The sequence below is a fragment of the Diorhabda carinulata genome, chromosome 3 (assembly GCF_026250575.1).
Source record: "Diorhabda carinulata isolate Delta chromosome 3, icDioCari1.1, whole genome shotgun sequence".
NCBI classification, from domain to species: domain Eukaryota; kingdom Metazoa; phylum Arthropoda; class Insecta; order Coleoptera; family Chrysomelidae; genus Diorhabda; species Diorhabda carinulata.
The window spans coordinates 17,984,775-18,273,132 of NC_079462.1; the positions used below are offsets into that span (position 1 = coordinate 17,984,775).

Genomic DNA, 288,358 nt, shown 5'->3' on the forward strand with positions numbered 1-288,358 from the left:
CAATAATAACTGGAAATGGTAAGTTAAATTATTTATGGCGGAGCAATGAAAAATACATTGAATAATATGAAAGATATAGCTTAGTAAATAAAAATTGTAATTACGCTTTTCTTTAACTTGTAACGTTTTTCGAATTTATTTATATTTTTTCCATTCGTGAAGTGAATAAACACTGCTTCTTAATTAGACTCAAAGTTACTGTAAGTATGAGAATTTAAAAAAAGAATTATGAAGATTTTTGTTTTGATACGGAGCGGTAGACCATACTCGTGTAGCGGAGGGATGAATGTACCAGAGATAATACAAGTTTTCAGACTTTTCTTCGTCTTTTATAACCATGATCTGCACAGAATAATAGAAGATGGTTTGGTCAAAACCCCGTGTATTGAAGATTAAATGGGATCTATAGTAGGTACGTGTTTACCAATAAAAGTTAAAAATTTTGTTTTATTTTAATTCCAAGAATCACTTCTCGACAAATTTTTCCGAAGGTAGGATCTTAGATTTTTTCATATAACAATAAGGTCCAATTTCTGTATTCTAAACAGTTAAGTTTAGTTACAATTTGCAAGGTGCAGTGAGCAATCGATTGTGAATTCTAGTGTGATTATGGAAAATTTGAAAGCTCGGCGTAAATGCCGAAAAATCAGTCCTTCAACAGTTAATGACAAAACATTAATAATTAATTGTTTTAAATCGTTTACGACAAACATTTATGTGAAAATTTTGATGACACAGTGGAATTAGTTTTAGAAGCAATAGATTTTTTCTGTTTCTCTGAAAACTATTTCTAAAAATTCTATTCCAATAAAAAGGAACGATATTGTAGTGTGAAGAAGAAGTTACCTAACCACTATTAAAGAAATGAGAAACCGAACACCAAGCATACACTAAATAAATTTTGGCAAGATAAAATTCAGACGATTCCAAAATATGCTTTTTCAAATAATTTATCTGCTGGTTCAAATCAACCAACAGGAAAAGAACGCAGACTGATAATAGCACCTATCGGCAGTTCAAAAGTTTTTGTTAAAAGTGATTTATTCACTTTTAAATCTACTCATTCCGGTGACGGTGCTTCGAACAAATGATAGATCTTTTTCCTTATAACTATATAATAGTAATGGATAATACAAGTTATCACTCAAGACTTTTAAAAAACTTGCCCATAACCAGGTGGTTAGAAAAATATTTATAGAATTGGGTAAATTCCAAAAATATTGAGTTCATTCCAGTTCTATGAAAAAAGAACTGTATTTTTTGTGATTCATTTGTATTCTAAATTCTAAAAATATGAAATTGAGAACCAAACCCGATTCAACTGGTATGGGCATATATAATAAAAGAAGCATCAAGCAAAAATAAATCTTTTTTGGAAAATGAGTGATGCTAAAAGTTGTTTTCAGAAGTAGTAAATAATGTACAGCCTGAAAACTGAGAAAAAGCAGTTAATTGCATGTGCAACAGTTCATCTTATGATTCCGATTCTGATTTGGATTTGTAAGAAGTGTCTATGCACGTCCCAAAACACTTTTCTGTCACTATTATTTGTATATTTGTGTAGTATTTGTATTTGTGCAGTGGCGGTTTGAAACGAACGTGTTTTTTTTTCGTGCCGAAAACCATGTGTGACGAGAAACAGGAGCAACGTATCAATCTCAAATTCCTCGTTAAATTGACAAAAACTCCGACTGCTAAAAATTGTTGCAAGAGGACTATGAGGACAATTTTCTATATAGTGCGCGTGTTTACGAGTGGTGTAAGCGCTTTAGTGAGGACCGAGAGTGACCAAAATCAAGCAAATTGTGCGTGCAGATCGTTGAATGAGCATCCGAAGGGTGTAAACGCCGATAAAGAAACGGCTAGAAAAATTTTACACGAGGAATTACACATGACAAAAGTCTATGCGAAATTGGTGCCATAAAATCTAACTCCTGGCCAAAGCTCTGCTTTGGAAAAGACCCGATTTGAGTCGATGGAAGTGGTGAAGTAAAAAATGGCATAGCTCCTAAAGGTACTCACAAAAGAAGACTTCCAGCACTGCTTTTATCAATCGAAAAAACGTGACCAAAATCAAGCAAATTGTGCGTGCAGATAGTTGAATGAGCATCCGAAGGGTGTAAACGCCGATAAAGAAACGGCTAGAAAAATTTTACACGAGGAATTACACATGACAAAAGTCTATGCGAAATTGGTGCCATAAAATCTAACTCCTGACCAAAGCTCTGCTTTGGAAAAGACCCGATTTGAGTCGATGGAAGTGGTGAAGTAAAAAATGGCATAGCTCCTAAAGGTACTCACAAAAGAAGACTTCCAGCACTGCTTTTATCAATCGAAAAAACGTATGGAAAAGTGTGAGGTGAGGGGAGGGGAGCATTCGAATGTAGAATAATTTACATAATAAAACCCTTTTTCATAACCAGTTTCGTTATTTAATAGCCAGACCTCGTATACTGGTGAATTTTCACATTAAAATCATTTTTTATGAACGTTTAAAATATCAAAGTTTAAGCACTTATATGTATATAACCAGTATGACACAATGTTCTTCATACCTTGTGAAAAAACGGAACATTTTAGAAAAAATAGTAGGTGAAAATGTAAGTGCTATACACCCGATGTAGTCATTATATTTATACCAATATTTCATACAAAAAACTACGTGCTACTTGAATAGTACATTATGTTGATAATAATAAAGAATAAGTTATTTCTACGATTTGTGTTGCCGAAAATAATATAGATATTACTATACGCTTGAAGAAAAACAATATTTTAAATGTATACGAAAAGAAGTGATACGTCTATAGATTATGAATGCTTCGTCATTTTATTACTCTATCATACAAAGTAAATTCGAGTACCTACTTAAATCTCACAACAAGCTTTTATATCATATGAATTATGTAAAGCCGTTTTAAATTGACATACTCGATACTTTTAATCTATACAGTTGAGATTGTCTTTGAATTTTGATTTAAAACCAAAAAAATGCAAAAAGTATCAAGTGGGCTTTTTTGAAAATGTATTTGATATGTAGATGAATGCCGCATTTTGTATTAGGGGAAGCTTGAACTGAAAGTGTTGAGTGTTCCACAATCTTTTCAGTATCACCATTTCTCTTTTATCACGTGCAAATTATATTTTCTTTTTTATTTCGATTAATAAGAGGTTCAATATTATGAATATCTTCATTCTTACATATCAAGATGCTACGTATGATAGTGGAAGCGCCATGGTACGTAAAAATCACCGAAATCCACAAAGACTTGTAAGTATCGCTTGTTAGGGACACTATCAAAAAGTTCTGTGAATCATATAGAGCAAGATTGTTATCAAATCCAAATAAAACATAGAAGAGACAAGATGACTGAAAAAGTTCAAACCATCCAACCTTCCCATCAGACTTTAACAAGGCTCTTAGATTTTTTAAATTGACTTAATAGATAATTTTTGTATGTATTCTGAAGAAAACCTTTCACAGGAGTACTCCCTAAAAATCAGTTGGTTTTGTGTGTAATAAGATAACTTATAGTCATTAAAAACACTTATTGTCACTTATACAGATTAGAGACAAAAGAGATATATAATTACAAAAAAAATATTATTAAATTAACTGTATTTTGAGTGAGAGCATTTTTATTTTTTCGAATACCAACATTTCTAATCAAAATTGGGTTTTCTTATATAATTGCAGAAGGGTTTTTCATTTTAGCTATAATCAAAACTTGAATTTGAATTGAAGGTTGTTAAAATATCTGTAGATGGATCACTAGAAGACATAAAACCTCCTTGTACATTTTATATTTTCCATGTTTTGATATAATAAATTAGTACCTAGAAATAGTGAGAAGTAATTGATTTTTACTGTCTCTTTTTACTTTGTTACGACTTTCTGATAGTTTTCAATGTTGTATTCAAGAGCTCTACAAATTTTAATGTTTTTTTGAAGAAATACTTCTTCTAGGAGGCAATAGCCTTCCTTTTTCGTTGTCAGTGGTAAAGTATCCATGTACAGTAACCGTAAAATTAAAAAAAAAGTTCTTCATATGTCTTGAACCAGAGGGAGATGGATAAGTATATTCTTGGTAGAACGATGCGGTGACTTAGTACATATTGTTGTATGTCTGTGGGTCGTGAAATATAGTTTACCACTATGAATGCTACTGAAAGATAGAATCTGAATGATTTCGATTAATGTTGAGAATGATGTAAAAGAAGGTGAAATAAAAATATTGTTATCTACGAGGATATATTGATATCTAGTTAGCCTAGACCAGTTTCATACATAAACAAAATATTGCGTTACCATAGCAAGGAACAATAACTTATTAGAAGTGTCAGTGTAAAATTTGACGTCAAAAAAGTAAACCAGAGTTACGCAATAAATTAAAAGAAAAAAGATGTCCACCGATATTGTGAAAATTGAAAAATTGGAGTATAGAGTCATCATCAAGTACCTGTATTTAGAAGGGTTAAGAGGTAAGCAGATTTAGGAAGATATGCTTAATACTCTTGGTGATCTATGTCCTTCGTATGCGACCGTGAAAAATTGGACTGCAAGCTTCAAAAGAGGTAAATTTTCCATTGAAGATGATGACCGATCGGGAAGGCCAGTTTCTGTGTCAGTCCCCGAAAATATCCATGCAGTTCATGACATGACTTTATCAGAGCTGAAGCTGAAGCACTGAATATTTTATACAAACGCGTTTATCATATAGTTCACGTCATTTTGGACATGAGAATAATTGCTGCAAAATGGATCCCCAAATATTTGAATGTTGACCAAAAGAGTTCGATCTGTGCTCGATTTGAAAACGATGTAGATTTCTAAAATCGAATTGTTACTATGGATGAGACTTGGGTAAATTTCTACGATCCAGAAACAAAGCAACAATCGATGGAATGGCGACACTCTAGTTCTCCAAGACCTAAGAAGTTTCGTGTCCAAAAATCTGCTGGAAAAGTTCTTGTTCTTCTTCAGTTTTTTGGTATTGCAAGGGGAAGTCATGATTGATTTTTTGGATAAGGGTAGAACAATAACTGGAGATTACTATTCGACATTACTAACCACGCTACGGGAAAAAATTAAAGAGAAAAGACGCGGAGAGCTATCCAAAGGTGTTTTGTTTTTGCAGATCAACGCCCCTGCACACAAATCTCATGTTGTCATGTAAAAAATAGGGTTTGAATTACTAGAGCACCCCACTTATTTACCAGCTTTGGTTCCGTCCGACTATCACCTCATTCCTGAACTGAAAAAAAGTTTAAAAGGTCGTAAATTTTCTTCCAAAGAGGAGGTAATAAAAGCTGTGGGGGTCTGGTTTACAGAGCAAGAAGAAACATTTTTTTAAAGGTCTAGAAACGTTGCAGATTCGCTGTAATAAATGTATCCAATTTAGAGGAGAATATGTTGAGTAATAAAATATTTTGACATTGAAATTTTATTTGGTTCTATAGTAGGCTAGGAATTTTTCAATATATCCTCGTATAAGAGATGTGTAGTTTTTTTCCATTTTTGAAGGAATATATTAAAGCGAGGAACGATTTTGATTAGGAGAGTAATTTTAGAGAGGAGAGAAGTAGTTTGTGTAAGATCAATGTGACCACGAAATAGACAAATAGAGACCAGTGATAAAGATGTAATTGATGCATAGACTAGAATAGAAGGATTTGATGAGATCGTCATTTTATATGTAAGGAGGTATTGTCTTCTAATCCACACAGGAAGCCTCGTTTGCTTCTCAGTAAATGCATTCTGTATAGCTCGAGCGAAATGCTTCTAACCAAGGCACTTTGGATCTGGTTAATCGGTAGAGATGTATGTAAAGGTCAGCAGTTGGGCTTTGAGCGAAAGACGTATCCATAGAGTGTTAGGCGAAATCTTTGATCAACACGCCATTCATAATGTGAACTAATTTTGAGTAAATCCAATATATCAAGATTCCTCTAATATAATGTAAATAATTTCTTATTTTAATCGAAAATTGCATATCAATACAAGTAATTTACAATTTACAGATCTTTCAGGCAATAGCCGCAGTCCCTGTATGTTCACATTGGAAGTAAAGGCTTATTATACTTCATTCTCTTTTCAGAACTGCTGATTTTGAGTTTTCAACAAATTAATTACAAAGAACAACTTCCACCTAGTAATCTATTACGTCGAATATGCAATACATTCTTCACTTATCAAAAGCCCCTTTTTCGTGGGCCCCTTAAAATCTCCTTGTTAATTTCGAAACTTCAATAAAACTCTCATCATTTATTCTTATTGCAGAGATTCTCTGCAATTATCCTCAAATTTGAACCTAACCTAATATTTCCTTCCCATCATAAAGAAAACCTACCCACACAAATCGTTATCAACTCAAAATTACATTCGGCTGTGGTAACAGTACCAACTATCAACCGAAAAGGTCCCGGAAACGGTTTACAAACGCTGCCTGAGTCGGTTGGAACACAAAATAGAATCATTCATATAACAGTAACTGCCCGGTTGGAACATGTAATCTCTATTGCATAGAATCGTTACCGTATATCATCATTCCCAGATCAATTTTAGTTTTTGTACCAATTTGATTCAGTGTGCAAGGGAAATTCATAATCTTTTTTAGCTTAAAATGAATTTATTCTTCACATTGTGTATGTACTATGGATTTATTAATTGAATTTACAACATAGTCTCAAGTAATTTCTTTCCTTTAACAACACCCTTTAACAAACTCAATTTTCGAGGGTAAATATTGAAGCGTTCAAGCGAAAAAATGACCAACGCAAAATTTTTATTTTATGTAGTGGAATAAATCGAAATCTGTGAGCGGATGAAGCCTAAGTCGATCGACGCCTTTAGTATAACTTCCGACAGGGTGATCTTTAGGACGAGATATATACGACAATCTTGGGATGAGGATGATTATCTTTAAATAGAATCCATTGTGATTAATGCTATCGCTAATGTTTTTCCCTATAGTAAAAATGTACAAATTAAACAGAAATAATTTGTTGGATTAAAAATATTTGAATAAGGATCAGTGGAAAGAATTTTCAAATTAGTACAATGGATATTTGTTTGGAAATATATTTTGAACATTAATTTAATGTTCAAAATATTCGAAAGATTATATCACATTATATTTAGTTTATGGGAAGAAAAAAAATTATAAATTTGCGTTTAATGAAGTAAGAAGCAGCTATTAGCTATGAAAAACTATTATAAGAATAGAAAAAATTATTACAATGGTTTGATTACATTATCTAGGTAAGAATCACAATTGCCAGAAGAGTATTTCAATAATCAGTTCCATCAGTTCTAAAATTTGAAGATCATTGAACGGGACAATTAGAGTGAAAAACGACTGCGCATGATTCTCTCGCTGATACCCCTCTTAAGAAAGATTTTTAGTTGACAGGAAGGCAGTCCGTTACGAACCTTTTCAAATCATCTGGGCGATATCCTAGGGTGATAGTTCGACGCATTCAACTACGAGGTATGATGAAAATACCATTAATAACGTTCACCTTTTAGCACTTATCTAATTTTTAATTAACAGTTATTCTTCTCTACTAGCACTATGCCCTTACAATCGACCTTGATTTATAAATTTGATAACGCTCCTTTTTAGAGAGGTGAGTCACAGTCAAAAGTCTCGTATTAAATCTTGTATTCACTCGTCTTATTTGTATATGGTCTGTTAAAATACTTTACATGAAGATACTAGAGATTTTAAGTTTTTCACTAATCTAATCTCCAACAAGTTTAACCACCAGCACATTTTTATCTGTATCTGGCATCGTAGAAACTCCGATCCGTTCATGATCATGCAACGTAATTGCTGATATGAAAAATCATACATCATACTATTTATCACACCTCGTAGGTTACAAGGAACCATAAAGCGACGAGGATTGTCATCATAGGCAATAGAAGAGTAAGGGTAAATGCTTGAATAATAATTTGTTTGATTATATTAGTTGAAATAGACTTTTTAATAAAAAATAGGATCATTCTAATGGAGTGTTTTAGCTTTGAAAAGGATTTGAGTTGTTCCATACCTCAGAATTCAAAATTGTGTCACGAATTTGCGAATTCACTTACGAACAAGTAAACTCAGCTGTTTACTTCTCTAAAATATTGAGTAGATTATTTATACATTATGAGATTAAAAGTAGTTCCTGTGTAGTAAATTTTTAGGCAACTAGTCATCAAATCTTTCTGCTAGCATCTTCCTAACATTTCTACATCTTTTTTTTTACAATTTTGTTGCATTCAATTACGAGGATGGTCCATGAAGTACCTGGCCTGACGTAGAGATGACGGTAATTGCTTGAAAAATACTATAATACTAAATATATAAATATTAGAAAGTACACAATCTATGTAGCATATGTTTGATGACACCACGTTGTTTAATGTTTTTTTGACATTTATCAATAGTGAACGTTTTCAATAAATTTGTAAACATGGAAAAAGTTGGTAATCGTTATGTGATACAATACTTTTATTTGAAAGGCATTAGTCCAACCAATATAGAAGCTGAACTAGATTCTATTTTGAGTAAGACTGTTTCTTCGTTATCAACAGAGAAATATTGGGTAGCAGAGTTTAAACGAGGCTGTACAACCTGCGAGGCCAGCATCGAAGTGGTCGACCAAATTGAGGTGACGACTTCAGAAATGTTGGAGACAATCCACAAAGCGGTAATGGAGGAACGTCGACTGGAAGTGCGCGAGCTAGCAGACATAGTAGGCATTTCAAAAAGTGTGATACATCATACATTAACTGAGAGCTGTGCGCAAGATGGGTGCTGCGTTTGCTCACAAATGAACAATTAAAACAATGGGCTGCACCTTATTCGCCAGATTTAGCTCTCTCGAATTATTTTGTGTTCCCAGACTTGAAAAAAGTCTCGGTGTTTTCCAAAAAGAAGAGGTGATGTTGGAAGTTAATAGCTATTTATTAGTTATTTTGAGGAGCTTCAAGATTTTTGTTATAAAAAGAGTATTGAACTTATTGAACATCGCTGGGAGCTAAAAGAAAGCTACATTGAAAAACAACATATATTTTTGTCCAAAATTTCTGTGTTTTCCAGGTACTTCTTGGACCATCCTCGTACCAGAAACATATAAATTAATGTATAGAGTTCGTGTCTTGATTGAATATTAGAATAATATTTATAATATTGAAACGATCTCTTAAGTCATCTATTCTGAATTGAAACTTCTATAAGAAAATATGGTTCAATTTATTATACCATACATATTCGATTTCCTTCCAGTTCCGTCAACATGTTAATTTTGGCTAACTCGATTTTCCTAGTTAAGTACACCAGTTGTTCTAAGTGGCAGTTGTTTCGCGTGAACAAGCATTTGTCTGCGCTCTAGATCGGTAATTTGCGTGTGCCCTAATCCTTACAACGTTGCCAGCTCTGAATAAATATATAGATGCTTTTGAGGACACAATAGAGTGGCAATGAAAACTAAAAATAAAAGAATTTTATACACAAATAGTATATTGTCTCATGATTCTGCACATTATTAAATACATAAGTGAATTATGAACTAGATACTAGAAAAAGTCCCTCAATTTGGACCCTTGGAAGAAATTTTTGAGAATTGTGTTCCAGATGTATTAACATATGCTTTAGTACTTGAACAATACCGAGACATCGTACTTTAATTTGAGCCACTCACTGAACGCCTTTCTAGAAGAAGCGATTATAGATTAAATGTGGATAAGTTCCAAGAAATGTCGCTCAAGTTCATTTGACAGAAATTTGGAAGAAACCTCCTGAGATTTCGACAAATTTTGTAACTGATCTTCAAATTGTTAACAAGAAGAAATTACAATAATATCATAGCAAGAGATTTGTGAAATTTTTTAACTGTTTTAGAATCCTACAGCAACAAAATTATCCCAGAGAATTTATTCGCTTCAAATTTTAATGTATTTGAAATTTGTTATTGTTACTCCGAATATGTGAATCAACAAATCAATAATCGCAATAAAATATATCTAAATATTGTGAATATGATGTAAAAATTTATAAATTTAACACATTTTATTATCCGTTCCTATGAAAGTCCCCCAATATTGGAAAGCCATGGTCATCAATATAATTCTTGCTTCCAATTTTTTTATTTCTTTTCCTTGTAAACTCCAATAGTGAATGTGAAAAAATGCATTGGTTTAAATCAGTGATTGAATAATCTTCCTACTAGATTTGCCTTGAGTTTCAGTTAATCTGTAAAGGACTCTCCATAAACTATGATCTGAGGTCAGGTAAATTGTCTATCAGTTGATTGCGTTTTGTGCGTTAATTCTTCCATCATATTTATTTAGTTGTATAATGAGTACTATATACTATTATTGAGTAGTTATCGCCCGTCACACAAATTTACACTTAAGTTGAATACTAATAATCTATTTTTATACTACAATGTCTACAGCCTTAGTAACTTATTAATTACCTGGTCATGAGAATTACTAGTAGACAGCCATAATTGGGAAAACATAATTTTAACAGTCAAAAAACCATATATTAATGCATGAGTCAGGGTAGAAGGGATCATATCATATGACTACGATCCGATTAACTCGATCAGTTTCCGAACAACAACGAACTTGATCCGGGTTAGTTTCCGCAAATTCACATCTTGATCGGGTTAACCCGACCGAAAAGTTGTTTTGCTTCCAAAGTAGATCCAAATAATACGCTGTTACGTTCAAGTAGATTTAGTAAACAATCAGATTCCACATTGCATATACAGAAATAAGAAATTTGGCTTTACATTATATTTATCCTCCTAGGAAAAATTGTGGACGAAATAATAAAACTTATCGCTCTGTAATGACAAAATTAGTATTTTGGTTAACGGAGTCCCTACGGAGCACATTCTATGTCCACTAAAACAGTTAAGAATCGCGAGGTTCGAGATACTATTCATGGAAAAATCACTAGCAAGGAACTACATGAAAGATTTAGACGACACGAATTATAAAAACAAAGGATGTGGTATTTTATTGTGTATAAGCCACGGAATTATTGCTTGATATTTAGCACTTCTAATGAATCCCAAACTATTGCTGAACTTCATTAAATGGAAAAAAGGAAATATTAATTTGAAAGCAGTGCATTTATACCTCAATGTTTTGGCAACATCGAAATAGCGATATAACTATGCTGCCCCCGTTTAATATTACAAATCGCGGGGTACATGATCATTAAAAGCTGAAACACGAATATAGCGATTAATTTGAAATTTTATATAGTTCATAATTTTCGAGAAACGGTTTAGAAGTTTCTTCCAATCGACCATATGCCTATAGCTTAACACGGAATCAATTTTTTATGCAGTTATTTCGATTCTTTCGGAATCACAAGTCGAGTCGTTTGGTTCTGAATCTGGTGAGTATGGTAAGTGTAATCCAGATAGAAAAACGTTTAGCGGTCAAAAATATACGAATAATAACCGAAATTTTACGTTTTAATTAGGAAGGTTCTAATTACAATATTTAAATTTCTCACTAATCTGTTAAATGTTATATCGATTTGAAGGAATTATTTTGTCAATTTTTTTGTAAAGAGACTTTCTGACTGGTTTCACGTATTCAACTAAATCATATCCCTTATATATTGGTGTTACTAGTTGAAAGCAGTTTTTTATTTCGTGAGTTTTATTCGCATTTTTACGAGAGGTTTGTTTACAAAGAAACATAAATGGTTTGTTCATCTTCATGCCTAGCTTTCTCAATAACACCAGGAATCACTAATAATACAAGACGATGTTAATTATCTCATGTAATATGAATAAGTAGGAATACAGAAAGTTCACTGGCATATCCCTTCAGTTACCATATATTTCGTTTTAATGGTTTTATGCACCGCTTTAGGAGTTCATAATTGGTCGAAAGAATACAAATTTTCTACCATACCTTAACTACATTCATGTAAACTGTAAACATTTTTGGAGTATTTTCATTTATTTGTAAAGACATGTTTGAAACGATTTTTATTAACTACATCGTATAATAAACTTGAAATCAATATAATTGAGCATTGTAAACAAACTGAATATGCTCAAATTCTCTATCTGTATGTAATATAAAATTAGCTACAGTAAGGTAAAGATGAATCAGCTACCAACTGAGTTTAAGGGATAACAAATTCAGTTAATGCCTGAAAATGTATTGAACATTATCGAAACATTGTTCACTTTAATGTAATGTATTCTATTAGTTTAACCTAAATTAAATTGATACACAATGATTTGACCTCGTATATGTATATTTGACAGAAGAATGTGATCACAGACTTCTAAATATTATCTGGCGACGACATGAGGTCTGTCCTCACAGGAGTCATAATAAGATCATTTGAGCAATCTTTTCTTGTATATAAGTATATGAATTCTATATAATTTTTCCTATCCTGTTCACCATACAAATTATTCATTTGTGATAAACATTTTTGGAAGGAAGTGAATTGAGTGAGGTCGATTGTAAACTGCCAACTCTTTTTTTGAACAAGTACTCCAATTTAATAGAAAGGAATTTCAGAAGAAATACCGTTAAACCAAATTGTATTGGTCTAGTTGTGATAGTTTGATTTAAAAGATAGTCTTAGTTAAAGAAACGAATAAAATTTTAAAAACTAATCAAAAGGAAGCAAATTAAGTTATGTACAAAATACAGAGTAAATGTAAATGTAAATTCGGTTTGTTTACTACGACTATTTATTATAAACTAAACTAAACTGCGCTATACAAACTCCTTATCCAGAAGGAAGAATGGAAATAAACCGCTTGCTATGAAAACAAAGATCAAACGAATTCCTAGTATTTCATTAATAGTGTCGAATTTTAGAGCTCTACTATATCTAAGCAGGAACGGCTCCAGGGCGAATATGATTTTATAACAATAATGTGATTTAATTGAGTAACAACAATTTTGTTTAATGTGGTTAATTTAATATACGTTTTTCAAGAAATAATATACAATTTTTTCATCTATTGTTAATAATTTTTTAAATTAGTGAAATGTTTTTATATAACGTGATCTATCAATTTAGAACGAAAAGCGATAGTGAGACTATATTATTTATCTGTAATGAATCGCTGATTGTGTTGCTAAGCGTCAGTCTGTAGAACAGCGGAACCGATTTCGCTAATTCCTTTTTAATAATATTCCTTTAATTACGAGGATGGTTCTTACGGAGAGAAACGTTTAAGAAATTGCTTGAAAATATCAAAAAGCAACAGTTTTCCATCTTCTAAAATATAATCAAATGTTGGTAGAAAAATTAAGAGAACGTGAAACAATTGAGTAAAGTTATTGACATATCTATACGATCAGTCACACATTGTGGTGAAATGTCACTTGAAATGTAAAATTTTCTTTAATCTGCATTTATAAAATTTCTAAATCTGTAAACCACAAATTTCTATGAAATGTGATTATGTAATAATGTAAGAACTTAACCTGAAAAAGATTTATTCACTTTATTCTTTTATATAGAAAAATGTTTCATCTATACGTAACTAATAAATAAAAACTGTATAATAACAGCACACGCTACGTTTCCGGCAACGATAACCTCGTGATCATCAAGCAGACAACTGTGAGAATTATTTTATTTAGATATTAACATAAAATATACAAATATAAAATAAACAAAAACATAAATTACCTTTTAAAAAATGCAAGTACCCTATTTTTGAACTCACTAAATTTGTCAAAGAGGCCGTCTCACAATCTTCAATTATTAAAAGTTGGATCTGTAGTTGTTGCGAAATATCAACCACCCGCGACTTTGGAACGGTACATGATTAGAGATTAAACGTTACCGAATAACGTTATAGAAGCAATTATATTGAAAGGAGAAGACATTTTGATACCCCGCATCCCAATAATTCCGACTGACATACCATTTGAGTTTTAACGACTGCAGTTTCCAGTACGCCTTGCTTTCGCTATGACTATAAACAAATCCCAGTGGCAGTCATTGAGTGTTTGTGGTATTAAACCCATGTTGCTGGCATGTTCAATTGTATGTTGTCTGTTCCCGTGTTGGAAAATAATTTGCTCTGTTTGTTTACGCGTCAGATAATCGAACAAAAAATATCGTGTATCATAAAATATTTTAATGAAAATAAAAAGCAATTTAGAATAAGTAATAATAAAATGATATATAATAAGTAAGTATCATAATTGAAAATGTGAAATTATAATTTTTATTGTAATTTCAGGTGTTTTATAATTTTTATTGTAATTTCAGGTGTTTTATAATTTTTATTTTTTGTCATAAGGTAATTGTTAACTTATTAACTTTCTTTTTTACTTTTTTTTATCTTACTAGCAGACCCAATTTCCCGAATAGCAGAATAAGCATTAAGAAAACAAAAAAAAAATAAATCGACTGTTAGGCGGTACAAAGTTCTCCCTGTGAACTAGTTTTTAATAATTCAAATTGTTTCATTAAATTCCATGTACGGTAATGATACAGTGGTTTTTTTAACTATATAGTAATTGCAGTTTGAGCTTCATTACATTTTTAACAGCTTTTTAATTTTGTCCTTGTCGTTTGATTTTCATTGTTCTCTTTATTATGGTCAACCATGATCATTTGGCCAGCCTTTCGTCGCTTTTTTTGTTATAACCATGATAAGGTTGTTATTTATGGAGCAATTGATGGTTGATATTCACACTGAAAATATTTACCGGTTACTACCATAACCCCAACACTCATAATAATACAATAGTTACTTTCCAATTTATAAAGATAAGAATTAATTGGAACAACATTATCTCCATTATCTCCTTGGGCCCTTTCATAGTCTTCTTCATCAAGTAATAATGCATATTTTGAGTTTGTGTCTGCATCGAATTAAGTAAGTAATGTTTTGAACAGCACGATTATGATTCCAATTTCAGAACAATAAGTAAATTTGAAATAAATGCCTACATAGCCTCTAGCATCTGCTAGATTGAATACAACTACTTTGCTTGTCTGCTACGCCACAAAGTACCACATTTATTTATATCTAATAAACTGAAAAATTGGATCTATGAGGACATTTCCATTTTTATCATTATTAAATAAACAATTCCACAATTTATTGGTATAGTGTAGTAGTAGAGTACAGACAGTGACGATGAAAGTGCATTGAAATGAGATTACGAACAATTTGTGCTCCAATACAAACAGAAGTCGTTGTGAAAGTAGACCGGGAGTGTCATGATCTACTACTCATAGAAAATAAAATTGTGATTTTTAATAAAATACTTTTGCTGTAGTTTTAAATATTAATTTTCAACATATGGCCAGGTCATTACAAAAGGATGCTTGTCTAATTTTTAGAAATTATTTTAACTTATACTTTATTAGATAATAAGCACACTAAATTAATATTTCTGAGAGATCTAAAGCATTATTAATAAAAGTACAGAATTGCATCAAAAATGATTTTTGTGTAATGGCGCTGGTCACCAGTGACTTCTTAAATTAAAAAACAAGCTGAAGGGTATTTCATATTTTTTTCTTGGGAGGTGTATAGTGCCACAGTATACCAACAGATAAATGGTTCAAAGAAATTATTATTATTATTTCTTTTGATTTCTAATTACTTTTGCGAAAAAATGTTGATAGAGGAGACAAATATAGGGAAATTATAATAGGCTGCACAATTTTACTCAGAAAATAAAAAAAAATATTTCAGCTATTCCAAAGTTCACATGATTAGAAAGCTAAAATTCATAAGATTACGTTTGACGGCTAACGCGCATCGTTCGTTTTGAAATCGAAGCCCCAAAATGTTTTCCAATCTTCTATTGCAATGTACAGTTGAATATCATATAAAAATTTTATCCAATGGTATAGGTTTTATAACTTTTGTTCTTATTTAAATTCTTTTATATTAACGTTTATTCAAATGTTCAATGAAAACTGTAAGTTTGAAAAATGTTCGGCCTTTCAATGGCCCACGATAGATACTTAAGCAGGCAGGAACATTATTCATTGTTTTAACTTTATAAACAATACTTACATCCCAATTTTTTGGTATTGCGTGCCTTATTTTCAATCCTTTGCAATAATTTACGAGAATTTGGACACATTTTGGGGATGGGCGTCAGCGCCGAAATGTAATTAATCTTCATGATTTTTTTTGCCTTATTAAAAATATTTACATCACAATTTGTGGTCAATTATTTTCTAATTAGGTGAGCTTTATAGTAGTTAAATAATTACTTCTTATTTTTTGGGTCTTCTGTTCACAATTATGAAAAAAGTGAAAAAACACGTGTTTAAAAAAGTTCAGTTTATTTTGTAAAAAAATATTCATAATATAAAACCAGAAAATTTCACATAATATTCCTTTAGCCACTCGTACTTTAGTAAAATGGCAGGTTTTCGCATACAAAATAGAGAAATTGAGAAATCAAACAAGATTTGGATAAAAATAAGGCATATATTTGAAAACCTATGGATTAACACAATCATCAGTAGCAACAAAATAGAAGTTCTTAAAGGTCCATCGACAACAGCTCTTAACTTTATATCATGTATGTAGCTAAAAAACTGAGAACTCTCAAAAAGTCCTACTAAGACCAATCTGCTATTGCAATAGATTATGCTTCTTATTATAGTCACCGGTGCAGCAATCGAAAAGCTAAAATCTAGAAATGAGAACCCCAAAAGGAGAGGGATACGATGATACTATAATTGAAGCAGAATTAATGACAACTATTTAACCGCATCGAATCAATAACGTACAATACATTGTATTATATCGGTATTATATCTTTTCGATTGTCATCGTATTAAATCTATAAATACATACATGAAGTGTTTGCAACTTATTGTAATAGATGAAAATACCCTAGTAGCATATTAGATGCCATAATTAATATTGAAAAAGAAGAAAACATCACGCGAAAATTAAATGTTCTAATACGTATCATTACTTTGCAATAAAAATGTTTTTGTGAATGATAATTATATTAAAATATAAATGATTCCACTGAGGATTGAATTTTAATGTTCTTATGTATCATTATATGTATCAGGACTAATTTCATTTTTAGTTCGTTTTATTAAAGTGTACTATAATAACTTTTTTTATACTTCACAAATTTTTTATTATCATAATAAATTGAGAGAACAATAATTTAAATTATAATAAAGTAGGTGCTTTTTGTTTGAAACATTTCATTATTTTCATACCATCTATTATATCCAGCACATTGGCATCTTCCTAACATTTATCGGCAAAAAATAATTCTGATAAATCTGCAGCTTTACTGAAATCCCTAAAATCCATTTATTTCGAAAGCCTCAGCAAATAGGCGAATGCGATCGAGTGTGATGTCCACTGTATAGGTAAATAGATTTGAGAATATTGTCTAGATTCAATCTTTGATTTTCCAGGCCATGGACTATTGACGTAAAGAATATTCATTTCGAACAATATTGCTGTCGACGGTACTTGGGGGTTGAAAACTAATGAGGAAATTATTATTTCCAACTTTTTGTTTCTAATGAATTTGAAGCAGTATATTTGTTTTAATGATAAATATATTATTAATCCCTTAAGCACCCTGTTATATTTAATTTGTTTCATAACCTAAATATACCAAATTCATTGAATTTCTGCTTGCATGCAGATGCACAACAATCAAGCCAAGAATTTAAAAACACCAAAAAATATACTGTTTTCAAAGCTGCTACTAAATAAAGCGACGTAATGGGAAATATACTGGTTGTTCGATTACAGATTAAACCACCATATTACAAATTAACTCAGATGATGATATTGATACTATATTGAGTAAAATCGAAGTTTCCGAAATCTGGATATTCTAATAAACTTTACGTTCTCACTAAGAAAAAATGCTAACTGTTTCATTTGATTGTTGAAGCAAGCTATAAAAGAAATAATCTTTAAGTTGAGAATAGATTCATTGACTTGTATACATTGTGAAATGGATAAACGTGAATATCTGGTCACTGGTACTCCTAATAGAAAACATTAGACCTCCGCTTTCCATTATTATCTTCACAAATATGAGAAGATCCTACAGATGTTATATCTAGATTTGATTAGTGTGTGAATAAGATATAACCCTCCAATCTATGTTTGTTCAAATTTATCATTGAAGTTGTAAGTCAATTACAAAATAAATTTTATCTATTGCAAATATTCTGGTTGAATTTCCACTTAATTCTGCCTTAATCAAAACCTAGGTGTTGCTTTGATACAATACGGGTTTTAAACTTTTTTTGTTTAGCTGTTTTTTAGCCACATCTTTCAGCACTACTTGCTTCAATTCTACTTTTTGTCTTTCCTATTTTTTTCCTGATAGTGTCCTTCAAAATATTTCTTTTAGGCATATGTGTTATGTGTTACTCACTCCAGATGCCTTAACTATTGCAACCTTTGGAACAAATAACATAATGTTATCCTCATAGAACGCATACTTGGTGAATTATCATCAAGTAATGAAATTCAAATACCTGGGAATAGAGATTTCAGGATTTGGAGACGTAGAGAACGAAGTAAGAAAGCAAACTAAAGCCATAAGAATAGCAGCTTGTTTGAACGAAACCATATGGCGAAATAAACATATCGGAATAGAAGCCAAATCGAGAATACACAAGGCCACGGTAAGACTCATAATGACTTACACCGCAGAGACACGGCCAGAAACGACGAAAACCAAAAGAGTGATGGAAACAGCAGAGATCAAAGTGCTACGCAGAATAACCGGAAAACCCCTACTGGAAAGGGAAAGAAGTGAAAACATCAGAAGATTGTGCAAAATAGTTGACGTCAACGAATGGGTTCTATCAAAAAAGAAAGAATGGAATGAGTACATAAGTCGTATGGATAACAATACACTGGTCAAGATAGTGCGCGATAAATCCTCATTGGGACGAAGGAGTACCGGCCGACCCAGAAAAAGGTGGATCGATACCCTTGAAGCATGATAAGAGGCAAGGATGTCGAAGATAAAACAAGCGACTACGCCTAATACACAGAAAAAAAAAGAAGAAGAAGAACGCATACATTTTTCCAAATCACTCATCCTTCCTCTGTCTTTTTGCCCACGTAGATTTTTGTAGAATTTTCTCCCATATCAATAATTGAGTCTGTTATATGTCAATCAAAACTTAGGCGTTGTTTTCGTATAGTAGGCTTTGTTAGTTCGTTTATTTCATTTCGTTTATTCATAATCTGCTCAAAACACACAGAGAATGCTCTCAAGTTATCCAGCAGTGAACTCGGATAAGCTTGGATTTCAGGATGTGGTATAACTCTTCATATATATGATCCGTTTCTTTTGGTCTTTCTCCTGGTTTTCTCTGTTTCTATTCGGCTAGTATCCTACAATCCATCTCTTTATTATTTGTTAACCGCTGCAGATGCTCATTGTAGCCTTCGAAACAGATAACGTCATTTTTTAAATATAGAAAGCATAAATCTCGTTATTTGTGTATTTTTCCTTTGTCTTTTCGTAGAATTTTCCTTTCCCATATCTCCAATTTTTGTTTATTGGGTTTTAATCAAAACTCGGTATAGCTTTGTACAGTATAGCCTCATAATAAGTCGTTTGCTGCACACATTTGAATATCTGGTATAACTATCCATCTGTTGTATTTTGCTTGTCTAAGATCAGTTTCTATTTCTTTGTCACATTTGTGATTGATCAAGTTTATAAATACTTGTAGTTGTCTGTTTCTTTAATTTATATTATTCTGTGTGCTTTCACTTCTACCACTTCTGTTTCGATCATTTGGGACTTATTTCTGGAGCTTAAATATTGACTTTTTAGTTTCTGTTGTTACTAAAAGCTATAAATTTCTCTAGTATTCTTTGTAGCTCTTTGCTGTTAACAGATCGTCTAAGTATATATTATGATAGTCATTGGAAGCTCTTCGTAAATAAAATTCTTTATCGATTTCTTTCACTGTTATTATATTCTCCATAACACAACATATACCTCAAATTTATCCGTTATCTTATTTGTGTAATTTATCAACATTTTTGTTTGTGTATATATCATCTACATTGATTTAGTCATATTTTGAAATCATTTGAGGTTCTTAATAAATCTGGTGTATGTCGTAGATAGTTTTAAAGTCGACGAATAGTTTAAATGTTTATATTCTACACTCATAGCATACGTTGTCAAAGATGAAAATTTTATTTTCTTTATAGAACTTATGAAATCCTCACTGATATTCATGAAAATAACATAAACCATAAATCTGGTTTTTGGAATGGAGCAACCACAGCAGTGTTAAATATCAAATAACCCGCATTATATAATGCGAAATCAATTTTTGATTACACCGACTTTTCCTAGGTAGTTATTACTTTGAAAAATTACATATTACTCTACGAACGGCTTCATAAATTTTACCGGACCTCTAATTAGCCCATGTGTCCAAATATACGCGATTGTGTTTTGTTTCGGGGGCAGGTGAATCCCCGTAGTAGTATCTTTGATACTCGGGCAGGTGCCGGCACGCGTCTTCTAGTACACCTGAATTGTAATTAGTGGCTCACCTGTCTCTTGGTACGTATATGACATATCTAAACTTTTTAAACCTGTAAAGCGGTTATGTGGTTTGGAATTACTGACCACCGAGAGGGATATATAAGTGTGCATTAGTCAATGTTAAAAACCATTATAAACATGCAACGTCTTTTATACTGAGTGTTGATGGAAATTTTTATTATCTTACCAAATAAATAACTTTTAACTGCTGCAGTTGTCCCATTTGTTGATCAGACTTAAATAACATTCCAAAAACATATCGTCGATAACATGCCAAAACCATGAATGTGCAATACTATAATTGCTTTCAATGTTTGTAATGACGGGGAGAAATAAGGTTTTTGTGCCTTTTTTTAAACATTTTCTGTACTAAGTATAATTCGTAACGACCAATATAAGTTGTCTAATCAAACTTTTGATATATTTTGTTTTTTGGAAGAAACATTCGTATTTTTGCCGTTGAAAGATTTCAAACAATTGTAGGTTAACTAAACACAAGAATTAAACTCGTTAAGTTTTTATCATTTAATGAAAATATAACAAGGAAATAAACTGCTACTCGGCTAATTAAAAGTAAGGAAAATCATTCATATCTTGAGTATAAAAATTAATCACTTTCTTCCGAGTCATTCGGCTATTACACATTTCTTGCAATTCTTTAACTTTCCATTGGAATAGGCAGCTGATCATTGTAGGACTTGTTTAATGTAATTTTACAATTTACTTCCTCAAAATCTTTATCTATGTATATGGATTTAAATGAATTTTTGTTGGCGAAGTCAGCAAACTTCAGCACTATGGAATTTGGTTCATGTTGAACGGCAGTGTTCCTAATGTCTTGAAATAAAAAAAGTCAGATTTTTGACTACAAAATATCGTGGCCTTGTCCTTGCATCACGTTTAATTTCTGTCCAACCTTCCTGCAGAATACAGTGGAGCGTATTTGGATTTTACTTCTATTTTTCATTATATTGAGTCGCACTCCATTTCTGTGTGATTTATAATCTTTTTGATTTAGTGTAGGATGAGCTGGGAGAATTTGGAGAAACATGGCAGCGAAAATGGATTTCTTTTGTTAGCAGCTACAACCGTCAGACCTCATTAATATTATTTTGATGTGCGACAATGTAATCTTGAATGTAAAAAAAGATTTCACGGTAGATTCAGATAAATTGAATATAATACTTTACAATGCCGTATACATGGAAGTGACGCACTCATATATTGCAAATAGTTGTTTCCAGCTGAGTTTCTGAGAATAATTGACTTGACCTTGTGGAAAGTTGGCGCGTAAAACCTTCGTGAGCTAAGCATGGTTAACATGGGTCATTTTCAGACTTATGGTGCAATAACGTAAAAACGGCCAATTTTGCAGATTCATAGTTTTGGCATGGAACCGATCATTTCTTCACTATACTTAATAAAGTTTCTTGTCATAGTAATTGGTATATTTTTTCTGGTGAAATCTGTTGCTCTTGGAAAAATAAAATCACAGCTTATCAACAAGAAAAAAGGAATCAAAATATAATTGCTTGCGCGTTTGAAAAAGTAGAATTTCATTTCAGCTCATTCTGAAAAATAGACAAACTTGTCGAGTTACTAAGTGAAATGAATAATTATTTATTCATTAGTTATTTAGGTGAAAATTTGCCGGATATCAGTAAGTCAAAATAAACGAACGCGGTAATTTTACATTAGCACGTCAGCAATAACATAACCTCAAAAAAGTACGATTGTTTCAAAGTTCATTATGTGTATATTAGTGAAAAATGGGTGATAATCGTGATGATATTATGTAGGAGTATTAGAAGCAAAAGTGCTGTTCAACAAACGATTGCAACAATTTTACAGCGAAAGGAGGAAAAACGATCCAATGAAGATACCTTGGACTGCTACTCGAGTTCACGAAGTGATCGAATGAATCAAAGGCGGTAATTTAGTTGAACCAACAGGCTTTAAAAGACGTAATAAATAGTATCATTTCATGAAAAAATATGATGCACGAAACCTATAATTTACATAATACCCACAGAGCCATATTTTGACCTAAGTATTAGTAAAGTATCATGAATCTACAGGATATGATGAGCAAGATAAAATGTTATTCGGACTGACAAATAATTACTACATTCATGTTTTTCTTTTGACATAAAGCTGTGGTTGATAAATCTATTTATTATTTATAATTGTGCCTAGGAAATAACAGGAAAATTGTGCCTCAAAATAAACAGACACAATGAAATACGATGTCACCCACACATGTTATGCCGTTATTTTGTCAAATTGCCTACAATTATCTAGCCATAACGCAAGAAAGCTATCCAGATCACATTTTGCCGATTTTTTCTAAAATGCCTAGGCTTTTTATCAAATACTTGAATTCACGTGTCTACGAGGTATATATCTGAATCCAAATAGTTCGATTCGACTATAAAGATGAAATAACAAACAAATTTCTATTTTGATGACCTGGAAATTTCTGGAACCGTTGATGATATTTATACTGAACACATAGTTGACTACTATCGGTACACTAACATTCTGTCTAACGTTTCGATAACTAAATAACCGTCTGTAGACACCGAAGGTTAACGGCAAAAAAGTTACCAAGTATATAAAGATCGCAGAAAAATACTTTGAAAAATAAAATTGTTTCCCTTCACAAACTTGAGTTCTATTAACAACTTGACGTAATTATTGATGTCTTTTTGTATCTAAGCAAATTTTAAAAGACGATTAATTGAATCTTTTAAAAACTAGTGAACTTATTAGGACCGGAAATGGTAGCATGACTTGGACAATTGTTAATTGATACATCAAAGGTACTATAGTAAACTACCACGATAATTACAAATTTTATGCCCTTCTATACATCATTAAATATTATTTAGGGATAAAAGCGAGAGTAGAGGAGACGTTTTATTCATCGAAATTTTTTACCTAAGGCAGTTGAACTAATTTAATACTTAAGTTATTCGGCATGTGATGTGTCGAAGTCTCATTCACCTGTCTTCCTCCTCTTACACCGGGCATTTTTAATTTTTAGTCTACGGACGATGGCATCGGCCTTGTCTCAAGGCGATGGATACACGCTGTTTTGCACTTTTTAAAACAAATTAATAATGATCACATTAATGGTCTAAGTGAACTTCACTTAATTTAATAATAATAACATATACTTTGCGATTGATGTATATTAACGACATGTTCCATTAATATTTCATTGAAAAAACCAAAAGTTGTCGATCACATCAGCGACACAAGGAGATAACAGAATCATTTAGTAAGTTGAATGGAAAAGCTAATGCTAACAATGGTTCAAAATTGAGCAAATAACTGTTTCATGACCACGCCATGTGAGCTTAACGGCAGATATTTGGTAGCTGCCGAACTTCTCTTCTTCTACTGCTTCCTCTAAACCTTCTCTGATATACGAGTAAGTCGTGAAAATTCTTTTCGAAAATATTCAAGTCGTTTTCCAGGTTCCCTCATCGTAATCGGCGCTATTGGTGGGCTTTATATTGGAAATCCAGTTTTTAAAAAATACCCATCAAGTGCTCGTTGGACATCAACTCAAGAAATCAATTTTCTCTCTTCACAGCATATGAAAAGTATTTTCAAACGTTTTTCCGCTTTTTCAGCTTATTTAGAGTTCCAGATCCAATTGCTTCGCTCAATTTTAAGCTTGAAGCTTTTCCAAAGCGATTTATTATCATTTTCAAACGTTCTTTAACTTTTTGAGAAACATATACACCTAAGAAAGCATCAATCAGTTTTTCCCAAATAAGAAACTCAACAAAATTTAAGTGAGAACAATCAAGTAAACATGTAAACAGAAGATTTGTAGTTACTATTATTCATTTCTTCGTTAAAGCAAGGATTTGCCGCCTGTGTTTTATATATGGCGTTGAGAAATGTATCAATCATGTTGAGGTTTACAATAAGTTTTAGAGGATATCTAACTGTATCTAATATTCTCCAATTTGAAAATGTTAAATCATATGATGATGACATTAAATAACTATGGTGGTTGGAAATCATCAACAGTAGCTAAACTATATGGTGATGAATCTGTAATACACAATATAGAGATTGCTAATAAAGTGTTTATAACGTATGGCAGTGCTAGCATAAACCCGATTTTTAACCATGTGCATCAATTACTACAGTTGGATCAGATACAAATATAAAACCAGCACACTATAATACCGGGGAGTTCATAAAATATCTTTAACGCAGTTTACATTATTCAATAATTGTATATTTGTTATAAAGGAAATACAATTTTTCTTTAACAAAATATACCCTGAACTGAGGGAAAAATTGATTTCATGAAAAGTGACATTTTTCTACTTATTAACGAGTGAATCTTTATTGAATAGAAGCTTCAATTTCAACTGATTCTTAAACGATAAGACTCCTGTTAATATTTCTAGATTTTATTACTTAGGTTGATATATTAAATAAATCTCCTTCGAGTATTGGCCTATCTACTACTTTTTTAGTGTATTCCCGTTTATCCTAGCCCATTCTATTCCATAGAAGGGTTCAGGCTTTTTAAGGGTTTCTTCGCTATTTCATATCTCCCTCAGTGTTCTCCTGTTATCCAGTTTTCTTGAATACCATTATTTTTCATGAAACATAATTCACTTCTTTCTCACTAGATGAATAAAAATTAATAATTAATTTGATATTTTCCAATTAATTGTAATTCAAAGTGGTTTTTTCTCATAATGATTGCTTTTCTATTGGATATAAAATCTTAAAAATCTTCTAAAACTAGTCACCGGAAATATCACTGACACTTGAAAGGCATCTTAAACCGCTGTCAAAAAGTCGTTTAAAAAAGAAATAAATACTTTAAGAATTTCAAAACTTCATAGTGTAGACCGTGGTTAAACTAAAAAGTTCATATTTTATTATAAAAAAAAATGAGAAGACGTTCTTTGATGGACACGTATTGTGTATGCCCATCAGGCGGTGGGTCACCTATCCTGACAACCATGAAATTACAATGTTCACTTCCAAATCGATTGAGCAATGTTATACGGGGCTTGTTTTTGTGTATTAAATCAAACCGTCAAAGACCGAAAATAATCGATAACCCTTGATGTACTTGTTAAGTAATGAAATTAAAAAATAAAAGCATTGCTATGCTACTAAAAATTCTAATTTGAAGACAAGACTATGGAAGAATTAATTTTTTTTTATTTAGAAGAGAGTGTTTTTGTTTATTCTGTTAACGTTCTGGAAATACCGAGTCAAATTTGAAATTTCGCAAGTTAAAAAGTGAATTTAGAACTGGAAAGTGTCGAACTTGGTCAAGTTTAACCAGAAACAGATCCAGGTTCAATTTTAGAAAGAAAGCTTTTAGATATTTGAAAGAGATTTTAGGAAATGGAGAATAAAGTAGCTTCAAATAAAAACAGCATTTGCAAAGAATATTAAAAGCTTTATTCAAACACATTAAATATAACGATGAGCTTACACTGCTTCAGTTTGACCTCTGATTTTATAAAAATATAAAATGTGACTTATAATAATAATAATAATAATAATAATAATAATAATAATAATAATAATAATAATAATAATAATAATAATAATAATAATAATAATAATAATAAATAATAATAATAATAATAATAATAATAATAAACTTATGTAAGTTACAAAAGAAGGAGAATATTTTTTAAAGGAAATGTCGTAAAGTAACTTGAATTATGAGTAATGTTCTCTACTGCTTTAAGTAAATAAGATAAAAACGAATATATTTATATGCAATGTTCGCACCAGGTGAATTCTTAAAATTACTATCTACTTTGAAAAATAAATTTTGTGGGTGTCTTTATGAAATAGTCAAAGCCAAATAGGTGAACAAATCAGTAGATAAACCAAAGTTCACCAATAAAGATATGCTATTGGAAAATTTCTTTCCATATTTGCACAAGTAATATTAGAGGCATAGACGATGAGTTTTTTCATTTTGTAACACGATTAATACAATTTATGGGTTCAACTATGATATCGTAATGAATGTGCAAAAGTGCAAGTCCAACCAGTCTCTTCTGAAGCATCATTGTTCTGGTCCACGACTTTCGGCTCCGCAACGTAGAACTTCAGTATTTAAAGAAATTTAAAGTATTTACAGTGTACAGCAGAGACAGTTGACAGTTATAAAAAAAACGTAGTCAATTAATCAAATCGAAATTTCCAATTTTTATTGTCTGGAACAGAGCTCTTGATGATTTGAGTGAAGGTTGACAGCTTATTGCTCTTCGTATACATATGATTAAGAAGCATTGTCTTTGTTTATGACATTAATTTGCAATGTTCTAATCTGTACTTAGTACATTAAGCGATATCATTGGGTTTCATAACGTTAGAGGAGAGTAACTAAACTTGTGCTAGAGCTTTAATACGTTTTAACAATTTTTGAACAGCAACAATAGATAGACGCTAGAAATGACGATTGTTAATCGTATTAATGCGCTTTAACATCGCACACACTCTGTCTCGTCAGTTGGGCGCGAGCTGTCGCCAGTGTCGGCCATATTTGTTTTGTCGTTGTCGAAAAATTTTCTGAGGTTTCTGTGTTATTTGATTAATGAAAAATCAGATCTATATACTGTAACTATGGGTTTTATTGCAGAAAATAAGTTTAATTTTTTGATTTTCGGTCGATTCATTGCTTGCTATAAATGACTTCTGAATTACAGGGTCAAATATATTTTGGTGAAGAATTTCGAAGATGGGCTATGCTTAGGGTTAAGTGTGAGACAAAAAAATGCACCTCCGCTGAGGCCTGATTCTCAAATAGAGAAATCTACATAATGAACTGGACATGAACCAACATATGACAGCAAACCTTTGTCTTCTCGAATTGATCGCAGTAGTCGAGGTCTACTTTTTTCTTATGAGTTTCACGCCCTAAAAAAATAGAAAAATAGAGGTAGAAAAGCAGCTGTAGTCTTGGTTATAATTTCGCCACTTTATGAAAATCAACTTATTGAAATGAATAAGAACAAAATTGAAGAAGAAAAAAAGATAAGAAACCCATGCAAAATGAAACTAATATTAGAAATGAGAAAACTAAAACAAGGGAGACTGAGGATAGTGAAGGTGAAGAAGGTATGTAGTAAACTATAGGAAGAGAAGCTGCTGACAGTGGCGAATGCACCGTGTATAATTTGTCAGAATTTCTCCGAAAACGCAGCAGGAGATCTGTGGCTCAGATGTTTAATGTGTAATTTCCAGGCACATAATGAATGTGCTGCGCCAGAGTTTGATACATGGATATGTGATTTATTGATAAGCGAATGCAAGACCAAGATCGGCTTAGTCTTGGTCTTCCATACGTGGTCTTGGTCTTGGTCTTGCTGCAAGAGTCTTGCAGGTCTTGCACTTAATAAATGATCCTAGAAAGTATAAGCATACTAAAGCATTTTATAAAAGCAGTTTGAAATATATGAAAATCTAACAACAAGAATATATTAGCTGCACCAATGGCGCCCGTACTGGATGTGAAATGTGTATTTTTGGAATGGTAGGTAATTGAATTGTCTTAATATAAAATTGTTTTTGTAATGAAATTAAATCCATTTCTGTTCATGGATTTCACTAAAATGTATGGTGAAATTAGTTTCTGATTTATTATTAAAAAGAAAACTTATTAACCAAGCAAGTAAGCCAGACTACAAGAGAGTGGGCTTTGCATAGTTTTTTGTTTTGATCTTGGTCTTGTAAGCTTTTAGCTGCAAGAAATGCAAATGCAAGACCGCAACACTAAGACCAGTCTCGATCATTACTAATGTGATTTTTGTTAGTAAATTATAATTCCTTTTAGCATATTTGAGTACCTGTTCCATATTTAACCTCTATTTTGAAATTTTGGTGAATGCTCAGTCAACTCGTAATAATATATTATAATATTAAGAACACAAGACTTAGCTCTTTAAAAATATATGTGTGATTCTTTTGACATCAATAAATGGTTATTTATTTTTGAGTGGGATGTGTGTGAAATTTCATGACATTTCAATTAGTCAGTAAAAAGTGACAGCCATTTAAGTGAAGCTACTTATTTTCAAAACAATGGATTTAAAGCAATTTCGTGTGTTAATATACAAGCTCGGCAATGGCTTATTGGTTTGCTAAATTGAAACTTGTACAGACACCGATGATGGTAAACGTTCTGGTCTTCCATCTGAGGTGATTATACCAGAAAACATAAAACATATCCAATAATTGGTTAAATCTAACCATAAATTGAAATTTCGTGAGATAGCTAAGACCTTAAAGATATAAGGAGAGGGTGTGAAGGAATTATGCAAAACTTGACCATAAAAAAGCTTGTTTCAAAGTGTTTACTCACAGTCGATCAAAAACAACAACGTATTAGTGATTCGGAGCAGTGTTTGGCCATATTTATACATAATCAATCAAATTTTTTGCATCGATTGTGACAATGAATGAAACATGGATCCATGACTTCACTCCAAAATCAAAACGATCATCATCTGAGTGGACTGCACCCGATGAACTACGTCTAAACCGTCCAAAGGCACAGCAGTCAGCTGGGAAGGTTATGGCATCAGTATTTTAGGATGCGCATGGAATATTGTTCATTGACTATCTCCAAATATGAGAGACAATCTATAGTGAATACCACAGTTGTTGCATCATTTGAATGCAGAATCAAGGAAAATCTGCCTCATATGTCGAAGAAAAACCCACTGTTTCATCAAGACAATGTATTGATCAAGTCAACGGCAACGATGGTTAAATTGAACGAATTACACTTCGATTTCTTCTTGATCCAGCCTACAGTTAAACGTTTCTTCCATTTAGTTAACTAAACTTTTCCTTGTTTAGGGACAAAAAGCTGCTTTTTAGTCTCCTATTCCATTTCCCACTTCTTTTCATAACATGTGGTTCAGTTTATACACTTTTTGTCACACTGAAATATGATGTTATGAAAAAAATTACACCTTAGTGATACTTGTATTGAATAGAATAGAGGACAATATTATTAATTGTTCAATAAAAACTCATAGACAATAAACTAATTTATTATATTGCCGATAGTTTCCTCATAAAGTTGTAGATATATGTAGATCTATAATTACTTCAAAGTTAATATATAAATGTTTTCCTCCACAATCAAGGTAGAAAGTCAAACTTGCATCAAGCATGGGGTAATTACTAATAATAAATAAATGATAATAAGTACATGGAATAATAAACCACATATTATAAATTATGATTCAATTATCAGATAAAATATCTTATAAATTATGAATGTATTACTATATATCCTAAAACTAATCAATAAACATATTAATGTCTCTAATTTCTTTTTAATTGCTTTGAAATGACAGGTGAAAAACGGAGTAGAGAGAGGAATTACACCGAAAAACACTATTTCCTAATCTCAATCTCATTAATTTTTCAGTTAACTTTTATTTTTTGATAGCCATATTTTTATTTCCACTACACATGCATATTTATGTTAGCCTCGAAATTAAGCAGGTGTCATTGTACAAAATTTCAAATTCATTGATAAGTGTTTCTTTTAGTTATTCTTATTACTCGGCATCTCATCTGCATATAGTTTGTTTCCATGGCTTAATTTTGTTAATATTTCTGAGGTTTATGTATGATATAAAGAAAATACATGGAAACTCAAATAATTGATTAACAAAATATGTAATAGGAAGGAAAAAAGAAGTAGCTGTGAAATTTGAACATTCCAAAGCCACTGTCTTCTATTACTGGTCAGATATTTTCAAGAATAAATATGTCTAAATTGAAATTTTTATACATTCCACTGTACGCGGTATATATTCTTCAAGATTTTCTATTTTTTTTAAAGGCTAGACTGGAATGAAAAAAGCCGTTACCGTATATTTCAATAATGGAGTCTTGATGGTGAGCTCCAAAAGCATATTTCAGCACCTAAAAACAAAATCAAATTTATAAATAATGAATGAAATTATGAAAAGCAACATATTCATAACATTCTGCATTGCAATAAAATAAAATGAATACAGTGGTTGGTATAAGGCAACTAATTTGCATTAAGAGGAAAAAACGGAGCGTCAAAATGAATTTATTAAAAGAAATTTCAAATGAGATTCGAAAAAGAGTTACGGTAAGTGTTCAAATTGATCAATGCATCTACGGCAACGTTTCTCAAAGAAGATGGGCAGCAATCAAGCTGTTCGCTAAGAGTTTCAGCTTCTTCAATTGCAGTTTGTAGATCGGAAAGGGTGCGTGGTCCTCTTGCAAAAACCCCGTCCTTGAGAGGAGTTATAGGGGCTCAAAAATAACCTGAACTAATTAGAGACGGTACGGCCGTGCCGCTATTTTTTGCTCGATTTGGCAGGGGCACTACCGTACCCCCAGATCCTCAAGCTAACTTAGGTTTTTTTTAAGGATTTGGTAACGACCTAGTTTAAACCAATGACAACGCTGTATTGGTTGAAGAAGGTATTGGTTGCGATTGGAACCAGATTTAGGGGTATGACTGAATTACAGTTAATAGCGAATATATGTAGGTATAAATTCCACTCATATAACACAAACTATCCATCGATATTAATGACTGCGTGATTTCTTCTTTATTTATTGGAGGTTATTTGAGAAGTCAAATCCCCGATATACAGATTTTAATTATATCTAGGGTTACCAGATGAAAACTTGTTCACACAAGGCAAGCCTTTAAGAAAATCCGGACACAATCCGGTCCTCTAATTTTTTTAGAACAGCAGCAATGTTCACATTATCTACTATATTTGTAATAAAACGAGTAGAAAAAGATCAACTTTTTATTCGAAGTAACAAAACTTTAAACCTACAAAGTGAAACTAAACACAACTAAAAAAGTAACTGGTGCTTAGACGTACTTTTCACTGCTTTGTATTTTATTTAAAGAGTTAAATTTTCTGGCAAGAGAACAAAATCACAAAACTCAAAGCAGCTCATATTTTTTAAATTATAAGTAGTCATAAGTATTCTTTTCACAGAAGATAAAAGTAGCCTATTTCTTTCTTTGGTCCAATGGGCAGCAAAAAAGTGAAAATATTCTCTCCACATTTACGTTTTGAATGTAATTGCAAAAATAAAATCGGCTGCTTTTAGTAACTAGGAAAATACCCGCATTAAAAAATTTTGACCATTTTTTGTGAATAGGTATATTGTGGTCATCGGAATCAAAATTTTCTGATATATATATTTTTAAATTAGATAATTCATTAAAAGGATCATCCATTTAGAACATTGAAATTCCTCAAATGATTTGAGCCAGTTTTCTAGGTACTGAATGGAATTATTAAACAAATTAAAAAAACTCTAGTTTTAGTTGGTCACATTCTAAACCATTTTCAATGCATTTAATTAAAATTTCGTGCACTTTTAAAGGTATAAACTTGTAAGTAAAAAGAACATTCTCAAAAATTGCCATTGTTTCAGATTTATTTTAACGTTCAATTCTCTCTATATTTGTGTGAAAAACGTACATTAAAGAATGAACAAAGAAAAGTTAAGCTTATGTAAAATCGTTTTCAAATCTCATTTAACTATATTAGGAGCAGCATATTGACTTAAAACATATGTCTTAAGAGATTCAAACAATTTTAAAATTCTTTCAATAACGACAAACAAAGATAGCCATCTAGTCTTAGAATAATATAAAAAATTCTGATATTCTGTGTCCACAAATTCACAAACTTCTTTAAGTAATTCAACTCGTACAGTATAAATACTAAAATAGTTGAAAATTTTTAGCACTATGTATTCTACATCAAATTTTAATTTATCACGGCTGTAGTGCACTGCATTCTTAATTACAAAAGATGAGTAACCTACACCAACCAAATTAGTATTTATATTGATTTCAATTGGTTAAAAACGTTATTCTGATCTTTTCTATCCATATCACCAAAATTAGTATTACAGTTATCGCCTGAGTATGCTACACATTTTTTTTTCTAAATTATTTCTCTTCAGAACATCTAAAATTAAATCAGAAATTGTTTCTAATGCTTCATTTGGAGCGTTCCTAATATCTAATAATGTAGTTTGAACTCCCCCATGTTTGTAGTCATAACTTATTATTAAAAATGTTTTTATTTTCTGTTATAATTCCCTATTTATATTACATCTGAAAGATTAACAATAAGAAGGTTGGCCGTTGGCGTTGTTCTGGCGATCCATACATGTCGTTTGTACGTCTGGATGTAATATTGTGGTTCCTTGCATCGGGGCATTATCCACAAGTTTGATGTAGTTACACTAACTCTGTCCTTGGAAAAAAGTTCCAGAATCTTTTGGCTGAAATATCCCTGAAAAGCAAGGTTTCAAAAATCGATCGGGGTTTTAGTTTTCGAGAAGGCAACGTGGCTGACGTTGAATAATTCGTATTGATATGTGGAAGTTTTGATTTACGATGATTTTGGAATTTTACAACCAAACTATGTGATTAGTGAACCATGCAGAAGCCCACACTTCTCGAAAATCTTTTGGCAGACAAAAATTGTAAAAGTTTATTGTAATTTTGGTAACGAAGTCTTTGACAGTGGTTATGTCGGCTAGGTCATGTAACCAGGAGGTTCTAGAAAGTTTTGGGTAGTATGAATATTTAATAGCCATACGGAGGCACTTGTTTTGTACCAGGGTAGGGTGCGGAAATTTTGTTGGATACCTGTGTAGTAGACAGAGGCTGTGTATGGGTATGATAATTTGTTTGTATAATAAAAGTTTGTTTTGTGTGGTGAATTTACTGTGTTTAAAAAGGAGAAGGTAAAGTCTCAGCTTTTTGTTAGCTTAGTTTTGTTAGGTTTGTTAGGTTTGTTTCGCGATGTGGGCGTTAGTATTTGTGTTTCCTTGCACAATTTACCCTAGGTATTTTATGGTACTGCTTGGCAGGATAGATTATCCGTTAATGTATAGCTGCGATTACAATGAGCTGCTTTTTCTAGCTATACGTCTGAGTAACAGGTACTCTATTTTTGAGGCATTTAAAGCTAGTTTATTGATTTAAAAATATGCTAAAATTTTGTTGTTTTAATGTGTTTGGATAATTTTGAGTGCGTGCGGGATCTTTTGCTGATGCTGACAAGTGTCGCCCGCGTACATGGCTGTTAGAATTTGTTGGGAAGTGGGTAGGTCATTTGTAAAAAGGGAAAACAACAAAGGTAATAAAACTGACCCTTGTGGCACTCCAACATTTATATGGTATGGATCCGCCATGCTTTCATTATTTTTGACGTAAAATTTTCTATTGGTTAAATAGGAGTGCAAATTTTTTATCAAATAATTCGCTATATTCACATTTATCAATTTATATAATGTGTGTATGTTTTCATAATATTGTATCAAAATTGGAAACATTTTGAATACGTTATAATGGCATGAGCCTGTAGCCACACCAATGATACCTTGTTTATTCCCTGAAGGGTCAGATGGAGAGTTTATGGTCCAATTATATTATTTACAACTGCCTCAACTTTAGACCATCCCCAAGTAACCCTTTTGGCTATGAATCATGGTAAATTTTCTTATTTAACTAGACAAATAAATATGAAAGTAATAACATACACTACACATATAAACTAATAATTATACATTTACCTTCGTTATGCAATCCATGGACTTATAAGATTAATGATGACAGACCGTATGAAAAGTCAATGTTGCTTCAGCGGCTTTTATGGACTTGGTTTCTCCAGAAGTAACCACTAAATGTTGTAAACCAGAAGTCCCCGCATGAGCTTTCAACATTTATTTGTGTATATCCTTTTTTATATGGATCTCAATATCAATCTGGACAATTGATATTGAAACAATACAAACAGTGCAAATCACCTCACTAGTTGCCTTTCCTTTCTTGTAGGAAGGATACAACCGAAACATTTCAGCCGAATAAGTACATTTGCGATTCGGCATTACGAAAACTATTTTAAAACGTTTAAACCATGCCTGCAATCAAAAACAAACTCACAAAAAATAAAAATCTCTAAACTGCAGTAACGTAACCATAAACCCTCAACAAATGGTAAATAAATGTATCTGTGATTCCCCGAAATCCCGTTGCATTCGCACATGCAAAATTAGGTAAGCGATGCCGCACTGTGCTATTTTGCTAATGGTGAAATTACACTGCTCCATTTTTCGACGATTTTTATAGAACTACATTTTTTAAATTTATTATTGTTTTGGACGACTTATGTAAATCCGGACGTTTATGAAAAATCAGCCCAAACTCACCCGAACGGATTGATCCGAACGTCTGGTAACCCTAATTATATCAAATGTTTAACGAAAAAATTCAGTCACCTTGTATATTATAAGTTCATAACGATTATATATTTATTTATGCCTGTAGTTCGAGAGAGACTTTATTTCGCCTAATTCGACGAGATACACTTTGTGTGTGACGAAATTTAATGATGCTTCAATAGTAGTTCCAGAAAATACCGCCATGACGCATAAATAATATATGATTATTTGTTTTAAAAGGTGTACGTCTTTTGAATATAAACGATTCAAGTATCAAGGACAATGTTTTTTCATATAGTTTTCGCAGGAATGTATGTTTAACTCAAAAGAATTTTAAGAGTAATATCACAGGTGTCTATTGTTGTCTGAATTAACGTTTAATAGTTACAAGAACTACAACGTTTTACGTTAACTGTTTACCAAACGAATCTGTATAGATTTTATTAGGTAACAAAGTTTTGTATCAATAAAACAAATAGTATAGAATTTGAAATACATACGATTTTTTGTTCGATCATATTTGATATAGAAAAAAAATTAGGGGCTAGTGTGTGGCTGCAGAGACTGCATTTGTTGGTATAAAATTTTTATGGAGATTCTTCAGTATTTCATAACACTCTAACTTGTTTTAAATTTTTAATATACTCTTAGTTTTATGAGTTTTTGAAGGCATGCATTATACTTTTGAACAAATATTATAAAAAATAATTAAAATAATTTACCACCATATTCATAATTATTTGTTTTCAGTTAATCGATCAGTTTCAAAAGATTTTTTTCTGTTTTCAAACTAAAACTAGGTAATAGAGCAACTTTTCTTATGTTATGAAGCAAAGTACCCGGGCATAGTTTTTTTATCTTATAAAATAACGAATGGAAACTTAATTACCTTAAGATTATGCCAGGTCAGATGGATTTATATTGTTGAGTTTTCTCAAATCGTCTGCGTTGATTTGCCGTATTGACCAAGAGTCGCGAATTAAGATATTTTATACGAAAAATATCTTTTTACAAACAAAATTTATTCAATGTAATATACAAGTTTACAGATTCAGAGTTACAAATAGAATGAGTGTTAGAATGAACAATAATAATAAAATCATTTATGGTTAAAAGCTGACCCAGATATATTTATATAATGTGAGCACCGTCAAAGGGGTTGTTTTGTTGTAGTTGTTGGTTCGCTTTTTTCATATTATTTAGTTTGAAAAGTCTCCAAAATACCCAAATTACTATGGCTAGTATTATGAATAGTAGAAGTCCGGGAATATTCCATATTGAGGGGTGTACTATTTGATTTTGTATTGATCTTGTTAATTCAGCTTGGAGTTTCAAATCCTTGATTGATTGACAGTCGATTGGCTCTAATTTAATGGCTTATTTTGTGTGCTTTTCTGTTCCAGCGAATTCCCAACCAAATTATGGAAGTTATTTTTTAGTTAAAAGCTGATACAGATATTTTTATATAATGTGAGCAAAATAACTTCACATAACTTCCGTCGAGGTTGTGATTATCATGTAGTTTTTCCTTATGCCTTCCTGCTATTTCTCATGTCTCAGTAGGGATTTGAACATATCTATGTCAATATTTCGACTATACCATGATGCATCTTCGAGAAACTATTTATCTTCAATCTCTAAAGACGATAGTTTGGTTATCGCTCGTCAAATAGAGTGTTGGTGTAGTGGTAGTATAAATAGTGTGTTCAGTATGAGTATAACTTACGGTTTGAATAATTCCAACTTAGCAACTCATCAAGCTGAAATATTTTATTGTGGGAGCCACATATAGTTTTATTTGTTCCCATATAGTCCATTGGATTCAATTAGCAGTGACATGGTGGAAATAGAAAAACCAAAATACTATGTTTATTGACCATTTCATTAATAGGGAATAGTAGAGCATTTGATTTGAAAGGCTTTATAAAAACATCAACATATATATTTCTTTTTGGAAATCTTTGATAGGATTTGATACAACTCCAAATATAGAACCAAGTACAGAGTCCTTCACGACGAGCTGAATCGATATGTATATGTACTGAAGTGTTCTGAAAACTTGCTTGTTTGGGTTTTCCGAAATGCTCGTTTCAGCTAAAATAATTTCAGTTTTCTGAAACTTACGGTTATACCGAAAGTAGGCCTAAACTTCGTAATTTTAAACGGAATATTCCACTAAAATAATTATATTTCTAAGTTTAAGTGAGTCAGGTCTAATATTTTTGATATGTGGACAAATATCAAAAAATCTGTGAAAACCTTGACAAAAATTTATATAGGGTGTTCAGAAAATGGTGCCAAATTTCGAGAACTTAATTTTTTCAAATTGCAATTAAATTAAGGGGACTTCGTTAGTAAATTCATATATTTCAAATTAACGGTTTTTGTAAAAACTTGTAAAAACTGAAATCTTCATGGTCTATGGCGAACAACGAATCACAAAAATTAAAGTATGAAAAATTAAAATACTTTAGTCAATAAAAAAATATTTAAAAACACTACACTAAGAGGAGAAGAACAAAACTTCCAAACATTTATGGTTTCTTCTTAAAAACCCGTGTTAAGTGACGTTTCGAATTTCTTGCGGTGAAAGAGTTCGAAATGCATTCCAAACTCTATCTCTCTTTTAAAGTTATTTTTGTCAAGGTTTTCACAGATTTTGAAAGCTGTAAATGTTATTTGTACAAATCCCAAAAATATTAGACCTGACTCACTTAAACTTAGAAATATATTTTTTTAGTTGAGGGCTGCATGTGTCCACAAATTTCGAAAATGTGAAATAATTAAAAAATAGTGGACTTCAGGCATACTATACCTTTCATAAAGTTGTATTGAATTTTTGCGTATATTCCAAAAATTCAATAAAAACCATAACATTCCGTTTAAAATAACGAAGTTTGGGACCACTTCCGATATAACCGGAAGCTCCAGAAAACTGGAATTATTTAAGGTGAAACGATCATTTCGGAAAACCCATGTAAGCAAATTTTCAGAACACTAGTCGCAGTACTTTCCTCAATACATATCGATTCAGCTAGTCGTGAAAGATCCTGTACAATTCCTTCATCAGTCTCTGTATGGGTTTTTATTAAACAACGGGCTTTTCCGATCGACAGCCTTCTAAAGTTAACTTCTTCACTAATAACTCAACTCATCGATTTCTATAGAGGCTTTTCCGTTGGAGGATATATATACATATATCAGTCTCTGATCAGATAGTATAATTGTGAGTGTTAGTGTAGTGGTAATGTAAAAAGTGTGCTTCAGTTTGAATAGCACTAACGATTCCCTAAGTTCCAACGCACTTTATCATCAATTAATGCCGGCGAACTATGTGAAAATAAACATCATGGTCCAAACATACTACTATATAGATATCATGCTGGATCGGTAATACACCAGAGTTATTCAATTGGATTTTAAACGTTGTTGTACTCAAATTGTGTAACGGTATACGTCGTTGTTAAATGATGAGACTCGTCATATAAAATATTTTATTTTGATATATTTATATATTATCGCCTTCAGTATATACACCCTTCTATCGCTAATCGCTCGATGCAAATCTTCCATTGTTTCAGTGCAGGAAGCTTTTTTCTACCAGTTCCTTCAGGCTGTGCGCCGCTTTCCTTCAACATATTCAAATATTGTTACTTTTGATGAAGATTTGACTTTAGAAAAGAGGTACGGTGCAAGATCCGGAGAATAAGGTCGGTAGTCTAGCACTGGTATGTTGTACTTAACTAGGAACCTCTTGATGGATAGTGCGGAATGAGGCACCAGTTTTGCACATAGTTCTCGCATGTTGAAATTTTCGTGAAAAATTTTCCGCACACATTCTTTATCAATTCCTATAGGTTGAACAATCGGTCAAATATTTAGCCGACGCAAGGGTCAGATCAAATAAGATTAATGAATTCAATAAATTCATCCGTTTTTTGACATGTGGACACGTCAAACATTTATTGCTATATATTTGTTTCAATAAATTTTAAGTTTCATTTTCAGTCATTCCAGGTTTTATGTTAAATTTCAGAACAATTTGTTGCTCTATATTTTTACATACAATAAAAAACAGTCCCTATACAAACGAAGGCCAAAGTTGCACTGATTTGTCTACAGACACGGTAGACATCGCATTCGAAAGAGTAGGCTTTTTAGTATATACTGAATAGCCACACCTCGTATAATAAAAACACAGTCTTTGTCCAGCTTGGTATTCATGATGAAATGGATTCTGATAAAGCTGGGCGCTAGGTAGTGCATCCATTGTGCGCGGATACTAGGAAGAACAAAATATGAACTAGATTTCAGATTATGGAGACCTGCTTCGTGTAGTAAGCGAAGAGGCCTAGGCATAACTGTCTCCTCAATGTATTCTACTGCGTATCTTCTCAGTATATCTTCTCGTACACATCCCAGAGAGGAGTGCATTTGAATTATAGGTGGAGATGACTTTTTCTCCTTTCTCTTGCCGCTTGGACATTGAGAATCTTTCCTGATGCCCAGTATCTTGAGGTATACCATTAATCAATCCGATGATGAATCTTTATTTATGGTGTGATTTATTTAGAGTTAGATGAGAGTCCGGCCAGTTTTTTGAGTTTTGTTGTGTGTCATGCCGATAGCTTCCAAGAAAGCTGATAACCGCTGTTTTGTTCACTAGACCGTGTTGACATCATAAGATACGGGGATTGGGGAGACTGGTAGCGTACTCGTTACAAAAATTTTTGCTGCCGTTTCATTTTTCCTGACACCAGAGTGTCTATGGATCCACACGAAAGTCATTGAGTTGTTTGTTGACAGTTTTAGAATTTTCTCGATACAGTATTGTACCACCTTTGAAATTATAACCTCGACACTAGTACTCCAAGAGTTCATCGGTTGTCACAGTAGATATAGATGCGTTTGATTATGTGCTTTCCATTATTTATATATCCATCATCGGGGAATTACGATACCACAATTCTCGGTTAATTGATTTTCGATAATGATATTCAAAAGATAGAAAAAGGGTATACTTTGATATTTTATTGCCACAACTATAGTTTTGATTATTACAGTACGAATAGCATAATAAAAACTAAATTGAATTCAATTTTTTTTGCCTATGCTAATTGTCATGTTATTTTTTTCAGTTAACAACTACTTACAAAGAAATTCGTGCCTTCTTGATAAATACATATTTTTTATCAACGGCGTCTCCAACGAGATCAAAGTAACTATAGCTTGTGATTTTTTATTGTAAGTTTCTAATTTTTTCCGCGATATTTTCTCTTTTTAATACTTCATTATGCGTAAGCGTAAGCGTTCATGGATGACGTAAAACTCGAAAAATCCACCCACATCGTTTCATTTCCTCTTGCGGTGTTCAAATGAATAATTAATTTGAATTTTAATTCTAATTAATAAGAGGAAGCAGCCGTGTATTTATTTATTCTTTTCACTTCCAAATAAATCACAGCTTATAAACAATTGGAATAAAATAGATATTAGAAGACGCACTCAAAATAGTAAAAATTGATAATTAATATCGATTAAAATATCATTACATTTCAATTTGTTCGCTATTATAACCGTATGAGCTAAATATGTTGAAATAAAACAACAAAATATATATGTATAACTACTCCAAGTTAATCACTTGTTTTTTTATTATATTATTATCATTTTATTATATAAACGAGACTTGGAAATTACCGTTTGATATTTCTAATAACAGTTTTCGCAATATATATATATATATATATATATATATATATATATATATATATATATATATATATATATATATATATATATATATATAATAAAAAATTTTACCCTCCACATTGTTACATGACAGCCATTCCTTTTAGTACACGAACCCAGGTTGGATTGAGCTATAAGTTGGACAGCGAAGCGAATATATCTCGAACGCCTACATCTCAGCGGAACTACGCTGCTCTTAGAGATTCGACACTTGCGACTCCGTTTAATTTCATCTTTTGTATATATTTTTGGGCATATTGTTTTGTTAGTATATTTAGTAAATATAGATATCGAACTTTGTTTAACGCGCTACCTCTCTACCATTTCGTCCCTAAGACTAGCGCTCATCAAACCAACTCATAATTTGTCTCATCACTTCCGTACGTTTGCAACGAAAAATTTCTCAACCAAAGGAGCCCGCAGTAATAAATAAATTTAGCATCATGGCAAAAGATTAGCGAAATTTTTTCAATCATAAATCAAAAATTAAATATAGATTACTGTTTTCGAAGATCATATCTTTTAACTATAGAACGCAATGAGATTTGGAAATTCAGCAATGTTGTTGAATTTATATTGATAATTCAGTCTCCAGCGCCACCAGAACCTGAACACAATAATGCTGTGGGAAGTTCAGTACGTTTGTCCATCGACTACGACCTCGGCTATTATTCAATTACCAAAATGTGTCGATTCAACTGTTACTCATAGTTTCAAGTGAAATATAGAAAAGAATTATTATAATATCCATTTTCATTATAAACTTTGCTTTGAATACATAAAATAAGGCATAATTAGAAAAAGTACCTACAGTTTAAGACACGCGAAAGAATGATTTGTAGTAACAAACTTCTGTGTTCTCGAAAAATATGTGATTTTTCCCACTTATACATTCAATATATTATTACTATTCGTTGAACTTATTGCTCCAATTAACTAATATTAGGTTTGGTCCAACCCATCAAAAAACTGTCCTTGGTACGGTGACGATTCTGCGCAATAGAGATTACGTGTTCCAACCGGGCAGTTACCGTTAAATGAATGATTCTGTGTTGTGTTCCAGCTAACTTGTGAACCATACTTGGTTGACAGCAAGTACTGTTACCAGAACCATGCATAGCTAGAGATTGCACAGAAAATATCATTTATACGCTTACAATACAAATTGTTGGAACAAACCTATTATCTCTTTAGATTGAGTTTGACCTTATTTAGCTTTCAAATGTTTTTAATACTTCCTACAATTTCTGGATTTACGTTCACACCCACGCTGGCGCTCTCGTTCACGTTACGTTAGAGTTTGAGGTCGAGTTCGATGGTGGATCCGATTGGCTGGTCCTATTGGGACCAATTAGAAATGTTATTCCACAAAACCAAAAAATAGTTTTCGTATTCGAATATTTCATTTGCATGATAGAAGAAAAAATTTGCCCCTATTTCATTTCAGGCATTTTGAGATTTGTTAGTGTTGTCTCTATCCTGGTTCTGGTTGAATTTGGTTATTGCCGCTTTATGTGAACGAGGGCATCAGTGCTGGCGCGAATGTAAAAAATTATTTGCAATTTATATCATTTGAAGTAGAAATTATGAGGATTGATATTGGTAATACTACAAGTGTACCTACTCGTAAATCAAAATAATCACTACCAAAAATGACTGCTGTAATCATAAAGGAATTCGGGAAAATAAAAAAAATCTAGATAAATGTTTAAATATCTTTAATATATCACACAAAGAGCGTTATTATTTATTACATACATCAATTTCTTTTTATTTACAAACTTTAAATTTTCACAATTTTAATTAAATCTATGTCGATTTGCAAAACTGATTCAAGAAAAACCGCCTTGGAAAAAACAATAAATAATCAATTTAACAAAAATACTGTATAATATAAACATGGCATTTATGTTCTCGGTACTCATTTCAAATCGATTCATTTGAATATATATTTACAATATAAGTGATCCTTAAACCTTCCATATTGAACAAATCACTTATGTAACACAATCAAAATGACATAAAATGGCAACAGTAGCAGTAGATCTTCAATCAATAAACTAAGAGTCATACCAGAAATAAACTTTTATCATTAGTAGTTTAGTTATTTTCTGCATCATAATTTCTATAAAAATAGCAATAATTCTTTGTTTATACCAATTCATCAAATAGTTTGCTACAATTTTTCATTGGTAAAAAAGTAATCCGTATGTTAATCAAGCATTGAAAAGGGGATTCTTAACCACCAAAATCAACCACTAATATGCGGAATTTAAACGTGCATGTACAAGCACAAATGATAAATTAAGAGAGAAGATTAAATTAAAAGTCCTGGAAATAATGATGGCAAATCACAAAGCACCTGAGCAATTGGATATGAGAAAACTTATTTTCAAATATCGCGCTTAGTTTTACCTCCATTTATATGAATTAAAACGAAACAGTCACTGGGCTCGGTAGAAGCCCTTTTAAGAAGGCAATAATTGTCTGAGAACAAAATTACGATGAGGCAGCGGAAGCAATCCACAACTCTTTGACAACGATAGCAAAAATAAATTCAACTCTGAGTTTCTGATATACCTACCGAATTATTCAGATATTGTCACCACACTCTCCTTCCAAGCCTAGTATAGTAGGAAATATCGATGAAATGAGAAAATTATCATTGAAACAGCAACCTTGAGGTCAAACTAAAAATTTCTTTTTTGTTTTCTAAATTTACTTCTTCATTGATTTAAGTTGTATTTCATACATCCTAAGTTATTTGAGTTTGACATGATTTCTTTGAAATTAAAATTATTATCCAGGAAACACATTAAAAAAACCAAGACCAGCTTAAGATTAACAAGACAAAGACCAAGCCCGATCAGTGCAAAACTGTTTAACCTCAGTTTCTTGTTATCGAAACGCGCGTCAAACAGTGCAATTGTGAGTCTTAGTGTAGTGGTAATGTAAACAGTGTTTTTAGTATGAATGTTACCAACGACTCAAGAGCTCCAGCTTATTTTTATTTTTAGATTTGAAAATTTTGAGTTGACACATAGAGAAATGTTTATCGTCTCCATATTAGTCAAAAGCACCATCTTGGTCTTGGTTTTCCACACATATGTTGGAATCTTCAAGACAAGCTTTAATTCGTAATAATAAATTTCATAACGAATCTCTTTTTCTATTCTTGATAATAATAAAACCAAAAAATAGCCTTGGTCTTCCATTTGCTCATTATTATGGGAAACAAATATGGATTCGATATTAATATAAAAATGTGTGTGAGTATATACCCACAAATAAGATGGTATGAAAGAATGGAGACGAATACCAGAAAAAAAAACCATTTTATTTATTTTCTCAAAAACTGTACATATTTTTTTCAATAAGAAAATAATCTCAATAATCAAAACCGAACGAAATTTATATACAGTTTATATAAGATTTTTCTTGCCACTATTCATGTACCGACTATAATTCCAATTTTTCAAAACTTCATTCATGAAAACTGATTCAAAATTAATACCGAGAATATTTATTTAAATCTAAAGGTTTTACAATGAATATACACATAAACGTGAATTGCATAGAACTGTTGGTCGGCTTTTATCAGAATCAAAAATTTATTTACATTATTTGCAGTCTATCATTATCTAAACATGGATTATTCATCAGAATTCAAAACGTTACAATAAATATTCAATAGCGTTAATATTAAATATTCACTAGGAAATCGCCAATAATTGTGGTTAGGTTTTGGTTTTGATCTACCAAGAAATTTCTTATGACAATAAATATTTTACAAATTCCAACTGTGTCTTTAAACAAAAGGCACTTTACACTTCATTTGTAAATTTAATTCATAACTCACAAAATAACGAAGAAAATGAGTCATCGTTCGGCTTGATAGGAAATTTTAATCTGGAGAAAAACAAAAAAAATAATGATTTTAATGTAATGAAAATTTATCGATTTCTGCTTATACATATGATATTTGAAATTTTGATGAACAATCCTAGCAAAATTTCCGCGAATCATCTCACTCTCACAAACATAATATTCCAACGTGAAGATTGCACATGTTTTTAATTTTTTTATATCATCACTTGTATTAAAAATCTCTACTTGACAAACTACATGATATTTACATTACATTACAGAGTTCGATTTTGTACTTAAATTTTTATACATATACAAACTGGTCACAGATCGCTGATATGGTAATTTCTCAAAAAATATTTCAATCGGTCTCATAAACTGAATATTTCTGTTTAAAGTAACTTAATTTTTTTATTATATTGATTAATCGATAGAAATCGTGAAATTCATGCAAGCATTTCTCAAAAAAATGTATATAAAAAATTTGTACTTATCAAGAAAATCTTCAAGAATATTGACTCATACCTTCCTTTCTAATGCTACTTGTGTAAACTATGAATAATACTCGAAGCTAATATTCGGATGCGGTCGATGAAATAATCCTATGAAAAAGTACCATCATAATATTTCACAAAATATATATTTAATTGGATACAAATACACAGAGATATATTGACCAGTTTAGAATGTTCATTTTTTAAGGTTCTTTTTATATTTTTTGATCTTAGCCTATATCTACATAAGACGTTTATAAATAAATTCCTTAAAAATCGTTTAACGTTCCTTATCACGTATATTCCGATCGCCAACTGGTCTGAAACAAAAGAAAATAAATATCACTAAAAATTAATATTATACTAATAAAATAAAAAAAAAACTATTAACATTTTTTGAGAGGAAAGAAATAGATTCAAAATTTTAGGACAGTTTATTTATTCTATGGTAAATAATATTGCCTTAAAAAGGGTATATATTATTATAATATTTTTTTATTATCCGATTAAAAATTTTCTATACGAGGCTGATTCTAGAATAATCCCACCAGCGAAAAATCTAACGAACGTACCCTTCATATCTATCACTTTTCCCAGCGATGACCAAGAAATTTTATACACCATATTTGTTTCTAAGACTAACCAATAACTATCGACATCACATCAATGGAAAATATTCCAGAAAAGAGGGGTAACTCTGCAAACGATTGACCATCATAATAAAAGATTTGTAAGCTAGTGCATTGAGATCAGCAAATGTTCTTTAATATCTTTACTCAAAATTTGCAATACTGTTGCATAATACTCGCCTCTGATCGTTTTTGTATTTTTCATCAAAGTCAATGGAAATTATTCTACTAGTATCCCAAAAAACTGACACCATAACTCTAACTGCAGATGAAACAGTCCTTGTTACTAAATAATTAATTGATATATTTTCACGACATTATGTTTGGAGTAGTTGGAGCAAACAAGGCACCCATCTTACACACATTTTCATGATACCAAAATTGTCAGATAATATGCGACGTACCGCTCTCTCAGACGTCTTGTATGTCTGCTAATTCTCGTACTTTCCGTCGCTCCTCACTCAGTACCTCTTTTTAGATGTTCTCCATTATTTTAAGAGTTGTCAAGTTATTTGTTCATCTAATGACATGTTCGTCTTGGAAGTTTGTACTGCCTCATTTGAACTCTACCCAATATTTTACTTTTCTGAAGATGGCACCCACGAAAAGTAAGCTCTCATTTCGGCATAATACTTCACTTCACTAACACATATACTCTCTTTTGAATTAGTTACAACACAGATTTTTTCTTCAAATCTGGGGATCGTGAAATATCACAGAAGTGATTTTCTTCCTTATACATTGTTGTCAAACCGAGCAAAGTCTAGAAGAAATTATATGAAAAGAAGATGACCACAACAATAAAGATTAAAATGTGTTTATCTATCGGATTGATATGAATAAGTCTTAATATAGAGATAAAAATAATAGAGATAATTCCACGCCTTCTGAATATCGCATATGGAAACCAACTTCTTTCTTCGAAAACTTAAAAATATATCATTTAAGAAGAGTAGTTATGCACTGATCAAATTATTCCCTTCTTTCGAATAATTGAATAGGTTACCAACAAAGAAAACAATTAGAGCTGTTCATGTTGTGTTTACAGAGAGGATACAGCTTCACCTCTAACGTATATGGCAGTAGAGAAAAAACACAAAACGTGAGCCTCACATAAACCACATGATACTAATTTGTTGGGTGAGTTGCCATCTAATAGACATCTAATAAAACTCAGAAATTCTTAAATATACATAATAATAAGAACAAACAAAATGATATCATAGTCGACCAATTAGAAATTGGTGTTCGCTTTGCTTGGGAGGACGAGATGGAAGAATCGTTCAACGGATGCTATCTTCAGAACCACATCCCATATTTTGATTAGATTAGAGGTACATCAAAATTTTTTAGCTTAGTATTACAAATATTGAAATTTCACTATTTTCATCGTACTCACCATTCCATTTGATGTCAGTCCTAATCCAGCTGCACTTAATGAGCTCATATGGTGATGATAAGAGGCAGCGGATGGTGGCGCGGGTGGAGGTGGTCCCGAAACAAAGCCTTGTGTATGCTGATACTGATGCCAATGTGTCATGGCGTGATGAGGATGAAGTGCAGCATTAAGATGCGGGTGTCCCCCACCCATTCCAGCGCCAAAACCACCACCAAAAGCACCTTTAGTACCGTCTAACGGTTTCATCATATCACCCATCATTCCTCCCAAAGACAAACAGGACGCTCCTGACTTCTTCTTTTTACTTTTGGATGATAGTTTCCGGTTACGAGTTTGAATTCCTTCTTTTTTCATCGTGAGCGGCCTATTCACCTGTAACAATAAAAACTTTGTTCACATATTTTGCAATTTCAACATATAAACTGACTACAATGTTGGTATTCCGATACCCGTTAGAGCTTAATTCAAATTACTATTGTTCTTAGAGGATTTTATTACCGATACGGACTTAAAATTCAACATATTTGTAAAGCGATTCATCATACGATTCTCTAAAAGACATTGTTTATTGCATTTCCACCGGATGAATTCAAATGTTGTCTTTATTTACAACATTTCTTTGAAATAAGTATGCATATTATAATTAATCATGCATTCAAACGCATTTAACAATGTCAGTAACAGAAGCCGCGTATGCGTTAGCAGTAATAAAAATTACGTGGTTTTGATATCAATTAGATGAAACGTCGTTTTTAATTCGTCGGGATGGATTCATAAAATAAAAACAATTTGCAGTGTTCATGAGGAATGTAACAATTTCACCACAATTTTCAATTATAATTTGTGTCAGAATTATTGTACACAAAAGATCAATTACAGAACAGTAATAATAACTAACAAAATAGTTTATGTAATAATTATGCTGTTTGCAATCAATTTTGTTCACTATCCGCTCGATGTTATGAATAAAACTACCCTCTAGGTACAATTCGTGTCATGTCTGAGTCAAACTCTCAATTATTACTGAGAACGAAGTCTATGCGACGAGAGGCAAACATGTTAGTTTTCATCAATTGTCGTCAACGCAAGAAATAATGTTTATTTATATAGCTCTTAATCGCTCCTCGGAGCAAACACAGAACCTGTTCAAATTCCATCATGGCTTCTGTTTATTATCATCGTCTTAGAGCTTCCAGTAGAGCAAAGGGCACTTGTCGGTGTTTCAGCAGATAAGGTCGCTATCCTGCGCATGGCTTCTAATAACATTTCACAAATCTCAAACAATTTTCTAATCATTTTAGCGAAGTCATGCGCAAATTCTATTTGTAACGATTTCCAATATAAATTGTGTTGGAAACTTATTGACATTTATCAACGGTGCAGGATTTCCATAAGACCTACCAATAATTTCTCTTCAATATAATGATTCATTAAAATATAAAATAATATTTTATGCACAAGAATTATATATTTGACAATTTTCTACTAAAGTTTATTGATGTTTGAAAATTCCGTTTTATATGGTATTTTGATGGTATGTAACATATATTTAGGTTTGTTTCAATATTTGACTGACACTATGATATAATAGTAATAAAATTAATTACTAGTCATTTACACAAATTTTTTTATCGTCATTAATGTGTTGAATAAGAAATGCTAATAATGAATTTTGTTTTTTGTTCTATATGTGAAAGCAGTACAGGTTTACCGCATTAACAAATGCAATAGCTATTTGTAAGAATTGCATTTATGATATAATAGTTTTTGTTATATTCTTGATAGGTTTTTTGCTGGTTATCCATTAAGAAGTTTCCATTACTTATGGCGTTATAAAAATGAAAGATCATACGAATAACGCAACTCGAATGTTGATTCATTTATCGGTAGATATGCAGAGAAGGCACAAATTCACAAGTTTTTAGAGTGATAAATAGGAGAGGACCCCATTGATCCCATTAGTTTTTGGGACCATTAGTTTTATGAAAAAATCGTTTAAGCCAAAGTTGTAGATCTAGTGATTAACTAGAAAAATTATATTTTTTCCTAAAAATCACAATTTCTCTCAAAATTGACGTTGTGCTGCGCCTAATTTCCATACTATCTATGAGTATTTTTTCGTGACTCCCACTTAACGATCTGTTTTACTTAATTTAAATAAAATGTAAAGTCTTCTTTTTAAACTTTTTCGACTTGTTATTTTCATGTTGTTTCTTCACCTTTTAGTCTAGTTGATTTTCCAGAATTGAAGTATATTTTCATAATGCTGCTTAGTTGTAGATGTGTACAGAAAACGGTTACTGTTTCAAGTTCCTTTATTGCAGTAACAGGTAGTATTGAAGAGATTTTCTCGTGCAGGTGAAATTAGTGTATTGAATTGGGACCAATACATCATTAAAAGCTTTAATATTTTCTTCTGGACTCGTTTGATTACGAAATCACACTTTAATTTGGCGATATAAGCATTGGTAAGTAGAAGTCGAGGCTGGGAGGAGACTAACTTACTAAACAGTTAGGAAAAACTATAGTAGATCGAATGTACACAAGTAAATTGCAGTAAAATGTTGCTCGTGTCTGGGTTTTTTCCAGCTCAAATTCTCAAAAGTATCATCCAATATTAAAGTATTAGTCATGTTATATTATACATATGGTGTACATGTGTAGCGTAGACTGTAAAACATTTTTGTGAAGTTAATATGATGGCTAAAATTACTAATCAGGGTATACGAATTAAAATTATTATGCAATTTGAGTGAGTTTCTTTAACAATTGAGGAAATTTACTGATATGAGATGCGATTTTACAATCTTTCGAGTATAAAACTTACACAAATAGTAATTATACTAAACTGTTTCAATTTTTCAATGAAAAGTTTTGCATATTTTAAAAATTTCTTATTACTATGCTTTATCGTAAAATTACATAAAAGTTCTGTGATGGAAACACTGGACAGATGGTGTTAGCCACGCCGTTTGCATTTATGCTTGAGTCTAGGATACTTAAGCCTCTTTAGTAAGTTTTTGATTTAGAAGAAAGATTTCGAATTAAAATGAATCTAAAATGAATCACAACTATATCCTTCTATCTAAAATATAATATTGCATAGAAAACTTTTGATAAATATTTGAATAAAATTACAAAATTGTATAGTAAAATTATTAATGAAATTTTTTATTGTCGTTAAGGAACTTTATGAAATCTTTTGTGATTTTCTCAAACTGAATTAAATTATTTTGCTCAGTAAATTCACTAAATTGTTTTGCGTTAAAACTCCCTATACATTTTTGTATTTTGTAACCATGCTTATGGGAAATAAAAATTTGAGAATTAGTTTTTCTGAAACATTATTAATCTTAAGAAAAAGTATTGGGACAATTTATCTGAATAATTACTTAATCTGCAATATTTTTTTGATCAATTTAATCATTAACCTAATTCTTCAGCTAAAATTTTCAGTTCTCATCTTAGCAACATCGACAAAACATAAAAACTTTTCCTATTGTTATTACAATAGTATATCTTCTTGAATGTTATCCGGACTATATTAGAAAGTATTTCGAGAATGGTTATTGGTATTTCGCCATTTTTATAGTCAACTAGCAGCAAACATCTCAGTCATATATCTGGGATAGTATTGATGATATCTATCTCTTCATTCTCATAAACATGCAGATCTACGAAATCGTTATCACTCATATTAATAATAATAATAATAATTATCGAGTTTCAAATAATTTTCAAAAATTTCTTGAATTCCTGTTATTTGGAAAAGCTTACCCAATTCTAATATTATCATGAATTTTAATTGAAAAAAGTACCCAAGACCATTTGAGACTGATTGAAATATTCTGATATTCAATCCTGCCAACCGCGAGACAGTTGTAACAAATTAGTTTTGGATGACGTTCCAAGAATAAAACTTGTACCTTGTTCAGGATTATACGTTTGCAAACTTTTTAATTTCCACAGAAGCACTAATAATTTTTATAAATATAAATCCATTAATTAATTAAATAAGTTTTCCGAAATTGTAGAGAGAAATTTATATAAATGTATATAATAAATCTTCAATAAATATATTTGTAAGATCATTTCCGTTCATGATATTCTAAAAAAGCAAAATCGACCACCTTCTTATAGATTTATAAGTAGAGCAAAGCTTTTCAACAAATTTGTTCTTTAAAGAATGAAATGATTTCAGATTTCTTTTCCGTGTTCAGAAAAAAGTTATTTAGGAAAATTTACATGCTTAATATCAATAAAACAGATTTTTTTGTATTTCGGAAAGTAGCAAACGAGAGTTTTATTTCTCGTGTCTTTGAAAATTATAGTAAAACAGACACGATTTGCTGGTTTTCTTGGAAACACAAATGTTCTCTTATTTAATTTTCTTGTTTTCTATCTAAAAACGTTTTGATTCGATTGACTGTGCGGAAAGTATAACGAGAATTATATCTGGCGTGTTCACGGCTCTTGGCCATTTGAATTTATCCTTCTTGTACATGATTCCATATGCATTTATGAATAGTTGCTTGGAAAATACCACTGTATTAAAAAGTAAACAATCTATACAGCAAATGTTTCAAGATTGAAGACGCTACGTTGTTTAGTATTGGTTTGGCAGCTATCAACAGTGACGTTTTCAGTAAATTTGTAAACATATGGAAAAATTCTTAAAATGGAACAAAAACAGCGTCGTGAAGATGTTTCCATTGAGTGTTTGGCAATGTTTCTCAGAAATAAAGCCGAATTTTTGCGCCGTTTCATAACCATAAATAGAACGAGGGTCCATCACTTCACACCCTAAACAAAAGAACAATCAAAACAATGAACTGAAAAAGGAGAACGAGCTCCAAAGAAGGCAAAGTTAGTTCCATCTGCATGCAAGGTTATGGTGTCGGTTTTTTGAGATGCCCGTGGGATAATTTTAATTGACTGTCTTGAAAAAGTATCAACGCGAGTATAATGAGAACTAATTGCAGCGTTTGGCTAAGAAGGAAGTGTTCTTTTACCAAGACAATGCACCAGCTCACACATCTGTTATTGCAATGCCAAAATTAATCAATTAAAGTTTGAATTGGTACCTCATGCACTCTATTCGTCAGATTTAGCCCCACCGGATTATTTTCTTTCCCCAGACTTGGATCGTCAAATATTTTCTAAAATGAAGAGGTTATGTCTGCAATTGATGGCTATTTTGAGGAGCTAGATGATTCTTATTATTATTAAACATCGCTTGAAAAAGTGTATGGAGCTTAAAGAAGATTACGTTGAAAAATAAATATATTTTTTTAGGCCCGGTACTTCTGAGACCATCCTCGCAATAGTTAATACTCTCAATTTTTCATCCAGCAATTTTTTTTTCCTATAAATTTGATTCTTTACAAACCATTGTAGATGAGAAAGAAAACTTAAATACGTTAATCATAAAGTTCTTGTTCAATAGGAATAGTTTTTTATCAAAAATTGAAATAGTTATGTAGTTTAAAGAGAAGAAAGCCTAGTACAAACTGTCATTTTGATATATCCTTCTGTTTAGTGTGTGGGTTAGTTACTACGTTTATTGAATGAGCTGACTAGTTCATTCTGAAGAGACTAATTCTACGTTTCTCTTTCACATAATGATGGTCTCTATAAATCAAAAAAACTAATTCCAGTTAATAATATTTTATCAATAAAATGTTAGCTACCGAAAACTCTTGAAAGATTTATAGATCATTTTTCCATGATGTTCTCAGGATTAAACCTATTAAAAGTATATCTTTGTTTTTTACACGGCTCTTCAAACATTCCACCAGATATAATCGATACAAAACTATATTGGATTTCTTTGTATTAATCGAGCAAAATTTCATACTGATAATTAACGGGCAAAAGTTGTTGCTTTTTACAACTTCGGATGTTTCAGGATACGCATGAAAACTGAAACTCATATAATAAGAATAAATATATAATAATAGATTCGATGTATTCACAAAACTTCAGTCTCTAACTAATTATAGACGCTTTGTGGTGGAATGCTCTGGTGGATCTTACAAAATAATCTTAACAAGATAGGTCTTGAAGTTAGTGGTTGAGAAAACGGTCAGTGATCAATTAACGGAGAGGTAGATGTGCCTTCAGGGTTTGAAATTGTAAGGAACGTTTTGTAATCAGTATAAATCAACTGATGGACTTATGAATGATAATAAGAATGAAGTTGAAACTATAAAGCTACTGTTATGGATTATCCCCGAGATATCATCGAGTATGACAGAATTGTGTGGATGTTCAAAAGAAGCTTTCTCAAATTGGGTTGTTTACTAATTGTTGGTAGAGTTTTTGTAAATAGAAGAGGCAAACACGTAAATTATTCTAAAAAACAATATTCAATTAAATGATTATTTTAAAAATAATCCTCATAATTAAAGTATTTATCTACAATAACGTTGTAATTTATAATAGCATCCAACACATTACAGAATATAACAATAAGTAGATTCAGACAAACCGTATTTCCGTCTTTATTCTTCTCATAAGCCTCATTTTCAGTAAACTGGATACAATTGTATTCGAGATACGGGGAGTTTTAAGAGTATCAATGTCCCTTACATCCTGAAACAGACACTTTGGGACTACTTGTACTATTGTGACAATAAGTATCATTTTGGGAACAATTTAAGACAAGTTGTCTACACATCGGCAACTCGGTTAATGATAGACTGCGAATCGGCCCATTTTAGGGAACAAAAACCTCCCTTTTAGTTTAAATGCAGCTTTCACTACAGATATTATTGTAGGAAATCAGGATCGTATTCAGAAACTTGTGATAGGATTATATGAAAATCCATATTATGAATTCATGATTTGCACATGGAAAAATATTAAACAAAGTCGCTATAAATAATTTATTTTGTATACACACATTATATTTCTTTCGTATACATGCAGAGGTATTGTCTCAGTATATTACAGCTTTTATGCATTATGGTTTCCATATATTTAAATTTCTCAACTTATATAAACTTGAAATCCCTTATCTCCAACTTTGTGATTTTTATTTTGTGTACGCATTGATTTCTCATAATTAAATCTTAGACTTCTTTCTTCTAATCTCTACTCATTTGAATATATGATAAACTGTATTCTTTTAGTGCTTATCATTCCAATATCACTTATTTCCTTTTCGATGGGAAACTATGAACAGGAAAGTTGATAACGTATCACCCTGCCTGACACCATGTTATACTTGTATTCTACTTATTCCTATTAGTAATGGGAGCTATTATTCCCATTAGAATATTTGGACTGATAACTGTATATGAATAAATGAACAAAATATGCGTTTTTCGTTTTATTTTCCGTTTTTCCCTCGAATAAGTTATTTTGGCTAGAAAACAACAAATTTCTCTCAATATCATCAAATCTTCGGGTACGAAAATATTTTCCATAGGCAAAATATTATGTGTGCTACTTAAAACAAACATTTTATAACATGTACAGCATAATTGGATATTTTTACCTATCATTTTAATGTAGATAACAATATTTGAGTGGAGATAGTGATGTAAACTGATTTTTAATGTATGTACTAATAAAACAATTGAGGATTGTAAATCCCCTCTAGAACTAATCATTCAAATTTTTGGTCTAAATACGTAGTGAAACATTTTCCATGAATTAAATTACATGCATCGTATTGTCCACAGGGCGATTACAGATTATGAATAAAACAACATATTCAGGGCCGGATTAAGCTGGGGGCTTGGGGGGGCTATAGCCCCGGGCCCCAGGTCCAAGAGGGCCCCATCATTTGGAAATCATTCTGTATTTTTTGATGTGTTGATACCAGAAATCTAACGTATTGATATTATTTTGTGAATTTTTCCGGGTTTTCGAATTCCTTAAGGGGGCCCCGTCATTATTTTAGCCCCGGGCCTTATAAATCTTAATCCGGCCCTGAACATATTTCACAGGTTCATAATTAAATTCCATATTCAAAATTAATTTGATGATTGCTGACGTTTTTCGGTATAGGAAATTTCAAAGTTCTCTATTAATTTCAACAATTTATTGAGTTGTACAGAGTTTAGTTTGAAGTTCGTAATAATCTGCAACGAAATTTTTATTAAACTCTTCGCTAAATCTACTGAGTATATCAAAAAGATGAGGACGCCTCCTTATTTGTCCCCAATAAACTTACTATTAAGCCATCAATGATAGATTTTTCTATATAAATGGCAGCTACTGCCAAAATGTCACATATCCTTGTTATATATTTTTCAAATACTAATATCAGTAAAATTATGTCTGTTTTCAACGTAATATCTTCATGTATACAAATAATCAGACCTATTTTCATTTCATTTTATTTAATTTCCTCCGAGATAGATGTAATTAGGATAACGCCTTTCTAACATTTCTATGTAATTCTTAACTAAAACTATACTAACTACTACCACTACTCCAACATTCACAATTACACTGTCTAGCGAGCATCTACCTTAAGACTGTGAAGACGGTAATTTAGTTATCAAAATGTGCGTCAGTAACTTTTATTGTGGGTGTTGTGATAGTAGAAGTTTATAACTTCTATGGAAAGATTTTATTTAGCCCCAAAATAAGCTTCTGTTCCTTTATTGAAGCATTGTTTCAAGGTCAGAAAGCAGCCAGTAGTTGAGTTCATTGAATTTCATCATTTTATCTATTTGTGATATTGTGTATTATCATGGTGAATTGTTTCTTCTGTACAAGGGTTTCTTTCTGGTTTTCTCCTTCAATTAAAAATTGACTATTGATATAGTCACTTGTTTATTAATTATTTTTACAAATAATCCATCCAATATCCCAAAATACAGAGGACATAACCTCTCCATCCGAATGTTGTTTGGTTTTAAATGCTTAGTAGTGAATCATGATTCCATAAATAGTTACATATTGACGCAAAGAAACCTTTTCTCTGTTGCTTGTATAGTTTAAAATCCCCAGTTCGTTGTTTTTTCGTTGTGAGGAAATATGACAACGTTGATGATACGATATCTACTAAATTTCTATTATTTCTCTTAATTTTCTTTAATGTTTTTCATCACGCTTCTCAAAAACTTTTTATGTTCTTTGCTGTAATCGCCTCTTTGATATATACTCATGGTTGTATGGTTGTACATCATTCTTTAGAACTGTTACCATGATAGTTAGGTAAAAGTCTTTGCACCAACGATATTCATATAGTTAAAAAAAATGCTTAATCAACTCACAGAAAACTTTGTTTTCCTTATGTTCTAATGTTTAGAAAAATTAAAGCTCTGTGCCTGTCACTATTTAAGATATAAAATTCATTACATCATGTAACTAAACTAAAACTTTGACTTGGAATCCCTGGTACATTTCAAGAATAACTTAACAACAGACAAGTTTATTAAAGATCATCATAGAAATGGATCATATTGTGAAATCGACACTTATCGTTGGTTGGATATGAGAAGAGAGTGTCTATTGTACTATTGCACATGACATAAAAAGACAAAAACCGTTTCACTAACCTTCATTTTTGTCATTTGATACACTTGAGTGGTAAATAAATTATCACAGCATTTATTCCTATTTTTTTACTGAACCCAATTGCTTCTGATACAACGAAAAACTTTGGTAGCTTGAGGTATAAGACAGATAAGAATCGTTATCTAACGTCGACTCGACAGGTTATCTGCTACTATACTACAAACGCTGGCATTCAAAGAGGTGAAACAAAACGTTATTGCTTCCATATATCGTATATTAATGAGGTACAATTATTCATAGGCTTTAAATCTTAAGACTAGCGAGTAATTACAGAAGTCAAGTTATTTCACGACTCGCAAGGTTAACATTATGACGGGACATGTTTTTTTTTAATTTTAAAAAAGGATTTATGAACCTTCAATATAAGTTTGTGGTATACAATGGCTGTGCAATTAAATTAGATAAAACTATCTATATCAATCCTATAAAAACTGTACATATATAATAATGGTTAGTAGTAGAATTATGCTAATGAACTTTGGTTTACGTTTGTCAAGAATACCGGATGAAGAATAAAGCAAAAGAAAGGTTGAGTTCCTGGTAATTCCTCCATCGATTGAATTCGACTGCCAAATGGAAGAATAAAATAACGAAGCCTGTCATGAAATTCGTAACATCATAATGAGAGAAAATTCATATTTCTATTTCGAAATTTTCTTTAATAAGCTCTGATCTACCTCCTACTAAATCTCTGCACTTCGAAGTACAAATGACCAAGAGGACACTTTCCTATCCCCCGTTTTCGGTTGCTAGCGATGGTCTCTCTCTGAAAACCACCTTGCTTTCCTTGACAATTTCTCTATCGACATTAGGTGAATCCTCCTCCTTAATCCCTCTGAGTCGTTATTGCAGGTTCTTTGCAGTTATCCTGCAGCCTGGTCACAATTTTTTAAAAATCTACGTACTCTCCGTAAAGCTGTTTGTTCCGTCAAATATTTTTTTGTTCTTTCCATTTCAGTCTATACTATACTACTCTTCGGAATCTACTACAATTCTAGCCTCTGCAGAGGAAAATTTTTCCTATATCAGGGCCAAATCTAAATTATATTTATCCAAATCACAAACAATCCAACGAACCTTTTTCTCTCTCTAACTACAAATAAAAGTTTAAGATTCGAAAATTTTTCATAACTTTAAACCAGTTTACTGTCAAATATTGATTGGTAATATTTCAAATAGAATTTATACTATTTTATGTAAATAAATCATTTCACAGTTAGTGTAATATTAATATTTACTCTAATTAAATTGCGCTGTAAATTACTTATCCTTTACTGTATCAGTACGACTATTGGAAGGTTAAAACGACAATTAATTTGATTTACTAGGAATCAAAAAATTCGATTAGAATGATTTTGCAATAAATTTGTATGTTGGAAGGAAAATTCATAACAGATAATAATGAATTTTTGAGTACACAATTTCCATATCTATTGATCACAACTTTTATTGTCTTCAATTCTATTTTCCTCTCTCCGATTTGATCAACTCGTTTATTTCTTTCTTACCCCTTTAATCTTCGTTATATATTTAATATTACCTTTCTATAATTAGTCTTCCTTCACCTTTTTCAGCCTTCCACTTAATGGAATGATGATTATATTTATTAATACGAGATCTGCTAGTTTTTATATATAGCAACACTGAATATGTCAAATCTGACACATCCATCATAAAGTTTGACGGTTTTTTTGTGAACGTACTCAGAACGTGTTATCACACAAGTGCTAATTGAGTTTTTCCCAGATACTTGAAAGATTATCTTGGTCAACAAATGGAATTAAATCGTGAATATTTTCGTGTTATGATTTTCAATGACTTCCGACGTGAATTGAACCAACAGCAGTGTGCCGATCAACTCGCTTCAACTTTTGGTGAAGAAGCAACATCTCGATCCACTGTGTTTTGCTGGTTTTCCGAATTTAATAGTGGTCGCACTTCGATACAGAATGAATTTCGTGAAGGTCGTCCATAATCGGCTGTTGTGCCAGAAAACTTTAATGATATGCGTGAACTGATTTGCAAGATCGTCATGTGACATACCGATTAAAACATACTTAGGTATTAGTTCCACTCGCATAAATTCAATATTGCAAGAACATTTAGCTCTCAAAAAGGTTTATTCACGTTGGATACCGTATACTATTAAAATCATTCAAGAAAAAGCTCGAGTCGATTGGTGTAAACAAATGCTAAAAAAAATTGATCCCGGAGCTTCAAAAGACGTCTATAAGATCGTTACAAGCGAAGAATTATGTATCTATGCATATGAATTCGAAACTAAGTAACAATCGACTGTATGTGTCAGGAAAACCAGTCGTAGGAGACGAATCATTCTCCACCACCACAATGCGTGCTCTCATGCATCAATTTTGTAATAGTCACAACAACGAATTCATGGGTCATCCGTCGTACAGTTAGGCACCCAATTATTTCTTCTTATTCTCGCAGATCAAAAATAATTTGAGAGGTTAAAGTTTTTCTACACCTGAAGAAGCGATTGATGAACCCAAATCACATGTTTTGGAGGTACCTTAATCGGAATGGAAAAACGACAAATAGTTCAAACACATGCAAAAGTGTATTGATCTTACTGGAAAATATTTTGAAAAACCATAGAGCCATATCCAATTATGAATATTTGTTTTTATTTATCTCGATTAATTAGCAACCCAAGCATATAATAAAATTATATAATCAATTTCTATTTAAGATAAATTTTATAATGATAATTTTTATCTGTTAATTTGACTACTGACAAAAAGTAAATTTTATCGATTATTTTATTCATATATAAAGTTTTTCCTTTTCAAGAATATTTCATTTATCCTTCTTAAACATCATATGAATTAAGTATTTTTATACAACTAATTATGCCCGCTAGAACTCTCGACAATTATAACGCTAATAGTAAGAAATTACTGACAAAATATGTTTTAGTTAATTACTACATTGACTTTCCGGTTTAACTATGTATTTAAGTTTGAAAAGTTCGTATCATGATTGAGATATTAATCTTAATAATATTAATTCCGTATAATTTGTTCCGAATTGATTATCTACACATATATATAAAGCAATTTTATAAACTAATTTGATTTTACAAACACTGACGAATTGTACTGATATTTTTCGAAAGAATCATCCAATGTTCTTCCAATCCATAATAAGATTTTCCACGAGTTTATTAAAAATGTTTAAGGTATAGTATTTAAATTTAATAATGAAACAATTGAGAGCACAAAAAAAATTCTTGGTAACTCTGCAAGTTATAGTATAATGAAAATGTCACCTCAAACAAAAAAATTCATTTTCTTTCTAACAATTTTCCGAAATCAAAACCGCTGAGCGCTCCACTATATTGTATTTTCAAAATTATTACTTAAGATTTTGATAACCAATTCAAAGAAACCCAAACCCACAATTAAATTCAATTAATTTGGATAATGTTTGGTATACATAAGTATCTTATAATATGTAGATGATTGAAATTTCACACTAATCAGGTGGGAATAACCTCCCCACGAACTTTCTTAATGAGTTGAACGTTCAAGACATCTTACGTATGGGTCTAAACATACTCTTTAACTTGCATGTGTAGGCGGAACTGGAAATCACTATGAAAATGTTAATGAATGTTCCTTGTTCCAGAGTTGAAGAAAGCATCAACTAAGTACGTTTTTCTGGAATAGTTAGTGATATCTAAAGTTAGCATACTTGTTACTTGAAATCTTTCATCACAACGGACCCAGAGAGAGACCCTTGGAGACCTAAAGTACACTGTAAAAACTACATTGCCTTAACAATACCTTGCCAAGCTTGTGAATTTTGAGAAGGTAATAAAGATTAATTTTTGATAAATAAGTTGACAAGCTGGTTATAACTTTTGATTGTCTTTTTAATATTATGTTGATTAATAATGTATGAAAAAACCTATTCATTTGATTGGAAACCCTTCATTTTCAAAGGACCTTTCCGTGTGCAAACTCTTCTGCAGTTGACAAATGTAAGAGTTATTCACACTAAATAATCAAGTCAACCTTGTATGGATATCTGGTAAATCTGGATTACGCGGCAAAGCAGTGCGGTGAATCAGTTGGCCAAAGAGGAGGAGTAACCCTCATTATTGGATTAATTCTGCGGTTTCCCAACCAGCCCTCAAAAATTAGATCGTAGTGAATGATCGAAGAACAACTACGTCCTTCTTTTCATACTCGACGAGCTAAAGCAAAACGCTATATAGTTCGAACTGATAAAAATAATCTCCGGAACATCAAGAAGTTCCCTGTTAGAACATACCACTTCTACCCAGAAGACTATTAGACAATGGAATATATACTCCACACTTGTAAAAAGGGTTTACTACTGAAACCAATAACGCACCGCATAGGTAAATATAATGGACCTTTTGCTATGGGAACGGTAAACAACGCCAGATTGCACAATAAATCTTAAGGTGAAGGTGTTATACAGACTCGTCACACCTACTCTATACTAACCTTAGGTAAAGTTCTTGGATGACTGTTAAGGTGCTCATTAATTCTGTAACTCTGGCTCTCCACATTCTTCGAAAAAATCATCTCAATTTTCTACAGATCACTGTACTCGAATAAATTCTGTATTATAATACAGAAATGAGGTGGTTCGTCAAGTACTACACCAGTAAAATAATTACAAAAAAATGGTATGTTCAACTGATAATAATCAAGATCTGATCTCATATTGGATTATAAACATTTTTCAGATAAAATAATATTTACTAGGTAGTCAAGTTACTATGTCACTGAATGTAGTTGATAAATATAACACAAACATTCATCATTAACTCCTCTCTCATTTCTAATTAGAAGTTTTTTTTAGTTTTGCTATAGGAATCAAGAATGTACACAGAAGCAACAGACACGAAAACCATTTTATCAGAATCTACGATCTAAACTAAATTACCGACAAGAGACTAGATGCTTGTGTCTTCGTCATAGTGTGGGTTCACAATGTCAAGACTTACAAATTACGAAAGTATTTTGAGAAGGCACATTATATTAATAATAATGTCGCGTACTAAAAGCTCGTGTTTCAATTAATAGTCTGTGAGGATTTAAGTTTTAAGATTTATTTTAAAACAAGAAATATGAAATAGATATTTTTTTTTGAAATATAAGAGAAATGTACAAAATACTCCAAAAATGATATGGAAGGAAGTGCTAACAAATAGTTGATATAGCTTATAATCTTTGTATTCAAATCGAATTTGAAATAATGTCAAGGAATATTGGTATATGGACATGAAAGGATATAAATAAAGAAAGAGTAAAATGAATATGACAAATATTTAACATTAGTTCATTGAATCGTCCAAGAAACTATGTATAGTGAAAAATTAGGAGCAATATGGATGAAATGTAACAAAGTCAGAATGTATCTAAATACAAAACATATCAAGAGCAATGCCACTAATTAAAAAGATTGTGATAATTACAATCCTCATCAACAGTACACACAATTGCGAAGAAAATAGCGAGAAAATTAGATATATTAGATTACGTACAGCTGAATGGTCAACGAGAGAATAAGTAATGGAGTTATAGTTGTGGCCGTTAATTACGAATTTTTAAGAGAGTATCATGAAGTAACATTAATATTAGGGGTTTTCTATTACGTTTATCAACAAAGATAATAATAACAATGTATTCTTCGTACATACTCAGAACAGTACCAGACCTCAAACAAAAATTTTCATAACTCATTATATAGGTAAAAGACAATATCATAGTTGATATATCTAAGATTATTTACAGAAAAGAAATATGGCTAGAAGAATTGTTTATATTTATGGAGAACCTAAAGAGAATTCCAGCTAAGAACTGGTTTATGCATGCATGTGGATGTAGCTAAACGATATATTTTACATGTCTAATGCTTAAGAAATTCTGTGTTTCTTATTGCATACCAACCTGATTAATGTACTTCATTCCAGTAATAATTTTTCTTTGTTGTACAACAAACTCTCGTAATCCATTCCTAACAACTATTACCACGTTTTTATACTTACTATTTGATTATTCATACGGTCGAAAAGTGGGAAAAGAACATACGAATCAAATAACCGTTACACATCTAAATGGTATGAAAAAAGCTGCTGACGATGCTCTTACACGGAAAGAAGTTGAAATTTTCCGGCTCTACTCTTTTTCCGGAAAGCTATAATAGTTATCAAGGATGATCGTTAGTTGTTCTCGGTCATTGCGTTTATTTTATGACCGGATTTTGTCAGTAATTCGAGAATTATTTGGGAATTGGGTTTTCCCCACATTGATTTCTACAACGATTTTTTTAATTAGTTTTTCGGATCATAACATTCTCCGTTTTACTTAACATTCAATTAACCGAAACTTATAGAGAGAATATAAATACTAACAGTAAATGTCAAAGCATGTACCTCATATCACAAGAGAAACTTTCATAATTGCAAATTATCGCTATCTATTAGGTCTACGTTTGTGCTGAGATAATTCGAGGAAAAATGAATTTTAATTTTTTTTTTAATTATTTGGTGTTTTATTCGAAGTAACGAATTTGTATGCTTGTGAACAATAAAGTTAGTTAATTAATAATATGAATTAATAAAATATGTAAACAGCATTCAGAACCAAACTAGTGAACAAAAACAAAAGTCAGTCTCAGTGAGTTTTCGTCCGCTAATGGTTTGGAAATCATTATCGACAATTAGTCATATTAAAGTGACTTATTATTTTTAGAAAGTCAAGAAATTGTATTTCAAAAGAAACAAAAAGTTCAACACCAAAATTTTAATATTATTGGCGATATCTTATCTTTCTTCAGCATACTTTTATCCATCTGAAAATTCTGTAACTGCCAAAATATGTGAAAAATTATTGCAGTTCATAAATAAAACGCATCCTAAAGGATATTTTGTGTTTTGGCTAGAAATGGCAACTGCTAATTAAGCAAACGAACTTCTGCAGAGTTAAATATTCTGTTTATTGATAAGTCTAGGAATGCTACTAATATGCCTTATCTGAGGCTAATTGAACGTTTTTAGAAAAATTTTAAACAAAACTTTCATTCTGAATATTAAGAAGCAGCTACATATGACGAATTTCACATTTTAATACATCATTTAAAGACAAAAATTCGGAAAGCCAGCCGACTGTGTACTTAGTTATATAAATATGTGTAATTATAGTGTAATAACCATTGTTTCATAGAGTAAAGTACAAAAAAACTAACAGTTTTTTTGTCCCCACACCATACAACTATAAGATACATTTAAAATTTTGATAGATGACATAACCGCAGCGAAAATGTCAACCTCCAAAATGTTTTTGCTGAAGCATCCACAAAAAATGTGGCAGAAAAAAAATTTTATAATGACAGATGAGAAATATCGCAGTGCTTCTTAAAGAAAAAATCATATGTTTTGATTAATTCTGCTGCGATGACTCAATATCATAAATTCATCTAATGTTAAACGGCCCTCTCTTCATGTAATTCGAATGATTTTATTCAATCAGACCCGCAAAAGCCGGTAAAGTACGTGACGCGAGTCTCGCGGTTACATTAAAGAAAAAAAGAAAAACGCGGTTCTTGTGAAGGATGGCTAAAAGTCCAGTGACCGCGACGCTTAATACATGGAATATGTTATTAGTGGTCTCATGACACAATAAGAGGCATTTTGTGTAGGGCCTAATTGGACTATTTGCCGACTATAGTGGCTGGGAATGCGTCTGGAGGTGTGTGTACACATTGCTGGAATCCCGAGACCTTAATTAAATGAATGACAGTAGTAACAAGTGTCTCGAATTCTTTAGACGTGTGGTTATCCGTTAAAGGTTTTATTATTGCTACGGAGGATATCTAGACATCAAAATATTCATACTCGAGGGAGCATATGTATACTATTTCAACATTAATTCAATTTATTTTTTCGTTCTAAAGAACTATATAATGCCATTTATGGGTGTGTTCAAACAAGGAAATCTATTTTCCAATTCCCAGACTAGTTAATAAAAAACATGGCTAAATATGTTAGTTTACTTCTAATATAACCGAAGTTCAGTGAGGAAAAATAAACTATAGATTAAATCTTATAGTAAATATGATAGAGAGAGAGAGATTCGTTCGGTATATTTTTGGTGTCTTGAGGGAATTTTTATAGAGAGGAAGGTTCATTGGAATTGCCCTGATATAGCAGTTGCTCCTCTGGAGAGAGCTAAAAAAGATAGCTCAAGTAATAAAAACAGCAAGACATATGGGTTTACAAGTAAACAAAATAGCAATACATGATTCCCAAAAACAAAATGGAGGGAGAAAGGAGAATATAAGATGATTTAACATTTAAAGAAGATATGTATTTGAGAACAATAATAAACCCTAAATGTGACAACTCATAAGCTGGAGGATTGCCCAAGAAATATATCTTATTGTACCTTATGCGAGCAAAACCTATTATAATAAACTGAATTTGAAATCTTTGAGGAGAATCTACTAAAATGAAATCAATCTATAGTGATATGCAACGATCAAATAAAGGAGAATAAAGAAAGAACAATAACTAGAGGTAATCCAATCAAGACTAAACTAGGAAATTTGACAAGAATTTGGTAGTCTGGAGGTGAAATATGAAGTGGAGCCTATGAGAAAAAAGAAAATGAAAACGATGGTCTTGAGAAAAAGTTGATTTTGCTAAAATACCAACAAAACCGATTGAAAAATTATAGTTGTCCTTTAAAATGCTAATAAAATAATAGGTTAAAAGTAGACAAAGAAACGAATAAATGTAAATAAATCGATTTGGAAAAATAATGGCAAATAATAACGCATCACTGCCGGAGAAACGAAGGCTGTTGATGGCGACGACTCACTCTATTCTTCTGTACAGGATGGAGGTTTGGTCCAACACCCTAAGAATAAATTAACAGCGATGACGATGGTATAGAGACAAGGTACAATGAGAATCGCTAGCCTCTACTGGCCTGTTTATGCACAAATTACACTCGTTACCACAAAAGTGGTAACGAGTGTAATCCCGTGGACCTCCTGGCTTTCGAGCGTAAGAGGATAGATATTCTGAAGCAGCTCAAATATAAGACAACAAACGTGGTCAGAAAAAAAATCAGGTGAATGCACGCGACGCCTAATAAAAGACCTTACACTGTGGTCCAAAGAGAGGTTCGACTGTGGACCGAGGAGAGGTTCAGAGATGTGAACTTCTAAATTATCCAGTCTCTGACAGGACATGGATACTTCCGACGGTATCTCCATAAAATGAAGAAAGTACAAACACCTTAGTGTACGTATTGTGAACACGACTCGGGAGTCCCACATATCCATCAGCTCTCCTGGTGGTTCCGTTACTTGGATCCCGCATCTTCGTAAAAAATAGTCCAGATGAATACCAGCATAACTAAAGATTTTCCTTATAATAATTTCAAAATGCCCTGTCACTTCGAATATAAATGGTCATCATTTTGAAATGACAATCATTTTACGGTTAATTTTATAATGCCAGCAACTAAAATAATCAATTGCAAGTATCTATAAATCTTAGCAGCATTTTGAATACATTTGTCATTCTACCTAGTTTGAAATCATTCATTTCACAAATAATTCATATGACCAGGATATAAAACAATAAAGCATTATTTCTATTTTTCGTTTCTCTCAGTTTGTTCCGATAACATACATTTCGCTGGCTTTTGCAATACGGTTCGACAAAGGTTTGAAAAGACTACAGCTTTGTTCGCGGTTCTGATTCTGAATCAGTTTAGGACCGATTGCAAGCGCACTTTCAGAATTGTCATTCGCGTGTCGATAATTTCACCCGCTCTACCCCACGAACGACAATTTTGAAAGAATTTGACCCGCGAACAAAGCTTATATTGAAAAATAGAGAGTCGTATATTCGATATATAAATGAAGTTTCTTCCGCTTGTTGGTTTTTTTCAGCGATTCGGGAGTGCTGAATTTCAGCGTAGCTGTATCACTTTGAATAACGATGAGCTTTCGGGACAGCCCAAAACTGGAACAACCAGCGACTTCATTGACTGGAGAATTAAGCATACGTTAGTTATCCGCACCTTGAGTGCCGCGTTTGCTCACGATGAAATAAAACAGCATTGAAATAAACATTTCTCAGGCCTTATTGATACAGTTTAAGCAAAATATGTAGGACTTTTTGGGTCGATTTATAATTGTAGATGAAACCGGAAAAGTTATGACGACTTTTTTCAAATAGGTGAGGTGAGGTATTACTCGTATTGCATGATAACATGTAGGGACAAATAGCAAAAAAGCGAAATAAGTGAGAAATAGAGAATTTTATATAAGAAACATAAAAGTTGAACAATATCCATCGAATTGATTTCCTGGATATTATATGACTTAATACGGATTTTCACTAATTGAAATGAACGTTTGAATACCGAAAAAAACTGAATATCATATTTGATAAGTTATTGAAAGTGTCAGCGGCGATTAAATGTAATCCTAGAAATAAATTTCTCACTCTAGTTTCTCAAAGAGATTGGAAATTTATTGAACATGACGTAAGTTTTTTAGAAAATATGGGAAATAAATTGTTTGAAATACTCAAATATATACATAACCACCAAACCTCACGAAGACTTTTTTTATAAAGAAAAAGTTTTCGAGAAAGAAGTGATCGATGTCTGTAATTTCATCAGAATCCATAAATTTATCAGAAATTGTTGGAATTTCACAAGAAATGTCAAAAAATATTAGTTTTTTTGAAAAATTTTCACGAATTTACCCACACAGAGCTTCATTATATTCACACCCTTGTAGGAGGAGGGTTCCCTAAGTACCTGGCCTGGCCTAGAGATGGCAGTTTTCTCTTGAAAAATACCACTGTATTAGAAAGTACACAATCTATAAAGCACATGTTTCAAGTTTGAAGACACCACGTTGTTTAGTATTTGTTTGGCAGCCATCGATAGTGAAAATTTTCAGTGAATTTGTAAACATGGGAATAATTGGTCATCGTTATGTGATACAAAACTTTTATTTGAAAGGTCTTAGCCCAACCAATTTATAAGCTGAACTAGATTCTACTCTAGGTAAGACTGCTTCTCCGTTATGAAAATATATTTAATTCCAAAATTTTTGTTTATTCTTTGTTAGGCCAGGTAGTACTGGGACCATCCTCGTATCTATCAACACCCAACCACCATACATATAAGCTCAAAAGCAAATAAACTACTAGGTACCTAATTTTATACGCGATGTAACAATTGATAACTGTCTTAATATATTTATGCGCCCATAAACTACGATATTCACCCAGATAATGTCCGTCACAATCCTTTGTAAGAGAATAAAAAAAAAACAGATCAAGTGCAGTTATTAGTCTTCTCCGATATACGTCGACCAAAGAAGAATAAGAAGAGCATCGCATTCCGCAGAGCAATAGTAGTGCGATTGTGGATCATAATGACATGTTCCACAGACTATATCGAGTATGTCGACTGCCCCGAGCAGGACTTCAGCCAGTATATCATATATACAGGTCTCCACGCCTACTTTAAACAACGTCGTTACCCAACTACAATAACAATTTGTTACGGGAATAGAACGCGCCACGTAACAAACCGAACACATCAGGTCAGATTCTGAAAGTACGATAACAGAGCTGGGAAGTAACTTTTTTATAATAATGTCAAGTAGATACACATTTTGTTTAAAATAAAAGTTCAGTGTATTCCAAATACTTTTTAGAAAACGTTTGATTGGAGTTTATAAAATATATAAGAAAAGTTTATGAAGAAGTTAACTAAACTTCGTCGTCTTAAACAAAAACTGCGAATTTCAGGTTGATAGTAGCACGAGGCCTCATCGGATTTAAAATCGATGCAATAAACATCACCGAAACTTGTTGTTGGTAAAGATCTATGTCTACAAATCCGCAAGCACACATATAACGAATGAGGAGATTCAGCTACATTTAAATAAAATGGACTAAATGTGCCAAAAAACATTTGGGGTTTGTCCATATCCTAACCTAACGATAGGGCGCAAAATAGATGTCATGAATATTTAGTGGTGCAAAAGTTTTTATCGCAACATATTCCACATCAAAAATATGAATGCAATTCACACACCCATAAAATAAGAAAAAGTTTTGTATGTATTCATATTAACGGAAAATAGTAGTGCATACTTTTTCATTTAATTCATCCTTGTTATAATATAACTCGTTTTACAAAATAACTATTCCAGCTCTACCCGATAATCATCAATATAAAAGAAAAGAAGAACGGAGAAAATGAAGAGTCAGCAGATATGTACGCGTGATAGATATCAGGATTTGGGCTAATCAACCGATTATGCTTTAACTAGATTGTCATTAGATTGAAGATGCTGATAGTTTTAACACCCGTAGATTATGATTGTTCAGGCAAACATCTTTCGTCGGAGTTTGTGTTATCTTGATTTAGATTGTGCGTTACGTTAAACGTGGTGGGATCACTTAAACTTAATTGACTTGTGATTTGAGTTACATTAACATATGTTTTGACGGAATTTGATAGAAGTAAATGGAAAGAAAGAATTAACAGCGATAGAAAATTGAATGGAAACTTATACGTTGTATCGATTCTTAACAGTGATTGAAATATAATATATATCTTGTTTATAATGTTCAAATATAACCTAAAGCAAGGTGTGAAATATATAAAAACACAAACTAAAGAAATAAAGGAAGGATTTTACGAGTATAAACCCATCATCATACCTTTCTATCTGTATTGTTATAAAGCAACTAGAAAACGTCGTGAATCATTTGAAAGAAAGATTTATACACAGATTCAACAGAAATGCAATTCCAGTGAAATATCAAATATTGACAGAAGAGAATAGTGAAGACGTTGAAACATACTGCAATAGGCTGAAAATTTGAGATGATAAGTGGAGAATCCTAACTAATATAAGATCGTTAAGACGCTGCACTGGGGAGATAAATATAGAAGAAGCAATGCTGTCTAAAACACACCAAGGTTTGTATCGCAATAACAAAGTAGAACTAAAGTTGTAGTTAAAGAGGTTACTAGGAATGGAATCAGTACTATTGAGGTATTGTACAAATTTATGAACAGAAGAACTTAAACTACTGATGTAATAGAGACTATTCTATTATATAATACTATTAGACAACATGCTGATTCACTTTGAGACAATAAATATTCGAAAAGGAATCTGAAATGAGTCACTATGGAAATATGAGTTCACGAATAAAGTAACCCAAATTTTCTTAGATATACCAACAAATAATCAATAGCTTATATAATGATTATAATGATAATAATGATAAATGCTAATATAAAATAATAAACCAGCCAGAAGAGATTATCAAACAATTGAATGAAAAAAGAAGTTTAAACAACAGCTAATACTCCCTGTGACCCTGCATTACAGCATGCTCCCAACCAAGTTATGGAAGAAGATTCCGAAGTTCCTGTATGGCTTTTTATCGCAGATTCAGATCTTGAATAGCTTTTTGTTACTTATACATGTCTATAGAATTCAGATCAGGTGACCTGGGTGGCAGTGGTAGATGAAGAAAACCTTGATTGTCTATTTCTTCTAAAACCCCGTAAGTTCGATGTTGTCTTACATTATCATCTATTAAAATGAGCTAAGTACCTAAAGCAGCATGAAACGGTGGCAGCACATTGGCCACCACTTGATTGTAATCAATTCAGTACATCCATTAAGACAAATTCGAGAAATAACGAGAATCTCTGCCTTTCTTTATTGTCTAAACGCAGGTTATGTTCTACCTTAGATATCGCCTGTAACTTCAAAAAGCATTACAAATTCTTCTACTTATTGTTAATATCGATATATCGATTTCAAAGAGCCGTAAATCCCAGATAACGATTGGGTCTTCCAGTTCTTCGTGTCTTGGGAACAGTTACAGTTTCCTGGATTGCACATCTTCAAAAATCAATAACCCGCGAAGAACCTTCGATTGTTAATGTTATTCATAGCAATATTATCATCGTTCAAAATTCTCATACAAATAAAAATAATCAATTTTGATTTTTATTATATGCTTCTGCTTATTCTGCTTTTCACATATCAAAAACTTTAAATGAAAATATTTCCAAAAATTAACATCAAAAGCATAAAAGTTATATTTATAGCAAATTTCAATAAATAATTTCGAACAATTCAATTCCGCATAGAACTTAACTTTTAAAAATGGATAATATATCAAAAAGAAAGAGAAAAAGGTTAAATGGAATAAAAGATATTCAAGAACTATCTGGCTGGATGTTTATAATGATGACATTAGATTGTGAAACGATTCTAGAATTACAAACTAATCTACATTTTGGAATAAGATCAGTGAAAAGTTCCTTATTTAAATTTGAAATGTGAAAACGTAGAAATATGGAAGGATGAAGAACTATGATAATTTTTTCATCAATAGGAATATATTTAGTGTAAAATAAAAATCTGAAGTAATATTATAGCAAATAAAAATCTAAATAATCAAGAATATTTTTCTAAAATATATTATTAAACAATATCATTAAATATTATCAATTTTTGTTAGAAGGTAATTTTGCTAGCTTGAAACATCAAATTTTTTTATTTTTATATCAAATTTTTCTGAAGTTTTTCCAACACTCTTTTCACTGTTAAATTATAAAACACGACCAACTTAAACGCGTGGTCTAATAAAATATAGCAACGTTGTCAACATTACTTTTAATATTATGTAATAAGGATTCTACAATGTTAAGAATAATAGAGAAACGCTAAGTCCGTATATCCAATCCACTCACGACACGCGAACCTATACATTTATAGAGTGTGAGAATATCACCAGCAAAGACAACACAAAGACATATATACTGGGTGGAATAAGACTCATGAGAGTATAGAACTATCAGATAGATTTATGTTACTTACGTTGTGTAGTTTATAGTATAGTCCGCAGGCATTACAAACTGGCTCCCCGTTCTGATTTCGCCTCCAAAGGGTCGTAGTCGTGGTTTTGCAATTCGCACAACTAGTTCCCGCTCTTCTCGCTGCGCTTTGTAAACTCTGAAACAAATTCGGTATAAGTTAAGATATCATTCTATTCAGAATTAACTAACAAATTATAATTCAAATTAGCCGCAGTAACAAAGGAATGTGAAATATTTATAATACTCCAACACTGAAAATTTACTGCATTCTTGAAGGTTAATAGGGCACTTGATCTATTTCAATACGAACCAAGTGCTCCACCTCTACATTTGTAAATATTACATTGTTGCCCGGTATTTAACTCATTTCATTAACAACGTTTCGAATGGTTTGGGTTTGATATATTTTCTATTAACTTTAATTAGATTATTATTGTTGTGTGTCACTGACACTCTAGGTACGTCCACGATAGTGCGCGTTTATTTAAATGAAACTAAATAAAAGGAGCCGCCACAAAGATCAAAATATCTTATTTTGCTTGATTGCAGAAAAAGTAAATGTGACTAAGACATTATACACGCTATTCAAACTTTAACTGCTATCATACAGTTGAAGACGTAATAGTGGAGCTTGCTAATGAATATATTTTAAGAGTTTCAAAGTAATTATATTTGAATAAAATTTACATTCTTACAAAAAATTGTGTCAAACTCCTTTTTTTTACTATGTTTCTTCCACTGACTAGTAAATTGTTTAATTTTGTTTCCGAACTGCTGTCAGTTTACGGAAATAACATCACTACATGATAATTCTAGTATTTCTCTATCCATACTTGTTCCGTTTTTTCATCTCCGTAGTGTTTAAACCAAAATTTACTTCTATAATAATCTTGCGCACATAATTATTAGTGTTATCATTTTTTTGCGGTCAATTTAGATCAAAAAGGTAGTAGGAGTTTTCATATTAAACAGAAAGTATAACAGCTTGCACTATTAACCAATCTTTGAAAAAGTTAACAGCCGAAAAAACAATAGACTGATCATTGATTCAATCTTGAACGTGAAGCGGTGTAGTTCACTTGGCAACCGACAAAAAAAATAATAACCTATTCGTTATTGCTTTTGAAGAATTAGTAGTACGTATTCCTTAAAAAATTATCAAATATCGTTCAAACAGTTTGATAAAAAATAAACATTCCATTTATAAATCCAAAAAATCCCTTACAACAAATTACCTTGGATCTCCACCACTGCTACCCGTTCAAATAATACAACAGCCAAAAGATTGTAGATCCGAACGCCTGAGTGTACTCCACTACTTGTGTCACCAACGTAAACCTATTGTCAGCTTTAATTGGATGGCGATCTTGAGACGATAAGAGATTCCCGCGCTTTTAGGGTCAAAATCGCGTACACTGCAGACACAGGACGTAAAATAGCACGGAATAACTTCAGCTAAGTAAGTAAAAGCGTACAGTGTACGCAACTATAGTCCTTCGAGCCAGACAGTCCCCCAATCAACGTCGACCGTGATTGATTAGAAGATAAATAGATTTGATTGTTGTCGGGGTGGGATTCGTTTTTGTAAGAATAAACGTTTGGCAATAAAGATTAAGACAGAATATTCTGTCACATGGGAAAGGACGAGAAACTACTGGTGAGGTTGAATGGAAGATGTATCAAATAACAATTTAAATTTATATCACGTACAATAGTTAACTTCTCATAAGTAGTTTTACATTTCAAATAATTCTATTTATTAAGTCTTTTTGCTTGTTTACATTTTTAGCATGTACTTGATCGGCTGGATTTTGGTTTTTTAATTGATCAAATCTTCTTCATAGAAGTTTAACTATACTGGCATATCCTACGTCAGTAGCTTTCCCAGTTCGAGAATATTAAGGTCTCTTGTTAAACCAGTAGCAGTGAAGATCATATAAAGTATCTATGAGAAGAATTATGAGTTTATTTGTGAAATGTGTTTCATTAACGGTCAGAAGAAAATTATATTATAATGTCTGTAATAATGATCAATGAAATTAGTAGGGCCATGAATGCAAAGTAGTGGAAATACCGACCGTCTTAACAAAATAATAGGAAGAACTTTTTATCCATTCATTGGTAAAACTAGGAGAGTGTGGCTATGGGTTTTATAGATTACAATTGAGGCAGTGTGTTCAAGATTGCTTAAGACGGATTGCAAAACCAAATCATTCTCAAAACTCCTTACCTGGAAATAACTGGTGCATAATGTTCGAAAATAGATGCCAAAATGAAATTAGTCGACGTGTGGTAGACAATTTACCAAAGAACCGCGCATTAGCAGGTACGGAGGAAGTCATCCACCTCAACGTCTAGTATTTACGCCTGGCTTTCTGCTATAAACGTTATCAATTGTGTCAGAAAATTCTGTTGGTATAATTAGCTACATTAATGAAATGAAATTCCAACAACACCTAAGAAATTTCTGGGACTTGCCTCATTAACTCTTTTAAGTAACGAGGGCAGTTCAGAGATTCTTTTAATAGGAAACGGTATGAAGAAAATTTGCAGGAAGTTTGACAGTTTAGGTGTTTATAAAAGAATTCTCAATAAAATAAAAATAAAATAAACTACTAAAGAAAAAATCCAGGAAAAGAAGAAGCAGAAGTCCTTGAAACATGCTGTTGTAGATGATTCTAGCTCTGACAGCGACGTACCTGTGGTGTAGGTAGATAATGAAAACGATGTAGATGAAGCTGAGCAGAACAAGTGGAAGTTTTGATATGCACTTTATTGAGAAAGTTTTAAATATAAACGTAGATAAGGTTGATGCGGAATTTCTTAGGCCATGCAACCTTTATTTTGTTTAACCTAATGTGTCAGATCAAGCGCAGATTTTTTCAGTGTATGTCGTCCAAGTGCTAGAACACACACATATTTAAAGAGGCAGACGTGAGCCTGTCTGTCAAATCGACAACTGCTTCACTTTACAAGGAGTGTCAATGTTGTTCATACCTAGAGATAATAGAGGTGAAGAATATCTGTAAATACAAAAAACTCAGCATACAGAGGACTTAGAAGGTCAACACATTAAGAAAGAAAGAACGAAATATGAGGTCAGCATACCTAAAAATGAGCGATTTCTCCTTATGTATCCTAGTTTTTTATTGCAGATTTAGGTTAGTGTGAGTATAGAACCTCTTCGCATTACATTGGGATCGTGATGTAAACTATTTATAATGATAATGGTGTGTAAATTTTATCTTTGTTCGGCGTAAATATTCTCGAGATCGTTGCCCTATCCATATTTATTTCGACAAATTACACACACACACCAATAATCTTACAACTTCATTTCCCTTTGAAAATTATAACAAAAACAGAAGTAAAAATAAAAATGTATTAAATTAGCATTGTTTTTTTAATTAGAATAGATAATATTCAACGTTTTGAAAAGCCATTATTCTTTCACCTGTAGAAGGTAACGGAAAAGCAGAACTGTACCTATCGCCGACGGCGATAGAAGTTCGGATTCGCTCTACTAGGAAAATTAAGTATTTAGTCTCCTCCATTATAAAGGCAAATAAAGTCATATCTTGATTATGTATCTATCTGATGAGTAATTGAATTAGCTTTATTACTGTAGATAATGAGCGTTTTCCCATATTGTGAACGAATCCATGGTACAGCGCACGATATTTTTTCGTATTTCGGGGTACGTTTTAATGACATCTATCATGCTATAGTTAATTAGTCTCAATTCAAAGGCTTGTAATGATATTGTAAAACGAATTTCGTCAACTAAATTATTTCCACTAGTTGACAAATTTTTTGATTCTTTATACCTTTCAATGAATTGTCAGGTGATATTTTATGAAATATGGTGAAACCGCATTATATAGGGAAAAGAAAAGTAAGATGACGAACATCACTTAGTTCCTAAATATATTTGGACAGCACCATAGTTCATAATTTGGTTAGTGGGCGGTTGCGTTTATGTCTTCTGATATACCTATCGTGTTATATTTAAAACTACCGAGGTCCCCTTTGAGAAGCTGAGTGGGTACCATGGATTGAAGTTGGTCCACTTGGGTAAAACTTCAACCCGGCAGCTCCAGAGCAACGAGAATGAAGAAAATTATCACCAAAAATTTAAAAAAAAAATTAATCGCGTCTGATAGACATTATAGGTAAAGAGCACGTTTTAAAATCGAGTCTCTAAACTTGTCGAATAGATTGGGAGGTCGATAAAATATTTGATATAAAACGTAACTGGTCGATTGTTATGTCACAAAATCAACTGAAAATAAAAACAACAGTTATTTGGTTCGGCTACAGATAAATTTAGAATAATTTTCTGTAATATAGGAAATGGTAGGAAAAGACTTCGTCGGAGCGTTTATGAAAATATTTTATTTGTTACTCTGTAAAACTTAAGTTATTTACGCTGCAGGTTTGATTTCCAAAATTTGGCGTGGAGATATTAGCAATAAGAAATTAAGATACATCGAAATCTTAAGCAGAAGTTCATAATTCTACAAAATTTTTTCATTCGCCTTTCCCCCATTATTTCAACACCGATGAAAATACTGTTTTAGTGTTAATAAGTATATCGATATTCAATTCTCTGTAGAAATAAACAGTATTGAATAGTTTCCTCAACATAAAAGTTTATCTCTTGTAAATTCGCTTAACCGTATATTAAACTTTGATATTCGATATAATAGGGTAACATATAAGGGCACTTTCTCTGTCTAAGTAGAATCAAAGGAAGGTATGTAGAGTGGCAAATCGAATACCATTATATGTCTATCGATAAAATCTCAATTCTTAGCGACAATTTTTTTAAGAAAATGGCCTGCATCGAAAGAATGTCATAGAATGTTATAAATGCTTGAAGCGTACTTCACCGCGGTCCAATGGCATTGCTAAAAAGAAGAAAAAGCGCCGATTTCTATGGATTAATCAATAGTCGGTATGCTTAAACAAAAAGTGCACTACAACGGTATAAAAAAACGCCATAGGATTGTGTCAAAAAGCTTTTACTGCGACAAAAGACTTTTTCTCAAACGTCAGTGAATGTAAAAGTGTGTCCATTCACTGATCATTCGATTTAAGTGGTATATTGTCGTATCCCATGACATCTCTACCTGTTCTCTTATGGATCTTCCTTTTACAGAACCGGATTCTAAAGAGTAGTTTCTATTCGGACTGTTAATTGGATTTCACACATAATTAAATAACTTCATGTAATTATAAAAACGTTAGGTAATCTACGTTTAATCAATTGCAATAAAGGTAAGAAATAAGTAAAAGAAGTTATTTCCTTATAAAAATGAATCAAGAGTATGAAACTACGAGGGGAATAAACAAAGCGTAGAGATTAATTAATTTACGAATTAAAGTCCTAGAAGTGTAGTTGGTTTCAAGACTGCAATGGAGAAATTGATATGGAGTTCAAAAAGTTTGAGGTATAATTGAGATTTTCGTTTCTGCTGCTTATATAGTCGATCCCCACTACCATCTTACTATATCTTGTATTTCATAAATTTCTCCAGTTTCCTTAATTATTCCACGAAAATATGCGATATTTACTATTTAATACTGTGATAACTTGTTAGTTTGAGCATTTTTGGTATTGCTGCAAACTTGGTAAACAATATACCAATATGAACAAAAGATTATTTGATTCTGAATTCGCTAGATGTTATATCTGGGTACCAAACCCATTGTTTTTATTTGGATTTTCAATTAGAAAGATATGTTACATTCGCTTTGCATCTTCTTGGTTTTCTGATTTTCTGATTATATATTATTCATTCACAATAAACTAAAATATATTTGATTTTTTTAGAAGCAATAGAACTTGAATTAAAGTTTTACATATAACAATGATTTTATGAAGCCCACTCTGCTTTCGCATTTCATGTTGACCACCTTTAGTGTCATCTTTTAAGTATCAATCAGAATTAACGTCAAAATTGTTTTTATATGATTACTAAGCCTAAATGTAACGCAAGTCTTTGGCGGGAATCAACTTCTTCAACTTGACAGACTTCACAAGTAGATTACAACCAAACAAAGTGCTTCAGTAACATATGTCATATTTATATCTGGAAGTTTTTTTCTTGCGTTGAGATGGTATTACAATCTTCTACAACATTATTGAGAAATGAGTAGGCTAATATTCAAATTAGGTTGATACGAAGAAGCTTTTGTCTTTCTTGTAGGTATTTGAAAACAGAATTAGTCCATTAAATAACAATAAAATATTGTTATTAGAAGATTAAGCTTTCAAATTTACCTATGTTTTATGTAGATAAACCCAACGAATCAATATTTTGCTCGAGTAAGAACATATTCTAAGATAGAACAAGCTATTGGAAGATTGTTAGATTTATGAAATTATATTAACCGTTATTATTGGTGAAAGGTTTCGATTATCATATTGTATCATAAGTAGAAGAAATTAATTTAAAATAATGGGTTTTGTATAAAGATTTTTTATGCTGAATTGATTCTCTCTTATCAATCAATAATTATATATATAAATAATCAACAAATGCACGTTTTAGTTACAATCTAGAAGGTCCTTTGGAAACGACAAATCGCCAGCTGTATTGTATTTATGAGCTTTCCTCATATTACGAAAACCATTCATAATTTCAACTAGGGGTGGAAAAACTCTAACAGTTATGAATCATTTTGTATTTGACTCTCTTCATAGATCAATGGAAATTCTATTGTGCGATATCGGGTGAGTATGGTGGGTGTTGAAAATTACCCGATACATTTTATTAAAGGTTAGTTTTCTCTATCCAATAATTGTTCATTATAAAGATATACGTTAACTGTTTGTTCAGGTGACCGCACATTGCCAAAAAGTCTATTTGGATATAGATGTATAAATACTTATATAGAAGTGAACACATTACGATAACCTTTAAATGTCTTTAACATGGCTTCGAAGAATACAATAAGCTGACCAATGACAATCGACATGCCCGGTGCCCCTAATAGAAAGACCTATTTAGATGTGAAAGTAGGTCTGCAAACTTCGCTTTTACTCATATTTCCTTCTTTAGATCTGTACTACACCCTTTATATAACTAAACTGATATAAGGAAACAAGTGAAAAGTAAATTCTCATAACTCTTGAATGCAATAGCTGTAGTAGAAGAATTAGAATAAGGAAGCTCAACAACAGACAGGATTTCGAGCAATAATATCATAAATATATAACTTAGTTTCAATCACCCAGTGAATTAACAAAAAACTCAATTATATAGTTTATATGTAGTTTATAAATGATAAATTAAGAGGACAACGGCTTTAAATTTTCAATACAACTTATCAGAAAATTTTTGTCCCTTTCAAATATATTAGTTCAACCGTTTAACAACTTTGTATGCAATTTATTTTTCAATCCCATTACCATGATACTGTACTCATATATATATTCATTGCTAAGAAAGAGGCAAAACGCTGCGCCCAGTGGTTCCATATGGTACGAATCTCGTTAGCGGTATTTCTGGCCATCGAAGATTCATATATTTGGCTGTACCATGAAAACGTATATAAATTTTTAGTAACATCTCGAAGTTATTAAATCTCTTTTAACTCTCCTTGTAGACATTTCATACCTTATTACATAAATTACGACAGGTTGTAGCTTCCAACTCCGTAGACGTCTATAACGAATATAATTGGTTAACGATTAGTTGTCAAGCGTTTAACCAGTTAAGTTATTTACGGCAAGAAATCAAAAACATGTAATAACAGTTTCTGCTTATAAAATTAACATTTAAATATATCAACACGAGCTGCTACTTGGGCATATTATTACTCACTCATGTCAATTTATCATTTTTTTTTCATTTGCGTACAGGCTAAAAAGCCGAAATGTAAGTGTCAAAATGTATTGAATGGGGCATTGCATGGGTGTAACTGGAAATAATCGCGCGGGATCGTTTAATCTACTAGACTGTTATTCAACTGATGTTAAAATACAGACCCATTTTTCGACTTATAACAATAACACCAAAGCAACATTTAATAAAAATTATCACTAGAAGCCCATTCGGGATTAGCACCAATGTGACTTTGGAATAAAAGTGATAAAATATGTTTATACCTGATTATTGAATAACAAATGGAAGCAGGTATTTTTGGTATCAATGGAATCTAGTGAATATTGGTACTCTCTAGATACTATTATATAAAAAAAAATTTTCACAAGGAAACTCTGAAAAGAATGCGATATGCAAGGATCTTTTACTTGACAGTACTTAATCTATTATAAAATTACAAATAAATTTAGTTTATATACAATTTACAAGTAGAGAAACGCGCATAATATTAGCATCTTAGTGATTTGATAGCAGTAACGGTGAACAAAGTAGGAGAATCCAATATTTTTGCCATTAGAAAACCTCCTGTGGTCGTTACATATAGTGGATATGAGAAAAATAAATTAAAATGTGTAACCAATGAAATAAAATGCCCAATTTTTAACCGCTCATATTCTAGACTGTAATCTATATCATTGTTCATGACGCCTTGTGATTATCATTGTTTTTCAACAGGTAGAAGAGTTCATTTAAAAGTAGCAGTGGCGTGAGCCAATGTTGACACAGGTGTAAAATTTTGCCCAAAATGTCCGTACTACTCTAACTACTAAGCTTAGGTAACAATAAGATTATTCCAAAATATATAAGCGATGATACGCTCCTGCTAAAATCTTAACAATGTTTTAAATCAATTTCTTATTCAGTTACTGTCGACAGCGAGATTGTTTATTTGTGCTTATCTCTTTTGAAATTGTTTATGGGATAAGAGTCTCCTCGGTAAGCATAATTTTTAGGAAAAAAGTACTTTATTCTTGTAGGGTAATTTAAGTTGGCTCCAACAACCGATGCAAACATCTATTTGTAAGTCTTATGAACAGGAGGCTATTCATAGATATATCTTGATACTTGAACTTTTTATATGCGATCTCGTGATTTTCATTTTAAGACCCCTTGGGTGAATATTGAATTTTTTATTATAAAATATTTTAAGGTTTCGTCATGATTTTGGATTTGTTCAAAATATAACCTCACATCATAAGTCTGATAGATAGAAACAATTGATCACCTATCTATCACATGAATATCAAAATAAATTTTGTTTTTGATATACCTACTGAAAAGGAACAACATAAAGTGACATTAAAATGATTGAAAATAGAATTATAAAATTTACTTACATTGCTGAGGTATGCTTTATCAATGATAGGATTTCCATTTTTATGTACGAATAATATTTACAAATTCTATTTTGTATTTGACTGTGCTCTAAATTTCTGCTTATAAAACCTCATTATTCTGTAGGAGATGTGGGACCCCCGTAACCTACCCACTAAATCGCCATCTTTAGCATCTCCGTCCACCCAGGAACTGGTGTATCCGTGTATAATGTTCCATTTGTTGCGTTTCTATGATATCGTTATGCCAGACATTCTTTTGCCTAAGAATTCTCTCTGTATAGATAGCAACCAGTTTCCAGCACTCTACCTTGTACATCATCACAAAATTATCAGGATTTATGCTGCCGACAGTCTCCTCTACTTCCTCTTTCAAACCTTTCCTGTGGTTACGAACGAAGTGTTCGGCATTATCTGAGTCGTTTCCATAATACGTACACTCAGGTTTTTGTACTTTCTTCATTTTGTAAAGATACCGTCGGAAGTAGCCGTCTCCTGTCAAAAGCTGGGTAATGTAGGAGTTCACCTCTCCAAACTTTTTTTCGGTCCACAGTTTAAGGTCTTTTATCAGGCATCGCATCCATTCAGCTGATTTCTCTTCTGTTCATCATTGTTGCCACATTTGTATTGTTCTAGTGCGTTCAAGGGTAGCCTCATCCTGTCGTGCTATGTCTGAGATGCTTCTGTATATCCTTTTATGCTCGAAAGCTACGATGTCCACGGGAATTATACCCGCCACAACTAGGACAGCTTGTGCGGAGACAGTCCAGTAGGAGCTAGCGATTCTCAGTGCATATTGTCCCTGTACCATCGTCAACGCTTTGCAGTATTTCTTTATTCTCAGTCTTGTAGATGGACAGCTCAGTTTTCGTAGCGGGTTGAAGTTTCTTGAGAAAGTGAGATATTGAATGTATTATAATTATTATTATTATGCCAAATTGTTATTTTATATTTTTAATATAAAATTGTGTTGCTTTGTCCATAAAATTGTAAAATTTTCTTATGACAATAAAACTTCTCTCTCTCTCTCTAAAGATATTTTCATACTTAATATTTTTGTTATTTCATATGTTTTTGATGCAGTTTTATTTTTGTTATGGATGATTTTTTAATCGAATTTTAAACTATTGACATGTTTGTCCCATGTAAACAGTATCATAATAATTAAAAGGAACTTCATATGGGCTTATTACATTGATTCTCTCATTTTTTGATCTAGAATAATAAAATATTTTGATAATGTGTTTTTATTCGAACAATTCAATCTTTGTTGAGAAAACCCTTCTACGAGTACCCATGGTAAGGTGTGTTATTTCATATTTTAATGCTCAGGATCTGTTTGTTTTTTAATAATTTATTAGAATATTAGTTTATCCTCTTTTGAATATGATATTCTTTATCGCTATGCATTTAAAACCAGGTTATAATTGCCAATTTGTACTTTGTGTCTATATGAGTCAGTGTCGACAAAAAAATTAAATACCTGCAATTCACTTCTACATACTATTTCATGTTGATCTTTCTACTGATCTTATTGACTATCCTAGAGTGTAATTTTGTTTTTTATAATGAACGTTCCATTCTTGTTTTCATTAGCTCACTTGAAAATATCGATACAATATGAAAATTTATCAGTCTTTTAGAAACTTATCTTCCATACATGTAGAGTGGTTTTAACGATATTTCTATCCCATGTTTGATGTAAATAATAATTCGTAATTATTATTATTATTTCAACGCTATTTTTCCATCGAAAGAATATTTGATGAAATTTCATATGTTTTTCTAATCTCTTTTCAACAACTTCTGAAGATATTCAGTTTAATGTAGTAGCAAATAAATACTGTTCATAATTTGGAAAATGTACGCAACTTCTTAGCAAGTTAATTTCAAAACAGTTTATCAGTGCTCTTTGCACTATTTCATTGACTCATTCAAAGTGCTTCTTTAATTTGATCCTTATGCGGTGAAAATCCTTGCAAGGATATCACGATGCAGATCTGTTCAACGTATATACTTTAACCACAATTGTGAATCGAAGCAACCCGAGAATAAGCATGCTTGCTAACCGTAAAGAAAGCGTGTAGGACAAGCCACAACAACTGTCTTCATTGATTGACACGTGAGGCATTGATTGACATTCTTGATGGATGCGATTGATTTCCATCAGTGTAGATCACGTCGATATGCGTTGCCTTTTTTGGATGTCGATAGTCGATTGTTTGCTGAATCAAGCTGACTGCGATCTCGTCGCTCTGTTTAAAGCATGGATTACTACGATCGTTTTATTTCCTCGAAATGAACTAAAATTTTCGGTTTCGCATTGTGAATGACGATGGTGTTCTTTTATTCATATTCTTGAATTTTGTTGAACGTAATGTCATTTGAAAAACACAATTTTATACACTTTGCCGCTACGCATAGTATTACAACGTACACAGGGTCGCCGAGTAAGGGCGTGCAAGGAAGAAGAACGGCATTATCATGGGGATGATAATTCAAGTGCCAAAATAAAATAAAATTCTTATTATGTCTAAATATAAATGTAGAAAAATTTTGAAATACTTTTTTGAGAAACATATTGTGGCTATAGTATCGGCATGAGAATATTTTCTTTCTTTTAAAATAATAATTTATGCTTTATGGAAATATCTGCTGAGATTCCAATGGGACATTTAATAGACCTCATTCGCTTACGCTTGTACACAATCAAATCTGTGAAATTTTATTCTAAAAATGATACTTAAGTAACACAAAATCTCGTAGAAGCGTTATATTCGGTATTGCTTGTACGAATGTCATTAGCTTTTGAAATTTCGTATTTATAAAGCTTTTTGAAGCAGATTATATATATTTATACATAATTGAGCTGCAAAGTCAACAAGCCCTCACCATTCGATTTATAAGCGGTTTCCACAATATCCTTGTTTATGATAATTACACTTTTGCATAATAACATTGCCGGTATAATAGTGAATCGCCGACACGAATACCCATAGTTGCCACAGCAAAATGTTTTCACCAAATTCGAAACAATAGCCTGTAATATTCTATTAATTATTTTTATTGCGTCCATTGTTGCGAAAACACCCATTATGGTCTTTTGTCTTCTTATAAAGTTGCTACACACTATCCTAGTTCTAATTTATGGCCACAATATGATTTTTTTATCGGTGGTTCACTGAATTCAAACAAAATACCTTTCAATATTTTTCATAACATAATAACATATAGATTTCCAATAATTATCTCAGTATATCTTACACATAAATAATATTCAAAGTATTTATTATTATTATTTTTGTAAACGTGCTTATTTTAATATAAAAAATAATTAAATGCAATACCTAATATCTTATTTAAAATTGGGCCTTTTTCAATTATGATAACCAATTAAAGATTTTTAGCAGAAAAATTAGTTTCGGGCTGTATCTTCCTGTTATTCCTACTGCATTTTTTGTGGCCATAAGGGAGAGATGGCAAATAGAAAAAAGTTCTGGTATTAATCGCACTACTTTTAATTCAGTGCGCTTCGTTTCGGTACAAGCACCAAGAGTTGAATTTTTTTTTTGTACAAATAATTAAAAAATAAGTAATTTGACTTTGTTTTTAAATCAAACGTTCGATTTAAAAGGTTAACATATTGACTGGTCACAACAATATTTTGATAGCCATAAAATTTAACACGGTATTGAGTGAAGAGGATTGGAAAAATGTCATGGAAGAAGTACAAAATGGCGGGATGACTGTTTATAGGGCCTCCAAATCACCAATATTTCATGAAAAATGCTAGAAAGAGAATAAAAAAACAAATACATAAAAAGACCTATGGGGCCAACATCAACCTTTGGTGCAAAGAATGAGCAAGCCTATAGAAGACATGCAGTCGCAAGGTTATTCTTTAACTTTGCGAACGCTGAGAATGTTTTTGATAAAAAACTTCGATATTTCATTGAAGAATTTAAAAGGACTGTCATATGCTAAAATTAAGGGTTAGTTGGAGCAGAAGTAAGTTCCTATTTTGAGATACTTCACAGGACTCTCAGTTACAATGACTTAATAAATAAACCTGGCTATATCTGAAACAATCACGGTGATTGGTTGTTGTAATACAAGTACAAAGCAAAAAAACTTAAATTAGATGGTGGACTGCCTCCAGACTCAGTGATTTATGTTCTAAGAGTTCGCCTACATAACCTCGTATATATTTCTTGAATGGATGAAATCCCATTTCTTACCCTGAAACAAAAGTCGCCAATTCAATTGTTCATGAAAATAGTTTTTTTTCGAGTTATAATGAGAACAACGTTTTTCTAACTTTAGTATGAAATCTTCTTTAGATTCTGTTTCACTGAATATTTCCTCATTTGGCTGATTTCTGTCATTGCAGGTTTTAATACAGCCAATAATCGCTGTAGTTCAGATTTAGGAAACCTTGTGGCCGCTGAAGTTTATCTTTAATATCATCATTGTTTTTCAATCTTTCGATTTGCTTTTTTGTTTCGTGTATTCTATTCTGTTATTTTTTATAATTTCCAAATTCATATTCCCTTGACCAATTGAAATTTTTTATTTTCCAGTGGAACTTATTGTATATTAATTTATTTTGCTTTACTGATTAATGAGTCTATTTATGGTTAATAGCTCTACACTTTTGTCTTGCCAAAAGATGGGGTTTTATCTGCATATGGAACTGTCCCTTTTAATAATTCCTCTTTCCATTGGTTTAGTAATGTGCAGTTATGATAACAGACAATAATCGAAGCATAATATACCTTGTTTCAAAAATACAGAGCCCAGCCGATTATTGGATCTGAGTGTGAACCCTGGCTGCATCCATATTAGTTAAGCATCATCGGTGCTTACACCGATTAAAGCACATATCAATGAATGATGGCTGAGAAAAGTAAAGTAAAGCTAATTAATTAAATTAACGTTTCAATAACAATACTTGATTAATACATGGAATCCTTCTACCATTACTTAGAAGACTTCACTCTAAAAAATTGAAACATATATACTTCTTTAGAAACTTAGTTAAAGCAGGGACTTATGGGTATCCATTCACAAACTAAAAATTGTTCACTTATCACAAAATGTTCCAAGTTAAATACAAATATATATAGGGATACTGCTTGTTTTTTTTTCTCTTGTCTTATCTCGCTCTAGTTAAAATTCTTGTCTATAGTTTATGAGCAAAAGTAAATATTTCGAGCTTGAGAATTCCTATCAAAAATAATGATAGAGTTCATTTGATAGCTTGCTCACTTAAGATACTTATTTGCCGCCTTATTGTTGAAGTAGCATCAACAATAAATTGTAGGTACTTCCTTCAACTTGAATTAAAAGGAAAAAAACGTAATAATAAACTGAACAAGAGTACATTATAGGTAGTTGTTCATCTTCTTTTATTTTACCACTATATTTACTGCTATAAAATCCTGAAAATTATCCATAAAATAGGTTTCACTCACTCGGTAGAGCACGAAAACTTTCAAGCACGTACCTTATTTCCTCATTAAAAAAATGACTAAGTACACGTATAGGAAGAAAAAGTTTTAACGATACGGCTTTGAGTACACTAGACTATTACTATAATTTGGTAAGATTCATCCTTCATAGGCGGAACAGCTTTCGTATCCAACCATAGAAAAGAAAAAAAAATGGAATCCAAAACTTATAAAATGATGTTTTATTCTTATGTGTGTAACTACAGAAGTTCGTATTTAAATTATTAAAACTTTATAATGGAATAAATTGTTACGATGATAAGAAGAATAGAAAGACACTTCGACGATGGACTATTTTATCAATTATATCGGTATATTGTTGAATAGGAAGAAAAACATTTGCCTTTACGAACAACTATTGGAAGATTTTCAATTCAAAACCATATACTCGAATGCAAATAATGGATTCCATGAAAGATATATTGGTTTACCCATTTTTTACAGCATTGTGGAATCATTTTTTAACTTAAGTACAATTTAGTAGCAACATTAAAAGAACATAAACCATAGGATAAAGTTTCATGGTGTAATAATTATAAATGTAATAAAATAGCAGAGAAATGATTCTTCATATCCAAAATAACTTCTACCATGTTACTCCTTTCCAAACTAAATTGTATCATCTTAATTCCTTGATTTATTTTCAAAAATAAATAATTGAAGAAATATGCGAATCATATGTATTTGTGTGATAGAAAAAGTTGATATCATCTCTCTACTATTATTTTATTGATACAGCCCTAAGTAATGAACATAAAACCAGATCTTAGCGCTTTTCTTTAGCCTCACGCTATTCATTTTTGGACCATATTTAAGTAATCTACTATTTTTCCAAATTGTGCCGCCACTGTCATGATGATCTAAGGAAAGAAAGAAAGGAGATCGCAGTATGCTATAATACACAAGGAAGCAGCGGGGGGAGTAGTTTTATACCAGAGCCATGGTGCGTGGATACCAACAATATCATCAGCGATTGATCGTGATAACGCTGCCATCTTGTTAACTTGTTAACGAAACAACTAATGAGTTTATACCAATAATGGACCGTATTCGCGTGTTGCAAGTCATACTTTTAGATAGGTACACCGAGAAAAATATATTTGAGAGCCAAGTCATTTCCAATTGAATTGAACTGTAAGATAAAATATGTCGCATATTCCAATTAAGTAAATATATCTTGTAAATGATACAAGGCAAATAAAAATACTATTAATACTTAAATATTGTGTTTATTATTTTCATTTATTCTTGTTAATTTTTATTACTCGTTCTAACCTGTTATTTTTGTTGTCGTCGATACACAACCTTCGGCAACCGTGGTAGTTCTGATTTGTTCTCACAGTTGTGTAGCATGGAACAAATTGTTACTAATAATCGACGGATTGAATTACCCATGTAGATTTCAGGATTATTTACATCAAAAGAATACATTATGATTTAATAATGATATGACGATTGAATAAATAATATTAATCCATTGAATTGTTAATATTTAAATGAAAAATGAATGAACAGTCATTACTTGTCAAAATACTTAGAGTAATCCATATATTATGTGATAGTTGTAGATAAAATATGTTATAGAAAGAATCACCCTTAGACTGATTACATTTTTTCTAGAGTGCCGATTGGAAAATATAATTAGAACATGGATAAACTTAAATAGGAACAATCCAAACAAGTATCAAATAGAAAACAAATTAATATTAATTAAACAAATGTTAGTCAATTAACTGAGAAGAATCAGAAGTAAGGTTGACCTATGATTTTGCGTAATAAACAATTTTGATTCTCAAATTGAAGTGCCAAACAAACAAAATCCATTTCAATCAATATTATTCCGAGAGTTTATCATCTGAATCACTATTAGAATTCGGTTAAGTAAATGATCGTTATTAGATGTTCGCATTAACCTTTCGAACCGTTGGTTCCGTCAAACCAAAGTTTTATTTTGTAAATTTTTCCATGAAAAATATTTTATCTGCTACAAATTTGTTTTGAAAATTGTGCCAAAAAAATGCTAAAACTTTCGGCATTGGTTATTGTTTCCCTCTTGTCCGGTGGTCTTTGCTTATATGATAATGCAGTTATCGAAGCTGCTGGAGAGAGTATTCAACGTATAAGAGCAATAGGACAATACAGAAGGGAAAATAAGTTGAAATATAAATTTTAGGTAACTCATAATGTCTGTGAACTAATAAGTTAACATGGCAACAGTATTTGGCTGCTAGGATTACCGGGGAAGATGTGACTAGAGAGGTTTTCAAATCAGAATCTGTGAATGTCCATTTCTGTAGTGGATTGAGACTATTGTATGACTTGATATGATGCTGAAGTCAGCTGATCAGTCTTCAGATCAGAGACCTGCGAAGGTTCTTTCACCTACTTGAGTTACTTTTCAAGTTACATATCATGCTATAAAAATCAATTCTAAATATATTTATTTTAGTAATTGTTTTTTCAGTGTAACCAAGCATCTGCCGTATGTGGCATACCACAAGACACACGTATCTCAAGCCATGTATTGATGATGACCATTAGACTTTTATTTATATCAATCCGATAGAATAAAAGGATTGCAGAGAGGAAGATGAAAAAATACGAATCTAGAGGCAACTAATGAAAATGTGTTCGAGTGAGTAGTGTACTTAAGTATAGCGAAAGTGTATGTGATAGTGTTGTTTGTTATTGTTATTATTAAATAAATAATTCATGAAATTGGAAACTTCGATTGTCTAGAGAGGACACAAAAATTACCGGATTTTTTAAAAAATACATCGAGTTTAACATTTTTGAGAAAAGCATTGTTATCTACTTAAAAATAACTTCCACCACAACTAAGAATTTTGTCCCATCGGTGCTTACAATTCGAGACATTTTTTGTACTCGTATGGAGAAATGATTGAATGATAGAAATGATAGAATGGATGTCTTTTCATGCCTCCTTACATGGGTAGGCACGGTGCCAGGTCAGGCGAGTAAAGTGCTTGGGTCAGCGTAACCTTGCCATTTTCAGCTAAAAACTATTGAAAGTTTGAACGTAGATATCTATATGTACAAGTACATTCTCATGGTGCAAGAACCAGCCCTGATCTGCCACGAATCTTTTTTGACGAATAATGCTGCGTAATATTCATTTCAAAATATGAATTTTGAACATTTTCGTCTATACAGACATATGATGGGCGTCAACAACGAGGTATTAATCCCTAAAAATCACTCGTACAGTTGATTTTTCCCATATCGTTGTCTGGGTGAGCTGTTTTCAACATTAATAGTTTCTGCACCATTTTTACGAATTTAAAAAAAATTTAAGATACTCGTCATTGACTTAGCTTGACAGCATCGAAATTAAAAAGAACAAAGTAGCACTAGTAGAATAGATTTCTGCAGACGAAAAAACAAGCCTTATTGATATCATAGACGGTACTACACTGGTAAAGCTCCACTGACGGCAATGCTATTTCGGTTAATATTAGGTCCATGTAGTACAAATTTTGATGACAGGCGCAAAATAGAAGGTTTTGAAAGATAGGATACTACTATTTCACGTTGACGTTTGATGACTATTATATCATATATCATACAAAAATTATATAATGTATATCATCCTGTCACAAAAAAATCAGTGATTATAAGTTTCGCTGATAGAGTTATCCAACTATCAGATCTTGAATTGAGATGCATAGCAATTAAAAAAGTAAAAACTGCATAAATACTACACAATTAAGGAATAAAATAGAAACTAAACATCAAAACGTAAAACATTTGTTCTTGCCGTATGTACAAGGACTTGTCCAACAATTATCGTATTATTTCAATAAATATGATATTAGTATAAGTCATAAAGGACATAATACATTATTCAAATATTTCACTAAACTGAAATCTAAGACACAAAAAAATAAAAAGAGTGAAATTGTATGTTAAGTACCCAAGAATGATTATGACTTTGTTTACATAGGTCAGACATTTCATTATCTGGAGACCAGATTAGAAGATCATCAATACGATAAAAAAATGCAATTGAAAAACCAAGAAAATGGACCTTATTTATAAAAATTCAAAAACTAAATGAAATAAAATACAAGAAAAAGTAAATTTTTATAAATAGTTCTCATACAGCATAAAGCATAAAGCTGTCAATGATATTTTTGAAATGTAACGACTTTAAAAACATTATTTTTTGTGATTTAATATTTTGATGTTCATGTTGTAGGCGATGTATTGATTAATATAATTATGCAAATTGTCAATGTCAAATATTTTGATATCCAAAATAGTTCGAAACGAAATTTTGCAACAAAGATATATATAAAGGTCTAAGAAATATTTGAAAATTGAAACTAAGATCTTTCTGGATAGTATTTATTTTTTTCATTTCATACACCCATTTGCAGTATAAGCGATAAATTAAGGAAAACAAAAATGAAAGTCAATATCTTTGGAGCACAAAATACAAAGAATGTATAGAAGAGTGAAGAAAGTGATGGATTCACCTATTTAACATTCAATATGGAATAAATTACTGAAACGAAATTAGATTCGTTGATAAGTTCGTTAAGATATTTCTCTTTAACTTGTTTTATTCTGATACGAGTTTATGAAATCAACGAATATTCTAAAGCTTTCCAACTATGTTCGGGAAAATCACAAAAAGTTATAAACCTTGATTTCTGGGTTGAATATTTGAACCCAAATGTGTTACAATATAGTACCAAATAATAAATGTAGTTGTTATCCCAATGGTGAATGAATAAGAAGAAAAAAAAACACTACAGTCATCTGTCAATGGAAATATTTGGATAATTTTAAAGTACTCAGTCGACATACAAGAGTATGTATTATTGATGAGTGATTCGATTCGTTAGGTTTCGTACTACCAACGAGTTATGAATTTATGTAAAAGAAACTCGATTATCCAATTACAGCAACATTTTATCTACTCGTTTACGAAATCGAAACGCTTCTGACGTATCGTCCTGTAATTTGATTAATTCATGAAAGATGACGAACAAGTAACATACATTAAAATTATTATTGAAGCAAAGTTATTCTTCATGTTCGAGTCGCATGTCTGAAGAATTAAGATGACTGGATTTCCATTACCATGTTTTTAGCCGATTAGATTAGTCAGGTTTGTTAAAGTCGTTGAATTATCTTTGAAACAGCTTCCGTGTTCGAAGTTCATTTTGACAGCATATCTATTAAATAAATTTCAGAAAGAGATCCCACATTGTGAAAAGAATTTATTATAGGTACATTAAGAAGTTTGTAATGTATCTTTAAAAAAATTTGAAAATGTACTTAATACATCGTTGCTCACATAATTCAATTTAATCCACTGACCTAGAGAAGATACACATGTAATTCTGACACATCATTTTATCCATTCTATTCTTTTACTTGCAAGTTTTTGTGTCTTTCTCTGACTAGAATAATTTCATTTATTCACTCGTATTCCAGCTTTCTCCCGGTATTCTTTTTCAAATTTAATCTCTTTTTGCTCCATATTAGTTGAGGAGGAGAGTCTCATATGGGAGAAAAGTTGAAGAAATGTCCAGTTCCAGTTCAAAAACCTTCCAGAATGGTGCTTGTGTAGGAAGTTTTGATATGTAACTTTTTCACTAGAATATCTGTTAAATGTTAAATCATTTTCACTCAAATTTTTCCATTTCTCAATAACATATTTTGGACGACAATGATTTTTATAGTTGTATATATATAAATATATATATTTATATATATATATGGGTGATTCCGTTCTAACTGTGATTTTTTGTATTCAAAATTTCAAGATTTTAAAATTTAACTTTTCTAACTTTTTTATGCATATTATTCATCTATTTTACTGTAAAAATAAAACTCTAAGAGGAATTTACTACAACTTCAAAGTATCACGAGCAAGACACAAATGTCGGATTTTGAGTTCCACGGTACTGACTCATTTATCCACGGTACTGACATGGTAACTTAAGATATTAAACAACAAGTGCATCAATTTTCCTCAGTTTGATCATAAACATTAGAATTTATAAGGTAATTAGTTTAAATCATTTGTTACGAAAAAAAAAATTAATAATTTATCGGTAAATTCTAGGAATGGACATGACACGGTACTGACATTCAAGTGATGTATGGTAACTTAAGATATTAAACAACAAGTGCATCAATTTTCCTCAGTTTGATCATAAACATTAGAATTTATAAGGTAATTAGTTCAAATCATTTGTTACGACAAAAAAAATTAATAATTTATCGGTAAATTCTAGGAATGGACATGACACGGTACTGACATTCAAGTGATGTAGTATAAGTTTTCTTTAAGTGGCAAGTTATATTGTATAAAAATAATGTTTAAATATCTTAAGAATTATTCAATTAACACAAAATTTTTATTAATTGATTATTAATTAATGACTAGTACAAAAAAACAATACAGGACATTGAATATCACAGTTAGAACGGAATCACCCATATATATATATATATATATATATATATATATATATATATATATATATATATATATATATATGATTTTTCTTTATCTTTCTTTTAAAAACTATAAAAAAAAAACTAATTTTGGAACAGTAGAGACCTAAAGTCTAAAATCAAGAACATTTAAATGTATTAATAAATCAAAAAGTCTAAAAAATAAGAAATTGAAAAATATATATTATTTGGTTTAGATTTAGATTTTTTTAAATCGTGTTTTCAAAACCAAAATTTCCTTTTCTTTTTTTTGAATGGAAATTTCGGACTTCGGCAGCAAATACGTTAAAAGGGCAACAAAGTTAGTAAATATGCGAGTTGTGGCCTCTGGTGACAATATATTTTAACTAAGCAGCTATTCTTTCTATCATAGGCGTCACAATAAGGTTCCCTAAACTATTGGAAAATTATTATTCAAGACTAATTTGATCGACACTATTTTCCATAAATGTTTAATTTACATATATACTTTAACGGGTACACAGCAGCACGCCATCTGAGATGTTTCTAGAAGAAATTGGTTATTACTAGACATAAAAGTAGCATGTTCTGGAATATAGCTATAGTATATATGAGGCAGGAGCTCAAAAAGTTGATTATCAAAGATACGTGACGGGCGATAGAACGTTAGACACTATAAAGGTCAGTGATATTTGAGAAAATGGCAATAATATTCTAATTAGTATGATAATTGTGGTTGAATAAAGATTCAAGTGTTAATTAAGCAACTCAACCAGTGAAATATAGTTTCCAAAATGATATGTTAAAATGAAGAAATACAACTTTCAAAGGCATGTTAACATTAATCCGTTTATTTTAAAAGGTACGATCGAAAAATACGGTGAATTATTTCTTCAAGAAAAATGCAAGCTTGAAATTTTGATTAATTTCCTGTTAGAAATGGTATCAAAACGTTTCTCTACTAGCACATATTCTATTTTCGGGACGAGTCAGAAGGCGCATGGAGCTAAATTTGGTAACTTAATCGGAGATTGACTTTTAGTAGCCGAAAACTCACGGAACAAAAAAAGTTTAGAGCAGAACAGAATAAATCCACTGATCAATTCTCAGGTCTCTTTCATCGCTAGGTAGTCCCTAATTGACTTATTAATATTTTTAATGCATCATACCACTCGTAAAGAATCTCCATAGTTTCTATATCAAGAAGACAAATTTTAACATTTCGCGAAATTCTTATGATTTGCAACTTTAAGATCCACTCTATCTAAATAACCAAAATCAATCATCAAGGAAAATTGCAATTACTTCTCTTTTTCCAGTAATTTCTGTTACATAATTTGTTCAATTCATATCCCTGTTCATTTTTTGTTATGCACTTTCATATCTTCATCTAAATACATTCTACCATATCTGCGGCTAGCACTATTAAGGTAACAAGTACCTACTAAACGCAATATCACGACTGGTTCAATCTTTTTATTATCACTTTGTATTGAGAAAACTTATGTAAAGAACAGTAAAATACTGATTTTGGGATTTTAGAGAACAAAATAGTTGTTTCCGAACCAATCATACTCGTTAAAATATTTTGAAAGTATGAAAAATGAAGCTGGTAATGAAAGATAGCCAATAAAAAATAGTAAATCAATATAATGGGACTGGCTGGAAAATTGCAGCCATCATTGCATGAAAAATTAATTGTCCTGCAAAATTACTGATGATGAAAAAATTGGAAAATCTTTATTTTTAATTTGATCTGTTAATGATGAGACTTGAGTATCCACAAAACATCTTTAATAAAAAAATGTAAAAGTCCCTCATTTAACAAATAATACGTACGCCTCGTGTACAGTGACAGTATATTTTAACCAGACTCGCGATTCTTTGCGAGTTTACATTCTTCCAAACACGAATAATTCGGGCCTCGTACGAGAAAAAACAAAAGAATCAAGAGGAATAACTCCTCTTCGCTGTCGAGTGCCACCGTAGTTGTCTTCACCTTTAGTACTCATGGTACTCGGTACCACCCTGAAAACGAGCTATCGAAACGAACAATACAATGAGACAGTTCGGACGGCCAAATTTAACAATTTCAAGTATTTAGATTTTTTCCCTAATTGTTTGGTGCTTTAGAAGATATCGTTGATATAATTTTCATATTAAGGCTTTAAATAGTTGAAATGTTTATGTAAATTATTTCAATTCAAACTTCAATTCTGTAGATTAATTGTTCTTAATATATAATAATAATCAAAAAATTTGTCTTCGAATGATTTTTGTAATAAATTTAATAAATAATATTTAGTTTATTGAATTAAGAGGTTAGGAGTAGAAACAGAAATTTAGTAAGCGTAGAAATTCGTCACAGTATGCCCGTATTTGCGAAATCTGTTTCAAACTTTAATAGTCTAAATAATGTAATAATATACCTACTTATAGCGCTTTTCCAAGATAAAAACAACCATTTCAAAAACAAGAAAAACGTGGTAAAAGTTGTAATGTTACAAATGTACTAGCTGTTAAAATCCTATTCTAGTAGCCAATAAAACTTTTGTGTACTTTTTTGGTAGTTTCGTGTAGATATTCAAGTCTCTTCCTCCCGTACTTACATGATCAAATGCATTTCCAATGTTAAACTTGGTTTTTGAAATTTGTTCCTCCTATGCCACATAGTACTATATGTCCCGCTTTAAAAACCGCTCGACCTTCTTATAGTAGTCTGCTTCTGACTCAAATATATTCTGTATCAAACACCCTCTCAGATTGTATTTTTGTTCATCGCTATAGAAGCCAAATCTGAGGCCATCCAGTGACACCCGATTTTCGCCAATATTCAACCTGTTCCCATAATTTAATTATATTGCATCAAATGCATTAGCATCTCTTTTGTAGAAGATTTCCTAACAAAGGTCTATAATCCACAGGTCATGTAAAAAATGCTTAAAATGGTAGTATGTAAAATTAAACTAATAATATTATCTCTGGAAAGTCCGGCTCCAAGAAAATGTTGATTTACCTCCAACATAGAATCCTCATCTTATCAATATTTTCTCCTTGACTATTCACTTTAATAAAGGGGTAAAGAATTTATAGTAGTAAATCCAAAGAGGCGCTCAATGTGGATTTTCTTGACTAGGACCATTTATATAGTTAAATAAACATAAAGGCAAATAAGTTGGCGCTAAACCGATGTATTTTAAATTATTTATTAATGTTTGCTGTGAAAAACTGAGTTTTATTGCTTTTAGATGATTTTTTATTTGATTTTTTGGATGTGATAAGCAATCTGAGTTTAGAACCCCTTATTTCTGTTTGTATAAATATCCTGAATGACTATCCAAGAGTTCAGTTAGTTTTCATAAGAGTAAGTAGAAAATTTACTGTCGAAGAGTCTTTTTGGGTTATTGAATTATTCCAAGCGGACTCAACATGGACGTATAATGCAAATCGACTAAATGTGTCTGGAAGGGTCATTTTAAGAATGCTTGATCGGTTCCACGAGAAAGAGAGATACAAAGAACTGGAAGATGCGGAGTAACAACCGCCATTGATGAGCGTTACCTGGAACTTGCGATAGACATCCTCATAAAATATCCGTAAAATCTTGGGAAGAAGAATTTTATAATGATAGATGTGTTACTGTAGAATCTGTGATGCTGAATTAGGACTTCTTTTAATAATAGTACCTTTGACACCTGCGCATCAGCAACAATTATTGGTTAGGACAATGGAACATCAGCACTGGCGTAATTAATGACGCGATTTTTACTGACGAGTCTCGTTATGGATTATTCTCAAACAATAACCGATAATATGGATAAAACCATCCCCGCTCTTATATCTATAGGCTTTTCAGGAGAAACGAGTACAATTATGGTTTGGGTAGGAATTTGTTTCAATATAGGGGCCAATTGGTGGTTCTACAATTTCATGCAACCAGTTAGTTTATTTTTATTTATGTTAATGTGACACCAAAGATCTGCGCTGTTTCGTCATATGCAGACAGTCAATGCGTGTTTGGGTACAATATATATGTAGCGAATTATTAGAAGCTCTAAGGAGAAATTGATATATCTACTGTGTCTGTAACAAGCTGGAACATATCATACGAAATTCACAAAACAGTCCCATATTTGTCTAGATCTTTATTGCGAAACAGACGATCCATATTCATTTCTCATTCAAAGCTATAAACGTCTTTTTAATACCTCTTCTAAAATATCCTTAATGATAATTGTCTAATTTCAAACGAATGATTCTTATTTTCCAAATGCAATTTACTTTCATGACTGAAGTCTCTCACCTTATTCACTGTAATCGATATCGTGGCTATTTCCTGTTCAAATTAATGAGACATTATTTCAAAAATAATTGTACGTATTGTAAGTATGTGTTCCCACTATCACCAGAAAAGGATTCAATTTATTTAGCTTGTCTATTCATATTTATTATCAGTGACGTCATGAGAAAGATAAATTTGATGGACTGTTTTAGAGCAAACAGTTACATCAACTTCTACCCCAGCAAAAAGATAGTGGTGAATTATTTATCGGGACTAACGTCAACTAGTGGATATCTTCGTTTCACTTTCTAAAAAACTGTTATTCAGTTTTTCTAAAATCAATGCCAATTTATGAATTCCCATTGCTTCTGTATTATAGTTATATGAATTAATAATATGTTTTTTAAAAGAAATTTCTGTTTCTACCTAAATAATTAAAATTGTTTTCAGTTCTTGTAAAAGAATCGAATATCAAATTGGAAGGATAAAAGCATACTACTTTTGAAGTGATTAATAGCGGTCAAGAAAATATAGTTGTGTAAGATGGTTTTGACTTTAATTGTTTTGGATGTTTTGGTACGTTTTTGGACAAATTAACAGACTATGAAACTGTATGGTTTAAGTGATTTTGTTATATATGTTGTCCATTTAGCACGATAAATTATAATAAAGTTTGGGGTGAGAAGTTCGTTTGTGCGTAAAAAGTAGACATCTGCGCATTATAGGAAGTTGTTAATACAAAATACGTATATTGAACAGGTGAATGCGTGAATCCCCTTGATTGAGGACCAAAAGGTCCGGCAAAAACCCTCTCAGCTGTCAAAATCGTAAATCATATTTCAAATAGATGGGCGTGTACTTATTAACTTGAATGTATAGTCTTGCAAGTTGTTGCACGTTTTTCAACTTCGTCTTGATAGTCGTCGCTTTGTTTTGATTGTGATCCGTTTTAATTTTAGTCTATAATTACAGAGCGCGCATCAGAGGAAAGTGAGACTTTTTATTATAAAGAATCGCCCCGAGTTTATATCCGAGGAGGAATATGTGATGCTGTACACATAAATAAATAGTAAAAAAATGGACCTATATATTACAGGTTACACACACTCTCTCAAGAGGCTTTTATGGGAAAATTTTTCGATGAGAATTTAATTTATTAAAACGAGATTTATGCCAAACCGAACGTGTTCTTTTAATGGAATATCGGCAGTTTCAAAGTTTTGTTCCTTTTTCGAATTAACTCGGAAATTAAACGGCCGATTCCAAACGATAAATGCTGCGAGAGCAACAAGCTGGAGCCTAAGAACGTGTCTTACCGACTACTCCCCCTAATCAGCCACAATTGTAATTAAAAATATCATTTAATTTTCATATCGGATGCCCCCATCTTCGTAAGACTAAATCTGTATACTTGAAAAAATAGTCCCCAATAAAGTGTTGAAAGAAATACAATTTTTCATCTCGATTTTTAATTTCATCATTAGATCAAATCTTTATCGAATTTCTGCGATAGGTAAAGTCCTAGTACTTTGGTTGTCACAAAATAATTATGGTTATATCGTTAAGTATAATATAATAATAACCCTTATTATAATTATATCATTAAAGTGATACTCAACAACATAGTCTTGAAATTCACTTTTCAGAATCATGACGGAGATAATATTTCTATGAACGACTCGATGAATGATGAATTTTCATTGGCGAAAATATTATTCTATTCCATTTCTGTCTTCTATTGGGCACAGGACTAGTAACAATCAAGATTAAAATAAATGAATTAAGAATCTAATTATTGCTAATCTATTATCGTTTCAAATATCAAAATTCGTCAGGAGTTTATTTCTCATATGAAATGTAAAAAAATCAACATCGAGATGCAAGGTTTCATTGTAATTTTTTAATTGTTCGATTTTATTCCAATCACACCTTTCTATTATTTTAGTTTTTTATAAAAACTAATCAAGTATCAGTTTTTAAGAATAAACAATAGCTTGTCACGGATTGCCCTTAACAGCAGTAGTGGCGTGCGAAACTACTAAACGGCCTTTAAAGTATATTGAATTAATTTCATTACCCTGTAATAGCTTATAATACTAATAACGAGGGTTGCTACTCAAGTTTCAAGACCAATAAAAACAAATAACTATTTACAATTGGATATGACTCAAATATTCTCCATTAAGATCAATACACTCTTGCATGCTTTTGAACGAACTGTCCATTCCAATCCTTACCTCCAAAGCGTCTGATTTGATTGCATCAACCGCTTCCTCACACGAGCTTTTTTTTTGATCGATTATCAAATTATGCGGTATCGAACGCGAGCAAATATTTTTGACAGCCAATTGTTCATGCAATATTAAATGTATGCGAGTGGAGTTAATGCCCAATCACACGGTATGTCACATAACGATCTTACAATATTAGTATATTGGTATTAGTATATTTTGGACAACGATCACGGAATTCATCCTGTAGCGAAAGGTGACTCCCTACGATTGAGTTCGGAAAACCAGTAAAACATGATGGCTCGAGATGGTGCTTCATCACCAAATTTCGAAGCGAGTTGATCGGCAGACTGCGGTTAAATCCACTACGAAAGTCATCGCACGAAAATGTTAGCGATTTAATTCCATTTTTTGACCAAGACAGTATGACAACACGTTCTGAGTACGTTCATCATTGAAAATGTCAAAATGTATGATGGCAATGTCAGATTTGACATATTCACATCAATGTTGCCATATCTTAAATCTTAAGTAGCAACCATCGTGAGGATCCTGAAAACGTGGAGATGCATTCATGATACCACATATTGAAGACACTTTTTACACTACCATTATACCAACATTCTCAAATACATTGTCCGTCGCGCTATTCGATAACCAAGCAAACGACTTACGAAACTTAAACTGTTTACCTACTAACTTTGGTTATCTAAACACGTCTTAGACAGTTATAGAATGTTGGTATAGTGGTAGTGAAAACAGTGTGTTTAGTATGATTATCAGTAGCGTTTCCAGAAATTACTAAAAGTAAAATAAATAAACAAATTTCTATCATCATAATAACAGGCAGTGTCACCATCGCGTTTGATTGACGAGTTTTTGGTCGGTATAAGAGCTTCTGTCTCACATTTGCCTTATATACCAGATTTACCACCAAGCGACAAGGATGATTACATGCCGATGGCACTATTTTGAGGTAAATTGATTAAAACTCAAAATTGCCATTATGTTATAATGATTTATTCCAAAATATAATCTCATTCTTAAGTTTTTGTTGATAGTCTAAAATTTCTCAATATTGATACGCGTATTATATTTTAAGAGAAACTTTACTTTCATATTCCAATTTCGTGCTGAAACGTCAGAGTGAGATTTGATGTATATACAAGTATATACTAATTCACACTACCTACTATTTGCAAATAAAACCAGTTAATAACTCTCGGTAATTGATACTGGTCTCTCTTTATTAAAAAGATTATAACAATCATGCTTTTAATAAGTGAATCAATCAATTACTCTCATCTTGAAGCGGTTTCACAAATTGCAATTTTAACTTGCAATTTATGATTAAGCGGTAAATGTAAGTATTAATCAACGATATAATTTTTTCTCAACTATCATCAAAATATTTATACAAATTATCAGTCTATGATATTTCTCAAGATTTCACCTTAATACCTTCGGCTCCTACTTTCTGCAGCAAAACAATAAGCTCTTAAGAAGGAAATAAGTTCCTGTAAATAGCATAAATCTTTTGATCTTTTTCGGTAAATTCCTTCGTAACAAATGTTAACAATGTTAACAATAATTTATCTTTAATTCATATTTAAAAATATTGAAAAGACTTTCCGATAAATTCAACAGTATTTATGATTATAATACATCCTAAAACTTGATCAGTTTTTATGGTATTACGGCCTCTAGCATTGTTCTATATTCATTTCGTGTTTCTAGCTTTTTCAGACTCATAAGATCAATAATAAGAATAGCAAGAAGTGAATGGCTTAAACGAGAATGTTCAAATGTTCAAAAATAGAATAATTACAAAGTCAACATGATGAGTCTGCAGAAAGAAGAGAAAAGATGAAAGAGACTGCGGGCATAAAAAAAAACAACTATTGTTGGCCATAATAATCAGATATTCCTTGATATCGAAGAAAAGAATAATGTTTAGGAAAAATACATAGAAGAACTATTTAACGACGACAGACCACCAGTTGATATCAATATCTCATCAATCGGCCCACCAATAACTAAAGACGAGATTGAAAAAGTCATATATGATTAAAAAAAATAATAAAGCACTACACAAAGTACTCAACGTCATATATGATACAGGTCACTACACCAAAACCTTAGATGTGATCAACTTTCATCCTCCTACCCAAGAAAACTAAAGCAAAAAGTGCGAAGGGGTACAAACTTTCAGCCTGAAGAGTCAAGTATTTACCAAGAATGCGAAACAGTTATGAGCGACTTACAATTTGGGTTTAGACAAGGCTTAGGTACACGAGGAGCAATTTTCGTCAAGCTAGTATTAGTACAGAATTCCCATTACCAAAGAATAAATGTCTGTCTCAGCTTCATTGACTACAAGAAGGAATTCGATAGTATAGTGTAAGACACCAAAAAGACCAAGAGACTCGATATAGATCAGAAGGAAAATCGATACATTGAAAACTTATATTTGGAACCAAACTGCACAAGTAAAAATAGATAATATGTCCAAAACTATAAAAACTAAAAGGGAAGCAAGACAAGGATGTGTAGCATCTTCACTCCTGCTTAATTTATATTGACAAGCGAATTTTCAGGAGGTTTTGGAGTTAAAAGTTAATGGAGTGTAGATTGACAATATCAAATATGCTGATGACAATCAAAGCAAAACAATGGGTTTAAATATAAACAACTCACACAAAAAAACAAAATTCATGATCATATCTAGAATCCACAATATAAATGAAACTTCTAGCATAACATATAATGCGAATCCCATAGAAAGAGAAAGTAAATTTAAGATTTGGGTTATATAGCTTTTTGATTACTGTAAATCAGACATCAACAAATTCGGACTTTGACATTAATCTACGATTAAGATTCATCAAACGCTACATGTGGTCGGTGCTTCTCTACAGTATAGAAAGTTGGGCATTGAAGAAAGACATCATTAATAGATTACAGGTTTATGAAACGTGGATATATTGCAGAATCCTCAAAATACTCTGATCAGATAGATAACCTAACAAATGAAAAGTTATTAAGACGTGTTAACAAGCAATGAGGAATACCGAATATGGAAAATATTGATTGAAGGCCAGACAGGGATCGCAAGAAGGAAAATGTCTTGATTGCGAAATACCAGATATTGAGACGCCTACACGATATGCAGTCGTCGAGAAATTATGGAAAATGTTTTCGCAAACATCCATTAATGGATTACACTAGAAGAAGAATCTTTTTCAGATCCTCCTTAATATTATCTCTCCAAGCGAAGCTTCTAACGCCTTTAACTTTTACCCATCACAATTTTAATGTTTCTATCGTCTAACATCTCTAGAGTACTGCAAATATTTTGCTTCAACTTCTTGGATGATGCTTGAGTATTCGATTTTCTTCTATTTTTAAAAATGTTTAAGGTTCTTATTGGAACGATATGTTGTTTTTTTCTCAACGATTTCGTTAACTATATGCCAGAAATAAAAAGTTAAGAGAGGAAGAGTTAGAACTAATTAGAAGTGCTGGATGATTCAGCACAAATAATTCAGAAATTATTTAGAAAAAAAAATAATTTGTTTTACTTCAGTAGCTCACACCGTCCCTGCAATATCTCATAATCCTCGTCTGAGCTTTTGAAAAAAAGAGGTTTGAGGCGCCACAACTCTTCAAAATCCAGCCATTATGTCTCTGGGGTGCTCGGTAAGTATTTATTAATCTATTGTTGCGTTGTAGACAAGTGTTTGCCACTTTAGCCACTGTATTTTGAAAAAACATTGTTGAGGATCAAGGCATCTACGTAGGGATTAATAGTGACTACATGCCATGAAATACGGTTCATAAATTGAATTATCACACTCAAATAAAAATCATATTGATATTTCATTTGTGAAAATATGAAAAACAACGTTTAGTGCGACAATAGACAACTAAACTATATGGAAATGAAAAACAATTAGATGTGCAAAAAAAGATATGTATTAGTTTTTAAATCATTTTAATAATAAAAGGAAGAAATTCTATCAATTACCTCAAAAAAAATATTCAAAACAATGTAAAAAGATAGAAGACATATATTTTAGTAAATTCAGTTAGTATGCAACACGGACATGTAGAAATAATCACAAAAAAAACGTTCTTTCAAAAATAATAAATTTTCAAACTTATGAACATGTTTCTAGCCCTGCGCTTTGGACCTCATTTACCAACTTCTATAGTTGTATAGGAGATAATCTGAGACATATTGATAATTATCGGCGGCTGCCAATAAAATTTTTAACATGAATTTTGATCTATCTAATCGAAATTACAATACAACTGCAATTCTTCCTAGATTAAAAGATTTAAAAAATATATATTTGGTTGAACAGACACTCCCACTTTTAACAAAACAGTTAAATATCAAGAGAAATGAAAACATTTATTCAGAACGGTCGTTAAGGACGCGTGCTAGCCCGTCATTGATTTGATGTGGTGAAATTGCTATTATTATGTTGTTACGATGTTTGATATTAAAAAAGCGATGGGGCAGTTATTACCTACGTTCTTTTTAGTATTGTTGACAATTATTATCGATAGACTTCTTTTACAGATTCTAGAATTTTGTTGAAGGAAGTTGTTTAATGCTTGATCCACATTTTCACTTCTTGCCGCTAACTTCTGTATTACTCTTTTTCCTAGTCTTCTTCAAGATCTATGTTCAAATATTTATTGTTAATATTAATAATTTCAAACTTTACTATTTCGAGCTCTTTTCAATATTATAATTTTTTTTCTGACCCCTACGTTACGAGGGTAGGAAATATCAGCTTTCTGTATCAAACCGAAGAACACGCTCTTGTTTAAGAAAAGTACTTCAATTAATTAATATAAATCGCATATTGATAAGTTATATATTAATAGTATTAATGTTTTTGATGGAGAAACATTTTAGGAAAACTAAATAAAATGACCTAGTATTTCCGGATATTAATTGTAACGACCTTTTCTTTCAAAACGCTCTTTATATACTTTTACATGAAAAATAAACGAAAGAGGTTACATATGATCTAGATTAATTTCCTTGGCTTTCAGTTGGTAATGCAATATTTCAACGTTAACTGAAAGCACATTTAGATGGCTTCTTCTGTAATGGCTTACCTTCTGTTAGTTAATGCGTCAAAACGTTTCGCTTTAGGCACACGAGCCAGAAATCGCATAGTGTTGCACCTTGTGATTGAGGTGGATGAGGATGAAGGAAAGCTGCTATTTTTTCAGTTTCAGATAAGTAACTGATTTGTGTGTGTCAGGATCATAGCCATAGAGCCATCTCCCATCTTTAATTAGAATTTTACCAGTGAAATACGGATGAATAAAGACAACATTATAATTTCACGAAAATTGGGAAACGATTAAAATACTTTGTACGAACCTGTAGCAGATTATTAAGTATGCTGGGGAATAATTCAACGTTTAAACAACTTTCTGTATATTTTAAACTGTGATGATGAATAACGTTTATACATTTGACAAGATAAACCTTATCTGGCTCAATTTTGTTACTCTTATATGTCAAATGAGGATATAAGATGTACTGGTTAAATTTTTTATTTTCATAAAACTTTTTTTGAGGATAAAATATTGCTCAATATGCATATATGCTAAAACTGTATTCCTCATAACTTCTTTGAATACCTACTTGATAAAAAAGTTTCGTTGTACACTTCGTATATAATGAAACAAAATTTTTACAATTTTCTTGAATAAATGTTGCTTATGTTAGATTTCTATTTATAAATAACTATACAAAATCATTGACAATTTAATTGATATTCATGTGGTAGGTAATCTATTAAGTCATAAATCTAGTTCTCAATGTCAGGCTCTATTGTATATATTAATAAAAACCCAAATTAATTCGAAACGTCAATAACCTCTTCTATGAAAAAATGCGATATTTATCAATATAGACAGAATTAACTATTTAATATAATTTTGATTATTATTGTATATTTGCTTATTATTCGTTGCTTATTCTATAACATAATTCAGATGGATGGATCAATGTTTTTAAAGATTGTACAGGCTTTGGAATAGTTCTGACAGTGAGCGGTTAAAAGCCGGTCGAATTCTTTCTTTTTTTTCCTGAACCTTTTCACATAGCTGGGTAGACTCTAATGTATTCCATGTGCTAAAATCTCGCACGTGTTTGTACTGGGCACTCATCAATGATATGGTCTGAAGTATCTACCTCCTCCAACCACCAGCTACATTATGTATCGTCTGTATGAAGATGGCTTATTTGATAACCATGTGCGTTCAAGACCAGTCACTAGCCATAGTTTGGAATATAGTTGAAGATAATATCCAGTAAAATGTCATACTCTGATTCTAACAGAGTAATGAACAGAAAAGAGGTTAATATTATCTTTGGTTCATCAATTTTTCAACTACTTAAAGCGTAAGTAGTTAAACTATAAGTTGATATGTACAAACAGAAAAAGCACAAACATGCAAATAAATTGTTTATCTAATTAAACAATGGAAAAAATTGGATAATATGAGTCAGAAAATTAATTGGTTAATCGAATTTCAATGCTTTTTGTATTATTATTGCCTTCAGCCCAATATTTAAGATAAATTTCTTGAAAAATCGTGATCAATACTTAATGCGAAGTTGTTAATAAAATTACTTTAAAAACTACGACCTTGTTGTCGAAGATATTATTTAAATAATTACTAATTTGATGATTTTAGTATGTAATGAGTTTTTTGAACAAATAATTATGAAATATTCTCAGTAACTTCCAAGTTATCATGTTATTCTAAACCGTTCACATACTACTAGCCATTCAAACTTCAACAGCGAGTTTGAGGTTATGTTTCAATAGAATAGAAATATTTGCTACCGAAGGTTGGTTTGAACGTAAAGTATGACCATATAAAATAAGCAACGGCTCACATAGTCACTGGACAACATAGAATAAAATGTAACGTACATGATGTGTTTGACAGGTCAGAAGAGACGAGCTATTTTATTTCTTAGCCATACTCTCTAAAAGAAAGAGAGAATAGGAAATATACATTCTAGTAATGAATTGTTCGAGATGGAAAAGTGAGGTTGCTGTCGGTGGGTTTCTCTTGAAGTTTTGTTTTACGGCACCCGGCAGCAGTGAAGAGCTCGCCGCAAGGTAAACCATTGCGGGCGTTGAAGACTAAATAAAACAAAAAAGCAACAGCAAAATAGATTGGTTTAAACTTTTTATAAAATTTCAATTATTATGTATTATTTTGTTAATTCGAAAGTTATAAGTTTCCAAATGTATTTCAGGAATAGCATTGTATATTGTATATGTTATTGCAAAATAAGCAATTCAGTATGAAATATATAGATTTTGAAACTGGCAATAAGTAATTTTGTATTCAATTGTTCATATCTTATATGAATATAATGAATTAATTGTAATATTCTTGACTATGTTTGGAAAACCTAAATTTTCTCTCGTTCTCGTTAAGGTTATTGATTTGATTGTAATTTCTGAATTCCGATTGTCGTAAAGCTAGTCTTTTGCTTATTTCAAGTTAATATTAGATTACAGGAAGCTAGAACAATCATTACAGAAAGCATTACACGATAGACATCATCACGACCTCAACCAGCCGCATATGGACAAAGAAACTTCAAACAGATGGCTAGCAAAGCCCTCTTTTCCAAGACCGATGGCTTTAAAATGGCTATCCAAGATCAGGTTATCAACACTAACATCTAAAAGAAGAATGTGATTAACGATCCAAACACTCAATTCGACAAATGCCGAAAGTATCAACTAGCATCAGAGGCCATTCAACACATAATATCTGCTTAAGGTGTTTTAGCTAATACTGATTGCAACATCATTCGCCAGAAACTAGCCAACAAGTTTAGTCTTTTCGATACCAATACATCGTACTAAAAGTATCCGCCGTAGAAGGACTATACTTCGACACCAATGGATAGATAACGAATAATAAACCTGACATCAAGGTGGTAGATAATCGACGTAGGAAAACCGAAGAAGACAATATCAACAAACACTAACGAAGACCGGCTAAGTATGCAATTGAGATTAAACATATGCGACACAGCTAAAATGTTGAAATAATCACAATTATTATGTGTCAATCTGGCGTCGTGTCTAAGACCCTGCACAATAACATCCGAGGTAGCTAAATGATACCACATACAAGCTGAGTAGTGCTTAAGTGCTTTGCAATTAGTAATGATAATATAAAAATAAAAAATGACTTTGATGAACTAGAAAATAGAAATCTAGGTTTTTCCGGATCTTTAAATATTGTGGCAGATGTTTTAGAAAAATAGTTTATAGATAGATGTTTGATAAAACCATAAACATAAAAAGGTCTTGACAATCATTTAAACTTGAAAGATTCTACTGTAAATGGTAGTGGGTTGACCAGTTTGCACAAGGATTCATTCATTATTGACATTTAACCTTATTCATTCATATGAGTTTGGAGGTTATTAGGAATTTATAATTTCTCTATTTGTAAGTTTGAAGGCTCCAATCTCAAGCAGATTAATAATGTAATTGAGTTTATACTAATTAATTTTTTATTCTCAAATTTATTTCTTATAATTGTATAAAAAATATATAGACCCTGAAGCAATGAGCTTGAGTTATGACATGCCAACCGACACGCTACGTTTTTTTTTTCAAATATCGCGATTTCGTTGGTTATAGTGGGGCAGTAGTCATTTCTGTTTATAGCCACACAAGTTATAGAAGAAAGTAATTTGTAAAAGACTTACCACTCTATTCGAAAAATTTGATAAAACAGCAGTTTATTTCATAATGTCCTCCTCATCTACAAATATTACTAGAGGCAAGAACTTAAAGTAGTAAAAACTCACTTAGTTGGATGAAATACCAAATGATAAAACTAAAGCCACCAACAGCTACACGATTTTTAACGACAGTTTACTTATAATTAAGACCACAGTTAAGACACAATTCACTTTTATTAGTTCTCATAACATTTTATATGCCAAAGAATAGCTAAGAAATCAGATAATTCCCTACATTGTTTATTATACCGTCCTGCAAAAATCAGATATTTCCCTATTTATATAATAATATACGTGAAAATATGACAACTACGGCACTGTACACAATATGTGCTTGAATGCCTCGAGGCGTATAATATATGTAAATATATGTGCTCTACATATTATATCTTTGTCGGCAGTTCGAAGGCCTTTCTTGCTTCTTCTACTCGACGGACTCCTCCACAGTCCACAACAATCTGACACCGATGAGAATGAGGCATTCTACCGTAAAAATTATAAGTGTAATTTCTACAAAAAATGTTTATGGTGAGTAAAATACTTATGAGGTTAGTTGCTGTGCTAATAAACTAATAATAATATCTTGGTAAGATTTTCTCTAAATCTGTCAAAAATAATGTTAAGAATGGAGTACATCATTTTGGCTAGTTAAGAAGTATAATGTAAATAAACTAAGAGTTCCGGAGTCACTGAAAAATAGATCCCATATTAGTGCTGTAATGTTTTGACCTTACAATTAAGTGCTCTGTACTTTTCAAGTAGAGTGCTGGTCTATAAGGGCTCATTTCCGAGGCCTCAGAATGGGAAGTGGAAAATCACGTTCAATGGTGACGGTGCAAGAATAATAGTTCTTAAGACTAAAACGATTGAGAATATAGTACTTTTTGCAGGGAGATCTGGGTTACAGTGACACAAGGAGGATGGCGTAAGACCTAAACAATAACGTGCAGAGTGATCAATTCTGGTGAGCTGCATATTGCTGCCAAAGTGCGTCGAATACCACCTGTCTTACTCCAAGAACTCAACGTCTAGCCTAACTAACTTAAAGTTAAACTTGAGTGTTGAGATCGAAAGTTCTGAGGATCAGGAATTTGTCGTTAATTTGACGGCACTCTGGCAGCAACACCAAAAATGATCCCCAAAACCCCAGCTCCCGAGAAAAGTTACAAGTGATTTGAAGAATTGTTTGGAAAAACCGAGGGCCGTCAAATTAACGACAAATTTCTGATACTCAGAACTTTCGATCTCAACACTCAAGTAAATTTCCCGACGTTAACTTAGGTTAGGCTAGACGATGAGTTCTCGGAGTGAAACATGTGGTATTCGATGAACTTTGGCAGCAATCTGCAGCACACCCGAAAAGAACTCCAGAACTTGCAGTCTTACATGATTTGAGGTGTCGTTTCGAAAAACAGTTAAATCGATATCTCGGCGAGGCGATGAGTATTTGTGGTATTCGATTGCACTCTGACAACACCCTACTTCATACCGGAAATGATCATTCTGCAAGTTAATGCCTAGATCTTCGAACCTCGTTCCTCTACCGCTCTAATCTTGAGTCTGTGCATCTTAATCCTGGCTATGTCACGCAACTAAAAGTAAGATCTAAGCCAAAGAATGACAGAAAATCGATGAGCAAGGACAGAAAGATATTTGAATTACAATGTGCATGGTCATACCAATAAACTAACCTAAGTTGCCTCTATATTGATATTGATTGAATCAATTTATGCTTTATAAAACAATCTAATACATCAATTCTTATAATCAATACTAACAGAAAGCTTGGGAATAGAATTATTCTGCAATCCAGCCGTATCTTCAGTACATGGATAAATGTTTCCAAATATTGAAGTTCATTGGAATGATTAAGACTAGAGGAATTATGTTGAAATTAACTATAATTTATATGGATAAAGGTTGGACACAAAGGACACAAAGATAAAGATAAAAGTAAGTTTCCGAAGTGCTTCTAAATCAAATATTCGACATCTGCCACTGTTATCGTACATAATCACATTAAAACCATCAAGTAAATAATAGTGATAATGATGAAAAAGACACTATTGAATATTGAAGAAAGAGTTTTAGAAGGTCTCTGAAAAGAGGTATTTGGTTTGAGATTCGTAAAACTGCAAAGATCATTTCAAATTAATTTACGCATATTTGATTCAAATGAACATATTTTTTTTTTCTTACTAGAAAAATATGTTCTAAATAATCATTTTACTTATGAGAGAGCTTTTATTATAGTACTGTTCTTTTGGTGAATTCATTAAAATCCTTATATATTATAAGCAATTTTTTTAAGTTACTGTAACTATTTTATTCGTGAGACTTACAATGACGCCTATTTAACGCCCTCACCTCATAAATAACAACCTTTCTTCGTTCGAAGATTTATTTACCACCACTTAATTTTCTGATTTTAATCAAACCCTATATATGACGCACAAAAAGAAAATATTCAAATATTTCTGCCTAGAGGTAAAGCAGAACCCACCAAAATTATGGAGTAGTTTGTTTTATTAGAACAATGTGAATTCAATAAATCACTGCAATATATTTAAAAGAAAGCTAAAACATGAATTAAAAACAAAGGCACTGAAATCCAGATGTTCGCCGTAAGCCAATAGTACCATGTGATTAATTATAATCCTACTGTTTCTTATCTACAGCCATCTCTACATACATAAGCACTCTCTAGCCTTGTCAAGTTAATATATTTCACAAAATCTTCTGATGGCGTTACAAATACCACTATAACAATATTTAAATATTATATGAGTATACCTATAATTCTTTAAATATTATTTTTCTCTTGTATGGATAGATATTCAACATAATTGTCATAAAACATTTGTTTCAAATCATAATGTTATATTCTTAGTTAGAAATAATTAGAAATTTTGTATTCCGCACCAATTTTATTTTAAATATTTGTACGTCAATTGATAAACCATTCGTTTCGTGTCTGCGTTAACCTCCCAGCAAATGTTGCTACTCACAAAATTTCCCGTCACACATTCATTAATAAATTACCACCCTGCATTTTCCACGAACGCCATGTTCTATTATGGCGCCACTGTCAGCGTGAAAAGTCGATATCACGGTTGCTATGCCATCAAGGATGTACGAAAGGACAACCCCTCGGGGTTATACAACCCCAGCAAATGTTATGCGCATGTCCACGCATCACGTCGTCTCGTACACACGCAATTCAAACAATCCTCTCTGTAAAGCAAACCCTTTTTGTGTACGTACAATGTTGCCACAAAATATAGCTTTCAAATAAATGTCTTGATGTTCGAACCCAAAATAGGAATTAACAAGAGAGAAATATGGATTGAAAATGTCAAAGCAGTTGAAGCAAGGAGGATTGATTGAGAAGGAAAAAAAGTAGATGAAAGGCATGGAGAAAAATATCATAATCCACATTCAACCAGCAATATTTCGCTGGTTACTCTAGATTAGGATCCAACAAAAAGATCTAACAGTTATAATTAATAGTGGGTTGTTCGTGTAAACTGGAAAATTTCACTCTTTATTAGACGCATTATTAGTCTCCTTTAAGCTAAAAATGTTCAATTCATTTGTTGTTGGATCATTTAAAACATTTGTTTCTTTTTCTTTATCTTGTTCAGTATCATCAAAATATTCATAAGGCTTTTATCCTTCAGACATCTATTGGGGATATTATTAATGAGACAAATTATGTTAAATTAGAAATGTTAAAAATTAGAATAATAGTATACATGAAAATTTTTATGGAGAGGATAAAATTGATACTAAAAGGAAGAAGATATAACTGATTAGAAACATTTTATATTATTCATGGAAATTGTGATTATGAAAATGATAGATAGTTTGGTATGGAACTATTGTTTCTTGTAACAAAAAGGATACGACAAGAAGATAGTTTAAAATAATACTCTCTAAAAGATTTGGAATGGAAGTGTCGTTACTTGTAACAAAAATTATGTCAGGAGGTATTTTGAGCTATGCTATTTAGATTATGAGTCCTGAAAGATTGGAAACGGTACTTGCAACATTGATCCCGAGCAAACATTCTATTTTGCATATAGCTATGTAACATTTATGCTTCATGAAAACTCCATTGAGTTCATGAATTAGAATCAAACTAATAAAATACTGAGTTCTGAAACGACAATATGACTAAATGATATGACTAAAAAGAAGTAAATATGGTTTTCAGAGTTCAAACAAATAAGTGTAATTGTATATTTTCTTGCTTATATTGTGAATATTTATTTTGTGAACCATTTTTGACTCTTGTTTGCTGAAATTTTTTAAGCATTGGCAACCATGCTTCGTGCAAAACAAATTTCATCCGTGAATACCAAGCTATCCTGGATGTCAATAGGCTCTTTCATGGTTTTTTTAATAGATGACAAGCGTCGCTTTGTCGCAAGGTTTTTAACCCCACTCTTTATGCCTTTCACCTGGGTTGTCGACATATTACATTTAGGGTAAGGGATTTAGGGAAAAAAATGATGATTACGGACTGTTCAATTTTTTATTGGGGGTGAGTTCATAATGAATTCAATAGTATTGTTCAAATTGACTCTCAAAATTATTATTTAACTGTTTTTTCACACATTAGAAATATTATAAAAAACGATTTGTCTACATGAAGTAGCTTTTTGATTTTATGACTTGATACAATCGCTACTTCATTTTACTTAGTTTTCGTTTATAAGTGAATTTTAAATTTGACGTATTTAAATACCTCAAATCTTTCTCAAACATGAAAAATTTACTTTCAATGGATTCATTTTTGAAGCCTAATATTATATTTTGATTAAAATATATATAGTTTGAAAAACTCAAAAAACACGCTTCCATAGCTTATGAAACTAAAAAGTTAAAAATAAATATAGTTAAAAAACTATGAAAGCGTGTTTTGGGGTTTTTTAAACTTTATATATCAAAAAAGATTGAAGGAAGTAGTTGCAGAAATCGACAAGAACACCTGAAGAAGGAGAGTGAAACCACCCCGCGGGCTGTAGCACCATAGAAATAAAATATTTAGTAAATTCACAGATTTTGCACAGCAGCAATCAGATCGATAAGCCTTATAAATTTCATAAAAATAACTTCATATCAGATGGAAACCTTGAGCGGAAAAACATTGATCCTTTAAATTTAATTAATTGAAAGTTCATTTCGAATAAGAAAATATGCGTTAATTTTGCCGGGGAATGTATACGTTATATAAGGAATTATTTCGACTCTATTGCTTCCCAACTGAAAATACCAAATGTCTAACGTTGGCATTTTGAAATGGTACCGCCGGTCGTACGGGTTCATCGATCAAAGTCAATAATATTAATAATCAAAGTCAAGCTGTTAGTAAGGAATCGTAACTGGGCATATGAGGACCTCCGAAAATTTCAATCATTCATTGCAATTACATATATTGTGCCCGGAATTTTTTAAATACCAACTTATCTATGAATTTTTACAAGGTGTTTCAAGATCAAGAAACCAATTGGCGAGGTTGTAATAAGATAATATCATTATAGAATTATTTTTTACGCACAACAACAATGACAAAATAATATATACTTTATTTAACCATTTTAAGCTGAGATCATTCCTAAAGCCCTATGATTTTGAAGCCTAGTTTTGTTCCAAATATACGTCTGGAAGCAACACTGATATCTGATGACTTCTTGATCTATTTTTTTAAACATTGAGATGGGGAAAACTCATAAATAATATAACTTCTTTTTTTGATGAATAATAACGTATTCAGAAGGAAATGAACAAATCTTATGAGAGAAAAACAAATCCTAAACATCAAAATGTGAAACACTTTTTTCTACACAAGGCATTCCTTAACGGCTCACAATTTTTTCATTGATTATGGAATTGAAGCGTTAAGTCTAAAATATAAAACATGACCAATAAAGAGAAAACAAAAAAGATAATAGGTTTCAGGAAATCATTGTACCGTTGGTACAAAATAGAGAGTGACAATTATTGCAAATAGTATATCGGAGAAGACGAAGTAAAAACGACGTCAAAAGCTGGAGGACGACACAATAGATTTTCTCGAATGTATTGCAGAATTAGACATAAAAAAGTAAAAATCTAGGTTGGAAATGTGTAAAAACAAGCTATCAAAGGAGAAGATCAGAGGGTGATTAAGTAGTTAAGAAGTTTCCAAATAGAAATAGAAAATAAAGAGTAACACAATAGGCATCAAACCTCCGAGTGAACCACGATCAATCTAAGTCGAGGCTGTTTCTAAGTTAACCTGACATAAACTATACAAGACAATTATCGCGTAATATAATTTTGATGTACATGTGATAGGTGATCTTATTAATTCATATAATTAGTAAAGTAGTGGCCCAAATTAGGTGGAAATTTCAAAAGATGTATTACTCATTAAAACAAACCTAAAACCAAGATCATTTCTGTTCTCTCAATTATTACTTTTTGTTTCCACTCTGTAATTATTGCGTTCATAGCACTTCAATGCTTCAGATAAATTGAATTAATGGTATTTTCAATTAGGAGTTGAATGTTATACAAGCTACAATTCGATCGGGTTCATAACGATACATTCTTTTCTGTGTTAAGCGTTATGCTAGAATAGAATGTTTTTTGGTTATAATAGAAACATTTTCAAAAGGTAACGTTACATTCTTTTCGACTATATGGTTACAAATAGCATCATCAACTTATTGGTATCTCTTTAATGAATTGTCCTTTCAAACAAGATATAAAAATTTTCTGTGAAGTAAAATGTATTATTGTTCAATTTAGGGACTCAACCAATAATGCGAACTCTATAGTATAATAGAGAAGTTGTCAGACATAACATAAAATACATCGCACGTTCTTGTGTATTTTTAACAATAATTTTATTTTATTTTATGAATAAATAGAAAAATGTCATACCTCATATAACCGGCGATGAATAAATATAGCAAGTTCTTGTTGGATTCGATATGATCCGAAGTACATACAAAGTTTATTAGTCTAATTCTTTTAAATAAAATTAAAATGGAAATATTTTTGTCTTCTAGCTAAAGAAGGGAATCTCCTTCTAAACTTGGAGAACTTCTTCAGAGTCGTGGTACAAATTCCGTCAGCGAGGCTTTCATTGCCAAAATTACTACCTTTGAAGGTAATTACAATGGCCTCAATAGTCAAACTTCAGAATAACCAAAATTAATTAGCCATCTGGGATAAAATTTGCGTTAACAGTGTGTTGCGAAGCTTCTTTAAGTGCGAGGCCTTGAACAAGGGTTCACATCGCTTACGCCTAGTTAAAATAGTTTATGTAGATAAAACATAGTTTTTAAAATACGAATGTAATGAACCTTTAGCTCCACATTCTAGTCCTTGATCAAGTTGGCTAATAGCATTAACACCTTTTTTCTGATCGATTAACCGAGCTTGTACAGAGAAAGACACCACTTTCTCATTTCTCTATTTTGTCTGGATTTTGAATATTAACCCTATGCATAAAGAACCAAACAGAGAAGAACAAAGAGATCTAGAGAGTTATAAATCGATGCTCTTTGACTCTCTTTCAACACTCTTTCCACCTACGTATCTTTAACTCTATATATAAATATAAGTAGGTACAACCACAAATATAGTAGTACAATATTTTCTCCTTGTGGAGTGCAATAAATAATTTTTGTGTTTTATTGTATTGTAGTTACACGGGAGTTGAAATTTTATTAAAACCTTCAATGACATTTAAGAAGGCATCTGGGAAAGAAAAAACCTTCAATTGAATCCATTTCAAATGTAGACATTATTTTCCATTTTGTATTAGATAAGGCGATCCATTGGCTAAATCGAGAGTGTGGATGGCTAGCAGTCCTGCCATCTCCACTCGCCAAAACTTATGTCGAAACTGTCTTGGAGGCGCCTTGTGAGAGTCTGGAGTGTACATAAGGTTTATTCACACACTTTAAAATCAAATGTTGCTTGAGAGGATTCAATATCGATTACAGTATCGTAAACCCAACGGGTATCTCGATGTCGAACCCTTACATTACCAATATTGTAATTATGCCGTTGACTCTACCTTTCATTATTTATCTTAATAACCGAACTTTTATTCCATACTCGTTCATAGCGCTTTTTTAATGTTGGTTTTGTTTTAAGATTTAGTATTATGTAGTTTTTAATGACAACCGGAAGCTCTACAACACAATTTCATTGCTAAAATCATTGAAGAGACTGTAATTATAATTTTTTATGGAACAGTTATAAAATTTAATTGGGAGTTACTAAATTGGAAACATATCAGACCATCATCGGGATCGCAAACAGTGATTAAGCAAGTACAGAGGTTAATTAAAATTTTTAAATTAATAATTTCACATGATTTCGGCAAAAGAATGTATCTGATTCTCCTTCTAGATCAAAGAATTAATAGACGTAATGGAAAATGTCCTTTGAATAAGATAATTGGGATATCGTGGATTTACCATAATTCATTGTTTTTGAAATAGAAGGTACACAATGGTACAGAGAAAAAACAAAATTTATTGGATATCTTTTCCAATAGGTAACAGTTGTCTTTGGAAGGCATAAACAGTACTGACTTTATTAAACTACGATCAATGACATGTTATCGATGCTCCATGAACTTTTCTTGTATTCTTAGGCCGGTTTATCAATTGTATTTGTGAGGTGAGTTTTAAGCTATCATATAACTATCAGTTATTATTGAAAATTGGGTTTTTTGATAACAGGATAACTGTTAACTGTTACTTAAATTGTGAGATAGTTATCTCTTACTTTCAACTGTCAGATAAGCCAGTTAACTGGAGGATAGCACGTAGAACAGCAATATGAGGATTGGCATCTGAATCTAATGGGCTTATTCTGTATGTGTATTAGCGGTAACACCGCTGTTAATTTTCACGATCGATAAATGTTATGCAAATGCGAATAATCCCACAAATATTGTTTTGTGAACTATATTTGGTTTCTAATCTGTGTAAGTGTTAATAATATTTTATAATACTAACAAGCATCAATTTTACTCTCGAAGAGAGAAATTTACTCTTGGGATTTGCTAATAAGCAAAAGAATATAATAGAAAGTAAGAGAACTGATCGAATCTAGAATGGAAATTATCATCATCCTATTTCTCAAAATTATCCGTACTATATGATTCCTTCTTTCGTGCTGAAGGAATTCCATAAGATCAACATCCTCATCACTATCCAATAAGTGATCAAGAAAATCCATCATATCGAAATCAAAATTAAATGATGATATTCATTTATTATTAACGAACCAGAGTTTGAATTTAATTTCATATCGTACAAAATTTTTATTGGTTTAAATGAAAAATACACAGCCAATCAAGTCTGTTATATTTATTGATAAACCGGCCCTTTAAGTTGTATTTGTCGGCATTTCTATATAAAATGTTATTCTTGTTGAGCTCGTTCCAACAATCTATTTTAAATCACAAAATATACATATATTGATGATGTGTGTTTTAATGATGTCTTTCTATCAATCTAAGCTGAAAATTCACATAATCATCTATGTGATTAAAAGTCATTTAAATCATTTTTCTTTATAATTTGAAGTTATTGTGAGAGATCTATAATTTCATCAAGAGTCTTTTTGTGGAAATATTATTGCTTCATCTTTTTAGTGTTAAAAATATGACTTGTTTACATAAAAGGATATGTACATCTTCAATTCAAATGTGTATTGAATCCCTTCTCTTTTATCGAAAAAAAGTTTGCTGAAAACCTTGAGGTAACATTGAGTAATCGATTTACATTTAACAAGCTTCTCGTTACACTTAAGCAAATTATAGTTGATACAGAGTCTCAAGTATAATTTATTTAAAATTTCAGCAAGAGAAAAGAATGATGACAGTTCAGTCAATAACAAAACACTGTTATTAAAAAATTAGTCCAAGGTTACAGCAACGCTTCTACGGCTGCAATTTACTGAGAAATCACCTTTTGTATAACGAAACCATCCTAAATTGCTTCATTTTTTCATAATTGAACAATTGAAATTTGCATCGAGTGTTTCAATAATGTTACTAGATTCTTTAGCATTTCATGGATTGTAAACAATAGGGATGTTGGCACATGTTATAAATTCATGGATAATTATGTTTTACACATTAAAAGTATATTTTAAAACCCTGAGAAAACATTTACAAAACCATAATCATTTTAGATACAAAACTTATTTGAAATGATGTTCTTAAATTATCACTAGAATGTGTACACCAATCAGAGCATGATGGTTTTACTAATCGAGAAACAAGCTGAAAAATATCATTGGTGAACTATTTGTTTTCGATTATTTGTTATAGCAACTTTAGTATAAAACTATATCACAATGGAGACTGAATTCAAAAAAAAAACTTACCAGGCATTAACTTTTTCTTAGTGGCAACATTTTTTGTTTTAAAGGGTTTTCTGCAGTCGAGCATATAAACTTATGAATAAGTACTAGTCAAAGTTTTAATTTGCGTCATTGTAGCAAGCATTCTTTGATCCTGAATGTTTATAGAAATTAATGATATTTTTCCATAAAACCATTGTTTTCTCTTATTATTGGTACCCACTTCAGGACTTGTAATGAGTCAACAATTATAATCTACGATGTTACAACATCATACAATGTCGGTTGTAATTCAATCTGGGATGTAACCGATGTTATCGACATTGTTTTTCTTTTTTGCTTGTCATTGATGGTCTTGTCTAACACGATGTCTGATTTTTAATAGTAATGATACTTGGGATAGTTATTCGGAGAATGTCAAATAAACATTTTGTACCAGGTCCGCCTATTTTGTTTTTAAAAACAACCACTGCATGGCTGTAATAATTTGATATTAGCTATTGTTGAAAAGCAGATATCTGTACCTGATAGTATTGCCAAGGAAACACGAATCTATTCATAAATCCGAAGTAATTATTAAGTAGGTACCATAGCGTTACTTAAATACATAACCACCAATGAGCAAAAGAACCTTTAATCCTAATCCTTACTTAAAATGTTGAAAAACTTTTATAAAATATCTGTATAGGAATCAAATAAATATCACTGTCTGTGCCTTGCAGTTTCTTCTTTCATCAAAACTGTAAGATTTTTATTGGACGTAACCAATTACATGAAAAAACAGTGAGCTCAGAAATAAAAAAGAATCGTGTATAGCAGAAATCACTTCTAAAATATTTAAAAATCTAGATAGACTTAATTAAAAAGTTGAAACTCTATTTTAAATGATAAGCTTTTGCAAAATAAAAATTTATTAGTTCCTATGGGGTCCAATGTGGTCACAACCGAACTTTACTAACATAACAGATGATTTTTTTTTACTTAACAGCATCCGCTCTCATACATTTACATCTTTGTTTGATTTGCATATATAATAAATAGGTAGACACTATGTACTCTGTAAAAATAAAATAATAATCACTGAGAGTAGTCATTCGACAAAGAGGACCAAAAAATGAAAAATAATAACATCGAACATTTATTAATACATGAGAGGACAAGAGCGCGGAATACAACTTTTCTTGCAGGAATAAAAAATATTAAACGCAAATAAATATTGTTCATTCCAATGTTTCTGTTTTTACGAATATAAACTGTTTCTATATTGTTTAAGACTGATATTTAAAAAAAAAATTTTGGTTCTATTGGTATTCAACTTATTTTGAAGAAGTAGATATTTTTACAGAAGTACCATCTATGCTAGCTAGAAAATGATATAAATATATGAAAATAGAACCAATTTTAGTGCACTTCATTCAGTCCAGGAAAGAACATATTGATATGAGTGAAAAGATCTATTAAGGGATAGGGAGCGAAAAAGGAAAGGGGGCTTCAATGGAAAAAAATTGATAGATGCATGAAGAGAGGTTTAGAAAGAATAGGAATATAAAACTGGACTGAAGCAGCCATGAACAAAAATATATGAAGGAAAGCAGCAAACCATCTCCAAGCCTTCGCCTATAAGGCCTGTTGAGCCATATTGAGAGAGTGGTAAAGAAAGTTTAAAGGATCTATACTTGCGGATAAGGATAAAATTTGAGACCATCACATCAAATCGTTTTTCTATCAGATCTGAATCAGATCAAAGTCTTTCTGGAAACTAATTATGTGTCTATCATATATATATCAATCTTAATACTTAATAACTTAACTATGTTCATTAGAAGACACATAAATTAAAATTGTATGAGATGGATATAGACTTACTAGAAATAGAAGTGAAGCCGATAGATATATTTTGGAGGAATGAAAAAGCTGCTATAATAAAAAGCTTCAGAAGTCTAGCAAGGACTATTATAATACACAATTATTCGATATAAAAAAATCCTCAATTCAATTTCGTAATAATTTTATCCATACAGAGAGAGAGAGATTTTACTATTCTAACTCCTTCGAACAAATTTTAACGAAAATCTAAACGTAGTGTTTTTATATGGAACGTATTGCTTGAGAGATGCCTCACCAAGTTCAATGCGATTAAGATTGTGGTCACAAAGGGAAATAATATTTAGGCGATAAAACTTTTAAATAATTTTTTTTGCGAGAAAACAATGATATTTTTGGAGTACCCTATTATTCTCATAATTTATTCAGTACCCTTTTATAACATCACCAACCGACGTGCATGTTTATACAAGGCGCTCATACAGTTGCAGCTTCTTTATAATCATAATATATGGTCGCAAATGGTGGTCCGGACGCCTACTGGGTAGTACGTACCAATCTCACCCATATGACCATTGAAAAAATAGAAAATGAATTATTTTACTGTTTAATTCTTAGTAAAAATGGTGTTGATATCATTGATGTTTCTATTCAACTATTTTAGTTGAAGATTCATAACTTAATTTTAAACAGATTCCTCATTGTGAAATGTTGTTAATTTGATGTTTTGCTTATTATTAATTTTGATAAACAAAATGAAGAGTCGATAGGAGACTGGGAAATCCCGAGAAGAAGAAAATTATCAATTCCGCTAAATATCCAACTATGATAATAACGGAACCAAAATGAATAGTTCAATTATATAAAATATTAAATAATAAATCGCTATATTTCGACATTGATTATAACTTATACATATTTAAAGTGAGTATAGAAGTGTATAACGACATTTTGACAAGTTACAATGGGAAAAAATAATTGAATCATAGAACCAAGACGACAGAACACTTCGTCAAACAACAGTATAATTTATTCAATAATGTCAGAACGAAGACGACTTTTTCATTAAAGTAAATTGAAATGCTTTCATACACAACGCATTGTTATATTTCGTTTAAGCATTATGGTGGACCAACTTATCAGCATCGAAGATGGTAATCAACATATTTTAGTCACAAAGCACGTAAGTGTATACATTTATTTTTTTATGCCACAATGGAGGGGGCAAGGTTCACTCAGTTGTGTGGATAGAAAACTTATCACTGCATCTACTATTTTCGAAATTAACTCAACGGAAACTTGAATTAGCATTTAGACATAGTTTGATAATAAAATTTCTGGACCTCAATATTTTATTATAATAACAAAATTGGTGAACATATTATTTGACACAATATTTAATGTTTTCGTTTTTCAGTAAATATGGAAAAATATTTCTACAATTAATTAAACCTTCTTTTTTACGCCGAAAAACAGTATAAGAAGTATAGGGAAAGTTATGTGAATATTATTATAACTCATAAAATGATTTATAAATGGATCCATGCTTTAAAATATTCCTGTATGAACACTAATGATGCTGAAGGGCATATGAGCGCTTTTAACTATATTTCTGAATAACTTACATTTATTATTTCTATATATCTAAAAATTCATATTAAACGCCAATATTATTTCTCATAAATAATTTTGATTTTTTGAATTACTCAAATTTAACACTTCGGACAGATGCACGTCCAGCATTACTAGCTAAATACGGATATCGACGCTCCGAAGATATTTTATAACTCCATTAGATTCTTATATGGTCCAAAGTTGCTGTCCACTCCAAGATTTGTTCTCTGAGACTTCGAGGATGAAGTCAACACCACAGGACGGAGGAGATATGTAAAAGGTCTCTGACACTGACACACGATCAATAGCAATAAAAAATATTTACGTGGTTAGCGGATTCTAAAACATGGATCAAATAAATGTTTATTAAAATAAAAAAAAAATTCATTCATGGATTTATTATCATTCGTTTAATAGAGTATTACAGCGGATTATAACATTGTTAAGTAATAATAAAATGAATGCCTGGTATTGTTGAATAATAAATGATAATTTAATTTTTGTTCCAGTAGATATCTGATGTTTTATGTTCCTCGTTTAATTGTAAATCTAGGCCGTCCCTGGCAGCTGCCGACCTTATCGCGCCATCTATCGTTTTTTAAATTACTTGAGTAGGCAGGACTGCATCTAGTCAATGCCTTCCTTCATAGGCTAATGAGTTCTGGACTATTACCGTCGTTAAATCATCCCATTTGTTATTTTTGTTAGTGACAAAGAATAAATGCTCTACTGCAAGAGTAGAAGATAGATGGGATTTTAGCGGATAAATCGCGTTTTGTAGTGTCAACAGTTTTTCATTTTTTGACTTACCAGCCAACGATGATGAAAAGTGGTGCTGGCAATTAGGAGAAATTAAAAAAAATGTTAATGGCGTTACTATTTTTGAAATGGTATATTGCGTTCTAGATTGATATCTAAATTAAAAATGTTTGACTGAGTTCCGGCGTCTTTTGATTTATGTGATAACTACATTTAAAAAAATTTGAAAGGATAATTATTCAATTTAATTTATTATTTTCAATAGAATTATTCTCTCATCAGTGCATGGGAAAAATGTAGTTGAAAAGCAGCCAAATTGAAAAAATTTTGGTTACTTCCAAAAATTACTATATCATCAAATAATCTCTCTATTGAAAGAAGGTATATGATAATGTGTTATAAAAAAACAAGATAAAACTCCACAAAACATTATTTTTTAAGCATTGTCTTCAACTGGAAATAATTGAATATTTAATACACATCTGGGAAGTATTACTTCGAACTAAGATTTATATGCACTATCTTTACTTTCTAAATATCTGGAAAGCTCTCAAAACGTGTTTGTTTCAGCATTTCTTTCTATTTTCGTGTGATTCGAATTTAGACAGACGGCAAAAACTGTTTTTTGTTTTCAGTTTTAAAGATTCCAAAATTTATAATATTCTTGAGCTTCTTTGGTTATTTTTCAACTTGATGTTAATGCGCTGTTTAAAATCCATTGCAAACACGATATCAGCTGCTACAATAGGAAACTCGGAAGTCGTTCTAATTTGCAACGGTTTAGATATATTTGGACATGGGAAAGCTGTATGCAAAATGGGTACTACGTTCATCAATGGAACAAAAACATCGTCGTGAAGATGTTTCCATCGAGTGTTTGGCAGTTTTTTACAGAAATAAAGCCGAATTTTTGCGGCGTTTCATGACCATGGATCAAACGTAAGCACATCACTTCACACCCGAAACAAAGCAGCCGGCTCGAAAGAAGGCAAAGATAATTTTAATTAACTATCTTGAAAAAGGAAAAACTATCAAACGCGAGTATTATGCGAACTTATTTTAACATTTTAACGAAGAAACGGCCGCATTTGACTAAGAGGAAGTATCATTTGATTAAGAAAATCAACCAGCTCACACATCCTTTATTGCAATGGCCAAAATTAATGAATTGAAGTTTGAATTGCTACCTGATGCACCCTATTCGCCAGATTTAGCCTCCTCCCCGGATTATTTTTTGTTCCCAGATTTTTCAACAATGAACAGGGGGTGGTAGCAGTTGATAACTATTTTGAGGAGCTTTACGATTTTTAATATAAAAAAGGTATAAAACTTATTGAACATTGCTGGGAAAGTATATGGAGCTAAAAGGAAATTACGTTGAAATATAAATATATTTTTTTCAAAATTTTTGTATTTTCTTTGTTGGGTCAGGTATTTTGGAACCATTCTCTAAAATGGTTTTTTGCTGTAAAGTTTATTATGAAAAAGATCTACAATTTCTGCATCCTTTTTTATTTGTATGCCTGTTTCCTACAAATTTATCTGCATCACTCTTTTTTGCATTCTACTGAAACCTCTCATGTTCAATATGTTCATAGAATTGATACTTTGCACGTGTTCTGTCGCAGACTTGATCAACTTGAATACATGAATAAATAGTTCATCTACTACATATATTTTTACTACATATATTTCAAAGTAAAATTTGTTTAAACAACTTTTCCTACACTCAGTTTTCAAAATTCATAGGAACACATAACATTATACAGATATCATTGAAGCAAACTACCGCAGTAACAAATGAATTAGTTAAGTGAAAGAATGAAATCGTTAGACTTATGTGGAAACAAGATAATTGCAAAAAGCGCATTCTTCGGATGTTCTTCGGATGTCTTTCGGTTGGAATTGTATCACAAGCACCAGCTATAAAACGTGTTTTCTATTCTTGATGCACTAACACACACCGTAACTATATACTAAGTACCACTACTTGATTATTTCAATGGGACGCCTACCATATTTGAAGTTGCCTTGTAAAACGATCTTAAAACTATCATTACGTCAAATTGCATTTGGAAAATTGTTTTACAAGTTCTCTTATTATTGTCATCGCTGTTGTTTTGACGACAATTGTTAAGTTTATAACATAATCTCTTTAACAATCTACTTTACGGAATTTTATTTTTTTTTGTTTTAAAGGTCCTAAATGTTCATCTTGCAAGAATCTTTCGAAATGACAAGTGAATAATGCGTTTCATTTCTGTTCTAAACTGTACACTGAGAAGAAATGATAAAACAAGTTGAAGGTGATGATTTCTCCAGAACGAAAAATTTTAGTAAACGATGTTCATTTCCGCATCAATTTTCATTATTTCTCACTCCACTTCCTGGTGCATCGCGTGCTTTTTTACCTTTTTTAAAATTCACGTTTCGCTGCAAACAAGCACTTGATATTATTTATCACCAATGGTAGTATTTGTGCAACAATGATGTTGTCGAAGAGAGATCCTGACATTTGAGAATATTGAAATTTATAAGAATATGTAGCAACAAATCCAACTGAAAATCTCAATGTATCTTCCAGTACAGGTTTTGAAACTATTTCCGACATTTTTCTGAAGATAAAGTTAATAATAATGTTTCCAAGATAAGTATGTACGATACATATTTCTATATTTTCAATTATATTCCAAGCTTTCTAATCACATTGTTTGGGCACATCATAGAAAAAACTTTTTTTTAAATACACGTTCAACAATGTTGAAAATTGATTTCTAATTATTAAAAAAAATATCATGATTTATGGAGAGACTGAGAAATAATTCTCACATTTTAATTGAAAACAAAATGTATGAGATTCACCTAATAAATGTGTGGTTTTCCAAAAAATTTTCGCGAGTTTTCGCATAGTTTTGTAACCGCCGACAATATGTGGTTCCACCATAACTCACCAGAAAGCAAACAGTTGTAAAAAAGTATTTTCCCCAAGATGGATCTGCATATTAGCTATATTAGAAGTAATTCCTTTCAAATAAGATTTTTACATGATTTATGTTCTCCAATGAAGGTGTTTCGCTTTAAGATTGTTACTGATTTACTAACACAGCTGTAAGCATAAATTATTTTATTCTTCTTCTCATTGGTAATCGTTTTAATAGAAACATCTAACGTTGAAGTAGACGATATAAACACATGTATTTTTTTATTTGCTTTTAGACTTTAGACTTAAAACTTTTGATCGTATATATGAAGTTGGTTTGGTGCTACGATTATTACTTTTTTTTTTCCTTCGTATTACCTGAAGAAAGTCTAGTTACACCAGTATATTGCAAGGTTTTTCACAGAGTTCCTTGAAGTAGACAACAAAATGCTTCCACATTCGTCTTTTTCGCAGGATTTAGCCTCGAGTGACTATTTAGGGTTTCAATCCTGAAGAAATTCACGAATATCAATTTTATGAATAACTGCAAATTTTAGTTTTTGGAATTAATGAAAAAATTACGAAACTATTGAATGAATATAGAGCTCAAATTGATTCGCCTTCGTTTGGCATTTTTATATAGCTATGATGTGATTTGTAACTCCAGAAAAATATCGTGTTATCTTTTTAACTTTATTTTCAGAATAATTATAATTGTGCTATGGGACAATGGGTACCTATAAAATCGTTTGTGCGTTATGTTAAGGATAAATTTCAAAACTTTAAAACATAATACGAAACCAATACATGTTCGTAAAATAGTCTAAGAGTTAGAAATAACTAGAACCATTTTATCATTGGTGAAACTTATATTTGTCAATAACACTATCAGGATGTCATAACTGAAAAGAGAAATTTCTATTGTGGTTTAGCCCACAGGTTATATCTACTAAATCAAGAATTGGGGCTCGAATAATAATAATAATTTATTCAATCAGAACCAATGGAGAAATACGAGATACGAAATTTTAAAACTTGATGTATCACTTGTCAATAATACATCTCATTACGTAGGTATCAAATTTACAAGTGTCTAATTTCGACCTTATTTATTGCATAGCAACCACACCCGACTTTCCAAATGTTTATCTTAAAAAAAAAGACAATTAATAATCTATTGTAAAAGCAAATAATTGACAATAACACTGATAAGATATGTCACTCTTATTACTCATTTTTTTATTGTGTGTGGCTACTGATTGCTCAATTCTTAATGTAGAGAACGACGTTTATTATCTATCACTTCATTGTTAATCGTTTCCTGATCTACTTTTAATTTTAATGGAGTGTAATAAGCTTTATGTAGCGTTTATACAATCTCAAGGACAAATTTTCATATTATTTTGATATTTGATATTTCCAAAAGTGTTCCTTGAGATAAAGGTATTAATAATAAAAGAGATGGGGAAATATTTGTTAGTTAACGGTCTGTATTATGTGTAGATTCTTCAAAATTGGTTATGTCTCAAAATACATTAATATCAATATAAATAACAAAACACTATAAATTTCATAACACTATAAACTTCATCTAAGCTTTAAACGATATTAAGGTTCGAAGTCAACAATAATGTGTTCTATCTTCAATAATTTATATCCTAACCGAAATCCCATAACGAGATCTAGTAAGTTCGTAATTTAGTTTAACCAAACTGGTGCAGTAAAAGATTTACTCAAATTATGATTAGAAAAATTGTGTGTTAGAATGTTAGAAAAAGATCCACATGTTTAGATAACGATAAACTCCATTCGTACAGTCTAATGTTTGATGAAGAGTTGTTAGATGGTCTCAATTTTCTGAAAATTTGAAAAAAATATGTAATATAATCAATCAATAAGTATATGTTTTATATTGGGCTATTTTCTGTATTAATCTCAGAAATATTGGTCACGTACAGTATTCACTTCATGTTTTCTAAAGTTCCCAAGTTGCTTACTATTCTAATGTTGATCAATTTTCAACATCACAGATGTTGCAGATTTTATGCGGCATGATTTGAAAAAATATTTTACTCCACCAGTTTCCGTGAAGTTTGTCACTGTAGCCCTTGTAATAAGCTGTTTATCATGATATAAATCATTAATCAATCAAGGCTATGTTAATGTATTATTTCAACTTGCAAATGTTTAAATACCAAATGACCACAACTAAGTATAAGGACAAATCAGCTACAGCAAACGCTTGAAAAGCTCATTTGTCGGTCGTAGACCTTAAAGAAGCTAATGATATAATTTACAATTGTAAAAAATGAGCTGAGAATAATTGATATAAATGGGAACTCGTTAAAATCACCAAGAAGCTATATGAGTATAACTTTCGACACTACTTGTAACAACCAAAGGCTTCAGGCAATATATGAAATACGAGGATGGTCCCAGAAGTACCTGGCTTGACCTAGAGATAGCGTAGTTGCTTGAAAAATACCACTGTATTAGAAAGTACACAATATATCCAGCATATGTTTCAAGTTTGAAGACACCACGTTGTTTATTATTTGTTTGGTAGAAATTAATAGTACACATTTTTAAAAATAGAAAAAATTGGTTATCGTTAAGTGATATACATAATAATTTTATTTGAAAAGCCTTAGCCCAGAGACTCCCCCTTCGTTATCAAAAGTAAAATATTGGGTATCAGAGTTTAAACGAGGCCGTATGACCTGGGAGGAAGAAAATCCACAAAGCGGTACTGAATGATCATCGACTGAAAGTGCGGGAGCTAGTAGACATAGTACGCATTTCAAAAAGTGCGGTACATCGCACATTAACCGAAAATTTGAACATGAGAAAGCTGTGCGTAAGATGGGTGCCGCGTTGGCTCATAATGGAACAAAAACAGCGTAGGGAAGATGTTTCCCTACGGTTGTTTGGAAACGTTTCACAGAAATAAAGCCATTCCATAACCATGGATGTAACGTGGTTCCATAACCACACACACGAAACAAAGAAACAATCGAAACAATGGAATGAAAAGGGATAACCGGCTCCAAAGAAACCAAAAACCGTTCCATCTGCGAAATCATGGCGTCGGTTTTTGGAACGCACGTGTGATAATTTTCATTGACTATCTTGAAAAATGAAAACACACATCACTTATTGCAATGACCAAAATTAATGAATTAAAGTTTGAATTGCTACCTCATGCAATCTATTCGCTGGATTTGGCCCTTCGAATTATTTTTTGTTCCCAAACTTGACTTTCCAACAATGAAGAGGGGATGTCGGTTGTTAAAGGCTATTTTGAGGAGTTTGACGATTCTTTTCTTGAAAACCAATTATAGCTACAAAGATTGGTTGATCACCTCATGAAACTGGAATAAAATATATGGCCAAATAAATTATGGGTGACGATGAAGATTGAGGAAATCTGTAAAAAAGGTTACTCATTAAGAAAGATACTTTTTAGAAGAAGTAAACGGAAAGTCGGCGACAGCTGTAAATTGTTAGAAATAGAGAGCATACTCAACATTTCTTTAAAATTTCAACAAAAAAATTAAACATTTGAAAACATAGTATGGAAAGACGAATATTACCACTATAATATCGACATTATTATAACATCTTCACAAACCAAAATGTATAAAAAGACATTTCTGACATAATTAAGGCGTTGCATATTTAAATGTATTTCTGATGCAATTTAATAGAGAAATTGTAATTAATCATTTGTATTATATAACAACAAGTAGCTGTTACAAAATAACATTATAAAGGATGTAGTTATAATAATTCATTTAAATTTTTTTACGTAGATAACAAACTAGAGCGAAATTGTACTTTTGTTGAAATCATTCAACCATAAACGACCACCGGTGCAGATTACTGCTTCCTAACATTCGGAAAATGATATTGCATAAGTTTAACAAGCTCAATCAGGCATAATAATCAAATTCAACTGTCCAGTGAACCCCACCTAAATTTAATGACCTACTTATGTAGTTTCAACCACGATGTTCAATAATTGTTAATAACGAATTAAATATGAACGTGAATATATAAAATATGATTTTAGTTAAAATTGCAAGTGTTCAATAACCGTCATCGATAGGTGTTGATTGCCGTCGTCAAATTGTATTTAAAGTTAAATTATCTTTAGCAGATATACTGCCGACAGATTTACGCGAATATGAATTCGCCTCGGGTAACATTCACCGGTCCCGATCATCAATAACTAGGAATTGAAAGGTGCTACTTAAGATTTTAATATTTAACCTGATAATGTGGTAGTAGATGGGGTATTTGCATAACATACGACACCTGTCGTGAATTATGGTAGGCTAGGGGCAGGAAACACCCCGCTTTTAATTATATTTGGGCGAGTAGTTGTCTGTTTCGTTGACGTATGTGATTTTTCAATATAATTGATGGAACAACAGTACACTGAATTTATTTGGATTACCATTAACGACAAATACGAAAGTATTCAATTTTGTATCATTAACAACGTTTATTAATAAAATAAAATGACTTACCAGTCTTCTTTTAGGTTTGATGAGTGGTCTATTTTGTCCATTCATCTTGTAATAAAGACCACATGCATTGCAGAGATAATGGCCTGTACCATCACGTCTCCATAACGGCGTACTTGTCGCTCCACAATTCACACATTCTCTACCCTCTAGATTAAGAAAAAAAGGAATATGTTAAATACTATATCAATAAATAAATCGAAAATAGACCAGTCATATTATCAATCACTAGTTTAATCCATCAAGTATTATTTTTTGTCTACAATATTGGAGATAATCATAAAAACCATTGAATCAGCATTAAAAGACGAAAATTAGAAACCAAACGTAATTTTGGTAAGCATTCGCTGAAAGAGAAATTAAAGATAGAATAAAATAAATAGGTTTCTGGTGTAATATTACTCCCGTATTCGCTAACTACACTGCCCAACAATTATAACTATAACTAAAATATAGTGTGAACAGAAAAAAGTTAATCCAAATATTAAGAGAATTAGAAATTGCAAATAAAACTAATTCGACTAGTAAAAATGAAATAAGAGGAGCAACCAATATAATAAAAATTAATAACAAGAAAAGTGAATGAAGACATTAATAGAATTCGAGGAAGTAGAAAATTACATGTATTTGGGTGTACTACTAGGTAATAAATACCCGGAAGAAAAGGAAATTGAACTAAGAATTGTCAAAAGTAACAGCTGTGCAGGTAGTCTTAGAAGAATATTAACATCGAAAGAGGTATCCAGATCTACGAAAGTTTGAATTATAAGACAATGTAGAGACCAACCCTGACATACCCCTGTGAAACTTGGATAAAGGCGAATAAAACTAAGACACTGGAAATCTGGGAGGAAAGCAGACAGAGTTAGGATGGGAGAGAAGATCAGACCATGAAGTTTATATACTTTTCAATGAGGCACCAATCATTTATAAAGAGAAAAAGAATACAATGGCAAGGTCACTCAAGAGGAATGGACGAGGACAAGCTCTTGAAAAGAGTTGCATTGAAGATATCAGAGGGTAAGAGGAAAAGAAGTAGACCAAAAAAAAAACTATAAAAAGTTTAAGCTCTACATTTAAATATAGAAATTACCCTTTACGTAAATCTTTTCGTGGAAAATTTGGTTTTTGATTTCCGTTCCTTCTTATCAGTAAGTTTCATACTGATACTGTGAAGCTAATAATATTACAGTGTTATTATATTAGAAAACCGTAACATCAATATGCCATGTGAATTTGTATATAAAGCAGCAGTATTTGTTACATATATGAGATAAGTGTATAAAAGAAAAGTGTTTCGTTTTCCTACATAGTCTTGATTCTGAGGTTGGTGAGATCTCTGAGTTGATTGGAATGGCTTTCTGGAGTCATTGGTAAATTAGAAATTGTTGGATTTAGACCCTCAACTTTTATATAGAAACTCTTTATTTTGAATTCCTATATAACTTTTGTGCTTGTTTTTGATAGTGTTAGTATGATATCGGATGTATTTTTTGAAAAATTATTAATTTCTTTTGATTTCTTTCTCATCTTTTTCCAACTTGACTGCTCAGCCAGAAATTTGAATTATATTATTCTTATTAATATTCTGTGACTCAATTATTTAGGAGCTTTTAAAAATACAAATTGAAATGGACACATTCCATTTATGAAGTCTAGTGTACTTTAATCATAAACTAATTCATTTTATATTCGAAATTTCATATGAGTAGATAAGTGACTTTTTTAGTGCTTCTCAAAATTTCTCAAAGTTCGATGGATTTTCTCTTGATGATTTGCAGTCAGGCTTCAGCAATATCGGAAAACCAAATATAGTAAATAAATTTAGAAGTAAGTATATATACAAGCTTCTTATTAAATTATGGATATACACTTGTTATTTAGAAATGGCTCTGTTTAATTTACATGCAAGGAAATGCAAAATATAGAGGCCACCACTGAATTTTTTTTGGTTAAAAGATGCGTATATTGTAGAGGAATATTGAAATTTTTTATTCCGTCCACAGATTACGAAAAAAATTCGACAAATATTGAATTTTCATAATTGATTCCATATTTTTTTCTCATACTTGATTCTGTACATTATTCGTTTATTAATATATTATTTAAAAATATTTGTGACAGCCATATGAAAATGTATCCTTTTCCCCACGTTTTCAATGGTTATAGTAGGAAAAATAATATTTTTCTACAATCATTTTATAGATATTTTACAAACAATATAAATCTTTTCATCTCCGTTCCTTTAGTTGTATAATTTTATTAAATATCTGCTGTTTCTGAGGAAAAGAGTGAGAGATTCGAGTGAAGCAATGACTCCTAAGTAAGCTCAACTAAAAATCGATCAAACTATTGCAAAGAATTAAAAATAAACCTGATGATAAAAATCTCCTAAAGATGAGGGCAGTAGTAGAAATGTCATCATACAAAGAACCTAATCTGGTTCAATGGTTTTATATAATATATATAAGGATATTAATAATAGTAATGATACTTTGTAGTGAAAAAATTCAGTAACAGATATTAATAATCCATACACAAAAATGTAGTACAACAGTACTTTGTACAAATTATATTTATTTTACTACTACTAACATTTTCCATTAAAATATACTTTAAAGTTTACATTACATTGATGGAAAAGTTGAAATAACAAAATAAATATTGAGATATATAATAGCTACTGAAATCAATGCTATAAAAGAATACAGAAATAGTGATTCACTATAAATTAGTGAATCGTATATTCTTGACAACAAACTATACTTACGATTGTCAACTATATATATATAGACTGGTCTAAATCGATTTAATAATTTTGTGGACATCCCCTGGCCAATATCACATTACATTACGCATGCTAGTAAAGCAATTATATTAGTAAGCTCGCACACAGAAAAGCAATTGGTGATTTAGCTCGTAAATCGACAGGAATAAAATCTAGGAAATTTATTTAAATATGCATTACGTTCAGGACAGGCTCATTTCAATTATGAATCACATTGATTGGTTATAAATGATCCAAATAATAAACGTAAGAATTTATTTCATCTTCCATCCAATAAGGAAATATTAGACAAAATATGTGAAGAAGTGGAAAAAGAATCCATAATTACAACAAAAACAATTGAGGTGGTTTGGTGACTTTACCACTCAACAACAGACATGCAAATGGCAAATAGAATCAGTATCAAGATAAAGGAAAGGGAGACCAAACAGAAAATGGGATGATAAAATATTAAAAAAAACTGAAGAGAAGAAGTAAAATATGGCACAAAACAAAACGAAATATGTATTTTGTATACAATTCCGCATACGTGTCACTGTAATGGAGAAAATGAAAAAACGTGTCTGACGCTTATAAAACTTTTTTCATACAATAATTGAAGTAGTTTCGAGTAGTTTGATTCAACTCGAATTGTAATGAGAATTGAATCTGTTGAAATATTTATTCTGATGAAAAAATATCGGATTAAAATCGATCTTGAAAAGAGAATCGAGCAAATTATAGTTAAAAGTATTAACGTTTGTCTTCAATGGATGTAAATGCTAATTTCCTATGCTTTTATTCTTGTCCTTACCAACAACACAAGAAACAAGAAGTAAAACTTGCTTCCTGCCTTTATACTCTAAATCACTTTGTCACAATAACTCTAACTACTAGAAACACTGGCAATCGTGTGTGTGGTCTTTCGTCTAAGAGCTCGTTAATACGTTCTAATTGTATTAATGGCTTTAATTATGTTGAATTGTTGCGAAATAAAGCTAAAAGAGGTATTATTTTATCTATATCAACATTCAATTCAATTTACCACCAATTTACTTTGATTAATAAATAAATCAACCATTTTTGGATTTTCTCGAATTAAACCACGATATAATTCTATGTTATGTTTTCACTCCTTTTATTCAAACATTTTTTTTATTTTAAATTGAAAATTATCATGAAATGGAACGATGTAATTTTATTACGTTATTATTTGGATATTGGAGGATGTATCCAGAAGAGAATTTGATGGTTTCAGATGCATTAGGACTTAGGTACTAGAAATACCTATAGACATGATGATGTTGTTTTAATAGGATTATGATATAAAAACATCACAAGCTATGAAAAAAAGATTCGACAGTTTTTTCCTATTTTATTCCATTTTATATTGGCTTTCACAAGTCTGATGTTTATTTTATCCAACTAATCTCATAATGTCTGACATATTTTTTTCTCAAGACCCTTATTCAATTTTTTACTTCCTACTTTTTTATCGAGAATTCATTTTTTAGATCTTCCTCTTCTGTATCTTCAATAAGTATTTGATTTACAGCATATTCCTCCAACAACAAGAGATCTTTCTTATCAATATCTTTTCTTCAATCCAAGTAGAAACAGCTTCCAATTTATTCTTCTTCTGCTACATTCAAAAGATCTTTATGTTAATTTCTAAATTAATATTTCATAATTTATTTATACGTCATTTATGTTATATAAATAACATATTTCCTTGTTACTTCTTCATGTCTAAACAATTCTAGAGATTATTTTGATGCAGATATAATTATATATACTTTTCTCTCGAGTTTTGACGTTATTTTCGTTCTGTTGTCTCGCTTAATTAATCGACTTGGTTTATCCATCTCTTCATATATAAATCTCCTGAATGAAAGTATCCATCACCAACATTTCAATTGAAATAAGTTGCAGATTCAAGATAAATTATATTATAGAATGAAGGACAGTGAGAATTTGTTAAATCTTCAGAGAATTTGAGTTCAAAGTCCCAGCATGTCAAATCTTGGAAATTTTCGTGCAATGATGTTCTATGACTTTCGATCTGGATTAAACCAACAGCAGTGTACCGATCAACTCGCTTCGGCTCTTGGTGATGAAGCATCATCTCGAGCCACTGTGTTTTGCTGGTTTTTCGAATTCATTCGTACTTGCACTTCTCTATAGGATGAATTTCATGAAGGTCCTCCAAAATCGAAGTAAATGGTCACCATCGTTCCATCAGAGCACTGTAGAATGGTCAATTCTGAATGGTACACCAGTATTTGTTGGCCAGAAGTGTTTTAAAAAATCAAGGAAACCAATCTCAGAAGACGAATCATTTTCCACCACGACAATCCGAGTTCTCACATATCAGTTCAAACAAAAACGTTTTTAATCATCAAACATCAAATTTATGGGTCATCCGCATACAGTCCTTGTTTGGCACCTAATGATTACTTCTTACTTCCAAAAATCAGAAATAAATTGCGTCAACGTTTTTTTACACCTGAAGAAGCGTTCAAATCATAGGTTTGGGAACTACCTCAATCGGAATGGAAAAATTTCGACAATTGGCTCAAATACGCTCAAATATGTAAAAGTGTATTGATCTTAATGAAGATCATTTTGAAAAACAATGAAGCCATATCTAAATATAAATATTCATTTTTATTTATAAAACACAATCACAATTGTTTATTATTCGGGTTGAAACTTTTATGAAATTTCTGTTACAACTTCTCTTATTTATCTTGAAAATAATACTTTTATATAAAATGGAAACAATTGAGATAAATAAGTGGAGAATGTCGCTGACAAGATAGACCTCGTTAATCAATCGCTTGCTATAAATATTGCGACAATCAAGTGTCAGGAGTTTAAGACTAATGTTAAGTTGACAATTTGCTTTTGTAGTGGATACGATATTTTTCATGATTATTATCAGAAGAGTAAAAAATGTATTAAATTCAGTTTATTTTGTATCCAATAGCTGACAAGTTAACATTTGATGTAATTAAGACTAAGTCATGATTTTTTATTTTCAATTCATTATTGTCATTCATCAATATTAGAACTTCCATAAATTGTAGCTAACCCACAAATAAAATATGGATTACTTCTGTATTGATGGCATAATCGGTTTTCTAGTCTATTAACAAAGAATTTGTTGCATAAAGTTTAACATTTATATTTTTCATATTAATTAAACACATAGAATTAGATCGTGTTATAATCCAAGCATTGTTAACGATTGTCGTGAGTCTGGTGAAACATTCGGAAAAATGGAATTGGATAGTTCGGTCAAATTTGACCAAAAAATAAGAGAGGAGTTACATGAGTTTACAACAAGTTGAAAATTGGTAAAATCGATCAAAAGTGAAAGACCAATGGCCAGAAGAAGACGAAAAGAGAGCTCTAGTTTCAGTTTAGAGATATATTTGTGAGTTTTTTGTTATTATATTTTTTTTTTCGCTTTTTGAAATTTTTTTGTATTTTGTTTATTTTTAATTTAAACGGTGGGTTAAGATACAACTGAATTATTCATTATCGTCGACCAGGTCAAAGTTGAAAAAAATGAGTTTTTCGCGATTCCCAGAGAAGAAGAAAGTTTTGTCATAAAAATACCCCATCACAAAGCTTATCTACTTTTGCAAAGTGTCGAAATCATATTCTATTTTTACACGCAATAACTGGCATTACATACATTTTACAGAGGGGTAAAATAACAGTTTCCAAAATGTTTGAAAAACAATATTTAATTCAATATGCTGAAGTTTTTTCTTTCAATGCATGGAGCTCCTAAAAAAACTACCTGCTTTGCGTGTGTGTTTCGTTAAAAAAACTAAAAGTAATTTTTTTGTAATTATATTTTGAATGATTTTACCAATTTTCAGCTCGTTCTAAATCTATGTAGCTTAGAAAGTCTAAATTGACCGTACTATATAATAGAATCAATAAAATCTATCTACACAGTGACATGCTTACTACATTCACCGAAGGGTGCCACGTGTGTCCGCGGTATTCTCGATAAAAATAAAACAATGCCAAAAGTGACACTAATACACATTGTTGAGTAGTTCGTTTAAAAACGCCGCTGAATATTTTTTTATGGTTATGTTTTAAGCATATTTTCCAAAAATTAATATTAAAGCTTTCGTTTGGTACTAGTCACCAAAAATAATAATATTGAAGAATGATAATTTCTTATAACCATCTAATGAAATTCCGTCTCCTGATACCAAATATACAGGGTGGTTGTAAGTTGTAAGAAAATAAATTATTTCGAATTATTATCACTCCCGACACCATATAACAAATGAACAAAAAGTATGAAAGATTTAATCAGTTTTTTAAATAGATTCTTTTTATTCATGTAAACTTTAAACATTTAAACATAAATTCGTTGACGAATACTAAATCAAAATAAACATCCGCCATTGATTATAGCTGGAAAACAAACACCTTAAATAAAAACTTTGAAGTAATCGAATAATTATGACCGTAATATAGAATATAATGAATTTAGATCCGGTGATCTTGGAGGCTACAGGAGAGAAACCTATCTCTTCCAATCCATTTGTCGAAGCATTTTAATTTCAACCAAACATTTGTACTGGATTATTAAACAATAATATATTCCGTTCAAACATTCTTAGTAACATTGATTTACATAATTTTTCAATGTATATTTATATCTGCCATTGCTTCATCCATTCGCAGCTTAGTTGTTAGTTTCAATGGTAAAATAATTTACTAGGAATGGTCTTGTCGGTCGCAATAACATGGGTAAGTCCTTTGCAGTCCCCTTGGTCGTCCTAGTCCTAGCTCATGTAAGCTTCCCAGAATTTGTGAATCCTCCGGACGAAGCTGCTTTTGAAACGAGGTTCAGGGATCAGCTATTTTATTTTTGTTGAATCTGTGATAACTAGCTTCCTTCTGCCCTATAATTAAGCTTCTCCAAGTTTTTGCCTCTTTTCTATCTAATTGTAGTTTTTCAACTATTAGATTTTGGTGAAAACATTATTGTGAGACTAGAAGATGTAGTAATTCGTATTTATGTTGTTATAATTACTGAAGATTGAAATTTTCGTGTTACAGATAGTTCGTGACTCAATGTTCACAATGAAGGCATAGGATTTTTTAACACCTGAAAATAAAATTTCTGTTTTTCTAATGAACTAAATTGTATTAAGGACAATTCTTTTTTATTATTAGCTAAAGATGAAGAAATTTCCTTTCCACAGTTCAGTTTCAGATTCATCCATTCTTATTCAGGCTTTGTAATATAATTAGTAGGTAAGTGCATTAATTTCAGAAGCTCTGAAGTTTTATCGTTAAAGTATGTACACCCTGTATATCAGATACTATTCTAATTTTTGGATTATTGTTTTTTGTATAGTTTTCCATAATAAAAGCTGTTAATACCCTGCTAAAATTATGGTTGAAAACACCACCATTCGAGGCTTTTGTCAATATTGTATCACTAAGGCATTACTTATGATTTGATAAGAATCAAATTATTAAGTAATGCTGCATTTTCATATTCACCAGAATTCCTTTGTGCAATTATTCCATTATTTATTTCAAAATACTTCAATAACTTTCAAGATATTAGAATTTGAACGTAGATGCCATAATTTGAACAATTCACCAGCTGTTATAAAATTTCACTTGTCACTTCACTGTAGGAATTTGTATTTTTTCAATATTTATAATGTCGAAAGATTGGGGAGTTTTATAAACGACCCACATTTATTCAAGGATTATATGGATTAACCTACCATGAAAATAATATCGAAAAAATTGGTTCTTTTCTGCTTCACTAATTTTCAAAATTAGGTGTACCAGGTGCCCTTAGGGACAAACCACAAATATCCGTAACATTGTGTCCTATAATCGGTTTAAATTCTTTGCAATAAAAAAATCACAGGAAAATAAGGTCCAATTGCATTCTAGGATTTATCAGTAGCGTCGTTGAGATTCTCATGAAGTTACAGGCCGCTGAAGATTATGATAATAGCAGCAACGAAAGAACAAATAATGGAGAAACAATGGAGGGAAAACAAACAAAATATATGTATATATATATATATATATATATATAAATATATATGAATATATGTATGAATAGAAGACATAATGCATTGATCAAAAGAAACACATATTTCGGTATGTTACACACTTCAGGAAAGATGGGAAAGCAAGAAAAGGGGACAGAGTATTAAGAAGTAATCAACAATGGAATCGGAAAATGTTGAAAAGTGAAACAATAACAAAAAAAAATTAATATTTGTGAGACATAATAACACCTAATGAAAATAACCATGATAAGAAATTAACAGGAAAATGATTTCAAATTATGAGAATAATTCTGACACCATACAGTAGAGGAAATGGGACTGTAAGACGCAAAAGTAATAAGAAAGAGATGATGGACTGGAAAATCGAATATTAATATAAGATTTATAAAAGACACGAAGACATAATGAGAAGAAGAAGAGCAGAAACCAGCAGAAAAATTACCCCCGATATGATCTAGACCAGATATAGAAAAAAAATCAAGAGCTTAGGCATAAATAACAGACATGATGTGAAAATTATCACTAGATAAGAAGAGTAGCAACGTATTCTATGTATTATGCTGCTTCTCCATATTTTACAGTGATCGTACGGTTGGTTTTAAAGCACACCGTTAGATCGGACCATCACCTCGAACTACGTAACTTATTTTTTGAACGATCTTCAAAATTCGAGACTGTAGTGTAATTAGTAACATTTCAAGCCGTTTTGAACGTATCGGGCAATCTATTAGGTGAGCGGTCGCTTGTATATTAGTTGAAGAATTTTTTGTTTTTGCTTAAAACAATATGATTGCTCCATTTTAACTCTCCACTCACAGTTTGTGACTGTTTAACTACAAAACGTATTACACAATACGTACTAAAACTAAATAACGAATCAGGCAAACCATTGTATCGTAACATTGAAATTATAGCGAACATCGAAGATAATTTGTAGAATAACGACGCAAAAAGGAAATGGAAAATGCACTTGAAAAAATGTGACAGAATGACCACCAAAGCTTTAGTCTGAATATACCATAATTTCAGGAAAAAAAATTTACCGTTAATACCGTTTAAATATATTTTGAAAGAAAATGAAATGTTTTCTAGTGATTATTCTGATTTCAGCGCAAAATTTATTTAAAAGATATTTTCAAAATATCTCCGCCCATGTCGGATTTAAGAATATCCTACTGTATACTCAAATACGTAAATCTTTTGTCAATTGAAGTGGTTTACTTGACATATTTTTGTGTCATTTGTTAAACTGAAAGGGACGTGGGCCGGAAAATGGGCAGGAATTAACGAAATCGAGATACATTGTTAAAGTTTGCGGTTGAAATATGTTTATAAAGTAGCCCAATGTTCTGTGAAATTGATCGGTTTTGGTATTTAGTTATGGTTGGGGTGGTAACGTAACAAAAACGATCAAATCGATTTTGCGTTTTAAGGGCTCATTTCTTTACGAATGCGGAAGTTTGTGTTCAGTTACTTTGTTACGATACCTTATCGTCTTTTGTGAAACATTTCACTTTCATCACATAGTTTGGAATGGTATAGATATGCAACAAGTATCAATAGAAACAAGAAATAGGGAATATAAAGATTAATTGACACTTTTGAGATGTATTTTGTTTTAAAAATACTCCAATAAAATGAATTGAATGATTTACTTCTTTCAATTACGCTTTTTGTGTAAAAATGCTATGTATTTCACTATATTTTTTCACAAAAGAAATATAATCTCGCCCTGTCTGTTAAAATAGGTATATGTTAATATTTCAATCTGTATCAAATTTCCAAACACGAATTTCAAATCTTATATTGTGGGATGATTGATGATGACCTGCTCGAAAGATTCCATATGAACTGATTTGAATTTGAATTAGTTACTGTATGTTAGTTTTTATTACTCTTTATGTGAATGATAAACACTATTCAAAAAATGTTTTGTTATATTTGTTAAATTTACTGTTATACAACTACATTGTTGAGAAGTTTCTGTGAAAGATATTAAACTTGAAATCCCACGTACAGATTAGTGACGCATTAAGAATGTATATATGTATAGGTAACTAATAATAAATTTGAAAATTGATCATTTAAATCGAAAAAACACCATGAAAATATTTAGATCAATCACATGTAAAACAATGTAAATGATCGGACAATGATCATCTTATAAAAAATAAAAATCACTAAGAAAGACTATATGAAGACCCTCAAAGCACTAATATGAGATATTTGTTCATATCAGAATTTTGATTCTTTGATAAAATAAAACGTTGTAAGAGATGGTATAAATAAAAAGATAAATAGTACTCAACCGTAATATGATAACAATGATTGGTTGACTTTATGGCATATGCCTTGGATTTGGGAAATTAAATAAGGCAAGTCCGTAGCCATCTTCTGCTTATTTCTACTACGCTTGTGATCTTCGGATGGTTTTCATAGAATATTTACACCATTGAAAACAAATACATTTGTAAGAGAAAGAATCTATAACACTTGATGTATAATAACAATTTTGAGAGAGAAGAAAAAATTAGGATATCTGTGCACCAAAATAAATTGCACACTGTTCACTACTACCAGTTTACCGAAACTGGATTTTGGATTGAACATTTTCGATACCATTACTAATGCTTTACTGTTTTTCGCTATTTAGTTACCCTTCTTTGTCACCTTTATTTGTGATAGTGGCACTCAAATATTCGATTTATTCCACTTTTTCTACTCTGTAATTCTTATTTCCATTACAATTTTAGAAAATAACAGCTTTCTGGTTGTCTCTCATTACCATCTATTTTGTTTTTTCCCCGTTTCGCACTAGAGCACTAGTCAATATTCTGTTGCCTTGTCTTCTAGTAACTTGACTCTTTGAAGTTTTTTCCTGGAGCACTATGTCGTCCACATATGCTAAACATTGATGTTTCATACGACTTTAGTATAACCACTTGAACTAAGTTAGAGAAAAGCTGTGGATAATGGTTATTCTTTTCTCAGACCTTTCCCTATATTAAATTCGTTAGAAGTACTGCTCTCCCAAAGTGAATTGCTTTCGATTTTTCGCATTGTTACTATAGAAAAACAATGTTTTCAGGACGATGCACCTTCTCATACTTCGGTGTGATCTCCAGCTAGTTTTCCCTGTTTCCTAACTTTACTACTAGTTTTACTTTGTTACGGGAGAGAGATTTCTATCAAACAAGAAAGAAAGCAACTATTATTTGTAAGGGTTGAAAGGTAACTTGTTTCAGATTTACACAAAAACTAGAGATTTAAATTATGAAAACTTGTATGCGTAGTTTGAGAAAAACCTTGTGATACTCTCGTCGTTTGTTATTAGAGATTAGATTAGAAAAGTAAACTTGACGTCGAGACGTAAACGTGTATTATAAATTTTATTTAAATTGATCTTAAGATTAGCTGACAGTAGGTTTCCTGTTGGATATTTAGTTGAATTAAGAATTATTCGGCCATATGAATAAACAATTTAATTATAATCTGTTATATTGCATTCATATTTATATACATACATATCGATTATTTATTCTAAACAGAGAGTCAGTACACAAAAGTTTATCGGTAATTAATACGCTTCAAGGTTTCTTTTTATAGAGGCATCAGTGAAGCACTTCATTTAGCAACATAAGCATGCAAAAATCCAAATAACGTCGAAGTATGCGGGTATTCGCGAAAAACAATAGTGGATCGTCCAGCACATCACTAATTAGACATTAGAGGGTGTCAGTTCCCACGCGAAAGAAGGCCGTGCTAAACAAAACAACTTCATTACGTAGTCACTTCTGGTGTCTTCGTTGCGATTTTTTCTAATTGTATTTCTGCACGCATACTCATGCGTCGAGATAGTATTTGAAATGGCGGATAGCCATTTTATAAAACGTACAAAGTAATTTATATCTACATTCATATCCTAAGAAATTATCATTAAAAGTCTTTAATTTTTATGAGTAAACCGGTTTATGAATCTAAGGAACTATAGCTATATCTTTAATAATTAAAATTGAATTGATCAATGACAACTATCAGCTGTCGCTTATCAAATGTTTTTGATGTTTGTGAAGTGACAAGCTTTTATAGCAACTCATGCCTTTGGCATCATGTCTTCATCTTGAAATAAAACACAGGGTTATATATGATAGTATCGAATTGCAAATATTTAAACGTTTCAAATATATTTTGAAAAATACTTACGAGAGTGCTTCACGCGCAACGTAAAAAAGTGAAAACAGCTGAAGATCTCGTGGTTTCACAAAAATAAACACGTGAATGTGTGAAGTTGCACACCAAAAAATTAAAATGTTGTTTTGTTATTTAAAAAAAAGCTGGCAAATATATTTCATTGCAACCCGACAAAACTCAAATAACATAAATGGAAACCAAAAAAATAAACCAATATTATGACTAGAAAATGTTCATTTAATTTCGATAGAATATATTATTTGTTACATGTCATTTTTTAAAAGGAAAATTGTTCTTGTAAAAAATTTATATAGATAATTGTAAATTTTAAATGAAATATTTGAATATAATTGTTTAAATGGTTTTCAATTGTACACAAGCTGTACAAAACAATAAAATATAAACAAGAAGTACAAATATTTGTTATTCAGTAAATCTTAGTTCTCTTAAAATTTTACATGAGGAAGATTAACATCTTCATTGTTAAATAAAAAAAAATATACGATTTATAATGATAGGTTCGTAGCAATATTTTTTATGAATCAATAATTCTAGCCATAATAATAAAAAAACTGATTCAAATAAACTGAAAAGCGTGATATTCAGTGTAAATATTCATAACGCAACCTTATTTCGAAACACTTTATGAAACATCGATTAAATAATTGTGATAGACAAAATAATTAATGTTTATAACAACTTATCTTGATAGATAATCAATTTATTTACCTGAGAAGACTGATAGCGGATATTTTTCTTTATGAAAAAAGCCTTGCCACACGCATAATTCAGTGGTGAATAATCATCATTGTGATTATTAATTATGCATAATTAAGTTGTTACAGTTCATCTCTCTGAATAGTTATTAATGCAAATCAGTAAATATTATTGCTACAAGAAATATATTTCTATTTTAATTGGGTAGTTGTTACCTATTAGATTGATTTTCGAAGAATCCAATGTATATATATTATGATGAATATTATTCTAATTGATGTCAGATAAAGCCTAGTCATTATTTGAGCAATAAAATTTTTATATATTTCATAAATATGAAAAAACCATAAAACTGGTCTTAAAGACACAGTTATTTATGTGGATTTATTTGAGATCTGCAGGCAACTACAGTTGACACTGGCTAAATATATCCGACAAGTTAATAAAAACTAACAAACTAAAAATGAAATTAATCAGCTTTATTGGAATTCAAGAAACAGTGAAATTTCAATTATTATTTTATACTAGGTTTTGTTTGATCATTGAAAAAATACTGACTAAGAATTTATTTTTAATTTATACTTGAGTAATTTAAAGAATTAAGATCGTAATTTTATAAGTGAATAGAGAAGATGGAACTTTAGACAAGCTCAAACTATAGCTATATAAATATCTAAAATTTTAAAATTCATAAGGTTCTTCGACAGGTATTCGGGTAACAACTCCCGTATAGGAAGTTACTAAAGAAGTATAATAATTGTATTTAGAAATCTAATGAGATAAAGTTGTTGATAGTGAACGTTGAAAAAAGGTTTGTACAAAAATGCACATCAGAGAAGACTGTTTACATGGTTGGTTTGAAGAATTTCATCATGGTTGTGCATTCTTCAGTGATGAATGTCGAGAAGGTCGACCAAAGTCGGTTGCCATTCCAAGAAAAAACGATGCTGTACGTAACATGATTAAAGAAGATTGGCATCTCTCAGCACATCGCAGACTGCAATACAATCGATTTTACATGAACATCGCAGCATCCTACATCACGACAATGCCAACTTCTACAAATCACGTGAAACAACTGAATATTTGAAAGAGAAAACATCGAATTAATTTTCTTGTTCTTCTAATTCCTTAATGGCGAATATTTCCAAAAGCTATAAAACATTTTCAAACGTGTTTGTTTTACTTGTTGTAAAAACTTGAAAGGCAACCCTCGTACGGTACTTCCTATCATAGAAACCTGATTTAGCAGGTTCCATCTTCAAACAGTTGTAAAGGTGGAATGCAGCAATGACTACGTGAAACTGGATACGATGGTACTGTAACTAAGGCTGAGTTAATATCTACCATCAAAGTACATCGAGCCGATTACATTCAATACGCGGTGTCACACTTTTACGACTACCATGGTATCATAGCGGGCTTATTCTTTATAGAACTTGTTTGGGAAAGACAAAGTTATGTGACGCACCACAATTTAACATTCCAAATTGCAGATGTGGAGGGAGCATTTGCTACGTACTGCAATAGATGGAATTAACCCAACTTCATGGAAAATAGCTATAAATCACGTTCCAATAAGAGATATATGGTCAGTTATTGAATAAATTGCTATTTATGTTTTTAATATTTGGAGGAATGATTTATTGTATCAGTTTTTTACTAATTTCCTGTTATGCCTCTCTTATTTTTGTATTATTGAGCCGTAGTTGCAGTTTCCATTGCTTGAATCAAATATACATTTGTCTTCTTCTTTAAATGTGGATCTATATGAAGGATGATATTTTTCGACAATTATGCTAGATATAAATGGATTGTATTCCAATTAGAAATATTTACATTTCGGCTTCAAACTACTCGTCCACCTCTAGTCTACTACCAACTTTTATATCAAGTTTTACTATTGAAGAGCATACCTGATATAAATTCAAATCAATTCACTGATTTCTACGTGTAAAAAATGAAACAAATGAAATAAATTTAGTCAACTCACAAACAATAATTTGAAATTGATTGTGTGCCATATATGATTCTTTTCTTTTACTTCCACAAGCTCCTTAAAGTCGAGTGATAAATTTGCAATCTTATATCACAAAAACTAAATGGATAAATATGAAAATCATTGAGTGTTTTTACATTTATCCATATTAGTTTTTAAGTTGCTCAATCTAAATATCTTTTACCTTTCTAAGTAAAGTGTTTGTGCTTTGAGCCGCGGTACACTGATTATCACTATTAAACTAAAGAATATGAATTTAGAAAATGAACTAAAAAATGTTAAAATAAGTAAGTATAAGCACCCAAACCTAAGTTAGAAACAAACAAAATAAAAAAAAAATCGATTGTGAATCTGCAACAGTAATTTATCCATACTAGGTTACGTAAAGGGAAAATGTTAACATAAAAATAGAAATTAAATGATTTTTCATATGAATAGACACTTTCTTGAGAACGAGTTAGTTATTTAGTAGATATTCGATATTTGATATTTGATACGATAATCAACAATGACGTTTAATGAGATTCAAATAAAATGATTATTATTTCGATCAAAATAGTTTCAAATACGAATGCTTACAACGTTATGTTAACATTTGAAAAAATAAATGACAAAGACGTTTTTGTCGTTCAAAAAAATTTGTTAATTTAGACAATAATCACTCACTCTGAACAAGACAGTGCAATGAATCATTTTAGAAACGGTTTTTGGTCATTAATTTGTTATTAGTAACAATAATTATTATAAATGATGATTATATAGGAGATTTTAAATGAAGAGGGTTTCATTGAACACAACAAATAAGGTTGTTTTGTTTTCATTAGTTGAAAAGGGTTCTTTACAAGTGAACATAATTTTTGACGCGTTCGGAAATTTTATGCGGCCCTTGGAGAGCTTGAAAGTTAAATTTTCCTTTATATGAATGAACTAACTAGAGAATTTGGCAGAATATTAAGTTAGATTGATCGTGGTTCACTTGGAGGACCATTGTATTACCCTTTTCATAATTTGGAAACTTCGTTAACTACCTTCCATCTTTTTTCATTCAATACCATATTTTCAAGTTTTTCAAAACCAAAATGTTTTTTCCAATTTTTTTTAATAGTTGTCACCCTCTATTTCTGCAATATTTTGCCAACAGTGCAAAGTCCAATGGTCTTCTGGATTTAGTATTCCGTGAATACTCATTATTTTTTTCTCTCTATATTTATTCTTGTTGAAATCGCCCAGGATATCGTACAATCAACTCTGTATGACTATTTATCCTGATATTTGGCTCTGATTCCTGTGTCAATAGCATCTTTTAACAATTCAATCGGTAGCACTGTAACTGTTTTTTCTGCATTCTCTTCCATCGTCCCCCTTTTTGCCAGTTTATCTTTAGATTTCCCTCCCATTTAATAATATAATGTCCAGGTATTGAACAGAGGTTTATTTTAGTGTTACGAATTTAAAAGAATGCCTCGCGACAAATCTTTACCACTTTGATTTTGTTGTTTTTAATATTATTTTAAAAGCTGCTTTGCTAGCTGCGTAAATTGTGGTTCTGTATGATTTTTTGAAATTCAATTTTTCTAAATATGCACAGGCTCCAGTTTCATTTTTTTAAAGAGCTATTTGCAATTCTTTTACACTTCATGATAAATTTTTCATCTCATTTATCTCTCAAAGAACTGTTTATTTTCATCTTTTTCTTTAAATCCGTTTTAGTGATATAAGTCCGTGTTATAAATTAATAGATATTTCATTCTATTTACCTATTTTACCCATTTCCTGCAGGATAGTTGTATGTCTATAACTCTTTTGCCTGTTTCCACTAAAGAGCACTTTCTATGTACAATTCTATAGGCTGTAGCCTAGGGATTGCTTATAGTGTTGCTTGTGCAGTACTTCTTATGACTCAGGTGAGTTTATAGATTCACTCCATACTACTGAGCAATACATTATGGTAATACTTTGGTTGTAGTCCCCCAGTTTTTTCCAAATATCCTCCTGCAGGTATAGAAAACCTTGACTCCTCTTTTCATTAATTCTTCAATTTCATTCTCCATGAAAATATGGATTCTAATATTAAGTTTCCTTTGAAAGGTGAAATTCTTGTCCATTCAATTTTCGTGCCGTGAACTCAAGTATTCTGTACTTCCTTAACAGAATTGATTCAATCTTTTTGAATTGGCTCACATTCCATTATTTTCAGCGTCCAAGGTGATACCTTCTAATACCTTCACTAGCATAAAAGTTATTTGGACAAATTTGATGAAAAAATAAACAGTTTTGTACCAAGTTACAAATTTAATTGTTTTGGAGTAAATTCAAAAATAAATTGTAAAAATGTAGTGAATGAAAAGAGAAAACAAAAATGGTGAATTTCCGCAAGATTTGCGATTTTCCACAAGTAAATATTAATAATGAATTATTGTTACTATAATATCCCTTCAAATGATACTATACTGTGAACAATTTAAAGTAAAGTCATTATTGTCTACGAATAGCCTCGAAACATTAAATTTCACCGTCACCGAGTACCCCTTTTCGCTTACCGGCGCTCGTTCTCGACTTATTCCGGGGTTTATTCGGCGATTGAACACCGTGCGCCCCAGTATTACCCAAATGCTGCTTGTTAGGGGGCGAATAAGCACCCCCATGAATACCGTGGGCATACGCAGTCCCATACGTGCCTTCAAAGTTACCATTAAACATAGTGCCCCCTTCGTAATCACTACCTTCTCGCTGCTTATTATTGGATCCCCCCATGCCTGTAGGTTTCACATCCAATGCACAAGATTGGGGGTTCTCGTGCATGAAAGCTCCCATGGCAACTGAGACGGCACTTTGATATTCGGGACCTCCAGCAGAGGGCGCGACAGAATCCGGTGTAGAATCTTTGGGCGGAGTAGGAGGAAAGGAGAAAATGTTATGAGCTTGTGTAGGTACCGAACTAGGAGACTGAGATTTATCGGGATCGCCACCACCAAACGGTACCCATGGACTTGAGTGACCGAGGGGTTTGGTACTGTCCGACAACCAAGGATGGAGAGGAGCGTGGAAGTGAGGCCTACACACTTGTCCTGTCGTCATTCGGGACGCTGAAACAAAAAAAAATTTAATAATATTTGTATTAGTTTGAATTTTAGTGCATTGTTCATATATTCGTAACAGCAGATCTCAATTACAAATTACATTATGAAATAATGATAGTGGCTCTAATTTGAAATATTAATCTAGAGCTAGAGCTAGAGAAGTGTCACCTAAAATTTAAGAAAGTAGGCTTATTTGATGATGAGAAATATTTTCTTTAGATGAGAGAATATAACTTCAGTTTTAATCCAATTAATACCTCTTGTCTTTTCTGAAAATACTACACTGTGAAAAAATCTTAATTTTTATCGCAATCCCTTTTGAGAATTTAATAAAATTCCAAGCTTGAACTTAGTATGGGTCAAAAACATTACTACAAACCACTGCCTAACATTTTGTGACAAGGATATTTCTATTAGTGTTGCGTGAAGGTTGTCTTCTAATGTGAGCAACATACTGAACTTCTTGTTCCATGAAATGTTTCAACAATGCTGTTTCCTTTCCTTCTTGCAGTCCTTTGAAATGTGTTTCGTTAAATAAAACGCATGCTTTTCACAACACAAGTTTTTCGCCGTAACCCACCATCATTAGAATTTCTATCCATCTTTTTTCGGCTAAACGAGCCATAATAATGGAAAAGATATGACGCTTAAATGTAAGGCTGACATCTTACCATCCTTCACTAGTGGTTGGGTGCTGATAAACCACTTCTGACACGGTATTTTGTCATGGTAAAAGAGAATTTTTTTAACATAACTTACGTTGTTTATTTCAAAATATAGATGTCACAACCTTATCAGTCAATTCTTGCGTTTTTGTTCGCTTCGGTCATTACTTTCAGTCCACTAAATTACAACAGCATAAGTTTTTTCTTTATGGTATCTATTTGTGAAGAGCTTTTGCATGCTCAAATTCTCATGTAAAATGTTATATCTACTAACTACAGATTTCCTGAGTCTCTCTGGGGAATTCACGACAACTTTAGAACAATCTAACACTGCAAACTTTGGAGCAACTCGATAAAATTATGAGAATTTTCGGGATCAACATGGAAAATCGAACATTTTCTGAAAATATCAATCACTGTCAATCTTTTTCAAATACCAAATTTCTATAAATTTTTTTTGTCAAATTCGTATGAATTTTCCGGACCTAATTATCTTTGGGCACTTTCCAAATAATATTGAAAAGAATTGTTCATAGTCACGTTATGAATTATATTATGAAATAAAATTATGAATTTTATTCAAATTGTTTAGGTTTTTTATAATAAATAAGTTTGAATTTGTGGAACCGTTAGTGCTATTCAAACTGTATTCACATTGTTTACATTACCACTATACCAACACTCACAATTACACTGTCTGACGCGCGTTTACCTTCAGTCTCTGAAGACGATAACTTGGTTATCGAAACGCGCGTCAGACAATGTAATTGTGAGTGTTGGTGTAAAGAGTGTATTCAGTATTTTATTTTTTAATAAATGGTATATTTTCTTATTTCCTTGTTATTGTTTCTGTCTCAGGAAAGTTTTCTTATCTTGTATCATTTTCGCTATTTCATTGATGATATCAATGACTTCTTAATCGATTTTCCAAATATTCAGATGTCTGTCTTATGTAAACAGCATTACGATTATCTAATATCACTTCTTTTATTTTTTTGTTGTTTTAGATTATACTTTATTGAAATATTTTAATAATATATTACATCGTTAGCGACTAATTCTGATATTATATTTATCGAAATAATTCGATAATTGGTGTAAAAGTCTGAGTTTTCCGCCGGTTTGTTCAATTGTCGTGAAACATCCTGTATAACTAACGACAATCAAATACAATACAATAAGTGGTAATTTGGCAAAAAGCTACTACACCTACCCGCATAATCTACTAATACAGTACTCTCAATTCCCTACTCCCAACTATGCACATCTGCCAAAATATGCCCCAACCCTCTTCCTATTTGCTAACTTTTCACTCTCCGTACACACGTTTTGCTATTGCGTGCCCTTCTAATACACAGGGATATTTAACCCCTCACCTGCCGGTCGCCATATTGAATCCACACCACAATGGCGGCTGATCCGCCCGGATTATCTGCCGATCCCATCAAAGATAGTCGCAGAGATTAGCGGGGATTCTAACGAACTTCCGCAGATGGTCATCAGAAAAGGGTTTTGAAATAGGGACTCTGCGTGTGAAAATTATACTCACATTTCAGTATCGTACTTGCAAATATTAGTAAATATAATAAGTAAAATTGGAAAATTCTTGTTTCTGTTATGAATTTTCAAATTCGCAATTACCAATTACAGTAACGGATAACTATACTCGAAACTAGATAAAATGTTATCGCAGAGAAATAGTAGCAGTAGAAAAAAAAATTTCGAAATATCCAATAAAGTAATCCACAAATGGATATTTTTCATTTACAACATTGCGCAATGGTAAAGTGGTAAAAAAAGACAAACGAGATTTATAGTAAGCTCTGGAGTGTATTAAATAACGTCGTACGATCTAAAATCGATATAGAAATACTCATTACGAGGGATAAACAGAATTAAAGGTTAGAAACCACAGGATTTTCAAACTTTTCTCACAATAACATAACTAGTTGTACTATTTTGATAATAGAAAAATCTTTCAAGTCTACTTTAATTTCTAGAAACTTGTCAAATTTTCGTAGCATTACGTTAAGGGTAAAGTAGTAAGTAAAGAGTAAATCCTATCCTGTGTTGGATATATTTTATAAATATATAAAAAGCCTATTGATTATATTAAAGCTATTATAAGATGTAATAATGCAGATTGTTCGGTAGTGACACATTTTTTTTATACAATGGTGTTTTGATATGTTAATTTAGTAATGGGTTTGTGTCTGCACTTTTTCTTTACACAGAATTGGGGGTGTGTTCTCACATTCAAATTATTCTCGTCATACGTATTTACCAAATAGTCCTGAATACAGTATTGACAAATAAAAAATTATTGATTTACCGATTTCGAGTCACTTCTAATTCTGTCACTTCTCCATATTTTAGTCACCATTTAAAACATTATATTTTTATAAATTTGGGCTTTTTTTATTATTTTTTTCTACTAAAGAACTGATTATAAATAAACAGATGTATTTAGATGATTGTCAATTTCTTTTTGCATTCACTTTTTGTGTTAAAATTATGTTAAACACAAATAACGTTCTTATTTTTTAATATAATTATTGTTTGCTTTTTAAAAGTGATAATTGAAATCAGATCAGCTACCATAGCCTTTATGTTAAAATGAACGGTAGCATTGAGGAACTGGACTCAGTACAGATCATCTTAGTAAATATTTCCACTGAAGATAACGTGAAAACTGTTTGTTAGAGTATTAAAGACAATCCATCTATCTAGAATTGCCCTCTTTCTAGTAAATTGGGCATTTCAAGAAAGACATTATGTAGTAATCTTCTTACACCTCCAGCTTGTTCATCAATCCTCTCAATTTCTATATCTTCATAGCTATTTGTTTCCGGTTTCTCAACTCAATTATTCCCAAATCCATCTGCACCCCAGCCAACTATCTCAACCGTGGTCTTACTCTTCCTGTCCTGACATTCTTAGCATTCGGAACCAGCTATCTATATATGTTCCAGTCAACTTATTTTCTTCTGTCACTTTCACTATCTTTTTTTTACTATCAACAGCATTCTTTCGGTCCCTTTCATCATTATCATTATCTTTATAGCATAAGTCATGATGGGCCTTAACGTTATTTTATATGTTTTCAATTTTGTTTTCATTTCTTTGCTCTTCATCATTTGTCTCCTGGCACCAAGTTGTCTATTGGCTGTTTGTATCTTCTTTCTTACTTCTTTGTGTTCAATCACCATTGTTCATTATTATCACACCTAAATAGTAGGATTTCTTCAACACTTTAAACTTACATCTACTAGTTTTTCCTCCGTCACTTCTTTTTTTTTATCTTCATGCTACTTTTTATATCTTTCATCTTTTAATTAATAATTTGTGATCCCATTTTTTGCCTGCTTTCATTAACTCCTCCAAGATTCCTTTCCTAACTGAAGATGTACCAATACAAAATTCAAATTGTGCAAACATTGATATCGCAAAACCACCTATAATGTCTGCAAGCTTAAGTCGATTGTTCAAATATCGTTTCTATGATGTATGGGGCGCACATCTATTTAATTGGCAATCTAAAAATGAAATTGTAGATTTTGGGCTCTGAAAATTTAATAATTTAAGGGTAACATACACCAATCTAAAGGAGATTCCCTTGGCTGCCGTGTTCGCCAGACTGCGCTTGAATTTTTTTGTGTGGCTAAGCAGAATATGAGGAAGAAAAGATTTGAAAAGATTTGAAATCACCAACCCCTGTATCGAAAAACGTTTCTGGATATGTGATATATAATATCTATAAAATATGTTTAATATTCAAAAAAATAATCAAAATTATTAATTACCACAAGAGTTATCCGTGTTTAACATTAGTATGTTTTATTTAACACACTTTATGAAATTCTAAATTATTTCTTATTCTTATATCTTTTAAACATAAACTAATTACAGTACCACTTTCACAAATTAGTTGATCGCGATCTCTCAATAATTTGAGTTTAATAACTTAATCATCTAATTAGAACCTTCAACTGTCAGATTTTTTTCATTATAACATTCTCCAATTTCACAAAAAAAGTCTAATTTCATGTCTACTAATCTGTTTCAATGTTCTGTTTTACTAATCATAGCGATTGCAGTATTGAAAAAAATATATTATTTTTGAATTATCTCAGAGCTTGTGCCTACTAATGACTCCGTAAATTCATTAATCTAACCGCAGATCTCATGTTAAAATATAAGAGACTTCAAATTGAATTCCCTTGTAGACATTGATTCTAAAAGTTGGTGATTTACGACCCGTCTAATGACCCTCAATTTACATAATAGTCGACAAAAAATTGGCCCCCGGCGCCCATAAAACGGTCTGCGATTTAATTTGAATACAAGGCAGTGTGTTATTTCGACGGACCCTGTATGCAACATGTGCTTCAAATCATATACCACGTCTAGAAAACACCAAAGCTCTCTCTTGTTTATGCCAACTACACCATCATAAAGCGCATTTTCAGATTGGCATGCAACATAATATGGCGTGATCTGTGTACTTCGGAAAATAAATATGAAACTGTTACTACAGCGTTGTCAGATATAAAACATTATTCACGATGATTTTGTTCTGTGAAATGATAACTAAAAATTGATAATAATTTAGGTAAAATTAGAACTTTTCACAAACTGTTGCTCTTCATATTGGAGGTTCTGTATTAGAAACATTGTACTGTTGATACTGGATTGATTACTAAATCTATATGTATAGACTTTGTTGTATTATACAGTAAACTATACATTAAAGATATGACGATTTCAATTAGTATTGAAACAATGCCACATGAACATTATTGACTTGAAATATTGATTGCAATATTACTTTTAAAGGTATAAATACGTTATCGCAGATAATTTATCAGAAAATCGACATTCTCTTATAAAAATATAATAATCATCTTAGCAATCAAATTGTAAAAGGATAATAAAGTATAAAAGCAACTGAAATCAAAGAATTGTGGCATATATCGAACATATTGGAAAGACACAAAAACCACCTGTTTAATTGCATGATCTATGCGTTTTACCAATATAATCAATGAGATTCTGCTTTTTGGTTAAATATACAAAGGGAAAATGTAAATGTATCGAAGATCAGGTATAAATCATGTAAAATATTGTCAATAATTGTGTTTAATTTTGTTACGCTTTTGAGCTCCGCTCTCCTTGGGCATGATAAAAGCGATAATCCCGTTAATCGTAGCATATTTGTTATAGATTTTTAAATTTTTCTGCTAAATTTGACGCGACTCTAATTGAGTCCTGAAACATATCTTAATTTGGTGAACAATCACTCAACATGGTTATGTTACTGGAAGTGTTTGTTTAAGTTGTTCAGGACATTTTTGAAAATTGACTACTGTTAATCATGAGCACAGAAGCCTATAAAATGAATAGAATTTGACCAAGACGACAAATCTTCTGAAAAATGTACTTTTTTGGACACATTGCAGACCACTTCAAATTTTTCACCAAGAACAGCCACTAATTATATACTAATTATAAAATAAAAATAGTATTAAAACTTCAAATGACTAGTGTTCTTGCAAATCTTCACATTTTTTCTCAGTTCCGCAACTATGAGAATAGGAGATTGAAATTTTGAAATGGTAAGACAAAATTAGATTTTTTTGAGTGAGAAAAGAACAAAAAAAACTTACTTTCGCGATACATTCGGCAAACTTGTGTAACAGACTTCTCCTGTCTAAAAAAATATTTGTGCTTCTGAAATTTCACATCAAATTAACTGAGAATCGAAATTCACAATGTCATTCAATAAAATATACCCATTTAAACATATATTAGGGTAATTAAGTCCACTAAATAGGGGAAAACTATCACTACACTAACACACGTAATTAGACTTCATAACATTGACAATGTTGATGTATTGATAGTATAAACAGTGTGTTCGGAATCAACGTTTCCTTCTAAAATTTTTAAATCTGTGACATGTTAGTAATTGTTGCCCCTGCGTCTATTATTTTCAAGAGTGACTAGAGTTGTAGGGCTGTACAGCTCCGAAACATGTCGTGGATTTAGGGAACAAAATGTTTACATTCGGCAACATTGCTTGATAGTATTACGACCATTTTGCAAATAAAGTTGTCTGCATGTTTATGTTTAAAAAACGACGATGATATACCCGTTTTCGTGTTTTCTGATATTTCGACTTCACGAAATCGGCATTTAGTTTCACTGGTTAGATGGTGACAAGATTAGATTATTTGCGATTACAACTTAGTTGAAATATTGACAATGTGATAAGTATATTTGAATTGTACAAGTTTAACTTTATAGATATTTAATGTAGGTACTACAAAATTAATTAGGAATTTCGTGGTGGTATGAAAGGAATGTAATAATGGGTTATTCATTATAAATAATTTCATTATATTACTAAAACTTGTGGATATCACGTGAGAATTGGCCAAACATTTGGAATAGATTTTACCTGGTATACTAGCTTTTATAGAATACTGTTCAATATAAACGATTACTCAAGTCAAGGTTAAATAATAAAAACTTTGTAGCATCAATTTTAATGTCGAACATTTGTGTCTCTACACCCGAGACACAAAATTGACGATATAGTATTTGACGATTAATGATAGGTAGTGCAAGAGGTTGTGAAAGCCTTAGACATCTCATAGGGCCCAATGGTTTCTATTTTAAATGATCCCTTAGATATGAAAAAGCCTTCCGCACTGTTTGTAAATAGACCACACATGCAATCGTATGAAAACGAATATTTGAAAATGTTTCAATCGCAATATGAGTGAGTTTTTGCTTCTTTTCTTAACTGTAGACAAAACATAGATCCTCAATAAGACACTAGAGATCAAACAACAGATCAATCAGCGTCAAATAACTCTAACGAACGCATGATGACCGTTTTTATTGTGACACAAGCGATAAAATCCAAATAATAATCTTTAAATAAGTCGTAGTGACATATTTAGGCACTTTAATACAACAACAATATTAAAGTTCTTTAGTACTAAGGAGTACGTACGAAATCGTTAGACAAAATTTATAGGACTCAAAGCTTTTTATCAGAAAACCTGTGAATCAGTTAAAAAGACACAGAATTATTAGCCCACCTGCTGGACCGCTAGATATTGTTTCACTTTTATCAGAATTGTAGTTCTATATTTCTAGACTATCGTCTTGGGAAGGACACCAATATATAGGAATAACCAAAACAAAATTTGTAACTACATCTACTGTTTATTTTATTGTAAGCAAGCTTTCGATATGATATGGCTGAAGCATAGGGAACTATTATCGTCTTTACTTTTTAACCTCACATCGGAAGCATCAAATTCTATCATATTCTGACGATATGGTATGACTAGCCAAACATGGCAGTGAATTAGAAAAAGTATATAGTAGATTGGAAAAGGAAAAAAATTCGGGCTCAGGGTAAATAACGCGTAGACCTAATATATTGTAAAATAATGGAGAATCAGAGAGGAAACACAGTATCATTCTGAAAAAGTCGGACAAAGGAATATCCAAAGCAGCAACGATTTGATCGTACAAAATGATAATTAGACAAACTTCACTGTGTGGATGGGAATCCTAGCCAAGAAGTGTGCTAAAAAATAGAAGTATGGGAGAGGAAAGCAAAAAAAATACTGGAAGACGTGACAATGAATAACGACACATATAAGCTGTGATATATATTATGAAAGTTAATAAAAATGTTGATAAAACGGTTAATACCTTCAAGTTTCGAATTAATCTGAAGAGAAATATATAATAAGAATAACCAATATATTTTTTGTCTAAGTTCGAATGTTTGGAAACGTTTGTGATAATAATAATAAACACACTACTCGTATTCACTTCTACACCAACTCTCACAATCACACAATTACAATGTGCGACTTTCAGTCTCTAAAGATAACGATAGTTATCGAAACGCGTCTCAGACAATATAACAGAATAGGAGTAGTGATAGTGTGTTCAGTATTTATTTTCGATATAACAACAATCAAAATCTTTGAATAATATATGTTAACGACATAAAATGGCTGTGCATTGCGGAAAAATAAAGGCCACGGTTACATTTTGCAACTTCAGTTAGCATTATCATAATGTCTCGATATTCTATTTTTGACAACAATATTCCATAAATTTATAAACATAACTTGTATAGTTTTTACACAGTACTACATCCTAGTTAAATTTTTGTCTACTCACATCCATTTCAGTTCAAAAAATGATGATCTTGTTAATACTATTGTATCATTCCTGAAATTTGTCGTAATTGAATTTAATTATCATTATTTTTTCATGACAATCAAAATCTAATATACCATTTTAATGAAAAAAGTAACAACTCCTTAAAAAATATTATGTTTTGTATGTTTCCACTCGATAGTTTATAAAAATTAGTTGTCTAGTTTCGCTAGTGATCTAATTATCCGATAAATAAACCCGAGTTAATTAATAAGGTCGATGAAACGTTCAAAAGTAATTATTTTGTATATTTTTACCCACAGTTTCTGTTTGTTTGAGAAATGAAAATGATTATACATTTCGAGCACAGTTGGCAATCTGATAACCATTAATTTTGGTGATTTCGGTGATTTGAATCTTGTACCTCATCATTTGAATTAATTAGGAGTTGCAGATGCGGAACACCGATACTATCTCTAGGAAAGTATGGTGTGCACTTAGTAGGTTGTTGGTACAATCCTATAGATAGACTTAAACACGGTGGTTTTAAAGCGTGGTAGTTTATATTCTCTAACGGTTCGTTGATTACGTTTTCTTTGGAAATAGTATACGGTTTGACTTAACTGAAAAAAAGTTAAGTAAACAACGGTACTACCAGTACTCAGAAAAACTTAATGAGAACAAAGATCACGTCTGTAAAACTGCGAGGGGAAAAAATGAAAAACCATCTATCATCTATAGTTCACTAGAATTTCGATTTATTGTAAATGATCTAACTCCATATATTTCTACTTCTACAGCTTTCGCTGCCTTTCTTTTCTCAACTGTACAGAGCTCAGTAAGTAGCCGTTTGTACGAAATAACAATTTGATAAATTTGAAATAGCTTTTCTAAAATTTCTTTCTAAATTATATCCTATTCAGATTTTTCACCCCTTAGAAGGGAATTTTTCATGAAACGAATAATTTCTTCTAATAAGTTGAACTATATCAACAGCTAATGTACATCAAACTATTAATTTTGAAAAGTGTTGATATACAAATAACATTTGCAAACTGGCATGTCTATATTGAATAAGTTGATAGGATTCATCAGATATATTTTTTAATAATAATCAGTCTGTAACTAATATCACAAAACTACATCAAAATCATATTCAACAATATACTCAAAAACTCAAATTAGTAGATTGATTAAAAGTGTGTTCAATAATGGAGTGGATGCAGTTAGTTCTTTGCTTTTCGTGGAGACCCGCGTTCATTTTATTTCTGAATCTCTCAGATCTTTCCATTCATGCAGGTCTAAGTCTCAAGATGTTTTGGTGAAGTTATCCTTGATAATTAAAAAGCTAGTCACCCATCATATTTCGCACCTAGAATAGCAGTTAATTGTTATAACAGATTCATCAATGTGTGCCTCAGCTTTTTCCCACCCTATATAGAAACTTTTTTACGAGCAAGCTTTCTTGCGAACTGCACCAAGAATAGGCTCTGTACCCACTTGCGATTTTGATTATCTCCTTTTGGCATTAATTTTCCATGGATTTATAATTTATGTTTCGTATCGTCCTTATGACTTCGAATTATATCACAAGGTTCAAAAGCTGAACTCCTAGTAGGACTTGAAGTGTCGTATGTATTGACACTATGATACTAATATAGTAGGTACTGAAGTTTATCCAGTTACACTCTGGTTTTTATTTTGTCCCACAGGCCACATAACGGCACTGTATGAAGGGAGAAGTTTAACTAATAAGTGCATAACCAATAGGAGGTCCCTTGTACAGGTTTATTTCTTGATTCTGGTGTAATTATAGCATAAGCTTCATTTTGGAATAAGCCTACTGTAGACATCTGATTCAATCTGTATCTTCTTTTTTAAGACAAGCGTTTTTCAATCTATAGTTATTTGTATGTTCTCAATTTTCAACTACATGATATAGTCAATACCAATAAAAGAATACAATATATTATATCTATTATAATTTACTTTAAAGTTTTATAGTTGCTCTAAAAAACTATGTGATATTGTCTAAAAATGTGATTTTGTCATAATTTTTCTTTGGTTCATCTTAAATCTCTATGGCTCTTATTTCTTTGTCTTTCACTATTTAAAAACACTTATTCTTTTCTGTCTTGGACTAGATTTTCAACGTAATAACTCATAGACACAAATTTTATATCCACCAATTCTGTTGCAAAACTTTTTCCTAAGAAAGATGAGTTTTCATAAATTCTAATTCAGTTTTCCAAAATTTCACAAATTTTTCATGATTTTACGGTGTTTCAATAAGGACGCAAAATTTGAATTTCGCGCCATGTTTGACAGTCATAATGTCACAAGATTATGACGTGACAGATCGGAAATTTACAGCTAGGAGCTAATGAACTTGGAACATTAAAATGTAGAACAACGCTTCCTCGTTGTCAAAAATTCTTATCAAAACAGTGAAAGTTTAATTGCCACTATTCGTAAGGTTCATCCAATAATGTGCCTAATTCTGTGAAAAGAATAATCAAGAAATTGAAAAGTACTGGTTTGGTTAGTGATGATAGCTTGTAGAGGTCGTTCAGAACAATTCTCCATCGGACACAAGAATTGGACATTTCAACAGGAACTCTTCACCGAATTCTCACTTAAGATATATAGCTGCACCTCTACATAATCCAACTGACTCAAGAATTTGTGCCAGTAGAACATGAACAGTGAAAAGAATTCACCAATTGTATCCTTGAGCAACCTGCAACTTGCAAGCAAAATAATTTTGAGTGATGATTCCCATTTTTAGCTCGATGGCTTAGTTAATAGACAAAAATGTAGGATTTAAAGCTTAAAAAATTCACGAATGATTCTTCAGAAAGCAACGTATTCACAACAGGTAACTGTATGATGTGCATTATGATCTAGAGGACTGATTTTATTCGAAATCGAATATGATAAAAAAGTAACGGTGAACGACAAACGTTATCGAGCTATGATAACACAGTTTCTTATGCCTCACTGGAAACTATTGATCTTGATGAAATATGCTTTCAGCAGAACGATGCCATATGTCATACCGCCCGTGAAACATCGACGATCTTGCACGAGTTAGCTCCTTATCGTTTCATTTCCCGATTTGGTGACCAGAATTGACCTTCACTCTCTTGCGATTCAACTCCTTTAGACTTCTAGCTGTGGGGTTATCTGAAATCACAGGTTTATGCCAATAAACTGCAACCATCGAAGCATCGAAAGCCGCTCTTATTGAAACATCACTTTTAAATAAAAAATACAATTGTCTAAAAAATTAACTTTTTCATATACAGATTATGAATAAGCTCATTCACTAGTTCCAAACACCATTAGCCATCTCAACGATGAAAACTCACAATTCTCATTGATCCAGATATATCATAACACGATAAATCAACGCATTGAAAGAATAAAATGAACAGAAAGGCCTTTAAATACAATTGCCTTTCGAAAAGTCGAAAAGTAAAAACCACCTTTACAGGCATGTTAATATAATGGTTTTATTATGCAATATCGATCTGATTCTATTGATCCTGAACTTTTCACTCTAGTAGTAACAAAGCGCGAAACAGGTCGAGTACAAATGTAAATTCGTAATCAGCCGTAATGACACGCCTTGTATAATGTAAATACGCAAATGAAAGTAAAACTTTGAAAACGAATTCGCACTTAGCTTATTTAAATTCATACACGGCAATCAGCAGAAAAGCTTATATTACATAAAAAAAGATATTTTACAACATAATGTGGGTCGAGAATCGATTCTTTTTAGAATTTTAGCAATAAAAATTGAAAATGAATCGTATACGAGGTGATATGATTAACAAATATTTATTTAAAGGAAATTAGGAAATAATGTCAACTTTGAGGCGATATTATGTTTTAAAAAAACTATCAAAAAAATAAATTTCAAATTTTTTACAAACAAAGCAATTTTGGTATGAAAAGTTAACACAGTTGATTCACAAACTATTCCATACCCACCAGTTACTTCGTACATCATATGGTTTATAGCATTATGGATGAGGTGGTCAGATGAATCTACACAAATTTAAAATAAACAAGATTCAAGTTGTTTATGATCCAGAACGTAGGATTTGAGAAAAGACTATGAGCAGCAATGTACCTACAATTCCAATTAGTTGATGGTACGAGGATATATTGAAAAGTTCTTAGCCTACTTTCAAAAAAAAATGTTTCTTCTTGCCCTGCAAACCAGACCTCCACAGCTTTTTATTACCTCCTCGTTGGAAGAAAATTTACGACCTTTTAAACTTTTTTTCAGTTGAAAAAAGAGGTGATAGTCGGACGGAGCCAAATCTGGTGAATAAGGGAGATGTTCTAGTAATTCAAACTCTAAGTCACGAATTTTTTGCATGATAACATGAGATTTGTGTGCAGGGGCGTTTTCCTGCAAAAACAAAACACCTTTGGATAGCTTCTCGCGTCTTTCCTCTTAAATTTTTCCCCGTAGAGTGGTCAGTAATGTCGAATAGTAATCTCCAGTTATTGTTCTACGCTTATCCAGAAAATCAATCATGACTACTCCATGGCAATCCCAAAAAACTGAAGCAAAAACTTTTGTACCCAAGTTTCATCTATAGTAACAATTAGTTTTAAGAAGTCTACATCGTTTTCAAGTCGAGCACAGATCGAACGCGATACTTTTACCCTTGCACGCTTTTGGTCAAAATTCAAACATTGGGGAATCCATTTTGCAGCAATTTTACTCATGTCCAAATTGATGTGAACTATATGATGAACGTGTTCGTATGAAATATTGAAATATTTAGTGCTTCAGATATCCGTTTTAGCCCAATTCGACGGATAAAATTATGTCATCGATATTTTAGGGCACTGACACAGAAACTGGCCTTCCCGATCGGTCATCATCTTCAATGGAAAATTTACCTCAGTGTCCAGTGGAATTATGCAGATTTAATGCACTTCGAAATCATACCAGATAGTCTGCGAAAGTTATGTGGAATTAGATCGAAGAATTTAGTGGTACTCAACTCTTACCATATCCAGCATTTAGTTCGGATCTTGTATCGTCAGATTAATAGTTACACAGATCCATGGCGAAATTTTTGCGAAGGAAAAATTTTCAATTCAAAGGAGATATTGAAAATGCAGTGCAACAATTTTTTGCATCTAAGCCGAGAGAATGGTTTTACCAAGGTCTCAAACAAATTGTTGAACGTTGAGTTGAGAACCATAGAATACGATGAGCTATACCTCGAATATAAATACTTTTTTGTGTGATTATTAGCAAAGAGAATATTTGAAATCGACATTAATAAATAAAGCATACTTATTTCATATAGTAACAATTCTAAATAATATTAACAAATATCATTTTGAGAAGCATTTTTAGAATATATTAATCTACTAGAATACAAAAGTTCTTCGATTAAAACAGGTTCTTTACACTTGTACACTAGAAAGTGTCTTTATTACCCTAGAATTGTTGCTTCTAAAATATTTATATAATAATAGCGAATAAATTTGAAAGTTGTCTACCTGCTTTTCAACTTTATCTTTTGTTATTTATATAGGGATTTATTGCATCTTTTTTCACCATAAGTAAGAACTATTTCTTTTTTATTTATACAATTATAAATGTAATGTTGAGGATCAGTTGAAAATATTCTAAATTGCCCCTTGTAAAATGTATTCCTACAAATTTTTCAGAATTCTCATTTAATATTGGAACTACTGGACGGAAATAACTTTTCAGTAAATATTTTTCTGACAGTAGTTGTTAAGAACTAATTCGAGGAAATAAAACTTGTTCTTTTATGCAAAACTTGAAATACCTACACTGTTCATACATAGTGAAGGTCGCATAGAAATCTTTCTAATAGTACTCGGAAATGAATAAAACTGTCCAAATTATCGAATGTACGACATGTTTATTCACATAGATTTTTTATTATCGGTAATATTCTCAATCATGCTATAAATAATTATAACATTTGCTTTTTCCCTAGAATGCATATAAAATCTTAATAAATTTATTGCAGTTATTTGTGGATCAATACATAAGTAATTAGTAACTAATTCGTTACTTTATCAAGGAATTAGTATGTATCTACTTTAGTTACCTTTTGTGAATCTAAGCTCTAAATAATTGAAAAAAATTGAACAATGTAGAATAATTATTATTATAAGGTTATTTCTCATTTCAATAAATTAATGCAATTAATTGTTAAATGTCCGGCATAAGTAGATTGATTTTCAATTTTAATAATACAAAAGAGGGACAAAAAACGCGAAAACTAGGTTGAGGTGAAGCGTTGACTGACTTTCATTGGATTATAAATCCTAAGTTTTTATATACTTATTTATTAAAACACCTGTAAAAATTATATCTGTTGTAAGAGATAATATTTCTTTCAGGGCATTCAGAAAGTTAAAACTTCACATATCACAAGAAATTTTTTCAACTGTCATGATACTTATGGTAATTCTGATCTTGTGTTGAAAATATTAATATGGACAAGTATGATGTGTTTTATAATCTATCCACTTCTTGCTAGCTGCAATTATTTGGGTAATTTAGGCAAAGTTACAGCGGCAATGGCACTGCAAAAATCGCAAATGTATATTGTTGACTAAATGCTAAAGCGGATTTTTATCATCACTCAGCGTTAAAACACGCCATAATCTCACAATTAACGTTATGCTCTTGAGTGACAGCTGGTGAAAAATTAAAATTTTCAAAGTATTCAAGTCATGCGTAACATTTTTGAAATTTTTTTTTCATTTAAATGCCATCAACTGTCAAAAATTGTTAATCAATATCTCTTTGCATTGAAATAGCAATAGATGCAATTTTACTACAAAAATGCTTCATACTGTTAAAGAATTTGTCATTGATTAAGAGCGGTGAATAATAAAAGCCACTCCAAAGAATACTGCAGCAAATCAGGATTATGATTGGCTACTAGTAAATATCTTGAAAAACTGACCTTTCAAAATAAAAAAGAAACAAAACGGCGATGACTATAAGACTCTCAAAACTATGTAGAATGTTAAATTGTTCGTGAATAAGTGTTACAGAGACTATGATTATGCTTTTAAACACATTCAATTATAATCACTTCATATCATCTCATGATGCTAAAAATGCAAAGCGAAGAAATCTGCAGCAGGAGCTCGAAATACGAAAACAAAGCTCCGGTTTTCTAAAGCACAACGAATTTATCAAAATAAGAGAGGTTTGTGCCGATAGAACACTCGACAGTTTGGTACATAGATGTTTTTTGTTTTAACCTACGACCTGGTCTCGTGTGAGTAAGAAGGCCCAAGTGAAAAACTATCTTAGATGAACTGGATCAGAAGTCAGAAAACGAGCTGAATAAAGTAAAATCCGTTTTATATGGTTGATCAGGAATCTTTCATTTGTCAGTTCAGAAGCTCTAAACTAAACAATTTGATTAACATTGATAGTTGAGGGAAAATATTTTTAGTATGCATACTCGAACAGTAGTTTATGATGAACCATTTATCACTATTGCAGTTATCTGTTATATTCAATAAAAAGATAATAGACAATAGATTTCTAACGTTGGCAATGTGTTTGTGCGCCACTGTTCACATTAATTTATTACGCTCGACCAATTCATTTGGCAACTGCGTATTTTGTTTTCATTTGTTTCAACATAAATGCGAGGTTGCACGATTCGAAAGAGATTTTATCGTAGATTTCCTTCCTGTTTTGAAAACCTTTGTGCCCGCGTATTAACTGAAAAAAAATCTGTTATTATAAGAGCATTATTGCCAATAAAGAAACTTATCATAAACTGGGTCGTAATTTGCATTATTTGCCTAATAGCGCCGTTACAATAAATTATTTGTTATGTAATCGCAGCTTCTAAAGGTTGCTTTCATATAAAATAAATATATAATACAGACACATTTGTTTTATTTGGACATTGACAGTGGAAATGAGTGGTTACAGATACAAACAATTTAATATAATTAACAATCCACTTATTCCACTTTTTTGAGCTGTATGCTAATCTAATTATTATTCTCTATGTACATATTCAATGGGATTTTTAACATTTAATTACTTTTCATCTTTGCTGTAATAACTTGGTCGCTCAAAGTTTTCATATTCTTTTCTTTTGGTTTTTATGAACAGTATGAGAGCATGTCAATATATCACCTATAATCGGTAAGTTAATCACAAAATTTGTTTAGCCTATTACCAAATTCAGTTTTTTTGAACACATTTCCTGGAATTTTATTTGTCTTGTAATAATTCTAGCATTGATAATAAAAATATCATAAAATTGCTCAAAATGATGGGATGTTTCATTTAGTTGACTGTTTTAACCAAATATACCATATTCAAACTTGTATTTGATCTATTATTTCTAAAATGATTCGTATTTTCAATATTCATAAGTAGTATGCACTTTTGACTGCTTTTATTGAGTTTTCAAGATTTATTCTTCAATTTTTTGAGTATATACCGGCCTGCTTAAACAAACACCAAAAAAAGGAATATTTCGGAACAATTGAAAAAAAATGTATCAGAAAAGTTATAGTGGAGTTTCGTAAGTCATAACCAACCACATTTGACTGATTCTTATAAATTGCGCTTTCTAGTATCGTCGCAATTTTTGGTTCAGGAGAGCAAACTCAAGTAAAAGGCTGGTCAACTTTTTGAAGCAGTTTTATTTCAGTTATCGATTTTTCACTCATTCGAAATATGTTCACGTCAATTTTTTTTTCTTCACTAAATTCTATTTAAATAACCTGGTGTTTGTTTAGGTATACTCAACTACAGGCTGCTTCTAGGTTACGTCTAGGATAGAACTCCTGCTCATCAAGTCATACCTGTACCAATATTCGTTAAAAAATTGTGATAAAAATTTGATCAATTGATAATTATGTTAAGAAAAAAGCAGCAGTGTATGGACCAAACTTTAGAGAAGCACAGGAATAAAGAAAGCGGCCAAAGTCTATGTCAATACCACGAAGACATCTGAAAAGTTCAAACGAAGGACATATTTTGGAACCCTTAGAAATTGAATATATATTGACGCAACATTTTATAAATTGTCTCGTGATTAATCACGAGTGAAATCAGCAAACATGCCTTCGAGCTTATTGAATAATGTCAGCTACTACATCGCTTTAATGAGGAGAAGAGAATATAAGATAAAAAGTGGCATTATAGGAATATGAAAAAGCATTTCAACTGAACCTTGCTTATTCCGAAACCACTTAGATGGCCAGCAGTGAGGATTCTAATAATGAGAGTTATTTTTATAAATACTAGTTTGATGCACAATAATTATATGATATGAACGATATTGCATTATATACTGTTCACAAATCACAAATCACATCACGAATAGAGGAAGTAGTATGACCACAACAGACATATTAGGTGAATGTGATAGACAAGCGTAGCACACTGAATTATGCCTAGAAACACAATCATTAAGTTGCTTGAAAAAAAGTGGATAGCATCAGAAATTTTTGGCTCAATATTGAAAAATTCACCTCTTTCTCAAAAATTGTTATAATTTGAGTTTTGGGAAGAAAAAGGAAGGTTTCGGAAACAATTTCCGAGAAAAATAAATAAAATTGATTAACAATGAACCTTGTCCGATTGTATGTTATCGTGGTAACCCATGGGATTCTTTGTGAAGCTAATTGTTTTAGCTGAATTTTTCATATTCAAACTTTGTAATGCTTCAGTTCAATCAGGACTAGATTGCACACTTGACTGTCTTTATTTACCTCATCAACTTGTAAGCAGTTAATTTTGAAAAAATACCAGACCATATGAGAGTAAGAAAAATCAGGTCAATTAAATTTGGTTTATCCACAAAACACTACGGCCGAATATAGTTATAAAATCAAAAATAATCTTTAATCAACACCTGACTGTTTACAGTTAATAATAATGTTTTTGAAATAAATGAGGGTGAATTTCTACGAGTTGAGCACATATTATACTCAGCTATTTAAATATTTATGGATTTATATCATATGTTTCATATTTGGAGTTAAAAAATAATTCTTTTCCAATTTATCTTGATTTTAGGTCTCTTTATGTTTAAAATTAGTTTTTTTTAATTTTTTTAGACAGATAAAAATTAAACGTTTCGATCTGTTGCGGTCTCTATCAAAATATGACTTCACACTGACACTGATTACATCATGAATATTAAAATAAAATCAAAACAGATATCTTCAACAAAGAAATGAATTTTTCCTTCGTTTTTACATCTCAAAAATATGTAGCAGCTATCAGACAAATTATTCGTATTGTTGTAATGAAATTTACAATATAGAGCTGAAAATTTTACTTAAATTATTTAGGTCTTTTCTATCATTGATAGATTTCCTGTTCTTATGAATGTGTACCATTTCTAAAAATTCTCTTTTTCGTGTACTTGATTTTTTTGATATTTCGTGGTTCATTAATGCAGTTTAATTTTTTATCTTATTGATGACATTTTAGTCCATTTTCTAAATACAGAGATGTCTGCCCTATATATCATTAGAAAGTATTGTTTTTGGGTGTTTTAAATTTTGGTTCAGTGAAATATTTGGATAATGTATTATATTCTTTATGACCTATAATAATCTATGAAATTGAAACAATTTGATACTCTCTGGAAAAGTCCTTATACATATGGCGAGGAAAAATGTTTTATATTTTGATTTTTAGTTTCTGTTTTGGGTCTAAAAAAAATAAAAATAAAAACTAATTTCAAATCATAAGCGATCTAAAATCAAGACTGTTTATAAACAACAGGTCTAAGAAATAAGATATTAAACAAAATTATAAACAGGAACATATCTATAAGAAAGATAAGAAACTTGAACTCAAATATAAAGAACTATATTCTTTATTGAGAATCAACAAACAAATACTCAAATCAGTATGGTATACAACTATGGGAGGCGGTACTAGTGGAAATAAGTACGATAGCCTTGAACAAGTCTAAAACCGAATAATCACCGAAAACAGTCAAAGGAGAGATAAACAAGATTACTGGATGTCACAACGAAAGACTCCATAACTATATGTACTATGAAATGTTGGAACTTTTAAATAATCAGAGTCCGCATGCTCAAGCCTTCTGAATGTCGATTAATAATGAGATAAGGTGCATTTTTTCTCTCATAAAAAATGTTGAATATCAAATGTTTGTTGTAATTTTTATATTTAATAATTTTTAATAATACACTTTATATAAATAATTAATTTACTGAAATAAATTAACACCAGATATTAATGTAAAACGTATACCCAATTAATTAACCAACTAATTAAGACTAATTTCCATGGATATTTGGAATATATATTCTCCATACCTTCACAACAAATAGAGTAATAGCAAACCATAAGAGGTTATTCATCTATTATACCAAAGTATACTTATATTAATAGATATGTTCTGCCACATAATTTCTTTCTGCAAAACTTGTTCGCAATGTACAAAAGAACATTACTGGCAAAATGATGTCATTTGAAAAATTTAAAAAAGTCAACTGTACAATATTTTTCACGAGAAAAAGCAGGTTTGCATTCCATATTTTCAAAGTGGTTAATGATTTCGCAGAAAATATAGAACCCAGTACTTTTTTCCGTAACAGGCAAAGCTTCATCTTAATTAATCGTATATTGTGGTGTAGCTATTTAATGGTATTAAATTATTAAAATTATTTGGAAATTTTACCTATTTTAATTGCTAATAAAATTACTGTATGTAAAGTGATGTGGAAATTTTTTTCCAGGCAGTTTTATCTTTAATTAAGTAAATAGGATTTCAACACATATATATATAAAACTACACGATCCAAAAACATTGATTGTAATTAAAACACTTATAGATGTTGAATCATGGAATATTTCTAAATATTATTCCATTGTTAAACAACAATTATAGGTACGGTAATTTGGAAAAATGTTCAACGCATTACGAGTTTTGAACATATAATCCCCATTATTCTTATCTACTCTTCTTAGTATTGATTATTGAACTACTTTTGAGCAATTAATACTATCTATAAATAATCAAATACACAAGTTATAATGAATCGGAAATGATTTTTGGAGTTATTTATGAAACAAATATCAAAAGTGGCTAGGTACTTTTGTGCAAGCCCTAAAAGGGAACACTTCATTCTGTTATTGAGGCTAGTGTATTAATTGAATATATTTCACGTTTTCAAAGTTAATACCTAATTATTACAGAATTTATTGCTGTGAATGTTCAAAAAAATTATTATACAAGTAAGAACATTAAGATATCGTTTATAGAAAATGTTTTTTAGCATATTTTAGCGAACTTGACATTACATATGTCTGTGTGTCTATGAAAAATCTATTCCAAGTAAACATAAATATTGATATCAATATAGAGAATTATTACAAATTATATTCCTTAAACATCAACCAGAGAAATTCGTTTCTAAAATAGCAAAAACTTTCACGCCAGAACAACGCCATAACTCATAAACGAAGCACCTAATGAAAAATATCTGGTGACAAAATTAGTAGATCTCACAATAATTCCATAATAAATTGTGATTAAGTAATTTTCTGGACTTAGATTTAATATTTATTGTTATAGTCGTAGATGAAATATAGTAATTTACCTTCGTTCATCGTCTATTACAGCAGTCTGCGTAACTTATTAGCCAAATTACCGCTCTTTAAATAATATATTGGTATTATTGTAATTTTTTGTGGGGGGGTCTTACAGCTTTTTTTGTCGCACCCCGCATTTCATACGTCACACTTTTCTATCTACCAACTTATTTTCCTGGATAACTCTGTCTTTCATATTTTGTTCAATTCCTTTCTTCCAGGTCATTGAGGGTTTTTCTCATCTCCTCCTATATATGGAAAAACTAATAACCGTAATTTTTGTATAGAAAGCTTCACTAAATAATTTATGTAGTCTTTTAACACTTTTATCCCTGAATGGTGATCTCTCAATTCTACCTGTGTAATGCTTTTTAGTTGACATTATAATAAGTGACTATACTAGGCAGAATATTAGCTGTGGTTATCATTGCCTTCCAGTAAATGCTAAATTTCTATTTTTAAATGTTATGTAGACCCGAGATGGTAGTTTGTCTTGATTATTAGATGGAGCACTATTCCGCACCCCCTCAGAGGTCATCTATTTATAAAGATACAGGATGTCGAATCACAAGAAATCTACAGAAAAAACTTTATCGAAATGAGGTTGAATGAAGTTCGTAATTTGTAACAGATCAAATACAATGGATATTATGAATTATACAAAAAAAAGTGAAGAAAAACTTGTTTAAAATCTAAATTATTAATTGAAATACGTTTTATGTACTTAGCCACAACAAAAATTTTAATACTTATCAAAGCTCTATCGATGAAGTGCACTTGCAGCGCCACGTTGGAACTATAAAGAATAAGGAGAAATTTCTAATTTGAATGATCTCAAGAGAGCGCTTTGGCGTGATCTTTGGTATTGAAAAAATCAACTTTTCTCGGAAGTTCATATTGTTAAACTACATTTCTAAAGTTGGGCAAAGATTGACAAATTGCTCCTTGTGGCATCACGTTCAAACAAATTAATCAGAAGCCAATCTCAAAGGATAGCCATAAATTCTTTATTGATAATATTTTCTTGTCTTTGTGGAAAACTCAATTCAAGTGTCGTCATCAATTACGATCCGATTCGTAATAATGAGTCAAAAATTAACAGACTGATAGTCATTCATCTGTAATATCATTTTATGATCAAGAATTTTTCACCTATAGAATAATCAATAATTCATTTTAATCGAAAGTAGAGGAGATTTATACATCTTATGATTTCAGACCTATTAGGATATGATAACAACTACGACTAAGGAGTCCTAAAATTTTTGACCCCAATGTTGTGTTGTAAGTTGTGAAATTACTTAATTTGTTACTAACTTTCCATTGAAAATTTCTTTTCTTGTATTGTTATTTCTGGCCCAACTATTCTGATAGTTATATCTATCAAATTAGAAGACAATAAACAATGTCTTCTTTTTCATGGTGTGATGGTTCATGGATGGATACATGAGGCGATTGAGAGATCAGAAGCAGTTTTATCAAACCAAACATGATATAATTATAATGATTGCCAATATTATTCATAGTGAAATGTTACACATTCATTGTTTGGTGTGTTAACTATCTAAACATGTTTTATTTAGTAATCTTCAGGTATTTCCAGGCTTTGTAGGAACAATATAAATCAAAGTAATCTTTTGTCATTATAATTAATAATGAAACTTTTGCGAAACTAATAGTGTTGGGTGTAAAGACACCACAGAAATTGGATTTGTTAGTAATTGGTTACAAAAAAAGCGATCTAATTAACTAAACAATTAAGGCTTAATATAATTGATAGAAATAATAAAATATTGTTAGTTTTTGAATGTATACTCTCCACTGGATTTGGTAGCATCAACTAATTGAAAATACAAGGAATGAAATGAATGTTTAGAAAATTTGTAGCAACTCATTTATATATATAACCATGTTGCCGTATCAATTTTACATAGTAAAAATGTAATAAAAAACCTGTTTTCTATTATAAATAATTTAAAAATAAATATTTATAACGTCTACATGATTTTAGTGCCTCATATATGTTAAATATATTTTATCGGATGCTGGCTACTTGGTGATTCAACTAAATGCTCCGAATACTTTCACAGAAGATTTTAATTAGTTTAAAATCAACATTGTATCAAGTCAAGGTTAAGATGACAGGAATTTGTGATTAATATATGAAAAAAAAAATGTTTATAATCTGAGCGAATTCAGAAAGTAGTTCCAATAAATAGAAAAATGTTTAGAACTTCAAGTATGAGTTGACTATACACACAAAATTCTTTTCTCCTTTTTTTATAGAAATATGAAAACTTTTAACATGGTGAAACCAGTAAGAGTAAGAGATCAATGGAGAAAGGGGTCAAATGTAATTTGTAATAAAATTAGTTAGCGGTTAAACATATTTCTGGGCATACCGAAATTCGAGACAATTCTTCTAAGGAAACGACGATTACTTACGTGACGGTATCACAAGATAGGATATAGAGCTTCTAAGCATAAGTAACAAATGTTTAAATTGGCTAAAATGGAGCAGTGTTGAAGTAGCAGGTATTTTACTAAAAATCAAATGAAGAAGTAGCAGTTTTTACTTTCAAGACCGTACATGGACTGAATTAGATTGATCGTTACCTATTGAATTAATAACTTCCCATTTAAATATTATTCACTTACACTACACCAACACTGATAATTATGCTGTCTGATCATAACCAAGATATCGTCTTCAGAGACTGATGGTAGACTGATAACTTCTAAAATTTACGTATCGAGGCCCTCGTCATACAGTGTAATTGTGAGTGTTGGTGTAGTGATAGCGTAAATTGTGTGTTCAGTTTGAAGATCAATAATCAAATGGCGCCCGTGACGGGCTTGAAGGCTTACATAACTGACAAAGAACAATAGATAGGGGACTTTTACCCCACAATGCTGAATAATGGGGCCATCTAGTACTCGGAGGATAAATGGCTTGGCTTGTGCAGGTTTCTATGGAGGACACCGTAAAAGAAGCCTTTTTTCTCTCTTTTGTAAAATAAAACTGTCATAACCTTCCTCGTCTACTGAAGGTGATAACTTGGTTATCGAAACACGCATCAGGCAATGTAACTGTGAGAATTAATATGGAGGAGGTGTAAACAGTGTGTTCAATATGAATATCACAAACGGCTCTAGAAATTCCAACATTCCTAGTTAAAATAATAATACAAATTGCGTTTTATATATTATCTAGCATCAAAAAATCCTCAAAAATAATTCACATTACAAATAGGCAACATCTAAGGTACTGTGTCAAAGGCCTATTGAATATATTCATTTTAATTATAAGTTTCTCTACCGTAATCCTCATTTCTTTATCTATTTATAATTGATAGCCAGCAGGTTTTTAGTTATGAAATATTTTATATGAGAGGTGCACGAAACCAATTTGTTTTTAATATATTTCCCAAATCACATTGTAACATACCATTCGGCTTGTTATGTTTTTCTTCATATATTTTCCTTTGTTCACGTATTTTGGCACAGTAGTCACTTCGGATTTATTTATTCTAACATCCCAGTTTTTGAAGAAATTAATTTGTTATCGACCTCCCACATCATTCGATAAATTCAGTAAAATCTCGAAATTGAATCGAATTCTTTCTCTACCTATCTACACTTCAAATAAAAGTAAATCTCAGTAAATTTGTGGTGACTTTATTCAGTATATTCGTTGTTCTGCAGCTGCCAGGATGGAAGTTTCAACCACCAGACTACAAACTCTACCTCAACTCTAGCATCTGGGAACCCAGTTGAGATCTTCAACCATCCCGAATTTCCATAGATAAGTCCTAGCCATATCTTTAATATATAAATAGATTTGAGTTATTTTCTAATTTATATCTGCTTTTATTAGTTGTGCTTTTTTGGATACGCAGTTAATTAATGCAAAGTATTATTTTTTTGTTATATTATTATATTTTAATAAATTTGTTTTTTGCTGAAACTTTTTTTATTGTTCTTAGCAATAAATATTAATTGGAATAAGGGGGTAGTTTTATATTGCTTAATTTTTATTTTTAATTTAATTCATAAGGTGTTTCCAGCTTTTCCGCCTTTTTTTACGAATCGTAAAGTCGTTCGTTAAAAAGCTGGTGGCGTCCAATTTAATAATGATTGTTCACCCCATCTGAGTACCAGTTATTTATATACTTCAACTGAGGCTGATATATATAAAAAATGACATAACTGTTTATTGACTGAAATGATTTTTGTCTTAATATGTCATGTTTATGTTATATTGTTGTGGCAAGCTATAATCCATCCTTCCATATTCTAAAATTGAATCAATTATCCTCTAGTCTTGGCAACTCATGTTAACAGAACTTAAAGCGTTTGTGGAAAAGATATGCTGGTAGTAATTTGTATATACTATATACTTAATGAGTCGGTCAACAACTTATTTCTAGTTTGAAAATAATTTTTAGTAAACATGGAAAAAAACGGTCATTTTATATGATAGAACACTTTTAATTGAAAGGAGTTAGTTCAACTAACATAAAAACTGTGTCAGATTTTACACTGGGTGAGACTATTTCTTCGTTGTCAACAGTAAAATATTGGGTGACAGAGTTTAAACGAGACAGTACGACCCTGCGAAGACCAGAATTGTAGAGGTCGACCAAATAGGTGGAGACTCCAGAAATATTGAAAAAAATACACAAAGCGTTACTGGATGATCGTCTACTGAAAGTGCGCGAGCTAGCAAACATAGTAGGCATTTAAACAAATGCGGTACATCGCATATTAACTGAAAATTTTTGAGCCGTTTCATAACCATAGATGAAATGTGGGTCCACCAATTTACAACCAAAATAAGAGTATATTCAAAATAATGGACTGAAAAGGGAGAATCGGCTCCAAAGAAGGCAAAGACCGTCCATCTGCAGACAATGTCTTGGCGTGGGTTTTATGAGATGCTCGTGGGATTATTTTCATTGACTATATTGGAATAGAAAAAACTATCAACGGCGAATATTATGCGAATTTATTATTAACGTTTAAGCGAAGAAATCAAACCGCATTTGGCCATAAGAGAGTGTTGTTTCATCAAGACAATGCACCAGCTCACACATCCGTTGTTGCAATTGCCAAAATTAATAAATTGAATTTGAAGTTTGAATTGCTACCTCATGCATACTATTCGTCAGATTCAGCCCTCTTGGATTATTTTCTGTTCCCAGACAGAACAACAAGATTTTCCAACAATAAAATAGTTATGTCTGCCGTTAATGGCTATTTTAAGGAGGTTGGAGATTATTATTATAAAAAGGGTATCGAACTTATTGAATATCGCTGGGAAGAGTGTATGGAGCTAAAAGGAGGTTAAGTTGAAAAATAAAAATATTTTTTCCAAAATTTTTGTGTTTTCTCTATTGGCTCAGGTACTTCTGTGACCAATTTTGTATATATAATCAACTGCAGATAAGGATTCAATAATGAGTTCGTCTCATCACATGGCCGTGCAAGTACGTATTATCAATTAGTTTGAGTAATTCCCTACTCTTTTTGACTGTTTTCAAAGCGATTCAATTTTAACGTTCATACTTTCACTCTATACTCAAGCAATCCAAATACAGCCCTTAAGCATTCTCTGTCCTAATCTTACATATATATTAAAAAAATTGATGATTTTCATTCCGAGTCCGTTCAGGCGTTCTACCCAACCGATTTGCTCAATTTTTTTTTCAATGAAAGGTATTGATGCATAGATCAGCCATCAACCAACGAATATCATCTAATTTTCACCATTCTCAAGTTATACTCAAATTCGATTTTCCCCTGTATATTACTTATGGGAGTTTTTCACATACACTTTTGACTTTTTGAATACTTAAATCGGTTAAGTTGGAGAGGAGTTAGGCGCGGACATTCAATGTGGAGTTATGGATTTTTGTAGGTTTTTGGCAATTTTTCTAATACATTCAAAGATCTATATCTCAGGTTCTAATATAGCAACAGAGTTCGTTCTTTTCTATTATAATGATTTCTGATACTTATTTAATGGATTCAATGCGAGCGAAGCCGTGGGTAAAAGCTAGTTCTAAATTAAAGTGGTCGTTACAGAGAAATATTCCCATTTTCATAATGTTTGAATAAGGTGCATTTAATATGTTGTTCATTATGTATATATTCCATCAGGAAATAATGTTGAGAAAAATTATTATACAAGTTGTGAATTGAAATTGAAACGTTTCTTTGTATGTCTAGTAGTGACAAAAATTATCAAAGGGGGCAAATTATAATGTAAAAGCGGTAACATAAATGACAAGCATTGAAATTTTTCTAAATAAAAGCAAAAGTATTTAAAAACACATGTTTATTGGTTGAAAAGCAATGTTCGAAGATGAACAATGGTAGCGTTTTCTAAACATCTTACTAAAAAGAAAAAAATATATTGAATTATACAATAAAACTCTTGTGAATACGCACAAAAAGCAACAATTTCTTCACGAACGACACTTGTATATAAGTCCTTTCTGAAATACGATACGTTTTGTTTTCAACGAATAAAAGTTGGTAAGTTGATAGTGCTATATCTCAGCCGACGTGATCATAAAAATGTCCCGTCCATGGGCGATGCGATATTCACCCTTGTGCTATGGACGGTCGCATAAATACGAATGTTGGTACTATCCTGGTACTAAAACCATTGGCGCGCAACGTACTTACTGACAACTATCATTACATTAATTGGATAAGATTTTGTCACTACTGTGAACATGACTTTTGAATGGATGATGACTGACTTACTGAGAATTCAACTTGTTGGCCATTTGTTAGTATTTTATGTGGAAAAATTTATTTCCAGTAGCTTTTTACGGTAATCCTCACCAAAAATAAGTTGCTATATTCAAATTCATTACGAATTTAAGAATTACTAAGTGAAATTGTGTCATTTATGTCACGGTTGCGGAACGTGAGGCAGTGGACGGGTATACAAGATATTCAGACATTGATCCATACCGCTGGAGATAGAGAAGCCATGAAAAATGTGGTCGCGAACATCCATTAATGGATAAGCATTAAAAGAAGAAGAAGAACTGAAATCAATAGATATCGATTGTTTGCTAAAAATGAGAGAAACTTCAATCGCATTCGGTATGATTGTTATAAGACAATCTTAAGTGATGATATGTATACTCATAATAAATTGTTTAAAATAGAAAAAACTTTTTCCAAACTTTTTCAAAATGGGAAAGGATCATATCACAACCTGGCTAGATTGTGCAGTAATAATGAACTTCACTTTTCTCAATTATTTTAAAATTTTGTATATGTCTTCAGATGAACTACATGGCATGATGGTGCACTGTTGAATTCTGCCACCTTTTGTGATATTGAACCAAATAACTTTATCTTTCACCACACAAATGTCATTCCTAATATCAATATTTTATATTGCTATGCTATTATGATTAACTTTTTCTATGATTTTATTTAAATCTCACATTCAATCAATTCAGATCCTATCCTGTGCTATCAAAATTGAAATATATATATCCTACACGTCTATGTATGTATATTTGTGAAAAAATAGGTCAAGTTATAAAGAACAGAAACTATACTGGTTGTTGTAGCAGCTTTTCCGGAAAGCCTTTGTTCATCAGTAGGCGTCTGATGGGTGCTATCATGATGATGATGATTAAGGTAAAAATATAGGCGAACAGGGGCGGCATAACAAAGTATTTGTCCCCATTGAAAAAAATTCATAAGTTGAAGAGTAATAGTAAATCATAAATTTAGAAATTAAGTAATGAAAGCTGTTGTTGTATTGAAAATAGATCAAAGCTATTCTCTTTGATTTTTGTCTTAGTATTGTTCATAGATTTCAAGTTATAGGAAGAGTATCACAATGAGAATGCGTAGGAAGATATATCGTTATCTACAACTTCAGTATTCGACGCGAATTCTCTTTTGTGTCATCTAGGTGATTGAAAATAAACGGTATCAAACAATAATTTTATTTTTGAATAAAGAAAATTTGTTCCCAAATACAAATTTATTCATATCACCAACGATTATTTCTCTTATGTTTGTGGTGTTTTTACTTCACTTAATCCTTCCTCACTCCGCAGATGTTAGGTAACGATGTTGAGTTACGGAAGCCAGTAACAAAAATGATTTTGATTCAACTGTATATCTTAATGACATCTTTTAAAAAAAAAAAAAACTTTTTCACCATAAATTTTGTATGACGCATTGGTATGTACAATGTTTTTTGCGCGAAAAGATATTTAAAAACAGCTGATATATGTTTGGAAACTATGGATCGCTTAATGGATGAAGAGGATATGTAAAAGTGACTTGAAGGAGTCACAAAGCAAATGGACATAATTTGTCTTCACGGACTTCTGTCATTATTCTAATATGTCTGCCCTTATACTCTCATGAAACGATACAAAATTTTTGATTCAAATTCACGGAATAATCACTTTTTTCAGAATTTTGGATGCTAAATATAATACATAAAGATTCATTGTATCGACACTTCACCGCAATAACAATTCATCGCACACAAACCTAACCTAACATTGTCAGGAGAATAAACCAATGGTCCGAGAAGTCTCAAGTTCCTGTGAAATTCAGTTTAGACAACATGGTGCTTTTTAGTTAACAACTCTGAATCTGCCTCTAGATTGGCTGAAATGAAAAAAGACACCTCTTATTTGCGTAGCAGGATGGTCCGCTCGCACGGCATTCATTGCTGCCTTCTTAAAATCCATCATCAGGTAAATACCGGTATAATAAGAAGACAGTAGATTGAAAATAATATCAATAATATTGGAAGTTAATTTATGTTGCGATAAATTGTCTTTAAGAGAGATTTTACATCGTGCGATAAATTGTTGGCGATGAATTTACGTAACACTATTTCAACTAGACCGTGTTCTACTCTTATTTGTTGAGACAAGCAGTGATAAGTTTGAAATCGGTCCGATTTGGCAGTCTGTTACTATAGCCGCTTTATTTGCAGTGCCTGTCATGGATATTGGACAACGCATTAACATTACTTATGTTTTGTTTCAAAGTGAAAAAAGGTATCAAAAAAATTAATTTAGCATTAAAGTTTTTTTATGGCAACAACAAAGTAAGTTTTAAGAAACAATTTGGCCGATTTAAAAGTGGGAAGGAAATCAGTGAGCGGAATGGGCGAGACGATCGTTGAAACAAATAAAAATATCCAAGCAAACTATTTGGGTACTGGAACGTTTGCGTAACGATGTGCTAAGAAAGATACTTGAAAAGTTGCCATACGGCTTCTAACTCGAGAGTTTATAGCCACTAAATTTTTCTGTCTGACCACATCTGCTTTACTAATCAGATTTAGCACCAAGCTACCACTAGCTATTTCATTGAATGGTCACAGATTCAACGTTGAGATAAATGTATCACTACCTCACGACAGACGCAGATTGATTCAAATTTTAATAGTATAGCTCACAATATGATTTGAATACACCTCGTATGTTTTGATTTCGACTGCTTGTTAGCTATAAACTCGTTCTTATATGTACTCAACTCTATCTGGTGCCCGTGTCACAATGTGTATTTTTATATTGTCCTTGTAATGTAAATGTTTGCTTTTAAGTTGCGTTTCGTATTTTTGCATAAGGCCAAGTGCTGTGAAATTGAGTCACCTTGAAATATAAAAATTATGATTCTGTTTTTTAATTATTATTTCTGATTTAATATTCTAAATTATGATACAACGCATATCACGCTAGTTTATATAAAACTAGACTTAATGCGAAAAGTAAACTTTACTTGAACATGACGCTTTAATAACTTTCATATGAATAACGGAGGCTTTTCTTGCGACGCGTTTAGAGAACATATTTACTCAGAGGATCCGCCACTGTATTGGACACATCCCATAAATAAACTCATGGTTCTGATGGTACTTGGTAAACGACCGCTATATACATATATATATATATATATATATATATATATATATATATATATATATATATATATATATATATATATATATATATATATATATAAACCTTAAAATAATTGGAATAAACATAAAATGTCGTTAGTCTCTTCATAATGGTAACCGTGAGTGTCTTTGTTTATTGGTTGGCTGTCGTTTTTACAACTCGTTTTGGAGCTTATATTGTTGAAACTATGATTTTGAATGGCTAAGCTAATTGAGACATGAAAAAACATACAGATATATACGTGGGTGTTACAGATTTTTTTTTCAATTATTTTCATATTTAACTATATAATGATTTGTGAAAGTTGAGATCTCACAATTCATAATGTAGTGGAGTTTCGAAATGAGTTGCACTTCACCATTGGCGTGTTTAACATTTGAAACATATCCATGTGCATATGAGTGCTTTAATATAAAAATATATTTTGAGAATTTTTTTAACTCTTTTTTATTTGCAATCTGTTGAATTTACAATGAGCGAAGGGTTCTCAGCCATATATAAGCTATCCTGTAGGAAAATTACCCAGTGGAAATTCCCTTTCACTAAAAAATAATTATTTGATTGAGATATAACTACACAACACATAAGTATGATACTATAATCTGTTAAGCAGGTCACAAGCGAGATGTCTTCTAAGCCTTCGTTGTGAGGAAGGTCTCATTAGAGGTTGAGACAATGAATTTGGATGGGTTTCAATGCGGCTAGAATATTTTTGGACGTGAGGTATTTATTCTTTAACCGATTTAATTTGAAGGTCATACGTAAAAACGCTGTTGGTTACATACCATGGAGTATTTACAATAATTTTGAGTGATTTTGACTGAAATCTTTCTAGAATTGCTATATTTGAGTTGGATGCAATGCCCTATAGTTGAATACCATAACTCCACCTAAGAGTTGCAGTGTGACTTTGTAAATTAGCATCTTGTTGTTGATTGTTATTCGGGATCTACGACCTATTAACCAGGACAGTTTACAGATTCAATTGCTTTCTCTTGGTTAGTTTATGTATGCTCCAGGCTAGTCGTCGGTTCAGATAAATTTAAAGGAAGTTTTCACCCTCTTTTTGTACTGCAGGAGATGCCCGTTCAATATAACAGTTGGACAGGTTCATCTCCGTTAGGTGTAGATAACATGAAGAGGTTTATTTTCATTTAATTTTATTCCAGTTTTTAGCTGGGTCCTGATGAGGTCATCTGCATATGCTGCGGTAGTTACGTTGTTGTGAGTGGGAATATATATTGCGTACATAATGTAGAGGATCGGGCCAAGTGCATTTCCCTGTGGAACTTCTGACATCATTGGATATAAATTTGTGATGTAGTCTTGGATTTTGACTTGAAAGTGTCTGTTTTCCAGGTAGGATTTTAGATTTGAAAAAAGGTTGTGGGGAAGTTTTCTCCTGATTTTGCATAGTAGTCCACCGTATCAGACCTTGCCTAGGCGATATCTAATTGGTGGTTACATATTAGTCTGCTTGCTTTTAGAATCTGTTGGTTCTATTTTCTCATACGGTAATTTTTCTAAAATTTTTGACATAACGGGCCATAGGCTAATTGGTTTGTAAGATGTAGTGTCTTAAGAGGTTTCCCTGGCATAGGAGTTACTATAATTTGGGCTACCTTCCACAGAATTGGGAAATAATTTGTTCTTAATACTGCATTCTACAATTGTGCTAGAAACTTCAACTCCTTATTTGATAGTTCCTTCAAGATTTTCGCAATAATTAGGTCATATCCACGAGAAGTTTTGGGATCCAATTGCTCTATTAATTTTTCGACATGGTTTATACTAAAGTTTTCTAGGGGCGATTAGTTGATACGGAGATTCCAGAAAATCTTTGACTTTGGTCTCAATATTGAAAATGTTCTCTTTGGGGTTGACCTTGCTCTAAGTGTTTGGCTTTATCTTTTTGCTCTTCGACCTTTAGGAATGCGGATAGGAGGATTTGTTAGTTGTGGTCTATCCAGTTTTTTTTGAGAATAATAAAGACATTTACACTATAAACTTTTCATGTTCCTTTTAATAAATACTAGGACCAACAAATAACGTTTTTCGTTGTTATCGAGTCTTTCTTACATTTGGTACATGCGAACCTCATTTCCATATCAGCCTCATCTATTGATGATTTAGGGAATTATGATTTATAATCTTCCTAAAGCTTCAATTATTTTTTCGAGGTGAGAAATTTTCGTAAAAAATTCGCAATCAAAAAATAATTTTATACTAACTCACTTTATTCGCCATTAATGAAAAAGAAGGAAATGTCGAATTTTCAAAACAGTTGGAGCCAGAGAAATTCTTAATTTTGCAGTTAAACCACGCGACTGGAAAAATTTTCAATAAATTCGGGTTGTTATTACGTATAGAAACCTATCAAAATTAATTGTACAAAAATGACAGGTATACATTTTTCGATAAAATACTGCTTTCCAATTTTTAGTCTTATTTAATGTTAATAGACTCAAAAACATCGAAAATATCAAAATCTTCATCGACATTTTGGATTGGATTGGAACTTGAATAAAAAAAATGTAATTGGAATTGATCAATAAGCAATTTTAAATTTTACTAATAAGTAACGTAAACTTAATTTTTATATTACAGTGAAAATTGTTCACGACAAGTACCTTTGTTAACTAATGCCACATTTCATTGATATTGTCTCTCAACTTTATTCTGTAGATAGACGAAAGGTTTTCTTCATATAACATTTAATTCTATAGTCGATTCCTCTAAAATGTCTATTTCTTTAATAGATCATGGTCTCTTTTAAAAACATGTTGCCCCAAGTCGACTTCTGTTATCTCTTACATAATATTCAAATCGGGCCTCGTCATTTAATTGTATGGCAGCACATGAAGAGGCTGTAGGCATATTGAACAAGTAGTTTTGAATATTCCAACTATGTTTCTTACACTATAAATCTAATATAATTCGAATCTCTGAGATCGATTCTCCAAAACTATAGTGTTGTACAACAAGAAAACGTATTTTGTTGAATGATTTCTCCCTTATCCTTATCTTACTTGTATTAATACACTGTTAATTGATTTATTTTTTAAAATGGCAATTTTAAAAAGTGGGCTCACCGATATGAAAAAACTATAGCGAACAGCATAATATTGTGCAGTATTTTTCATAAAAACAATTTTCTTGAAACTATCTGTTGAAATATATCAAATACAAAAGTCAAGTGAACTCATTTGATGTGAAAGGTTCGTACAATATTGAAAAGAAAAGCAGGTATAAACCAATAGGCCCAGACTGGAGTTGACCGTAGACGACCTCGTCAAAATTAATACTTCGATGGCCATAATATAATATTAAAAACTAATAACGTAGATTATCGAATTAACAAAAAAACGACATGCTGTGTAAGTGGGGTCTTAATAAGTAGCCTCGATCGCATCGATGACTATAATTTCCTTCTATCTCGTCCACACATGACTCGATAACCCACCCATTTGGCTCTCGATAATGCGTCCTTATTGTTTTTATTTTCGATGTGATGTATGCTAATCCCCACGGATTTATGTATATTTAAATAGATTGAGATGTTGTCGTAATCTTTCAATGATTTAGACAAGATAACAGATAACAGCAAAGATATTTCATTATAACGCTAGCTAAAATTGTGTGAAACTATTTCTAGGTATTTCAAATTTGATACTAGACCAGGAAAATCCGGAATTGTTAGATTCTGTACCTCAACTGAACATTAGCATCACATCATACAGGCAATACATACACCAACAAATCCTGCTAAAAATATCACTGTTTCACCTCCTCCAACTTTTTGTTCGCAAAATAAAAAGAAATTGAAATAGAACTATCGATGCCCGATCCATCTGATATATAAAGTAAAATTGAAAATTATTCATTTTCAAAAATAAACCCTTTACAAAGGCAGAATATCTAAAACAATCTATCCATAGTAGTCGTTAACACAAATACGCTGCGTTAAAAATATTCATTAAAAAAGCATATGAAGAAAAACCAGCCAAGACCAAGAAAAGTGTGACAAAATTAAAGAAAAAGGTAAAGGAAAGTACTCTAAAATTAGCGAAGAAGGAAAAGATAAAGTGAAGATTTTTGTATCCAATTCAGATTCTGATATTGATGAACTTTATTTAGTCTGTAGCGAAAGCTACAGCACCTCTAAAATAGAAGATTGGGTAGATGTTTAGAAATGCAAAATGTGGGTCCATGTCAAATGTAAAACTGGAAACGGTCATTTGCATTAATTACAATTCTGATGAAGACTTATTTAATATTAGCATGTGATAATGCTATTTGGAATCCAAAATATTCTAGTTTGCTAAAGACTTATTCAAATACATATAAGTACGAATTAGTTATTATAATCATTCATAATTGTAAGAAGACTATTTCGAGTAATCCTTTCAGAGTAAAACGTTATCAAATAATAAAAACAAAAATAAATCATTGACAATTTTGTCTATCAATTTAACATCCCAAAGGTGTAGAAACCAGCCCCATATAGCGGGTAAGTTGTTACAATCGACTTCTGGTTTCAATTCTCTATTGTAAAAAAGTTAAAATAATTTTAATAACTTTTGAATCATATTTTAATTGACGAATAAACATAATAACGATACAAATAATCAAATCTATAAATTGTTTGATAGCTATTGTCATATTGACAATAATCTAAAAGTTGTAACAACGTGCAAGCATACTCCCCTCAGTAAATAATATTTATTAAAGTTAATGTTACTTTTCCCTTTATATTTTTAATTTTTTTATTTAATCCATTCTATATTTTGTTCCGTTTATTTCATTACATTTATCACAAAAGAAATTGGAGCAGTTTTTAACCGCGGGAGGGAGTTATTTATCTCCTTTATCTGCTCCCGTCTGCCAATGCGGCAACTACTAATAGGTACAAAAGATGAGTAATAACTCGACAAACCCTAAAAAGATCTGAATTACCAAACTGAATATAATATCTACTGTACTGGCGATTTGCTAAACAACGTTTCTAATTTAATTAATCTTTTATGTCTTTAAAATCTGCTGTATTTAGTTTGGTGTATGCCAAATTATTAATTACACTAGTTTCTCGTATTAGTGTAATTTGTAAATGTTTTAAATTACAAGTATATTAATCAAATACGAAAAAGAAGCGGGTTGGTTGACATTGACCTGCTTCGACTATAAACACATCAATATATATATATATATATATATATATATATATATATATATATATATATATATATATATATATAGTGTATCTGTTTACCAGATGAAGTAAATTATATGACTGAAAAACAAAAAGATGCAACTGAGAGACTTTCTTCTAATATAAATTTATTTACGTTCATATAATTGCATTTTATTTTAATTTTACCACATTGTCTTTCCGTAAATTTGTGAAAAAAATAGATGAGTCCCAACTTCAGTATGTACAGGTCCGGAATATTGGTTAATTTGAATAACTTTGCTAAAATATTGATATGCATCGTTGTTGGTTTGATACATTGCCGCAGTGAGCTAAAGAGTTATTACTTCTAGTTTCCAAATTTCAATAGCTTGCGAATGGCATGTTATCCAATTGAAATCTTTACTGTATCCTTGGATACAGATAAAATAGCAATGAAATTGCTAACCTTTAGACAAGTTTGTAGCCACTCAATCACTGACAGTTCCAGAATCTGTATTAGGAATTCCTTAGTTGCGGATTAATGAAGACCGTAACCGTGGGAAAAAGGGAAGGCGACAAGAACGAAGAGCTTAATTCGTCTGGCTGTAGAAAGTCCAAAACTTTCTGTCAGTTGGGATGGGCAGAAGAATGACTGCAGCTAAGTAGAAGGGAGGTAAAGACTGTTATCGCATGACATGTGAAAGTCGGTTACCACAGATAAAACACAGGTGCAAACGCTGTGATAAAGGAAACATACCATCTGAAACTGTCAACCTCTTAATGAACACAAAGGAAACTATTTTGATTTTACGTAGTTCGTAGTGAAAAATCCTTGTTTCAAAGCAGGTGGCACTAAATCTGGAGAGCAAGACGTCCACAAAAGGATCCATTCTTAAAAAAAGTTGGATGTTGCTTTTCCCACAGAAAGTGGAAATTCAGATATGAAATTTACTCTCTGGGCATTATTTGTATTGCTTTCAGTCAGGTAAAATAGCTTCACAGACAAAACGAATGAACTTTTACTCGAAAAATTTGTTAACCTTAAGACAAAGGTAAATAGAACGCTTATTATATTATTACGTTTTAATTAGAAAGTTTTTTTATACAACCTAATAATTTTGGTTTTTAAATAGAAAACTATACGTTATCTCTATACAAATTATGGTAATATATTGCTTTTAAATAATAAATAATCAGAAATAAAAAAATACCTAAAGGCTATTCTTTATTATTCTTTACAGATAATGAGATACAGGGTGATAAAAGTTGCAGAATAAATTTATTTTTAAAACACATCAAAAACAATAGCTTTTTATATTTTTAATAAATCAGTAACTCGGAATTTCGTGGAAGAAAACTTACGTCCTCATCTCTCAACACTATTTTTTCAAATAATGAGAGCATAATTGGATTATTCTAATTATTTTAGTCGTGATAAAACGTGTGAGTTAAAATATTCTATTTTCTACTTTTTATCGCAATTAAACACTTCTTCAAGCTTCAAATATTGTCCAAATACTTCATTATCGCTGAATTTGATTCATAGAATTGTTTAAAACATTCAAGATTGCCTATTTCATAGATTGGCGAGCAAACAGTGACTAATTTTGATTGTGGCGCACTTGGAGTCATGGAGACTTCATATTTAAATGAAGAAAATTTTTAGTATCTGTCAATGTCAATGCTCTTTATCATGATGTCGAGAATCAGTTGAGACTACTGCAAACTTGTGAGTCGTATACGGCGTTATCAAGCGGCTCATTGGTAGTCGACCAAAGATGTCTGTTTTAGATTTTTAGACACTTGGTAAGGAAAACTACCTAGAGGCGAATGCAAACTTGAAGCCGAAGCTACCACCATATGCCACCTTTTTTAAATAACATCTTCAGACAATTTAATTTTGTTTTAAATCGTAGAGAAAAGAGAAACTGTTGGTCTGGTCAATTATCTATTTTTTATCTCGAACGAAATAATAAAACCTATAAAAAAGTATTGCAGTTGTATGGCTTTATTTCGATAATTATGATTGATAATAAATTAGCATCGTTAATTTATTAACATACTATAAACAAAAAAGATTTAGTAATAATTTGATTAATGACTTAATCTTCTTTTAATTTACAATACTTGTAGGATTCCATTGCAATTCAATGAATAAAAGAATAAAGAAAACTTTGGAATTTTTTTTTTGAAAAACAACTGCAAACGTGAAAAAGTATGCCATGGCAATGAAAAGTAAGGAATCTGCAGCAATGAGAGCTCAAACAATCACAACAAAAACAATAAAATTTCAATTTCCTAATCGAACTTGAGGTGACTATAACTGTTGTGTTTTGAAGTGTTAAAGATACTAAAATCTATAAAAAATTCAAATTTGTTTAAAATTTATAGATTCATCATTCTTTCTGTCATAAATAAGTATCTCAAAATGGAGATATTCAGTGAAAATAATTAAAAAAAAAATTAATTTATTTAATATCCTAAAATAAAATCTTAGCAGAGATATTGGTACAATTGTAATCAGTTAAATAATAAATGACAAAGTTTAAAAAGAGGATAAATTTACTATTGCACTATTTTAGTTTTAATCCAAAGTACTTTTGAGCAGAATATCTTTCAATTTGTCATTCCTTTTCACAGATGCGCTTCCCATGTATTTAAATTTTTCTATCATGACAATAACACAAATTTTGATGATAAAAGATCAAACATTAATTTACAAACTGTATTTGATTGCAAATATTTTAAAAAAGATTATGTTGCTTCATTTATTACTATAAATAATTTTACACGTCATCAGTATTCCATATCATTATGTTTTCCATACAATTAACTTTATTAAAGCAGTGGCCCAGTTACATGAAAATTTTGACATGATGTTAATTTTGATGTATAACTGTAGCTCTATTTTGTATATATAAACAAACAGCTCTAATTTTCTCAGGAAGTATCACTTTAAAATTAGTAACGTCATCTTTTGTTGAAATGTAAAATTTTCTTTGTTGTCTACTTGTAGCGCTATCTATGAGTAAAATTTTGAAATTTCATTTAAAAACTTTGTATCTTTGAAATGTAATTTAATCTATAAATGTTTCACCTATTCGATTTGGATTAGAAAATGTCTGAGAAAAATAGTTTACTTCAATTGAAAAAAGGAAAAGTTCACTGAGCTTTTTCGCAGGATGAACAAATTAAATGAAATGAAAAAAAAATCAATGTTTAAAAAACAAAAATTGGTGTTAAAGATAACATAAAAATTTAATTACTAATTATGGTTTTCCAAGAATATATATATAACGTTTCTTTTGTTTGTTATGATTCATCATTAACTAATAAATATTTAATTTGTTAAGAAACGTTTTTTTTAAACGATTAAAAATTAAAAAAATATATTTCTTAAACTTTTCTATAATTAAACGAATACCGCTGATTATATTACTATAACTATCTACCATTCACCTCATGTGTTGAACGTCCTGTATAAAAACTTATTTTAACCTCAACTTCATTCCTTCAGTGGGGCTTTAGTTAGAGCTTCTAAATAACTATATTTATGGGTATATAATTAGAACATCCATATTTATTTTGGGTCACAAAGTATTTTCATCGAAATCGTCAAATTTCGAAGATAACTTTGTAAGAAAAGTTATTGCTAACATCAACGGATTTTATAGAAAAAAATTGTAAAAACCGTCAGATCGACCGTCATTAATTAAATACACTGTTAAACTTCAACCGATTCGGCCGGATTACATTCTTCGTTTTTATCCGTCAAACAAATTATAGGAATGACATTTTTGGAATTTTTAGACTTTCACACGGATATAAAAACAAGTGAAGGAAAATAAAAAGAAGAAATACAAAAATTTGACGGGCAATGGGTTTTGGGCCCCATTCGTGGTCGTCCGTTTGAATTTAAATTCAGGTTGAATGCGGGCGGGGTGACCGGGTTCTGAGAATTTTACCAGTGGTGTAACATAACTACCTGTGGTTTCTGTTGATAAAACAAAAAGTCATAGGAATATCAAATTTCTTATATTAAAGTGTAAAAACCACAACATTAAACACTTGACTAATCAAAATTCAAACCTAACAGTGAATATGAATAACGAACAGACGTTATCTTAGCATTAGGTTAGTTTAGGTTGCTGCGGGCAACCTCGACCTAGATTGGTCGTAGTTCACTCGAAAGTCCTAGGCCTATTGTATTATCCTTTACATTAATACAGGAATCATTTGCAGTTGCATTTATTTATAAAATCTATCTATATTATACTTTGACAGAAGATAACAATGCAAGAATATCTGTTACTGCATGGGTTTCATTCTATGATACAGTGAATGAGAATCAAGTCCAAGATTAACAATTTGAAGAGAAAATCCGAATGACCAGAGAAAATTGAATGTTTGTACCAAAGAAAGTGATTAAACTTTACACAAGTGATATCCACTATACTTGAACGTTTTTACCAGATAATGACAATGATACATACGGATCCATATGGATTCTAGCAAACAAGCAAGAATATGCTTTCTTGAAATTGGTACTACATTTGCTAATTTTCTTAAATTGAAGGTATAATTCAACAATATGTTTACATTTTATAATTGGACTCATCCTCAGTTTACTTCTTATTGGTTTTTAGCCGAAGTTAATTCCATATCTTTAGCAAATTGTTTTTTCATGTTTAGCTTTGATTTTAAATGAAGAAGAGAGTAGTGCTATATCAAAATCAAAAAAAGATAAGTGGAAGTTTATATATTGAGAAAAAGAAAAATTGCACAGTTTATATCCATGCTGAAACGAAATTCCAATCAAAACTAATTTTTGAATGATTCCTTTGAGAATTGGCAATCGACTATTCAGTATAAAGTGGTACAATGGTTATGCAGAAAGTGAACAACTTTTCCGCGTATTTTAATGACTGCTTGCGAGTATAGGAAGCTCATCCATTCCATAACATGTCTTCGTTTTGTTATATGTATCGTAAGAACACACAAGAGAAATATGGAAGAAAACTGTGAAAAATAAAGACTAAAAGTGAAACGGAATATATATATATATCATGTCTATTGGAAGCTAATACATAAAAAAACATTCAAAATATCCCAGAAAAAACTGGGTGACTTACTTCCGAATGGAAAAACAATTGAAACGATCGAAACCATAGAGATGGACTGTTGGATATGTGCAGGAAGAATCTTGGGATGTGACAAACAAGAGAGATTACGAAGATATAAGAGAATTTGGAGAGAACACAGCTGAATCAGAAGAAAGGGATATCATTGAATGAGGTGGAAGGATATTAAAGAGAGAGGTTTGGAAGAAGTACTCTTGACAAACTAAGAGAAATGAAGTTTGAGAATCGGAGGACAGCGAAGAATGTTATTGTGAATTAAAACAAGCTCGTGAAGCATGTAGAATAAAAACTGGACTAGGGGGTAGTATAAAAAATTTGCTTCTTACAGATAAGATGAAAAAGGCGTTAATAGAATGATTGTTATTTGCATATCAATATCGAAAAATTAAAAAAAAAATAATGATGATCATACAAATAAAAAAATCGAAAAAGAGTGATTGGTGGATCTTTTATAAGATTATTCATCGACCATTTTCAATAAGAGGTAAGAATATAAGGATAGTTGAAACTTCTATCACGAGCAAGATATAAAAAGAAAAAAAATCATTAACTATTTATCAGTGTTAATTACCTACAGTGTTGTTATTATAGTGAAATTTCTGAGAAAATGTAATATTCAGTGAATCTTTGTCACTTAATTAACATAGAAACACAAAATTTAACACATTTGACGGAACTAATAATGTATTCTCCACTGATACTATCTTGTTTAAATAAAATACTAGATAATAGCCAAAGATTACGAAGTCTTAAAGGACGACGATACACTTTCGTTAAAATAATGATATAATAAAAGTTGACCGAATAAAGTATCGCTTTAAATTCGAGAAAATGATAATGCTTCTATTTAAATTCAATGATATAGCTAAATAGAAATGCAATATTCATTTATTTTTTGTTTAAAAGCATAATTTATGGGTATTTACCTATGGAAAATATGTATTTTTTGTACAAAGTAGCATTAAAAACGTGAAATTATCTACTCATACAGAATATAATATAACATTTCATTTAGAAAATGATTTTGCTTTGCTAAACAAGAAAAACGAATTAGAATTCAGAAAGAAGTTACACAGAATTTATATTTAAAAGGAAAAAAGTTATGAACGACAACCTTTATAGAAAATAGAAGGCTAAAGAACAGCTTTGACAAAGAGATCCAGAAAAAATGATATTTTAATAAGGAACAGAGAAAGGTTATCAAAAAAGGAGCTTCATTCTTTTGGAAGATAAGAAACAAATGATTATAAGAAATTTACCAATAAAACTGAAAATGTTATGCCAAACTGTAAAAATAGAATGTTAAGAAGGATGGTGGTATATGTGAAGCAACATGGAGAGAAGTAGAACATACCTAGCAACTCTAATACGTCATTCATATTTTAATAATTTAGAAGAAAAACTTTTTAAAAGGATAAGCGAATGTTATAATGAAGTAAAGAGAACTTACAGTACTATTTCTCAATATGAAAAAAATTATTGGTAGATATCCATCTAAATCCAGTGGTTCTTGGAATAAATGAATAATATTTAGATAAGTGGCATTAACATTGTTTTGTGAACAAGTTAATTATATTTAACCACACAAATTCAATAAACTTTTCTCTACTTCTCTTGATATTTTGAATTTGGCCAATATCAACATCAATCTGTGTAATGAAAAGTTTTAATGTTACGTTACGTTACGTTACAGAAAAAAAAAATGATTGAACTCATTTGGAAATTAATGGCGGTTTTATGACCAAGGGGGTAAACTCTAATTGAACTACTTGAATATGTGTCGGATAATATCTCAAATGACATTTTTAGCATTGTTTGTTCTAAGATAAAATACTTAACATTCCTCAAATTTCTTATAATAAAATTATTTTGGTGTTTTAGGTAGATTATACTGTTGATTGTACAGCCTTGTGATTGTATAAGGCGGAATTTTTGGCTCTGTAATAATAAAAGGTAAAATTCATATTGATAAATTGAATTTGTGCTAAATGGACGAAAAACCAACTTCAAGGAGACCTCCCGGCCGACCTTCCAAGAGATGGCACGAAAGCTGAACACCTACTTCTCAAGAGGCTGAATGATAGAATAAACAAGACTACGTCTTAATAAAAGAGAAAGAAGAAGAACAAGAAGAAGGGTTTGTGCACTAAGAATGGCATACACCTATAGCATAACCATGCATATGAAAACAAATACACGCAGAAGGTACAATAAAATAACTAATTTGATGAAAATGCATTCATTTTATTTACAAAAAATTAACATATACAAAATGAAGCACACTTGAAAAATGATATAACTTTGAAAGTCGATATCTACAAATCTGGAAGACAATGAGATAAATAAGAACATTCTGGTTAAAAAAGTTAAAAAAGCAGAAGTATCGCTATCAGAAATACTGAGAACAAAAAATATTTCAGGAGGAGTCAAAATCAAAACATATGAAATAGCAAGACCAGCATTGCATGCATCAGACATGACAAAAAGGGTTGGAACTAAACTGAAAATAGGAAAAATCCTCAGGGAAATATATGGCGGTGTGAAAATGGTATTTGGAAAAGACGGAAAACTAATGATCATATACAAAAAACAAGAAAATATCACAAATAGTTGCCACAGCAGTGTAGAAAGGAAAAGAAGAAGAAGGGGCTCAAAAAAAGGGGCGTCAAGAGGGAAATAATTGAGGTAGAAAGGATCGAGTGGACATAAGTATCAAAAAACCGTCGGGAGGGGAGAAGAATATTGAAGAATGTTGAATCCAAGGGTCTAGAAGACCTGTGCAGCTTAACTTGTGTGTATATTTATTATTAAATTTTGATAAAACATCATAACCAGTATACTATTTTTTAAAAATAAATGAATAATATTGACCTTTACTTTACTTTCATTTTTTTATTAAAAACAGTCTATTTTCTCTTGAGGTAAAAATTATTCATGATTATATCAAAATGCAACGTTGCATTGAACTTAATTCTAAGAGTATGACAAAAGAGGTACGTCTTTTTAATTAATTATGTACACAATTGCTTAAAATATTCCTTTGGTGCATATTTAAATCCGGCTTGGCATAAACAAACAATTCATGTGTACGAATACCAATTTATAACCTCGCCGTAGCTATATTCTTGGAAATTCTGACGAAAGAATTCACGACAATTTCGACTAAAAAAACTATGTGAATAATGTAAATTTAAAATTAATATAAATGAGTTTTGTTAATGACAGGAAACTTTCTGGCTGGAAACAAAAGATTTTTTTTGAATACCTACATAATATTAAGTATAATATTCATGTTATTTTGGACATAAAATTTAATAGTTATAAACACAATAAACCCTTCCAATTTTTTGTTTCACAATATACGTTGTATTTCCAAAATAGAATGTGCTTATTCTTATCACGCGCGTTTTTTGTTATTTGAACGTTAATTACAAATATTAATAAAGCAATTTAATATTTAGGAATTAGTTGCGTCTTGCGAAATGACTAGACACTCTTCTTCCAACAAGAATGAAATTTGAGCTCCGTTACCGTCGGATATATTAAATTGAATATGTATCTTAAGAGAAGAACTGTAACAAACATCGATAGAGAAATTATTTAGTGATCAAGTAGGTACTAACGTTATTTATGCTACGGAAAACCAAGAAGTGTATGAAACGAGAAACTTACCAATAACAATGAATCGAGAGGTTTAATGAAAAGAGAAAATATACACCATCAGTACCTAGTGTAATTATACAGGAAGGATATAGTCTATTTTTATGAATGACGGAGTATTAAAATAATAGAACATTCGTAAACCATAGGCGTATCGCTTCTTCTACTGTTACAGTTGGAATATTTTTTGAAACTGTACTCGTATAAAATAACATTTGTATAAATATAATATATAATGAATATATCGGGTACACTTTTACTTTATTTATATATTATATTTATTTTTATAAGGGTTTAAATATTGAATTTTAAACAACGTTATGTTCATAAATAATAATTAGAGCTACTTCTAACAAATCCAAATCAGAATCCGATGATTTCATCAGTAATATTGTCAAACTTCCACATATTCTCTTCTTTAATCGTATGATTTATTGCCTTTTCCAGTTTTCAGGCTTCACAATATTCACAGCGTCTAAAAACAACTGTTTATGTAAAACTTTATGAAGGGAACAAAAAGAATACATTTTCTTTCCTACGGAACCGGGATGGAACTTAATATTCTTTGATTTACCCAATTCTATAAAACTTTTCTCAAACATTTAGTCGTGGGCAAGTTTTCTAATAGTCTAATAATACCATGCATTATCCATTACAATTATAAAGTACTGAAAAAGAAGATCTATCATTTGTTTGAACTATTTTTCAAAGACATCTGCAATCATGTCCTCACGTTTGAACTGCCGATGTGTACTATGCGCCCCTTTCCTTATGGTGGTTTCAGAACCGTAGATAAATTAATTAAAAAAAGCCTGTCTTCTTCTACTTGTAACGTTATCGACTTGCCGAAATTTATCTGGTGTTTAAAATTAGTTGGGTCACAATGGATTTTAGACCTTACTGAATAAAAAACCTATAAAAATCGTATTTTCGGTGAAATTTGTTGGGAAGAGATTGTTTTATTTAAAATAGAAAAAATATATCTAATCTCTATAGGTACTCTAATTTCTATAGGTACTTATTGAGAAAAATCTTATGATATGGCTATGTAATTATTAGGACAAGGTGCTTTTTGCCTATCCAAACCTTTTTCTATTTTTCTTTATAGCTTCTAGTTATAAAAGACTAATAAAATATCAAAAACTCGTAGTAGCTTAATTACATCTATGAAAATTTTAGGAAATATTTAGATTGTTCTAAATGAATAACAAGAAAAGTGAAAAGTATTATTTAACCTAGCTTTGGAATACATAATAATAATAACCAGTATCAACAGAAAGGGCATGATATTTAACAGAAGTCATCAATGTTTAGCTTATGACGATGATGTGGTGTTGATAGCAAGAAACAGAAGAAAGCTTGAAGGAACCACAAAACAACTAATAACAGCAGCAGAAGAGGTTAGCATATACTTCAATAATGATAAAAAATAATTTGAAATTTCATAAACATGACAGGACGTTAATAGAATTTGATATATACGAGTATTTGGGTGTACTTCTAGATAATAAATGCCAAGAACAAGAGGAAATCGAACTAAAAATTGCCAAAAATAACAGCTGTACAAACAGCCTTAGAAGAATATTAATATCGAAAGAGATATCCAGATCGAGTTTATAAAACAATGACAATGACGAATAAAGCTAAACAGAAATTGGAAATATGGGAAAGAAAAATACTAAGAAGATTTTTTGGAGGAAAGCAGTCAGTGTTAGGATTGGAGAGAAGATCAAAACATGAAATTTACACACTTTTCAATGAATCCCCAATCAGGGCGTTTGTAAAAAAAAAGACAATCACTTAGAACGAATGGACGGAAAGAGTCTCTGGAAATGAGTTACACTAGAGGGCAAAAGGAAAAGAGACAGACCAAGAAAACAGTGGAGGAAAATAGTGGAAGAATAGAGAGAAAAATATCCAGCTGAAGAGAAAATTACAAGGATATGGACTGCATATAAGCCTATATATTATTTTGTAGTAATATCTAAAATGAACTTACTGAATTTTGCATTAAGTTAGGTTCTACCACTCTCTCGTATATAAAAATAGACCATAACATATAAATAGACCCATAAAAATATTGGAATGTACTAAGCTGCATACAGCATCAAAAAAATATGTGCTCATATTGGATGTGTTGATGAAAGTTGGAATAGAACTACAATTAATGCAGTTATTATAGATATTAAATTTTTAAATAAGAAAATATATATTCATTTATATCCTACTACGAATTTGATTTAAATTTCATTTCAAGTTCATCTGTATCTTAATGCTAGCTCAAAATTTTAGTCAACCTTTTGTCGGGAGATACTACTTTTCGGAAAACTGTATCTCTTTTAGATTTCGTCTTTGATAGATTTAAAATAACTGCGCGATATTTTGTTGAAACAAATTGGAAATTGGTCACTACATTTTCGTCAGCTATTTGGTATGGTCCCAATAATCTGCCACGGTCGTATGGGTCCCTAGAAAGACTTTCTTTGGTCAGTCGCTAAGTAAGAAGCTTGAGATCTTTCGCGTTCACATGTCTGTACAATATATACAATCAAGCACGTATACCATACTGGAGTGATGAATAAATAAAAAAGGAAATGGACGAAACGTTGCTTTAAGTAAGAAGACAAATTTTAAAAAGAAATTAAAGAGCAATATGAACCGAATAACTATCATATAATTAACGAATTTATAATTAGATAAAATTTAATATTACTTACCGTGACTGCCGTAAGATGAGTGCATCGTCTGATGGTAATACCTAGCGGCTCTCTGCGAACCCGAGGGATCTAAAAAGAATGTCCCCATATGTTCTGCGACACCGGAAGCAATGTCTGAATTTCCCGCGTCAATGCCTTGTCCCGGACTAGCCGAAGTCCCCGTTCTAGGACTCTCGTACCACCGAGGTAATTCATTAGTCATCTCCATAATCATCAGTTACTGAGTTTTTTATAACACTACACACGCGAAAAATTCAAAAATCGATTATACGAAATAGGAAAACTCAAAAAAAATCACTTCAAGACGCGAACAGTTTCTTTGGTCATATTAGGCTGTGTAGAAGCAAGCAATTGTTTCGTAACGTCGTTGAGGACTGGATCTGAAAAATAAAATTTCTTATCATTATTACAATTTTCATTTATCGATAGATATATTATCATTGTCGATTTTTGCACTGATTTTATTTTTGTTGTATGAAGTGCTGTGTAAACAGACATGATCACTGATAGATTGAAATCTCGAAATTCATTGAAAGGATGTTTATTTGAACTGATAAGTTTATATTTTTGGTATTTTTTAAGAATTTTAGAAGCATTTCTTACAGCGTGATATAGTGTACCTACTGATAACTATAGTCAGACTTTAAATAAATATTTATTCACTCAGATTTAAGGCCGATATTGTCAATTTTCTGTTGGTATAGTTCATTTTTTTTTATTTTAATTCATTTTAACATCAAACAAAAGATATATAAGTTAGATGAAGGAAAATTACAAAATCTATTACAATACTAAAGGAGCTTTCTTGATTTCTGTCGGGCAGTTGACTGTCTCCTTGATGTTAAGTTTCAAATTAAACTGATAGTATGCGGTACAGTATTGTATACAGTCAGTGTGGATGTGCGTAACAGTCACATGAACGTGACAACTTTTGCAGACAGGATGACTTTCTGATCACATTAAATAACCGTGAGTAAGTTTTATGTGGTTAATGAGGAGTCTTCTTATTGTCACAGCTTGTTTCCTACTAGTTGATTTTTGATTAAGCATTCACAATAAAGGTATATTCGGACTAAAGTCTAGTAAAACTTGCGACAAACATTTTTTAGCAATTAACGATAGCTGGAACGAAATGCCCATCAAAAAGGGAAAGGAAATATTTATACTCTATTCGTTAAGAGTGCCAAGCAACGAATACAAACAATATTTTAAAGATAGAAGAAGCTTTTAAAAATAGTATTAAATAGAGGTATCACATATAGTACCTACTTTTTTGGAACATTATACGGAATTTTTTGCTAAAAACATGGCAACATAAGTTTTAAGGAACACAGTAAGCTAGACACGGGAATATTTGAAGAATATTAAAATTGAGAACAACGAATATTTTGTTTTAAATGGAAATTGTCTAAATGAACTTTTGCTGTTGTATTACTTGGGATAAACATCACGATATATAGAAAGTAGATTAAAAACTCATACATACATCAACTAAACATGAAATAACGGAAATGTGATTATGAAGAATTAAAAATGTCTGGCAAATTCCAGATTGCAGAAATTTGTTCGTTGTAATTGAGGTAAATACACCCAAAAAAGCTGAAAAAATATTTGTATGACATATGCTGATATTGGTGAAACAACTAAACAGGTATGAAATTTTGGATTCGAAAAGAAGTTTCTGAGAGGAATCTTGGAAAACCAGCACTAAAATCAAAAATGAGCACAAAAGGAAAAGTAACATTATGTACGCTGTTGTATCAATTGGGATAAACATCACAATATATAGAAAATAGATTAAAAAATCACACATACATCAACTAAACATAAAATAACGGAAATGTACTTATAGAACTAGAAATTGAGTTTAAGCAGTTTAAGCAAAATATTTATAATTCTACTACATGATTTACATCTAGCTACCAATGAATTAAAGGTAATTTGAATGTTTGAAACCTCTTCAAATTTCAATGAGTGAAACTAGTTTTTATTCAAGTGACTGAGTTCATAAGAAAAAATTTTTTCGGTGATGATATGTCCAGTTATTCCAAAAAAACACGCGACCATATGCATAGATCCATGATTCCTCGTATGCTCGATCTTATAGACGTCTTTTGAAGTACGGTGATTGAATTTTTTCAGCATCTTTTTGCGCCAATCGATACGATAGCAGAATAAGCGCGATTGTCATATTATGCCGTATCCAAAGCGAACAAATCTTTTCGACAGCCAAATGTTCATGCAATATTGAATATATGCGAGTGGAACTAATGCCCAAGTTTGCTTCAATCTCTCAACACGGCATCAAGGTTTTCTGGCACAACTGCCGATTTTGGACGACTACCACCACGATCACGACTGAATTCGGAAGACTAACGGAACACAGTGGCTCTAGAAAAGTTTGCTGTTGTTTCAACTCACGTCAAAAGTTCGCGAATCAATTCCATTTTTTTACAAATATGAATGTTTCAAGTATCTGTAAACAACTCAAATAGCACTCTTATGACAAACACGTTCTGAGTACATTCACCATTGAAAATGTCAAACTTAATCATGGAAATTTCAGATTTGACATATTCATATCAGTGTTGCCACGTCTCAAAACTTAAGTAGCAATCCTCGTAATATTGTCGATTTGGATGTTGTATAAATACATTTCTTGAAGCGAGCAATATACCTGTTTTTAGTAATATCATTAAATACGATGACTATTTACATTAAATAATATTATATTTATTAAAAATTCGGATTCTATTTAATTTTAGTAACGCCTCAGGTAGTAAGTAACCTATCCATTGAAAACTGACAGAAATATGAGTTGAAAGTGAACTGATAATATTTCAATGCTCTATTATGAACAGCAGGTGGTAAAAGAGTATTAAGGTGAACAATGACTTTAAGACAATTCTTGGAAAGGCAAATGATGTTAACGTTCAAATTTGATGGAGGGCGATGTTTGGGAAAACACGAAACTATTTGAATTTATTAACTTAACTATCACAATTTCATTTGAATATTTTTGGACTGAAATCAGCCGTACTAAAAAACTAAAAGCGTTTAACTTCTTTTGAAGTATCCAAAAATCTCTTTAGACGTACTCCAAAAAATTTTCGGCCCTCATATCTTTCTTTATCCAGATGATTCTGTATTGAAAATCATTTTCGTAATTGACTCATATAAAACCGCAGGTTTTGACCACATCTGTGTAGTTGATTATGACATATCCTCACTGGTTAATTCCTTTTATTGATCCGTATATTCTCCTCAGTTTCATTATAATATTACTGTAGAACAAATAAACTTTTTCCTAATTAAATTGGTAGTTTTCGAAGCTTCTTAATAATTTCAAATAAAAATTCAAATGTAAAAAGCGTCTCTACATATTTAATAAAATGAATTTTGAATTTCTATTCGTGACATTTTTATTTGTTTGAAATTGTAAAAAATACCATTGGAAATACTTGAAATTAATCTAATTGATAATTAGATTGCAAGTTGGGATAAATGAGTGGCATTTAATCTTTTTGATAGCGTTATCATATCAAAAACCATTAAAAATAAATTAATGTAAGCATCGAGACTGTAACATTGATCATAATAAAAATTTATATAAGATATTAGATAATAACGTGTCAGTATTGTCCAATATTACTATAGTGAAAAAATTATCTTGTTATAGTTATCTTTTAGTTATATTCTTTGCTTTCTCTACCTCTTATTCGTTTCTAACATGCGTTCTATTTCAAATAATCGTCTCTATCATATGGTCTCTTAAATTCTTGGATAGGTAGATATTTTCGACGTTTCATACTGGTACCAAATCAAGTGAATATCTTCTATATCTTCAGTCGTTGATCGGGTTAGTCTGCAAGTTGTCCTTTCCGTATTTTTTAAGAATTATTTTTTAGTATATATTCTTATTCACTAATTTAATATTATCCTCATCCAAATAGATTTAATACTTTTTTTGTATACCTATTGAGGATCTATCAACGTGTATTTCAAATATTATTGTCGGTTTATATTATTCTCGTGTTGTTTTGTTCATAATATGAATACTAGCTCTAATAATATTGAATATTGGTCATTTCGGTGCAACTACCACCCTTATCAAACAATTAACAAGCTCTTAAAGGGTACAAAATAGTTGGACGCATCTCCAAGATGAGGAAAGTAATAAAATTATAGAGCATCAACAAAAACTTTCTCCTTTTTGCAAATTACGTGTTCTTGGTATGTGCAGTATGGAATTTAAGTTTAGAACGTGTGGAAAAAAAATTATTCATGAAAGTTACATGTTTTTGCGAATGTAAATAAGCAATTAGTGGCATTAGGTACAGATGAACAAGAGCATCAATTTGTGTGAAGAAATCCGTGTCTGTGGTTCTTAAATTTGTTAGTAGTCACAATCATTTTACTCCTGAAAACGTTGAAGTAAAAATTTTGTACATATTATCATTTTCTTTATTACAGAAATTTTATAATGGATAAATACGGAAAGCAGGCATTGCAGGATCTATGTGAATTTTTATTAGGACTTACTGAAATATCTGGTTTAAGTGTAACTGCTGAAGATATGGAAAATATGAAGAGATCTATTTATTAAAAACATACAGCTTGTTACCCATGATCAAAAGAAGTGACTACTTTGATAAAATCTAGTGTAGGTACAACTAGAAGTGACAGTTATTATTATAAGTCGAAAATGACATACGGCTAAGATGACAATACTTTGGACTATATTGTAGGATACTTCACACAGTTGTTTCTACCCATGCAGTTGGTAATTATGTACCTTTAGTTCTTATGGTGTTTTCTAATAATTTTTTTTTCAGACTGTTGATTGGATTTAAATTTTTTTCTGTATGACTCTTATACTTTGACAATCAACAAAGTGCAAGCAGCGAATATTTCAAATGAATAACTGTTGGTTTAATTCTTAGTTATCATGATTTCGAAAAATCAGGGAAATTGGCCGTTGGATTCATATATCCTTGAGAACTTATATACAATAATCCTAATTATTTATTCCATAATTATATGTAAGATAATAAAACTTCTCCAAAATTATGAACTCGTAGTAGTAGATACGATGAACAAATAAAGTTTGTGTTTGTGAATCCTTCAATAGCAGCTGGATGTCTTCAAATTATCAAACGTTTCGAAAAATGTACAAATTAAATCTAAGTACAGTATAAAATTACAGATTATTAAAATTACTGTTCAATGAAATATGTCCAAAACATACCCGATAAAAGGGAAGTGAAAAGATGGTACAAATAAAAAAATAATAAAATGATAAAATCAAAAGAAAAAAGGTATTCAGTGGATTTTCTATCTTAATGGAAAGAACATGTTAAATATCCTCTTTTGTACTGCTTCCAAAAACGATATAGAAAACTGCAGAACGTTCTATACATTACCTAAAATTGAAAACTTATAATGCAGTTCTTATATTTTCAAAGTGTGAGTGTTCTTATAAAATAAAATTTTTCTATCAATTGCTAGTACAAGATTTGCGGTCTGTATTATAGGGAATCTTTACGGAGAGATCAATTCTCGCCCACAACAGAAAACTTGATCAATAAAAGCAAAAATGTATTATATTTATATCTCTATACACTACAAAATATATATTAAATATTATAAAAAAAATGGAATTTAATATATTCATCAAGGTTCATTGAAACGTGAAATTACATCATCGTTAAAGAATAAATATTCATTCAACCTCAAACTTGTTTCCTTTTTGTTATTATTAGATTATTATGATAAAAAATTATCTAGATATTTCATTTTCAGCTTAAGTATATTCAAATTAGATGCTAATAATTGGTCTTGTTTATAATTTTTATTAAAACAACTACCAATTAATATAATATGCTAACCAGATATAATAATCATTCAGATTCATCTGTTTCCGTTCTTTATTGATTGGGTAAATCAATATATTTATTTTTTTCAGAATGAATTTTAATTTAATCATTATTATATATAATTTTTTTATGTAATTGCTAGAATAAAATAATAATTTATTAAGAAATACACGTTTTTTAGAACCAACCTTATCTGAAATATTCATCATTTTTTCACACGATTTTATTAAAGATAAAAATATATTTGAAAAATGTTTCGTGTAGGTAATTTCGAAAAAAATAATCGATGACTCACGAATTACCTATATTAGTAGATATATCCAAAATTCTGTCACTATCACAGTCAAATTCAACATACACATCACTAAAACTCTCATAAATCGGTCATTTTGATCAAAAACAAATAACCCCTATACAGTGTATGTTCGATACCTTCACGTTTAAAAACACGGACGTACTAAATGTTGGAAGCATAGCTTACATCGGTCACCCCTAACAACGAGCTTCGAATGAGCTCGTCAAAAATCGGTAAATGGTGAAGATTGGTTGGTCGGGATACGAAGAACAGGAGGAGTTGTGTATGCAAGGCGGGTCGATATAGTAAAAGATGTTTTAATTTTGTATTGTTTAGTATCATATTAAAATATTGTATTATGTTAAATTTGTTTGTTTTCGAAACTGTAAGATCTCGTAACAAGTCTATTATAACCCCAGTAGAATTTGAACTGTTGTTAAACGAGTATGATAAAAATAATCGAATGTATGGAATAGAAAATGTCTGTTGGAAAATAATATCTATTAGTAATGCAAACTTTTCGGTAAACTGAAATTTTTCTTAGCGGTTGTTTGTTCTTGAGAAAAATATTCAATGATCTGGGCAGTGGGAGATCGTCCAATGAGATAAAGCTTCTAACAAAACACTACTATTTGACAAAATGGCGACCACAAATCAACGGGCCACGCCTCTTTAAAGATTGTCTGCCCCTTTTCATGCTCACGTCTGGCATTGGTTCTCTCTTCTTTTTTTGTTTGGGATTTAAACTCATCTTGTCTTGTAGTTCTTTTGTTCTGATATCACTTTAGTCCATTTCAAATATTGAAAGTTGTTGCTAATTTTGTCGATACGTGCTTTATGAATGTGTAACGTCTGGAATTCATACAGGCCGACTAGATTTATACATTTTCATGTTTTGGTATTTGAAATTTCTGCTTTTGAATATTCATTAAATGAGACGGTATGGCTATCAGTATAGGTAAAATGTCTATCATTAGATTGTAGTTGCACTAATGATGTTTCTATAAAAACCTATTTGTTTGTGAGTAATGGTCTAAGATAAAAAATAAAATTTTAAAAGTTTTTCTTTATAAGTAGATGAAATTTCACGCCTAATTTATGCGATATAATTGAAAATGATTAGAAAAAAATAAAAGAAAAAGTAAAAATTTAACATAAAATTCTATTCAATATGCACTTTTTTCACAATAACGCAAAAACATTTTTTCTTTTAGCATATTTTTCATTTAATCGAAGATCTAGAAATTCAATGGTAGTAAATACGGTAATATAGTTGGGTATGGTTCGAAAAAAGTAAGTCTGTTAACGCCCAAAAACTCGAAAATCGATTGTGACTTTAATCATGATCCAATGTTATGATGAAAAATAAAAATGTTGATTTATCTTTAACGTGTCGTTCTTCGCATATTGTTTCGTGAACGTTTCAGTCTTTTTTAACGAACAGGATTATTTTGTACTTTTATAAATCTCTCCAAAGGCAGCTAGTACATAAGTGCTGCATTGATACAAACCTCTCAAAGATATTTAGAACTAAGGGCATATTTTACAAATTTTGTATCTTATATGCATTTTCTAAATATTTGCATATATTCCTGGCAAATAGCATATCATGTATATTTGGACAAATTTTGAAAGTTTTAGAGCTTCGGCAGGTGTTTCAAGACAATTTTATAACTCTGTTATTCTGAAGCGAATACTTTTATAGCAGTTCTTGAACAACTGATCTCAATGCTGGTTGTCAAACGGTTCAAGGAAAATGTATGGGGGTTCCAAGTATAAAATTCAAAATATGTCTGTCGTTTCAAAACCCTCAGTCATGAGCTCTGTTGGGGGTCTACATAGAGTATCGGCTCTCAGTTATTTTGTGCTTTTGAGAAGATAATATCGATTTGTGCAGTGTATTCGTACGTAGTGAATCTAAGAGAAGCTCATTCCGTCTCGGGACACCGAATCGATTAGATCTCGAATACCTAAATCTCAGCGGAGCTACGTAGCTTTTAGAGATTCTGCACGCGGGACTTAGTTTTTCCTTTTGTATATAATTTTGTGTATACTGTTTTGTTTGCTATTTATGTATGTAGTAAGTTTAAGTAGTTAACGAACTTTTATCTATGCGCTAACTCTTCCTTAGACCCTTAGACTAGCGCCCATATCTGTTTGTTTGTTTGCGTGATTGCTCCGATATAGAAATTTTCTCAACACAATAAATAACAAGAAATTCATATGGAGAAAAAAGAAATAGAATCGAAAGCACTAGCAAATATTTCTATTAAAAATGTGAGTGGGAGGACAAGCTATACAAGAAAATTTAGTCAAGATATGTCACGATTGATTTTATTTGTGGTTGTAATCAAAAAAATAATGCTTCATATTATTTTTTCCATTCACTTTTTGGTAGGGCGAATAGGGGCCAGTGATTCAAAGTACCTACTTAATTCTGAAGGTAAAAACATGAAAACTCTAAAAGCCATATTTGGAATTGAATGAAATATATGTTATTAGAATAAACCAATATTATGGCTCAATTAGATCCTGCTTATTGGTTGGATATACGAAAGTATAATGAAAAAGTACAAAAAACTAGATACAAACAACGATACTACTAGTAATCGTAGTAGGTAGGTAGCGGTCGCGGGGTAAATACGGACTTGCAAGTATTTATTCATTCCCTCCACCCCCGCGGCAGTACGGTGCTGACATCTGTTTCTTTCCGCCATTTTAGTACTACGCAAAAACTTACGACAGCCGGCAGCCTTGAAAGGTAGGTAAAATTAAAAAAAAAGTGTATATTGATCTAATTTTTAGTGTTTTTTAAGTCGAGGGACAGGTCTGTATACTAAGTGATGGTAAAAAGTGATATTTTCTATGGATAGCTTTGTCAATGGAGTTTGAATCGTCAATGTTTATTTTTATGGAACGTTTTCATAACCTACAAATTTCCCTCTTTGATTTAAAAATAGTTACCCAGTTGAGTTAATTGCGAACAAGCCTTGCGGGGTAAATACGGACGTCCGCAATTACCCTTAATTCAATAAACTATTATGAAATTAATCAAAAAGAACAATCATACACTATCGAATCATTACGAAAAGCTGTGCAAGAAATAAAAGACCAGAAGATAACTTTTCGTCAGGCGGAAGAAAAATATGGTATTCCTAGAGCTATTTTTTTGACCAAGTGATTCTACAATACCAAAGAGAGATAAAAAATCTGTTTCGAACTGGCTGATTTTATTTTGAAGTCATGTAAGGCTTTCTTTGGGATAACAATATCTACTCTGGGAGAGATAGCTTTCGATTTTGCCACCGCAAACAACATAAAACATAATTTCAATAACGAAACTGGTATGGCAGGAATGGATTGGTATTACAAGTTTTTGGCTAGCATCCAAATATATCACTTAGAAAAGCCTGAAGCTACTTCCATAAATAGAATCACTGCATTTTAATTTCTAGTGAATCTGAAAGCTCTCATGATTAAATACAAATTTAAATCTGATTCAATTTACAATACCTAGGTATAGATGAAACTGAGATTAGTACGGTACAACGCAATTCCAGGATTCTTGCATCAAATGGACTAAAACAGGTTGGAAAATGTACCAGTGCAGAACGTGGTTCTTTAACTATAGGTGTGAATTGCTTAAATGCTGGAGGCTCGTACATTCCACCATTTTTTATCTTTAAAAGAAAAAGGATGAATGCTCATCTTATGAAAGACAGTAATAGCAACATGGTAGCTTGTGTTTCAGACTCTAGTTGGATCAATGAATCGATATTTGTTGATTGGCTCCAGCATTTCAAAGAATTCGCTAAACCATCGGCTGACAATTCCATTTTGTTACTTCTAGGAAACCACGAGAGCCATATTTGTCCAAAAGCTTACGAGTTTTGTCGTAAAAATTTTATCCATGTTTTGACATTGCCTCCACATACATCGCAGAGAATGCAACCATTAGACTTGACCTTTCACGGACCACTAAAAACAGCAAACAACAGAGAATGTGAAACCTATATGGTTAACCATCCTGGAGCAAAAATTACATCTTTCGATATTGTTGGTCTTTATACAAAAGCTTTTAACCGATGCTTGTCTATTGATAAATCTATAAATAGCTTCAAGAGTGCTGGAATTTTCCCAATTGATCAAGATAAATTCAAGGGCACTTTCGAAAGTTTCGGTAATATAATTACACCAGAAACTCTATGTGATACCAGCCATGTGGGTCCTGATCATAACAGCCAAAGAGAGTTTCTTAGCGAATCTCAAATTAGTGATGCAGCTAATAACAGCATTCCTAGTGAAGTAAGATCTCAACAAGAGTCTCAGCCCTCTAGTAACATAAACATTAATGATGAATCCGTTCCCAATGTACCTGATCAAGACGAACCAAAGTCAATCTTCATCAGTACCGCTTAGTGATTTAATAAAGGTCCCAACTCTACAAATTCGTCGTAGCAAACGGGCAGTAAACAAAAAGGATTCCATTATTTTTACCAGCACACCGGAAAAAAAGAATCTACAAGAAAAGGAACAAAAGAAATTAGACAAGAAAAGAAAAGCTCAATAAAAAGAAAATAAAACTGCATCTAATAAACTAAAAAAGTCAAAACCTTCTACAGGAAAAGAGTCAAAGGGTGTAAGAAATCTGAATAATTTTGAAAATGAAGGAAATGTTGATTACTTTTGCGTTTATTGTCAGGAAAAGTACAGTGATCCACCCGCCGAAGACTGGATTATGTGTTCAAAGTGGGCTCATGAGAACTGCACCGCAGGAACTTCTTCTAAAGGCTTTACTTGTGATTTTTGTCTATTATGTGGACCTAGTCCGTAAATACCCCATTAACCCAGGGTCAGTCCGATTTTACCTCGAGCGCTACGGATAATTACGGACAGACAAGGTTTTGTTTTTGCTAAAAATATTCTATTTGTTGATTGATCTCGTTAAATAAGTATAATTGTTTTTGTTGATGTATAACTAAAGATTAATAATTAATAAAGACGTTATTTCCCTTCAGCGTCCGCAATTCCCCCATCCTCCTCTACTCGTGGATGAATCATATTTTTCATTGTTTTGCAAAATACCTTAAATTTTTCACCATGATCCTCTTCTCAGTCTCTCATTCAGCAGTCTCGAGATTGACAAATTTTTTCCCCTTGTCTAGAACTTGAAACAAAACTTATTAAGTTAACTATCGGAGAGACAAAATGCCTATAAGCAAAGTTATTTATATAATAATTAAAATCGAAGATCGAGTTTTAAAAATGCAACATTGCATATATAACAACCGATTGTAATATAGTTCATTCTTAAAATACATGGAGTGATAAATCATAATTGCACAGATTAGAAGGAACATTTATCAACCTCTGTTTTAAAACCCTGAAAAATTTGAAAGTCCACAACCATGGATATTTGGATAAGTAGATAAAAATAATTTGGCTTGATAATTAATTGATATCCTTTATGGTACCTCATTGGTTGAGCAGGTGAAAAGGTTTCTTTATTAAGCTCCCATTTAAGATTCCCTGTGGTGATTTCATTCAAAAATAACATTTATTTATAAATTGAATATCGCTGCATATTATATATTAATTATCGCGAGTTCCATATCGTTCATGATCTTAACTAATTCTCCCGTTTCCTTCCGTTTTACATGCTCTATAACTTTCGTATCAAATTTTCCTTATTAAAATGTTGCACGTCTTCCATGAATAATATTTCATAACATCTTTTAGAAGGGCGCCTACTTAAGTTTTGAAATATGGCAACACTGATGTGAATATGTCAAATGTAGCGTAGAGTTTGACATTTTCAATGATGAATGTACTCAGAACGTGTTGTCATACGAATGGTAATTAAATTTTTCATATGTGATATGAATCATTGATCTATGCATATGATCCCGAAACTAAACAACAATGATGGGTCTTTCAAGACGAGCCAAATCCAACAAAAGTAATTCTCACAATTCCTATTTTTTCGGAATAACCAGACATGTCACTACAGTTTCATTATAACAACGTAGAATGGTTAATTCTCAAACATCAGCATTTGTTTGCCAAAAGTTTTCAAAACGAATCATTCTCCATCACGACAATGCGGGCTCTCACACGTCACACGTTTTCGAACAGTCAAAACATCGAAATGATCCACCGTATAGTCTTTGTTTAGTACCCAATGATTTCTTCTTATTCACTTAGATCAAAAATAAATTGCGAAGTGAACGTTTTTCTACACCTGAAGAAGCTGTTAATGCGTTTAAATCAGATGTTTTGGAGGTACCTTAACCGTATCCCTAATTCGAGAACGGCTGGACGGATTTGGCTAATTTTGGTTTGAAGTCCAGAGAAGGTTTAAAAGGTGATTAAATATGAAAATTCTTCGAATTAAAGGAATCCCTCCTTGATGTTTTGTTACAAATTAAATTGTTGAACCATAATATTTGGCATTTGACAACTATCTAATATGTCGATTCATCTTCGATGTCGATCGATACCTCAGACAAAGAGTGAATCATTCTATCTTTGTGACGATTACCACTACATGCGCGAAAACTTTCTTTACTTCGTGATCCTTTGTAATAGTGACATTTCAATTTATGTGCTCTTTTTTGTGTTAATCTTTTGTGATAGCGACACTTTACTACTAACATGCGAGTATTTTTGCAGCAAGATGAAACTGCAAATTTGTTTTTCCAGTATAGGGTAACAGTTCAATAATTGGCGGCGAAAAATAAAGATGTCGGGGATCTCAATGCCACCATTTAGACTTTTCTTCCGATACAGTTGGTTTCCTTCAAATCAGTCGACACCGTTATGAAACAGGATGACGTAGTTAACTATCCCATGGAGTTTTTAAATTCACTGAAATTGCCTGGATTACCACCTTAGAATTTGTAGTTAAAAGTAGGATCAGTTGCCATCGTGATGCTTAACATTAATCCATCTCGTGCAATTGAACAAGACTGGCTAAGAAAAAGGTGATGATACCATTCGATTTTGAACGTTTACAATTTCCGCCTTTGCGATGACCACAAATAAATCTCAGAGCCAGTCGATGGAAGTTTGCGGAATCAACTTGAAGTTTCCTTGTTTCACGCATACCCAAGTATACGTCGCGTGTTCGTACGTCGAAAAATCTTCATCTTATTTACGCAACACAAAACAAAACGAAAAATATAGTTTTCAGAAAGTTTTAAATTGATTAACGAACTGTATCATAACAGTGTGTGTCTGTCAATATCAAATTGAAGCCTTATAAATAACCAGTATTTCAGGAAAACTCTATTTTATAACATTAATTGAAAATAATAATACAACTTCATACCGACCATTTTTTTTTATTTGTTTTTATAAAAAAATGATTCCTTTTATTTTGTTTTAAGTTTATTTTATACAAAAGTTGAGGTCTTTTATTTATCGATTGAGGCAGTACAAAGTCGGATTATTGGGCGGCCAGGGAACTTATATTTTGTAACTGGATTTTTTAGAAAAGAATCGAGAAATTTCGCAATCATTATAAGAAAGTCGCGGAAATATCTACTTAATAGATGTTGTTATGGAAAAAATCTGAGCCTCCATGAAATTTTTAATTTCAATCGTACATCTTCGCTTTAATGCAAAAGTATCTTGAGAACAATCGTGTGAAGACCTAGTCAAACTACAGTCTGTTTATCCTTTGTCGTCCAAGTCGTGACGAATTGAACGATTCGTTGAAAATAACGTAAATTACATCAAAATCTCTACATCGTATTTAAATATAAGTGAAGATAAATTTTTCTCTGCTTTATTCCGCTACTAAATTTATATAAAAAACTCGCGACGTGATCACAAGAAAAATTTCAATTATACGATGCTCTTTTATAACTGAAAAGTTCCACAAATTCATCCCGACCGATGATCTTTATCGTCTATATACATTTACAACATCAGATCTCATTATAGTCCACCCTATTATCATTTTCTTTCTCTACCCCGACCCTACAGCATCCGAAAACGAAAAACAAAATACACTCGCTTAGAAAAATAAATCAAAAGTGCGGAGAATTTATGACAGAGAATGGTAGCGAGCGCAAAAGTTGTGTCGCACAATAGGAACGAGGAGAATTCTTTAGGAAAAGTTCAGCTATTTTCCGCTGAGGGCAATTTATTTTTCCAGAGCTCGGCCGGCAGAACTCTTATCTAAACAGCAGCGAAAATAATATCGCACTGATAAAACTCTGCTGTGGTGGCATCGGTACACTCCAGGGAATCGAATCCGAAAGTATAATTCATGTACGTAGAAATTTATGCGACGTGGAAAAATTTTTGGTGTGTGAAATAGCAGCTTCCGGCGCAACTGTAACATTTTCCGCCAATCTGAATGCTAAATAACATTTTTATAAGAGAGGGATCAACGATAACATGTTTATATGTCTTACCGTATACATAGTAGCCTTGGATAACAAATCTGCCATTACTCTACAGTTATTTCCGTCAAATAGTATAAAGATGTTTAACGGATACTCAGAATGTGCCGTTCAATATTTCATTATACTATAAATTCAATAAATAAAAGATAGAATTAACATCTTCACTTACTCTCTAAGTATAAAGTACAAAAGTGTCTGATATGAATAAATCTACGTTAAGAGGATCGGTTAAAAAGCTAGAAGTTGCTGTTTCTATAATCTACTCAGAAGCTTCTGCAAAGTTTTTTTGTACCTACATTGTTTAAAACATCCCTGATAAAAAATATAATCTGACTTTTTCAAGACAACAAGAATTTTGTATGATTTATGATACTGAAACCGCTTCTAAATATTTTTTTTATGAATTTATTGTCGCATCAACCTCAAAGGTTGTTAGCGACATGTCAGTTCATAATTTGTGATACAATTGAGTGTCTTTTGGATATTGGATAAAGTTTGCGGAATTACATGTAAGTAGAGATATTATGTTGCTCAGGAATTTGTTAGTTAGTATTTCGTTTTTGTACATGTGACAGTTCAACAATAAGTTTTTCACGATTCTCATTACAATATTCACGTATCGGTGTTTTTTTTTCGGTTGAATAGGTATGAGTGTCTCACTTTAATGTGCCTTAGCACTAAACGATCGATTTTTATTTGGTACGTGTAATTTTTAAAGCCGCTTGACATGATGAAAGACAATATGCAAGAGATTGCATGTAATTCATTATTACATACATTATCTCACCATTGCATCTTAGTTATCACTAATCAAAATTGTAAAAGTAAACAATGCCCTAACATCAAACTTTATTTAATATTTTGTGGACATTTTAAAAATTAAAATAACAAAACTAAGTAAAGCAAACAAGAAGAAAGTGGTCAGTGTATCAATAATTATATCTGCTGCTGCCTTGCTTTTAGAGTCTGATGGAAAGAAATTAACTCCCTATCGATGGTAGGTCAGGTCCTGGCTAGATAGAACAAGGGGAAACATGACTTTAGCTATAGAATTAGACGATAAAACAAACAAAAATTAGTTGAATAGAAAAACTCCCCAGGAAAATAAAATGTAATAGCAGCAGATTAGAAACTCATTTCTCTAAAATTGCAACTTATACGAAATAGAAATGGTATTAAATCGAAAAAATTACAAGTGCGATATCTTGAAATAATCAGCTGAACTTTATCTACGCATGCCTTTGATCAGGAAATATTGGGTCTTGCATTGCATTACACGTTGTCTTGCATCATGTCAAGCGGCCTTTAAAACAGTTTTTCCATGGTTGAACTGATGATTATATAGATTTTAATATCGAGTACCATCTGCCACTTGTCCTGAACTTTTGTGTTGATTATCCCTTTATAGTAATTTGCTATCAATTCTCGCACAATTGCTGTTTCCTTTTTATCTGCTGCTTCTTTAGCACGTGGGTCTGCTGCTTCTTGGGATGCCGGTGTGTGATGGGACCCAAATAATTGATATGTTTGCCTTAGATTGGTAGATAAAGTGTAACTGGGTTTTAGTGAGCAGACCCATTGGGTCTTTGGGAAACAGTTGAATGGTATGAATTGAGCTCATGGAGGCTGTAATTATGCCTGTTCTATTGTATCGATTTCTTCTAGTGTTTATCAGTACCTCCAGAGTGGACACTATTATATGGAGTTTAAATGTGTGAGTTTCGTTCTCTAGTACTACTGCAGTTCCTAGGACATCAGGTGTATTGAAGCTTACTTCTGTAAGAGTACGAAACGATTGTATTATTAGAGAATGGTTTGTTTCTTCTTATTTAAAAGATTTCATACTGATGGTGGGAATAGGGATTGTCCAAGAAGGGGGCATATTTATGTTAATTGGAAAGAAATCTGTTAATTCAATTACTAGGGTGTTTGTATATTGGCGACTTCAATAGTTATTTGTATTTTTTCAAATAAGTATTTAAAGCAATCTGTGTTATGATTATCAGTGCTATTTTTGTTTGACAGAACTGATGTTGCTCTCAGTTGGATTTTTCGAAGTCGGAGGGATGATTCTTTGGTTAGACAGTAAAGGCTTTCAATCGGTGTTGTTCAAAAAGCGCCAGTAGTGATTCTTATTTCAGTGCTTTGCAATATATCAAGTTGTTTAGTATGTGTTTTCTCAAAAAATACGTAAATGATGCGATTCTTGATATTAAAAGAGTTTTATATAAATTTATCAGACACGTGGAATCAGCGTCTCATTTATGGCTGGTAATTGTTTTTAATAAATTAAGGTCGTTTTGACTGACTTATTTAAAATGAATAATATGTTGTTTCCAAGTGTTTTATCGAAGATAATGCCCAGAAATTTAATACTTTCCACAAATTCTACATTTTGACCTTTTAAGGTTAGTACGGGCAATTTCAGCAACACAAATTTAGTTCTGCCACTTATCCATCGTGACGCTAGTGTAATAAAAATGTGTTATTTCTGTCATTGTTAATTGTCAAGATAAATTAAAAACCGCCGCAAATCTTAATTAATTCATCCCAGACGATGAATACATGAGTATCGAAAGCTCTGAATATATATTAGAGTTAGTCTACTTTGATGTTTCATTACCACCTTTCCAATATGAAAACGTTGGAATTACTGTATTTCTGTGTAGTAATTATTTACATATTGTTCTTTTCACTCTGTTTGCTAGAAAAATCTGTATTTTGTCAGTTTCCATTTTAAACTTGTTATCACATCTACTAATTTTCCTTGGTTTATTTGAAAATATATTTAAATATTATTGCTTGATACTTTAATTTGGATTATGTTTGTAATATGATCAGATTTTTCTGTTTAATGATACCGAATCATAATAAATTCTCTAACAATGTGAAAGTCGAATTTAATTAATTTAACTGAAGGTATTGGAAGATAAAAGAAGTTCTAAAATTATTTTCCACCCAGCATTTTGTCAAAAATCATAAACAACTTGCGTAAAGTTCTGTTTTGTGGCGTCGAAAAAAGCCAACGATATATTTTTGCAATATCAATCTATGGAAATTTTATTTTAACAAACAGTCAGTCTTTGAGGAAGTGCTTTTCCAAAAATTTCTATTAACCCAGGTTTTTTATGTAACGGCGATAAAATATTTTTTTCAGAGGGTACTGATGGTTCTTTTGCACACTTTTATGACTAATCACAATACCAGGTATTAAAAATCAATTTTTGTATTAAGAAGTATTAAGAACGGGTCCTGCTGTCTCAATAATGAAGATAGTAACAATATGTCTTATATACATTTCCCAACTCTAATGTTAAAGCTACTGCCTTTAAATATGCACATAGATGCCACTTGTAATGTCGACAATTAATTTTTTGCAGAATTTATTGTAGAATATTCACAAGTTTTTCCAATTGAGCGCGATATACTACAGGCAAACATCGAACTATTTTTTTAGGTATCACCTAAAGCTGACATTAATCTATCAGTAGGTATTATTGCAGAACACTAATTAATCTTCTTTTGAATAATAGAAGATATATGACATTTTTTAGTTGAGACAATAACAGTAATTAATAACATGTTGTTTCAATTATGATCTTAATATTTCAGATTTTCTTTAAAATCAAATCTAAATCTCTAACGAAGTAATTTAGTTTTCATTCACTATTCAAATGCTTTTCTGTATTTTTTCTACCTCTTCACTATTAGAAACACAAGCTTCGTCTTTCGCATGTTTTCATATTTTTGAAAATCCTTTCACAGGTAATAATTCTCTACGTGATTTTCGAGTACACGCCACTGCATTGGTATGACAAATAGTATTTTTTTAATGTTACTTTTGTGCCAAATATTTATAATATTTTGAACAACATTTAAAATAAGCTTTATAATACTATTTAAACAAAGGCAATACTGCCTTTTTTCACTTTATGGGGTAGTTACCATAATGATAACAGCAAGTACAAAATATTCTCAAAGTAAATCAACCTATTAATTTGTATAGAAATTGGTAGAAAAATTCAATTATTACGGTAATTTAACAATTTCTATACACTTGGTAGACTGAAACAAACGTATATACTCGACTTAATACCTCCGGCTATCAATTTTCTTTTCACATAATTTTCAAGACAACTTTCCCCGTAAACCCGTCATCTTATCGTCAGAAAAATTTAAGAACTACTTAAAAACATTTAAACTTTTCTGGACTGTTGTTTTCCCCGAGTGTACCGAACGTTATATACACCCGCCCCAAGAGTGGTGTTTTAAAAGTTGCCGCCATAAATTGTCCCCAAGCGATCCCGGATCTCGCCTTATCAGTCCCACTGCCTCTTTCTTAAGTTTCTCTGCGAGTTTCTCCCCCCTCGCGTTTCTCTCTGCCTGCTATTCCTTGTTGACATCGAAACTTAAATGTCTTTTGCTGCGTCCCTGAGGTCCGCGTTACATAATATCTGTTTCAAAGACGCTAAAATGTTTGCTTTGATGATGTGTTTTAGTCTTAATCAAGCTGAATTATAAATTAGAGCATCTGTTGGATAATAACAACTTATAAATGAATTGTCTGCAGTGCTATTTTAAATTCCAGAAAACGCCACCAAAGGTCTAAAAAGAAACGAATTTCATTCTTATATACGAGGAATACGTATAAAGTAAGTTCTTTTTTGAAATAAAAAAATAACCAGTACAGCAAAGGAAGTCTACTAAATTCATCAAATTTTTCGACATACGAATGTGAGTCCTGGAGGAATTGACTGAAATAGAGATTCTGTTGGAATCTAGCAGCTTATAAATGAATTCTCTAATGGTTTAAAAAAGCACGAATTTTATTCTTATATACGAGGAATACTTTTGAAGATAGTTCTATTTTAAAATAAGAAAATAACCAGTGAGGATACAGCAAAGAAATTTATTGCAAATAGTCTTATATGCAGTTCAGTGCTACCTCGAAGAATCAGAATTTAGAAATGTAGATATAAATAGAGCATCTGCTGATCCGTCGAACTTCGTATCGTCTAAGAGTCAATGGATGTCGTATTTACAGTTTAGCTGTACTTAATTTATGATTTTATAGAAGTAATACAGTGAATAAATAATAAGTAAAGCAATTTTGAAATAATAACTCAATAATAATTGAAAAAAGTGGGAAAATGAAGTACACCAATCGCGTCTCAGCATAACTGCATTGAATTACAATCTGATGTTAATATCTTACAGCTAAATTATATTACTACTGTGTAACTAGCTAAAGTATTACTCAACAGCATCGTTAGATTTCTGCTACATTTTATACATCAATTAACGTACATCTCAATACACACATTACTGTTGAATCATCTCACTATTCCTTCAGTGTCAAGGAGTTGGATTAACTTAATATTGGTTTGGTGGTAAGCTCAAATTTTAGTAAAACGGAATATATGTGTATTGGAGGGGAACAACAAAATTTAATACTTGAAGAAACACAACAAAAAATAAGTCATTGTACAAAATACAAATACCTAGGCATGATCATCACTAATGATGGAAGATTAGATGAAGCAATAACACAAAGAAATAACCAAGGAAGACAAGCAATAAGACAACTAAATAGTGTATTGTGGGACAAACAAATATCCAAGGAAAACAAACATCGAATATACAATAGCATAATAAAAAGTATAACAACATATAGTAGCGAAATCTGGCCTCTAAAAGAAAAAACAATCAAAATGCTTGAAGCCACAGAGATGGATTATTGGAGACGCGCGGCAGGAATATCAAGACTGGAAAAAATAAGAAACGACAGAATCAGGGAGATCATGAAAGTGCAACATACGATTACGGAAGACATTAGGGTGAATCAGTTAAGATGGTACGGACATGTCCAAAGAATGCCTGAAGACCGCATACCCAAACAAATTTTAAATTGGACACCACAAGGAAGAAGAAAAAGAGGAAGACCAAGATTAAGCTGGAGAGAAGGTATCGAGAAGGATATTCGAGAGAGAGGATTGGAAGAAGATCTTTGGGAAGATCGAGAAAAATGGAAACTGGGAATCGGAAGACGGCGAAGAACGTTTTAACCCGATTAATATATATATATATATATATAGGTAAGCTCATGAATCGTGACAAATTTCACTATAATTTGTTCAACAGTGTCATTATCCAGATCCAGGCTATTGCTTCGAATATCCCAATGTTCTTTCATGTTCTGAAATACTTGAATGTAGATTTAATACACCCGGCTTACTTTACTGTTATTCACAATATTTATTTATTTTTTATCAGACACAAGAACAAATAAAACAGATTTACCGACATGTGAGTATACCACATAAAAATGACCATAAAAAAACAAGGAGTTTTTAAGTTGAGACCACAAACAGTCAATAATTGACCTTGTGATTTGTCAGTTGTTATGTCGAAGGCAACACGACTAGAGAACTGTAAATGTAAACTCAAAGACAATATCCATTTGAATCCTTAGAATGAGATCAAACTTATCACTGAATTTTCCTTTGATCATCGTCTCGTATATCACATTACACATGTTTTTACACTTTCAATTATAAATTTATATTTTAAAAAGTTTATTTAGTGGCTTTATTCTCGTTTCTTACACCGTCGATAGATTCCAATGAATACAAAGTACAAACAATTTGATACTAAATTAGACAATATTAGTCATTCACATTTTGATTCTTAGCCGATAAATTGCTAGCTTTCTTTACTATTTATTATTTCTGTGATTAGCATTGTTAATAGGGAAAAATTCGCTGATGAGCTCGTCCTTCAATGAGACAAACCAATAGTCAGCAATTACACGCAGAAATCTTCAGCAGATGGCTCGTTTAAGAATGAGATTCTCGTGTTTACTACCAGTTGAAGTTTCTTCATACAGCATTATTATTTCATCGACAACAGTCAATCTTTGAATGAAGGAGTGTTTGATGGAAATCACCAACTAGTAAAATAATTGTGCTGCCAAAAAATCCCGAGTTATTGCATTATTATTATTACTTGTTGGGTGTTCAGTTGCTTGAGGATTTAAAGGTAGTTTTAACGCTGAATGAGCCGTACGGTATCGTTCTAACAACGTAGGTGCTATTCCAGAAGAAGCAAATGCTACCGCAATTTCGGATTTGCACTTACAGTGACCGAAATCAATGACGTGAGAAATGTCATTTCCCGCAATATCAACGGGATGAGCATTGGAAGTGTGACAGTTACGAAACCCATGAATTTCCTCAATGTTCTCAATAGTTACTCTATTAATCAAAACGTAGACAATACAACTGATCAAAAACTATAAATATTCTTATAAGTGTTGGAAAGAAAAAAATAATTCCTGAAATATCAATATTTAAATTCGAAACTTTATATTTATTTATCATTGGCAAAATTTTTACAAGAAATATAACCATATAGACATATTTCTACTATATGTTTAATGAAACAACTAGAACAAATCGGACGATAAACATTCTTTTTCTAAAATTCGATATCCATAATATGGAAGGTGAACTAAAATAAATTTGAAAACCATTATATATCCTGAGGAAATTATGTTACTCCAAGTAATAACGTATAAATAGACATTATTTATCATATAACTATTGTGCGGGTAGGTATTGAAAGTTGCTAGACAGTTCGGGACACTTGTAATTGCAAGACGATTATAAGATGTTTAGAAAATTAGTCTCATGTGAAAGTACTGTGAAGCGATTCTTTTATTTTTTCTGATGAGCACAAAAAAATAAAAAAAAAGCGGTCTCACATTTTTATTCAATGTTCCCATTCTAAAAGCCAAATAGTTGTCTCACAACTTTTCGGAGGCCCAATCATTTATTTCCTACAAGCAATTCCGTAGTGGAAACTTTCTTAATAACTAAAGACGAAAAAATTTAAAGATACACTCTCTGTTGGTATAGTTATGGTAACCATGTGGTGTAATCTTGGAGCTGCCGCTTCGTAATAAGTATTGCGATCTCGTCGCTTCGTATATCAATTTTTTAGATGTCCTAATTCCACTAACATAATCGAAATGAGAAACTCTCAGCAATCGGCTCAAATGGAAGTTATAGCTTCCACAAATTTTCATATCATACTTCTGTTTATAATTATATACAATTTTTATGCTAATTGTTAAATATGTTGTCAGCATTATTTAATTTAGTTTAAAGACTAGAGTGTCCAATAAATTATGTTTATTTTCAATGTTCACTTTGATTATTACATAATCATACAAAAAGAAAGCCTCAGTATTCGAACTATTCTATGGGTTCACTTGCAAACAATTGTCGCAGTGCATTTTCAACATCACCTTCAGATTAAAATTTCTTTTCCTCTCGCAAGAATTTTGCCATGGATCTGAATAAATAGTAATCTGACGGTGCAAGGTCCGGACTAAATGCTGGTAGGAGCTCAATAAAACCAAGAATCATCATCCGCGTAACTTTTGCATTGTCTTGTTGTAAGAGAATCCCGTTTTATTTAACTAAGCCTCGATCTCATAAATTTGCAGCAACTGTGCACTGTATACCTATGTATTATTAGCTCGACCATCTGGAATTATTTCGAATTACCCTCAATCTTCACACAACAATACTTTCCGTTCGAATCGACCTCTCTTTATGATCGGTTCTGGTAATTGTCCTTGGTCTAACCATTGATTTCCATCTTCGGATTGCTTAGATATTTTTCATCGAAAGTAAGATTGTGACCAATAAAACGATCAACTTTCGGCAGGGCTAGGAGCTATTTACTTACCTCTACTCGACGATTTGCTTGAATTAATTCGTGTGGCACTATTCAACAACTTTTAGATTAGATCTAGCCTAATGATTTTCAATGGGTACGTTATGGTACCCTCAGATGGTCCAAGGGAGTCCGATCATCGGTGAGTGTTGGTACTTAGTTAGTTTTCTACTGCTCCTCATGTAACCTTGATGTTCCAAGTAGGTGGATGACCTGAGCACAAACGATTTTCAAGCTTCAAATCTTCGCCACTCATTAATTCGATCTTTCCCTCCAATTTTACATAGCTTCTTTGCTGCTACGGCTACTAAAATTTTTGTTTCTAATAATGTCTTAATAATAAACAAATCTGCTATATATATATATCGCAGTCCATATTTATTACAAAAACGTACTGCGTCTTCATTAAAAAAAAGAGAAAAATAAAAAGACTTATAAGATGTTCAAATTAAGACATATGAAAACCAACATCACTTATGAGACACCCTAATTCATTAATATGAATAGTTAATCCACCACATTTTTCCCTTAAGTATAATTGGGTTCAAAAACATTGACCACAGAAATCTGATCTAAGTAGATTTTGTACCAAGTGTTCATAATTAAATCATCTATGTTTAGAAAGCTTTCAAGGAATATATAAAAGAGTGTCTCTACCAAACTCTTTTGTGCTATCTTCATTCCCATATGAATAATTCGCACATTTTCTGTAGATTTGAGTTTTTGAATTAGTCATTGAAAATTTCAAGTACTTAGGTCAGCAATTCAGTCACTTCCCTCTAGAAAAATCGTGTTTTATCACGAACAGATTCAAAAGAATCGGACACAATACAATTTTCACTTCGCTTGTAATAGTTTTTTTGAACGATGACGCTGGTTACCATTGAATATATTTGAAGGTGTGAGATACAATCTTGAACCTCTGATTTACCATTTAAATGAAAATATATAGTTGTGTCTATGCATATGTTACTATTTCGTTTTCAGAGCAAAATGGAGTTTGAATTGGAGTTGGTATTTATATAAATTTGAAATAAGTCAGATAATTTAAAATTTCACCAATCACTTCAAGTAATAACATTTGTCAAGTAATAATATTTGACATTTTTATTTTGTTATAAAACAATTATAAACTGGAGACCTTGAGTGAACGGAAATGAACTAGTGGTACATTTATTTTCTTGACTTTTGGCTACATAAAAACTACAATAAGGTGAAACAAACAAAACCAAGTTAATCCTGAGATATTCGAACTTAAATTCATGTTTCTGCCTAATAAAATATTAGAAATAAGTTATTAGCTGCTATTCAATGATAGGCAGCAGTTACTATAATTAAAAGTTATATTGAGGAAATTATAATATAAATAAGGTTTCGTATATTGACATCTTGAATTGTCAATAGCAGTAGATTTTAAAAATGCTAATTCAAAATTGATAGAAAAAAATATTTTAACCGAAATGAGCACTTCTGAAAATTCTCGTGTATATATTTTAACAAAAACATTAAGAGTAGTTTCCGATATAGACGATTACGAGATAGGTTTGATAGACAAATTTCTGGACGTGTAATGAACGATATTTTTTATTATACTTGGGATCTGAAAACATAGCAAAAAAGGATAAGAATTGAGTTTAGATCATTTTATTTACAGTATTAATAACACGAGGACATTGATAATTATTCACAAATTGTTATTTACGTTAAAAGTCCAGGAAGTAATTTAGTACAGTACGAGATAGATGTTTATGGACCAGGCGACGAAACAGCCGAGTCAAGAATATCTAATCGAGTACCGTAATAGTAACTTCACGGACAAATATCGTAATATGCTTTTTTTCATACTGTTTTCGATTTTAAGTAAAAAGCTAAATTATATTAAAATATGAAATGTCATATTTGACAATTTTTGATTGAACTCACTAAATTACTAAGGTAACATTGTGAACAAAGGCAGTCATATTGTAGTACAAGGATATCGTAAAGTGCCATTTTCCGGCATCAAATTAGTACTGTAAAAGCTTTTACCGGACTCTTTTGGAGTTTACTCCTTAAGAATCGATTTGCATATATAAGGGGCCCGGTATGAGAAAAATGTGAGGAGTAAAATCTATCGATGAATGACCTCGTTACGTTTTTAGTGCGCACCGTATGATGCGCAACGTTCTAATTTGTCAGTGTCAACATACTTATATTGCTGTTTTTATTATAAATATCAATAATTAATATTGTTATTGTGAAGTTTTAATTTTTATCATTGTGTTCCGCTAAATTGAACTGAAAGTATTTTCAAATAACTATGGCAGAAAGAGGTGTAGATGATATTGCCGGAACATCTAACAAACACGTGGTTGCAAGGTACGCTATAATTCATGTATTATATGTATGAGCATGTGCAATTTGTACTTATTAAATATTTTAATAATTATCGATGTAGTTCATATAAATATATATAATACCATTTACTGCCGCTCGTACTGAGTGGCGATTTTAATGTCGATTTTAACAAAGATGATGGATTGACATTAATAAAATTTTTCAAATCTGAACTGAATTTAGATATTGTTTCTGATGGAGCAATGGGGACAACGAGGTATGGTACAACTATTGATGCGGTATTTTCAAGATTCGTGAACCACGTATCTACGAACGTCCATGTGTCTTATTTTAGTTACCATAAACCACTTGTCACTGTAATTAATAATGCAGACAATGTTGATTTAATTAATATTTTTAAAAAATTATAATAGTCTGATAATAATAATTACATAATTTATCAACATTCCTAATGATATATTTATGCACATCTGAAATTGACTATTGTAAAAAGTTTAATGTAGAATATTTCGTCGATTAGTTATAATAAATGTATATGAAATGAATAAATTGAATAAATATATATTTATATATGTATATTATTTTCATTAATTAACAAATTTACCCTCTTTTATACAGTATCAATCTTTTTTAAGTTAAATAAACTCTTTTTACGTCTGGTTAGACTATCGAACTTAAGGAGTAAACTCCAGTCGTGCCTCGGAGCTGACACACACAATTTTTTTATTTACTTTCCAGCCTATCTTTAATGAAAAAAATAATAAAATAGTTAGTCTACGATATTTTGATGTTTAGTTGCAAACGGGACATTTATTATGAAATGGACATTCAAAATGATGCATTTGACTGTGAATTAATGGAAGATGAAATTATACCAGATGAAATTCTTCAGGCGGACACCCAAGTAAAGTTTGATTTATTACCGTCGAAGTCCCGGACACGATATGAACAAACATACTAAATTTTTGAAAAGTGGTGCCTGAAAAAGAAGGTAATAAGCATTTGTGAGGATGTGTTATTGGCGTCTTTGTCAGAAAAATAAGAAACGCTGAAATCTTCTTCGTTGTGGAGTTTATATTCGATGCTAAAGGCCATGCTACGTACCAGAAGAAATATCGACATGAGCAAATAGGTTTTCTAAAGCTTATTTCTTAGAAACAGACCGACGCCATAGACGGAGGTCTGTTGCCCATAAGCAACAAACTTGACAAACATTTTTTTAGCATTTATCATTCGGATAGAAAATTTTTTCAAATTGTAGGAAGAATTCAGGGCGAAAAAAATTATTAAAATATGCAATTAACAAAAGAACAATTAGAAAAGTTAAGTGAAGATCCGGATGTGTTAGTTTCTATAACTTATGAAGATGTAGTTCCAATACGCATGTTGTTAATAATTTGATTATGCTTAATATGTTTGATTCTATAATTCTATCAATATTCTCGTCAGTATTACAAACAAATCGTGACATTTTGAAATATTGAATGTTTGAAACTTCTAAATCCAAATAAAAAAAATGGGGTCTGTTTTCGATGTAATGTTGTACAGATTGGTTGTCTTCTTCCTTAACAACGATATATTTATTATCAGCATTGTTCTATTTTCTGTCAGCTTAAGTCATGTTAGTCACAAAAAATGTACTCGCAGATATTCCTAAAAACATATTAGAGCTAGCGGCACAAGCCAGTACTAATTTATAATCAGCAAAAACCAGGTCGAGATATGAACAAGAGTATCAAATTTTTATGGAATGTCGAGATCTCAAAAAAATTAAAACTGTAGGTGATGATATTATTCTAGTTTATTTTATCGAAAAAGCCAAGAATATGAAATCTTCCACGTTATGGAGTCGATTCTCAATGCCAAAAATTTGTTTAGCTATAAAAGAAATTTTCTTGCAACACAAAATATCCAAAAACGATTGCTTTTTTGATGCGCCAAATTGTGGGTCTTATACCAAAAAAATTCATGGCACTAACGGCCATTAGATGAACAATATCTACTGCCAAAAGGGCTTATAGTGTTTGGGATCTTTATCGTAAGTCGTAGTGATGATTTAATACGTTTAACTTTAAACAATTCCTACACCAATATTGTAGAGAAATATATTATTCATATTCATATGATATGGCTCCCTCTAATAATTTTCTGTTCCCAATTTTCATAAAACGCATGAAGAGATAATAGCGGAGATAAGCGCTTATTTTACATAATTTTAGAAAAATCATTTTTGAACGAAATTTTAAAAAAACGCGAACTCGCCAGTTTAAGTGTGTAGAGTTAAAATAAGGTTATATTGAAAAACAAAAGTGACTTCCATTGAAAAGTTGTTTTTTTTTGAACACCTTCGTAATCTTGATTTCAACCCATTTCATCCTATATATAGGGTGTTTTAAGTATATAACACTTCCCTATCAACAACACATGATTTTTTAATTTTGTGTCGCATGATAAGAAGCGTGTAAAACATGTATTTTTGCCGCAAACGGTCAATTCCAACATTTATTGTGAATCATATTTTACTCACATATTTTCCATCTTTGCTGTCCCTCTCATTAATATGTAGGTTATTACTTTATAAAAATGGAAAGCAGGATGTTATAGATATTTTTTTTGGTGTCGCGTAGATTGCGTACAATTGAAATTTAGCGAAAATTGCGCACAACTGGAATTTAGCGAAGATTGCGTTGATGCTTGGCGAGTGTGATACAAAGTAAGGCAACACCAAAAAATACGCCTATCTGTTGACTAGAAATATTTTATTCAAGAAAAAACATCTTATTATAGTTTATTTCAGAAAGGTATAGAGTAATAAAACCTCATTAGGTATGCAAAGGGACCACAGATTGACCCAACGGATATTTAAGCCACTTTCATAGTTTGACATAGATTTCATTGTAAAATTCTTTTTTTTTATCAAGTGCAGGTAGTACCACACGGGTTGGGGTCAATATATGGGCTTAGCCTATTGTTATCCATTCACAAACACTGAAAATAATGTGCCAAAGGCGTGCCGGTAGGAATACTAGTAAAAAGGAAAGACGAATCTGAAATAGGGCTAGAATTAGGCAGAGGCACTAATAGAAAATTAAACAGTACCTGTTAAACACAAAACGTAACTGTATAATCTACTACCTAAGTAATCCCTACAAAATATTTTAAGACCTACACCTATGGCTGACACCGAAATTGAGCTGAACTGGACGGAATTCCCCATTTTATTACTCTATACCTTTCTCAAATACACTATAACTTTATTAAGTAGGGTATCTGACTAAGAATTATTAGTTACAGTAGTTATTACCGGAGAGGTTTGGTTAGGTTAAGCTGAATTAGGTTAGAATAAGGTAAATTTAGGTTACGTTGGGGTTTAGGGTTAGGTTTTTTCGCTTGTTTCATTTCGCTGCCTCAATGATTATGTCTTTTCTCACCCTTGTCAATCGTCAACCTGGCGGCCTATTAGGTTAGGTTGCTGTACGTAATCTTAGCTAAATTCTACCGAAAGTTGCGTTTTGAGTGTTCCATGTAGTAAAAGTGACAGTTCCGTACTGCAAAAACTTTCGGGACACTCTGGAGTAGACAACTTGAACTTCCTTAAATGTTACTCTAGCCACTTCAATGCTGAGAGTTGACAGTTTCACTTCGATGATTTTGCATATCTGTCTTCCACCACAAATACGAATCTATCAACAAATTCTATCGAAGACATAAACACATCTACAGAGATTTCATCAACATCTAATAGAGATATACATATTCCATCTGCATCCAACCCAATAAATATTAATAATTGTCCTGGAGGTCCAATCAACATTACTTTTTGCAAATAATTAATAAATTAATATTGACATTGTAAATATCATTATGTACATTATATTGTTCAATAAATACAATGTTTATCATTCTCTATTATTTATTTTCTTTCCTCAGTGTAATTGAAAATGTTGTGTACGCCGAGGCTGAAATACTACTTTGTAAGACTCGTCTGTTGCTCGCCTCGCTTCACTCGTCTCGCAATTTTCAGACTCGTCCAACAAAGTAGCACTTTCAGTCTTTGGCATACAAATAACTATTGAATTGAAGAGGCATTTCAGCTAATATTTCATTCATTCATTCATTTCATTTTTTAAAATGAAATCTCGAAAATAAGATAGTAAACAAAGTGAAGTTTGCTAACTTCTCCCCTTTATAATGTGACAGAGATTTTGAAAAAATTAGAAAGCTTTTGCAATTGCTTGAATTTTATAAAATTTTAAGTTTTTTTTGCTTACATTTCGTATACCTATCAAAACAATAATCAACAATTTTCATCATAAAAAACATAAAGAGTTTCATATATACATTGTATATTGTTTCAATGTCAAATAATCTTGATTAAGGTCCTAAAGGACTATGAAATATTCCAATTGGAGGGTTGATATCGGACAGTAACTATATTTTCTAACGACTCTTTTCAATATAATACGACTACTTAGGAAAGCAGGGAAACGATGACGAAGCAACTTTTTAATCACTAAGCTAAACCTCTGAGACTAAAACGCGTTCGCTAAAAAGCCTAATGGCCTGCAAGACTTATAAACTAAAATGCACTGTTCGATTTTTAATTTTAATAACATATAATTTACTTCTTAAAACGTTGTAGTGTTGCCCTGTGGCTTCTTCTTTCTTTATGCTCCGGGATGGATCCATTGTTATATAATTACAACCTTCCGCATGGAGCAATAAACAGAGCGTGTTCTCTGTTTTTTTATACATATTTAGTCCTCTAGTGGTCGTAAATAATGTAACATGATTATATGTTGAATGTTTAAATTTGTCCTGAGGAATTTTATATGCAATTAAAATATTAAGTAGGTTCAGTTATGGCTCTTTATCTAATAATTTCCAAACTCAAAAGAAGATACGAACTAGTATACTGCAATACGCAATGCGTCATTTATACAATTTATTCTGTTTTGGAATATGATTGATTACAATTTCAAAATCGGTGCTTCAAATACAGTTTTTGTGTACCTCGATATAAATTTAAATTTTGATATTCAATACTACAGACGGTGCCTCATGAGTAATTTTGGTTTTCATGTGTGAAAAGAATAGTCTCTAATTGTATGAAGAGTACAATTGCTTTATCTTCTTTTTGTTTATTGGCGACGCAGTACGTTTTTATAATAAACGCGATAGTGCTATATATATGAAATGTATTGTTGAAAACATTATTGAAAACAAAAGTCTTGGTAGCAAAGAAAATATATGAAATTGAAGGAGAAGACACAGTTATGAGCGAACGGCAGCATTGGTATAGTCGTTTTAATAGGAAATTTTACGCTTAAATCGTCCACCTGTAAGGGATACTGAGGGTACAAGGAAAGCAGTAGAAAACTGACCTACTACTACCAAAATGGTTTTATAATGCGCCAAACCGTGGCAAATAGAGGTTGATTCTAATGGAAAGTTTTGTTGTGTGTCTAGTGGAATTATGACGGCTTAGTGTACTTTGAAATTATTTCAGATGGTCGAACTATCAATGCTGAGGTACATATTGGACAACAGAAATATGCTGGTTTAGTAAACTAAAAGCCGATTTCAACCACATACATCAAAAGTTTCGCGGAATAAGATCGAAGAACTTGATGTTATTGAACTCCTACCACATCCAGCATTTAGTCTGGACTCTTTACTGTCATATTTCAATTTGGTCAGATCTATGAAGAAATTCTTGCGTGGGAAAATACATCGAAGGGAAGGATACATCGAATATTAAGGTTTCTTTTTGTATGATTATTTGATAAACAAACATTGGAAACCAACACTATTTAAGACAATTTCTTGACAATAGAATAAAACACAAACTTGTCCTAATCTTGACTGATACATAAATCCAAAAAATAATTGGTTATTTTAATATTACTTGGATAGTCCATCTTATTCTACAAGGGTCAAAAAGATTCACTATTTTCCGTATATATTAATACCTACAGTATATCAAGACCTGGGTGGAAAAATAGCCCTATCAAACTGATATTCGTACTGTGTTGTTATTTTTGAGAATTAGTGAATACCAAGAATTTCACTGAAACAATCTGTACATTGCTAATGAAATAAACTCAAATAAACTGATATCAGAAAATTATGAAAGCATTATTGAGATTCGAAAAAATTAGTTAATGGAATAAAATTGATTGAAAAATATATCTTTAGTAATGACAGCTCAAGGCAAAATATTATTCTAGAAATAAAACTGGATAAAAAACTTTTCAATTCTAAAATTCTTTTAAAGCGACAGCTAATATCCGCGAGAGAAAAACTTTTCAAATCATTCAAACTTAAATTAATTTTTCAAATGAATCTTTCCTTATCCTCTCGAATGATTTCTTGAGAAGAGGGTGAAAAGTTTCAAAGAAATTAGGAATACAAAATGGGATGTTAATTTCTTAGTATATGTAACAGTCTCACGAAAATGATTGGTTTCAAAGAAATTCAATTTATTTTTGGATACTAAATAAGAAGATGTTGTTGAGTCTACTATCACTAATCACTCAAGTGAGATGAAATCTAGATCTGATAGATTTTGCTGTCATTCGATATACACGTTAGTCCGATACGTTGTATCCGGCAATATTGCCAACAACTTCAATGGGTTCAATTGTAAAAGGCAAATATATGTGATAGCACCTTAAAAAAGATAATAGAGTTGACTTTGAAGCACTACGATTGTAACAAACAATTACTGATGGTTGATGAAGATAAATAAACTATCACACCTTTATAAATCTACTGTTAGTCTTCGAAAATCTCACTAGCTTCTCTCAACAAACGAATTCTTTGAGATTTTGAAAGAATTTGAAGAGCATGACAAGCTACTGAAAGCCCAGTTCATCCAGCTAATGAAGTTCAAGACTATATACAAGAAAATACATCATGTTCTCAGTCATTACTAATCTTTTTTAGTCAGCTCGAAGCCTCCTTGTCTTCTTAGTGTGCACGTCAGTCCCCTTCTCAGGATTGTCAATTATTCACACAGTAGTCTGCTACTTTCTCGTTTGCTATGCATAAAAGAAAGTGAAGAAGAGATGTTAGGATGTTCGCCAAGGTGGTGAATTATGTTACTATGGTGAAATAAACCTTCTGTCAGTTATCCAATGAACCTGTTATTAGTTAGTTATATACATGTGATTCCACTTTTGGATTCAATAATTTTTTGTAAGTAAAAACTTTTTTGCTCAACATATTGAATCGATTAGGAATCGATATCAAATCGGACCCTATTCAAAGCGGATGGATCGCAAGTTTTAGCTCGCATAATTAGTATTCGCTATAATCAACCACTTCAAATTATGCGTAACAATTTAAATATTTCTTGCTTTATCGTAAGATTAAATAACTAATAGGTCCACAAACTTAATTTTTCGAAATGACAAATGTCATTGGCATATGAAAATATCTTATAAAGGAGAGTGGTGTCAATGTGAAATAAGAATGGTTGAAATGGTCAACCGCAACTGAAAGCAATCTAATCGGCAAATCTGGTATTGAAATTCTAAATCTATTCCACCAAAAAAAAGTGTTTGTAAAAATTCATTCTTTTAGTTCGACGGTTATTGACTTGTTAATTGAAATTTAACTCTTGTTTATCAAATTTCAGTACACAAGTAATTAAGATGAAGAAATGAGAGAAGAGATTTTGTCCATACTATCGATAAAAAGATTAACAGACATACACAGAATGATAAAAATATTAGGAAGTTAAAAAAAATGGTCACTGTTAATTTGTGCGTAAATATTTTCACTATTTAAATATATATATATATCATGAATATACTTATCTAGCAAATACATATTATTGTTACTAATTAATAATAAAGCCTTAGTCTAGAAAAACTTGCTTTCACCAATCTGCCAAGCATTTTCTGAGGCAAAGTAAAATATTGTAATATTTTCACTCAATTTCTAGTAACGTTGGAATGGGGTATTACCATTGTATAAAGGATTATTTTAACCGAAACAAAACTTTTCGCCTCTTCTTTGAACTGACAAAATGGTAACCAGTATAATTAAAAGTGAAGTAAATAAATGACAGCAACAAACCATCAAGAAGGTTAGCAATATAATTGCGTTGCGACCCATGTAGGATTTTACGATGGGCCCAGTATAGGCCCAGACTTGGGCCAAGTATGTACAAATCTGGTCCTAGCTTGGAAGCCGTTTTTGGCCCAAATTTAGTGGGACTCTGGGATGATAACATTTTCCCTCGCTTAGTTTACAAGCCTGGACCAGGCCTGGTTGCCTAGATAAACCCTTGCAAAAACAGATTTTTAATATATTGTTAATGAAATTATAGTTTTATTGTAAATTTATATTAATGCTCTACTAATAAATGTACGTAAAAATATTAGTTGAATAATTAAACATATAAAGAAGTGATATTATTTTTTATTGTCTTTTATGCATAAAAGAATTAAGTTACTCAGACTTCAACCAGGCTTGGATCATTATTGGTTTGCCATGGCCGGGTTTCCCAGCCTTGGCCCAAGCTAAGTCCTGTCGTTCAAGTCTGGGGGCTCCTACATTAGGGGTTCAAAACAAAGTGTTTCGTTGGTTTTAGCGCTTGAGGTCTTTACATTCACTGAAATCAATTCTGGAAACATTTGTGTCACTCCTAGAAACATGGTTTTGGAAGTCTTCAACTGCTTTTTGAAGTGATGAAAATCGCTGTCCGCACATATTTTGTTTGACAGTCGGACGCATCATCATAACGAAATTCTACAGACCAATTGTAAATAGTCTTCTCTGATAGTTTTTCATTACCAAAAGTTACACGAAGCGAATCTATGCTTTGTTTTTGAGTAGACTTTTTATAAAATCTCAAAACAATTATCCAGCGTGAGCCTTAATAAGTGATTTCCATTTTTGCACAAACTTACTTTTTAAAAACGTGCATTATCAACAACTTAGGTACTCAGCCAATTTCTGAATTGCCACTGGCTTCGCAATAACAACACATTGTCTCACTCTATATCAAGTAGAATTCACACAATATTTATTTCTTAAACATAATGAATTGAAATATGAATAACGAAAGGTTATGCTGAAAAAATTCAATATTGCTTTTTACATAAATTCATATATATTCAAAAAAAAATAAACTTTTTTTGAAAAATACTCGAAAGCAAATTATTCAAGGCTTCAGAAACTCCTTAATAGTTGAAGATTTTATTGAATGATGGCTTTTGAGAGATCAAATAAATCTTTATTAATGTTGATTAATATCATCGTTCCTTCAAAATTAAGTCATAATTAGGCAACTCAATAAAAAAGTTTTGGGTACATAGGTATTTCATTGAATCTAAACACTCAACTTCAAATCTACAAATATGAACTTCAATAGAACGTTTTTATAAATAAAGAAATCAACTGGTCTACCAAAATGTAGTGGAAATCTATGATTGATACTCGATTTTGTTGGTGCTGCTACTGGAACTAATTATCCTTGTGCAACCAAAATAAATTTTTGAGCAAAATAAATGGCTACAATTGCTTTGAAGTACAGACAACAAATCAAATTATTCCTAGAGTTCTATGGATTCCTGTCACTTTGATTAGATTTCAACGAACATCATAACGCTGTTGTTTTTATACTGATCGACTTCGATTCTAATAAGTAGGGTACTCGCTAAGTTCACCTAATAATTAGACTAGTAGAATCGAAGTGAGTGATAAAAGCTCGTAACTAATTTTGTATGATTATGGTAACTTAATTGCCAATTCATAAAGTTCCGCCTTATTCATAAGAATTGCCAACTTTATATGGAATATTTCAGGTATATATCCTACAATTTCTTGAAAATGAAACATAAAATCCGAAAATCGCCCATATTCAACAATAAAAGAAAACCAAAGCGATGATGTTGACGATAAGTAAGACAATTGTTAGACAACAATAGTTGGCTTTGTATTGTGTTCGTTCTCGATATTTTGGCAGTTTTCGGGCGACCAGAACCTTTTACGTGTATTATGTAGGAATTATCAATACTCTCATCGGTTTCTCTGACAAGAAGCGTGCCTCTGTCTGCAAAGTTGAATTTTTGTGACGTGTTCAATACAATACGGCCGAAACCAATCTGGATTCAGTTTTCAGTAAAATAGAGTTAATAGCAAGTTGAATTAATTATTCTTATTCAATAATAAAGTGAAGTAAAGCTTCTTATTTAAAATGCACTCTACATTGCTAAATATATTTTACAAGAAAAACTAAGAACTGCAAACGCTATTTAGGAGGATTTAAATATTTAGTTTCGAACGAAAATTTATCTTTTGAAAATATTTTGAATCTTGATTAAGATATTTAGAATATCGTTCATAAAGCTGGAGTCAGTTGGGCTAAATCACTTTTGGAAGGAAAATAAGTGTATTAGAAATCTAAGAGAATACGAGGTACAGTTGAAATAGTTATTTATAAATATATAGGATGAACACTCATATTTTCACCTAATTAACCTGGTATGTTACGAGCATTATGTCATACTGGTTATAAGGGTTTAAACTTTAATTTTCAAACAACGTTACGTTCATAAATAATAATTTAAATATAAAAACTCAACAATATAAGTAGAGCTAAAAGAGCTCTTACAAATCTTACGATCATTTTATCAGTAATATTGTCCAACTTCCTCATTTTCTCTACTTATATGTATGATTTACATCCTTTTCCCAGTTTTCAGGATTCACATTATTTTTAGCCTCTAAAAATGAATGTCTAACATCAAATATTTGAAAAAAATTATTTAGTCTTGAAATTTTTTTATCCGTACCCATACAGATTCAATCGGGTTTGGTTGGCAATGGTGTTGATTTCACCAACTTAATTCCACGATTTTTAGCCATTTCAACAATTTCTTAGTTTTTTTTTTTATTTCTCTTCATGAAGGAAACACAAAGATTGCAATTATTTTCTCACTGAACCGGGATAGAACTTACATTCTTTGAATTTAACCAATTCAGTAAATATTTTTTTAACTACTTGATTGAGGGTACTTTTTCTAAAAGTCTCGAGCGGTAGATTGCATTAACCATTACTATTTTACAGTTTCGAGAAAGAAGATCTAATATTGATTGGAACCATTCTTGAAAGACATCAACAACATACATGTCAACTGGTACAAGTACAAACCACATTAACATAATCGTTTGAACTACGATGTGTACTATTAAGAAAGCTTGTTTTTCACTCGTAACGGCTTCACCGTGCCAGAATTTGTTTGGTGTACGTCCCTCGTTCATCCACGTTCCATCTAAATAAAACATATTTCCTCTTTGGTTTTTCTTTTCATTTATAGTCATAAAATAATTGTTCTCCATTCTATAATTTGGCTTTTTCCTATTGAAATAGACTCTCTGGAAATCTTTTTCTAGCGAGAACGTATTTCAAAATTTTCTTTAGAGTGTTTCGACTCATTTTAGGGTGATCCTTATCATCAGAAGTTCTCAAAATTTTCTCCCTCTTAAACCCCTTTCAAAATACTTATCACTAGTTTTAGTCGAAACATTTACACCATATTACTAACTCGCCAAAAAATCAAACTATGAAAATTCAAGTACACTCCTGCTGTAGAGCTTCCCGTGGACCCCTGGAGGTGCACCTGGTCCACTTTGGGATCATTAATTTAGAACTATGAGTAGAAACTCTTAAATCTTGATATCTGAAACAGTCACTGTCTTGATCCAAATTAACTGGTGGATTAGTGTTGTTGACTGATGAAAAATTGTTTTTTTTTTCATAGAAACCTATCCTATTTCGATTATCAATTAATGCGATGCAGATGTCACCTTTGCTGTATGATCACTTCTTATATATGAAAGAATTGTTTATCGATTCCCCACTACAAATCGATTGTATTTAAATAGCATAATTCAATTTTCAAATTTCTCTAAAGGAGGTAATAGTAAACAATATTTCAATACATTTATGGTGATAGTTTCCTTACAGTTTCATAAGTTTACTAAATATTTATTGCATACGTTTTCATTTGTCCCTTTTATGGGCCAAATGAAGCACTGTCCAAAATCAATAACAATGTATATTTCATAAACATACTCTATCTTTACCAAACTTTACCAAATTTTTACTAAAGTTTGAAGGAAAAAATGAATACTTTTTCTTTTTTTTATGTTATTATCCATCAGCAATAAATAGTCTCGATGAAAATTCAGAAAATAGCAGTTTCTAAATGAGAGAAGCTATGATCAATAATGAGTGGTAGTTATATTTAATTCCAAAAATATAGTAATGACTTAATTCTTTTCTCTTTATGTTTTTGTTTATTTCTATGAACGGAAAGCTGGTAATTAAAAAACCTTTCACCCGTAGACCGGATTAATTTTCTTAAACATCTTACTTATACGACCTACATAAGTAAATAGATTGAACCATCGCTTTGTCAGATACACAGAGACGTCGATTCGAAAGTTGAAGGGCTGAAGAGCCCTTTCGGGGTGCTTCGGGTGTATGCCCTGTGTGTCATTGTAGGGCCCCAGTTCGTTATCATGCGGACTGTCATGCCAAAACACGGGCCCAGAATGTTATCGTAGATCTCTTTCAAATCTCGGTGAATGCATATACATAAGGGCTGTAAGGGCGGCCGAGATGTTATCATTGCCCTGCCGTTTGCTACAGGCGCGCCAGCTGCGGATCGCAGCGCCCTCTATAACCTTTCGATATATACGTAAATAGAAAGATTTTTTTGCCGCTTACGATGAGGTTAGCTGTCGTGTATTATCTGTTTCTATATATTTCAATTAAGTAAATATTTTCATACAACAACGTACGTATGATGAGCCGAAACGGTGTTATACGAAACTAATATACATATTTCTTATTTCTTAGACCTTTTGATATATTAATGCATCTAAATGTTCTTGATTTCAGGACTCTTCTGTTTTAAAATTAGTTTTTTTTGATAATTTTTAAAAGAAAGATAAATTTTGACTTTTCTACTTTTCTTTAAGCCTTTATCAAAATATGGTATTGACACTGACAAATTGCTTATTTATATTGATCTATAGATCACCCTCATCATGAACATCAATATAAGGATAAAATCAACTTAGAGCTTTGTTCTAATAAGAAAAATTAATTTTTCCTTGGTCCCTACATCTCAAATATATAACAGTAATCAATTAAATTATTTGTAGTTTTATTAGAATTTACAAAAGAAAGCTATAAATTTTACTTAAATTATTTAGATCTTTTTTATCATTTATAGCTTCTTCGTTCTTATGAATGTGAACCATTTCTAAAAATTCCCTTATTCGTGTATTTTCCGTTTCAAGGATTTTTGAATCTTAATAATTGAATTTATGCTATCTTGACATTTCATGGTTTGTTAATGCAGTTCTATTTTTTTTATCGTATTGATGACCTCTTAGTCTATTTTTTAAATACTGAGATGTTTGCCCTATGTAGACAGCGTCACAATTAGTAAAAGGCACTTATATAATATTACTTCTTTTGTTTTTTGGTGTTTTAGATTTTAATTTAGTGAAATATTTGGATAATGTATTATGTCCTTTATGACTTATACTAATATCATATTTATTGAAATAATTCGATAATTGTTGGGAAAGTCCTTGTACATATGGTAAGGAAAAATGTTTTATGTTTTGATGTTTCGTTTCAGTTTTGTTTTTTATTTGATTGTTCTGTTTATCCTTTTCTTGAATAGGTTATTTATCATTTTTTCCGGATAATTATTTTCTTTCGACGCGGCATTTGCTTTTTGAATAGCTAAGCATCTAAATTCAGGATCAAATTGGTTTCGTATACCATTCTGTTCTTATTTTATTGTTAATTTTATATAATGTGACATCAAAAAAATTGATCCTATTATTTTGCTTAACCTCGACTGTGAATTGAAGCTTTTTATTGAATTGAATAAGAATTGAATTTTTCATTTATGTTTCCAATTTGATTCCTTGGTACAGCAGTAATGCAATCATCCACATATCGGAAAAAGAATGGAATATTTATATCAAGGTTTCTTAGGACGAAATTCAAAATAAAATAAGATCTGATACTTGTAATATGTAATGTAAATAATATGTAATATCACTAATTTCAAAAATATATTGAAAACAAACAACAACAATTTAATAGAAGAATGGCCAGATTTAATATATGGATTTCTACGAGGGCTATTAGAGAAGTTTATGAGCTAAAGAAGAGTATAAACTACACATTCTTTTCATTTTTATTCTACAGCATAGTCTTCTTTCTAGTCTATCATCGATGATTTACCCTTCTCAACCCTTTCAAATAAGAGCTACTATCTTTTTTCCTTGAAATATATATGCTATAATGTCTTCGACTACCAAATATCTCTCTTCTGCAAGTGACACTTTGGCGTTTGGAAACAGAAAAAAGCCGCTGGAGGTCAGATTTGATGAATACGGTCGATGGTCAACCAATTCAAAGTGCAATTCATGAATTTTAGTCATGACGATCATCTAAGTGTGAGAAGGTGCTTTGTCTTAATGGAAAAGTACTTTCTACTTCTTTCAAATGCTTTTTCAGAATTTTCCGTTCACGTTATCAAAATGATATGTAATACCCTCCTATTACTGTTTCATATATTTAAAGGTGGTCATGAACACAATCCATGACTATCCCAAAAATATTCATCACTTTTCCGTCCAATAAAATCGTTTTTGCCGTTTTTGGTGCAGGTTCGCCGTTTGCAATCCATTGTCTTGACTGTTTATTCATTTCAGGAGTATAGTAGTGTTTTCAGGTTTCATATACATATACGAGTAGTTATGAATCAACCGAAAAATCAAACTCATTTTACTCAAAACGCGTTAATAAGTACTGGGAAATATTCATTCCAATCTGATTCTGGTCCAAAGTCTACAAACGCGGCAACTAATGAGTGGATGGCTAACGCAAGCATAATTCTTCACTCAGTATATGGCTAAAGCGTTCTTTTGATATGTCGATAACCCCTTTTATCTCTCTAACCTTAATCCGACAGTGGTCTAGTACCATTTGATGAGCTTTTATGATGATATCGCTGGTTGTCGCAGCTCTTGGCCATCCTAAGCGCTAAGCTCCATAAGTGGTGGATTAACATATAATTAAATTCATATTTAACCCTAAAATATCCATTACGCGAAAAAAATATATTCTTCACTACTTATCATCCTATTTCAATCATTTTCTAATCGAAACGTATTTGTGCTACATAGAGATGTAATCGAGAAAAAAGCACAAATAAATAACTACAAATTTTATCAATTTATAGCAACAAGTTCATTTGTATATAAATATTAACTTAGATTATACATATTACAGATTTTGTGCTGGATAATTTGGACGATTTTAGAGAGAAAAATTTCATAATGTCATAGTAGCTATGTCCTGCGGTCCTTCACTTTTTCTTCTGTCTCATTATCTTCTCTAATGTTCTTGCTCAATTTCCTGAGTGTATAGTTTCTAACTTGTTATAGTAGCTTTTCCATAGTGATTCCATGAATCAAATTCTAAGGGAAAAAACATTGAGGAAATAGAATAACACCTTGTATTCGTGTTTTCTATTTTTAATTGTCTTATGACCTTGAAACTACTCAGTTTCCACACACTATAAATTCTTAAAAGAAAAATTCTATATTGAAAATGAAGAATGTTGATGCAAACAACAAACAGATAAAGAAAATATAAGTTTCATTAAAAGTTTTGTGGGAACTTATATATATGGTCCGAGAAGTACGTGGTCTGACGTAGATATGGCAGTAGTTGATTGGAAAATACCACTGCATTTAAGAGTACACAATCTATACAGCATTTGTTTCAAGTTTGAAGACGCCACGTTGTTTATTATTTGTTTAACAGCTATCAATAATGAAGATTTTCAGCTGAACTAGATTCTACTCTGGGTGAGACTGCTCCTTCGTTATCAACTATAAAATATTGGGTAGCAGAGTTTAAACGAGGCCATAAGATACGTGAAATACAGCATCGCATTAGTTGACAAAATGATGTGATGACTCCAGAAATATTGAGAAAGAAGAAAATCCACAAAGTGGTATTGGATGATCGTTGACTGAAAGTGCGCGAGACATAAGAGGCATTTTAAGAAGTCGCTACATCGCATATTAACTGAAATTTTGGACATGAGAGAGCTGTGCGAAAGATGAGTGTCGCGTTTGCTCACAATGGAACAAAAACGGCGTCGTGAAGATGTTTCCATCGAGTGTTCGGCAACCTTTCATAGAAATAAAACCGAGTTTTTTCGCCGTTTAATAACCATGGATGGAACAAGGGTCCATCACTTGACATTTTCATTGAATAAGAAAAAAATATCAACGGCGAGTATTGTGCGAACTTATTGCAACATTTAATCGAAGAAATTAGGCAAAAACGATCGCATTTGGCTACTAAGGCCAAAATTAATAAATTAAATACTTCATACCATATTCGCCAGATTTAGACCCATCGGATCATTTTCTGTCGAAGATTTGCCATGAACTAAGAGATGATGTCAGTTTTTGATGACTATTTTGAGGAGCTTGACGATTCTCATTATAATAAAAGGTATCCAGCTTATTGAACATCGTTGGGAAGCTAAAAGGAGATTGCGTTGCAAAATGAATATATATTTGTTTCAAAATGTTAGTGTTTTTATTGTTGCGCCAGGTACTTCTAGGACCATCCTGGTATATAGTAAACTTATGAAGTATCTTCAAAAAAGACAAAACAAGAATAGAAGCAAAAATAAACACTCGTTCTTATCCCATTCATCATTGTCCCTTTGAGTTTCCTTCATATATATTTGCCTGGTTGCTAACTGACTTAATATTGAAACTTCCGAATATTCTTTTAGTCCCGTTTCAATAAATTTAACACTCTTAAAAGAAACTCTGTAACCTGATAGATAGATGGATGGGTCAACTTCTCCATGAATAAATTTTCATTATATTAAAAACCGGTGTATATATAAAGTAAGTAATAACATTAAATACCCTCGTTCTTTTCTATCCTTGAATTTTCTTTCCTTAACATTGTATTTTCGAATTTTGTCCTTGTAACACCTGGCACACTTCTACATATGATATAAAAAAAAGATTTGTACACCTTGCCACTACACAAAACCTCAAGATAAGATAAAAAGTGATAAAAATCTCATAATCGGTAACTGTTGCCAAACATCTTCGAAGATCTTTAAAAAATCTAAATCGTTCACCTCACATGGTTCGTTTTTAAATACGGAGATGAGATGCCCTGAGTTTGACATCTCCATTCTATCCGGAACATAAAGAGATTTATCTGCGAGATAACTAAACAGCGATATACTGATAAGAGTTTAGAGAGTACAGCCGGCTCGTTGTATGTTTTTAAAATGAACTCTATGTTCATATATACATTTAGTACGTTTAAATGTCTAGTTTTTGTTCTCTCACGTCAAGTTTGCTTCGAGTACAATACCACAAATTTGTTGGTACAAAGGGCTTGAATATTGTTTATCCTTTGCCCGGTGATTATTATATTACCAAAGCAGTAGAATGAAAAAAACTTCCTTTGGTATAGGAAATATCGTATTGTTATTAATCAGAAATTATAAAAATAAACTGGACATTGTACGATTGATCAAAGAAATATATTTTATCGATCATAATATAATTCAAAATTACAATATCCTATTTTCAGGTAAAATAATATATCCTCGCAATCACGCAAAACAACATAGAATACGAGATTTTTTCTTAACACTTCAGTAAAAAATTATATCTCGATTTACTGTGGATCAGTCTTTTATACGTTAATGACACTGACATTGAGTTGGGACCAATTAGCCAGTAGTTATTGTAAAAAAGTAAGCCGACCTACTTTCGTAAAACTGTGCCTCCTCCAAGTCAGTTCGATCCAATTGGAAGCCAAAATATTTCACATTGGAATGGAAACTAATGGAATTATCAGAAATCATGCAAGAATATCTAGAACAGGCAAAAAAAGAGGATTGATATGACGAACAATGTAGATGCTAGAAAGAGAAACCAAACAAAGCTCTAGACTAAAAAATAAAAATACAGGTAGCACCAAAGGAAGATATGATGAAGCCAGAAAACAAAAAATGCCGAAAAAAGAAAGAAAACACATGGAGGAGAAACTTGAAGCAATAGAAGAAATTTATGTATCTATCAATCATAGAAGACCAGCACTTGAGATTGAAAAGGTAGGCCGAATATTTTGATAATCTACTGAGCGACATCAGAAAAAACTCCAATATCATGGACCATCAGGCAGCAGAGCTGGTTGGTGGAAGGGAAGTACAAGAATCTTCATATACAGAGATAAAATGGAAATGTGAAAAATAAAAGTACAGAAGAAACTGGTATCATAACGGAGATTTTAAAAATAGGTGGGCGAGAAATGTATAAAAGGATCCGCAAATTGATAAGTAAAATTGGGGAAGAAGAACGTTTACCAAGTGATTGCAACAACGCTGTAATATGCCCTAAAGTTGACAAGACCTGCTGCGAAAACTAGAGGGGCATAGCACAAATACACACAATACTTTTAGCCAGGATAATAAGAAACAAACTGGGACCAATTCATTACCAAGATGTCTGTGAATATCAAGGCGGCTTGAGGAAGGTGCGAAGCACTGTGGACCAGATTTTTACTTCAGAGCAATGAACAATACCAAAATGTAGAACTACATCTACTGTTTATGGATTATGAACAAGCTAATGTGACAATAGGGAGGACAAATTTGTATGAGGCTTTAGTGTTTTTAAATATCCCTAGAAAACTTAAAAGAATGGTTCAACTGACTTTGAATAGAAATGAGATCAAAGTATGATCTGAAGGAAGGATACTAGGAAAAAGAGCGCTGAAGCAGACGTACTCCTTATTCACTTTCCATTTTAACCTCACATTAAGGTAATCATAAAGGAAGCGAAAAGACAGACACAAGGTTTAATCAATCACCGGAAGCATCAAATTTTAGCATATGCAGACGATATTGTGTTACTATACAGATCCCGCGGAGGATTGGAAACAGTCTCTAGTAGACTCGGAAAGGGATTAAAATCATAAACAGACTAAACTCATGGAAATGCAACGGCAAAGAAAGAATCAGGTGGAGCAGAGACCTTACAGGACGGTAAACAAGAAATATCATTTTGAAAGAGCAAGAAAATCAGATAGCAAAGTTAGTAGAATAATGAGGTCATTGTATAATATTCTTAAAGCAAAAACAATCTTCAAAGCCTCAAATATAATATTGTACAAAACAATGATCTGTATTGAAAGGATGTGAGTCCTGGGTGCTAACTAAGAAGAATGCTGAAAAAATAGAAGTGCGGGAGATGAAAGTACCCTGAAAAATACAGAACTGTGTGAAAATAAATAATGAAGAAGAAGAACACATGCTGAGCTGAATCAAACATATAACGAGCTGAACCAAATAGTCAAATTCCAAACAGTTGCGATAGAGAATAAGAAGAAGAGATGGGTGGAAATAGAAATGAATATGAGAGGTAACATCGTATATATATATATATATATATATATATATATATATATATATATTATGAACGCTTTATTATTGGGAACGTGGCAAGGAAACACCAAAGTGGACGACTATATATTTTCCGAGCTTTCGAATACTTGTGTATTCATCGTCTGGGAAATAATTAACTAAAAATCGCGCATCAATTAATAACTTTCTGTAGTGTGTTTTTTCATACTAACTATTTTCGAAAGCTTATACAAGGTATACAAAGCTTATAAATTGGTTTAAATTTTCTCAAGAAATCCATTTTCCAAATCTAGTCTAATCCGTTCACAAAATGATCTTTTGCACAGTCAGACATGTCGGATACGGTCGAAGTTAATGGCAGTTCCCGAGAACAAACAATTACTATTCATAGTTAAGTGATAAAATCATAGAGTGATTTACAAGGAATTAGCATACGCCATCATCAGTAGTATGGGTAATAGGCACTATCTAATCGCTTAAACTAACGTACCATTAATTAATTATTAATTAATTAGTACGGTACATTGAGAATCAATCTAATTTATTATTGCATTCTAGGCAGTGATTTATCGTTGCTGTCAATCGATGAGCTGAAATTCGATTCGATAAACAAGAACGTAATTCATATTAATGTAAGTTGGTAGTTGAGGGATTATAATATAAAACAAGATTGTTTCCAAACTTATTATATTCAATGTATTGCTCGAAAATAAGTAAAAAACCTATTCGAATAACACATTCAAATTATACATTTATACTAGGTCTAATAAACATACCCAATAGAAAAAAATATAAAATACTCATTAAAATAAAACTGCATAAAATTCAGCTTCTGTTAGTTTCTTTTCCAACCCAATTACACTACCAAGAGCAACGGGACCCCGATCCCGATCTCTAATAGCCCAGTCATATTAGGGGTTTCACCTCGGTGTGAAAGATAATAAGCTCAAAATTGGTATAAATCTTTGTTTTGTCGTTCTTAATATTGTCTCAAAAGTCGCCATTGCTATCGTGTCCGATATTGAAGGTCAAAGGTCATCAAAATCGGTTTTCTGAGAATATCTCGGTTCCTATTGCTCAAATAAGATTTGTATTTCTTATAAGAGAATACAACTAATTTAAGACTGTATAACATAACGAAGTGTGGGATAAATTTTTTCGAAAATTTTCTTCTTTTATTTTGATCATATTTAATGAAAATATACATCTGAGTAGATCCTGCTCACTTGACTAACTTACAACGCAAAGCTTCATTAAGTTTAACATACTTTTCCTATCGAAGTAAATCGCTTACCATGCAAGTTTTGGACACAGCCGGTAATCGCCTTGGGTCAGATCTGAAGAATATTACGGATACTCAACTAAACTCAAAGTCTAGTGCGAGCTATTGCAATAGCATCCCCGTGACTAGTTGCATTAACCAGATGCTAGGGAACACTTTTGCGCTAGCTTCTTTTACTAGGTAATCTACTTTACCATCTAAAATAGGATTAGGGCGTGTTTCTAACTCTCTGTATTTTGTCCTCTACGTCATAGTGATGGATTCATGACTCACCAATTGCTACTATTTTTTCTACAAATGTTTGTTATTTTGTCTAAACTACTTCAAAAGATGACGAAGTACCAATATGCAAAGCTCGTGAAAAGAATCTTAGTGTGAACCATATTTCAATTGAGTATAAATAATATGAAGCTACAAGAGAAAAATACAATATTTCAATGATTATAGCCGAGAATCTATGTGAAAACACGGACTTAGAAAATATAATCAATTATTCAAAGGCCACCGGCTCGTATATATTATTGCCAACATATTAACAACGCTTATACATCTAGCGGTTAATGCGACTATTTTAAAAAAAAACAACTGCATATGTTGAAGTTTTCTTGTATACATTTGATAACATTTACAGACATTTTTTCCATTTTCATTTCAACAGTAACAATATTTTGAATGACATGATATGAGAGACCGCTCTGTTAAGCTACTTGTCTAATACTCACACTTTATTACATCTTCCAATAAAAGATCATCGACTTTTTAAACATTTCATCAGTGTCTACTACATTTAAACTCGCGACATCACCCTTTTACTATGTCATCTAGTAGTACAAATCTCTATTCACCAAAACTCTGTGTTGGGTCTTTAAACGCAATTATTCAATTATCTCGCGTTGATCAACACGATCCATTTTAATACTGATATTTGACTTTCTCGAAATGTAGACACAATTGAACAGGTTCAAATATGTCATTTTTTAGCATCTATAAGATCTTATATAATTAATATGTTTTAGAAATAATAACTCGAGAACGGATTTTGAAAGGGAAAAATTGTTTTACTTTCAAAGTGTGTTGAAGCATCGCAATGAAAATTATTAATACACATTATTTTGATTATGAGGGAAGCAATTCACAAAAGGTTTCAGGAATTTAAAAACAGCAGAGCAAGCTAAGCAATTGTCAAAAATCATTTTATTGCTATGATATGAGTTGAAGTTTTCCTTTCCTTTTGAAATTACCATTGGTATCTTTGAAATACAATAGCTGGATTTAAGGACATATGGTGCTCTGAATACGAACGTGTTTGTGTTGAATTGGGAATATTGGAGAAGAAGAAAATGTTCTCAGTTCACAACATAAGCGATATGCTTTGAATGACTTGGAGGAGGAAGATATGATCATTTTCATAGTATTTCTTACACTTACAATAAGCTGAAAAAGCTTGCGTTTGCTCTTCTTTCCTTTTTTGGTTTTACATATATATGCGAATAATCTTTTTCAAGTATGAACATTATCAACAGTGAACTAAAAGTCGTCTTATTGATGATAAGTTGGAATCATGTTTAAAATTGAAAGCAACATACAAACCTGATTTACTCAAACTTTCCAATGAAATGCAAGCATATTATTCGCATTCATAAATATTTAGTAAGTATGAAATTTAGTTTTATTTAGTGTGCTACTTATTTAGTGTGTTGAAAGTTTACTCAATATAAAGATTTTTCTCCAATTTTTTGTATTGTATTGTTCATATTTGGCTCTTTAGCTAATAAGTTTGCTGACCACTGTTCTAGACTAATAGTTGTGATAACTTTACATTTGACAGTTCTTTGCTCTTTGGTTGTTCTAACCAAACTGAAAACTGATAATCGCGTGCTCCTGTTTCAGTGATTTGTGCTTGGAGCAGGATTAGGACACACGTCCTAATCCTATTTTAGCAGCTTTGCATACTTTTACAAATCTATAAAAGTGAGGAAATATCTAAAGATTTAGTAGAATATTAATGTTGTAAATTATCTTTAAGAATAAAAAATGATTCATGTATGTGTCTTTTCACTCTTTCCTTCTGGCATACTTGAAAATGAGAAAAGTTTCTCTCTTTCTGCGTACCGAAGAAAGAAGAAAAGAAATCGACGGTACCGCCTCCAAGTTAAGTCCTGCGAGATTAACTCAGATATTCTCTCATAGTCCCTCCGGTGTTCATGACTGCATAACTTAATGAGACATTCCAAAAGATTATTTTTGACGATAAGTACTAGCAACTCTTGTATATTTGTGTAAATAAAACGTATTTGTTTAATCTCATGTCTGGCCTTAACGTATTCATTAGTAAAGCCGATTTTTGTTAGGAGTTGATTTATAATTTGCCGTATAGGTTAAAGGAAATTAGGTGACGCCTTAGGTGTACTGAATTAAGTTATTTAAATTACAACACATACATTCGACAGCTTTTATTTATTGGTAATTCAATAAAATAAAAATGATATCTTCTTTAAACGTTTGAGAGATTTTGTTAGCCGATAAGTCGGTCAATTATTTTTATTGATATTTCGACAGTATCATAATATATTGTTCGTATTTATAGTTTCTAGTGTCTTAGTACTGTTAACTAAATTATCTATTGAAACGTATGGTCAAAATTAGAGAACAGTTTTGAAACAAATCAACGCACTTGAATTTGAAAGTTGTCAAAAACTTCATCACTATTCCTAGTGATATTTTGGTAATGAAGGCTGCTTTTTAAGTTTTTACAATCGAACAATAGATGCCGTTAATGATTTGTGGCACTTACAGCTTGATAGAGACAGTGTGACCACATGAGAGTGGCTGTTTTGTTTAACCCAAACTACAACACAAAATATATTATTTTCGTAAATTTTTTCGTTAAAAATACTATTATGTACTTGAAAAGCTTCTGAATAAGTATTTGATAATTTGAATTAAGATTTTTTAAGCGTTATTATGAGAAAAACAAATGCTAAATCAGCCAAGTTTGGGTTAAATCTGACGACCACTCTCATGTGGCCACAACGTCTCTACTGTATTGGATATTTTTTTATGATTTTTGAAAGACTTTACTCAACAACAATGCATGGAATAGGTCCTTGCAACTTTTGGTAATAGAGCACCATCAGAGATGACTGCTGTGCGCAACATGATTGAAGAATATTAGCATATGATTCATAGACATAATTATATAAGCGTCTTGGAGGATATCGCAGATCGCAATACAATCAATTTTACAAAAGAATTTAAGTGTTAGGAAGAAAGTTCGAGATGGATCCCACATAAAGCATGTCAAACAACTGAATATTTGGAAGAGAAAAACATCGAATGTCTCAATGCCCGTATTCATCCGATTTATTGCCTAATGTCTTTTCTTGTTTCCCACTGTCAAACAGAAAATGCACGGACAGCGATTTTCATCACCTCAGTTTTAGTGAAAACTTGGAAGGCAACCCTCGTGCTGCGAAAACGCAGCAATAAAGTAGGTTTTTGACAAACGTGTGCAAAGCAATTGATGAAGAAAATTGTATATTTAGTTTAGTATCTTATTTTTTCATAAATCAATAATTTTGGGATAAATAGGGCTGCCTATCTTTCAGAAATTAACCTCTGATCTCTACTTTATTCTCACATTTAGATCTGATAGCTTAATTGTTGATTGAGTGAACACATAAATGAACCTAAATTTGAAAAAAGATATATGTACGAGGTGTGGCTATCAAATAACGAGACTGGTTATATAAAATATTTTATATTGATATTATCCCTATCGGATTGACGCTTTACTTTTACAGCTTCCACAGACTCAAATCATGTTTCTTTTAATGTGTAGATTTGACCTTAGGAAAGAAATAGAAGACGCATTGACTTGATGAAGGAGCTATGACTTCTTCCACAAGGTTATTTTTTTCTCATTCTTTCCATAGAGTTCAGTAAGAACGTGAATAAAATAATGTTGGTTAACAGTTTCATCTTCAGGAACCCAATTATATATAATCTCATTAGAAAAGTGTCAATACAAATATTTTTGCGAGCTTCTTGTTATTCAAATCTGAGGATTTTAGGCACTAGTTTTTCACATACTTATCGAGTGTTAAAATTTAAACGTCAATTGTTAATTTCTTTTGATTCAGCCATCACGCAAATACTTAGGCCCCTTTCACACCAAACGAATCCGAATCAATCTGGATCACTCCGAATCAAGTTGAATCTGATTCGTCATCTCCACTCTTTCACACCAGCTGAATCAACCTGAATCTATAAAAATCCTTTCATCTTCTTTTTGTTTTCCTTCTTTTAATTGCTTTTGAGCTATCATCATGGACGCAGTTGTTTTAAATGCAATAGTGTTTCGTAGGAGGCAACGGCGGAAACAGAAAACAAGAAAAGTGTGGATACATCACATAAATAGGAAAAGAGAAAATGAGAAGAAATTCTATGACTTCTTCCGAATGAATATGAGATTTCTGTTGCTGTGATTTTTATCACTGGCGTCGAACTATTTTCTAACTTTTAAAATTAATAACTCCACGTGCATCTCGTATGGTTGTTGATTCAAGACTGTACGGACGAGGAATCTGACAGGTTGAATCAAGTGCGACCTCGAATCAAACCTGATTGAACCAGATTCGTCCGGTCTGAAGGCGGGAAAAGAGTCTCTTCACATTTAAACGGAGCGCTCGAAGCCGAATCTTGGTCAATCAGATTCAACTTGATTCGGAGTGATTCTAATTGATTCGGATTCGTTTGGTTTGAGAGGGCCCTTAACCGACACTGAGATCGAACAAGATTACTGACTTTTTCGATATTCATCTTCAAAATCTTATCGGCCATCTTGAAAATGCTTAAACCACTCAAAAACACGTGGAAGCGACAAATATTCATTCATACACTTTTTTCAATAAATTTATAAGTTTCACTTGTAGTTTTTTATGTCATGCGAACTTTCACAACAATTCGTTGCTCTATTTTCACAGCAGAACAAAATCACAGCCCCTGTACAAACGAAGGCAACGGCTACACTGGTTTGTCAATAGGCACGGTATACATTGCGTGTCAATTCAAATAATGCATTCATTTTATTATTGTCAATGCTATCCCAACCTCACTTCTGATGTATGGATCGTACTGTTATCTCGTTTGTATTAAATTATTTATTAAATTTATCCTCAAAGGTTTCACTTTATTATTTGAAATATTGATGTTGGAATATTTTATTTCATATTAAGGTATTGCTTCTCGATTTCTATTCTTACCATGACCCGTCGAACGGGCGGTCTTTTGAAGAAATGAAATTTTTATACAGAATGGAAAAAAGGCACAGAAATAACATTTTGCACGGTTTATTCTATATCTACATAATTTGATTTGACAAGTTTTTCGTACATGTGAAGCTGTATCTACAAGACAGTTGCATCTTTTTCTACCTATTGTTCTTTATATTCGAAGTAAAGCTCTTCTACCATTTGGAATAAGAATTCTTGCTTTGTTATCTTTTCGCCTGAACTTTTTATATAAAATCCATGATGTTACCCCAACAAAATGCAAAATATTAAAAAATAATTGCAATAGTCATTTTCGGCTTTGATTTGACGGTGTAATTTTTTAGCCAAATGAACTGTTTACATTTACGCTCTCTTTTGTGTTATTATATATTAGAATTGTCTCTAGAACACGAACTTTTTTATTTGTCAATCGTCAAAGTTGAATTATCGTAACTACATAATTTTATTAAAAAGCATGCCGCATGATCGTTTTTCAATTCCTGCAATTTCCTTTTGTTTGTTCGCATTATGATCATAGTTGTTTTTACGACGACGATGAAACCAATCTCAATTCATCAGAAGGAAAGTATGATGAATATGAGGCTTTAGAGTCAAAGAACAATTTTGAAACAAGTGGATTCAAACACCAAAACCATCTAATTAGTGATTATGGAGAGGAATGTTGGAATAATGTACGAAAATTTAAACTTCATTTTGTATGTTTCCAAAAAGGGAGAATCGGCTATTATATTGGTATTTAAAGACAATTCCACGGATGTCGTGAAAAATCAGAAATCATATTATTATACAATAAGACAAATTCGGGCGTTGCTAAACTCTTCGTCCGTTATAATGTTAACCAATCTACAAAAATCACCCCATTAAGACTACAATCATGAAGTTTTGTTAACTTAACATATTAGATATTTCCATCGTTTAATCAGAGAACAAGGGGATCAATAGAAGAAAAATACTTCGTTTATCCAGTCCTTCGTACACTCTGGTGACACATTCTCGTGAGCTATAAGTTGCCTGAAGAGGAAATAGTATATTGTGCAATATTGTTCAACTTTTCTTACGAGGGAGAAAAGTACTTTTCCCACATACTACACACTATACTTTTTCTACAACTGCACAAATTGAAAGAATAAAAGTAATGGAACTTAATGTTTATTTTTATGATAAGTAAAACCAAAATAATACTGAAGTATCCTCTTAACTGTTAAATAATATTATTTACAATTGTAGTTGATTGTGAAATTTTTACAATTTTGTATAGCTGAATCCGGAACGTCATTCCTTTTTATTAAATTTTCTATTATGCTGGCTTTTCTGTTTCCGTGTTATCTAATTTCACTATATCCCACTGCTGTCTGTAAACATAAAATTCAGAATTAAAATTTTACAAAAATTGAATTCCAAGCGGACACACTACCCATTGCACAATTGACCATTGATTTGCATGTATTGGTTAGAAGTACAAATATCTATCTAACATAATTTGAAATAGAACTTTTATGATTATTCAATTCTTTTTATCTACTGAAAAACCCACTAACTTGAAATATCTATGTTAATTCAAGAAAAAAATTAAATAAAGTTCTAAAAATAGTTCCTCTTAAATAAATTTATCTTTATTGGTAGATATTCCTTGTCTGGACCTTCATTTAAAAATCTCTGCAATTGGTCTGATGTCAATTTGTTTGATTTTTTGAGGACGTAATTGTCGGACTTTCTTTCCAAAAATGAACGTAATTTCTGATACATGGATATATCAATTTTATTTTTTATACTGATAGTACTTCGCAACATTGAATATTGTGACCAAACTTTAGACGCCTTTAAAGTTTTTGATAACTCTTCAAAGTATACCAAAAGTTGCCGAAAAAGATTTCATTTTTGTATTTCTTTTCCATTCCATAAATTTCTCGTATGCTAATTCATACTTTTTTCTACTAAAGTTACTTTTGGTGCTTTTTTCGATATCTTAGGCGGTGTATTATCAAAATCGTCACTAATGTCAGTATCCATATTATTTATTATAAATTGGTATAATTATGTCCTTCTAGAATATTATTTAATGGAAATTGCGATTTTCATCGAACCACGAATGAAAAGTACCTTAAGAATTTAAAAAACTTCAATAATCTGACAGTTGTGTCAACTATTTAAAGTTGACAAAAAATGTTTTCGAAGATTTTTGTTGATTCCCCATATAAATGTATGTGGTGTGGGCAAAGTGCCCTGAGAAATATTATTTTTCACAGTGTGAGCAAAATGTTATGTAAGTTAGTTATGAGAAATACGTCACTTTTCATAGCAGTTGTAAAAAAACTTATTGGGGGTATACCTTGATACGTCGTCGATGTCCGAATAATAAATTTTTTGCTTTTTCCTACCATATTGATTTTTCTCAAATTTTGTTCAATTACTTACTGAGTTTTCTGTTTCCTATGTTACTTAATATAGAACCATGTTTCCAACTCATTAGAAATATATCAATCATCTTAGTGTTTAAAACATCCATCAAAAATTATTTGTGATAATTGTCTCTACCCGGTTTACAGATCATATTAGTTTACGACTTATTTATAGTAATAAATATTGTGAATTTGGATCATTTTTACTCAAAAGTTCATAACCTCGTATTTTTCATTCCGGTTGGAATGGAGTGTAACAATTAATTTAGATAAGATGATGTTCCAGGAGCTGATTAAGTTGTAATTATTAAAATTTCAATTGAATAACACGTCATATAAAGCGCGACTAACCACAAAGCTGCACTTCTAAAAGAGGGTTCATTTGAAAAACAGTTTCCATCCCTTCTCAAGTTGGAACTCTTGACATAATTGTTTATTTGTTTACAGAAAAGAAAATAACTCTTAACCTGTAATTTGAGGACTCTCGACTCTACAATGGTCCTCAGAAATATTATTCTTGTTATTTGCACTATTTGTTATAATGTTTCCATTTTGTTGACCATTTTCGAAACACCTTAGGCGCCACCGCAGGTAGTTCTGCTTTTGTTTGCACATACTTCTCTATCAAAACACATAATTATACATATTGTGGGTGCCTGTCAAAACTTCGGATTAGTATTGTGGTATAACAATGTATTTGGCTCGGCCGTGAAATGTAGGCCGGTAAGAATATCTGCTTTTGTGCAGACGAGGTGTTACTTTACTCATGTGGATTTTATAATAAAATGTTTCTCTGCAGGATTTTAACTACTTCTTTGTGTCATATTGGTTTACTCTTTATTTGGTATATTTATGGTTGTGTTCAAGGTATTTTAATGTATTGTTATACGGTTTCTTCTTTTCATATTTTACTATTACTCCAGTGGATATCTTTGTGAGAAATTCTGTCACCGAGTCTATAATTTGTGAAGCTACAGTATTTGTGCTTACATACTAGGAAGACAAAATAATTTCTCCAAAAATATGATAATAAATTATGATTATAAAATAAGGAGACTTTCGAGACTACATAAGAAGTGCACATGTTCGCAATGACCGCAAACGGATATCTGTTACTGTGAAGTGCTACTATAAAGAAATCAGTATAGCCGTAATCTTCATTCGTAGGCACATCGTAATTTCACCTCATCTAAAACTTGTTATCTTTTGAAATAATTGTATGGTAATGAAGATTTGTCGTGTACACGTGCACAAGTAACATTTTTAGTGAAAACTACGTGGATGCCACCAATGGAAAAACTTGTGATTGCCACAAGGTTACCACAAAACAACCATGAAGATATCACGGAAATAGGAAACACTTTTTGGGGCCACCACGTTTCATTCACGTGTTAGGAACGTATCCCGTAACGATATAGCCTAGGTTATTATAGGTAGAGCCTATAGATTACTGGTAGTCTAAATTCAAAAAGTAGAGGTACCAGACTTGTTGCTGCATCCGCCATCTTGATTTAAAGGGTTATTCTTTGTCTCTTGAATAACTCGTTTTTAATTTTACACGAAAAGAAGTTATAACAAAAGTTGTTTAAAATTAAATTTCCTACAATTTTGGTTTCTATCAATTTTCTCCTAGGATCGATTTTTTTCCATTTATACCCAAAAAGAGGGGGTTAACCTAAGTATTCTATTATCACGTTTATTATTGATGTTGTATTATTATTTTTTCTATGCTACAATTATGAGGGGTGTAAATAATCAGTTTATCGAACAATATCATTGTTCGATAATAACGACGAAAATTTGGCACGGCCAAATTTTCGTCGTTCGATTCTTCCTCGTAATTGTCGGGGTGAATTGTTCTGAGCGGTTTTCGTCACTACCAAGGTCGTCTTCATCCAGCAGCTCTCGAATTGAAACAAGGTTCTCGTACGTTTCTCCATTGCAGTTGTGGCATAAGACTGAATATTTGAGTCCGGATTTGCGACAACCACACATTTTTCCGCACGTTGTTTTGCATTTACGTGATATCGTCTTCAGCAAAAATTCTGGTGCTGGATCAGGATTCACTCGAGGAGTCTGAGAAAATAATCAATGATAATTGACATCCACATCCATAAATTCACTTCAGCTATTAGTGCAGAAATTATGAATTGAAGAGAACCTGAATTACAGGAAATTTCAAACAACTTTGTTTCCCGAAACAGCCGATTCGTCTAAGTTTCGGCATAAGTTATACCACTTCTAATGCTATTTGAGTATTTTCAATGGGCTTAAGAGTTTCCAAGATAACCGAGAAGACCATTGTTGTAAATAAGGATGATGAAGAATTCATACGTAGAATTTTGCATATGTCAAATTTGTGCTCAATCCACATTTTCTGTTATACAGTTTATACCTAAGCTCAGCATCCCACTACTAGAACATCCACCTAATTCACCGGATCTTACTTTTTGTGATTCATATATATTTCCTAGGGTGATATCTACATTAATAGGAATTATCTTAGAGACCGTTCAAGTAGTGAAAAAATTGGAATGCGTTCTAAAAGCTCTGATAAAAGAAAATTTCCGCCAATGTTTCAACTGCTCCATAGATGTGCAAAGTTGTTAATAAGTAAAAATGTTCGAATTCAGAATAAAATACCAAAAACTAGTTATTCCTGGATTTTCGAAGAGATCAAATGAATATGCTACTATGTTAATATGAATTACGTTTGCGAAAAATCCTTTTTTACGAAATAAAATGATGAACTTAATAATTTATATTGATCAAATCTTGATATTTCATATGAAAATCGTTTCGCTGTGATGGGAACAAGAGACATAAAGGTAGAATACAAAGAGGAATGACGATAATAAATAATCGAAATGGGACAGCAAAAGGCGCGTGTGTCTTATTCTAATCGTGGACGAGCGACACCAGCGCCACTGGCGGCTATAAAATTATCAACGCTTCGCCTTCCGAATACAAATGGTTCATCTCTCATAAAGACCGTGTAAGATGATCCATATTACGAGGGTTATTTATAAAATAAGTTCGACATATTCTGGATACCAAAAATTTAAGATTTTCGACACGTTGTCCAAGCATCCATTTTTATGTAAAGTAATAATGAAATGTTGTTTTATATGAAAACCGGGTCGGTGCACATTTACTTTGTCAAATATTTGGTTTGTCAAATATTTTTCTTTATTTACTAATTTGATTCTAGGTAATTATCATAGAAAGTGGTATATATGTTATATTTTCACCTACATGGTTCTTTTATTCTTCACCACTCAAATGATGTGTCATCAATGACTGGAAGTATTACTTGTAGGCTTCTTGTTGAATTGGTCTCCTGCTCTGTCGCCTTCTTTCCAATGCCCCAATGTCGATTTATATTCCTTTCAGTACTTCCTTCATTTTTACGGAGTCAGAAATCTTGTGGCGAGAAATCTGATGATTAAAATGAATATGAATAGGCAAAAAAACTTCTAGTGTTCAAAAACTCGCGAATCAAGAACGATTTGTGCCACAACGCGAAGTTAAGATGAAGAAACTCACTTCATGTCTTATTTTTCAGGTCTTTTCATTTGCACATCATTTCGCAAACGTTATAGTACCCAGTTGAAAGACACTTTTTCGTTCATAAGTAACTCCTGTCTATTTATAAAAACTACTTACTACTTGTAAATATTCTTTCGGGTTACTAAATTATCATCATGGATATTTAGTTAGTTTCTTTGCCATTTTTTCAACTTCACAGAAATTTTAACGTTAATGCTTTGTTCACATCCATGTTTACAACAAACACTACGCACATGACTAAATTGGCTATAGTAGCAGACCGACAACTTTTCAAACTTATTACTGCTTATCTTATTATATGTAGATATGAGACATAGTAGTTGAAATAGAAGCAGCGTTTGTGATTACTCTTATAGAAACTCATTCACACTATTTTTCATAGCATCATCATCATTTTATGATGTACTTTTACAACATATACAAGGAACAAATTGTTTCAAACGACAGAGTTCTAAAATTGTCAACTAACCATCACAATTTGCTTACATTAAATGTATTGTTATCTGGACAAAATATACATTTCACTCAATATTCAGTTATATTAGAATATATTCTTCATAGTACAAATTATATAACTCATTATGATCCATGTGGAACAGATTATTGTTTATTTAGTAAAATGTTACACCACCTTTAAATCTCTTCAAACTTAACAGTAACATCTCAACTTTTTTCTTCGCCTTCTTCCTATTGGATATTTCTTTTTATTTGTCTCTTCATTAACAGCGTAAGCCGCCTGTTTAAGTCTCTGTTTATAGAAGTTTTTGTATAGCAGTTAAATTTTTGATAGGAATTTGATTGTAAGAAAACTGAACATGATGAGAAAGCTCAAATTTATTTAGCATATACAATATCCAACGACGAAGCATCTTCCAAACATGTTCATTTGGAAACCGGGCGATTTTTATTACCAAAGTAAACGATTGATGTTATGTGGTCACAAGAAAGATAAAGTGATATTCTACTCTCTACTAAATTATGGGTCTTCTTCCACCTTCCTTCACCGCCACTCCATATAAATGCGGTGTTCGTTATTAAAGTAACCCGCTTCCATTACTAGCATCTCTCTACAGTCTACACCAATGCAACTACAAAAGGCAAAGCTAAGCATGGACAATAGTAAAAATTTCAAAAATTTGAATCCCATATTATGTACAAGTGCCAATCATCTAATCACTGATTTAAGATTTCCTTTATGCTGCTAAATCAATAACATATTTCGTCGTTCTGTTGCTGAAAATTTAGGGCCCTTGACTGTATGATCTTGGTTTTCTTCTACTCAAGCTCGATGACACTGTAGTTATCAAAATTATGAATTCTTGAAAACTGAACATTTCTTATCACTAAACAAACTATGAATTCTAAGGAACATTAATAGTTATGTACAAGTATCTTTTCTTCCAATTAGAATATATATACTTTAGTATAAAATAAGTTAGTAGGTAGTGATCGATCTCTTATTATTAACTTGTTTCATCTACATGTATGGTGTACTTATACTGAAAAGATGTGAAAGCTGATTTTAAATTAATATATTTTTCTATCATTATGAATATAACAATAAATTATTTTTTATCATTTATAGCTTGTTCGTTCTTATGAATGTGAACCATTTCTAAAAATTCTCGTTTTCGTGTATTACATAGATAAATTCCGTTCCAAGAATTTTTGAATCTATTTTCTAAATATTGAGATGTCTGCCCTATGTAGACAGCGTCACAATTAGTTCAAGGCACAATATATAATATTACATTTTTTGTTTTTTGGTGTTTTAGATTTTAATTTAGATTTATATTTAGATAATGTATTATGTCCTTTATGACTTATACTAATATCATATTTATTAAAATAATACGATAATTGTTGGGAAAGTCCTTGTACATATGGTAAGGACAAATGTTTTATGTTTCGACGTTTCGTTTCTGTTCTTTTAATTGATTGTAGTTTCTGTTTATCTTTTTCTTGAATATGTTGTTAATCATTTTTTTAGGATAATTATTTTCTTTCAACTTATTATCACTGATCTTTTGTGTGACATAGGATGACATGAATTGGAGTTCAAATATCTTGAGGACCAATTTGGTTTCGTATACCATTCTGTTCTTATGTTATTATTAATTGTATATAATGTGAAATCAAGAAAATTGATTCTATTATTTTGCTCGACTTCGATTGTTGGATTGAAGTTTTTTATGATAAGAGTTGAATTTTTTATTTATGTTTTCAATTTGATTCTTTGGTACAGCAGTAATGCAATCATCTACATATCGGAAAAAGAATGGAATATTTATATCAAGTTTGCTAAGGACAGTTTCCTCGAGATCTTCCATTACTAATTGTGCTATAGCACTTGACATGGAAAGTGTGAGTTCTATAGCTTTTATGAATTCTTTTTGAGGTATTTCTGTATATTCTTTAATTTTGTCTCATTTTTTTATCAATATATTCTTCACAATGGTAATAGGAATATTTGTATATAAAGAAACCACATCTAACGAAATATATACATGTTTGTTAGTAATTTTTTTTGGAATCCGATGTGTTTTTGATATAGTATTTATTTTGGTATGAAATTGTTTTCAAAATATCTTTCAAATAATTAGATAAAGGCTAAAAGGAGCTTGAATACTTAGGGAATGTCAGGCTTGTGCAGCTTTGGTAAACCATATATTTTAGCGACTAAATAAGAAGTTGTTCTTCCCAAAATCGAATTAGATCATTACTTTGATTTTGATAATGTTCTTGTTTAATTTTTTTGTGAGTTGTCTCATCGTTTAATGATTTTATCATTTTATTATTTCCTAATAACAGTTTTATTAGATTTATCTGCTTTCAAAATTTTGAGATCTCTGTGGTTGTTTGTTTTCCAATTTATTTTTAAAATTAGTGATAATATTACAAGTTTTATTTTATTTTGAATTTCGTTATTTAGATGATTGGTGTTGCATTTAATATTACATAAGATATTTGTCATAGATAATTCTTTGTCACTAGAAATATTTTGTGCAAAATTGGGACCTAAAGATAAAATATCAGTTAAAATTTCGATCCATTTTGATTTTATTTCATTTGTATTTTTTGCAATAGGTTGTTGTTTTGATATTAGGTTATCAATTTTCTGATAAATTAGATTTTTTTTTATCAGAAAATTGATAACCTAATAACAAAACAACAAATTAAGTTTTTTTAAGTAAAATTTATAGATCTATTTTGTAAATTTTAAAAAAACTACAAATAATGCAATTGATTAAGTACTGCTACATATTTGAGATTTAAGGACTGAAGAAAAATTAATTTGTCTTATTAGAACAAATTTCTATTTTGATTTTATTCTTATTTTGATGTTTATGATGTAGGTGATCTATTGATAGCTATTGATATGATAATATAAACGCGCAAATTGTCAGTCTCAATATCATATTTTGATGAAGACTTAGATAAAGAAAAGTGGAAACGTCAATTTTATCAAAAATTATTAAAGAAACTAATTTTGAAACAGAAGAGACCAAAATCAAGAAGATTTATAAACATTAACATATCAAAATGTCTAAGGAATAAGAAATTGAAGAAATGTATATGAATAGTAAAGAAGTCTTTGCCAGCCATATTATGAGTAGTTTTTTATTGGGAACGTGGCATGGAAACACCAAAGTGGACTAACTTCAATATATTTTCCGAGCTTTGGAATACTTATGTATTCATCGCCTAGGAAATAAATAATTAAAATTTCCGATGATTTTGATGTTATAAAAGCTTGTAAAAATTTTTAATCTCATAGAGGGTCTCTGACAACTGACTTTTGTGATTTGAGCAATGTCAGCTTGCAATGTTACCAAAGTAATATACTTAACACACTGTTACTTAACCAACACTGACAAATCACTGTCTAACTGAAGTTATACCTTTCGTGTCTGGAGACGATAACTTGGTTCGTATGTTTAGTATAAATAACCCCAACGGTTCCAGAAATTCAGCTTAGTACTAAGTAATGTTGTATAATACTTAATTGTAGATTTTGCTTGTCCCCGGTAGACGTAATTTCTCAAGTGAACTTTCATTAACCATATTAAATAAGCAACAACCTTCTGCGATCCCCAATGTCGAAATTCGACACGTCCAATTATACGCGGTATGTTCTCAATTTACTGCCTATATTCCACGATCGAAAGGGCGGTGCTACACCGTCACTAATTTTTATAGTTTGTTTTGACAATAGCTCGGTATTCGTGACGAATCTAATTGCCTTCTATATATTTATCTCTATCTAATTCTAATTACTAGTGATATATCTTTTTCTCTCTAACCCCTCTAATTGTTACATAAAATTTTTGTTGTTGTGCGTTCTCACAATAAATTGGATTTCTAAATGCACCGTTGCTAATTTGCATTAAATCAATGTGCGATGTTAATTTATACAGAGTGTCCAGGAGCTTAATGACAAACGGATTGAAAACATCAAAATAATGCTAGAAGTTCAAATCAATTATTATCATGGTGAAAAAATATTTTTAATCATAATTTCAAAGCTATAAATTGCAATAACATTGAGTTTTAGTGATTGAACATTTGAGCGAACAACAAGTAGAATAGTAATCGGGAAACACTAACTTGGACGGGTCTTAGAACGCGGTTTATAAGACCGGGGACATATGGTCATAGTTTTGCCCCGATCCGAGAAAAGTTGAAGTACATTGAGAGGCATGGGTGAGGCAACACAATGTCCGGTCGGGCACAAAAGTGTGTGAGTGTTCGTCCGTACCGGGCATTTTTCGGAAAACAGATAATGGGACATTGTATTGAATCGAAGTGAACACATGACCCAGACAATCACACGTCTCTCTTCATTCCTCACACAGTTAATGCATTGTCAAAAATCGTCTTATAATGAATAAATCCAGTAGAGATTTAGGAGTATTTTACCGATTTATGTTTCTCCAAAAATTATTGAAGTAAAATGGTCAGGGTATAGTTAGACGAAGCAAGCTTATCTTACGATTACTGCAAGCATTCCTTACGGTAAATCGCAGTTTCTCCTAATCGTATCTTGTCTTTGATTGGATACCTGTACCTTTTCTAAAAGTTCGTTATAGACATTCGAAAATAATTGGAAAACGTAGTATCATCATCATCCCGCAACTCTAAAAATAATGAATAGAATGTCGTATAAACTTGTCATCATTCTGAAGTAGAATAAGTTCGAATATTTCTTGAGCATTTTTTCTTCTCTCAGTAGAGAAGTACAGAAATAAGAGCTAGTTTCTAGCGTTTCGACAATTCCATATTTTCAAAAATATAAACGCAATGTTAATGTAAAATTAGAATCTAGCCCAATCCGAAAGTTTACCCAGGATGCGTTCCCTGCCTAAATAGTTGCAAAATCCTTAGCAAACGCCCCAGTATCAAATCGGAGGTTTTTTAAGTTTGATGTAATGTACAAAACATGCTACATATTGATCGATATAAAAATCTGCGATAAAAAAAATTTTTAACAATTCATATAAAATTTACTCAAAAAATGAAATGTTTGGTGTGAATATTTCTTGGGGTTTGAAAACGACTTAAGCAATATTTGGTGTTGATGATAAAGTGAAGCTAGAATTCATGAATAACAACGTTATAAAGTTAAAATAATCAAAAAATGGTTTGTGAGAAAATAGTGTATATATATAGTAATACCAAGAATTATGGCTTGATGTATACATTGAGATCGGGAATAATAAAAATTGAAACTCCCATGATTTGTGACATCATTAAAGCCATACCATCTTTAACTATTTTTTCCCACATTACAATCATCTTAACTCAATCAGATGGTGACAATAAATTTTAACTTTATGAAATAGCTGATTTTTTAGCTAATTATTAGTAGTAATATTTTCTATATGACCATTTTTCCTCCATATTTCTGTATCTATATGATTATAATTTACTTTTTCAGCTTTGTCTTCATAAGCGTTTCTATTTATATCATTTTCAATTACCAATTGGTGCAAGATTAACGTCAAAAATTTACTTAATATTTTGATATAATACTAAAAATAGTTTAAGAGTGAAAACTTGAAAAAGTTTTTTTTACATTTGTAAATCCATATGGAGAAAAGTTCTTAAGAATGTTTTATTTTACAAAACAATAAAATTTGTTAAATATATTCATATGATAACTTTATATCTATCATTTTAAGCCAATCAGATGACTTAAGGTGGCTCCTGCGTCTACCAAACTGGTCATATTGAAATTGATATTTATTAACTTTTACTCCACACGTATTTTTCCTAAAAAATTTCAAAATAATCAATTATGAACTGAATGCATGAAAGTTGCTAAATTAAACGTTAACATTTTATTAAAAATAAATAAAATTTTTTTAAACAGTGCATAAACGTCGAGTTTTGCTACATATACACTTAAATAGTATATGCAGAGATATCTCTTGTGTATGTATATGAATAACGGCTAGTCTATAACGGCATCGGTTATCATAATTTTTTGTTACCGTGAAATATATTTAGTTGGTGAGTGTAAAAATAAATCCAAATCCATTGAAATAATCGGTATACGCAGGATCAAGACATCCTTTTTATTTTCCCTTTATGATTATGGCCTCAATGACGTTATTCATCACCTTTTTTACAACTAGTTTTGTTCCATTGCACAGTCGAGATTGATTAATGTTACGCATCACGATGACAACTGATCCTACTTTTAACTTCAAACTGTAAAGTGGTAATCCAGGCAATTCCAGTGAATTTAAAAACTCTGTGGGTTAGTTGACTACGTTATCCTGGTTCATAACGGTATCGACTGATTTGAAGGAACTCAACTGTCCTGGAAAAAAATTCTGAATGGTCGCATTGAAATCCTCGACATCTTTATTTTTTGCCGCGAATATTACTCGTTCAACCAGCCAATTATGGTAATTGAACTGTTGCGCTATATCTGGGAATACACACTGAATAAGCTCCTCTTATGGGTCTGTGATGTGTCCACTGAGACTTTATTATTATTGCATATCTACTACAATACGACTATTTTCTTGATCTGTCTCTCTCAGGTCAACAGTGCGGTTAGCACGTAAGGTAGCTCCTTCGCACATTTTATTGACTGCGACGACTTAAGTCAAGTCTTCTTCTCCTCAGCATCATAAATTGTAATTAATCAAAGTGAGAAAGCTCTCGCTCACTTAATAGTAAAGTGTCACTATCACAAGGGATCACCAATGTAAAGAAAGTTCTCGCACACGTAGCGATAATCGTCACTCGCAAATATAGAAGCATTCTTTGTCTGATGTATTGATCGACATATAGGATGGATCGACATATTAATGGTTGTCAAATGTCAAATATTATGGTTGCGTTCAGAAATTTCATTTGTGAGAAAACATCAAGTAAAAACAAAATTATTGTTTTTATCTAGATTATAAGTAAAAATACTGAAAAATAACAAAAATTCTATGTAGAACATTTTAGTAAAAATTGTGGAACAATAAGAAGATGTATAATTCATATACCTGTATAAGAAGGGCTCGTAGTTTTTGAATCCAATCAAATATGTATTTAACCCACCATGAGGCCTAACCGCTGCCGCACTACGGTTTCGTTACGCATGCTAAGAAAAATTACCTTTTTTGTCTTTCGTTATTTCAGCTTCTTGTGATCGTATATATTTCGAGGAAACTTAAAGAAAAAATATTTTTGTTTAAATGTAAATAAAATTTTGCATTGTTGTTAGTATTCATAAAATAAACAGCAATTTAAAAATATATGTAAATTTGATATATGCCAACTTTTTAGAAACATTTTTTTCCATTCCATCAATATCGATTTAATTAAGCTATTTTTACTATATTTGTCCAAAAAATAAACAAATTTTCGAAAAAGCAAGGGTTGTTATAAATATTTTTTTGAATTATGTATTATCATGTTGTAGGGCATAAAATTTTCTTAAATTTTTATATATTAGCAAAAATGTAAGAGATATCAGCTAGAAAATATTCAAATTTCGAGTGCCGTTTGCTGTATTTGCAAGCTTCAATGGAATTTGTTTAAGGTAGAGGTCGATATATTTTCATTAATATTCTGTCTCCTAAAAAATTGTTATGAGGTTCATTTTTTGGCCTCAACTTCTCGGACTGTAGCTTAAACATAGTTAAACGCTATTAATCAATAAATTTTCATGGTATTTCGATGTATAGTTTAGAAAATATATCTAAACCTAATTAAATTTTTATTTCGAAACATTTAGAGGCCTATAACTCGTATGACATAACTTAATGCTTACCTTTCATTTTTAGTATTCCAACTGAGGATTTTTTATATAAAAAACTGTTCTTATAACAATCCATATCAACTCCTACTGCTCCCTCAGGTACGTTTCAATTCCAAGAATCCGACAAGAATTGTGTGGTCCTTCGTAGCACCCCGCCACTTCTCACTGTGTTGTGACAATACGGCAATTATGGACAGCAGCCCATCCCACTGAGACAACCACCAACTTGACAGATGATTAATACGATCCTTTATTAAATTATCATCCCCTTGAGAAATACCCCACAGTTGATACATCTGGTTATGTCAAATATTGTTTTTGCTGGGCTTTGAAATCTCAGTTTGAGATTCGAAGCTGTGGAAATATGATTAGATCTTTTTGGCATAAAAGGACACTAACTATGAATGATTTTTCAATTCTTCTAATTTATAAAGGATGTGTCAAATGTGTCGTTTTCGAACTGTCGATTCTTTCGATTCCCGATCTTTTTACACCGATTTTCTAAATCAAAAGTCATAAAAATGGGCATTAGTTGTAATTAATAATGTCAAATTTATAAATTTAAATTTACCCAGAAGTAGTTAAAGTCCATCTACCAATAATATTAGTTTGGAACTAAAATACTCAATAAGGACAAGTAACAAAGCCACTTTTTTTATTATCACATCCCTCTTAGTTATTTAGCTACCTCATTCATAGTAGACAAACTTGAAATGTGTTTATCATATTCTTTGGTTTGTTTTCTAAGAACATACATAGTCAAACTTCTTGACACATTTGACATGATAGTTATCTTCATTCCACAAAAATAATAAACACAATAACGTTGGTGTTTATTTAAAATGACCATTTTGTTAGAAATGTTATCTACAAATTACATTCACGACAAGAGAATTGATATTTCAAAATTAATTCTATTTTCTCCTATATTTGTTAGTATTTCTTTTCTTCCTGTATTGAAGGTTTTGAACAGGATATCATCCTCCTTGCCGCTTTTGAAAACAGTATCATAGGTTAGCTACGAGGTAGCTGGTGATATTGCTAAGGAATAACAAGAAGTACAAGAAGCAGCTCTAATTTTCATTAGTATAACTATTAATACGTTAACTATTAATGGAAAGGATCTGTGCAGAGTTTTAGAGCAATGCTCATGCATCCTTCAAACGTACATATTGTTATTTTTATCGACTGTAAGAGTTGAACGTTAGTAGGAAGTGGATGTATGTAAGTCGTAAAAATAAATTGGGACATTGAACAAATTTATTGGATTCTCTTTTTATTCCTAGAAAAAAACTTTTATTAGACGAATCGATGGTGCTGTCTTAAACCCGATAGCACAATTCCTAAAACTTTGGTACGTGGCGGAGCTTTTTCAAGAAAAATCTATTGCCCAGGTGAATCTTGAACTTCTGAAAAGCTATGTGTGTGTTCCTTCCGTATAATTAAACTATCTTTGTAACTCCTTTGGCATAGACGACGGTGAAATAAGCGCAAGGCATCGTTCTAAATGGATGTAGTAGACCACTAGGTCCAAATGATATTTTATTATTTTTCTAAAAGAAAATTACTAAGATGGTATAAGAAATTATGTATTTATTTCACATAACATGAGCTCTTTTCAAAAAATTTTCAAGCAGAAACATAAATCCTTATGATTTTTTAAAAAGCAAATTAGGAAAATGACATTATACTATTGTGAAAAATGTCCTGATCAATCAGATATTACGTGGATAAGTTCTTCGACGTTACATATAAATAATGTTTTCACTATTTGTATTGGACTTTATTTCTTTTTATTCCTTTATTTACTTAAAAACAAAATCAATTCTTCTCAAATTCTCTATTTCTTATACATACATTTGAGCCTGAATGAAGAAAAATAAAGATGTGACATGAATCACAAACAGTACTTAGAAAATTTGACCAGTGATCATGGCATGGATCCGTGACACATGACAAAATTGATATCTGAGTATTAAATTTACGTTACCAGGTCAAATTCCCGAAGACAATCATGGAAAAATCCATTTCTGGACGTGTAATGAATGATACTTTCTATTATACTTACCTGAAAACAATGCATAAAAAGATAAGAATTAAATTTAGAACATTTTATTTCTAAAGAAATCATAATAAATCGTAATAGTACGTACCAAACAGTTTAATTTAATTAATAATGTTTATTTTAAAAAATGTATTTGGAAGAAAATTACGATATTCCTAAAAACATATTAGAGCTAGCGGCACAAGTCAGTGCTTATTTGTTACCAGCAAAATCCAGGTCGATATGTGAACACGAGTATCATTTTTTTACGGAATAGCGAGATCTCAAAAAAGTTAAAACAAACTGTAAGTGAATATATTCTTTTATCGTTTATTTTGTCGAAAAAAACCAAGAATATGAAATCTTCCATGTTATGGAGTAGATTCTCAATGCCAAAAAGTTGTTTAGCTAAAAAAAGAAATTGCTTGCAACACAAAATATCCAAAAACGATTTCTTTTTTAAAGCGTCAGTCTGTGGGCGGTATAGTATAGTAAATCTGTTGGAATCATCGGTATACGCGGCGTCAAGACATCCTCTCCTTTGTATTCTCCTTTTAGGATTATTCGCAATTCTGATATAACAATACGACTATTTTCTTAGTCTGTCTCTCTCTGGTCATCAGTGCGGTTATCGGTAGTTCTTCGCAGATTTGATTGAATGCGACGACCTAAGTCAGGTCGTCTTCTCCTCTGCATCGTAAATTGTAATTAATCAGAGTGAGAAAAGTTGACTAACAGTTCCACGTGCTCCACAGCTCAATCGAGTAATTTAATATCTTGTTTAAACCTCTCTTAAGGATTTTTCGAAAACTATAACCCGGATTCAGACAGGTAGCGTTCAATTTTCGGTGGAAATTCCAAATTTAATAAAATAATCTACAAGAGCTTTTGATTTTAACTACTTCTTTGTACGTTAATTCTTCTGTGATATTTATTTAGTTGTATAATTCTAGATGTTATTGAGCAGTTACCAACGATTTACCTCCTGCTGAAATATCTTTTTCTTGGCCTCAATACTTATGTATTTGTTTTTCCATATAGTGTCGTTCAGACATCCGGCTGCTATTGCTGCTTTTATTGTTTGCTGCCTTACCTCTGTCTCAATATTGAGACAGAGCTGAAATATCGAAATGTATAGAAACCACAAACCTGTTTAAAGAAAATAAATAATTCATAAATCATAGACAAATGGATCAACCCGCCAACTGATTAACTGGATCCGAACAACAATGAGTGTAATCCAGGTTTCTAAACATTCAGAACATGATCGGGTTCACCCAATCATTATTTGAATTTTTAGAAATAATATTACTACTTACTACCCAATCTTTATTCGATACTTCTAAAAATTGGCACGTTCTACTCAACTACCACTTTATTTTATATAACCAATATTTTCCTCCGCAATTTTTTATAAATACGGTACAATATTTTGAGGTTGGAAGTTAGTATAGGTAAATGTGTAAGTATCAAATAAATCAATTTCAGTACAACATTTCGAAGATTGGAATGGTAAAAAGCTAGTTTATAATTTTTGTTAATAATATCCTCAATTGCTCATAAGAAACAAATAATATAATAGAAGTTAATAAACATGTAGCCATGGAAAGGCGGTCCCATCTTTTAACACAACTGTTCGCATCCTTTTCCAGGCTCCTTCGGAGAGAGATCGCCTCCAATATCGTCATTTGAATACGTATTTGGACTAGCACCTACTAATCCGGCTTTTCCCACTTCACAATGATTGCAGCAGCTGTTCTCCTTAAAAATGTGGTAAATTCTACGTGAAGTGCTCAATCTTCTGATTAGTTAAACGATGAATGATCTGCGAGTTTCTCATTTGCAGTGGACTGAGCTGTACAAGATCAGTCCTGCAATAAGTAGGAGGCAACGTCAGCATTGATAACGTAGTTTTCGAAAAACGCTGGTCTCCCTCTTTCCCAATCTTCTTTATCTGTATATAATCGATCAATGCCTGCATCAGCCTCACTCAACAATTATTCTGTCAAAGCGGTTCCCCAAGATTAAAAAATTTAAGGTAACTAAGCAATATCAAATTTGTTACATATGAACTTGGAAGAAGCAAAAAACATCCAAGTTTAAAGAAACTTAACTTCAAAGTATTCATCTCGATCTTATTTGCATTTATAATTGTAAACTTCCAAGAGAGTCTTTTTCGAAAAAAATATTATTTTTTAACTTTGAATATTATTAACCAATTTTTCACTTCTCAATATTAGTTGAATACGCTGCAGTAGTTTGACATAGAAATTTGGTAAGTAGGTTTAAAAAAAATGACAAATAATGTGGTTCTGCTGCTATGGCTCCATAACTACTTTGAATGAGTTGAGAAAACATTTCAATTTATCTGACTAATTACATTGGTTTTCCACGACTTTCATTAGTTTAATGAGAGAACAAATACACAGCTACTTTAGCTGAATCTTTCCTCAACATTATTTTTGCTGAATATTTTCATGAATCCTTTTATTGGTACATTGGATTTGGAAGATCGAACAGAATTGTTCATTAATTAGTATTATTTTGGTAAGGGTTAGTTTTCCAAACTCAACTTAAACATATTTTATTATATAGAGTAACTATTACTATAACCAAATTTTTAGATAAATGTACTCGTTAAAAACGAGATGAAACAGCTCCATAATGAGATAATTAGACTAACTCTTGGGTGCTATTGGAATTTATTTATTTTTATCTTTTCAGCAAAGAAATTGATGTAACAACTGAAAGTACGAGTATATCAAAGGTATTGAAAGTACCTCAAGCTTTTTAATTGACTCTAAGTGTAAATAAATTATCCCAAAATACAATATGTTTAGCATTCCACAGGAGAGGCTCATCATTATAACCCACCTTACCTCACACACCAATCAACACACATGGAATCTTCGAATCCAGCTTAAAAAACCATTAACATGTCACTCATCACTCTACTATTTAATTAAAGACCAGAAAAGAAGGAAAATAAAAATAAAAGAACAACTGTTGATGCAAGAATCGTGACTGTGCTACCGGGGCTCCATCTTCCTGTAAGAGTGACACTAAAGCGCGTGTATGGGCGTAACTACGTCATCAGTACGCCCCTGCATTAGCCGGGTGCCGTCTTATAATTATCCCTGGCGCCGGTACTGTCAAATAAAGTGACGGTTTAATTCTTCTTTGTGAGTTTTAGTGACGGTTATTATGACTGACTAGTATATTTTGTAAGATATATATTTGATGGTGATGGTATGGGACTACCTGAGTTTTGGGTGGGTTAATGGATTCCGAGTAACGGAATGAATTTCATCTATCGAATTATTTTTTAAACATAGTGATTTGCAGTCTTGAAATAAAAAAATATATCGATTTCTTTATGTACTTACATAATGCCGAATACTATATTTTAATAATCGATAATAACTATTGCTAAATATTTAAAAAAGTCGGGTAATTGTAGACAAAACTATATCTTAGTTAGACAGTTTGGTTGCCAATGAATTTTCGATTATAAACAAAGTTATTTTTATTTTTAAAATTATCTTAAATTGTGACTTCAGATAGACCATGTGGTTTTGTATTTATGAAATTTTACACACAGTGTGAACCAAAGCGTTATGGATTAATGGAAAACTCATAAATTTAACAAAAAATGTAACTTTCAGATACTATTTTTCCAAATATATTATACGAGGTATATCAAATGATATTTTTGCTAAAACGACATTTTTGACTTCATTTTTACATTATTTTACTTAGATGCTTGGTTGTTGCATTGTTTGTTGGTTTGTGAGTGAATTCATAATCAAGAGGCATAATTTGAATTCTTAAATACTTATCCACCTCAAATCTTTCATAAAATTGGTAGACTTATTCAAAATGGATTTATTTTTCATTATTAATTTTCTAATTCAATTAAAAAATTCAACATAGCCAAAATAAATAATTGAAATAATCACTTTCACCTTAAAAGTTTCTGAAAATGGATGTGGTTATCTATATGAAAATATTGAGTATCTATTCGAAGGAACAGTATTGTGTAAAATATAAATTTAATTTGATCTCGTGATATTGAAACTAAGTACTTTCGCAATCTCACGATACTATTTTTTTATTTTGAGGCACGTCAAACCCTTTTAAAACTTACTTAAAATGTATTTAATTTTTGTTCCTAATATTCTATTTTGATTGAATATTTGATTAATTAAAATACGTACTACCACAAGATAATAAATTATTTTTGCATACTTTTAAGGCTTCGTATTAAGCCTTTTACATTTGACAATCAAGATATATCTTATTCTTATTATCCGTTTTACTTTCTATTTTACTAAATTTGATCAATTTTATTTTGAGTACAAAAAAAAATATTTCACAAAAAACAATAACCGTATACATGAAGCTTTTTCATATATAACTATCAAAAATGCTATCAGCTTTGCTGTATATTCAAATATTGAATGATCGGGTTCTACACATATCCGTGCCGTGCCGTGACGTGACGTGCCGTACCTTGCCGTGACGTGACGTACCATAACCTTATTCTTATTAATTCTTCTAATCTGAATCATCTAATAATACTTCAAAATTGGAGATATTCTACGAAGGTTCAAATACTGGGCTATCCTAAAAGAAATTGAGGTAGCATTGATTATATCTAATGGTACGGTAAGTTCGCAAATTTGCCGATGGTGACGCTCTGCTAATCCCAATATCCATGTTGAAACCAGAGATTAATTTTCATTTAAAACTAATGTATGATATGGAATTTATAAAGAATTGTTGGACTATACTTATTTCAAATAGGTTTAATACAGAAAATTTAAAGAATTGTTGATAATCCATTGTCTGAATTTCTTGACGAACTAATTTCACATGGAAAACGGAAAATATGGTATCAACAGGATGGAGACTATGTCACTGAAACAAAATTATTCAACATTTTTCCCTTCTTATTATTAATATATAGATGTCGGTATATACACATATACATACATACAATATTTTTCGTATTTATTTACTGTTTGTATTCCGTGAGGTGAATTGATAAACACTTTCTCTTACATTCTCAACTTATTTACACACTATACAATACACTTAAATTATAATAATTTACTTATAAATATCACTAAAATAATTTCTGCGTTTAGTTCTTGAACAAAAAGAAACCAAAGAAATAAGTAAATAGACTTTCGTAGAAATTATTCAAGACAAATACTGTAAATAAACCACCCGCTATAATAAAATGTTCTAAAAGGAAACATCAAAGGCGCCTCCACCATGTATAAAAATTGTGAAAGACGTCACGCGAATTCGCCGAATTTTCAAAATTCTATAGTAGCTAGACAGGGCCATTTGGCGAAATTGTTAGTAAAAATATTGAGACACAAGAAAATTACAAGTCATCTATTGGAATGCCCTCAAAAATTTGTAAAACGTTTTTTTAGGTTAACGAACAACCAGAAATCTCAAATGACCAAATGATAGTTAAATTGATATTGAAATTATAGTAGATCATAACGCGCTTATATTTCCTTGAAATATTCATATACCATAATTTATTGTGTCATGACTCAACAGTTAAAGTTAAATACTTAAGAATATGGTATATAAAAATACAGTAATGCCAGCTGAAACTTGGCCATGCCATCTCAAAATATACAGATTGAGAATAGAAGTAAAATGATTGGGAGATGCATGGAGTCTCTTTGATCTTAAAGATATAACCTCTTTAGGCTTTAACTTTTCAAAAAGCACTTAAAAATAGTTGTTCATCTTGAAGCTATAACTCAGATATTATGAGAAATGTTTTAATAGAACTCCAACAAAAAACAAACACCTGTTGGGAAACGAGTATTTTTACATATTCATTAGTTGCATATTATTATTGTTTTTTCATAATTTTTCTAATCCGTGCATGAATTCCAATGAAATATGAATTTTTTCTTCTAAAATTGCTAATAAAAAAGTAGCTCTATCTATATACAATTATGTATAAAAAACTAAAAGTTGTTTGTACGTAACTTGAATTGTTTTTAATTTGAATTTCAATTTGAATAAGATGTGATTAAACATTGTATTACATTCCGGTCCTTATAAATTAATCTAAAATTGCGTTACGATCTGAAAATCCATCAGACTGAATTGTCACATCGGATCTTAGATTAATTGACGTTTCAATAACGAGTTTTTAAAACGTCAATTGAGATGAGCAGGGTACAGCTCGGTGGAAAAAAATTAACTTCTCTTACAACATTAATTGGCTGTCAAAAAAGAATGCGAAGAACCGTCCTTTTTGTTATTCCGTTGTTTGTGTCTGCCATTGAAAAATTGGAATCAAAATCATTTTAGCGGAAATATTTTGTTTGGAAACAAGTGAACTGGGAATTGATGGGATTGACTTTTTCAATTTAAGTACCAGTTATAAGTGAAACTGTAATTATAGGTATAGTTGAATAATTATAGCTTAGCCAAATGATATTTTTAACCAGCTAATATTTCTTAATTCACTGTTGACATTATTTCAAATAATAATTTATACTTAACTTATAGCTCAACGAATTTATTTGGATTTTTTAAAATTTGATAAAAAAAATGGAATGTAAAAGAAAATTAATCAATGTTAACAACCAAAAAATTGAAAATTTTGATACATAACAATCTCTAGCATAAGTAGTGTTGAATACACTATATAGACCATCAGGACCTAGAAAAGTTTTTTGAAGATATAAACGATACCTACAAAATAAAAAAAATGTAGGTACACAAGATAAGGGCAGTGGTGACCTACGGTGCAGGAATGGTTAAGCAAAAAAAACAAGATAAAGTATTGGGGATGTTCAGGACAAACATTTTTAGGAAAAATTACGGTCCAGTTAAAACAGGAAGGAATAAGAATTTTGACGAATTATAGAATTGCTGAACAATAGTGAAATTCATAATAGCATATAGACTGAGATAGTACTGATATTTACAGAAGAGGAGGAAATATACTGGAGAAAATAATAGAATGGAAACTAATTGTAGACTGAGCGCGAGAAAGGTCAAAAATAAGGGCGGAAAATGTTAGTATGGATTTAAAAACTATGAATACTAAGAAAACGAAGAAAAAGTTATACGAGGATGTATTGATATCTAGTTAGCCTAGACCAGTTCCATACATAAACAAAATATTGCGTTACCATAGCAACGAACAATAACTTATTAGAAGTACCAGTGTAAAGTTTGACGTCAAAAAAGTAAACCAGAGTTACGCAATAAATTAAAAGAAAAAAGATTTCCATTGTGAAAATCGAAAAATTGGAGTATCGAGCCATCATCAAGTACCTGTATTTAAAAGGATTAAGAGGTAAGCAGATTTACGAAGATATGCTTAATACCCTTGGTGATCAATGTCCTTCGTATGCGACCGTGAAAAACTGGACTGCAAGCTCCGAAAGAGGTGAATTTTCCATTGAAGATGATGACCGATCGGGAAGGCCAGTTTCTGTGTCATTATTTTATCAATTTGGACCTAAAAAATTGCTGCAAACCCAAATGTTTGAATGTTGACCAAAAGCGTGCAAGGGTAGAAGCATCGCGTTCGATCTGAGTTCGATTTGAAAACGATGTAGACTTCTTAAACCGAATTGTTACTATGGATAAGACTTGGATACATTTCTACGATCCAAAAACAAAGCAACAATCGATGGAATGGCGACACTCCAAGACCTAAGAAGTTTCGTGTCCAAAAATCTGCTGGAAAAGTTCTTGTTCTTCTTCAGTTTTTTGGTATTGCCATGGAGTAGTCATGATTGATTTTTTGGATAAGGGTATAACAATAACTGGAGATTACTATTCGACATTACTGACCACTCTACGGGGTGTTTTGTTTATGCAGGACAACGCCGCTGCACACAAATCTCATGTTGCCATGCAAAAAATAGGGTTTGAATTACTAGAACACCCCTCTTATTCACCAGATTCGACACCGTCCGACTATCATCACTTTTCTCAACTGAAAAAAAAGTTTTAAATGTCGTAAATTTTCTTCCAACGAGGAGGTAATAAACGCTGTGGAGGTCTGGTTTGCAGAGCAAGAAGAAATATTTTTTTTGAAAGATCTAGAGACGTTGCAGGTTCACTGTAATAAATGTATCCAATTAAGAGGAGAATATGTTGAGTATTAAAATATTTTGACATTGAAATTTTGTTTGTTTCTATAGTAGGCTAAGAATTTTTTAATATATCCCCGTAAGACAGTTATGGTCAAAACATAATTCACAATTATAGAATTTTTGAACAGCTATGTGGTGGAGAAAAAAGACAAACAAAGAAATCTAACTTCAACATGAGTATTTGGTAAGAATAAGCATACAACTATGTTATTCGGAAGGGTTATCACAGCTGATGATTTAAGAGACACCATACAAATTTCAGCTTAAGCAGACGACTTAGCGATAATATCCAAAAACTAGCATGGTTGAAATATAGACCGGAGTTTTTCAATAGACGCGCAAATAATTTAATGTCGTAAAAGTGGCTGCACTGTTGCGTAACGCTAATTCATGGAAATGAGTGCCTCTCCAAGACTCAAGTGTATAAATAGTGTTCTGCTTTCCAAAAAGGCGAAGAAGTGGTGGCAAACTTGCCATATGCGCGGCACCGATGAGACCCTCAGCACTGTAGAAAAACTAATTTTGGAAGATTGACACGATATGGCTGATGAATTTGGTATCAGCGTAGGTAGTATTGAGCAAATAATTCACGGCTCGATTGCCATAAAATTCCAGCCATATTACTACCAAGACTTATCTATTACGAGCATAAATTCCCATGCACGCAAGTTTGCACGCGTATCCACGAATTAGTTTAGAAAACACTCCTTAAAGTCCCGATTTGTCGCTATGCGACTATGATTTATTTGGTCCGTTGAAAGAGGCACTTGGAGGACGGCGATTCGAAAGCAATGCAGAGGTAGAATCCTTCATGCGCATGGTTACGTGAGAAGCAGAGAGATTTCTACGAAAACTTCCGGAGAGTTGGCCAAAGTATGTACAGTGTGACAGTAACTATTTAGAACTACTCTAAAAAATTTCAACTCTATGACTTAATTGAATTACAAATAAAAATGGGGGGTTAACGGTACATCATGAGAAAATAGAAATAGTGTTGTTATAGTAATACTACTAAATAAATTTAGAATTAACAAAACCGCGTATATAAGTTTGTATATTATAAATCTTATAGAGTTTTGTTTAATCCACCCAGTATGTTTTGCCAGATGGAGACGCTCCGAGTTAAAAATTTTCATATCATTTATTTTTTATTACAGCTTACTAACGCACCTATATCGTTAATTTTAAACGTCGGGACCACCCCATTTCTCAATTACCCATAAAATTCTGATATATTCCCTGTTCTTGTTTCGCCTAACCCAAAAGCGACATCGACATTAAGACTCCTTGTCGAAAAATTAGGTCGCGACTAATTACTAAATTTCTACGCCTTATTAGTCCCATATTCGAGCGCAAGCCATATTTCTAAAATAAACACAGGACTCACTATGTACGGGAATAATTTATCTTAGCGTGAATCTTTCCACCAAAAAATAAGATGTCGATTCTTGAGATGAGTTATTGGAATATATTTTATTATTTCAAAATACTAAGGTCTGGTTTCTTCTCGTTCTAAGAGCCCAAATAATTATTAGCTACATAACATTGTCAAATGAATGTTTCTTCACCCTAGTTAGTTTGAATTCGAATTTACTAATGAGTATTTAGCACTTCATTATGTGATCAGCAAATAGTATCGTTGGTAACACTATGAAAGATATCTATACAGCAATCGTTCATGTATTAAATAAAGAAAGAAATGAGAGAAAATAACGCTCTTCTATTTTCCTATGTTTTGTGACAACGATTTGTGCTCAATTCACTTTGCACGTGGTTTGATAAGGTTAATATTGAAGTAGCTGCTTGAGATTGAAAATGAACACTCAACATCGCAGACAAAGATAATTGCAGATTTAGAATTAAGAATAACAAAAACGATGTAGACAATATAAGATCAGTAAAATAATATTTTATATATTGTATGTATTTATTTCTAAAATAATCTACAAATTGTTGTTGAATATTATGAATTTCATGATTCTCTTAGATTATTTCATGGTTTTCCTCCTCAACGTCTAGAATATCACTCTCCTCACATCCATTATCTCCAAGCAGTATTCCTTCACCTATTATATCAGCTCCAAATTCCTTTTCATTTGTTAGTTATCAAAAATGTGACTATCGTGAGTAGATCTTGGCCATCTTACTACAATACTTAAAATTTTAAGCTTACCTTACAGATAACTTGTGTGTTAATTAAAAAGAAGGATTTTTCGTTTTCAAACAGAATGATTTTCTCCTAAAAATCACTTTAAATTATTAGAAATAAGACATGTAAGTAGTTCTCCTAGTTGGACTTAAATTTTTATACGTGCACAATCTAATAGTCTGAGGAACCGAGCAATCTCATAAAATTCCTCAATTGTTTTTGGTTTTGGTTATAGTCGAAGGATATTTTATAAATCTTTCTCATAAAGAGCACAAAGTACGTACAACATAGTTAATAATTTTTGAAACACTTGATTTATTAATACTACTTAAGTCGCCTTGAATAATATAGAAATTACCTGTAGCCAGAAATCTCAAAGTTTACAATAATTTATTCATTGGCCAGACAGCTCTTGATAAATTTTTTAAAAAATGTTAATAAGAGTACAATAAACGTGGATAGAAAGATTTATTAGAATAGCAATTCGCCGATTTGTTTGGTTTTGTAAACTTTGTTCTATTTCTTGAAAAATAAACTGAGCGGTCGATTTTATAAACCTGTTTATAAAATCCATCATCGAACTAAAAGTTTTAATGTCGAACAAAATAAGTTTCTAAATCTCCGGAAGTATCCGTATTAAATATTTAATTATTTGTAAGACGAATATTTCCAAAAATTAACTAATCAAGTATTGGTAAATAAACAAACAACTTTTTACTACTAAATTCTTCAATTGGAACTTGTCACTACCTTCTAACTTAAATGACAAATAATTCGAATTATTCGATGGTTTAATTCATTAGAAGGTAAAGAAACCGAATTTCAGTTATTAAGTAAATAATAGTTAGAAGTGACTTTATTAGGAAGTGAAGAAACCGGACATCATGTATGTATCTATGTAGATGTTGCGTGTCATGTAGGTACACTGCAATCCAAAGGATCTATTGTGTCCTCCCTTCTTACTGCAATAGTGGGGAGCCCAGAGTTTACAGCTGATCTGTTGATCCCACTTGTCTTCTATTTCATACGAACCCAGGTGAATGATCTGGAGTTCCATAGTGTTCCACACTTCGAGAGAATATGGATACAGGTTTCCTCCTCCGTGCAATCCGCATTATCTGCAAAGTTTAATGTCTTTGGGTGTCTATTGAGGCGATAGTGCCCCGATATGACTCCTTAGTATTCGTAGATTATTCTAACAGATCTACTTTGGTTATAGTTTCCCAGATGATTCTTTGCCTGTCTCAGTCCCTGTACATTGTCCCAATATTTTGAATACAACCATATCTCAAAAATCAACTATAAGAATATACATAAACGCAAATTTTATATATGTTAAGATATAATTGCGTTTATTCAAAATTCCCGTAACACATTTTACCATATTGAGTTGGCAATTATCGTAACACTGATGCAAATACATGAAAAAATAGATGAAATTATTCCATGAAACATGTAACATATTGCAGTTGCAAATGTAAAATCTCTAATGATGGAGAAACTCTTTTTTCATCTGTGTGGTTGTCGAAAATTAGAAATAAATAATTCAACAACAGAAATCACAAACCAATTAGGTCATGTTTAATACAGAAAAGGAAAAAATTCATTTTAGAGTCGATCAGCTGATTTAACTGTCATTTAGTTAACTGTTGAGATAAAAAGTAACTAAATTTGTTTTTATTTGAATGCAATAAAAATTACACCATACCAACAAAGATGCTAGAACGAGCTCTTGTATAAAACTATATATATCAATCAACTGAGTTTCAGGTTGCTTTATGGCTTTAATTGGAAATATGTGATTTAAACCAACCGCTTCTTCAAATGTATAAAAACGTTGACTCAATTTATCTTTGACCTCCGGAAATAAGAAAAAATCATTAGGTGTCAAACAAGGACTGTACGGCGGATGACTCATCATTTCGATGTTTTGACTGTTCAAAAACGTTTTTCTTTGAACTGATGTATGACAGCTCGCATAGTCGAGAATAGTTCGTCTTCTGATATTGGCTTTCCTGATTTTGTTGAACATTTCTGGCAAACAAATGCTGGTGTATCATTCAGAATTGACCATTCTACGTTGTTCTATTGGAACAGTAGCGACATGTCCAGTTATTCCGATAAAACAGGCGACCAATTGCTTCGAAGTACTTTGTGTGCGAATAAATTTTCTTGGATTTGGCTCCTCTTGAAATACCCATACGGTCGATTCTTGTTTAGTTTCGGATTCATATGTACAGATCCATGATTCGTTGCTTTTCACGATCTTATAGATGTCTATGGAAGCACTGCGATTGAATTTTTTCATCATTCCTTTGCGCCAATCGACCCAAGCTTTCTTTTTGCGCGATATTCAAATTATGCGGTATTCAACACAAACAAATCTTGTATACAAACAAATGTTCATGCAGTATTGAATTTATGCGAGTGTCACATGACGATTTCGGACGATCTTCTCGAAATCCATTCTGTAGGGAAGTGCGACCACGATTGAATCCGGAAAATAGATCAAAAACGGCGATTCGAGATGGTGTTTCATGACCAAAAGTCGAAGCGAATTGGTCGGCACACTGCTGTTGGTACAAGATGAATGTTTCAGGTATCTGTCAACAACTCAAATAGCATTCGTATGAGAACAAGTTCTGAGTACGTTCGGTATTAAAAATGTCAAACTTTATGATGACAATGTCAGATTTGACATATTCACATCAGTTTTACCATATCTCAAAAATTAAGTAGAAACCCCCGTACAACTGGTAGCTCAATTATTGTTTACTATTAGTTATCTTGTAGAAGCTGCTTTGCTCTCTTTAATTTACTCTCTCAAATAATATTTATTGATTGCATATGTTTTTAATATTCCAAATATTATTTCTAATTCTTCTTCTCTGATCTGAAGTAAACGAACTAGAGAAAAATTAATGTTTTTAGAATACATTTTTTTAGTGGAATATTTAGGACCATTATGAATATCATTCCTAAACGCAGGATGTAATTACTTTAACGTTCGTTAAATATTTTGTAGCGCCTACAAAAAAACTATATTTTCGGTAAATTTAGTTTGTTCTTGCAACCCTTCTAGCGAATGATGAACTACTTCCAAAGGTAGTTGAGAAGATCGCTGTAAAACGATATATTTTAAGAATAACAAAGATAAATGTTGATACCGCGGTACGATGAATACATTATTGGATTGTTTCGAATGGTATATTCGAAGTAGTGGTTACTATTGCCATTCTCAGTAAAGCTAGTGTCAGGATTTATGATCGCCTCTAATTGAACTTGAAGAAAGTCTTTTCTGGAAAATACATTTGTATGTGTTCAAAGTACCAACAACATAAATCAGAGTTCCTACCGAATGTCACTGTCATCGTCAGTGACAGTAACAAGACCTAACCTTGCGCCAAAAGTTTGGTTCTGGAGGAAGAAAAATTAAAAATAACGCAAAAGATCTTACATTGATTGGGTTTTTAAAAGAACATTCCTTTGAATCGACTACTAATGCTGCATATGCAACAAACTTTCCAGGTTCCCGTCCTACGTCATGGAGATGAATTATAGATTCTAATTTGAGAAACTTTGAAAGTGTTAGGAAATCATTGCTTTCAAATAAGTGCAAGCAATCTAGGATTGTGTTTGCACTTAATTATGTTTATATTTATCTGAAATTTTGAAAACGAATTGTCTTCACGGATAGAGCACTAAATTTGAAGATTTGAAGAGCAATTTATTGACCGAACTAATAATTTCGGCAAATGCTTTGGCTTGGATTAGTATGAGCGGGCTTGGGGTTCGCTAGAGCATTGGTACAATGTCAACTCAATATTACCTCAATATTTTTAACAAAACAATATTGAGACTTTATCGTGGCCGGCAAATAGTTGTGATATAAATACGATTGAAAATTTATGTGGATGGTTAGTGAAAAATATTTACAAAAAGTATTTTTCTCCCGGAAATCAAGAAATGCTATGGGAGACCGTTGAAAAAACATTGGAAGGCCTAAATTAGAATGGAAATATTTGTCATTATCAACAAATATGTCCCAATGACGTGAAATAGAAATCCCAGGAGAAATGTGAAGGTAAAGCTTTCTTTTGGTGTGTCATATCCGAAGCAGGCATTTCATGTTCTTATGTCAGGCATGTGAAGGGTGGGGCGTTAGATGCACGGGGAGATGTCTTCCAAAAATAGTGTTATTTTGATAATACACATCATCCTAATGATAAAACAATATTTTGGCTGGATCTAACCTCTTGTCACTACACCAGAGATTGGCTAGAGGCTCACGACATGCCGTTTGTATCGATAGAAGATAATCCCTCAAATGTTCCCCAAGCTCACCCTATTAAAAAGTTTTGGGTGGTATTGAGTAGAAAAGTGTATGATTAGGGATGGGAAGCTAAAAATGAGAAGCAGCTTCAACGTATAATATTTCAAAAAATTCGCAAAATTGACAATCACGCCGACCAGGATATGATACAACGAGTTAAACCAAAAATGGCCCTTTGAGTTTAATTTAAATTGTTTCTTGTTAACTATATGTTAAGAAAAGAGGGCTGAATAAATGAATTATTAATTTTGTTTGTTTCACTATTGCACCGGAAACTTTTGTTACAAACGTTATTTACCATTTCCATTTACCATCATTTACTCTGTCATAGCAGACTCAACTAACCTAACTGCAGTCATAGATTATTACTAAAAGATAGCTTCTAAAAATGCGGTGTTGCTTCCTCTAACTCCTCTAGCTTCGTGGCATTTCAAAATATACAGAGTGGCCTTTCCATGCGGAAGGGTTAATAGTCACGTGACTCTTTAAATTGAAAATTATTTTTCAACGTTGTCTCCTATAAACATTTCTCCAATTTTTTTTGTCTTTTTTCTCGTGACCTGATTTCATTCATGGAGTCAACTTTTTTCAAATTTAAAAACAAGTAGGGGGAAGGGAAATTAGGCGGCTAAGAATCCAATTTTCGACGTAAATTTTTGCTTTCGAAACTGTACTTATATGCACTCTTTCATTGTGCTGGTGTAAAATCCTTATCATTTCAAAGATTTTCACTTAAAAACAGATAGTTATGTATAATTGCCTTAGTGCATTTAGGCCAAACGTGGAAAATATTTTTTAGATAGTAGACATCGGAATGGAATCATCGAATGAACCAGTTCCATACAATATTTTTTTACAAAATCTGAAAAATATGACATACGCCTAGGCGTATTGAAAACGTTTAGGTTCTAGTTCTGTTTATCATCCAAATATTTGACCAACTGTAGCGATAATAATACAGGTTGCACTCGGTAGTGTTCTAGGACAACACGATTAGCTCATCCCAATTTATCATTACTCGGCCTATACTGTCATCTGCTAGACACTAACCTTCATCAAGTTACACCATTTGTTCGATTGTCAGCCACCGCAGCATCATTTTTGTGAAGGGTTTTTCATACCCAAAATTCAAACCACTGGGCCCTGTGGGAAATCTTTGATTTTCACACAATTCCTCGCACAATATCCGATTAGCCAACATTATAACATGAGTTTTTCCAATTGGTTTGGGTGCGAAGACTTCAACTAGGCATCCAAAAACCTCCATGCTTGTACGGACTCAACGAAATTCACTTCACCAGTTTTTTGCGGTGCAGAGTTTTCAATCTGCTGTCAATGGATATCAAATACAAACTAAGTGACATGTCTTGTTCAAACAAGAAGAGCTTGATGAGTAGGAAGAAAAACTGTCTAAATTCATTGAAATCGTAGTCATTTGATCAAATTAAACAATCGGCCCCGTTGAATATATTCTTGTTTTGATTAGTACTAAATAATTTTGTGGATGACACCATTCGTCGCATTTCGATATATTTAACCTTAACCATTTAACTCAAAAATTTATATTTTTTTTGGATTCCTTTGGTCGATTTCTCGATATGAAAGTGCTTGAATTATCTATGTTCCGAAATGCGTACTATCAACCGGTAGATGTAGGAAAAGTTTTTAGAATTGATTTTATTCATAAAACTTCTTCACTATTTTTTAAATAACACCAACTGTATAGAACAGTATAATATATTTCCTTTGAACAACCCTTCCCTGAAGCACATTATTCTTGTTTTATCTTGCACCTAAATCTGGACGTCAACTTGCGAAAGCCGAAATAAAATCCAAATAAGCAAGGGACCATGCTATAAATCCAATTTAGGATAAGAGCGATCTTTGAAGCTCACCTAAAGGCCCAATATCGGTATCGGATGCTATAACCGGGAGTCCAAGTTTAAAATCATATTTACAAGTGACTCAGTGACAGGGAAAAAGGTTGTTTTTATTGGTATCTAGATGTATACTGAAAAATGTGAAATATTCTGTAGTAGTTCCGAAAAACTATTTTTCAGCTTGCAGGGGAATCTTGTGTAAACCCACTAGATTCTGTAAAGTACATTTTTGTTTAAAAGTATGTCATTGGAATAACTTATGAACCTTATATAGACCATTACATATGGCAACCATTTTTATAAGTACACTATCAATATTATGCATTGTATCATTATAAAAATTATATATATATATATATATATATATATATATATATATATATATAATACAAATTTTTCGGTATATTGAAGGAAGTAGCCATATTATAATTAATTCTTTCAATATGACTTTTGGTCAGTGACGATATTTCTGTATATTTGAACTAAAAGTGTGAAGGGATATGTTAACGTAATTTCAGACTCTTAGAAAATATGCTTTTATAAAAATTGGTTTCGGCTAGAATAGTTTAATTATTATGAGATAAGTATAACCCAGTAGTAAATAATCAGACCTCAAATTTAGGTACTGAAGAGTATAAAATATCTATTTCTATTAAAACTGTTACATTAAGTATGGCATGATGTAAAACAATTACAAAAAGCTACTTGATATTTTTGACTTTTGGCAAATGATTTTAGTCCTTTTTTCAATTTTCCTTTACTGGCATTTTATACATTGGTTTCGGCCGCTTTTTTTCAAATGGAATATGATCTCCAGCATTTGCGAAAACTTTGACACTCTTTGAAACTATGTCCTGTCTTCTGTACCGTTTGTGCAAAGATTCTGATCGTCCTTGACCAATGACGTATTCCAAGTATGAATAAGTTATGCGAAACGTAGTACAGACCACTAACTACTTTTAGTCCCATTCATATTGTGAAGCTATCTACATTTTGTTTCTGAAAATATGATTTAACGCAACCTGATGATTCCTCCTAAGGATTTTGCTATGAATGTGAACGGCGATAAGACAAATCATCACGTTTGGTGCAGATGTCTGCAGCACTAGAACTGGTCTGAACATGACGAGAATTACATGAGACTGGCTACACTAAAAGTGATTCTAAATTTTCTACCTTTTCATATATTCCTGGAAAACGTAGTTAAAAAACCTGTCTCGGAACAATCAAACAATCAATAGGGATAAACAGAAACTTCCTTCAAAAAATTGGTCAAATCTGGCATATATCTTACTATGAAATACCGAAAAATTTCAGCTTTGAGAAAGTATTCGGTCCTAAACTAAGTAGTAAGAGCAAATGTGATGAAACACTATATAAAAATAAATTCGAACACCATCAAATGGTATACGGACAACTGAAATGGAAGTGTACGGGCGCAGAATCAATCCCTCTGATAGATTGGGCGATACACTAAATATTTTACAGGCAGAAATATATACAATTGGAAAATATAACCAGATTAACTTATGGAATTATGGCATACATGAGAATCTCATCTTGTGTGACAGACAAGCGGACATTAGCGGTCTAACTCAATTGTTTTAAGATCCAAGCTGATTTAGGAATCCCTTGAGAAGTTAAATAAGCTGAGTAAGAAGAATAAAATCACCCTCCAATGAGTTCCTGGACTCATTGGAATGGTGGTAAAAGTAGTAGACAGATTTGATAAAGTAGAAACGGTTAAACCCTTTTGAGGAATCGGCTACAGGATAATAGAAAAAAAATTAGGTAGAAAAAAAACCAGTTACTGGAATAATGATAACAGTCATTCGTCTCAATAAACTATATGGTAGAGAATTAATAATGAATTACATAGAAGGAAGTTAGCGCCATTGTAGATGAAGTTAATATCCAAAAACTGCCACCCGCATATTTAGACTTCACATATTGTTTAAGATTCCAGTGTTTATTTTTTCTACAAACCTACTATCCTTCACAGTTCATTATGTTAGCGCCAACAGATGAATTTGGTTCAATTTTTTGTTCATCATTTTTTTTTTAACAATTTTCTTCGTATTCTTCTGTGCTGATAAGGTGTCTAGGTAGACTATAGGTTAAGTCTATAGTGAACGGTCTCGATTGGAAATATAATTGTATTTTCGAGGTTTGGAATTCATGTGATAGGATATAAGTTCATGATGTGGTATTTTATTGCTTATAATCATTGCAGCTGTATGGTATGCAGCAAAGTATGATATACTTTGCAATGTGGTATTATTATTGTGCGTTTCTGAAACAAGCATTAAATCAATCTTATTTAGTTATAAAAATGTTTATGATTTGTTAGTCCGTTGGCGTTCCATAGAGCAATACGTAAAAATACTATGTTCATTTTGCAGCTATTGTGTTCATAACAGTAGAGAGCACACACAAAATCATGCTGTTTTTGTTTATTAATTGGTTAAACATTGATTTAAATTATGTTAGAAATGTATTTGAATTATCTTTAAAGTTTTTCCTGCTTAAAAATGAGATAAAATATGTTATGTTATATATAGTTCTCATTAAAGATAATTGAGCCTTTTAAAAAGTTGTCTACATAACCCACCACTATTAGTTAGCCATCAAACGTCAACCGATACACATCTCTGTCAACAACAAACCAGAATTCTATTTGAAAATGGACACAATAAGTGTAAAGCTGCGAAAGCGGTCACCCTATTGCGTCAAGGCCAGGGTCAGCGAGAAGTGACCAGTGCGCTGGACTGAGTCAGTATGTTGTTTCCAGAGTTTGCCGTCGTTACCAGGAGACTAGTAACTTTCATCAAAGAAACGGTTCCAGAAGAAAAAGGTGCACATCCAAGAGATATGACGGATTCATTGTCAAAACATCGCCGAGAAATAGGGCTCTCACTGGCATTAAGCCCAGCAATAGAAGAACGACGTCAACCCCTAAAGTGTTTCTATTATATATTGAATAAACTTTATAGTGTTATATTTTGATATAACAGCGCTAGAATGTAGTGAATGTAGGTAAATTAAGTTTGATGGACATAAAATCATTAATGCTATCTGCAGTTTCCGTTTACGAGTTTCTAGACACCTTGTATAATTATATTCTTTCCGATGAGTTTGAAAATTTGAACTTATAAATCATCTGTCAAGTTGAGAATTATACAATATTTAGTCCTTTAAGAAAATTTTTATCAGACTTTTTTGAAACGAAAAGACATTTTTCGGCCACTTTAGAATTATATTTCCAAGCCATGATTCTATTTTTCGCAAAATAAAACTGTTGGGACCCTCCCGATACGCCTGTATTGGGGACGGTTGAATCAATGGTAGTGTAGGATGAGTCCGTAGGGGGTTGAGGGAGGCGGCACATCTACATTTCACGGCCTCCGCCATAAAAACCTCCCGATTCCGGGTGACTTTATCTTTGCCATAAATTTGCCAGAAGCGCTACTGATTTATAGGTTCACATAAACGCCGCTGCTGTTGCTGTTACTGTTGGTCGTCGGAAACATAGAATAGAAGTTCATTCCTGTAAAAAAAAAAAGGATAAATTATAAATGAAAATTGATTACTTAAAATCATTTAATTGGATAACGCTAGTATGTAAACAAACATTTAGATAAATAGTTTCCTATTGTATTCTACGGAATTCTACCTGTTCATGAGGTGAACTATATACAGGGTGTCTCATAAATAATCGAAGTATACCCCTTTTTATACTATGGTTTTAACCCAACGCTAAGTACGTTCAGGCTTTGGTAAAACCATTATTTGGGCTTAGATGCAGAAAATTATCGCTCTGTCTTCTCAACGTATTCTTTGGATTCGAAAATTTCGGCATGTATCTGTATAAATATCAATGTGACAGTACAAGATCCGGTCTAAGTACTGGAAGTAGTGGGTATTCAATACCGCCCTCTTTACAAGCGTAATTTTTCCATGATGTGGTTTAACATTATATTGTTGTGAGAGAATAGGGTTTTGGTTAACTAAACCTGAATATTTATCCGATACAATCTCATACATCTAATCATCTGTCCACTAGATACCTCAGTAAATATACGTTTCGATTGAATCTCGATTTATTCGTCTGCCACTATTTGGCAACTTTATAGATCTTACCTAATGGCGATGTATGGTATCTTTGGAAGGTCCAAGAAAGTGCTTGTACTACTGCTTCCATAGTAACCTCAATATCCCACGAAAGCGAACGACTTAAACACGAACGATCTTCAAGCGTCAAATCTCCACTCCTAACTGTATTTTCTCCTTCAATTTCACATATTCTCTTTACTATCCCTGCGGCTTTGAATTTTTGTCTCAACAATAAACTAGTCGTCATCAATAAACAAAGAGAGAGAATAATTGAAATCAAGTAAAGCAACTGTACTCTTCATAGAATTAGAGACTAGTTCACACTACATCGCTTATAGTGTTAGTATTTTGTGCCACGAACCTAGCCAACCGCAAGAGAACAGTGGGATAGAGAGTATTTGTTTTCACAAGAAACAAAACAGTTATCTGGTCTTCCAACAATTACAAAGGTGTGGTTGATGCACTGGACCAACAAAATTCAAATTACTCGTTTAACAAAACTACAAAAGGTGGCCAATACCTACATTTTACTACTTATTAGACATCAGTACTATAAATAGCTTTGCGACTTACAAATGTTTCAAAAATGTGTAGAAAATTTCTCATTTCAACTTTATTCGTTCGTTTTCACATATTCTCATAAAACTAAACTATACATTCTTTTTAACTTTTTTGATCCTGTATTGTTGTGAGAGGTCAGCCCACATTTCATCACAACTTAATAAGAACTCAACATATGTTTTTGAAGCATCGACTATTGTTTTCCATTTCTTTCTGTCCTGCATCTGTTTGTTCCAGTTAGGTACTTTGTATATACTTTGTATATCTTGAACAATCTGATCTTCCCATCTATTTTTTGGTCTTCCTGACAATCTTTTCTCGTTCGCTCTCCACTCTGTAATTTTCCTTGTACCCTGCCGTTTTTTTTCTTTGAATATATTCGTGCCATTATTGTATTCTTTTTGCTTTAAATGTGTTTACTATATCCTCATTCAATCATATATTCTTAATTTCATTAATTTCATAGTTTATAAGTCCTCTATATTCATAATTTCCAACTTTTACTGGTTCATGAATTTTCCTCATTATTCTCATCTCATAATCTCTTAATTGTTCTTTGTCCATATTTGGTAGTCTCATAGTTTCAGTGGTGTGTGTAACTACTGGCTCTATCGCAGTCTTGTAGACTCTTAATTTAGTTACTCGGCTCAATCCCTTGCTTTGCTTTATAATTTTTTACTCCCTATACCCTGCATGTATTCTTTGTTATGTCTCATTCTTTTTGTCATTTTTGTTCCTTATCATTGTTCGTAAGTACTTAAAGGTGTCGACTACTTCGAAGATGAGGTCATTTATTTCTACTTTTTTTCACTTATTTCCAATTTATTTCCAATCCTCTTTTACCTGACTCTCTTAAAATTTTTTCTATTGTGTCTTCAAGACTTTTTCGGTCAATTGCTATCAGATTCAAATCATCAACATATGCTATTATCCGTTTTGATTTATTAATGATACTTTCAAAAATATTACATTCCCTTATTACTTATTAATCCTTCCACTGCAATATATCGCAACCATACCGCTGATAGTCCATCAGCGTGCAGTCTCGTATATCTTTCATAATAAACCCAGGGAATTAGTTTCAATAATGCAAAAGCAACTTGGTGTTACTTTCCTGATGTTCTAAAAACAAAGATAAAGTGACATATAATCAGTGATTTTCATGTAAAATTCCCATCTGTGTCAGTTTGTAGCAAATCTTGTACCAATGATTGACATTTTATTCAAAAGTTTTTAGCTTTAGATCACTGTTTATTCCTTAGATTACAATTTTCTAGTTCACATAACAAATTCTATCATTTTTGATATTTTAGCATTTTTACCGTGGTTTTTCAGAAAAATGTCAAAAAGCACCGATTATTTTTGAAATTCTGTATATAAGTTAAATAAATTAGGCCAACAAACTGTTTTGTTTGGATGCTTTCAGTAAATAATAAATGAATAAAAAAACAACAAAAAATTCCTTCCAAAAAATGCTTGTATAAAAATCGTATTAAACCCACCTCCCAATACATGTGTATAAAAAATAACCTTCTTAGTCAAGTGTTTTGAATTTGAAAATCAATTGTGTCTCGAGATTGCAGGTACACATATATTATGAAACAACGAGCAATGTAGAAAGACTTAACTTTTCAATAAAATTAATACTTTTCATAAACCTTGTATATTTTAAAGAAAGATATATGATTGTTCAATTCCGATTTTTGTTTCAAAAAATAGTAATAACAAAGCTTACGTACTGATACTGATATAATAGTTGAAACAGACACACTCTATACATAATTTGGACTATTCAAAGTAACACCCTGTTTTTTTTACATAAAAAATGTAAATAATTAAGTCTCTAACAATTGAAATTATATTACTGTCGTACAAAACTAAGTACAAGCTAATAAGAACGATTTTCCTTATGCATACTACAGCAGTATCATCGCTTTACAATTTGTGGATCATTCTTCGGCTCCATTGTTGCATCAAACTGATATCGAGTTACAAACAACGGAGACAGGCAACAGAAGCACGCGGCCAAACATATCCTCTACCTCATATATCCTCTTCGGATCATGTATCAGCTCTGCCGGAACTAGTGGTG

At 31.5% G+C, this 288,358-nt stretch overlaps 1 protein-coding gene across 5 annotated transcripts; it reads right to left on the reverse strand.

The window, feature by feature from the left end:
• Positions 1 to 43,907: 43,907 nt before the first annotated feature.
• On the reverse strand, positions 43,908 to 203,358 carry LOC130891414 (GATA-binding factor C). 5 transcript variants are annotated; one of them, XM_057796157.1, is made up of 7 exons: positions 203,202 to 203,358; positions 197,024 to 197,403; positions 148,504 to 148,866; positions 130,030 to 130,175; positions 71,473 to 71,607; positions 46,981 to 47,352; positions 43,908 to 45,272 (listed from the first exon to the last, which is right to left on the reverse strand). In XM_057796157.1, the coding sequence occupies exons 2-7, from the start codon at positions 197,235 to 197,237 to the stop codon at positions 45,246 to 45,248; spliced, it is 1,257 nt and encodes a 418-aa protein (XP_057652140.1). In that variant the 5' UTR covers positions 197,238 to 197,403; positions 203,202 to 203,358; the 3' UTR covers positions 43,908 to 45,245. The 5 variants fall into 5 exon arrangements, with proteins under 5 accessions (XP_057652140.1, XP_057652139.1, XP_057652136.1 ...); XM_057796156.1 differs by having other exon boundaries at positions 148,471 to 148,866; XM_057796153.1 differs by having other exon boundaries at positions 148,321 to 148,866.
• Positions 203,359 to 288,358: the final 85,000 nt, after the last annotated feature.

Coding starts and splice junctions, on each gene's coding strand:
- LOC130891414 (XM_057796153.1), bottom strand. CDS start 197,237: ATGATTATGGAGATGACTAATGAATTACCTCGGTGGTACGAGAGTCCT. Junction 148,867..197,023: donor CTCATCTTACGGCAGTCACG/GTAAGTAATATT, acceptor TTTTTGTTTCAG/CGTCCCGAATGACGACAGGA. Junction 47,353..71,472: donor TATACTATAAACTACACAAC/GTAAGTAACATA, acceptor TTATTGTTACAG/GTGAATAGGCCGCTCACGAT.